This window comes from Microcaecilia unicolor, chromosome 12 (assembly GCF_901765095.1).
Source record: "Microcaecilia unicolor chromosome 12, aMicUni1.1, whole genome shotgun sequence".
Taxonomy (NCBI): domain Eukaryota; kingdom Metazoa; phylum Chordata; class Amphibia; order Gymnophiona; family Siphonopidae; genus Microcaecilia; species Microcaecilia unicolor.
The window spans coordinates 7908275-8196632 of NC_044042.1; positions in this window are offsets into that span (position 1 = coordinate 7908275).

Genomic DNA, 288358 nt, shown 5'->3' on the forward strand with positions numbered 1-288358 from the left:
AAAACAAAAATAAGGACATTATAATGCCCTTGTATCGCTTCATGGTGCGACCGCACCTTGAATATTGTGTTCAATTCTGGTCGCCGCATCTCAAAAAAGATATAGTGGAATTAGAAAAGGTGCAGAGAAGGGCGACGAAAACGATAAAGGCATGGAACGACTTCCCTATGAGGAAAGAGTGAAGTGGCTAGGGCTCTTCAGCCTGAAGAAGAGACGGCTGAGGGGAGATATGACAGAAGTCTATAAAATAATGAGGGGAGTGGAACAGGTAGAGGTGAAGCACTTGTTAGATTCTATATGGATTCTATATGGAGTGGAGGAGTGGCCTAGTGGTTAGGGTGGTGGACTTTGGTCCTGGGGAACTGAGGAACTGAGTTCGATTCCCACTTCAGGCCCAGGCAGCTCCTTGTGACTCTGGGCAAGTCACTTAACCCTCCATTGCCCCATGTAAGCTGCATTGAGCCTGCCATGAGTGGGAAAACGCAGGGTACAAATGTAACAAAAATAAAATAGATACTATTGGAGATTCTACATGGAATGTTGCTACTATTGGAGATTCTACATGGAATGTTGCTATTCCACTAGCAACATTCCATGTAGAAGGCTGCACAGGCTTTTGTTTCTGTGAGTCTGACGTCCTGCACGTACGTGCAGGACGTCAGACTCACAGAAGCAGAAGCCTGCGCGGCCACATTGGTGATCTGCAAGGGCCGACTTCTACATGGAATGTTGCTAGTGGAATAGCAACATTCCATGTAGAATCTCCAATAGTAGCAACAGTGGAGGAGTGGCCTAGTGATTAGGGTGGTGGACTTTGGTCCTGGGGAACTGAGGAACTGAGTTTGATTCCCACTTCAGGCACAGGCAGCTCCTTGTGACTCTGGGCAAGTCACTTAACCCTCCATTGCCCCATGTAAGCCGCATTGAGCCTGCCATGAGTGGGAAAGCGCAGGGTACAAATGTAACAAAAATAAAATAGATACTATTGGAGATTCTACATGGAATGTTGCTACTATTGGAGATTCTACATGGAATGTTGCTACTATTGAGATTCTGTTGCTACTATTGAAGATTCTACATGGAATGTTGCTATTCCACTAGCAACATTCCATGTATAGCAACATTCCATGTAGAAGGCTGCGCAGGCTTCTGTTTCTGTGAGTCTGACGTCCTGCACATACGTGCTGGACGTCAGACTCACAGAAGCAGAAGCCTGCGCGGCCACATTGGTGATCTGCAAGGGCCGACTTCTACATGGAATGTTGCTAGTGGAATAGCAACATTCCATGCAGAATCTCAAAATAGTAGCAACAGTGGAGGAGTGGCCTAGTGGTTAGGGTGGTGGACTTTGGTCCTGAGGAACTGAGTTTGGTTCCCACTTCAGGCACAGGCAGCTCCTTGTGACTCTGGGCAAGTCACTTAACCCTCCATTGCCCCATGTAAGCCGCATTGAGCCTGCCATGAGTGGGAAAGCGCAGGGTACAAATGTAACAAAAATAAAAATAAAATAAATATGCATCACCTCAAAAATCCGCACAGAAAAAAACCACACCTAAAGTACACCTAAATTTGATAGAATAGCCTTAAATTGTAACGCAGTATATAGAATACACCGAACGCCTCAGCCATGCCCATTTATGCCATGTTTTACTGGGTGTAAATCCCGATGTCTAAAATAAGTGAAGAGCACATAACGATGCACATAGATTTTGAAATGCGCACACCCTTCCCCACTCATGACATGCCTCCTTTTCAATTATGCGACTTAGAATCTACGTGCACCATGTTACGGAATATACTTACCGAGTTCTGCGCATAAATCTTAATGCCAATTAGTGCTGATAATTGCTTGTTAATAGCCAAATGACAGCAGTGATCACCTAGTTAACCGATTAAGCTATGCAAATTGTTATAGAATATGCTTTGATTTCCACGTGGAAAATATTGATAGCCAGTATAAAGAAAATGTTCTATTCTATGTGGAAACTTAAAAACATAAGACCGTACTTTCCGAGGGATATATTCCGTAACTTGACACAATCAATGGTCTTGAGCCAAACAGACTATTGCAATGGAATATATGCAGGTTGTAAAGTGCAGCTTATGAAAAAACTCCAGACAGCCCAAAACACAGTTGCCAGACTGATATTCAGCAAAAAAAGATTTGATAGCGCAAAACCTCTTTGATTAAAATTAAACTTACTCCTCACCGGCCTCCCACTTAGCCATCTATCCCCCCTTCAATCTGTTCAGAACTCTGCTACACGTCTCATATTCCGCCAGAACCGATATACTCATATCACCCCTCTCCTCAGGTCACTTCACTGGCTTCCAATCAGATACCGCATTCAATTCAAGCTTCTCCTTCTTACCTACAAATGCACTCAGTCTGCTGCCCCTCACTACCTTTCTACCCTCATCTCCCCTTACGTTCCCGCCCGTAACCTCCGTTCACAGGATAAATCCCTCCTCTCAGTACCCTTCTCCACCACCGCCAACTCCAGGCTCCGCTCATTCTGCCTCGCCTCACCCTATGCTTGGAACAATCTTCCTGAGCCCTTACGCCAAGCTCCCTCCCTGCCCGTCTTCAAGTCTTTGCTTAAAGCCCACCTCTTCAATGCTGCGTTTGGCACCTAACCCTTACCGTTCAGTGAATCCAGACTGCCCCAATTTGACTGCCCCTATCGGACCGACCGTTCACTTGTCTATTAGATTGTAAGCTCTTTGAGCAGGGACTGTCTCTCTTTGTTAAATTGTACAGCGCTGCGTAACCCTAGTAGCGCTCTAGAAATGTTAAGTAGTAGTAGTATCAAGGACCGCATTACTTTCAAAATCTGCTCTCTGGTCCATAATATAATCTACGGTGAGGCCCCAGGATATATGATTGACTTAATAGATCTTCCAGCTAGAAATAGAATCAGTTCATCACGTACTTATCTGAACCTTCACTATCCAAGCTGTATTGGACTCAGATACAAATCAACCTATGGATCCAATTTTTCATACTTAAGTATGCAAATGTGGAATGCATTACCAAAGAGTGTGAAAACAATGAACGATCATCAAAACTTCAAGCGAATTTTAAAGACCTATCTGTTTTGCAAGGCCTACCCTATTGATTCTACCTAAAAGCCTCAACTCTACAATGCATCTATACATACATTGCAGTGGACATATTATTTCTTATTTCCTTGTCCCTTATTGTACCCATTTAACCCTACCTTACCTGACCCTTTTTCTAATTGTATTTGTTTAATACCTACCGTATTTGACGTTCACCATTACGGTATTTTGTAAGCCACATTGAGCCTGCTAATAAGTGGGAAAATGCGGGATACAAATGTTACAAAATAAATAAATAAACATATAGAATCTGGCTGCAAATGCTTTCACATTAACTGGGAGCAAGTACCGTGTTTTAATGTGAATGTTAATGCATGACCTGCAACGGAAAATACTGGGAATGCCCTCAATATGCGCCTTGCTAAATGTACAGCTATCACATGGTAAATATGCCGCACTTTAAGTCACAATAACTGTAAATTTTACCACAGTTTAATAAAATGGCCCTTATGTCCATAAGAAAGAGATTCACGGTTTACCATCGTGTCGCGTCAACGGTGAGATCTGACTCTTCCATTTGTCTTTGTCTTCAGTAGAGAGGTGTGGTAGCCGTGTTAGTCCACTTTTAAAGGTAATCAATAGAAATAAAACAAAATAAAACATGGAAAAGAAAATAAGGTGATACCTTTTTTATTGAACATAATACATTTTTTGATTAGCTTTTGAAGGTTGCCCTTCTTTGACAGATCGGAAATAAGCAAATGTGGTAGGGGACAGTATATATAAGTGAAACATCAAAGCATTTCAGTGACTGTTAGACTGTCTAACAGGGTGGGGGTGGGTAGGAGATATGCATGGGAACATCAAAGCATTTCAGTGATAGTCTAACAGGATGGGGGGTGGGTAGGTGAGATGAGGGTGACTATAGTAACATAGTAGATGACAGCAGAAAAAGACCTGAATGGTCCATCCAGTCTGCCCAACAAGATAAACTCATATGTGCTACTTTATATGTATACTTGACCTTGATTTATCCTTGCCATTTTCGGGGCAAAGATCGTAGAAGTCTGCCCAGCACTAGCCCCACCTCCCAACCACCAGCCCGCCCCCCCCCCCCCCCCCCCCACCGGCTCTGCCACCCAGTCTCTGTTATGCTCCTGAGGATCCATTCCTTCTGAACAGGATTCCTTTATGTTTATCCCACGCATGTTTGAATTTCGTTACCGTTTTCATCCCCACCACCTCCCGTGGGAGGGCATTCCAAGCATCCACCACTCTCTCTATGAAAAAATACTTCCTGACATTTTTCTTGAGTCTGCCCCCCTTCAATCTCATTTCATGTCCTCTAGTTGTACCGCCTTCCCATCTCCGGAAAAAAGGTTCGTTTGTGGATTAATACCTTTCAAATATTTGAACGTCTGTATCATATCACCCCTGTTTCTCCTTTCCTCCAGGGTATACATGTTCAGGTCAGCAAGTCTCTCTTCATACGTCTTGTAACGCAAATCCCATACCATTCTCGTAGCTTTTCTTTGCACCACTTCAATTCTTTTTACATCCTTAACAAGATACGGCCTCCAAAACTGAACACAATACTCCAGGTGGGGCCTCACCAACGACTTGTACAGGGGCATCAACACCCCATTTCTTCTGCTGGTCACACCTCTCTCTATACAGCCTAACAACCTTCTAGCTATGGCCACCGCCTTGTCACACTGTTTCGTCGCCTTCAAATCCTCAGATACTATCACCCCAAGATCCCTCTCTCCGCCCGTACCTATCAGACTCCCGTGGATTTCTACTCCCTAAGTGCATCGCTTTGCATTTCTTCGCATTGAATTTTAATTGCCAAACCTTAGACTATTCTTCTAGCTTTTTCAGATCCTTTTTCATGTTTTCCACTCCCTCCCGGGTGCCCACTCTGTTACAGATCTTAGTATCATCCGCAAATAGGCAAACTTTATCTTCTAACCCTTCGGCAATGTCACTCACAAATATATTGAACAGAATCGGCCCCAGCACCGATCCATGAGGCACTCAACTACTCACCTTCCCCTCATCCGAGCGAATTCCATTAACCACCACCTTCTGGCGTCTGTCCGTCAACCAGTTCCTAATCCAGTTCACCACTTCGGGTCCTATCTTCAGCCCATCCAAACAGAGCAATACAACATTATGGTTTATAATGGGCTAATAATTTGTCTTCAGAAATGAACTCATTTTCTACATTTGTTTTTAGAATAGTCCTGGTCAAGCCCGGTCAAGCAGGAAACTTGAAAAATTAATCCTTAAATTCATTTTTCTAATACAGGCACCCTTCTGAGACCTTCCAAAACTAATCAACTAAAACTAGAAGATTAAGAAATGAGACTGCTTGTAAGAAACTCATAATCTCAGCACATTCTTTTTTTTGTTACACTTGTACCCTGCGCTTTCCCACTCATGGCAGGCTCAATGCGGCTTACATAGGGCAATGGAGGGTTAAGTGACTTGCCCAGAGTCACAAGGAGCTGCCTGTGCCTGAAGTGGGAATCAAACTCAGTTCCTCAGGACCAGAGTCCACCACCCTAACCACTAGGCCACTCCTCCACTGTTGCTACTATTTGAGATTCTACATGGAATGTTGCTATTCCACTAGCAACATTCCATGTAGAAGTCAGCCCTTGCAGATCACCAATGTGGCCGCTCAGGCTTCTGCTTCTCTGAGTCTGACGTCCTGCACATTTGTACCCTGCTCATGGCAGGCTCAATGCGGCTTACATGGGGCAATGGAGGGTTAAGTGACTTGCCCAGAGTCACAAGGAGCTGCCTGTGCCGGGAATCGAACTCAGTTCCTCAGGACCAAAGTCCACCACCCTAACCACTAGTCCATTCCTCCACTGTTGCTACTATTTGAGATTCTACATGGAATGTTGCTATTCCACTAGCAACATTCCATGTAGAAGTCGGCCCTTGCAGATCACCAATGTGGCCGCGCAGGCTTCTGCTTCTCTGAGTCTGACGTCCTGCACGTACGTGCAGGACGTCAGACTCACAGAAACAGAAGCCTGTGCAGCCTTCTACATGGAATGTTGCTAGTGGAATAGCAACATTCCATGTAGAATCTCCAATAGTAGCAACATTCCATGTAGAATCTCCAACAGTAGTAACATTCCATGTAGAATCTCCAACAGTAGCAACATTCCATGTAGAACCTCCAATAGTAGCAACATTCCATGTTGAATCTCCAATAGTATCTATTTTATTTTTGTTACATTTGTACCCTGCGCTTTCCCACTCATGGCAGGCTCAATGCGGCTTACATGGGGCAATGGAGGGTTAAGTGACTTGCCCAGAGTCACAAGGAGCTGCCTGTGCCTGAAGTGGGAATCGAACTCAGTTTATCATTAAAAAAAAAAAATATATATATATATATAACAACAGTTTCTATAATTTCTTGGCAAGTTCTTTGGACACATTCAGCAGAGATGGATCCGGAATGTTGTGCTCTAGTGATAAATTGCATTTCGGCAGCAAGGGAACGCGACCCAGCTAGTCAGGTGCGCTGGATTTTCATCAAGGCCCTATGATGAGGAAAATTAAAACCTGAATTAATTAAATTAAAAGAAGAAGAAATAAAAGCTCTCTTTATTCGAGTGTTGCATTCAATCATGCGTGAATCAAACCAATTTAGGGAAATCTTGCTACTACAAGGTTAGGGCTAAATTATACTTATGCAGATGTTCTGGTTGTGATGAGTCAACGGTTTCTCCTGGTTGTTTTCACACGTTTAATTGTAGAAGCTTCAGACAAGAAATGTTCTGTGCTTATTTTTATAACCCTTTTTTCCCTGTTTCTCCTTGTTTCTTAATAACGAGGCAACAGAAGCCGCCTCTCCAACTAATCGGAAATAATACCATCTTTATCAACTTGTAATACACAAAACTTCCTCCTACACAAGTACTATCTGATACTCATTTGGGGCTAGAATATTCACGGCAACCATTTTGCAAATTAAAATGCAATTAGCAGAAGACGTGACAATGTAACTTCCACATCCAGCGTACCACGGAGGGTTTCATGCATCATGTGTGCTAGACTGCAGTTAAGGCTAAGAGTTCTTTTAGGACTAGATCAGTAACTGGCTGGGAAAGGCTTGGGCCAGGGCCGCGGAGAGGGGGGGGGCAAGGGGGACAAAATTCCCCAGACACGGGCCTCCAAGGGGGGCTCGGCGCTGCAGTCCCCTCCATCCACCACCGGGCTGGGCCCCCCTGAATTCAAATCACAGCGCCTCACCTCGACCTCGCTCTGTGTCAAAGAAGCGCAGCAGCGGCAGTCTGCAGATCGCCTCCCTTCTGGCCTTCCCTCCCTGTGTCGGGCAGGACACAGGGAGGGAAGGCCCGAAGGGAGGCGATCTGCAGACTTTCACATGGAGCGAGGTCGAGGTGAGGCGCTATGATTTGAATTCAGGGGGGCCCGGTCTGGTGGTGGATGGAGGGGGGCGGCAATGATGACAACCTCAGGGGGGGGGCAGCGGTGGGGTAGGGCCCCGGGGGCGGCCTTGCGCCGGGCCCGGCCCAGTCTCTCGGTGGCCCTGGCTTGGGCTCCTTGTTTCAACTTCCTAATCTGGGTCAGGAGACTGGCAGAGTCGACGGCAATGCGCATGTAGACTGTGGCTCCGTGACTGCTCGATGCACCCCCTTACTGCCTGGGGTGGTGGGGAGCTGATGCATCTGGACAATGGGGGGGGGGGGGTGCTTCTCAATGGACTATATGGTACCATTAATAAACTTACCTGAAAGAAACACTAAATATGAGTCAAGAAACTATCTCAGACTACACCTCCCAAATTGCAAAAAAAGTGACCTACAAAACTGTCCACTCTGCAGACTTCATTTACCCAGGAACCAAATGGTGGAACTCCTTACCACCCATAAGCACATAAGCACCGCCATACTGGGGAAAGATCAAGGGTCCATCAAGCCCAGCATCCTGTCTCTGATAGCAGCCAATCCAGGCTTCAAGAACCTGGACCCCCCCCCCCCCCCCAAAAAAAAAGAAATTAATAATGTTCAATGGACTTTTCCTTCAGGAATCTGCCCAAACCCCCCTTAAACTCCGTAAGGCCAGCCGCTGTCACTACATTCTCCGGCAACGAGTTCCACAGTCTAACTACACGCTGAGTAAAGAAAAACTTTCTCCTGTTTGTTTTAAATCTACCGTATTCTAGCTTCATCTTGTGTCCCCTGGTTCTATTGTTGTTTGAAAGTGTAAACAAACCCTTCACGTCTGTCCGCTCTACTCCGCTCATTATCTTGTAGACTTCTATCATATCACCCCTCAGCCGCCTTTTCTCCAAGCTGAAGAGCCCTAACCTTCTCAGCCTTTCCTCACAGGGAAGTCGTTCCATCCCTTTTATCATTTTCGTCACCCTTCTCTGCACCTTCTCCAATTCCTTTATATACAGGAATATACTAGATTCCGCAAAATTCTCAAATCGTTCCTATTCAAGCAAAACCTCACAAACAACAACCATATCTCAACCAATTAATTATTACCCGAATTGGTTATTACTCTATTTACCATTAACCTTCTCTTTGCTTCATGTACAATTTCTCGATCATAATAGATTTTCTAAATGTTAAACATCCATTACTTTCCCAGTATGTTTATGAAATTGTTTTGTAAAATTGGATTCTTACAACAAATTACTTTCTTATGCATTATTCTTTGTTATGTATCCTGTACTGTTTGTTGTAAGCCGCATTGAACTCAAACTCGTTTGGGATTATGTGGGATATAAATGTCACAAATAAGTAAATAAATAAATACATGGGTGGCAACCAAACTAGATGTGCCACTGGTCATCTGTTCGTTGTTAGTTTTATCTAGTTTACATTTGTATGATGCATGAACCAAGGGTTCTTTGAACACCCATAACTGATTAACTTCAGAGATAGAGTGTCTAGCTGGATTTGCAGGGCAGGTGTGTTGTGGTTAAGCTCTGAAGCTTTGGAAACCTGATGCATCAGGTGGCTTAGCTGGCGATGATCTACAGGGCGGGTCACTGCTTGACTTCAGAAGGCACAACTCCCTAGCAGGGTGGGGGAAAGGTGTTGAAGACAGTTTGATTAGTAGTTTGGGCTGCCCTGTGCCCTCTAAAATTAGTCTTCCACGATCTGTGCCCTGAAAATGGCAAGGACAAATCAAGACCAGGTATACCTATGAAGTATCACATACCATATGCAATGAGTTTATTTTGTTGGGCAGACTGGATGGACCGTACGGGTGCTTACCTGCCATCATCTACACAGTGTGACAAGGCGGTGGCCGTAGCTAGAAGGTTGTTAGGCTGTGTAAAGAGAGGTGTGACCAGCAGAAGAAAGGGGGTGTTGATGCCCCTGTATAAGTCGTTGGTGAGGCTCCACCTGGAGTATTGTGTTCAGTTTTGGAGGCCGTATCTTGTTAAGGATGTAAAAAGAATTGAAGCGGTGCAAAGAAAAGCTACGAGAATGGTATGGGATTTGCGTTACAAGACGTATGAGGAGAGACTTGCTGAACTAAACATGTATACGCTGGAGGAAAGGAGAAACAGGGGTGATATGATATAGACGTTCAAATATTTGAAAGGTATTAATCCGCAAACGAACCTTTTCCGGAGACGGGAAGATGGTAGAACGAGAGGACATGAAATGAGATTGAAGGGGGGCAGACTCAAGAAAAATGTCAGGAAGTATTTTTTCACGGAGAGAGTAGTGGATGCTTGGAATGCCCTCCCGCGGGAGGTGGTGGAAATGAAAACGGTAACAGAATTCAAACATGCGTGGGATAAGCATAAAGGAATCCTGAGCCGAAGGAATGGATCCTCAGGAGCTTAGTCAAGATCGGGAGGCGGGGCTGGTGGTTGGGAAGCGGGGATAGGGCTGGACAGACTTGTACGGTCTGTGCCAGAGCCGGTGGTTGGGAGGCAGGTCTGGTGGTGGGGAGGTGAGGATAGTGCTGGGCAGACTTATACGGTCTGGGCCTGTGCCAGAGCCGGTGGTTGGGAGGTGGGGCTGGTGGTTGGGAGGCGGGGATAGTGCGGGGCAGACTTATACGGTCTGTGCCCTGAAGAGCACAGGTACAAATCAAAGTAGGGTATACACAAAAAGCAGCAAATATGAGTTATCTTGTTGGGCAGACTGGATGGACCATGCAGGTCTTTTTCTGCCGTCATCTACTATGTTACTATGTTACCAGGTAATAAAGTTGTGGTCTCTGTTTTTTCCCCACAATTTTAAGTTTGTCTTGATTGTTGTAAATCATTTTGGGTGTGTGAGTTGAGCGGCATGAGTGTGTACGGTAGGGGCATAGCCAGACACCCAATTTTGGGTGGGCAGAAGAACCCCGTCCCATCCCACAGGTGATTTGGTCTCTCCTTCTCTCGCCTGCATGCCATATGGTCTCTCAAATATCCCCCCTCTCCTGCATATCTTTTAAATATCAGATTTTCACCAGCAGCGAGCAGCAACTGATACACACTGCTCATGTTGGCCCCACAGCCTTCCCTCTGATGCAATTTCCTGTTTCTGCATAGGCGGGAATACGTCAGAGGGAAGGCTGAGGGACTGGTACAAGCAGTATGTATCAGTCGCTGCTCGCTGCAAGCGAAGATCTGCTATTTACAAGGTATGCAGTTGTTGAGAGTTTTCGGCTGGTGGGACTTGGGATCCCTGTCACCCACATCATAGGTGTGCTGCTACTGAGTGGGCCTGAGCTCAAAGTGGGTGGGCCTGGGCCCACCCTTGGCTATGCCACTGATACAAACAGTTCTGAATATAGGTATGGGAGATGTATGCAATTACGTTTGTTGCTCTGTGTGGTATGCCTTGTTAAAGAGATGAGTCTTTAATGATATATCCGCGGGAGGTGGTGGAAATGAAAACGGTAACAGAATTCAAACATGCGTGGGATAAGCATAAAGGAATCCTGTGCCGAAGGAATGGATCCTCAGGAGCTTAGTCAAGATCGGGAGGCGGGGCTGGTGGTTGGGAGGTGGGGATAGTGCTGGACAGACTTGTACGGTCTGTGCCAGAGCCGGTGGTGGGCAGCGGGACTGGCGGTTGGGAGGCAGGGATAGTGCTGGGCAGACTTATACGGTCTGTGCCAGAGCCGGTGGTTGGGAGGAGGGGCAGGTGGTTGGGAGGCAGGGATAGTGCTGGGCAGACTTATACAGTCTGTGCCAGAGCTGGTGGTTGGGAGGAGGGGCAGGTGGTTGGGAGATGGGGATAGTGCTGGGCAGACTTATACGGTCTGTGCCAGAGCCGGTGGTGGGAAGTGGGACTGGTGGTTGGGAGGCAGGGATAGTGCTGGGCAGACTTATACGGTCTGTGCCAGAGCTGGTGGTGGGAAGCGGGACTGGTGGTTGGGAGGTGAGGATAGTGCTGGGCAGACTTATACGGTCTGTGCCAGAGCTGGTGGTTGGGAGGAGGGGCAGGTGGTTGGGAGGCAGGGATAGTGCTGGGCAGACTTATACAGTCTGTGCCAGAGCCGGTGGTTGGGAGGAGGGGCAGGTGGTTGGGAGATGGGGATAGTGCTGGGCAGACTTATACGGTCTGTGCCAGAGCTGGTGGTGGGAAGCGGGACTGGTGGTTGGGAGGTGAGGATAGTGCTGGGCAGACTTATACGGTCTGTGCCAGAGCCGGTGGTTGGGAGGAGGGGCAGGTGGTTGGGAGGCAGGGATAGTGCTGGGCAGACTTATACAGTCTGTGCCAGAGCCGGTGGTTGGGAGGAGGGGCAGGTGGTTGGGAGATGGGGATAGTGCTGGGCAGACTTATACGGTCTGTGCCAGAGCCGGTGGTTGGGAGGTGGGGATAGTGCTGGGCAGACTTATACGGTCTGTGCCAGAGCCGGTGGTTGGGAGGCGGGGCTGGTGATTGGGAGGTGGGGATAGTGCTGGGCAGACTTATACGGTCTGTGCCAGAGCTGGTGGTTGGGAGGCGGGGCTGGTGGTTGGGAGGCGGGGATAGTGCTGGGCAGACTTCTACGGTCTGTGCCCTGAAGAGCACAGGTACAAATCAAAGTAGGGTATACACAAAAAGCAGCAAATATGAGTTATCTTGTTGGGCAGACTGGATGGACCGTGCAGGTCTTTTTCTGCCGTCATCTACTATGTTACTATGATATACGAAAGTTTGTTAGATCGTAGATTATGTTTAGGTTCCGTGGCAGTATGTCCCATAACTTGGCACTCACGTAGGAAATATCTGATGCATGCGTAAGTTTGTATGTTAAACCTTTGCAGCTTGGGAAATGAAGATTAAGGAATGTGCGTGCTGATCTTTTGGCGTTCCTGGTTGGTAAGTCTATCAGGTCTGACATATCTCCCCTTCCAATTAAAAAAAATCTGAACATTCAGTTACAGTAGGAGAAGGGGTGAGGCAGATTGGGAAGAAATTAAACTTTATTTGTATTCCGCATTTCCCCACCTATTTGCAGGCTCAATGTGGCTGACATTATGTTGCAAAAGGTATAATCAAAAACAGAGTAAGAGGTTTGGTCTAATTTAACATATTACTGTGTAAGAAATTAGGTAGATAGGTCAGCAGAATTATTTACATAACACAAAATAAAACCAGGTAAGATATAATGACCAATAGTGATAATGTGATTCACATAATCAATTTACAGGGATCAGTATTAGTTGGTTTAGATACAGAATGGAATCAAGTCATTAAGGAGGATTCTTATTATAACCTTGGCGATTAAAATACATAACATATCTGTATGTTATTCACGGTTACTTCCCTAGTATCTACTTCAATGCAGACACAAAGGGGCCAACGCAGAAAATTTCCTATGGGGTTGCAGTGTAGAAAGGGTTCAGGGCGAGTGTTAACTCAGTGGAAACCCTGACCGCACACCACATTAAAATGAAGGCAAATATGGCCTTTGTTTATTTTTTATTTTATTTGTTACATTTGTATCCCGCATTTTCCCACCTGTTTGCAGGCTCAATGTGGCTTACATAGTACCGTAAAGGCGTTCGCCAAGTCCGGGAGAGAAACAAATACATGGTGATGTTGTGGTCGATTAAGGTTCAGGCACAATGGGGATCAGTGGCGTTCCTAGAGGGGCTGACACCCGGGGCGGATTGCCGATGCGCCCCGCCCCCCCCGGGTGCAGCGCGCCCCCCGGCGAAAGGACACCCCTCGTGAAAGAACCCCCCCGGGTGCACGCCGCTGGGGGGGTGCCGCACGCGCCTGTCCTTCGTTCGTTCCATGCTCCCTCTGCCCCGGAACATCCTGTTCCGGGGTAGAGGGAGCATGGAACGAACGAACGAACGAACGAACGAAGGACAGGCACGCGCGGCAGCCCCCCCCCCCCCCCCCCCCAGTGGCGTGCACCCGGGGCGGGCCGCACCCATTGCCCCCCCCCCCCTAGGAACGCCACTGATGGGGATCGAAGAGAGGAGAGGTTATATAGTGTCCATTACGGCTTTGGCTTTTCTGTGTTGTAGAGTGTAGGCGTTTATGTTGGGTCGGTAGGGTATGCCTTTTTGAACAGGTTCGTTTTTAGTGAATTCCTGAAGTTTAGATGGCCGTAGATTGTTTTCACAGCTTTTGGCAGTGAGTTCCATAGTTGTGTGCTTATATAGGAGAAGCTGGATGCGTAGGTTGCTTTGTATTTGAGGTAATCTGCGGCATGCAAAACAAAAAAAGCAAACTAACAAACAAAAGAAATTTTCATGTGCAGCTAACATGGGAAATTTTCACCAGCGTCCACGGCAGCATAGAGGAGTTGGTTGAAAGGAGTCTCTTTATCCAACCCAACCACTCTTCTCCGGATGCCCAGCATTGGCTTCTCTCCCTCCTTCCCTGAACCAAAGAACCTCCACCTAGTGGTCTAGTGGTCCCATTTCCTCCCAACCTGACAACCTGACCCCCACCCACCCCACCCATATCTCTCTATATAAAAGGCAACACCAACGTTCTATGAAGCCTCCAGCCGGAAGTGTGAAGGGGGCGAGATATCCGGTTTCCCTATGAGTGTCTGCCCCGCCCTCTCTGTAACACAGTCAGTGAAGGAAAACAGCAGAGCACGAAATCAAATCGCTGGCTCTGTAACAGTGAAGGACTCAGAGGGGGGAGGGGAGAGAGGCCAGAGGGCAGGGACACACACACTCCCACATGCACACAGAAGAAAACATTGCTAGCCCCCGTTTCATTTGCATCAGAAACGGGGCTTTTTTTTACTCTCTCTCTATATAAAAGGCAACACCAACGTTCTATGAAGCCTCCAGCTGGAAGTGTGAAGGGGGCGAGATATCCGGTTTCCCTATGAGTGTCTGCCCCGCCCTCTCTGTAACACAGTCAGTGAAGGAAAACAGCAGAGCACGAAATCAAATCGCTGGTTCTGTAACAGTGAAGGACTCAGAGGGGGGAGGGGAGAGAGGCCAGAGGGCAGGGACACACACACTCCCACATGCACACAGAAGAAAACATTGCTAGCCCCCGTTTCATTTGCATCAGAAACGGGCTTCTTTACTATCTCTCTATATAAAAAGCAACACCAACGTTCTATGAAGCCTCCAGCCGGAAGTGTGAAGGAGGCGAGATATCCGGTTTCCCTATGAGTGTCTGCCCCGCCCTCTCTGTAACACAGTCAGTGAAGGAAAACAGCAGAGCACGAAATCAAATCGCTGGTTCTGTAACAGTGAAGGACTCAGAGGGGGGAGGGGAGAGAGGCCAGAGGGCAGGGACACACACACTCCCACATGCACACAGAAGAAAACATTGCTAGCCCCCGTTTCATTTGCATCAGAAACGGGGCTTTTTTTACTCTCTCTTCTCTATATAAAAGGCAACACCAACGTTCTATGAAGCCTCCAGCCGGAAGTGTGAAGGGGGCGAGATATCCGGTTTCCCTGAGTGTCTGCCCCGCCCTCTCTGTAACACAGTCAGTGAAGGAAAACAGCAGAGCACGAAATCAAATCGCTGGTTCTGTAACAGTGAAGGACTCAGAGGGGGGAGGGGAGAGAGGCCAGAGGGCAGGGACACACACACTCCCACATGCACACAGAAGAAAACATTGCTAGCCCCCGTTTCATTTGCATCAGAAACGGGGCTTTTTTACTAGTTTCAATATATTTCCCTGGTAGTCTAGTGGTCCCCTCTTTGACCTACCTTCGCCCCTCCCTCCCTCAAAAAGTTTTCCTTGGTAGTCTAGTGCCCACCCTCCCCCTTTCCCAAGTAAAACAAACAAAAATCCTGTTGTCTAATGGCACCTCTGCGCCCCCCTCCTGGTCTTTCCTTTTCAGGAGGCACTCAATCCTGCTTCTGGAGCCGCCATCTTAAAAATTGCAGCACCCTCCCCCACAAGGTGCATCCTGGGGATGTACTGGGTGCGGCTGTCAACTATATAAGGGGTAGCTGGAGAGGGGTTGGGTGGAAGGAGGGTGGCACTAGACACCAGGGCTTTAATTTGTTTTTTTTACTCTGGAAAGGGGGGATGGCGGGCCACTAGACTACCAAGGAGTGTGGTTTTTTGAGTTGGGGGGGGGGGGGGTTGAAAGTACTTGGGGAAGGTGTCACTAGACACCAAGGATTATTATTTTTTTGAGGGAACTGGATGGGGAGGGAAGGGGATGCTGCTAGACACCAGAGAGTGGTGGTGGTGGTGGGGGGGGGGGGGGGGGGGGGGTTGGGGAACGGGTTGGGTGGGAGCAGTGGTGTGCTGGAGCGGGCTCTCACAGGCTCGCGAGAGCCATTTGTTAAGTTGTTAAGAATTTTGGGAGCCGGTTGTTAAAGTAGGCCTCCCCATGGATACTTTAACAACTGACTCCCAAAATGGGCTTGGGCCCCCTCCTGAATTCTCTTTTACTTTGCTGGCAGTGATTCTGGTCCCACCAGCCAAGTAAATAGACTGCTGCTGCTCCCTGCTCCTTGTTTCTGACTCTGAGCATCAGGCTGGGACTTTTCAAGGTTCCATCTTGCTGCTCAGAGCCAGAAACAAGCAGCAGAGAATGGTGGCAGTCCATTTATTGGCTGGTGGGGCTCGGCAAAGGTATGCCTAGCGTGCCTGCACAAGGGAGGGGAGAGAGAGGCATGTATTCCCCCCTCCCCCCAAATTTCAGGGCCTGCTATGTCCGGAGAGAGAGCCCGTTGTTAAAAATTTACCAGCACACCCCTGGGTGGGAGGGAGGGGTGACGCTAGACACCAGGGATTATTTTCGGGTCACTGGATTTGGGGGGGGGGGGGGAGGCCTGCCTGGGGCCGATGCAGATCTACTTGAGACTTTCCTTTTGTTTTTGAATGTCACCCCTTCCTGTCAGTGTGTCTAAACCAATCACTACTCAGGCACTGACAGGACGAGTGACATTTTGCAGTGAGCTGTGGATTACTGCCAGGTTTTCACACAATAGTGATTTGCACGCTCATTGATTAGATCATGCCCCAGTAGTTTTGCTGCAATAAAGCTTTCTACATTGAACCCAAGGTGTGCAGATTGTGTGCATTGGGGAAAGATTTTCAAAGTGAAGAGTTGTCCAGTCAACTGAAAATGAGCTTGTGGTGCACGTACAAGATTGCAACCTCTGCGGCGAGGCTGACTGTTGACATTTTACCTTTGTTACAAGACAATTGAATTAAAAAAAAGCGAATTGTTCAAGACTTTAGATAGTAGATATCCGGGCGATACTGTCTGCCGTATACTTAAATTTGCCAGTCTAGAAAGGAGAGTTTAGATAATTGGGTCTTTTATCACCGGCTGAGTATATTGTAAACTACAGGGCTGGAGATTGTACAAACCTGTTACTTCACTCATCCTTCTAAAACACAAAATTGAACCGGATGGTTCATTTTCCTTCATCAGTCCTGTCTGTTTTATCACCGCCCTCCCCTCCCCCGGACCTGTGGAATTCTGAAGCTATATTAGAAAAAAAAACGTTAAGATTACAATCTCCAACATACAATGGAAAGGAAGGGTAAAAAAAAAAAAAGAAAACCCCAAAATTAGAAGCATTGCTCACCAGTGGTTAATGGCCTAGACACATCTGCCAGGTTTAAAACACCACCTTGCTAACAAAATCTGTACCGCATCAGTACATATTATAGGAATAAGTGTACTCAGATCCCTGGAGGGCTATGTGACTTGTCAGCATATCCAGTCAGGTAACACTGATAATACCAGACAAAAGTCTAAATTAATTATGGATGGAGAGCAAGATATGGGAATGAGTACGCATTTTGTCTGGTGTGTGTGTTGTGTTAGCAAGCGTACAGAAGAATCACAGACAATAAGAGTTAGGTTTAATTACCCAGCATAAAGTGACTGTGTTAGTGTAGCAGTGTATTTGATGACAAGTCCCGGGAGGCTGAGGCACCAGAGGCGTAATGAATGCTTTCCATTTGGTACCTTTCCCCACTTACAACATAAGGCCTTCCTATTGGAGGCTGTTCTGGTGAGGAGGACTAATTGACAAGCCCAAACTGGTTGAAAAATGAAGGCCATTGTTTTTTGAAAAGGGGGCTTTGGTGGCAGGAAAGCAGACCCCCCCCCCCCCCCGTTCTGTTTGCAAGATCGATTGTGCTGCGGCAATTGCTTGACTTTCTGAGCCTCATTAACCATGATACTGCAATTATTAGAGGTTTCTTACACCACCTTCTCTTACAGAAGGTCAAGGTGGTGTCGGGGCCTTTGCATTCTGTCGGGGCCTTTGCATAGTAAGTAAGTGTGTTATGCCAAAAGGTCGTCAGGTTAGTGAGTGCACTGCTGCGCTGCTACTTAGCCTTTCTCTGGGGCTCTTGCCCATCTGCTATTTGTGTCTGTGGACTGCTAGTCCTTCTGTGTGGGCTCTGCCCTTCTGCTTTGTGTCTGTGGACTATTAGTCCTTCTATTGCCTTGCTCTGTGTTTGGAGTCTGAAGCTTCAGCCAGGTTCTCTCTGTCTGTGTTCGGAGCCTGAAGCTTCAGCCCTAAGACTCTGTTAGCTCCTGGTTTATTCCTCTGTCTGCTGCCAGCCCTAGACTCTGTTTGCTCCTGGTTTATTCTATTGTCTGCTGCCTGCCCAAAGACTCTGTTTGCTCCTGGTTTATTCTATTGTCTGATGCCTGCCCATAGACTCTGCTTGCTCCTGGTTTATTCTATTGTCCGCTGCATGCCCAAAGACTCTGTTTGCTCCTGGTTTATTCTATTGTCTGCTGCCTGCCCAAAGACTCTGTTTGCTCCTGGTTTATTCTATTGTCTGCTGCCTGCCCAAAGACTCTGCTAGTTCCTGGTTACTTCTTCTGTCTGCTCTGCCTAGCTTGCTTGTATATCCCGAGTCCTGTTTCTGCCAAGCTTGCTTGTTTACCCTGAGTCCTGTTTCTGCCAAGCTTGCTTGTATATTCCGAGTCCTGTTTCTGCCAAGCTTGCTTGTATTTCCTGAGTCCTGCTTCTGTCTAGCTAGTGTGTATATCCTGAGTGTATATCCTGAATCCTGTCTCTGCCTAGCCTTTGTGTACGTCTTGTTCCCTTGGTCTGTCTTGTGTTTCTGGTTTAGTGGCTGCATGCAGCCTTCAGTCCGAGTCTAGTATTTAGCCTAGATTCCTTCGTGTATCCCAGCCCAAGGGTGGGTCCTCTGGATCTTCAGTTCCTGCCTTATCCTGCAAGTCCTGCCGGCCACCCGCACTCCGGAGCTCAACTCCGGAGGAACGGTGGTCAAGCGCAGGTGAAGTTGTTCCTGTTCTGCCTGTTCTAGTTGCCTGCCTCAGTACAGTCCAGAGTTCCAGTCCTGCTCTTCTGTGTATCCAGCTCCAGGGCGGTCTTGCCTGCCGCTGCCGCTCCTCGGCAATGGCCCAAGGGCTCACGTATTCCGGTTCTGCCTCAAGAGCCCGACAGGTGGTGTCCAATATAAAACAATAAAAGTACAGAACGAAACTCCAAATGAAAATAGTAAAGAATAAATAACCACTCATACTTAACAAAAATTGGAGAGGGAAAGATAGAGAGGGTAGAGGGGAAGGGGAGAAAGAGGTGGAAAAAGAACTACTGTACCTTAGAACTTACACATAAGGACAAGCAACTTAAGAAGGGGAAAAACCAAAGGTAGCTGAAAGAAAGAGGATTTTAACATGGTCTTGAATTTCGACAAAGATTGCTCAGGCCTAATGTCTGAACGTGAACTGTTTCATAGATGTGGTGCTAAGAAAAAGAAGGCAGAGTGACGGGTAGATTCGTAATGAGCTTGCTAGGAGGCCGGCCCTACTAAACAATTAGCATCCAAAAAGCGGAGGGCACGGGAAGGGGTGTATGAGATAATGAGTGATGCAAGATAAGGAGGATTGTTGGTGTGGAGGGTTTTATGGGCAGGGAGAAGGACTTTGGAGTGGCCTAGTGGTTAGGGTGGCGGACTTTAGTCCTGGGGAACTGAGGAACTGAGTCCGATTCCCACGTCAGGCACAGGCAGCTCCTTGTGACTCTGGGCAAGTCACTTAACCCTCCATTGCCCCATGTAAGCCGCATTGAGCCTGCCATGAGAGTGGGAAAGCGCAGGGTACAAATGTAAAAAAACAAAACAAAACCAGTGTGACAAAGTGGTGGCTGTAGCTAGAAAGATGCTGGGTTGCATTGAGAGAGGAGTAACTAGCAGAAGAAAGGAAGTGTTGATGCCCCTGTACAAGTCTTTGGTGAGGCCCCACCTGGAGTATTATGTTCAGTTTTGGAGGCCGTATCTTGCTAAGGACATTAAAATGCCGCCCTCATTTCCTGTTTCTGCAAGGGCGGGACCAGAGCTGAGAGAGAAGGGAAGGCTGAAGCATCGAGCCTGCTCGCCTTTCACTGCCACCGGGACCCTGAGGTAAGATGACTTTTAAAATTCTGGGCGGCATGCAGGAAGGCGAGGGAGAAGAGGTTGGGCTGGGGTTGGGACTGGCACTCGGAGGGAGGGGGGGGGGGGTCTGGAACTCGGAGGGAGGGAGGGAGGGCCTGGAACTCAGAGGAGGGGGAGGGGGAAATGCACCACCTATAAAAAAAAAAAAATTCAGCACCTCCCATCATTTTGAAAAGTTGGCTCCTATGCGACTGGCACACACATGCATGTGTATGCCAGTATTCGGAACATTTACCCACATAACCGATGTGTATAGGTTTTGCCTTACTTTATCGAATTACCCTGAGTGCAACCGACTACCTTAATCCAGCACACCTGGCTTCTATAATTTGTAATCCACATAGAACTTTGAGGTAGATACAGAGCCAAAACACATAAAGTCCATACTCACTGTTCACTAATGCATCACACATCCAATTCTACAATCCTCTCCCCGTAATCTCACATCACTCATACCTCCACTCAGAGAAATAAGTATACCATATGTCTTCATGCCTTAATATTGCCCTTTAAGCCTCCCATTGTCCCCTTCCAATGTTTCAATGTCTGTGTTCCATCGTTATATTCCTTAACGTTACTTCTACTGTCTCGCTTAACTCTACACAATGTAATCCATAACCAAGTTGTAACAAATTGTATTTCCATCATTTATATCATATTGTAAGCCACACTGAACCCGCAAAAAGGTGGGAAAATGTGGGATACAAATGCAATAAATAAATTATACATATTGTGATGTAGTGTAATATATTGGGTGATTGATCGTTGCGAGTATGATGGGATTGCTGTAGGGATTCAATGTATTATTATTTATTAGATTACATTCTTGATATTTATTTATTGCTATTCTGCAGTAAAGACCTCTGGTAGTTCACCTCCGTGCTGAACATGTGAAGCTGAAATCTCTTGATTTATCAGAGCAGGATTTTATTATGGAAAGGCTTCTGAAAAGATTTTCAAAGCGACACGCCGACTGGTGCATTTGGGCGGCGTAATGGCTAATTGACAGGAGAGGGGACCGCAGCACCTTGCTGGGCACATATCATGTTAACTTTTTAATGTGGGCTTATTGCTTCTAGGGGCTTGAGGAGCTAAACGCACTCTCGTTCTGTCAATACAGCCGCCGAGATGTCAACTCACACTGAAACTCCATAATGCAACTGTACGCCTACCTCTGCCAGCATTGTTAGATTTGCATTGTACGAAGGACTTGCCTAATGCTATTTAAAATGTCAGCCCCCTTCATTGTCCTAACATTACAGCTACCTCTTGTTTTTCAATAGTTCACCCTGGGAATCTTTAATAACAAGACCGGGAAATGTCATATTTAAATATGCTTTTCCTTTCATAAAAAGGCACAGTGCTTTGTTTCCGATGATTCCATTTGTGTGCGGGTGTGGGTCTGAACTCTCTTAATATTCACAAGGTTTTTCCAAGTAGCGGATTATTAAAAAAAAAAAAAAAAACAATTTCATTTTTTTTCCCCGGAGGGAGGGGTGTGGGAAGGGGTTTTAGATCTGTCGTTAGAGGCTGGGTTATTGTAACATAGCATTAAAGCAGGATGGTGTGGAATTGCACTCCTTCTCCTCTGCAACTTGAACCCTCTTAAAAAAGAAATCTCAATCAGTTTTAAAATCTTGCCTTGGAGACATAGACAAAGTCATTTGATAAAATCTTTGTCGGTGGTTTGGGGTTGGCATACCATAAACAACCATCTTAAAGTCCAAATAACAACAGCATACACGATCTATACATACCCAAAATCTTATCACATGACTGATTAACCTCTTTGCTATCAATGATCAAATACTACCACCTTAAACCTTATATCGAATAGGGTCTCTCTATAGTCGATAATGTAATGTATGTTACAATCCAATTTACTACTCAGGAACCTTCGTGCATTACTAAAATGCATTCTCCTTTACCATGTTTGTATGCACATGGTATACATATATACCAATGATCTGTTCCATATATGCCATGTTCCATGCATGTTACCATGTATATACATACACCTTAACATAATACCATTTGTAATTCTGTTACCCGGAAATGGCAACCGCCATTACGGCAAATGTAAGCCACATTGAGCCTGCAAACTGGTGGGAAAATGTGGGATACAAATGCTACAAATAAAAAAATAATCATATCAATTGGTACATCACGTGGAGGGGCATAATCGAACGGGGATGACTATCTCTAAGGGCGCCCGTCTCTAGGAACGTCCCGGCAAAGGGGCGGGGAAACCGCTATTATCGAAACAAGATGGGAGTCCATCTTTCGTTTCGATAGTACGGTCGGGGACGCCCAAATCTCAACATTTAGGTCGACCTTAGAGATGGTCGTCCCCGGTTTTCGGCGATAATGGAACCCGAGGATGCCCATGTCAAAAACGACCAAATCCAAGGTATTTGGTTGTGGGAGGAGGCAGCATTTGTAGTGCACTGGTCCCCCTCACATGCCAGGACACCAACCAGCCACCCTAGGGGGCACTGCAGTGGACTTCACAAATTCCTCCCAGGTGCATAGCTCCCTTACCTTCGGTGCTGAGCCCCCCAAACCCCACTCCCCACAACTGTACACCACTACCATAGCCCTAAGGGGTGAAGAGGGCACCTACATGTGGGTACAGTGGGTTTGTGTTGGGTTTTGAAGGGCTCACATTTACCAGCACAAGTGTAATAGGTGGTGGGGAGGATGGGCCTGGGTCCGCCTGCCTGAAGTGCACTTCACCCACTAAAACTGCTCCAGGGACTTGCATACTGCTGTCATGGAGCTGGGTATAACATTTGAGGCTGGCAAAAAAAAAAAAAAAAAAAATTTTAGGGTGGGAGGGGGTTGGTGACCACTGGGGGAGTAAGGGGAGGTCATCCCCGATTCCCTCCGATGGTCATCTGGTCAGTTTGGGCACCTTTTCGAGGCTTGGTCGTGAAAAAAAAATGGACCAAGTAAAGTCGACCAAATGCTCGTCAGGGACGCCCTTCTTTTTTCCATTATTGGCTGAGGACGCCCATCTCTTCAGCACGCCCCAGTCCTGCCTTCGCTACGCCTCCGACACGCCCCCGGGAACTTTGGTCGTCCCCGTGATGGAAAGCAGTTGAGGGCACCCAAAATCGGCTTTCGATTATGCCGATTTGGGCGATCCTGAGAGAAGGACACCCATCTCCCGATTTGTGTCGGAAGATGGGCGCCTTTCTCTTTTGAAAATGCCCCTGATAGCGGTTACCTTTTAGGGGGAATGCTAATTTCCTAGTGGGTATCACTAGCGAGCCAGTTCAAATATGGGCACAGGACGGTATTGTACGACATGTAATAGATGCTGCCGGGCAAATGCCCCCCCCCCCCTTAATTATGAGATGTTCACCAACTGAATCTTATGGATCAGGTCAAGCATTAACCACCTGATTGTATAAAAGTTGCCAAAAATTGTGCGCACAAATTTAGGAGCACTCCTGATTGACTAGAATAATGAGCCAATTAGTGCCAGTTATTTACTTACGTGCCTACAATTTAGGATAATCCACCAAAGGCGGAGAACTCGAACTCCCCACGGAAAACACAGAATATGGGAAAAAGTGGGATGTTTCACCATGGAAACCAAAGACTGGAGAGATGAATTCTTCTAAAAATAAATGTTTATTAGATAAAAAGATGACACAAACGCTGTGTTTGGGACTCTAGGCCTGCGTCAGGAGTCTCACTGGGCGGAGAGCATCTGATGCGCAGATGTTAGAGATTATGAACTGGTTAAGTACGAAGTCAAATGAAGTCGGTCTTTATAAAGACCTTTTATGTGATAAAAAGATTTGCTCATGGATACTCTCCTCCCAGTCAGACTCCTGACTCAGGGGCTTAGCCAGACCTTGGCAGGAGGGGGGGCCAGAGCCCGAGGTTGGGGGCACTGTTTAGCCAACCCCCTCTTGCCAATTTGGACCCCCTTGCCACCGCAAACTCAAACCCAAAACCCCCCCGCCTGCCACCACCTTGGACCGCCGCCGCAACCGCAAACCCCCCACCCCCGCCCCGCCGCCACATCAGGTACCTTGTTTGCTGGCGGGGGTCTCCAATCCCCACCAGCCGAAGAGTCTTCTTCAGCGCCGGTTGACTCCGGCGCCTTCGTTGTGGGATCATCTGTTTCTGACGCCTTACGTCCTGCACGGAGCTACATGCACAGTGCAGGATGTAAGGCGTCAGAAACAGCTGATCACAGCAGGAACTTCCTTGAACGAAAGCGCTACTCCGGCGCTGAACTAAAGAAGACTCTCTTCGGCTGCAGCAAACGAGGTATCTGATGCGGCGGCGGGGCAGACGGCGGCGGGGGAGGGTTGGTGGCGGGAGGGGGGTTGAAGGGGATCGTTGCCAGGGGGCCAGGGCCAAATCTACGGGGGCACAGGCCCCCTCAGGCCCCACGTAGCTACACCACTGATTTGTGACCTGGATTGGCCACTGTTGGAAACAGGATGCTGGGCTTGATGGACCTTTGGTCTGTCCCAGTATGGCAATACTTATGTACAGGTACCACAGATAATGACCCAGTTCTGGTCCAGCCCAGAAACATGGCTGATATCCCCTGCTTTTTAGACTGACCCCTGCAGGAACAATCAAACAAGACACCCAGAAAAAGAATAAAAGGGTATATCCATCCTACAAAGAAATATCAGGGAGGGAAGACAGCCTCTCCCAGAGCCGACGAGAGGGGGGGCAGGGGGGACAAAATTCCCCGGGCCCAGTCCTCCAAGGGGTGCCCGGTGCTGGGGCCAGGCCGCCGGCGCTGCAGTTCCCAGTCTCACCTGCCTGCCTCCTCAGCTCCGGGCCCCCTGCATTTGAAGTGGCAGTCACAGATCGCCTCCCTTCGGACCTTCCCTTCCTGTGTCCCGCCCTTGCGGAAACCGGAAGTACCATGAGATGAGGGCTGGACACAGGGAGGGAAGGCCAGAAGAGAGGCGAGCTGTGACTGCTGCCTTGAATACAGGGGGCCCGGAGCCGTGGAGGCAGGCAGGTGAGACCGCGGACTGCAGCGGCTGGTGGAGTGACGGGGAGCGACGGGGGACGGCAGTGGCGGGGGGGGGGGGGGGCGGAGGTGGGGCGGCTTTGCCCCGGGCCCGGCCTAGTCTTTCGGCGGCCCTGGCTTCTCATAAAGGCAAGGAGGCTCATGTGCAGCTCAGCACAGGTCAGCCCAACCCTCCCGATGGCCCTGACGTGACGAGCCCTCTGCTCTTCTGTCTACAGTAAGTACAGCTCTCAAGTCTTTCTCAACAGTCAAACATTGGAAACCGCTGGCATACTTAAATTGAGAGAGGAGAAGCCACAGTGAAGTGCAACAAGATGCATCAAACTCCCAAATCTCCTCCCTAAATACACACCTTGAAATAGTCCTGGCTCAGGCTGTAGTACTGCACAAGGTCACAGCTTTTCCCCTCGACCTTCAGCATTGTGGGATGAATTCATTGATCCAATTAATATGATCAGGGTTTCCAAGTAAATATTTTAGTTTAGGAAGAGCAGAATTGGTGATGAAACCCTGCTTATATATAATGCCCCACCATCAAGATTTTGATAGTAACTGTTATTTGGCTTAATTGAGAAAGAGAGAGAAAAAAAAAAACTTATTTCTTCCCTACCAAACTCATCCAAAGTTTGGAGCCAAGCAGCAAGGCACAGAATTGTGAAATATGTTGAGTTCGCTGTCTCTTGGGAGCAGAGACATAACATACACAGAATATATCAACATCTGCAGTGTGTACAGTTCACACTTTAGCTTTTTGGAAACGAGGCCGACACGTAATCCAAGGGAGCTCAATGTACATTTTAGTAAGTGTGTCTGAATTGCAAACAGAACGCACTTTCACACAATCCCAACACCAGAGGCAAAGACATGGGCCGGCTTATGATTCGCAAAGTATTCTGAGAAAGAAAAACAAGTTTTCATTCAATTTCTTTGATTTCTTTTACAGAGGAAAAGGGAATGAAATATTAAAATATAGTTACAGTTTCCTGTTTTATTTCCCTAACGATCTCTTGAAGATAACGGAGCTGTTCAAAGCTAGTCACCTAAGTGATAATTCTATAATGGGCAGTGTGTTTTTACTAACGAAAAAGGTGCCGGTACTTAAATGCCAGGCCACCCTTCAGGGGTGGGGTGATCACGGAGGGACCCACCCCGCAAGAGCCAGCCCCCCCCTGCAACCAGTCACAGAATCTATGACAAGGCAGAATTGGTGTGTAGAGCCTGAGCTCTTTCATTAAAACTTGGGGACCATGAGCCAAGTTTAGCAGACAATGGAAAAGGTGCCAGTATCCCCTCAAAAAAAGCCCTGCTAAAGAGTGACAAGATTCCACACAGAATTTCAAAGAGTAGCAACATTCCATGTAGAACCCTGAAGAATAGCAAGATTCTGGAATCCTAAAGAGTGAAAAGATTCCAGAATCTCAGAGTAGCAACATTCCATGTAGAACCCCGAAGACTAGCAAGATTCAGGAATCCTAAAGAGCAGTGTGTTTTTTCAAGCGAAAAAGGTGCTGGTACTCAAATGCCAAGCCACCCTTCAGGGGTGGGGTGATCACTGAGGGACCCACTGCAACCAGTCACAGAATCTATGACAAGGTAGAATTGGTGTGTAGCGCCTGAACTCTTTCATTAAAACTTGGGGTCCATGGGTCAATTTTAGCAGACAATGGAAAAGGTTCCGGTACTCAGTACCCTCTCAAAAAAAAGCCCTGATAATGGGGCACCTAAAATTAGGGAAACTAACTGGAGCCTATTCTATATAGGAGATGTAACACCCCCTTCTGAATGTTCCCTGGATTTGGGGGGGGGGGGGGGGGGGGGAGGGGGCACGCCTGACAGATGCCCTCAACGGGGCTAGCTCTATTGTTGCTCCTTTTATATATCTCTGGTGCCCTGATGCTTGTTAGCCAATTAATTTGAGCGCGAATCTCGGAAGCACATGCAAATCTAAGTGTCGAGTATGGAATCTAAGGGTATGTGCTTACATGTGTATACACACTTTGCAAATATGCAATATTTTCAAGCTAATTAGGAAAAAATATAAACAAACAATCTTTATCAATCCACCAATATACCCGTATTTCAAATATATATATTTTTTGAAAACAGTTAAAAGTCTCTGCTATAAGGAAAATTCTTCACAAACAGTTCCAACAGAAATGAGAAGTTTCACATAAACATTTAAAGACGGAATGTTCGATGAATACAACGCAAAGACTGCTTCACGTTGCCATAATCAACTTGGCTTCACCAACTTCTCCTGGGAGCACCAGTCATCCCAAACACTGAGGCAGTAAGGCAAACACCCAAAAAAGTCAGCAATTTATTGTCACATACTCCAAGTCAGATATGTCAGTGTTTGGCTCAGAGGAGTCCCATTTCTAGGCCAGATGGTATGGTACACTGGGCGTTTTGCCTACTTGCCCTAATTCAGAGTTCCCCACATTGGAAGCAATTGCTTCACTGTTTCCTAAATGAGGATGAGGTAGCCAGAGTTCAGCTGACAATGACAATTAGTGGAGGGGACCCATTTACGAACAGTGAACTATCTCCCATTCGGCCTATTTGTCTGCAAATGTTGTCTTGCTCAGCCATATAGAGAAGTCAGTTTTCAAAAGGTTTATATTTTATTATATTTTGTAGCTTTGTTACATTTTCAAAAAATAAAAAGGTTTTACATGAGGAGCACACGTTTGCATGCAGAAAACAAGCTTTGGAAAGCGTGGGTGCAGCGATCTGATTTTTAAATCTCCTCCTGGGTGTTTCTTTCCCCTGTGAACTGACCCACACAAACAGCAGAGTTTATAGTTTCTGTAGTCCCACGGGTTCAAGGGAAGCTTTGCAAGGACTGCCTTTTGAAAACGAGCTTGTGGGTTATGCTCCGATAGGCATAAACGTTTGCATTTGACTTTGTCCTGCTCATTAAATCCAATTCGTTAATCTCCAGTAAACAGTAAATGACAGCAGAAAAAGACCAGCTGAACCATCCACTCTGGCCAACTGTTCCAATTCCATCTCAAAGATCTATCCCAGCTTCCACATGTAAATATATGATCACTTGCACAATGTTATGCTTCGAACACATCAGTTTTTGCTTGTTTCTTCATTGCTTCTCTATCGTTTTGGAAAGATGACACATATGGGAGCCATTACATAATCCAAAATTAAGCGCTTCCCCACCCCCTCCATGCTTCATCATTAACCTTTCTAATCATGACCTACCCAGGCCCAGCTTTGTCTCTTGGCGGCCCTGGTGTGTGATCCCCTGTTGACACCGTGACCGGAGAGAAAAGTGTGTGATTTATCCCTGTGAACCAGGTTGGGATTTTGGACCTGAGCTAGTCCTGGATTGAGATCAGGGTTACATATGCATTCAGTAGACCATTTTGTTGAAGAATGCAAAAAGGTTTATCTCTCTAGGTCTTGAACATATGGCTGGTGGTGCCCTAAGGTCATCTATTTTTTGCGTGATGTTGGAAGAGGCTTAGAATGTGTTGCTGTACCACACTAAGAGGGGCATTTTCAAAAGAAACGTCTAAGTTGGAATTTGGACGTCTTTGTAGAATGCAGTGGCGTTCCTAGGGGGGCGGACATCCGGTGCGGCGCCCCCCCCCCCCCCCCGAGGCTCGTTCGCTGCAGCTCCCTCTGCCCCGGAACAGGAAGTAACCTGTTCTGGGGCAGAGGGAGCTACAGCGAATGAGAGAAGTTAGCAAACTCTCGCAGCAGGCGCGCACCGCGGCACCCCTCAGCGGCGTGCACCCGGGGCGGACCGCCCCCACCACCCCCCCTTGGTACGCCACTGGTAGAACATCCAAATTTGGAGGCGGGGAAGAGGTTATTTTCAAAATACCTTGGACATCCTTGGATTTGGAAGTCCTTGATTTTGGCCATTGTCGAAACCAAAGACGTCCAAGTCTAAAATGTCCAAATTCAAGCCATTTGGGCATGGGAGGAGTCAGCATTTTTAGTACACTGGTCCCCCTGACATGCCAGGACAGCAGTCGGGCACCCTAGGGGGCACTGCAGTGGACTTCATAAACTGCTCCCAGGTACATAGCTCACAACCCCCAACTGTACACCACTACCATAGCCCTTATGGGTGAAGGGGGCACCTATATGTGGGTACAGATGGTTTCTGGTGGGTTTTGGAGGGCTCACTGTTTCCTCCACAAATGTAACAGGTGTGGGGTGGTATGGGCCTGGGTCCACCTTCCTGAAGTGCACTGCACCTACTACTAAACTGAGGCTGGTATAGAGGCTGGCAAGTAATATTTTAAATCATGTTTTTTGAGGATGGGAGGGGATTAGTGACCACTGGGAGAGTAACGGGAGGTCATTCCTGATTCCCTCCAGTGGTCATCAGGTCATTTCGGGCACCTTTTTGTGCCTTATTCGTAATGAAAACAGGTCTGGGTGAAAATGTCCAAGTTTTAGTTCTGGACGTCTTTGCTTTTTCCATTATGGCTCAAAGATGTCCAAGTCTTAGGAACACCCCCAAGTCCCACCTTGACCATGCCTCCGATACGCCCCCTTGAGATTTGGACGTCCTTGCGACGGACTTCTGAGAAAGACGTCCAAAATCGGGTTTCGATTATACCGATTTGGACGTCTCTGTGAGATGGACGTCCAACTGCCGATTTATGTCACTTTTTGGACATCCATCTCTTTCGAAAATAAGCCTGTAAGTCAGTCAGAAGCAGAAGAAAAAACCTCCACAGATGGAATGCACCAGGCACAAAAGAGCAGAGGAAACAAAAGAAGAAGAACCTATCGCAGATGGTGTCCAAAATTTCTTTATTAAATTAGTCTTCAAAAAGAGTAAGGGAGATCCGACACCACTCGTGTTTCAGCCCTTCCGGCCTGCATCAGGGGTCTTGGAACTTGTCATGTCATACTTAATTCCCAGAAAGAGTCAACCAAAACAGTTTCCGAGTAGTAATAGTAGTAGTAGTAGCTGGTATTTCACCTCCGCCCCTCTCTCCCCTGTCAGACTGGCTCCTGACATGAGAAATTCCTAAACCCCCATGCCAGAGGTCCTTCTTTCTTTGTTTCCGCTGGTGTTTTGTGCCTGCTGTTCCTCACTAAGCCACGCATTGCCATGAAAAACCTTTGAACACTGAACTCATGCTATTTAGAAGATTCAATAGTTAATGAAAGCAAGAACTGTATTTGAATGGAAGGCGTTTCTATAATTATTAATGAATCCCTTCTTCCTAGTGAAGTGATTAGGGAGGTCGTTTAGCCTTACATGAAGAGAATATCATAGAAGGGGTTTTTTTTTTGACGAGAGGGATATATTCTGAACTCTGAGTGAGTTTGCGGTATAAAATATCCTGACACCTGTAATTAACAGATTTTTGTTTTCTTAGTGGTAATATCCCTTTAAAAATATTGAGCCCGCTGATTGGGCAAGTAACAACCACGTCCTTTTAAAACCAGCGGGCGCCATTTTCACTTTTGCCAGTATAGAGGTTAACTCTTTGAAGGCACCACATTTATCTAAAAAACCTTTTATTCTTATTAAGTTAATTGAATGAGTCCATATAGCGGTATTTCCCTGACAAGTTTGTTCTGTGACTAGGTTCTAAAAAGTGCAACGGACGGTTTTGCTCCCGAAGAAGCGTATTGTAAAACAGGTGAACCGAATGTGAGTTAGATTCCTATGCTGCAGATAAGTACTAGCAACAATGTATAAATGATTAAAATGCTACAAGAAGTTTACATCATTTATAGATAAAGGGATTGAATGATTTCTCTATGAGGAAAGGCTGAGAAGGTTAGGGCTCTTCAGCTTGGAGAAAAGGCGGCTGAGGGGTGATATGATAGAAGTCTACAAGATAATGAGCGGAGCAGAGCGGACAGATGTGAAGCGTTTGTTTACACTTTCAAACAACAGTAGAACCAGGGGACACAAGATGAAGCTAGAATATGGTAGATTTAAAACAAATAGGAGAAAGTTTTTCTTTACTCAGCATGTAGTTGGACTTTGGAACTCGTTGCCAGAAAATGTAGTGACAGCAGCTGGCCTTACGGAGTTTAAGGGGGGTTTGGACAGATTCCTGAGGGAAAAGTCCATTGAACATTATTATTAAATTATTATTATTTTTTTTTTTTTTTGGGGGGGGGGGGTTGCCGGGTTCTTGAAGCCTGGATTGGCCGCTGTCGGAGACAGCATGCTGGGCTTGATGGACCCTTGGTCTTTTCCCAGTATGGTGGTGCTTATGTACTTATGTAAATATTTCAAATAATTAAAGGAGGGTTTTTTTAAACCTATGAGGATGTTCACATGGCTGTTTCTGTTATAAAGCACATTGTTATCAAGCCGAGCATCCGAGGTCTTTTCCTCCTTTTCAAATGCCATTCTTGCTTTCATGAAAAACCTTTACCAACAGGTCTCAGTTCATTGGCTTTGAACACCTCGCACATCTGCAAATGACTCTAAAAAACCGTCCTCTTTCTACTGTAAGTATATTATTTCAAGAGAGTAGTAAAAGATTGTGAAAGCGATTGCGAAGAAATAGACAAAGCCGAAGAGAGTCATAAGTAACCCCAGGGATACTCGGATAGTCGTTTGATGATCCACAATCGTTTAACGCAATTAGAGTAAGTACGTTCAGGCGTGGAGTTTCTAAAATTATATTCGAGGAAGAATAAGGGCTCAGAAAAATTCTTTTCTGTCTCATTACTGTTCCTCCCACTTTCTGTTTATCCTTTATCCTGTAGCTTTAATGCTTACATTCCTCCCTTTAATACTAGCTCAACAATTTTTTTGAAAAGTATTTCACGTTAATCTGCTTTTGCTTTTATTGGTAACAACAGAAAAGAACCCCACAAGGGAGAGATAAAAATACTAAACAAGAAAATAGAAAGCAATCTTGATAAGGCAATTGAGACTCCCATCACACCTTCAATCGGTTAATTATTTGTGATAAGGGAAAATTCAGTATAGGCTGCACCCGCAACCAAGCCAACTTTCAGTGAACCATGCCAGCCGTCAAATATGGCTCACACGAACGCTCTATCCATCATCATTCCCCCTTAATAAAAGTGATAATATGCCAAAACAAAAACAAACGTATTTGTGCTTTTTCTTTATATATTCCACCCAAATAAGTGTGTAGGGTCTCTGGGAGCAGCTTATGTAGCTGTTTTGAACATAAGGATCCAACTGCTCAAATTATAATGAATCACATGGGAAGAACCAAAGAGCAATTTAAGATAGCAGAGGTGACCACTAATCTGAACTCTCCGCTGAAGTAGAACTTCGGACAGAGCACCCAGTTTTGGAAATTCCTTCCTCAGGGACGTCAGGTGCAATATAAGTCCATGGAAACACACTTCATAAGTATATAAGTAATGCCACACTGGGAAAAGACCAAGGGTCCATCGAGCCCAGCATCCTGTCCAAGACAGTGGCCAATCCTGGCCAAGGGCACCTGGCGAGCTTCCCAAACGTACAAACATTCTATACAATCAAGCCATTGTGACATCACTAATGAGGTTGGCTCTTATTGGTGGAATGAGCCACTATGACATCACAATAGGTTAAATCACTGCTCTATGTAATAAAAGTGAGCCAAGTAGAGGACATAAGTACATAAGTAATGCCACACTGGGAAAAGACCAAGGGTCCATCGAGCCCAGCATCCTGTCCACGACAGCGGCCAATCCAGGCCAAGGGCACCTGGCGAGCTTCCCAAACGTACAAACATTCTATACATGTTATTCCTGGAATTGTGGATTTTTCCTAAGCCCATTTAGTAGCGGTTTATGGACTTGTCCTTTAACAAACCGTCTAACCCCTTTTAAAACTCTGCCAAGCTAACCGCCTTCACCACGTTATCCGGCAACGAATTCCAGAGTTTAATTACGCGTTGGGTGAAGAAAAATTTTCTCTGATTTGTTTTAAATTTACTACACTGTAGTTTCATCGCATGCCCCCTAGTCCTAGTATTTTTGGAAAGTGTGAACAGACGCTTCACGTCCACCTGTTCCACTCCATTCATTAATTTATATACCTCAATCACGTTTAGTACCGTGAGCTGCTGCAGAAGGTGTCGGCAGCCATTTCGAAAGGTAGTGACAAGGGGGTAAGAGCAAGGGGGCTGCGCTCTTGACCCAAAGACCCCTGCTGGATCGGGAGAGGGAGGGGTGCTCGTTGGGGGAAGAGAGAGGGAGGGGAGGGACTTTGGAAACCATGGGGAGGGGAACAGAAGGAGGATTTTTAAAAAATGTTATGCCAGGCTCCCATAAGCTCCAGTAACCTGCCCGCCCAAAATTATCCCCCAATATTCAATGCCAGCGCCCAGACATGACCCAGCCCTGAATATTGGGGAATAATTAAGCTGGAAACGATCAGCATTTAAAAAAGCTATGGCCACCGCCAGCTGAATATTGGGCACATTAGCTAGGGAAGACGTATCTTTCACTGGATCTCTGTCTAATAAAAAGCTGCAATGAAATGTTACATGACCGCAAGCAGCTTCTCAACAGCAATACAGCTGCATTGAATGTTGCCCCTTATTAAATCTATAGGTTATGGCCAGTTCTTATAGCCTGACACGGATTTCAAGCAGTTGCTTATTCCACCCCTCCCCTAAACAAAAAATACTATCATCTTATCTCCCTGAACCTAACCCCCCCCCCCCCCCCCCCCTCCACACACACAACCAAGTACATTTCTGGGAGCCCTGGCTTCACTGTTATTTTCTTATTGACTTTGGGCCTGAAATTCAGCAATGGTGATCAGCATTTTGGTGACCTACTGCTGGCGTGAAACCTAGAAATGCATTGCCAGGCCATATCTGGACACGGGCATTGAAGTTCTGGGTTTGCCGAGCCGGCTAATGCCTATTCAGCACTTAACTGGCTATGGGATACTACCAGGGGTGTAGCTAGACAACAGATTTTGGGTGGGCCTAGGCAAGAAGTGGGTGGGCAACAAGTATTCTCCCCCCCCCCCCCGCCTCAGCTGGCAAGAAAATGCTTCTTTCCACCTTGGCAGTCTGAAGCAGGCATGACTGAAACTGAGAATGCCCAGGTGTTGGGTATCGTGGAGAGTAGTGTTTTCAATACCATCAGGGGGAAGTCTTCAGCTGGCGGAGCTTGGGATCCCCACCAGCTACCGCTAAACATGTGCTACTGTTGGGTTGGCCTGAGCCCGAAGTGGGTGGGGCCTGGCCCACCTGTGGCTACGCCACTGGATACTACATAAAGATAGGACTGACTTATGTGGTCTGAATTATGCGGTGACCGTGGCCATGGGCACTTAACCAGACAAGTGCCGGCTCTGCCCCTGGAATGCCCCCCCCCCCCAAAATTGCTGGTTTCCACTTTAACGCTAATCAGTTATTTTCAGAGGCCCTAACTAGTGGAGGAGTGGCCTAGTGGTTAGGGTGGTGGACTTTGGTCCTGGGGAACTGAGGAACTGAGTTTGATTCCCACTTCAGGCACAGGCAGCTCCTTGTGACTCTGGGCAAGTCACTTAACCCTCCATTGCCCCATGTAAGCCGCATTGAGCCTGCCATGAGTGGGAAAGCGCAGGGTACAAATGTAACAAAAATAAAATAGATACTATTGGAAATTCTACATGGAATGTTGCTACTATTGGAGATTCTACATGGAATGTTGCTACTATTGAGATTCTACATGGAATGTTGCTACTATTGGAGATTCTGTTGTTATTCCACTAGCAACATTCCATGTAGAAGGCTGCGCAGGCTTCTGTTTCTGTGAGTCTGACGTCCTGCACGTACATGCAGGACGTCAGACTCACAGAAGCAGAAGCCTGCGCGGCCACATTGGTGATCTACAAGGGCCGACTTCTACATGGAATGTTGCTAGTGGAATAGCAACATTCCATGTAGAATCTCCAATAGTAACAACAGTGGAGGAGTGACCTAGTGGTTAGGGTGGTGGACTTTGGTCCTGAGGAACTGAGTTCGATTCCCACTTCAGGCACAGGCAGCTCCTTGTGACTCTGGGCAAGTCACTTAACCCTCCATTGCCCCATGTAAGCTGCATTGAGCCTGGTATGAGTGGGAAAACGCGGGATACAAATGTAACAAAAAAAAAAATTCTGCTGAAATTAGCGTTTAGCCCCCGAAAAGGTCATTCAACAGGCCAGGAGACGTTTCTGCCCTGTTAAATCATGTTGAATGTTGACCCGTTCATTGGCAGCTGTAAGAAGGTGACTTATTTCATGTTTGCTGATAAATACTGAGATATACGTCCGGTGAATTTCTTTGCTAGGAAGCCGCAGCGACTCCACTGCTGGTCTTTCGCTCATCTTCCCTTTATCATTTTGTCTCTCCTCATACCAGCTCTAGTGCTGCTTCTCACCACGTTCTCTCTCCACATTTCTGAGGCTGCCCTCCTCATCTTCTCCCTGTATTTCCCTCCTTTCTGTCCCCCCCCCCCCCCACACCGACTTTCCTTTTTGCCCATTCCCCTTTTCTCTCTTGCCTGGGTCTCTCTGGCATTCCCTGCTCAAAATTCCAGCCAATATTTCTCCCCCTTATCCTCGCCAGCCCTGAATGAGTAAAAGCGTTCAGGAGTGACTTGGAGCTGAGAAGACTGACAACACCCCTATAGTCTCTATCTGGTTTCCATTCTCTTCTGGGAGGCGGGCAACTTTTTAAAAGGGCATTTTCCTCAGTAGTCCTTTAAAATAGTCTGGGCCCGTTGCTGAACAGGATGGAATGACTTTTTCTAAAGCTGCCTGCCTGCTCTTTGCTCTCCCCCTTGACTCAACAATAAGAGATAAATTTGCTCCACGGGAAAGCTTTTGTGGGTCGTGCTGCTCTTGCAATTTGCAGTTTTCTATGGGAAAGGCATCTCATGCTACATTTATCACCCCCTGCCGCTGGCTACCATTCAGCCTGCTCCGAGCCATTGAGCAGAGGTTCTGAGCGGGCCTCCGACACTATTATTTCACAAAATTATGGAAGAACTCGCAAGCTGAAAGAAGAAGGGAAAAAAAGGCAATTTGTTTTCTCCATCTGTCTATCGATCCATCCATTGATATTCATCTATCTTACAATATCAAGCCACCTAAAATATCTCTTTTTCTTGCATTGATCACTTGATATTTGCCTGCCACATTTATCTGGGGTTATTTGTCTAAATGAGAGCAATAGAAAGTCTGAGTGGTCATTGGAAAAAACAAAATAAAAAGCCTGAACGTTCCCCTTTTGAAACATATTCTCTAAGTTTATTCTCTTCCCGTTATTTATATAATACTAGTAAAAAAGGCCCATTTCTCAAAGAAATGAAACGGGCGCTAGCAAGGTGATGACTTTCTGCGATTAATGTTTTAAATGGAAAATGACCCCTTCTCCTGACGCTCCTCCCTTCTTCCCATACACTTCCCTCTGATAGGTCCCTCGACGTCGCGTACCATTGCCTGGCAACTGTGCACCGTTGCCTTCACTCACAGAAAATGACCCCTTCTTCTGACGCTCCTCCCTTCTTCCCATACACTTCCCTCTGATAGGTCCCTGGACGTCACGTACCATTGCCCGATGCTGCTCCCTTCTTCTCACACAGTTCCCTCTGATAGGTCCCTGGACGTCGCGTACCATTGCCCGATGCTCCTCCCTTCTTCTCACACAGTTCCCTCTGATAGGTCCCTCGACGTCGCGTCTGTGCACAGTTGTCTTCACTCACAGAAAATGACCCCTTCTCCTGACGCTCTTCCCTTCTTCCCATACACTTCCCTCTGATAGTTCTCTCGACGTCACGTACCGTTGCCTGACGCTCCTCCCTTCTTCCCATACACTTCCGTCTGATAGGTCCCTCGACGTCGTGTATCCTTGCCTGGCAACTGTGCACCGTAGCCTTCACTCACAGAAAATGACCCCTTCTCCTGACGCTCCTCCCTTCTTCCCATACACTTCCCTCTGATAGGTCCCTGGACGTCACGTACCATTGCCCGATGCTGCTCCCTTCTTCCCACACAGTTCCCTCTGATAGGTCCCTGGACGTCACGTACCATTGCCCGATGCTCCTCCCTTCTTCTCACACAGTTCCCTCTGATAGGTCCCTGGACGTCGCGTACCATTGCCCGATGCTCCTCCCTTCTTCTTACACAGTTCCCTCTGATAGGTCCCTCGACGTCACGTCTGTGCACAGTTGTCTTCACTCACAGAAAATGACCCCTTCTCCTGACGCTCTTCCCTTCTTCCCATACACTTCCCTCTGATAGTTCTCTCGACGTCACGTACCGTTGCCTGACGCTCCTCCCTTCTTCCCATACACTTCCGTCTGATAGGTCCCTCAACGTCGTGTATCCTTGCCTGGCAACTGTGCACCGTAGCCTTCACTCACAGAAAATGACCCCTTCTCCTGACGCTCCTCCCTTCTTCCCACACAGTTCCCTCTGATAGGTCCCTGGACGTCGCGTACCACTGCCCGATGCTCCTCCCTTCTTCCCATACACTTCCCTCTGATAGGTCCCTCGACGTCGCGTCTGTGCACCGTTGCCTTCACTCACAGAAAATGACCCCTTCTCCTGACGCTCCTCCCTTCTTCCCATACAGTTCCGTCTGATAGGTCCCTCGACGTCGCAACTGTGCACCGTTGCCTTCACTCTCACTGTTCCGCCCTCGACGTCATCCCGTTTTGACGCGAGGGCGGGGCAGAGAGAGACGTGACAGACTTACGAATGTTACGAAGTTACGAATGTTACGACCCCTTCACTGAAGCCACGGAATCAACTTCAGAACGTTGGAGGTGCGTTTTATTATAGTAGATATTTTACTTTGCTCTTCTGAAGGAATAAATGCATGGTAGAAGCCCCTAAGCATGGCATGGACTAAAATGAAGGCATCATTGAAGCATCTGGATCCAAGCTGCTTAGGGTCTGTGATACCGTGAGCGAGGATTGAGGGTGGGGCTTGCACAATTATACCTGCCGAACCAAGGTGTAAACTGAAGATAAGTGCTTTATTAACTGAAAAACCCAGGCCTGTTATATCTCAGGGCCAGGAACACAAAATCTTTTTGCTTTTAACGATTACAGTCTTAACCAGGGCCTGTGGCTGACAGGGCCCAAACACAGCCTGCAAGCTCTTCTCTTTTTCTCCCTCTGGGGGTTCAGGTCTGACTCTAGCCAAACCTCACAGCAAGGCTTATGAGTCTCAGATCAAAAGTGGCTTATCTCAGCCAAGTCACGGTCGCTAGACGTAATTTGTAGAGGCATATGGTGGAGCTTCAACTCTTCCTTCCGTGGGCTTCTCTAACCCCAGTCTGGCCCTACCTTTTATACTTCCTCTTTCCTGTACCTTTGGCTCCACCTCTCCTGTCTCACTTCCTCCCTGGGCGGGACTAATGGGTTTAAGGTTGTTCAGGCTATCTATCCTTAAAGGTGAGGGACAGTGTTCTGTATATCCCCTCACAGGATGAGATGCACTAAGCATTTGGGGGGTTCTATAGCCGGCCAAACCAAATTTAGGCACTATGAAAGCATATTGTAAAATGGCATCTGGACACCTGGCTTCTGTTGTAGAACAATAGTGTAACCCAGCACTGACCCATCACAAATCTAGGCACCCACAGTTACACCAGTCATAGACCTGCCTAAATGCAGCAAGGACAGAATTCTGTAAGTGGTAGCACTGCCCACACCCCTTCCCCTCCCTTTGCTCCGCCTCTTACATCTACATGCTGTGCCATGTACACTTGCCCTTACAGAATAGTGCTTAGTCAATCTGTTGCCACTTAGGCGTACACTTACTGGTGAAAGTGGCACTAATCATGCACTTAACGCATGCAAGTGGCACATACACGAGGGCACCCAGTTACAGAATTGCCCTTCTCCCTATAGATACAGGAAGGTGGTAAAATTAGAGGACATTGTAGCGAAATGCCTAGCCACCCACCTCGGGCTACCCTGCAGTCACTTAGAGGGTCTATCCCCAGCACAGCTCCCACTGACTGGGTCCCAACCGCCTCTGGGTGAGTCTCCAGCTCCCAGTGATTTCTAGGTTACTAGGGCCACACTCCCAGTAGCTGGAGAACAAAGCCAGTGCCGTTCAGACCTCTGCGGTCTGTGACCTGAAAATGGCAAGGACAAATCAAGGTCAAATATATACGTGTTGTATCACATCATACCTTATACTACGAGTTTATCTCATTGGGAAGACTGGATGGACCGTACAGGTCTTTATCTGCCGTCATTTACTATGTTAGGAAGGATAATTTAGAAATGTCTTTTCCCACAGAGAAAGCACTGCTTTTGACAAACTGCTCACATCAGGTTCAGGTTCACTTTGTTTGATATACTACGAACATAATGAAAATCTAAGCAGTTTGCAATATATTAAAAACGGGGGAAACAAGTAAAAATATAATAAAAGTGGCTAAAATTAAAAGTAATAAAACATTAATCAAACAATATACAATAAAATATGACTAGACAGGAAGGAAAGGGAGAAACATTAGGAACAAAGTAACATTTCTAAACGTAGGTAAACAAGGGAGGGGGGAAAAGAAAAAGATATATGGGTGAACCTTATACACACGCGAAGGACACTTCTAAAAGTATTTACGTTCCACGCATAGGCGCCGACTTCGTGGGTGCTGTGGGTGCTCGAGCACCCCCAATATTTCACCCACTGGTAGTTCGTTCCCTCCCTCTCTCCGAGTTCCAAGGTCGTCGTCCCCCCTCCGAGTTCCAGGGTCGTCGTCCCTCCCTTCCTCCCTCCCTTCGAGTTCCAGGCTCCCCTCCCCCCCCCCCCCGTCTGAATTTTAAAAGTCATCTTGACTTACCTCGTCAGGGTTACGACAGCCGGCAGCAGCGGTAAAAAGCGTGCAGGATCGGCGCTTACTTCAGTTTCCCTCAAGGGCGGGACCACAGCTGAGAGAGAGAGAAGGGAAAACTGAAGTAAGCGCCGAGCCTGCAGGCTTTTTACCGCTGCTACCGTAACCCCGACGAGGTAAGTCAAGATGACTTTTAAAATTCGGAGGGAGGGAACCTGGAAGGGAGGGACGATGACCCTGGAACTCGGCAGGAGGGATGACGACCCTGGAACTCGGAGGGAGGGAGGACCCTGTGGAACTGGGAGGAAGGGAGGGGAGGAGGGAGGACCCTGTGGAACTGGGAGGGGAGGGGGACCCTGGAACTGGGAGGGGGGACCCTGGAACTCAGAGGGAGGGAGGACCCTGGAACTCAGAGGAAAGGGAGGGAGGGGGACCCTGTGGAACTCGGAGGGGACCCTTTGGAACTCAGAGGGACCCTGTGGAACTCGGAGGGAGGGGGACCCTTTGGAACTCGGAGGGGCCCTGCAACTTGGAGGGAGGGGGAGGGAAGGAGAGAGGGAGGGGGCCTGGAACTGGGAGGGAGGGGGGCCTGGAACTCGGAGGGAGGTGGAGGGAGGACGAGGGAGGGGGGGCGGGGGGACAGGGAGGAAGGGAGGGGGGATGGGGATGAGGGGGGGACGAGGGGGGGGGATGCACCACCTGTAAAAAAAATAATTTCAGCACCCCCAATCATTTTGAAAAGTTGGCTCCTATGGTTCCACATGCATGCTTAAATATAGTGAATAGCAGTCCTTGTGCAGGTACGTGGTCGCTTCCATGTGTACGTGGCAAGGGCATGTATTTGACCTGGGGCAATTCTATAAACGGGCACTGAAAAAAAATAGTTGCCATGTGCTCTTCTGTAAAGGGGCCTTTGTAGCACTGATTCCTGCAGCCAAGTTTAGATGCCAGACTTATGCCCACTGAAAGCTGATGTAAATGCTGGCACCGATGAGAAGCACACTGAGGCAGTGCAACTTTTCAGAACACCCTGACATGCCTATGGGCTCGCTCCCTTTTCAGTTACGTAAGACCTGCTGAGAGACTGAGCCGGGCCCGGGGCAGGGCCACCACTGCTGCCCCCCCGGACCGCCACATAGCCAGACTATAAAAATTGTGGGGGGGGGGGGGGGGGAGCACAGCTCAAAGTGTGTGGGGGGGGGGGGCACATTTTGCACACTTCCCTGCCCCCTGCCGCATTTCTGGCTGTTTAAATTGCTTTGAATATCAGGGTAATAGGAGTGGAGGGTATAGGAGTGGAGGAGTGGCCTAGTGGTTAGGGTGGTGGAGGAGTGGCCTAGTGGTTAGGGTGGTGGACTTTGGTCCTGGGGAACTGAGGAACTGAGTTCAATTCCCACTTCAGGCACAGGCAGCTCCTTGTGACTCTGGGCAAGTCACTTAACCCTCCATTGCCCCATGTAAGCCGCATTGAGCCTGCCATGAGTGGGAAAACGTGGGGTACAAATGTAACAAAAAAAAAAAAATAATGTTCAAAGTAGAACGTTGCATGTTATTCTTGCTTTGAAAATTCAGCTAAATCTGCATGCAGAAAATTGTGAGGTAGGTAGTCAAAAGGCCATTTTTTTCTCATCAGAAGGCTGGGAGGGGCAGTTTACTCGGCAGTGCCACTGAATATTCCTTCTGACCGCTGTGGCACTGTCTGGTTAGTGCCATGGTGGTCTGTGGGCAGGAAGATCGACTCTTGCGATATTTAGGGCGAGTGCTCACATGGTACTATGTAAGTCACATTGAGCCTACAAATAGGTGGGAAAATGTGGGATACAAATGTAACAAATAAATAAATAAATATTCTGTGTTGGTTGCAAGTACCTTTGTGTGCACATAACTTCTAAGTTATTTTATTAAACATCTATTTCTGCATGTAAAAAGACATAAGACATAAGCATCGCCACACTGGGACAGACCAAAAGTCCATCTAGCCCCAGCACCCTGTCTCCGACAGCGGCCAATCCAGGTCACAATCACCCGACAAGATCCACGGAGCAAAGCATTTTGTACTGCTTGTCCCAGGAACAGTGGATTTTTCCCTACGTCCATTTAATAACATTCTTCAGGAAGCCGTCCAAACCTTTCTTAAACTCTGCTAAGCTAACCGCCTTAACCACATTCTCCGGCAGCGAATTCCAGAGTCGAATTATACGCTGAGTAAAGAAAAAATTTCTCTTATTTGTTTTAAACTTACTGCACTCCAGCTTCATCGCACGCCCCCTTGTCCTAGTATTTTTGGAAAGTGTAAACAGACGCTCCACATCTATCTGTTCCACTGCACTCATTATTTTATAGACCTCTATCATATCACACCTCAGTCGCCTTTTCTCCAAGCTGAAGAGCCCCAGCCCCATCCTCCAATGGATGAGATTCTACATATGGCGACAGAAATATTTACACCTAGGCGTAGCCTGTAAACTGTGCCTAGATTTACATAATAGTAACATAGTAGATGACGGCAGAAAAAGACCTGCACGGTCCATCTAGTCTGCCCAACAAGATAAACTCATATGTGCTACTTTATGTGTATACCTTACCTTGATTTGTATCTGCCATTTTCAGGGCACAGACCGTTGAAGTCTTGCCCAGCACTAGCCCCGCCTCCCAAACACCAGTCCCGTGGTTTATAGAACACGCTTAACCAGTTTATAGAAAATGCCTAGTGGCCATGCCTGTGCCTAACTCCTTAGCGCGTCCATTTACGGTAAGTTAGGGGCAGAGCAGGTGTATTCTTAAAACCGTGCGTGGAATGCTCAGGGTCCGCCCATTTCACGTCCATGGCTGTGCCCCCTTTTGGCAGCGCGCATTAGAAGTTATGTGCACCATTTTACAGAATACGCTTAGAAAGTTGCGCACGTAAATTCTAATTAATACCACTTAGTATCAATAATCGCTTGTTAAGTGACAATTATCAGCGCCGACTGGCTTGTTAAGTAATTAAATTGCACGCGTAAATCCAGAATACAACTGGATTCGCGCACGCAATTTCGGTTGCGCTTTATAGAATCTGGGTGAATATGACTGCAGGTAGCGGAACTTGGAAGAACATGCCTCACCCCCAATATTCAAAGCTATTTAACTGGCCGGACATGGCCGCTGACCAGTTAAATAGCATATCAGGGCTAGATGCACTAAGCTTTCCGAGCCAGCAACGTGGGTTTTAAACTGGTTTTAGCCAGTTTAGCGCACAAGTAGTAAACCGGGGCGGGGACACGCACAAAAGGACATTTTCCTGTCATGGTAGCAGCTAACAAAAAGGGAATGCAAATGATCCAAAGGCTATTATAATGAGCTGCACTACGGTTTTCCGATCCCCTTACTGTGAAAAACCTAACTGGAGGTCTACACCTCTCGTTGCGGCAAATCAGAAGAAAAATAAAATGTCGTCAGGGACGTCCTTTTTGGATGTCCTTCACTCAAAAAAAAAAACCCCTCTAAAAGGATGTTCTTTTTACAGGCAACAAGCTAATCTACAGTTCAGAGGCAAGAGAATAAAAACTAACCTGACGATACGGAGGAGCCTGACAAGCTGGAGTTACTGGACGCTGCCATGTCTGTCTCTTTCTCACGTGAACCTTCCAGCCCAGAAAAGCTGCTTTTTATTTTCTTTCAGCCTGGCACAAAGGCAAGCGACGCTTAAGCAGTTTTCAGATTGTGCCCCCCCCTCCCCCAGGATTGGGATGTGCGAGGACACAAATCAAAACTTTTTGACGTCCCTCCCTCCCTCCAGTTTAAACGCGCTGTGATTGGCTGAGAGAGACCTGGAGGGAGGGACGTCCAAAAAGTTTTGATTTGCGTCCTCGCATGTCCCGATCCTGGGGGGGGGGGGGGGGCGCAAGCTGAAAAGAACCTTAAGCTCCGTGTTATTCTCTTGCTTCTCGCTGCTGGGCCAAAGGGATTCCTGGGAAGTTAGTGAAGGACGTCCATAAAGGATGTCCTTGGCATGGTCAGAACAGCCAACATAATGCTTGGCTGCTCTGTGCATGCTCGACCAGCCGACTGGCCGACTGGTTTCTGAAGGAATAGAGAATGCAAGTGAGCTACAACGAGCAGCTCATTTGCATTCCATTTCCTTGATGCATGGCCGTTCCCTACCGACTCGCTATGGAATCGGTAAGGGAAGGGCTCTTCCGAGGACCTTAGTGCATCTGGCCCTCAGTGAGAGATAACCGGTTATCTCCGCTGTGTATTGCTGGTTAGCACCTAGCACTTAACTGGCTATACAGCGTGACTTATCTGGTTAGGCGCTGATATTCAGCTTCTTTTAACTGGATAAATTTAGCAATCAAATAATCGCATGACAAAAAGAACTCTTCCTGAAGCAGCAATAAATAATTGCGAAACAAGACGTGCTTTTAGAAGAAGAAGAAACGGAGAACAATGCAGGAGATTAAGAAGGGAGATTGGAATTAAGAGTAGAGTTGAAATTGGACAGCACGAATGTACCAACCGGTTGGGAAGATGGAGCAGCAATGAAAAACAGAGTGCCCCAAGATATAACACAGCAAAGACACAAGCTGTTAAGATAAGTGAACAGCCGGGATTGGGATAAAAGCGTATGTAGTGAAAGAAAAAGGTAAAGAATTGGTATTTAGTCACACGTTAGATTTCACAGTTAAAGGGACATGTCTCTCTCAGTGTAAGGGTGTGTAGTAGTGAAGAGAGGACCAGGTAACCATTGTTTGTTTTCTCCTTATTTAGGAGTTTTTTTTACATTGGTTGTGGGCACTACCGCCACAAGAAAATAAGAAATAACAAAATAAGAAAAGGGTGGAGTGGAGGAGTGGCCTAGTGGTTAGGGTGGTGGACTTTGGTCCTGGGGAACTGAGGAACTGAGTTCGATTCCGGCACAGACAGGTCCTTGTGACTCTGGGCAAGTCACTTAACCCTCCATTGCCCCATGTAAGCCGCATTGAGCCTGCCATGAGTGGGAAAGCGCAGGGTACAAATGTAACAAAAAAAAATAAATAAGGACCAGTGATAGAAATACAGCTCCAATGTTAAGCGATGGCGCTCTTGTACAGGAGCAAGTATTCTTTGTAGAATAAGCCCCGCTGGGTAGTGCTGAGGTCCTGGGTGGATTAAAATAAGAATATACCTACACCTAAAACTGTGAGATGAATACGTAATACCATTGGATAACTATATGGAAATTGAGTCAGTGAACCAGGGGTCCCTAATAGAACGAGTTTGAGCAATCAAATAATGCCATATAAATAGCTGTCTTACTTTTAAATACTAAAAAAATTAACTGGTTAGCGCTGAATACCAGCATAGTCAGTTAACTTTTTAGCAGTTAAAAGAACCCTGGAAATATCCGGGTTTAACACTGGTGGCAGCAGTGTACCGAGGGGGGGGGGGGGGGCGGTGGGGACAGTCCGTCCCAGGTACACGCTGCAGGAGGGATGCAGGGAGCTGCTGCGTGGCTGTCAGCTCTGCCGGTTTCTTGCTCCCTCTGATGTTACTTCCTGTTCCGGGGCAGAGGAAGCAGGGAACCGGTGGAGCCGACAGCCGTGCAGCTGCTCCCAGCACCCCTTGCTTCCTCTGATGTTACTTCCTGTTCTGGGGCAGAGGGAGCAGGGAACCAGTGGAGATGACAGCCGAGCAGCTGCTCCCATCACCCCTTGCTCCCTCTGATGTTACTTCCTGTTCCAGGGCAGAGGGAGCAGGGAACCGGTGGAGCCGACAGCCGTGCAGCTGCTCTCGGCACCCTTTGCTCCCTCTGATGTTACTTCCTGTTCCAGGGCAGAAGGAGCAGGGAACCGGTGGAGCCAACAGCCATACAGCTGCTCCCAGCACCCCTTGCTCCCTCTGATGTTACTTCCTGTTCCAGGGCAGAGGGAGCAGGGAACCAGTGGAGCTGACAGCTGAGCAGCTGCTCCCAGCATCTCAGGAAGTAAGAACAATGCACCCAGGGGGGAGCTTGGAGGTGAAGCGCCGGGAGGAGGACAATGCTGTACCTGGGGGGGTTGTGCTGCACCCGGTGGAGGGGACGATGATGCTGCATCCAGTGGGGTGCACAGCAGCGATCCGCCCCGGTTGGCAGCTGACCAAGGAACACCACTGACTGGCAATGGACAGAAAAAGCGCTTCCCACTGCTGGAAGGACTAATTCCGGAATACCGATTACCCTGAGAAAATCACTCTGAAAATTGTCCTCTGCAAAGTTGAGTGAAGCTAGTGGTCACACTTTAGAAGAGCAATCAGTCTACCATGACAGATCCTGCTATGCAAAATCCACTCATGCTGCCAGTCTTGCAAAGGACAAAGACACCCTCCCCCAATTAATATAACAGCAAAGACAGCACTTCCAGGACACTGCAGAACAATATTGGCACCATTGTCCCGAGTTGTTCAACGCAGCAATTAATAGAACATGTCTTGTCTCATAAAGCATCTGGGTCATTAACCTTACCAATGTCAATGTGTTGTCACCATGAAACTCAGCTAAATTAATATTCGTGCTAATACTTAAGAGCACACTTTGCACTCAGCAACATGTTAATGACTATTTGTTCCTACCAAAGACTGGAACTGTTTAATGCACTGTAAAGAATTTATAAAGGAGGTAACGCACACACCAAGGGCGAGATAGGTAGAGATGTTATCGTACCAGAGACAGAGCTCCATTTTTTTGCAGATCGATTGTAGCAGGGTGCTCAGGAATTGTTCCTCTTGCAGGACTCCACCTGGAAAGCAGAGGCAGTAGCAGTCATTAATATATTCATCACCACGAGTCATCTGTGGGAGCAGAACCTTATTGGAGAGCTCCTTTCAGGGTCTGCTCCAAGGACTGTGGAGTAGGCGGGCAACACAAGGTATCCTCGCCATCCCCACTTCCCACTAGATGCACGCTTAAAATGAAATATGAATACACACGAGTATAGTGCAAGGAAACAGGTGTCTATCATAGGCTGCTCTGTCTTCTGCATCTCCACAGGACAATGAGATGTTCAACATTCATGAATATATCCAAGCAACAGGGATCACATACATTCTGTATCACCATGACAGTATAAATTATGGTTCTCAACTTGGGGACCATTTGACCAATCAGATTTTCAGGTTATCTGCACTGAATATGCATGAGCTAGATTTACATGCACTCTTTCCATTAGAGGAAAATATATGTCATGTGTATCCTCTGCACAGGAAAATCTGACTGGATAGATCAGTGGTCTTTATTAATTTGTAGGTCGGGGCCACGTTAGATCCAAATGAACTGAAGGAGAGCCCCCCCAATATCTTCTCATGCGAGGCCATGACACTGCTGACCAGTGTGCGAATGGCATCCATGCCACCAGCCCCGCCTTCAAACTTTTTATTGGGCATCTCCTCAGGGAGGTGGGCATTTCCAAATGCATTCTCTTCATCTATTGAGAAACACCTCGTCATTCAAGCGTGTAGCTCTTCCCATCATGCACTTTCCCCTTTCTGTCATGAACTTGGGTAGAGAGGCACAGAGTAGTAGTAAAAGCCAGAATGATTAGGAGGACCACCCAAGAGGTCTCCAGGGGCTGCCAAGTTAGCCAGATAAATCTCTAACTTGAAACATTTTTTTCCAAATTCACAGGGTGTGCTTATTAAATTAACTACAATATTTATATTCTACAGTAAATGAAAGAGCTCAAAACCAATCCAGATAAAACTGAAAGAATACCGTAAAACATAAAATAACTTTAATCATCTTTAGGAAACTTTGGAAATAAGCACACCTCCAAACATTTTGTGAAAAGATAACTATAATTATTCTGATTGAATCTGGATAAACGCTTGTTACAGCCTCTAGGGGTGACCCTTCAGAAAGTCTTCTCTCATGTAAACACCTATATTTACAAACCTCAGGAATACTTATATCTGGTCGCCGCATCTCAAGAAAGATATAGTAGAATTGGAAAAGGTGCAGCGAAGGGTGACTAAAATGATAGCGAGGATGGGACGACTTCCCTATGAAGAAAGACTAAGGAGGCTAGGGCTTTTCAGCTTGGAGAAGAGACGGCTGAGGGGAGACATGATAGAGGTATATAAAATAACGAGTGGAGTGGAGTGGAACGGGTGGATGTGAAGCGTCTGTTCACGCTTTCCAAAAATACTAGGACTAGGGAGCATGCGATGAAACTACAGTGTAGTAAATTTAAAACAAATCGGAAAAAAGTTTTCTTCACCCAACGCATAATTAAACTCTGGAATTCATTGCCGGAGAACGTGATGAAGGCAGTTAGCTTGGCAGAGTTTAAAAAGGGGTTAGACATTTTATACAAGTTATTCCCGAAATTGTGGTTTTTTCCCAAGTCCTTTTAGTAGCGGTCTATGGACTTGGCCTTTAGGAAACTGTCCAACCCCTTTTTAAACTCTGCCAAGCTAACCGCCTTCACCATGTTCTCCGGCAACGAATTCCAGAGTTTAATTACGCATTGGGTGAAGAAACATTTTCTCCGGTTTGTTTTAAATTTACTACACTGTAGTTTCATCGCATGCCCCCTAGTCCTAGTATTTTTGGAAAGCGTGAACAGACGCTTCACATCCACCTTGGAGGGCTCACAATCTGAGGGGGCCTTTGATAAAGCCACACTAGCTTTTTTAGCTCTTGGTCAAAATCAGCTGGCAGTAAACACTGAGATGCCCATAGGAAAATAATGGGGGTCACCACCAGCTGATTTTTACTGCGAGTTAAAAACGCTAGTGCGGCTTTGTAAAAGACCCCCCTGAGTTTGCATCTGAGACAACGAAGGGTAAATGTGTACCTCTTATGGTTTTGCATGGTGCCTTTTTTTGCAAAGCACATTTCAAAGAATAAGCAAACAAATTAAAACGGTAGATGAATATTTATTACCGCTGCTATTACTGCCTTTTCTTAACTAAACACCAAGACAGGCTACAGTCATTTCCAATCTTGAAAGAGAAATGGAACTCTTATCGATCAGATAGGAAAGTGGAAGGAGCACAGAGAAAGAGACACAGCACACAGATGGCCAAACGGACCAAGGGCACGCAAGGAGTGCAAGACCCATCGCAACCCAAGCCAGCTGCACACACTACCCCAGGAAGGTGGAGAAGAGAAGGGTTTTAAGATTTGCCATGAATTGTGAGTGAGTGGGAAGAGAATGGACAAATGAAATAACTGAGGTGATGAGCATTGGGATCAGGTCTTTTTTTTTTGAGAGGGTACTTGGGGGCACTGAGTATCGACACCTTTTCCATTGCCTGCTAAAATTGACACATGGTCCCCCAAGTTTTAATGAAAGAGCTCAGGCTGTACACACCAATTCTGCCTTGTCGTAGATTCTGTGATTGGTTGCAGGGGGTCTGGCTATTGTGGGGTGGGTTCCTCAGTGATCACCGCACCCCTGAAGGGTGGCCTGGCATTTGAGTACCGGCAGCTTTTTCACTAGAAAACTGGGATAATCCAGTTAAAAGAAAGGGGAGTTATGGGTTTAATACACAGAACAGGAATGAGAGAGGAGTTATGAAGCACTATAGTAATATAGATAACTAGTAAAAAAGGCCCATTTCTGAAGGCAAGGAAACGGGCCCTAGGCAGGCAATTTCAACCCCCTCCTCACGCTACGGCCCCCTCGACCCCCCCCCCCCCGTGCCGGCGAAAAATGCCCCCCCCCCGCCACGGCACCGCCGTTGTGGACTACCTGTGCTGACGGGGGACCCAAACCCCTGACAGCTGAAGTGCTGTTGTGTCCGTGTTGTTCATCTTCTCTGGAAGTTCCTCTGCGTGCGTCTGCGTGCGTCTGACGTCAGACGCACGCAGAGAAACTTGCAGAGAAGATGAACAATGTGAAGGGCACAACAGCACTTCGGCTGTTGGGGGTTTGGGTCCCCCGTCAGCATAGGTAGTCCACAACGGCGGCGGGGGGGGGGGGGCGGTTTTCGGCGGGCCGGGGGGGTGGTCGAGGGGGCCGTAGCGCGGGGGGTGACAGATGATTCCGAGGCAGGGGGAGGAGTAGGGAAACCTTGCCTTCGAATCAGCTGTCCTGACGTCAGTGCGTGTCTGCCTAGCAGACCACCACCTCCAGGGAGCCACGGTCCCAAGCACAGAATAAACTGTAATAAAATATAGGGCCTACCCAGACATCCAAAATCCAGAACGAGATGAAACTCTGCACGATTCACGTTAAATTGGGAGCGTTGGGTTTCACTTAATTGATGGCCAAGATGAAGTAATTTAAATATTGTTATAATTCTTTCCAGATATCCACAGTGTTTTCAGTAATTATCTCAGGTAAGGCAAGCCTGCCAGTGCTACAATTAACTATTCACTCCACTCAATAATTATCTCATAATCATTCCCATCCTGCATTAATGCTACCCCAGGAATGGATTAATTATACCTAAGTTTGGTTATTGTAGAGAGAGTGGCATGGGGTTCTGCATTCACGGCCGACCCCCGTTGCTTCAAATTGATGGAAAAGTCGAGAGGTGGCAGGAGAGAGTCAGGATGATACAGGTTGGTCTGGGCCTAGCGTAGCCATGGCTGATGGTTTCCGAGTGCAGACGGAGGCATTCTGTGGAAATGTGTGTCCGTGCGGGTTAGGGGAAGGAGCGTGCTGGCGATCAAGGCTGTAGAAACCTCTGCTGGCAGTTAATTTAAAAGCAAGACTCTTCATTTGTGAGGTGCGGATACTTCTACAGATTTCTTTTTTAACAATATTTACTACACCTCTACATGGGAAGGAAATTGACGCTCCCCAGAAACAGAAATGGTTCACATGAAGCTCATTTTATTTTGTGAAAGACATGGATGTCTGGATTTATTGCAGGGGCGTATTTGGCCTTCAGCAGTAGGGGGGGGCCAGAGCCGAGGTGAGGGGGCACATTTTAGCCCCCCCCCTGCTGCCATCGCCGACACCCCCTGCCGCTGCCAGCACCACCTTCCACAAGTTTGACCCCCCCCCTCTCGACCCACCCGCCATCCGTCGCCATCTGTACCTTTGCTGGCGGGGGACCCAACCCCCGCCAGCCGAAGTCATCTTCCTGCGTTTAGTAAGGTTTCTTCTGAGTCTGTCGTCCCGCTGCATGTACAAAGTGCAGGACGTCAGACTCACAGAAACAGAACGAAGCCTTACAGATCATAAGGCTTCGCTCTGTTTCTGTGAGTCTGACGTCCTGCACGTTGTACGTGCAGCAGGACGTCAGACTCGGAAGAAACCAAACGCAGGAAGAAGACTTCGGCTGGCGGGGGTTGGGGTCCCCGCCAGCAAAGGTACAGATGGCGACGGCGGGGGGTTGAGAGGGGCGTCGACAGGGGGGTCCAGGGCCAAATTTACGGGGGCCCAGGCCCCCGTGGCCCCATAGCAGCTACGCCCCTGATTTATTTAATGAGATTAATGTGCTCTGCAGTTTTATTCGTGGATAGTGAATAATTTTCAAGGGGACAGGGAGGTTTGTTATAAACAGGCAGGTTCTTGAGTCCAGCCAACATTCAAAATCCTTCCTTGTTAATTGCTCAGCGTGGAATACCGAAGAACTAAGATCGGCAAATCACAGCACCATGAGCTGTTTATAAATGTGTGTGACTAATTTATACTAATTTTCACTCATATTGTGAATTTAAGAAGTCAGTACTAATAAATTCCTGTGGAACTGTAGAAAAATTAAAAACTTGTCACTTGAAGCTGCAAATTAATTTTGATAAACAAAAGCTTGGGGTGAGAGACAGAGGGAACTCCTGTTCCATGGAAGTATATGAAATCCGTGAGATTAACCTCATCCTTCTTAGGCCGCACCTCCTTTCTTGCAGTCCTCCATTTCTGATCTGACCACAACCCCTTTCTATGAAGCCTCACTCTTCTCACTAAACCTCCTTCTTTTAATTTATTTTTGTTACATTTGTACCCCGCGCTTTCCCACTCATGGCAGGCTCAATGCGGCTTACATGGGGCAATGGAGGGTTAAGTGACTTGCCCAGAGTCACAAGGAGCTGCCTGTGCCTGAAGTGGGAATCGAACTCAGTTCCTCAGTTCCCCAGGGCCAAAGTCCACCACCCTAACCACTAGGCCACTCCTCCACTGTTGCTACTATTTGAGATTCTACATGGAATGTTGCTATTCCACTAGCAACATTCCATGTAGAAGTCGGCCCTTGCAGATCACCAATGTGGCTGCGCAGGCTTCTGCTTCTGTGAGTCTGACTTACAGAAACAGACTCACAGAAGCCTGCGCAGCCTTCTACATGGAATGTTGCTAGTGGAATAGCAACATTCCATGTAGAATCTCCAATAGTATCTATTTTATTTTTGTTACATTTGTACCCTGCGCTTTCCCACTCATGGCAGGCTCAATGCGGCTTACATGGGGCAATGGAGGGTTAAGTGACTTGCCCAGAGTCACAAGGAGCTGCCTGTGCCTGAAGTGGGAATCGAACTCAGTTCCCCAGGACCAAAGTCCACCACCCTAACCACTAGGCCACTCCTCCACTGTTGCTACTATTGGAGATTCTACATGGAATGTTGCTATTCCACTAGCAACATTCCATGTAGAAGTCGACCCTTGCAGATCACCAATGTGGCCGCGCAGGCTTCTGCTTCTGTGAGTCTGACGTCCTGCACGTACGTGCAGGACGTCAGACTCACAGAAACAGAAGCCTGCGCAGCCTTCTACATGGAATGTTGCTAGTGGAATAGCAACATTCCATGTAGAATCTCCAATAGTAGCAACATTCTGTGTAGAATCTCCAATAGTATCTATTTTATTTTTGTTATATTTGTACCCCGCGCTTTCCCACTCATGGCAGGCTCAATGCGGCTTACATGGGGCAATGGAGGGTTAAGTGACTTGCCCAGAGTCACAAGGAGCTGCCTGTGCCTGAAGTGGGAATCGAACTCAGTTCCTCAGGACCAAAGTCCACCACCCTAACCACTAGGCCACTCCTCCACGCTATTCCCAGGGCCATTCCTGCCACTAGGTGGACAAGGTGTCTGCTAGTGTAGCAGAACATGGGGGAGGGGGGCGCTTACATGTGGCTTTTAGCGTGGTGTGGGGCTTTTTAATACAGGACTGCAATCAACCCCCAAATGGCCTGGGAGCATTTGCTTGAAGACCTTGTACCAGCAGTGAGTTCAATGCATACAGAAGCAAGGGTCAAATAAAGAGAGCAGTGGATGGAGGGATGGAGGTAGGGTAGCTGCAGCAAAGGAGGGGAGGTGAGATTCTGGAAACCGGGAAGGGGAAGTGGGGGAAAGAGTAAGCAGTGGAAGAAAGGGAGGTTGGCCACATGGGGTGGTAGGGACTAGAAGAGGAGAGCTGGTGGATACCTGAGAGGTAAGAAGAGGAGAGATGCTGGCCAGCTGAGGGGGAGGGTAGAGAGCTGGAGATGCTAGATACTGGAGGTGGGCAGGAAGGAGAAGGGGAGATGCTGGCCTATGGAGTAGGACCTTTAACCGCCCTGGGAGGGCCTTGAACTGCCCGGGGGGGGGGGGGGGGGGGGGGGGGGAGGGGGAGAGGAAATGGCTGAAGAAGATTTGTCTACGGCATCAGGCACCCTTGAGCAGCTCTGCCCACTTTCTCTGGAAACCTCATCATCACCACTACACCACTCCTCTCTCCTCACCAAATCTCCTTAAATAATTTCCTTTTCTCCCGCCCACACTTCCTCCTCAGGCCACACCTATTTTCCTGCAATGCCCACCACCTCAGCCTCCCTTTTTCTGAACATACACTCACTTTCTCAGACCACTTCAATAGAACCAAATTATTTAAAGCTCTTATCAGAGAGGGAGTGTGGGGGCAGAGAGCAGATATTTCTGCACTAATCAGCGCATCTACATTACATGTGGTAACAGCGGTTAGCATATCTGGGTTTAAAAAAGGTTTGGGACAAATTCCTGGAGGAAAAGCCCATAGTCTGCTATTGAGACAGACATGGGAAGCAACTGCTTGCCCTGGGATTTGTAGTATGGAATGTTGCTACTCTTTGGGATTCTGTATGGAATCTTGTCACTCTTTAGGATTCCAGAATCTTGCTATTCTTTGGGGTTCTACATGGAATGTTGCCACAATTTGGGTTTCTGCCAAGTACTTGTGACCTGGCTTGGCCACTGTTTGGAAAACAGGATACTGTGCTAGACGGACCATTGGTCTGACCCAGTATGGCTACTCTTATGCAAGCTGCTGAATGGCTGGCTCTTGCATTGTATTTTGGTTTGATTTGTATTCTTATTGAAATTTGCATTCCTATAATACTGTTTTTGTAAGATTTTCTTTGAAGGACTTCAGCCAGAAGTGATATATCAAGTTGGGGAAATAGGTAATTAACAGTAGAAGTAGGACAGCCAGCAATGATCTGAGACCCTAAACATCTGGAACATTGGTTTTTACGTTGCTGTATGAAGGAGAACTTGAAAGTGCTCCCAAGCAACTGACACCACAGAAGTGGAGCAGGCTCATTTATGACACCCAGCAGGCATCAAGCACATTGAGAACCAGTGGCTTGGCATGGCAATGCTCCGTTGAATTCAGTACAAAAATATGTTACTTTCATCCCCTAGCCAAGGGAGCAGAAGGATATCAAAAGGGTATCTGCAAAAAGCTTAGGCTACCAATATTGAAATCTCTCCAGAGCTTCCCACTGAGCTTCTGAGTGAGCCTGAGCACCCTGCTGGTGCTCTCCTTGTGCAACAGACCGGAATCCTAACTCAAGAGAATTGGCACTGCATTGCAGGAAAACAGATTAGAAGGTGGTGTTGGAGAGACTCCATGTTGGATGTTTTTATCAAAGAGGACAAAATGCCAAGCAATGTGTGGCTTGCTCAGTAGACTTTAGAATAATGCCAACCCTCTGGGCATGTGAGGAGAGCGAGAAGTCTTGGCCGAGCTTTGCCGCAGCTCACACCTGCAGTCCGCAATGATACCAGCTTGCAAGGCAGCTGCAGGATACAAGACTTTCTTACGAGCTCTTGTTCATTGGGGATCATTTCTGTAAAATGTTTGTATGTTTAAAGCCTACAAGCAGAAAGGTCTTATATATATGACGATCAAATATTTGAAAGACGTTCAAATATTTGAAAGGTATTAGTCCGCAAACAAATCTTTTCCAGAGACGGGAAGGCGGTAGAACTAGAGGACATGAATTGAGGTTGAAGGGGGTCAGACTCAGGAGTAACGTCAGGAAATATTATTTCACGGAAAGGGTGGTGGATACATGGAATGCTCTCCCGCGGGAGATGGTGGAGATGAAAACGGTAATGGAATTCAAACATGTGTGGGATAAACACAAAGGAATCCTGTTTAGAAGGAATGGATCCAAAGAATCTTAGCGGAGATTGGGTGGCACCAACGCCGGTAATTGGGAAGCAAAACCAGTGCTGGGCAGACTTTTACGGTCTATGCCCTGATCGTGACTGAATAAATATGGATAGGCTTGTGTGTAAATTTTAAGGGGCTTCGATGTTAGCTTCAGAACTTTTAGTACAAGAAGAGTGCTGGGCAGACTTATACGGTCTGTGCCCTGAGACAACTCAAACTCGGTACACACATAGATTTTAGAAATGCCCAGGATCCGCTCATTCCATGCCCATGGCCACAACACCTTTTCAACTATCCTGCTTATTTTCGAAGGAGAAGGCCGGCCATCTTCCGACACAAATGGAGAGATGGCCGACCTTCTCCTAAAGCCGGCCAAATTGGTATAATCGAAAGCCGATTTTGGCCGGCTTCAACTGCTTTCCATTGCGGAGCCGGCAAAAGTTTAAGGGGGCGTGTCGGCAGTGTACCGAAGGCTGGACGGGGCGTGGTTAAGAGATGGCCGGCTTTGGCTGATAATGGAAAAAAGAAAGCCGGCCCTGACGAGCATTTGGCCGACTTTACTTGGTCCCTTTTTGTTCATGACCAAGCCTCAAAAAGGTGCCCCAACTGACCAGATGACCATCAGAGGGAATGGGGAATGACCTCCCCTTACTCCCCCAGTGGTCACCAACCCCCTCCCACCCAAAAAATAAAAATAAAAACCATTTTTTTGCCAGCCTCTATGCCAGCCTCAAATGTCATACCCAGCTCCTTCACAGCAGTATGCAGGTCCCTGGAGCAGTTTTAGTGGGTGCAGTGCACTTCAGGCAGGCGGACCCAGGCCCATCCCCCCTACCTGTTACACTTGTGGTGGTAAATGTGAGCCCTCCAAAAAACCCCAAAAACCCACTGTACCCACATCTAGGTGTTCCCCTTCATCCCTAAGGGCTATGGCAGTGATGTACAGTTGTGGGTAGTAGGTGTTGGGGGGATTTGGGGGGCTCAGCAACCAAGGTAAGGGAGCTATTACACCTGGGAGCAATTTCTGAAGTCCACTGCAGTGCCCCCTAGAGTGAGGGGGACCACTGCACTACAAATGCTGGCTCCTCCCATGACCAAAGGGCTTGCATTTGGCCGGGTTTGAGATGGACGCCATTAGTATCCATTATCGGCCATCTCTAACGCTGGCGATCTCTAAGGGCGGCCCAAATGTTGAGATTTGGCCGGCCCCAACCGTATTATCGAAACAAAAGATGGCAGGCCATCTTGTTTCGATAATACGGTCGGGTATGCCGGTTTACGGGGCCGTCATTAGAGATGGCCACCCTTATAGATGGCCGGCCCCGTTCGATTATGGCCCTCCACGTGACTTAGAAATCACATGCATCACGTTATAGAATACGCTTAGACAGTCTGCATGTAAATTTTAATTAACAAGCAACTAGGGTTACCATATGGCTCCAGAAAAAGGAGGACACATTGATCCAGTCCGAGTTTTGCTTCCATTTTGAAAGCAATGGAAGTAAAACCCAGACTGACTCAATCTGTCCTCCTTTTTCTGGAGCCATAGGGTAACCCTACAAGCAACTAACACTAATTGGCATTAAGTGGCAATTATCAGCACTGATTGGCTTGTTAACTAATTCAGTTGCATATGTAAATCCAGAATACAACTGAATTTGTGCACACAACTTAATCCCAGGGTTAGTACTATTCTATAAACCGCACCTAAAGTTAGGCTGAGTTTATAGAATAGTGCATAGGACTGGGGAAGACGCCTACATTTAGACATGACCACTTATGCCACTGAAATCCTGGTGTAAATACCCACGCCTAAAAGTAGGCGCATTCAGGGCTGGTGTTAGGGAGGGGGGCAAACAGGGCAGGTCTTGCTGTACAATGCCTCAAGTGAATTGCTTCCAAAAGGTGGTAAATAAATCCTAATGGATGAATGAATAAATAAATAAATAAATAAATAAAATAATTACCTCTGTGAGCAATTGTATAACGGTGCAGTTATATTTGTCTAGAGGATGCCCAAATGGTGCCATAATTTAGATCTAGGGGCCCTTTTACTAAGCCATGTAAGCGTCTACACGCGCCCAACGTGCCTCTCGGGCTACCGCATGACTCTTGCAGTAATTTCATTTTTGGCGCGCGTAAGATATGCGCGGCCGAAAAATCATTTTTATTTTCGGATGCGCGTATCGAACGCGCACCAATTGGCATTTGATGCACAGAGGTCATTACCGCCCGGTTACCGCGTGAGACTTTACCGCGTGGTCAATGGCTGGTGAGGGGGATACTTGCCCCCCAAACGATCTGGAAGAGAAAAAGGAGGGAGATTACTTGTCCTAGTGCGTTTTGTATTTTTTTGGGGGGGTTATGGGTGGGAACTATCTGGTGGGAACTGACCTAGAACCATGCCTACCTATCAAATATGTACTATGTAAGATATGTCCTTATTTACAGAGTAGTACTTGGGTGGATTTTGGGCATTTATTTACACCCATATCTGATATGTGCCGGTATTCTAATCATTTACATGTCCATTTGGGGTGTAAATGTTAAGTGCCACTGAAAATGAATGGATAACCGCCTACAAGCGAGTTAACTGGTCGTCGGCCTACAAGCGAGTTAACTGGTCGTGGGCCATTCCCAGCCAGTTAACTCGCTCTGAATATCAGCTGGAATGAATACGCAAGAGACAGATTTGAACGTTGAGAACCTGATCTATGGCAAAGACCTTGCTGAATCTACAAGCACCCCCTCCAGCCTTCCCACAGCAGGGTTACTTACATCTGAGGAAGGGAAGAAGGACAGGAGAAGCTAAGCACTGCCTTACAATGCAGGAATGTCTCCTAAGTGACAGTGACTCTGCAGACTGCGGGGGGAAAAGAAAGAATAATGTTTTTACCCCTAGGACAGTTGTTTTTCATTTGCTCTCTCCCCACAGATCTCTTTCTGCCTTCCACAAGAGCAGCGCTGTTAAAGCAGGAACAGGCCAAATCGGCACTGAATCATTTACCAAAAAAAAAATTGCTGAAAACTGTCATTATTCTTTTTTTTTCCCCCTTTGTTTTCTTTACCGCCCCCTCCCCTCCTGGTGTGACAATTTTCAGAAAAGGGATGGTGAGAGTGACTGAAGGGTCCTATCAACCCTGCCTGGAGATATGAGCTGGGTTATTACTGGAGTCCGCAATCTGACAGGCTGCCACCTAATAATGCAGACACCACCAGGGCAAAGAAAGAATGCGCTGTACTTAGGAAATAAACCAAATTCGCTTTACAAAATGAAAAAAAAAAAAAAAAAAGCATACGGTGATTAACCCTTGAGTGGCTGAGTGCAGAGTTAGCTCACGCTTGGTGCAGTAAGGATGGAGTTCACTCGGAGGGGCATTTTCGATATGATATGACGTCTAAGTTGGACTTTGGACGTTTTTGCACTAAAAGTCCCAAATCTGAACAGCAAATGTAACCATTTTTGAAAAAGCAAAATATCTTTTTATTCCAAAACTACCATTTGTATCAAGGTTTTGTGCTTTGTGCGTTTATCTTTTCAGGCCGTTTTGGAAAAAAAAAAAAATGCGCAAGTGAAAAATGTAGAAAATCAAGCCATTGGGATGTAGAAGGGGGCAGCCTTTTAGCAGACTGGTCCCCCAGATGTCCCAGGAGAGCAATGGGGCATCTTAGGGGGCACTGCTATGGACTTCATATGAATGTTCCCAGGTACACATTTCACCATTGCCATAGCTGCCAAGAGGGGGGGGGGGGGCAAAGGGGACAAAATTCCCTGGGCCTCCAAGGGGGGCCCGGCGCCGCAGTCCCACCTGCCCTCCATTGTCAACCGTCTGCCACCGGGCCGGGCCCCCTGCATTGAAATCACAGCGCCTCTCACCTCCGTGTGAAAGCGCTGCAGGCAGCAGGGCAGCAGATCGCCTCCCTTTGGGTCTCCTTCCCTCCCTGTGTCCTGCCCTCGTCTGACGTAACTTCCGCGAGGGCGGGACACAACGAGGGAAGGAGTACCGAAGGAAGGTGATCTGCTGCCCTGCTGCCTGCAGCGCTTTCACACAGAGGTGAGAGGTGCTGTGATTTCAATGCAAGGGGCCTGGTCCGGTTGCGGACGGAGGGGGGAGCGGCGGCAACCTCGGTGGGGGGGGGGGGGGGGGGTAGAGGGGGAGCGGCGGGGCGGGGCGGGGCCCCGGGGCGGTCTTGCCCTGGGCCCAGCCCAGCCTCTCAGCAGCCCTGACCATTGCTCCCTTATCTTGTCTGCTGAGACCTCCAAAACCCACCCAACACCCACTGTCCCCAACTGTACACCACTACAATAGCCCTTATGGGTGAAGGGGGCTCCTATATATGGGTACAGTGGGGTTTTGGTGAGTTTGGAGGGCTCACAGTTTCCACCACATGTGTGGCAGGGGGAGGTATGGACCTGGGTCCACCTGTCTGTAGTGGACTACACCCTCCACTACATCAGGGACCTGCATGTTACTGTAATGCACCCGAGTATAACATCTGAGGCTGGCGAGTACCATTTTTGTTCACATTTTGGGGGAATGGGAGGGGGTCAGTGACCACTGGGGGAGTTAGAGGGGTCATCCCTGAATCCCTCCAGTGGTCATCTGGTTATTTAGGGCACCTTTTTGTGTCTCATTCATTAGAGTGGAGGAGTGGCCTAGTGGTTAGGGTGGTGGACTTTGGTCCTGGGGAACCGAGGAACTGAGTTGGATTCCCACTTCAGGCAGCTCCTTGTGACTCCCACTTCAGGCAGCTCCTTGTGACTCTGGGCAAGTCACTTAACCCTCCATTTCCCCATGTAAGCTGCATTGAGCCTGCCATGAGTGAGAAAGCACGGGGTACAAATGTAAAAAGAAAAAGAGGTCTAGACCAAAACATTGAAGTTTTCATCCTAGACGTTTTGGTTTTGTTCCATTATGGTTGTAACATGTACGTGTTTGGCCCATGACATGTCCCCTTGTGATCTGAATGCATTGCAGACGAAATGCATAGATAGACGTCTGCAAAACAGGTTTCAAAAATGCATGGGCTTTTACTGAATTTTACTGATTTTTGCCCCACTCAGGGGTCTTTTTACTAAGCCGCGGTAAAAAATGGCCTGCGGAAGTGTAGGCGTGGGTTATGGGCCCACACAGAATTATTTTTCAGCGGGCCTTCCCACCCCCCCCCCCCCCGAAAATGGACGTGCGGCAAAATCAAAAACTGCTGCGCATCCATTTTGGGTCTCAGACCTTACCGCCAGCCATAGACCTAGCAGTAAAGAATTTGGGCGGTAGTGACCTACGCACATCAGACGCCACTTGGCGCGCGTCCCCTATGCACACCTGAAAATAAAAAATATTTGTCAGACGCATTTAGCGGACGCCAAAAATGAATTTACCGCAAGAGCCACGTGGTAGTTTGGGCGGGAACTCCATTTTGGCGCGCGTTGGGCGTGCATAGACGCTAATGCAGCTTAGTGATAGGGGCCCTCAAAAAGGTATGAGGGTCATCCAAGGAATCACCTGAATTGTTTTTTTTTGTGCATTTGCGGTCATGGGTCACTCATTTGATATACCATTTTCCTTTGGTACAACCAGGTACTTTCTCTGTCCCTAATGGGTTTACAAGCAAAGTTTTTTTTTTTTTTTTTAACCTGGGGCAATGGAGGGTTAAGTGACTTGTCCAGGATCCCAAGGAGGAGCCACAGTGGAAATTGAACCCGGTTTCCCTGGTTCTTAGCCCACTGCACTAAACATTGGGCCTACTCCCCCACCCCGTTCAGCAGTACGAACAAGGCCGCATTTTCTAACAATTAAACATGCTGAATTCTGTTTTAAAACCACAGATTTATGACCGGCCGGTGCGTCATCCCCTAGTACTGATCCCTGCGCCTCGTTCCCCTCCCTTATCTGGCAGAAAAGGAGAGGCCGAGTGGCCCTGATGTTTCCATCCACCCAAAGAAACCCTGATATTCACCCTGAAAATGAGTCATTATTTTCACCTATTTTTCACTCTGTGTTTGTGGCAACTAACAGTGATAATACAATGAATGTGGAACATGAAGAATCTTGTCTGTGGGTTTTAAGCGGATTCATGGAGTGATTTTACTCTGAGACACAGAAAAGCCCTTGATCAGATGCAGTGTTCCTGGATCACATAACTAAAGCAGTATCGACCGATCACAAATTGCATGGAGTTCACCGGGGTTGCAGCTGGGGATGACACCACCATCACAGTCATAGGCAGACTTAGAAGCTGGGGTCAGCTTAACTGCACGGAGGCCTTAGATAACTCAATATCTAATGACTATCGGGCCTCTCTGTTTAATAAGCTCTGGCTTCCCGGCTAACTAGCTGAGGTAGTATTTTCTTGGCTGCGCTTTCAGCCTTGCATTCCCTTTCCAACATCTTGGGAATTAGAATTCTAGTAATGATGTTATCTGTCCTCTCCCATGGCCTCATACAGGGTCATAACTCAGCAGGAACCAATTTACAACGTTCGTGCATTTTCTTGGGGAAAATCCTACCATTTTGAACACGCAGGTACGTTTCCGACTGCTCATTTTTTGCATTACTTTGTTTATAGATTTGGTGTGCATTTAATTAGCACTAGGATTTCTGTGTGAGAAGTTATCTTTCATTGTGCTTAAAAAACAAAATCAAGAAGCACCAAACCAGTGGTTCGAGTACTTCAAAGGGACATGTGTTCGATTCCCAGCTGTTGTCCTCTACACTCCAAACTGGTTGAGGTGTGGAATGTGTTGAGAAGATGGTATTTACAGCGCTCAGAGCCATAGATGCTCCTGTGTAACATAGTAACATAGTAAATGACGGCAGATAAAGACCTGAACGGTCCATCCAGTCTGCCCAACAAGATAAACTCATTTTACATGGTATGTGATACCCGAGTTTGATTTGTCCTTGCCTTTCTCAAGGCACAGACTGTAGATGTCTGCCCAGCACTGTTCCTGTATTAAAAGTTCTGAAGATTCTGGAATCCTAAAGGATTACAAGATTCCGGAATCCCAATTAGTAGCCACGTTCCATGTAGAACCCCAAAGAGTAACATAGTAAATGACGGCAGATAAAGACCTGTATGGTCCATCCAGTCTGCCCAACAAGATAAACTCATTTACACGGTATGTGATACTTTATACCTGAGTTTGATTTGTCCTTGCCGTTCTCAGGGCGCAGACCGTAGACGTCTGCCCAGCACTGTTCCTGTACTAAAAGTTCTGAAGCTAACGTTGAAGCCCCTTAAATTTACACTCAAGCCCATCCATATCTATTCAGCCATGATCAGGGCGCAGACCGTAAAAGTACGCCCAGCACTGGCTTTCTTCTCCAATTACCGGCGTTGCCACCCAATCTCCGCTAAGATTCCGTAGATCCTTTCTTGTTCTATCAAGCTAGACGAGCTATTAAATCACCTTCAAAGTGGATAATAATAGAAGTACAGTGCAATTCGCTGAAGTGCAAGGGTCTGGGACCAAAGAAATACATGCAGTTAACCGGAGCGTGCACTTAACCGTTGTGACCCAAAGAAGCTTGACATCTGATAAACATATGTACAGTACTGTTTATTATACGTACAGTATACAGTCTCCGTTAACTGACGTTAGGCTTACTTGAAGTAATCAGTCATAGTCCTCTGTACACCCTTGCATCTGTGAGTTCCATAGACTACGTCTGCCAGACGGTAAAAACTGTCATAGCACTGACATCCAGTGGCTTCCAAATAGGCCCGCACGGTGTTGAGACTCTCCAGCGCTCTTGCAAAAGTGACAGGAGGTTGTTGAATTTCGTCAGCATGTGCCTCGCTGCTCATTTCATCGTCTGTTTCATCATCAGCCGTTGCCTGTGTCCCGCCCTCGTCTGATGTAACTTCCTATTTCCGCGAGGGCGGTGCACAGTGAGGGAAGTCCCGAGGTGATCTGCCACTTTCATACAGACGCAAGGTGCTGCTCGCTGGCGCTTCACTGTCGATTTAGAGATTTTTTTTTTTTTAATGTGGGGGTCCCGGAGGCAGACAGAAGGCGGCTGTCGAGGGAGCTGAGGGTAGGCAGACGGAGATTGGGGACTGCAGCACCAGCGGCCTGGGAGTAGGAGAGGGAGGTGACAGCAGTAGTGATTGGGGGGGGGGGTGGCAGCGATCCTTGGGGAGGGGGGCCCGGGGACGACCTTGCCCCGGGCCCAGCTCAGTCTCTTGGTGGCCCTGCCATAGAATGCAGAGAAGTTCAACTTGTGTACTATACAGGGACTCCTGAGGCAGGCCCTCGCGGCCGAAACACGATGTGCGTCGAGTCCGTTGCACATATTTTTGAACTTCTGATGTGAACTCTTTGAGTCCGTTGGACGTTTTTTCTACATCATCCTTTGTGTCACCTTTGCTGTGTTTGCCTGCTTACCCAAATAACTCAAGCAGCCGCCCCTGAACATCCGGCTCTAAAACAGTGTATAATGTATATTAAAATGTTGACTGCCATCTTCTGAATACTGCACCACATATAACTACTTTGCAATATTTATAGACTATTGACTGTATACAATGGATTGTTCAAGACAGTAGTTTCCAATGTACTAGAGAAAATGATCTATCAAAGAGATTATTATATTTGCATCTATCTATATCGCACACACACACGGGTCTCATCCAGGGTGGCCATATTTTTCCCCTGTCATTTCCAGTTTTGTTTTGCATCCTGGTGCTCCGTCATAGTAGACAATTTCTGTAAGGTGTGTAGCACATTCTAATTCGCTGCTCCCCGGCTTTTATGATATCTCGCTTATTGAAAAAGTGCAGGGTAAATAAATAGAATGCATTATTAATACAACTTAAGCCTGAAATGCAGTCACGGTAAATTTGCATCTTTATTCCTTCATGTATAAGTAATTACCAGAATGAAATTTCCATCCCCAGCATCGTTGAGCCTGCAGGGGCGGCACATGGAACCACTTACGCTGCTTGGCAGAAGAACTGCCTTTCGAGCACTTTAAGGCTCTCAGCTTAAGTCACCCACTTCCATGGTATCCGCTTTGAAATCCTAAGGACTGCAATGAGCTCCAGATGCAGTAAAATCCCTCTGACTCCGTTCTTTACGGAAGACCTTGGCTTTAATATCAAGAGCAGAGGGGTGAAGTTAGATGGGCTGAAGCCATCAAGGGACAGGATGAGCCAACATTAATGCATGGTCGGTACAATGAAAAACCTGGAAGAGACTACAAGGAACTGACCTGGAATGGACAGCTCAGGACAAAAACTGGCTACCTTGAAGGACAGTGTTCCAGGAAGCAGCACAGTCCAAACTAAATTGCTCTCCTGCCCCTCAGAGAATGGCAATTTGAAAGCATTGCCTTTGGTAGCCATTTAGCAGTCGGTCAGCAGAGCACTGAAACCCTTGTCACTGTACCCCTAATTCTTTAAATTTAGTCACGTGAGGGGCCCTTTTAATAAGGTGTGCCGTAAAAAGGCCTGTGTTGGTGTAGACATGTGTTTTGGACGCACGTAGGTCCATTTTTCAGCATGCTTAGAAAAAGAGGCCTTGGCCAAAAATGGATGTGCGGCAAAATTAAAACCAGTGCATGTCCATTTTTGATCTGAGACCTTACCGCTACCCATTGACTTGGTAGTAAGGTCTCACACACTAACCAGGCAGTAAGCGTCAGCGCACGTATACTGGTGCTTACTGCCCAGTTAGCGCCACACGGTAGAAAATGTCTACCGTGTGTTTTGTACGTTTGTCAAAAATGGAATTACCACCTGGGGTACGTGGTAGCCTGGTGGTACTTCCAATTTGATGTACGTTGGACACGCATAGAGGGCCATAATTGAACGGGGGCGCCCATCTCTAAGGGTGGCCATCTCCAGGGACGGTCCCGGGAAGAGGCAGAGCCAACCGTATTAATGAACAAGATGGGCGGCCATCTTTCGTTTCGATAATATGGTCGGGGCCGGCCAAATCTCAACATTTAGGTCAACCTAAATGTTGAGATTGCCAGACTTAGAGATGGCCGGCCAAATCCAAACCATTTGGTCGTGGGAGGAGCCAGCATTTGTAGTGCACTGGTCCCCTCTTACATGCCAGGACACCAAACGGGCACCCTAGGGGGCACTGCAGTGGACTTCATTAATTGCTCCCAGTACATAGCTCCCTTTCCTGGGGTGCTGAGCCCCCCAACCCCCCCCCTCCCAAAACCCACTCTCCACAACTGTACACCACTACCATAGCCCTTAAAGGGTAACGGGGGGGGGGGGCACCTAGATGTGGGTACAGTGGGTTTCGGGTGGGTTTTATTTATTTATTTATTTTTGTTACATTTGTACCCCGTGCTTTCCCACTCATGGCAGGCTTAATGTGGCTTACATGGGGCAATGGAGGGTTAAGTGACTTGCCCAGAGTCACAAGGAGCTGCCTGTGCCTGAAGTGGGAATTGAACTCAGTTCCTCAGTTCCCCAGGACCAAAGTCCACCACCCTAACCACTAGGCCACTCCTCCACTGTTGCTACTATTGGAGATTCTACATGGAATGTTGCTATTCCACTAGCAAAAATACAGAAGAAACCAGTCTTCGCAAAAAACAACAATAATCAAAAACAGCGAAGATGACGCAAAAAACGGGAAAAAAACAAACAAAAAATAAAGACAAAAAGTAAATAAAAAAGTGAAAAAAGGAAATTAAAAAATTAAAAAATACAAAATTCACGCAAGGGAAGAAAAAACTGTAAGGACAAAATTATAACCAAAAATAGACGACACAAGCAAAATGAAAAAAACTAAATAAATTTATTAAGGTGATATGACTCGACACAGCTGTGTTTCGGCCCAACTGGCCTGCGTCAGGAGTCTAAATAAAACAAATTGAATTTAATTTAAAACTATAACCAAAAAAACAGATGCACTACAATCATTGGTACAGTACTTTCTTTCAAAAAAAGAAAGTACTGTACCAATGATTGTAGTGCATCTGTTTTTTTGTCTTTTATTGTATATTGACTTATCTTTGGTTATAGTTTAAGATGTTAAAAATCGACATGTTTTAAATTAAATTCAATTTGTTTTATTTAGACTCCTGACGCAGGCCAGTTGGGCCGAAACACAGCTGTGTCGAGTCATATCACCTTAATAAATTTATTTAGTTTTTTTCATTTTGCTTGTGTCGTCTATTTTTGGTTATAATTTTGTCCTTACAGTTTTTTCTTCCCTTGCGTGAATTTTGTATTTTTTAATTTTTTAATTTCCTTTTTTCACTTTTTTATTTACTTTTTGTCTTTATTTTTTGTTTGTTTTTTTCCCGTTTTTTGCGTCATCTTCGCTGTTTTTGATTATTGCTATTCCACTAGCAACATTCCATGTAGAAGCCTGCCCTTGCGGATCACCAATGTGGCCACGCAGGCTTCTGCGAGTCTGACGTCCTGTACGTAGGTGCAGGACGTCAGACTCACAGAAACAGAAGCCTGTGCAGCCTTCTACATGGAATGTTGCTAGTGGAATAGCAACATTCCATGTAGAATCTCCAATAGTAGCAACATTCCATGTAGAATCTCCAATAGTATCTATTTTATTTTTGTTACATTTGTACCCTGCACTTTCCCACTCATGGCAGGCTCAATGTGGCTTAAATGGGGCAATGGAGGGTTAAGTGACTTGCCCAGAGTCACAAGGAGCTGCCTGTGCTGGGAATTGAACTCAGTTCCTCAGTTCCCCAGGACCAAAGTCCACCACCCTAACCACTAGGCCACTCCTCCACTGCCTGAAGTGCACTGCACCCACTAAAAACTGCTCCAGGGACCTGCATACTGCTGTGATGGAGCTGGGTATGACATTTGAGGCTGGCAAAAAAATGTTTTTTAATTTTTGTTTTTGGGTGGGCGGGGGGTTGGTGACCACTGGGGGGAGTAAGAAGAGGTCATTCCCGATTCCCTCCGGTGGTCATCTGGTCAGTTCGGGCACCTTTTCAAGGCTTGGTCGTGAACAAAAAAGGACCAAGTAAAGTCGGCCAAATGCTCATCAGAGCCTGCCTTCTTTTTTCCATTATTGGCCGAGGCCGACCATCTCTTAATCATGCCCCCGTCCCGCCTTTGGTACACTGCCGACACATCACCTTAAACTTTGGCCGGCCCTGCGACGGAAAGCAGTTGAAGCCAGCCAAATCGGCTTTCGATTATACTGATTTGTGTCGGAAGATGGCCACCCTTCTCTTTCGAAAATAAGCAGGAAGGTCTCACACACTAACCAGGCAGTAAGTGTCAGTGCATGTACACTGGTGCTTACTGCCCAGTTAGCGCCAAGCGGTAGAAAATGTCTACCGTGTGTTTTGTACGCTCGTCAAAAATGGAATGACCACCTGGGGTACGTGGTAGCTTGGCGGTACTTCCAATTTGATGTGCGTTGAGCACACATAGGCGCCTACGTACCTTAGTAAAAGGACCCCATAATTTTGTGCAAGTTATAGAATAGCACCTAATTTAATTATTTATGTGGCCACTAATTGGCTTTAACTGCCCATAAGGACCCTTAAGTGGCACAAGTTTGCATTCATTGACGCCAATTATGCAGTTCCACTAGAGAGGGACATTCTATAAATGGAATTCAAAAACGGGCATCAGAAAAGTTTGGAGTTGAGTGGAGTACTAAAAGGGACGTGCACACCCTTAATAGAATAGTGCTCAATGCCAGTTTCTGCACCCAACTCTGGGTACAAGCAGGGCCGCTGAGAGACTGGGCCAGGCCTGGGACAAGGCCGCCCCCAGGGACCCCCCACCCAAGGTCACCGGGCCCCCCTCCACCCTCCAGAGTTCCATTCCCCCTCACTACCCCGACCTCGCATCAAAACATAATGACGTCAGAGGGCGGAACAGTGAGAGAGAAGGGAACGCTGGAGGCGAGCTGACATCAGGATGTTACCAATGGAAGGGAAGCCAGCCAGGCCAGCCAGAAAACGATGAGGTACAGAGGATCACAGCACATCGAGGGCGGGGCAGAGCAGAATCGATGGACATGGATTGGATGGGATGGGAGAAGAGGACAGGAGAGAAGAGAATCGCAGGACACAGATGGGAGGGGAGGGAAGGGAAGAATTGCTGGACATGGAGGGGAGGGGAGGGCAGGGGAGAGACAAAAATCACTTACAAGAGAGCTTTTCTAGGGCCCGTTTCATTGTTGAGGAAACGGGCTGGGTTGCACTAGTAAGTACGTAAGTACATAAGTGTTGCCATACTGGGACAGCCAAAAGGTCCATCAAGCCCAGCGTCCTGTTTCCAACAGTGGCCAATCCAGGTCACAAATACCTGGCAAGATCCCCAAAAAAGTACAAAACATTTTATACTGCTTATCCCAGAAATAGTGGATTTTCCCCAAGTCCAATTTCCTAGTGGATTCCTAGTATGCTTTCGAGGGGCTGGGGAGGACCAATCAGTGTTCATTCAAAAATCTTAATCATCAAGTCAGAATATAAAGAATTGTCAAAGAAGCTAAATAATCTGGGATTCCAGTGGTAAGTGCTTTGTGAGTCCTTAAATTGTATTTGGTACTCAACGGGTAACCAATGTAACTTCATAAGCAATTCATGATGAACAGATATATGTCTCTACCACCACATCCCTTGGAAACTTTTCCATTGAGGTGATTGTCCACTGGATTCATAGAGTCTTTTCAGAAGAAGGCTGCTCATCTAGCCTTAAGACTGAAGGATTCCCAGACATTTGACGTTCTTGAATATATTCAAAGAGAGTTTGTCATCAGCTGAAAAATTGTTAGAACAACAGACAATGATTCCAACTTTGTGAAAGCCTTCTTTGTAATTGGGACAGCATAACGATGATAACGAAGATAAAGATGAAGATGCAAGTGATGAATTAGACAGCACCACTTCCAATGCAGCTGATAACGACAATGATGATGATAAAGTATTCTTTGCTCTATGGAAGTCAAGTGCTTCAGAGATCCCCTTGATCAAATCCTGCAGTCCCAGTCATTAGTAATATTGAAACCTGGAATGATTTGAAGGAATTTGTTTTTATCAGACTCAACACTCCATTTTCTGCTAGTGCAGCTGTTCAACACCTTTATTTATATATTTATTTTAATGCATTTGTATCCCACATTTTCCCACCTTTTTGCAGGCTCAATGTGGCTTACAATACATCATGAATAGTGGAAATATATAAGAAAATAGACTTTTAGTATTACATAAGGATCTTGGGTAGCATGATAATGATAAAGCATGATAGTGGATTAACAAGCAAATATCGTAAAGCAATTCTGGATATATGTGGAGGAGTTCATATTTGTTGATCTTTGTGGTATGCCTTGTTAAAGAGATGGGTCTTTAGTAGTCTGCGGAAGTTAGTTAGTTCATAGATCGTTTTTAAATTGCGCGGCAGCGCGTTCCAGAATTGTGTGCTCAAGTAGGAGAAGGTTGACGCATGTGTTAGTTTGTATTTTAGACCTTTACAGTTGGGGAAGTGAAGATTGAGGAATGTGCGGGATGATTTTTTGGCGTTCCTGGGTGGTAGGTCTATCAGGTCTGACATGTAGGCTGGGGCATCTCCATGAATGATTTTGTGAATTAGGGAGCATATTTTGAACGTGATGCGTTCTTTAAGTGGGAGCCAGTGTAGTTTTTCTCATAGGGGTTTAGCACTTTCATATTTTGTTTTACCGAATATGAGTCTAGCTGCAGTGTTCTGGGCTGTTTGAAGATTATTTGCTCTTTGCAGCCAGCATAGAGTGTGTTGCAATAGTCTAGATGTAACTGTGATTAATGACTCACAAGTGCAGTCGCATAAGTGACAGTAATTTTCAAAAATGTAGTTTTCCTAAAAGCAAAGTGGATTGAATTGTAGTGAAATAAAGCTGTTGGGATAACAAAAAACATTAACAATCGTTGCATTCATTGTAGTTGCAGTAGTTTTACTTTTTACTCAAAAAGTATTGCATTAGGCAATGATTTTTTACTTTCACTTAAGTAAATGTTTTTAAATGTGTTCTTCACTGTACTTTTATTTTTACTTTTACTTAAGTACTTTGACATAGTACTTTGAATAATACTGGCCTTCTGTCTATCATGGTTGTTGGCCAGTGGGGTACAGGCATTCTATGGGGGCAAAATGCTGGGGTCTCAGTGCCTATTTCTGAATGGGTGATCTGTAGTTTATTCAGAACATTGCTAAGGGGTTCAGTCTTCCAAATGTTGGAAGGGACCTATGCAGAGATGCCAAGTTACTCAGTTCCAGGCTGGAGGCTTTTTGGACAGTCCTGGTTTTGAACTTACATTCCAAAGCACCATGGGATTTGTAGTGCTTGATCCTGCCCGTTGAAATCAGTGCTGCAAGTCCCATACCGCACCAGGATGGGGGTGGCCAGAAATCCAGGAATTAGAACTTGGCATCTCTGCAAAGGCGGTCAGCTTAGCAGAGTTTAAAAAGGGTTGGACGGCTTCCTAAAGGAAAAGTCCATAGACCGTTATTAAATTGGACTTGGGGAAAATCCACTCTTTCTTGGATAAGCAGCATCACATGTTTTGTACTTTTTTGGGATCTTGCCAGGTATTCGTGACCTGGATTGGCCACTGTTGAAAACAGGATGCTGGGCTTGATGGACCTTTGGTCTTTCCCAGTATGGCAATACTTATGTAAATATGAATATATCAGAAACATCTGTGAATAATTCTTACAACGATTCAACTAAAGATGTCACAGCCTCCAGAGAACCCAGTGTTCCCTAGAAGCAATGCGTGTGCCCTGCCCTGGTCTCTAAGAAAGATGAGTCCATAACGCCGTGCATCCCAATTAATCAGAGGAACAGAGGTGCATAGTTATAAGCAGAGAGTATAGACTCTTGCATTACTGGCAAAGACTGAGGTGCTGTCTAACTCTGATACCTCACTTAACCTTTATAATCTCAAAATCTATTTCATTCTGCCATTTAGATGGTTGATGTCACAGTACACTTTATGTTTTTCAATCTGTTCCAGTCTGGGCAGTTGTACAGGAATCTATCATTCCTAAGTGCAGTGGTTGGACCGTGCATCATGGCCCCGAATAAATAACATTGATCACATCTCTGAGGATTTTGCATCACTGTAGTGGTATATAGCTGGCATTTAAAGTACAAACAACTATATTTAGAATGTATTAAAATGTCAGTAATGACTTTCTGTTTTGTTTTGCTTTGTTCTGAAAGAATAACATTATTGATTTCTTACTAGTAATTTACTGCAGATTTTTTTAGGTTAAATGTTTTTTTTTTAAGTAATGCATTGATTTTCTCATTCTAGAAGAGCATAATGTTTTCTTTTGGAAAATGCGATTCCAACAGATTTGCTTACGAGCAGACAAGTTTTATTTTGTATTGCTACAGTCTCTCTGATTTAATACAGTCTCTACTTTAAATCTGCAAAAGCTTTGCCAATGTTACAATAAACATGGAGGGATTAATATTCAAAGCGATTTAAATGGGCAGGAAAGCCGCCTGTGCCCACTCATCTGCCAATATCTAGCGGCTCTTAACTGGACAACGCCCCTGAATATTGGCACTCACTGGCCATGTGCTGAGTGGGCAGGTCGAGGGTGAGATAGGGGTCGAAGCTATAGAGGAGCTGGGAGTTAGCGGGCACTGACAATGTTCAGTGCCCATACTCAACGTGTAATTAAACTCTGGAATTCGTTGCCAGAGAATGTGGTTAAGCGGTTAGCTTAGCGGAGTTTAAAAAAGGTTTGGACGGCTTCCTAAAGGAAAAGTCCATAGACCGTTATTAAATGGACTGGGGAAAATCCACTATTTCTGGGATAAGCAGCATCACATGTTTTGTACATTTTTGGGATCTTGCCAGGTATTTGTGACCTGGATTGGCCACTGTTGGAAACAGGATGCTTCGCTCGATGGACCTTTGATCTTTCCCAGTATAGCAATACTTATGTACTTATGCATAGCTCACCAGGCATGTAGGACTGCTACAGGTTGCAATGACTATTTTTAGCATGGAGCTAATAGGGGCAGGAGCGATTGGTGTTCACTCTACCCCTATCGCCCCAGTAGACTACCATGACATTGCTTACTTGTCAAGGCAGACTGTCAACGGTTGAATATACTGACCACGAAGTTTCCAAAATACTTTCTTAAAATCTTTGCTGCTCAAGGATAGTTCGAGAGATGCATGTCCATGAAAGTGGAGAAGGAAAGAAAGAGAGAGAGAGAGAGAGAGAGAGAGAGAGAGAGAGAGAGAGAGAGAGATGCCATAAGAACATGAGTATCCATAATGGGTCAGACCAACAGTCCATCTAGCCCAGTTTCCTGTTTTCCAAACAGTGGCCAAGCCAAGTCACAAGTACCTGACAGAAACTCAAATCATGGCAACACTCCATACTACAAATCCCAGGGAAAGCAGTTGCTTCCCATGTCTGTCTCAATAGCAGACTACTGACTTTTCCTCCAGGAATTTGTCCAAACCAGGGGCGTAGCCAGACACCTAATTTTGGGTGGGCCTGGGCCCAAGATGGGTGGGCAGAAGAACTCCGCCCTGTCCCACAAGTGATTTGGTCTCTCCCTCTCTTGTCTGCATGCCACATAGTCTTTTAAACATCCCCTCCCCCGAATACCTTTTAAATAGCAGATTTTCACCGTCAGCGAGCAGCAACTAATACACACTGCTCATGTTGGCCCCACAGTCTTCCCTCTGATGCAACTTCCTGTTTCCACATAGGCGGGAATACATCAGAGGGAAGGCTGCGGGGCCGGTGCGAATAGTATGTATCAGTCACTGCTCGCTGCAGGCGAAGATCTGCTATTTACAAAGTACTGTATGTAGGAGGGACAGTTGTTGGGAGTTTTTGGCTGGTGGGGCTTGGGAATCCCTGCCAACCACATCTTAGGCTATGCCACCCTTGGCTATGCCACTAGTCCAAACCTTTTAAAAATCCAGCTACAATAACTGCTGTTACCATTATTTGTTGAGTGAAAAAATATTTCCTCCTATTTGTTTTAAAAGTATTTCCATGTAACTTCCTTGAGTGTCCCCTAGTCTTTGTACTTTTGGAATGAGTAAAAAATCAATCTATTCATTCAACGCCACTCAAGATCTTGTAGACTTCAATCATATCTCCCCTCATCCATCTCTTTTCCAAACTGAAGAGTCCTAACTTCTGTAGCCTTTCCCCATTCGAGAGGAGTTTCATCCCCTTTATCATTTTGGTTGCTCTTCTTTGAACCTTTTCTAATTCCGCTGTATCTTTTTTGAGATACGGCAACCAGAACTGAACACAATACTCGAGGTGCAGTTGACAGTTTGTGGGGCAAACAATTTTGCTGTAAACAAGCCGAAATTCCTGACAGCTCCAAGCTCAAACCTCATCAAGTTAACTTCCTGCAATATTGGTAGCCCTCTTGAAGTCTGCCTTTTTGAGTACCTCGTCCTCTCTTCATATGTTCTCTGTTCACTAGTGCTTGGACCAGGCTTCAGCACTGGACAGTGCCTTTGGTCATGTGGTGCTGGCCCGTCTATCCTGATGAACATGACAGACCTAATCGACCTACCAACCAGAAATACATCCGAATCAACACGTTCGTACCTAAATCTACACTACCCACGATTGAAAGGACTCAAATATAAATCAACCTACGCATCCAGTTTTCCCTACATCAGCGCACAACTGTGGAACGCACTGCCAAAAGCCTTGAAAACCACATACGACCACCTAATCTTCAGCAAAACACTAAAAACTCACCTGTTTAAAAAGGCATACCCTACCGATCCAACATAAAAGACTGATCCCTGCGACACAACATCACTAAAGATCGTAATGGACATTACACAACTCTCCCGATGAACGAGTCTTTTACGTGGTCCTACCACATGAACCTATCCTAACACTACATCACCTTGTATTTGTTTACCCCGGAGCCTATAACACCTCTCCGGCGCTATGTAAGCCACATTGAGCCTCCAAATAGGTGGGGAAATGTGGGCTACAAATGTAACAAATAAACAAAATAAATACTACTCTCACATTTGATTCTGCGGGCTGCTCAAAAAGGCTGACAATTCAACCCTGAGCAGCCCTAGGCTTAGGAGTCATCCGTCTGTGTGCCTGACTCAGTCCTACTCGTCAATGGAAAAGCAGTGTTGCTCAGCTGTAACAGCTGAAACCTGGTATAAATCTTGGTATGCAAATTGGGCATAGATCCCGGCTATTCTGTAACACTGCATGCATCTTTTGTGAATGCCCCGCCCCGCCCATGCCCGGCCCATGCCCCGCCCATGGTCACACCCCCTTCTGAGCTGCATGCGATCCAATTTTAGGTGCCCATTGTGACAGAATAGCATGTAGCCAGATCAATGTTGGTATCATAATTAGTGCCAATGAATTGCTTATTAGGTTTAAGAATTAAATCATTGGAGCCCATGAACTATGGCATAAGGACGTCTATTTCTTTGGCAGTTCTCCCTATTTTTGATAGTCAAGATTTGTGATGTTATGCGCTTCTAATGTATGTTTTGAGATTGTGAATAATTTTTTTGTAGCCCGCTTTGATGTTAATCTGGGATATAAATCTGTGAAGTAAATAAATAAATATTTTGGGCACCGATCTGCTCCCAATTTGGGGTAAACGTTATAGAATCTGGGAGTTTATATGCATAAGAATGCTCAATCTGTAATTAAACTCTGGAATTCTTTACCAGAGAATGTAGTAAAAGCAATTAACTTAGCGGGGTTTAAAAATGGTTTGGATGTCTTCATAAAGGAAAAGTCCATAGACCATTATTAAAATGGACTTGGGGAAAATCCACTGCTTATATTTCTAGGATAAAATGTATTATACTTTTTTGAGACCTTGCCAGGTACTTGTGTGACCTGGATTGGCCACTGTTGGAAACAGGATGCTGGGCTTGATGGACCTTCAGTCTGTCCCAGTATGGCAACATTTATGTACTTATGCCCAAACTCCACCCCTGTGAATGCATATATTTGCTCTGTAAATGCTAGAACCTTCTTTCTCAACGTAGCAGACCTCTTGAACGTTGGGGCTGTGGATTATCCCGAAGGTGGATATGTATCAGCTATGGTAAGGTCTATATAACCAAAATTAGACTCCAGTACTCCCAAATTTCTGCCTCATGGCACACAGACAATTAAAGGGTCGCCTGCTAGTGAGCTTAATACATTCACGTGGATTAGTAATTAGGCACAGTAGATTCAGAAAAATGCAAACGGTATGGAGACCATTCTGACTTTAAAATTTAAAAAAAAATTCTCTTTTAATAGGCTCTCAGTAATGTACAAGTTGATAGAAAAGAAGGATTATGAAAACCAGAAGACAAATAATCCATAAAAACCAGGTAACAGAGTTGCAAAACAAATCAAACGGCTTCATTAGACTGGTAATCCATAGTCTCCTTTGAACAGTGTCATTCATCTCAAACTCCAACATCACTCACGTCGCCTCGCAGAGTGGATGACCTATAAAAGCTCCTTATTCCTCCTAATGGCGCCTTTATCCTTCTCAATGCCTACTCTGTAGCTTTCACTTCTTTTATCAGTTGGTGTAGTATTTCTGGGGCAAGGGTTAAGCCCAATTCCAAATGTGTTACTTCTTCCCCCCCCCCCCCTTCTCTTTTTTATGGCAACAGTTCTCCAGTATTCAAAACTCCTTTAATATTCATTCTAGATCTCATGTGTGGTGCGCTTTGATTTTCCTTGTCTGTAACAAGGAAAATCCTATGAGGAAAGGCTAAAGCGGCTAGGGATCTCTTCAGCTTGGAGAAAAGGCGGCTGAGGGGAGATATGATAGAAGGTCTATAAAATAATGAGTGGAGTTGAACGGGTAGATGTGAAACGTCTGTTTACGCTTTCCAAAAATACTAGGACTAGGGGGCATGCGATGAAGCTACAATGTAGTAAATTTAAAACGAATCGGAGAAAATGTTTTCTTCACTCAACGTGTAGTTAAACTCTGGAATTCGTTGCCAGAGAATATGGCAAAGGCGGTTAGCTTAGCGGAGTTTAAAAAAGGTTTGGGCGGCTTCCTAAAGGAAAAGTCCATAGACCATTATTAAATGGACTTGGGGGAAATCCACTATTTCTGGGATAAGCAGTATAAAATGTTTTGTACATTTTTGGGATCTTGCCGGGTATTTGTGACCTGGATTGGCCACTGTTGGAAACAGGATGCTGGGCTTGATGGACTTTCCCATTATGGCAATACTTATGTACTTATATCCTTGGTGAGCTGGTATCCCCTGTTACGTTAAGGCAGCAGTGCAGCCAAGCTCCGTTGTTTTCAGCTTGAGGTCCTTTCTTCACTGTCTTGTAGCAGCTGCTTCATTCTTTATCTCTCTCTCACAGCAGATCAGGAAGACGTCTCCCCAATGAAAAGCCTCTTTCTCCTTAGGGGACAGCTGTGGATCAGACTGGCACCCCCCGATCAGTTCAGTATTATTGGGAACAGGCCTCGCTCTCCTTCTAGTATGCCCCAGGGGAGAGCTGTGGACCAGATGGTTATCCCCTGTTGCTTGTTTCTCCTTCTCCTTAGCACTTAGAGCTCAGAGCCCAGTCTCCCTCCGGTGGGCCCTAGACTGGAGTTACTCCACTTGCTATATCTTCTACGTGCTCTTTACTGGACCACCTCCCTTAACTTAGAGCTGAATACTTCCTTCCAAAAGTTCAAACTTAAGTGCTATTGTGCCACTTTTCTAGAATAAACTTCCCCCCAATTCAGATTTGATTGGCACCTTTACGGAGCAGGGGCCCAGAATGTCATAGCATGACTGATAGGTTTCAAGCAATGTGATCACATCACACCATTTCTACAAAACCGTTGTTGTTTTGCTTTCAAAGTCCTTCAAGGTTTGGCGCCAGATTATATGCGCTCTATGATTAACATATTAACATCAAAATATGATACTCGTAACCATGTGAGATTATTTTTCCCCTTCATATCGAGGAATGCGTTTTAAAAGACCTTTTTCAGCTTTATTCTTGTACCAAGCAACTTAAACCTGGAATTTTTACCAGCTTTTATCATTTCGTTGTCCCACTACAGAATGGTATGGGATTTGCGTTACAAGACGTATGAGGAGAGACTTGCGGACCTGAACATGTATACCCTGGAGGAAAGGAGAAACAGGGGTGATATGATACAGACGTTCAAATATTTGAAAGGTATTAATCCGCAAACGAACCTTTTCCGGAGATACGAAGGCGGTAGAAGGAGAGGACATGAAATGAGATTGAAGGGGGGCAGACTCAAGAAAAATGTCAGGAAGTATTTTTTCACGGAGAGAGTGGTAGATTCCTAAAGGACAAGTCCATAGACCGCTATTAAATGGACTTGGAAAAATTCCGCATTTTTAGGTATAACTTGTCTGGAATGTTTTTACGTTTGGGGAGCGTGCCAGGTGCCCTTGACCTGGATTGGCCACTGTCGGTGACAGGATGCTGGGCTAGATGGACCTTTGGTCTTTCCCAGTATGGCACTACTTATGTACTTATGTACTTATGCTTGGAATGCTCTCCCACGGGGAAAACGGTAACGGAATTCAAGCATGCGTGGGATAAACATAAAGAAATCCTGTTCCGAGGGAATGGATCCTCAGAAGCTTAGCCGAGATTGGGTGGCAGAGCCGGTGGTGGGAGGCGAGGCTAGTGCTGGGCAAGACTTCTACGGTCTGTGCCCTGAAAGTGGCAGATACAAATCAAGGTAAGGTATACACAAAAAGTAGCACATATGAGTTTATCTTGTTGTGCAGACTGGATCCTTTTCTGCCGTCATCTACTATGTTACTATGTTACATGTCCTTTCATAAATCACTTAGGGACCGCATCTCAAGAAAGATATAGTGGAATTGGAAAAGGTGCAGCGAAGGGCGACTAAAATGATAGCGGGGATGGGACGACTTCCCTATGAAGAAAGACTAAGGAGGCTAGGGCTATTCAGCTTGGAGAAGAGACGGCTGAGGGGATACATGATAGAGGTATATAAAATAATGAGTGGAGTGGAACAGGTGGATGTGAAGCGTCTGTTCACGCTTTCCAAAAATACTAGGACTAGGGGGCATGCGATTAAACTACAGTGTAGTAAATTTAAAACAAATCAGAGAAAATTTTTCTTCACCCAACGTGTAATTAAACTCTGGAATTCATTGCCGGAAAATGTGGTGAAGGCGGTTAGCTTAGCAGAGTTTAAAAAGGGGTTGGACGGTTTCCTAAAGGACAAGTCCATAAACCGCTACTAAACGGACTTGGAAAAATCCAAAATCCCAGGAATAACATGTATAGAATGTTTGTACGTTTGGGAAGCTTGCCAGGTGCCCTTGGCCTGGATTGGCCGCTGTCATGGACAAGATGCTGGGCTCGATGGACCCTTGGTCTTTTCCCAGTATGGCATTACTTATGTACTTTTACTAAGCCGCGTAGGTGCGTACGTGTGTCCTACGCGCGTCACTTTTGAACTACCACCCGGCTACCGCATGGCCCGGGTGGTAATCGCACTTTTTACGCTCTTCCACTAAGCATGCTGGAAATTTTCCAGCACACGGCGCTAACCGCATTGTACGTGCATAGACCGTTACTGCCCGGTTAACGCGTGAGACCTTACCGCTAGGTCAGTGGGTGGCGGTAAGCTCTCAGGCCCAAAATGGACGCACACCAATTTTCATTTTGCCGCACATCCATTTTCAGTCAAAATAAAAAAAGGCCTTTTTTGCAGGCGCGCTGAAAAATGGAGCTGTGTGCGTCCAATACACGCGTCTACACCAGCACAGGCCATTTTTCAGCGCACCTTAGTAAAAGGACTCCTTAGGCAGATTTGTGTAGAAATATGTGCCTTCAGGTTACAGTTGGTTTAATTATACTGAACTCTTATAAAATAAGAGGGTATTAGTATCTTTTGAGCCTTCAGGTGAAGAAGATTCATTTTTATAATGAACATTTTGTGATCTTTTTGAGGTAATTGTCATCTAGGAAAGTACATCTTAGTGTTAAAGTTTTGACCAGTTTAATCTTTTGTATTAACTAAGGATTATATCCTTGGCTTTGTAAGCTCCCACTTTGATTGGACTGATAATGTAATCCGTTCTTCTGAACCTCTAATAGGTGTGACTGGAATAGAAATTTATGATAATGTAATGTAATGTAATCTAGCAAATGGCCATTTTTCGAAACAAAAAGATAAGTTCGAAAATGGCTACATTCGCCACTTGATTTTTGGATGCTTTCAGCAAAACGTCCAAAATCGGATTTAGGTGTCATATCGAAAATGCCCCCTCCACATTTATCATCCTGGTTCAACCTCAAAAGTCTGACGAATACATTAGTTACAGTTAACCAGAAAATTATCTTAACGTCAACCATATATTGATCTGCTGAATATCAACCTCATAAGAGATCTATCTAGAAGGGCGAATGAGACCACAGAGTTTTTTTTTGGGGTGGGGGGGGGGGGAGGAAGGGAAGGCTTGTTGGTTTCAGGTGCTGTTTGTTTGACTTTTGAAAAGGATTCAAGTGTGCCACTGGACTTCTGTTTTAATGACTGGCTTTCTCTGCTATTTCAGAGCAGATGTTTTCATCAAAGTCACTGGTGAACCCTTTCACGCCTATGCAAATTTTGCAGACTTACTTGCAAAATTAAAATATCTGCCACGCCCTGGGGTGCTCATGTGGCTGGCAGTCATGGACAGGCTGAGATAAATAATGAACACAGAATCCAAGGGCAGATGACATGAGGCTCATAAGGAAGGCCCCTCTCATCTCTCTTCCTTTTCCATGCCACAGACCCCCCTTTGATCCCTTGCAGCTACAAGTCCTTTGTGTTCACTGGGGGGCCCAACGCATGCCAATTCGGAACGACTGCCTGGCTACCATGTGGCCCTGGTGGTAACTTCATTTTTTTACGCACGCCCACTACGCGCCCTGGAAAATTTCTGGTGCGTGGCACTAACCGGGTTGTAATCGACATTGTACGTGCGCTGATGATTAGCGCCCCAATTAACGCGTGAGACCTTACTGCTAAGTGAATGGGTGGCGGTAAGGTCTCAGGCCCAAAATGGATGTGCGCCAATTTTCATTTTGCCGCACGTCCATTTTCGGCCAAAAAAAAGGCCTTTTTTGCAGGTGCACTGAAAAATAGACCTGCGCACATCCAACCACACACCAGCTCAGGTCACTTTTTGGCGCACCTTAGTAAAAGGACCCCTTAAGGCCTTCTCTCAATTAGGAGGCTGAATTGGGAAGAGGATGGGAATAATTCGTTGTGGACAGAGTGAGACCCCTTGGTTTACCAGTTCTGCCCAGCACCCTCTACTTATTATTTCACTGCAGACTCCTCTTTGATCCCTATCTATCTCTATCTCTCATAGATTGCCACCCCCATCCATAGCGGACCCAAAGTTGTTGAGATCCTATCAGAGTTGAGTACCGTTGGAGCATAAAATTGCTCTTGACAGATGATGTTGGGAAGGTTCTCAGTGTCTTCTCTTTTCCAAATATAGGTACCCTCAGCAAATGTACACTTAAATGTAAGGTGGACCTGATTTCTCAGAAGCTGTACAGAAATAAAGATAATTACATGCTCCTACTCCAACCAGATGCACACTGCGAATCTTAGTTTGTCTTTTAATAAGGGCAGATCTGACTTTTCTTTCACACCATACTAAAAAGTAACAAAACATCTCTTACCAAAAAAAAAACCCTTTCTGCCTTTTTTTTGACGTGTAATTTAAATGCCAGCCGCCATCTGCGAACCTGTTATCTCTCGCATTTTTCCTCATTAGGAGTGCTTTAAACTCCAGTGGTAAATAATTGAATCTACAGAGGTTAAATGTGGAGAGATGAGAATTAGAAAAAATCTCCAACAGCGTTCACAATACAACAGAAGTGCAGAGGTATTTTCAAAAGAACCTCCAAGTCAGAATTGGTACGTCCTACTCATAACTTCCAAAAAAAAAAAAAACCCTTCCATCTCATGGCCATTTTTGAACAGGAAAAAAGTCGGGATTTCCTGTTTGAAAATACATGAGGAGGCGGCTCTTGCCCTAAAAATGTCCTAAATGAACAGCCATTTTCCAAAATGAAACGTCCGAAATATCAATGCCAAAAAGCAGTGGCGTAGCGAGGGGGCCTGCCACCCGGGGTGGGGCGGTTCGCCATTGCACCCCCCCTAGGTGCAGCACGATGACATACCCCCCCTCGGCGCATCGACACCCCCCCGACCCAGTGCCCACCCTCTTCCGTCCAACCAGCTCCCTACCTTTAAAATATATCGGAATCCGAAGCGAGGCGCAGTGCCTCGCGCCTGCACGTAAAAGAAATGTGCACCGTCTCATCGGGCCTTCCCTCGCTCTGTCTGTCCCGCCCTCCGCTGACACAACTTCCTATTTCTGCAAGGGCGGGACAGACAGAGCGAGGGAAGGCCCAATGAGACGCTGCACATTTCTTTTACGTGCAGGTGCGAGGCGCTGCGCCTCGCTTCAGATTCTGATATTTTTTTAAAGGTAGGGGGAGCTGGTTGGATGGAGAAGGGTGGACACTGGGGGGGTGTCGATGCGCTGAGGGGGGGGCTGGCAGGGAGCACCCCCCCTCGAGCTGACACCCGGGGCGGACCGCCCCTCCCGCCCCCCCTTGCTACGCCACTGCCAAAAAGGAGGCCCAAGAAAGTCTGTCTGGCATCATTTGCACATTTCCAACAGTGACCAATCCAGGTCACAAATACCTGGAAAGATCCCACAAAAGTACAAAACATTTTATGCTGCTTATCCCAGAAATAGTGGATTTTCCCCAAGTCCATTTAATAATGGTCTATGGACTTTTCCTTTAGGAAGCCGTCCAAACCTTTTTCAAACTCTGCTAAGCTAACCGTCTTTACCACCTTCTCTGGCAACTAATTCCAGAGTTTAATTACACATTGAGTGAAGAAACGTTTTCTCCGATTTGTTTTAAATTTACTACTTTGTAGCTTCATCGCATGCCCCCTAGTCCTAGTATTTTTGGAAAGAGTAAACAAAAGATTCACGTCTACCCGTTCAGCTCCACTCATTATTTTATAGACCTCTATCAGCCATCTTTTCTCCAAGCTGAAGAGCCATCCTTTGGACAAGCTGGGGGCAGATATCAAAGAAATGGACAAGGATTAAGGACCTGTGGACTGAGGTGCAGACGATGGTGGACATCTTGTGGCAAGCTTCCTGCTGAGCAGTTAGTGCACTCAGCCCACTGTGGATTCAGGTTAGGCATGGAGGGGAAGGGGGAGGGGGGACTTCTTGGACCCAGTTCAAACGGAGTTTTCATGGGATGATCAGAGTCGTTTCCACCTGTTTTGAACAAGGCTCTGAAACTAAGGAGATAAATGAGATTCTCTCTCAGATTTATGGTGAACAGTTGCAACATTCAATGCTCCAAAAGACCTAGGACAGGAGTGGACTGAGAGTGGTCTGGGCCCCCTGACAGGCCGCTGCCTGACACACCCCCTACAGCCGACGCCCATGCTGCCCTGGTCCTACCTGAAGGGTCCTGGTGGTCTAGTGGTCTCTGCAGGGGGGTGGGAGCATGATCTTTCCTGCCCTCTGCACTGCCGCTATTCTCCCTCCTGCCAGCGTGTTTTCAAAATGGCGGCCGGGCCTCGACAGTCTCGCAAGACTTCTGCAGGGAGTCTCGGCTGCCATTTTTTTAAATATAGCGATGCTGGGCAGGGGGAATAGCAGCAGCACAACGGGCAGGAAAGAACAAGTTCCCCTTTTCCCCCCAGAGGTCACTAGATCACCAGAAGCGCACCTTTGAAGGTAGGAGTGGGGAGGGCTGTAGTATGCGGTGGGCATCTGGGCAAAGCCTCTGGCCCCCTAGACCTTTGGACACTGCCCGGTTGCCCAAATGGTCAGTCCGCTCCTGACCTAGGGGAACTGAGGAAGTGCCAACCAGTGAAGAGCCAGAGCCAATGCAGGGTGAAAGTAATTATCAGCTGAGCCAATGGGGAGATTTGAGTCAGCCTTTGATTTCAGCATTTAGCAGTCTCTGGCTGTGGCCTCAGAAATGGTAAAGCTTTCTAACACTTGTGTTTGAGTTAATTCACTTGATGTTACAAATAAATGTATTTATTTGTTACATTTGTATCCCAGATTTTCCCACCTATCTGCAGGCTCAATGTGGCTTACATAATACCCCGTAAGGCATTTGCCAAGACCGGTAGAGAAACAAATACAGGTGATATTGTGGTCAAATAAAGATGCGTTTGTTCCAGGCACAATGGGGGGGAGGGGGGGAAGGTGAAGAAAGGGAAGGTTAAATAGTGAGATCCAAGATCATCGATCTTTAGCTTGCTTCCGCATACTGGCGCTCACTTTTCCCTTTTTCTTTCCTCTGATTTAAATTCTATTGCAGCCTGGGGTGAGGGATGCTCATGTTCTTCAAGCTACAGCGCTGGACAGTCCAACAAGTCATTTGGGAGCTCTGACCATTTGGGTTGGTGCCGGAAAGCAGCCTGCCATTCCCCCCAGAATTAGATGTACCCCCTGAACAACATGCTCCTTTGTTGAAGCTAGGTGTGTCTGAGCTCTCCAGAGTGCAGGGAGACAACATAAGCGTTGCCATTCTGGGACAGCCCGAAGGTCCATCAAACCCAGTATCCCGTCTCCATCAGTGGCCAATCAAGGTCTTCCTTCTATCCAGTCAAGCTCCATCTCTGGCCGTCTTCAAATCTAAGCTAAAAGCCCACCTTTTTGATGCAGCTTTTAACTCCTAACCCTTATTCACTTGTTCAGAACCCTTATTTTATCATCCTCACTTTAATATTCCCTTATCTCTTGTTTGTCCTGTTTGTCTGTCCTAATTAGATTGTAAGCTCTGTCGAGCAGGGACTGTCTTTTCATGTTCAAGTGTACAGCGCTGCGTACGTCTAGTAGCGCTATAGAAATGATAAGTAGTAGTAGTAGTCTTTGGGATTCCGGAATCTTGCAATTCTTTGGGATTCCGGAATTTTGCTACTCTTTGGGATTCCGGAATCTTGCTACTCTTTGTCCTTATCTCTTGTTTGTCCTGTTTTCTGTCCTAATTAGATTGTAAGTTCTGTGGAGCAGGGACTGTCTTTTCATGTTCAAGTGTACAGCGCTGCGTACGTCTAGTAGCGCTTTAAAAATGATAAGTAGTAGTAAGTAGTAAGTTAATGTTTTTTTTTTCAGTCCTGTGTTAATATTAGTCCTGCAAGATTTTGAACGTTTCTCTTAATATAACTTGATGGGAAGAGGTGGTGGAAGAGAAAGGTCATACAAGCCTCTTCAATCCAAAATGCAAGGATGTGCCTGGATATGAAAAATAGAATTCATTATGTAATAAAGGAAGTAAATAAAAAAGATCAAACGAGCAAGCAGCAAAGCCAGATAAGTCTACCTGAAAACTCCAGTTTGATAGGACACAATAATGCATTCAAACCCCCCCAAAAAACAATAGTCCTTAGTAGGGAAAGTAAAATGTCATTTTATATTTTCATTTTGCCTGACCAGCCTTTGGACTTTGCTAAAGTTAGAAGCAGCTATCCTGGTTAAATAAAAAAAAAAAAAAAGACATTTGTTTTCACATCCTGTCAACACTCGATTAAAGACAGAATGAGATTTTTTTTTCTTCTCTTCCCTGGACATGGGTATAGGTTTGCCTTTCGACGATATACAGCACTTTGATTTTTAAAATCGATCGAGCAACAGCCACTGACCCTCAGCCACCTGCTTATGCTTTCCGGCAGCGGCGAGATGTTATCAGATGGAGAATCTCTCCCTTTATCTAGGGCATCCTCGCCCCCTGAATTCCAAAGGAGCACAGAACCGGGCATTTTAATGGAAAAAGAAAAAAATGTTCAATACCTCCATGTGTGCTGTGATGGGAAAAATCGCTCTTGTGATACCACGGAGCTCAGCGTTACAGGGTTTCATTGCCCTCTGAGTATACATAAACTAGGGGTGCACATGGGGAAAATGTTTTTTTTTAAATTTTTTTTATTTATCATTTTACTTAATTACATTCAAATTTATCACGTAAATGTAAGGAAAAACAGAAATTGATATAAGGAAAAAGAAAAAATATTTTCTCTCAACAATATATATAATTGTCCACAATTGGGGGATCCGAGATCAGGAAAACAATCTCAAAGAAAATAAGAAAAACACCAAGTGGTTAATCTTACAAATTCATATTTTCTGAGGGAGGAAGGTTAATCGGTAATTGCAGCCGCTACAGTGGTAACTAAAGGAAGTTGCTGCAGAGGGTTCTTCATCTGTTCTTTCAACTCCACAAACTCTTGTTTTTTTTTTTTGTTTTGTTTTGTTTTGTCTTATTCTATTTATTTTTACCTTTTTGTATAATTCTTTGTTCATCTTGTTTTTAATGCGTGTTATATTTTGGCAATATGCATTATATGCAGGGTAAGGGAAAAAAATCCCTCTTGGAGTTTTTTGTTGTTTTCTCAGCAACCACTTGGAATTTCAGTGAGAAATTTTACAGCTTTATTTGTTTTTTAAATATATTTTATTGGCATAGCATTATATATAACAGACTTCCAGAGCCAAGAAAACTTACAACATAGTCACAGGAACATTGTTATTTCTACACAATAAACATGGCAAATGTTTTTTTTTAAACCCCTCTCCCTCGTGCGAACCCACCCTCCTAGTGCCCCCCAGGCCCCCCCTCATCCCCTCTCAACAGTTCAATATTCTACTTTTTGCTATAGGAGTGAGAGAGTCCCAAAAAGGAGACCAGACCTTACAGAATTGGTCTCCCCGATTGGAGGCCAAGTCGTGAACTCTCTGCTTTTCCACTGGGCAACACTGCATCATTGCCCATCGCCAATGTGATGCACAGGGGGCCTCCCGGGTAAGCCACTGTTGCAGTATGGTCCTTTTTTCCCCATCAGCACAGATCTCTTCAGAAAGGCTTTCAGACCCTCCAGAGTGGCTCCCCGCACCGAGAAGACATCAAACAATTGTCCAGGGGTAGGCTTCCATTGCACCTTCCACATGCCTGACATTTTACAGCTTTATTTGCGGTTGCCATCTACGTTTATGTGCTGAGTGGAATAAGATTATCTTTAAAAATGGCGAAGTTGCATACTTTTTAGCGTGACCACCCAGCGATTTTTGCACGTTCAAAAATGTTTGCACTGCTATTATTAAAATAAAAAAAAAGGGGGTAGCAGTTTAATGTTAAAGAGGTTAGGGCTCTTCAGCTTGGAAAAGAGACGGACGAGGGGAGAGACGATTGAGGTCTACAAAATCCTGAGTGGTGTAGAATGAATAGAAGTAAATCGATTTTTTACTCATTCCAAAAGTACAAAGACTAGGGGACACTCGAGGAAGTTACATGGAAATAAACTTAAAACAAATAGGAGGAAATATTTTTTCACGCAACGAATAGTTAAGCTCTGGAACTCTTTGCCGGAGCATGGGGTAACAGCGGTTAGCATATCTGGGTTTAAAAAAGGTTTGGACAAATTCCTGGAGGAAAAGTCCATAGTCTGCCTGGGATTTGTAGTATGGAGTGTTGCCATGATTTGTGTTTCTGCCTTGTGACCTGGCTTGGCCACTGTTTGGAAAACAGGGTACTGGGCTAGATGGACCATTTGGTCTGACCCAGTATGGCTACTCTTATGTTCTTATGACAAGGCTGTTAAGAACTTTTCAAAGCTACTGAAAGCCTGTGATAAAGCTGGGGGGTGGACACGTTGAGCATTCACTGTGACTGCAAGATTTTGACATATTGTTAATTGTATCATTTGAATGATGTTATTTTACTGTGATTTAGCTCAAGCATTTTTAATGTGCAAAAATCTCTAGGTAGTAAAGCTAAAATGTCAGTAACATCAACATAGCTTGAGATCATTAAATGTTGTTTAATAGAAATATGTAAATATGATGACTGAATCAGTACGGAAAGTTTTTCATTGAAATTCAAGGTGGTTGCTGAGAAAAAGGCAAAATACTCTAGAAGGGTTTTTTTTTTTGCCTCACATTGTATTTATAATCTAGTGCATGATACTCCTTAATACTCAAAGTCAAGGTTAACCTTTGCTTCAAAACCATGATATCAATATACAGTAATACCTTGGTTTTCGTTGACTTCGGTTATCGTCTGTTTCGGTTTTCGTCGATTTTTTTCCGCGAAAAATTTATCTCGCATTTCGTTGGCATGCCCACGTGACCTCGCTGCTAATTTTACAAAAACAAAGGGTGACCCACGCGTTCTCCTGCTCAGTGCACCTCTCTCTCCCCTCCTCGCCGTCTTCCATATGCCAAGAAGAGTCTTCAGAAAGGTAGATGCCATGTTAAATGTTCATTTATTCTTTACATTAGTCTTTTATATTCATATGGAAATAATTGCCTCGGTTTTCATCGGTTTCGGATTTCGCCGATTGTTTTTGAACGGATTATTGACGAAAACCGAGGTATCACTGTATAATCACTAAGGAATGTCTATACAATTCCACTTTGTATTCTGCTTTACTATGTTTGCACATGCAATACCATTTGTAATTCTGTTACCCGGAATGGCAACCGCCATTACGGCAAATGTAAGCCACATTGAGCCTGCAAACTGGTGGGAAAATGTGGGATACAAATGCTACAAATAAATAAATAAATAAATATGAGCAAAGGAATTCTTTTCTCCTTAGGTACAGACATATTGATGTTTTTCTTTTATGGACTGAGACTATTAAAGAGTTAATTTCTCTTATGGTATGGTGTGAGGGAAGTCTATAGGACGCTGCCACTTCCCCTTCACAGTGTTGCAGCTACCTTTTAGCTATAGTAGTCCTGCCCACGGGGGAAGTGACATGAGAGGGGTGGAGCCAGTAGTGCATGGTTCAGGAAGTAAAAGCCCAGTGTATAGCTAGGTTAAAGGACCCCAGAGGGAAGCTGTGATGCTCTACTGCAAATGCCTCCTTCACCTTGGCATTCAGGTAGGCCAAGTTTGACTTGGAACCTTGTAATTTGGTATCTTTGACCAGGCTGTTCGCAGGCCAGACTCACTGAACCGCTAACGATTGTACTGGTAACTTCGGGGAGCCAGACCAGAGCCCAGCAGCGTATGTTGCATGCTGTGACTCTGCAGGAGCAGGCCACAGGGGGGGGGGGGGGGACACTTGCATAAAACGACAAGGAGTGGAGGAGTAGCCCAGTGGTTAGTGCAGCGGACTTTGATCCTGGGTAGGGTTACCATATGTCCGGATTTACCCGGACATGTCCTCTTTTTGAGGACATGTCTGGGCAACCGGGTGGGTTTTGCCAATCTGCCCCTTTGTGCAGAAATCCGGGCAAACAGGCAGATTTCTAGCCTCCCCTCCCCTTACTTACTAGTGCCCTGGTGGTCTAGTGACCTCTTCCGCCTTCGGGGCAGGAAAGAGCCCCCTCTTTCCTGCCCGGAGCGCTGCCCTGCATGCATCCTTTCTGTTGCTGATCTCGGCGCCGATTCAAAATGGCCGCCGAGAGTTGAAGTGACCTCGCGAGACTTCAACTCTCGGTGGCCATTTTGAATCGGTGCCGAGATTAGCAACAGGAAGGATACATGCAGGGCAGCGCTTCGGGCAGGAAAGAGGGGGCTCTTTCCTGCCCCAAAGAGGTCACTAGACCACCAGGGCAGTAGTAAGGTAAGGGGAGGGGGGTGACAGGGAGGGGGGTGACGGGGTGTGTGACAGGGGGGGAGGGGAAAATGTGACAGGGGCGGAGCGAGGGTGTGAAAGGGGGCAGGCGGGGTATGTGGTGGGGGTGGGGCATGTGTCCTCCTTTTGGGGGGGGGGGGGGACAAAATATGGTAACCCTAATCCTGGGGAACTGGGACAAATTTTCACTGCAGCTCCATTGCCCCAGGTACAAGAAAGTACCTATAAATACTATGTAAACCACTTTGAATGTAGTTGCAATAACCAAAGAAAGGTGGTTTATCAAGACCCATTTCCCTTTCCCAATTTCAGATTCTAGATGGAATGTTGCTAGTGGAGGAGTAGCCTAGTGGTTAGTGCAGCAGACTTTGATCCTGGGGAACTGGGTTCAATTCCCAGTCAGCTCCTTGTGACTCTGGGCAAGTCACTTAACCCTCCATTGCCCCAGGTACAAATAAGTACCTGAAACCGCTTTGAATGTAGATGCAAAAACCACAGAAAGGTGGTTTATCAAGTCCCTTTCCCCTTTCTTTCCCACCTGTGAATTGAACAGGACTCCTACCTGACATCTTCAATACAATATTATTTTGTTCACCTTAAAGCCGCTGTGTGGCTCTGGTTTATCCTGGATCCAGGGCCTGCCCTTGTTCACCACATATGATTAAAGTTGTGCAATGCACACATCCAATGTACTATATTACTATGGTTATCAATAGAAATCAAACAAAATAAAACATGGAAAAGAAAATAAGATGATTCCTTTTTTATTGGACATAACTTAATACATTTCTTGTTTAACTTTCGAAGGTTGCCCTTCTTCGTCAGATCGGAAATAAGCAAATGTGGTAGCTGATAGTATATATAAGTGAAACATCCAAGCATTTCATTGACAGTCTAGCAGGGTGGGGTGAGTAGGAGATATGCATGGGGACATCAAAGCATTTCATTGATAGTCTAACAGTGGGTAGGCGAGAGGAGGGTGATAAACAGAGAAATACAACTTTATGGTTTATAATGGGCTAGAAAACCCACACCTCTATATTACTATGGAAGTATACATTTCATGGATGTGGAGGTTTTTTCATTTGAGCGTGTTTTCAGTACAACACCATTTTACAGTATGAGAGTTGGCATCTGGTACATTTAAATATTAGCTTGTTATATGCACAGTTGTTAAGATATAAGGGAATTTGCACAGACCAGAGCAATTTTAACCGTGATGCTAAAACATTTATTAAATTAACAGACTGTGGATATCTTAAAAAAGTTTTGAAGACAGGGTAGACAACGGGCAAATTATAATGACCATGATCTATTGTTGGAGAGCTGCAAGAAACAAAAAGTGAAGAAAATATTTTGACATACGTCAAGAGATTCTCTGCTTAAAGTACAGAAATTTCAAGGATAATTAAAAAGTATTGGAGAGCTGTGAAAGTACATCCGTGCTTTAAAGATATTGCTTTCCTGAGAGATCTGAAAGAGATGTTAAATCTCTTTTAGGGGCCTACGCGGATCCAACGCGGAACTATCGCCTTGCTACCGTGTGGCTCAGGCGGTAATTGCATTTTGTGCGCCAGAAAATAATTTTTATTTTCCAACGTGCAGCGCTAACTGGGCGGTAATCGGTAGTGTACGTGCACTGACCATTACCGCCTGGTTAACATGCGAGACCTTACCGCTAAATCAGTGTGTGGAGGTAAGGTCTCCGACCAATAATGTATGTTGGGCAATTTTTATTTTGTCACACGCCTATTTCCTGGCAAAAAAAGTCCTTTTTTACAGGTAAGCTGAAAAATGGATCTGCGTGCATCCAAAACATGTGTCTACACCATTTTTCAGCGTACCTTAGTAAAAGGACCCCTCAATGTTCTCTCATTGTAGAAATAAAAAATAACAGAGGGGCGGTATCAATGTAGGCTACCGTTAAGATGTGTTATTTTACTGTCAACCCCAGTTATTAGTAACTAGGTGTCATTGCATAATATGGGACCTGTACTGAAACAGCAGGAGTTAGTGGTAAAATAACCCATCTTAATAGTAGCCCACGTTGATAACTTCCCCCCTTAGTGCGAAGAGTTTCAGTCTCAGGTAACCAGAGGTGATATTGTGATGTCATAATGCCTCATTCCACCAATAAGAGCCAACCTCATCAATGATGTCGTAACCAGATCTGATATTGTGATGTCATAATGCCTCATTCCACCAATGAGCCAACCTCATCAGTGATGTCACAATGGCTTGATTATCCTATACTTGGCTCAATCTTATAGCAGTGATTTCAATTTCTAGAGACATTTTTTTTTAATTAAGGGGAAGGGGGGTTATCAACGTAAGCTATGATTAAGACAGGTTATTTTACTGTTAACTCCAGTTATTAGTAACCAGGTCTCATTGCATAATTTGGGACCTGTGATTACATCTGACACACCGTTGAGGCCTTCACATAGACATACAGGACTAGATTCTATATATCACATCTAAAAAAAATTGGTGCCAAAATGAATAAAGTATTCCTAAATTTAGGCGTACTTTATAGATTAAGCCTAAATTTTTCAACGGTTATAAAATACACCAAGCACCCATCTACATCAGGCAGTAGTTGGCATTTTACGCATGTAGACCATTACCACCCAGTTACCGTGTGAGACCTTACTGCTAGGTCAATGGCTGGCGGTAAGGTCTCAGACCCAAAATGGATGCATGGCAATTTTCTTTTTGCCACATGTCCATTTTTGGATCCACGAAGCACAAGAAAAGTAGAGGCTGACCACAGACAGAACCAACTCGGGAGATAATGCCGGACAAAATGCTTTATTAAAAATACAAGGGACCCAGCTGGTTTGTGCAGGAAACTTGATTTTATAAAGTTCACCTTTGGTTGGTTGTAATTCTGTTAATGTTTGTATTCTGTGAATCTTCTTTGTGACCCCTGAGGCAGACGCCTTGGCGCGTCGAAACACGGACCATTTTGGGTCCCTTGCATTTTCAATAAAGCATTTTGTCCGGCATTATTTCCCGAGTTGGTTCTGTCTGTGGTCAGCCTCTACTTCTCTTACATTCAAGAAAAACATCAAAAATATAATACAGTCAGATAATTAATGATGGGACCTTTTACAGAGTGGCAGTAAGCCCAATGCTTGCCTACTGCTCGCTTTTTTGGGACTGTCACCATCCCAACGAGGCCGCTGGCGGTAGTCCCACCCCAAGCCTGCGCCATTTCCGGGGGAAAAAGAAAACCCCTGGAAATGGCTTGCACGGCGGTAACCCGGCAGCAATCAAGCATTTCCGCGTGCTGCCCGGTTACTGCTGGGTTAGCTCAGCAGCCCTTATTGCCACCTCAGTGGGTGGCGGTAAAGGCTCCCGTCACATGGCCATGCGGTAAGAGTTCTCTTACCGCATGGCCGTGTGTGCTGGGGGCTTTTTTTTACCCGCTGTGGTAAAATGATCCCTGCCACCAGCGCAGGGCCCTAATTCCCGCAGCTTGATAAAAGGTTCCCTATAGCATTTAATATATTAGCAATAATGGTGTGTTTGTCAAGAAGCCAGGCTAGAGTACTGGTTATATTGAAACATATGAGAGAGAAGGCTACGTTAGTTTATTGTCTTTTGATAAGATAAGTACTTAATAGAAAAGCCTTTAGTAATTTACGGAATCTCAGATAATCTTCTAAGTACCTTAATTGCTTGGGTAGAGAATTCCAAAGTTTGGTGCTCTGATATGTGAGGCCTGCGACAAGGATTGATTTGTAAGAAAGACCTTTGCAGTTTGAATAACGGAGCGTGAGGTGTTTTTTTTTTACTATAGTACATGAAGGTAAATCTATGAGTTGTTGCATGTAGGAGGGTGATAAATCATATATGATTTGGTAAACCATTAGGCATATTTTAAAGGTGATCCTTGCAGCGGCGTAGCAAGGGTGGGGCGGTGGGGGCGGTCCACACCGGGTGCACGCCGCTGGAGGGGTGCAGAGAGCAGCCGCACGCCTGTCGGCTCCGCTGTTTCCATGCTCCCTCTGCCCCGGAACAGGTTACTTCCTGTTCCGGGGCAGAGGGAGCAGGGAAACAGCGGAGCCGAGAGCCGCGCGGCTGCTCCCAGCAGCCAAGAATGCACCCGGGGGGGGGGGGGGGGGGGTCATTTCGTCGAGGGGGTGCGCATCGGCGATCCGCCCCGGGTGGCAGCCGACCTAGGAACGTCACTGGATCCTTGCATTTATGGGAAGTCAATGAAGTTTTAACAAGAGAGGGGAAGCCTTCTCAAAGTGAGGAGCAATGCATACATGGCGGGCAGCGGTATTTTGTGCTGTTTGTAATTTTTTAAGGAGTAAGATTTTAATACCCGCAAATACGGCATTATAATAATCAAATTTGGGGCCTTTTTACTAAGCTGCGTGGGTACCTACGCGTGCCCAACTCGTGACAATTTTGAGTTCCTACCGCGTGGCCCTTGTGTTATTTTCATTTTTGATGCGCGTCTGCTACGCGTTCCGGAAAATATTTTTGTTTTGTGGCGCGCGGGTTGGTAATCATCATTTTATGCACATAGACCATTACCGCCCAGTTACCGCATGAGACCTTACCGCTAGGTCAATGGCTGGCGGTAAGGTCTCAGACCCAAAATGGACGTGCGGCAATTTTCATTTTGCCGTACGTCCATTTTCGGCAAAAATTTTTAAAAAAGACATTTTTTACAGGTGCGCTGAAAAATGATTCTGCGTTCGCCCAAAACACGCGTCTACGCTACCACGGGCCATTTTTCAGCGTGCCTTTGTAAAAGGGCCCCTTCGATAGTTCCAGAGATTAGGTGACAGCAGTGGCGTACCAAGGGGGGGGGCGGAGGGGGCGGTCCGCCCCGGGTGCACGCCGCTGGGGGGTGCCATGGCGCGTGCCTGTCAGCTGAGTTCGCTAAGTTTGCTAACTTCGCTGCAGCTCCCTCTCTGCCCCGGAACAGGTTACTTCCTGTTCCGGCTGGGGCAGAGGGAGCTGCAGCGAGGTTAGCGAACTCAGCTGACAGGCGCGTGCCGCGGCACCCCCCCCCCAGCGGCGTGCACCCGGGGGGGTGTCATTTCGCCGGGGGGGGGGGGGGGCGCATCGGCGATCCGCCCCAGGTGTCATGCAGGCTAGGATCGCCACTGGGTGACAGTACAAAGTGTGGAGCTTGGGAAGAAAGGACGCAACCTTTTAAACTTCCATAGCGTATGGAAGACGCTCGAGACCGCCTTTGAGACCTGAGTTTCGAATGTTAAATGCTGGCCGAAGGTGATGCCCAGGATTTTCATTGATTGATCTAAGGTATATCATGTGTTGTCAATAATTAAGTTTTTTAATGACATGGGTTGATAAATATTAGAAGCAGCCTGTTACGCCCATGACCTTCCCATATATCCTTGCCCCCTTTCTGAACTCACGTGTAAAATTTAGGTGACGATCCTACACCCATATTTACGCATGTGTATTCCAATTAAATCCATTTAGTGCCAATCAGAGGCGTAGCCGGACAACAGATTTTGGGTGGGCCTAGGCAAGAATTGGGTGGGCACCAAGTGCTCTCCCCCTCTCCAAAAAAAAAAAATCTCAGCTGGTGGGAAAACGCTTCTTTCCACCTTGGCAGCAGGAATGCACTGAAAACTGAGCATGCACAGGTGCTGGTGTCGTGGAGAGTAGCGTTTTTGTTACTATCAGGGGGAAATCTTCAGCTGGCGGAGCTTGGGATTCCCACCAGTTACCACTAAACATGTGCTACTTTTGGGTGGGCCTGAGCCATAAATGGGTGGGCCCTGGCCCACCCAAGCCCACCTGTGGCTACGCCACTGGTGACAATATTTGTTAAAAAGCCAATTATTGGCTGTAATTAACTTGTTACGTCTAGCTCCATCCCTGGCTGCCTTCAAATCCGGGCTAAAGGCCTACCTGTTTGATGCTGCTTTCGACTCCTGACTTGTAACTTTTATCTTATCCTTATGTGTCCTTCTGTCTGTCCTTCCCTTCTCCTTTTTGGTTCTGTCTGTTTGTCCTGATTTAGACTGTAAGCTCTTTTGAGTAGGGACCGTCTTCTTCATGTTCAATTGTAAAGCGCTGCGTACGACTGGTAGCGCTATAGAAGTGATTTATAGTAGTAGTAGTAGTAGTTATTCAATTAAATTGTGTGTGCAAATTGGGCATACACTCAACTTTATGCTCGCAATTTGTAGTGACTTTTTATATAACCTGATCAGTAGGACTTATGGGTAGCTGTCTTTCTTGTCTGGATAAGTCCCACTAAATATCGTTCCCGGAATCTTCTTTATTAACATCAATACAATACAATGCGAAAACATTTCTATTCCGCTATATACCACCAAAGGATCAATGTGGATTACAATATAAATTAAACCTAGGCCAACAGTGGGAAGTCCAGTGTCTCAAATATTTAACAGGAAGGGCCCATGAATTGCAGATGCATTTGCCCTCCTCAAAATGTTAATGACATTTTTTTAATTAGTTTCCCTTACTCTTTCTTTTCAACTGTTGCTTCAGCTTCTCTCCCCCTCTCCCCCCCCCCCCCCCCCCCCCCCCCACGATGACATGCTTAGGGGATTCATACTGGCTCAAGGCCTGAAGGTGTCTTCCTGTGATGCATCCTCGGTGCTACTCATTGGCAGACAGCAGTGGACCATTTCTTCCATCCCTCCCCAGGTCTGAGTTTGCCACCTCTAAGACAGGATCAAGGTAGAACAGGAATTGGAACTTGAATCCTATCATCATAGTACAAAGCAATGCGGCCTCAGCCATGGGGCTGGCATTATTCTAACAGCCTTAGGGGCCTTTTTACTAAGGCGTGTAGGCGTGTACGTGCATCCTATGTACATCAATTTTGAACTACTGCCCAGCTACTGTGTGGCCCGGGCGGTAATTTCATTTTTTTACACGCGTCCACTAAATTTCCGGCGCGCGGTGCTAACCGGGCGGTAATTGGCTGTCACGTTTTCCAAGCAGGAACTGGGTTTGTGAGCCCTTGGACCACTGCCGAGGAGCGGCAGTCAAAACCACCCCACACCAGAGGCAAGGTAGAACTCTGACAAACAGTGAGACTTCACCTGTACATGGCCACCTTTCACCAAGAGTTGAGCCACTGGCTGCAAGTGGCCGGCAGGACTTATAGGACAGGGCCGGAACAGGATCCCAACAAGGCTGCACAGGGCAAGGAAGGGATAAGCTAAAGGACAAGACTGAAAACTGCAAGCAGCCACTAAAACAGGGAACAAAACACTGATAAACAAGACACAGAACTGGAAGCTGCAGAACAACCACTAAAGACACAAACAGACAAGGACTAGATACAAAACTACAACCCAGAGACAGGACTAGAGAACAAGCAACTACCTAATCTAAACTACACACAGACTAACTAGAGCAGACAAGAATCACAGGCAAGAATCAATACAATAAAACCAGACTAGGCAGACAAACCTCAGGGCCTTAGGTGATGCAAAGGCAAAGGCAGAGAATTTCCAACTGACTAATAAGCCCAACAGCAGCTGAGGCTCAGATGCAGCAATCACCGGGCAACTACGGGGGCTGTGCAGGTTCAAACAAACAGAGCAAGTCTGGCAGTCTGGAAGATCCGGACTGGACTGGCCTGAAATCTGGAACGGGTGACAATAACCAGACAGTTCATTGCAGCCACCAGGTCTGGCCACCAGGTGGCGAGAGGAAGGAGAGCATGAAACATGGGCACAACCATGACATTGGCATTGTACGGACGTAGACCATTACCGCCCGGTTAACACATGAGACCTTACTGCTAGGTCAAAGGGTAGCGGTAATGTCTCAAGGCCAAAATGGACGCTCGCCAATTTTTCTTTCATTTTCGACCAAAAAAAAAGTCTTTTTTGCAGGCATGCTGAAAAATGGACCTGCGCGCGTCCAATACATACATCTACACCAGCGCAGGCCATTTTTCAGCACACCTTAGTAAAAGGACCCCTCAGTTTATATTAAGAGACAATAACAGATTGTATTTATTGAAAATACTCCTCCACAATTTTGTGCATGAAGCAAAGTAAAATCAATTTTACAGACCACCAAATTTAACTTTCTAATACAGCATCCACGGAATGATGAGTTCCCCTGTCATCTGTTCCAGCAGCTCTGCTCTGGAAACACATGGATACATAACTGCTTCGCAAAGACAGACCCCGCCAAATAAGGCAGACTTTATTTTGCAGAGCACGAATTTAATGCCATTTGCTAAATGAATTTTTGATGCAATTTGTAATGATTTTCTGTAAATGAAAACAAAAAAACAATCCAGAGCTGTAATGAAGTTCTCTTTGGAAAAATAGATTGATGGCTCAAACTTTTTGAAATTTAGTGCATGCCAGCTCTATTTAGCCCCTTGCATATTTTTCTAAGGAGGCTGAACCCAGTATAGCAGCTAAATTCTCATACCTCATTCCACTTCATGCATAACTTTACACAGAAAGGGACACGAGAGGCGAAGATCCACACCCAATAGGGACCCTGAAAACTGCAGATCCAGGAACTGATGAAGGATACAAGTTCTTTATTGAACTGTCCTAGCCCATTGTCCTATATAATAATTCTCACCTCCAACGTTCTATGCTTGGGACCGTGGCTCCCTGGCTGCAAGTGGTCTGCGAGGCAGACACGCACGGACGTCACTGACGTCACTGACGTCAACACAGCTGATTCCGAGGCAAGGTGCGCGTGTTTCCCTACTCCTCCTACTGCCTCGGAATCAGCTGTCACCCCCCCGTGCTACGGCCCCCTCGAAACCCACCCCCTCCCGTGAACCTGTCGATCCTCCCCCCCGGAACGCCGAAAACCGCACCCCCCCCCCCCCCCCGCTGTTGTGCACTACCTTCGGGTGGGTTCCTCAATCATCTTCTCAGAAAGTTTAACTCCGTGCGTCTGACGTCAGACGCACGCAGAGGAACATCCAGACAAGATGACTGAAGAACCTACGGGACGGGAAGAACAACACGGCGGCGGTGGCGGCAGTTTTCGCTCGCATGGGGGGGGGAACGACAGGTTCGCGGAAGGGGGGGGTTCGAGGGGGCCGTAGCACGGTGGGGGGGGGGGGGGGAATTGCCTGCCTAAGGCCCGTTTCCTTGCCTACAGAAATGGGTCTTTTTTACTAGTAAACCATAAAGCTGTATTTCTCTGTTGATCACCCCACCCCTCACCTATCCACACCCATCCTGTTAGAATATCAATGATATGCTTTGATGTCCCCATGCAAACCTCCTACCCACCCCCATCCTCCCACCCTGTCAGACTGTCATAGTAATGCTTGAATGTTTTCACTTATATACACTGTCAGCTAGCACATTTGCTTATTTCCGATCTGACGAAGAAGGGCAACCTTCGAAAGCTAATCAAGAAATGTATTAAGTTATGTCCAATAAAAAAGGTATCATCTTATTTTCTTTTCCATGTTTTATTTTGTTTGATTTCTATAGATTCTACATGGAATGTTGCTATTCCACTAGCAACATTCCATGTAGAAGTCGGCCCTTGTAGATCACCAATGTGGCCGCGCAGGCTTCTGCTTCTGTGAGTCTGACGTCCTGCACGTATGTGCAGGACGTCAGACTCACAGAAACAGAAGCCTGCGCAGCCTTCTACATGGAATGTTGCTAGTGGAATAGCAACATTCCATGTAGAATCTCCAATAGTAGCAACATTCCATGTAGAATCTCCAATGGTATCTATTTTACTGTCATAGTAATGCTTGAATGTTTTCATTTATATACACTGTCAGCTAGCACATTTGCTTATTTCCGATCTGAGGAAGAAGGGCAACCTCCGAAAGCTAATCAAGAAATGTATTAAGTTATGTCCAATAAAAAAGGTATCATCTTATTTTCTTTTCCATGTTTTATTTTGTTTGATTTCTATTGATAACCTTTATTGAACCGTAAATCTGATACTTGACATGGCCATGTTTCAAAATGTCTTCATCAGGGGAAAAACAGTTCTAGAACAATCCACATAGGAACATGAGAATATAAGTGTTGCCATAGTGGGACAGGCCAAAGGTCCATCAAGCCAAGTATCCTGTTTCCAACAGCGGCCAATCCAGGTCACAAGTACCTGGCAGAAACCCAAAGAGTAGCAACATTCCATGTAGAACCCCAAAGAGTAGAATAAGAGGATTGGGGATTAAGGTGTCTTCGGGGGAGGGCAGATCCAGAGGAGTGTCTTTGCTGGGGGCACAGGAGGGGGGGACTCTAGACTGTACATCTTTTTGATACTGCTGGTCTCTTTAAAAAGGTGCCTGGGGGCAACAGGACATGTGTTAATGGACTGATGCTCATGGGCAGGAAAAATAACACCAGCTGGCATTATTCAATTTACATTTACAAGCTTTTATAGCTCATTATTTTGTATCCCATGGTAAATTAAACTTACATATAGTAAAATAATGCATGATTTTGCCTTTCAGCACACATTAAGGGTAAAAATTGTGCATTATTACTATAACACACATTAGTAATCTCCCTCTCATTCAATGTGGACTCACTGACATCTCTAGGGATGAACTTTAAAAGAGGAAGCAGAATTATAACCATCACAGAGTGCACCAGGATACAAAGTCAACTCTCAGGACCAGACCTGACAAGTCTCCAGCTTTTGCGGGTCATCTTCCACACACCTTCCGAGGAACCGGGATCTGCTGCTGAATGGCCTCCCCTTCCAGGGGCAGCAGGACAGGCCTTCCTAAAATATCATCTCCTGCTGCTGCTGGTCTCGCGGCAGCAGGAAATGACGTTCTAGGAAGGCCTCACCTGCTGTCTCTGGAAGGGGAGGCTACCGCTCAAGGAGATTTAATGACAGAAAATGACATGAGCCTACCTCGCCCATTATCTGGGTTGAAGTCAGTGGGCGGAGCTGGCCGCCATATTGGCCAGAGCAAAACAATTGCTATCACTATTAAAAATAGCAAACTTGTGAGGTTTTATTACACCTCCTAGGTTTTGCATTCTGTCTGTTAGAAGGGGATCGGGGGCGGGGGGGGGGGGGGGATATAAGGGGAGTTGGGGGTGGAGAGGGAGGATTATATTCAAAATATATTTGTCAGTGCTCCTGAGCTTGCTTTGTTACATAGTAACATAGTAGATGACGGCAGAAAAAGACCTGCACGGTCCATCCAGTCTGCCCAACAAGATAACTCATATGTGCTACTTTTTGTGCATGCCCTACTTTGATTTGTACCTGTGTTTTTCAGGGCACAAACCGTATAAGTCTGCCCAGCACTATCCTCGCCTCCCAACCACCGGCTCTGGCACAGACCGTACAAGTCTGCCCAGCACTATCCCCGCCTCCCAACCACCAGTCCCGCCTCCCGATCTTGACTAAGCTCCTGAGGATCCATTCCTTCGGCACAGGATTCCTTTACTCTTATCCCACGCATGTTTGAATTCCGTTACCGTTTTGTTATTTGCTTTGTTATTTGCAACTAGTAAAAAAAAGGCCCGTTTCTGGAGCCAATGAAACGGGCGCTAGCAAGGCTTTCCTCTGGCCTCCCCACCCAACGCACCTTTGTTGTTAGTGACGCCATTGTGCCGCCATGGTCGCTGTCGATGTGTGACTCTGGCCCCCCCACCCAACGCACCTTCGTCGTCAGTGACGGCATTGCGCCGCCTTCGGCAGCGTCGATGTGAGTGAATTGCATCGCTCTCAACGTCATAACGTTTGACGCGAGGGCGGGGCCCCGAGACTGTGTTTTTCGTGGCTTCAGAGCTTCGAACTTACGAACCTTGGCTTCAGTGACATCAGACAATAGAACGTTGAGGGTGAGTTTTATATATATAGATGCCTTTATTTTTTCTTTTTTATATAGAAATATTTTTATTGTCATCATAAAACAAAGGCATATAGTTCAGCACTGAAATCCATAACACAGCACTGCAAAGAACAAAGCAAACTCTGGAGCACTGACAAATACATTTTGAATATAACCCCCCCCCCCCCTTTCACAGAACCCCTCAAACTCCCCAACCCCCCAACTCCCCCTACATCCCCGAGATCCCCTCCTAAGGAGCTGTGGGTGGGGCTGGGTGGAGTTAAGGGTGGGGTGGGGCAGAGTTAAGGGTCGGTGGGGGACGGCAGGTCCTAAATCTCGAGTCCTGCACAGGAGGTTAGCCCCCTTGGCAGCTCTGCAGGACATCTCTATGTCTGGAAGCTCGGAGGTCTCTTGTGTCCTCTGGTCTGTACCGGAGGTAGGAGGACAAAGCAGACAAGAAAGAGAAGTGCCCAGGGGAAAATCTGGTGGCAAAGAGAGTGAGGCCTAGTTTAGATCAGAATTAATGCCTGGGAGGATTCCCAGGAAATATTATAGAGCTATGTGGTAAATGAAAAAAAACCAAACCCCAAAAGTCTCCCTCTTACCCTTTCTCAACTCAGCCTCTGATCTCAAATATCACCCAGATGTTGTGCTTCATTGAAGTAGCTGTTTATTCTTCTGAAGGGTCTGATTTAAAGTTATTGAGACGGCATGACTCAGACCTCCTGTAAATCCCTCCTCCCCACATCATAACAAGGAAATAAAAATGCATGTGAGAGTATTTTGTTCTTGTTGTTGAAACTGTATTTGTATCCACAATTAAGGTCACGTTAGTCCATTCTGCATGAAGCGTCAGCAAAAAAACTGAAGCTATCTAGTCGCTGAAGAATTATACTTATTAGGAAGAATTTCTCTTTGGGTATGTGAACTGTGCTTCAGTGATTAAAGGAAGAATGATTAATGATACTAAAACACTGTAAATAGCAAAATGTTGCAAGGTCTTTCCAGTGATCAGTCTATTTCAAATTCACTTTGCATAAACTGTTCCACTGAAAGGTCTTACGTGTTTTTAATTGATTTAAAATATAGGGACCCCCCCCCCCCCAGGTGGCAGATCCTTTTTTTGAGGGCAGTCACTGTGGCTACGCAAATATGATGGGTCCTGTCGAGCTGGGGGAGGGGACCCTCTCTATTTAAAGCTCTCTCAGTTCTGGCTACCATTCCTGTACCATACCTTCTCTGCCCATATCCAGCAGACAGCCAAGACCTGTCGCTTCTTTCTCTATAACATCAGCAAAATTCGCCCCTTCCTCTCCGAGCACACCACCCAAACTCTCATCTACTCTCTCATCACCTCTCGCCTTGACTACTGCAACCTACTCCTCACTGGCCTCCCACTTAACCATCTATCCCCCCTTCAATCCGTTCAGAACTCTGCTGCCCATCTTATCTTCTGCCTAGACCGATACGCTCTTATCACCCCTCTCCTCAAATCACTTCACTGGCTTCCGATCAGGTACCGCATACAGTTCAAGCTTCTCCTACTAACCTACAAATGCACTCAATCTGCAGCCCCTCATTACCTCTCTACCCTCATCTCCCCTTACGCTCCTACCCGTAACCTCCGCTCACAGGACAAATCCCTCCTCTCTGTACCCTTCTCCACCACCGCCAACTCCAGGCTCTGCCCTTTCTGCCTCGCCTCACCCTTTGCTTGGAATAAACTCCCTGAGCCCATACGTCAAGCCCCCTCCCTGCCCATCTTCAAATCCTTGCTCAAAGCTCACCTCTTCAATGTCGCTTTCGGCACCTAACCACTACACCTCTACTCAGGAAATCTAGACTGCCCCCAATTTGATTGACTGCACTTTTTTGTCCTTTAGATTGTAAGCTCCTTTGAGCAGGGACTGTCCTTCTTTGTTAGATTGTACAGCGCTGCGTAACCCTGGTAGCGCTTTAGAAATGTTAAATAGTAGTAGTAGTAGTAGTTCACAGAAAGAGAAGTCCAGTCCACACAATGCCAGGTATCTGTAACTCCAAATTTAACAACAACCCACTGGGGTCAAACTTCAGGAACAGTCATTAATCAGGTTGAATATTAGCAGCAGGAATGCTGGAGGTAGTTGCAGTTTGTTCAATAGATATCCTCTATTTTTTTATTTATTTATATATTTATAATATTTCAAACCTTATTCACAAGATATACCTTGTACAAGAAACACAGAGATATTATCTGAAATAACAAAAAAATATTCTAAAGTAAATATCCACTAATTATTCAATGTTAGGATGTGGAAATATTATCTCAACTTATTGATACCTAAATGCCATTATCTCCACTAATTGAAAAATGATAGAAATATATCAAAGTCTAATACTGTTAAATATTTTTTCTTATTTTTTAAGAAGGGAAAAAGGGCCTCACAGAGCTCCTAGATTTTGAATTATCTTTGGGAGCTAAAACAGATGCAGTGCTATCCTCTGTTCATCATTGGCCCCAAAAAAACCTTCTCTCATGAGATGTGATGATCAGTGATCAATTATGAAAAATCACTCTCGTGTGTACTAACTAGCCTTGACTTTTGTGTGAAGGTGGTAGAACTAGAGGACATGAATTGAGGTTGCGGGGGGGGGGGGGGGGGGGGTCAACTCAGGAATAAGGGTCAGGAAGGTACTTTTTCACGGAGAGGGTGGCAGATTCCTGGAATGTGTGCACACCAGTGTGATCACGCAGGCACACGCGACCCAGCGGAACTTCACGGGGCCTTTTCTCTACCCGCAGTAGCGGCATGGGTTGTTGAATATGAAGGACACAAAATGGACTGCATGGGCCACGTGCTGGAGACCACTAATGATTAGTACAGAAGACTAAGAGCATGGGGAGCTGGGTTCAGTTCCCGCTGTGGCTCCCTGTGATCTTGGGTAAGTCACCTAATCCACCAATGTCCCAAGTACAGAAACTTGGATTGTGAGCTCACTAGGGACAGTGAAAGTACCTGGAGATAATATGTAAACAGCTTCAGCTGTACCACAGAAAGACAGAATATCAAATCCATGACCCTTACCTTAGTCCGGTTCATGTAACTGGACCAGCAGTATTATTACAGTGCAGACTCTGGTGAAGTACAGAGTGGTTAGGGCTGGTTAGCTGAAAACCATTAGTCAGCTGGTTGGTGTTTGTGTTTCCTTGGGTAGGAGGAGGTGGTGTGATAAACATACTGGGCTCCAGAGCAGACATTTGGGAAGGGCCCCATCCAATGGGCTGTATCTCATGCAGCTCCAATCAGGTTTTAGGGCCAAAGCCCTGATGACAGATATCTAGGGGGATATTTAGAGAGAACATTTATTTACTGATTGGGATTTATAAACCGCCTGCATGAAGATATTAACCCAAGGTGGTGTACAACATGGACATTTTAACATAAAATTTACAATTTTGTTATCAGCATAACAATAGTAAAATAACCAAGAATAAACATAAATACAGTACAATAAATGAGGTAAACTTGAAAACAGAAAATTGAAACCCAATAACAGAACTACTGAGAAACAGTATTAAAAATATACATGTTTAATAGCACTGGAATTCAAATACCAGAGATATAATACAATGTTAGTATAATACTAATAAGCGTGCATTAGAACATTCAACTAACATAGATATGATGCTAAAGATTTTACCATATAGCTGAGGGACCAAGAGCAGATACATGATAGAACAAGATGAGTGGTACAGAGTCAGTTGGGATAATTTCATGGTTAGCTAAACTCAAGGCAAGTTCTTTGTATAGTTAAGCAAGAGATAAGGAATTGATGTAAGTTACAGTGTGTGTAGCAAGCTAGTCCAGGTGCAGAATGGGTGTATAGTCAGTCACCCTACGTATTAAAGGCTTGGGAGAAGAGCCAGGCTTTCACCTGCTTCCTGAAGCAGAAATAGTCTTGAGTTATATGTAGCCCCTCTTGGAGTAAATTCCAGAGCGTGTGGGCTACTCCTGAGAAGGCTCGCTGGTGGGTATCACATTGTACAATTTCTTTTGACGAGGGCACAGATAGTGATGAACCTTGAGAGGACCTTAGAGGCAGTGGCATAGCCATGGGTGGGCCAGGGCCCACCCTATTTGGACTCTGGCCCACCCAAAATTGTGCACTCTTGCTATGGCTTGCAGAGGTCCTCAAACCCTGTCAGCTGAAGATTTCCTCCTTCTCAGGCAGCCGGTGCTCTTTCAAACGGCAGCTGGTAGCACTTGCCTCGAGCTGAAACCAACACCAGCCCCTCTTCACATGCTTAGTTTTCATGCATGCACAGCCTCAAGGAAAGTGCTGCTGGCTTGTTTGGAAGAGCGCTGACTGTCTGAGCAGGAGGAAATCTTCTGCTGGCGGGGTTTGTAGATCCCCTCCTGCTCAGGTATTTAATATTGTGGGCTTGCAGATGGAGGGAGGGATGAAGAGCAGAGGGGGGCTAGGGATGGGGGGAGGGCATGAATTCCATGCCCACCCACCTTGTACAAAGGCTCACCCAAAATTGGCTGTCTGGCTACGCCCCTGCTTAGAGGTCTTAAAGGTGTATAAAGGGCTAACTTATTCTTGAAGGACTCTGGCCCATTTTGTCTGAGGGCCTTGAAAATCAAACATAGAGTTTTAAATTTAGCCCTGGAAGGTACTGGTAGCCAGGAAGGGTGTGATGTGGTCATGCCATTTTCAGCCTTCTATCAATCGTGCTGCAGCTTTCTGAATTAGTTGCGTAGAATATTATCGCCTAGAAACTAGTAGATGACAAACCAAATAGATCTACCAACTAGAAACAGACTCAGATCAGCACGATCATACCTAAACCTACATTACCCAAACTGCAAAGGGCTAAAATACAAAACAACTTATGTATCCAGCTTCTCCTACATAAGCGCACAACTGTGGAATGGATTCCCGTATGCTGTGAAAACAATACATGACCACCTAAATTTCAGGAAGTCATTAAAAACCCACCTCTTCAAAAAAGCATATCCCAATGATCCAACATAAATCCCCACACCCTGCAATACAACACAATCAAATATCGTACTGGACAATTTACTATCCTCTTTCCCTTGACCCATGACGCCTGATTCACCTCTATCTTATCTGACCACAACATAATCTTGTATTTGTTATCAACTGAAATGGCAAACGCCTTTACGGTACTTTGTAAGCCACATTGAGCCTGCAAATAGGTGGGAAAATGTGGGGTATAAATGTAACAAATAAATAAATCAAGTAAAATGGACAAGTCTCGTCATCTCTCCTTTACTTCTGCTCGATTCTCCTTCCCGTAATAGAAGTCTTCAACTCTCTCATTCTTCCCCATCCTATCTTCCTGTATATCCACAGCTGGAAAAACAGCGGCATTCTTTCATTTAATATTCTAAGTGGTTACGAACTCTGAAACAGACAGAGTAACCCTGCTTTAGCAGGGAATCTCTTAATTGCAGATTTGATGGTTTGGGCAACCATCCAATCCAAAATCCCGGGTGTCCCACCACATTATACACAATAAAAGAGAAACAAATGAGACACAAGAAAATATTTCCGTACAAAGGATGGCGTCTTGTTTGGCAAAGGCGTCAAAGGTGGCCTGCAGTCAGAAAGTGATTTCTGGTTTGGCTGATGCCCAGTTCTGCTTCAGAAAAACTGGTGCACTGTTCACGTCTCCTGAGCTGAATATCAAAACAGCCCTGGTGGGTTGGCACCGACCCAGACTCTCCTCCGCTCTTTCAGATTCCAGAGGGATGGGCAATGGATGGCAGCCATTTTTAAGAAGATGGGGACCACTATATAGAACATGGAGTAGGTAGCAACAAGGGACCTGATATTCAAAGAATTTATTCTCCTCACTTTGAGAGTTGTGCTCATATATGGGTCTCTTTGAAAATTTACTAGGGCTGAGTGCATAATTTTTTTCTCAAACTGCTCAATATTGAAAGCAATTAAAGCAGGCAGGAGATGTTCCTTCCCTCTTAAATCATGCTCTGTGGCCCGACCATCGATATATAAGCAGGTGACTTTAGGATTGCTTTTAAGCAGTTCTAAATTCGCTCACTTAACTATTCGGGTGCTGGCATTGAACATCAGTGGGTACCTGCATAATTGCTAGGTCCTGGCCTAAGTGTGCCAACCCCCATTCCCTTCCTCTCATGCCCCGAAGCATATTATAACCCTCTCCCTAGGTCCTGGCCTAAGTGTTCCAACCCCCCCTTCCTTTCCTCTCTGTTATGATTCTGCTAAGACAGTCAGGGGAATGACTGGGACTCGCTTCTGATTGGCCTATCAGGGATTGAGCTGACGTCTGAAGCAGCAGACGTCAGAAGCCAGATCTATTTAAACTTACCTCTCCCTACAGCCTATGCTTTAGCATTGATTCCTGTCAGCAGAGCCAATTTCCCTCTCTCAGTCTGTGCTAGTAGCTAGTATTTGTTGGAGTTTGCTTACTCTTCTCGTTACTTGTAGTTTCTGTGTGTGCTGGTTGTTCCCAGCGTGTGCTTGATTGTTTCACTACACTGCACCTGTGTCTGTTCTCTGCTTGGCTGGTGTTGTGTTGTCTGTGGTAAGCTCCTCCCTGCTTTGTTTGTTTAGTTCCCCTTTACTCAGTATTAACCCTTTCTGGGCAGAGCTTGGTATTTGCCTTCCGTAAGCCCTGCCTCTGTTAGGCAGCCTTTCTCTGATGTCTGCCTTATCCCTTTTGGTACTCTTGTGTGCCTGCTTCTTTCCTGTCTTTATTTGAGAGCAGCCTTTCCTTCAGCCTGTTTTTCCCTGTTCAGCCATTCCTGTGGAGCTTCGCTCTTGTAGAGTCTGTGTCCCATTCTGTCCTCGGCTTTCACATTTTCCCTGTGGGCTTTGCCTCTGCTACCTGCGTTTCTGTGCAGCCTTTGTTTGCATTCTCTCCCTCTGGTTGTAGTCTGTATCTGCCAGCTTTTGTCTGTCGCCTTTCCCTTGTGTCACTAGCTAGCACTGTGTGCGTTGCATGAGGTCCAGTCCCTTTTGGGACCCCTCGTTGTTCTTTTTCCCGTCCCCAGTGTAGGACCACACTACTTCACCAGTGATTTAAAAGGTAGGCCTAAGAGGGCCAACAGGGGTAGGAGGGGGTGGGGGTGGGGAGTTTGTGATGTGCTTTGGAGCTGGGAGGAAGGGTAGGGCTCATGATATGCTTTCGGGGTGTGTAGGAGGAATGGAGGGAGGGGCCTATGGTATACTTTGGGGGTGGGGGGGGCTTGATGTGTTTTGGGAGTTGATAGGGATTGAGGAGGGTTGGAGAGGGAGGAGTAGCCGAATGGTTAGTGCAGTGGGCTTTGATCCTGGCAACCTGGGTTCAGTTCCTACTGCAGCTCCTTGTGACCTTGGGCAAGTCACTTAACCCTCCAGTGCCCCAGGTACAAAAACTTAGATTGTGAGCCATGCATTTAATGTGTACAGCACTGCGTACATCTAGTAGTGCTATAAAAATGATTAGTAGTAGTAGAGATAGGAATTGATGGGGGGGGGGGGGAGGAAGAGAATTAATTTGTTCTTATGTGGGTCTCAACCAATACTTAGCTGGGGCCCCCATATGCAGGACTGGCTGAATATCCTCTGGGACCCACATATGTTCCGGGGGCCTCGGCAGTTTCATTTAGCACTGGATATTTATTTTCTGCTGCCCAGATATGACCTGGCACTCAATATCCAGCTGAAGCCCTGACATGGCCTGGAATTGAATATCCAGGCATGACGCCGGTGGCAGTCAGCAAAACGCTAAGCATTGCCCACTGAATATTGACCCCCAAAGAGTGTAAAATATATAAAACAATCAGTGTTTGCACCTGGGGTAGCATCAACAATCACAGCTATTAAACTGTATTTTAATTACGGTGCAGTAAAAACCCCAAAACCAGACAATAGATTTTACAACGGTGAGAAGACCAGAAAAGACCTAGAGAGAGCCAGTTTTCTAGCTTAGGAATGTGTGGACACATAAGGAAACCATACTTTTCCAATTAAAATGAGATCACGGTATTCTACTACTACTACTACTGCTTGACATTTCTAGAGCGCTACTAGGGTTACGCAGCGCTGTACAGTTTAACAAAGAAGGACAGTCCCTGCTCAAAGGAGCTTACAATCTAAAGGACGAAATGACAAGTTGGGGCAGTCTAGATTTCAAAAATAGATGTATAATGGTTAAGTGCCGAATGTGACATTGAAGAGGTGGGCTTTGAGCAAGGATTTGAAGATGGGCAGGGAGGGGGCCTGGCGTATGGGCTCGGGGAGTTTGTTCCATGCGTGGGGTGAGGCGAGGCAGAAAGGGCGGAGCCTGGAATTGGCGGTGGTGGAGAAGGGTTCAGAGAGGAGGGATTTGTCCTGTGAGCGGAGGTTTTGGGTAGGAGCGTAAGGAGAGATAAGGGTAAAGAGGTAATTAGGGGCTGCAGATTGAGTGCATTTGTAGGTTAGTAGGAGAAGCTTGAACTGTATGCGGTACCTGATCGGAAGCCAGTGCAGTGACTTGAGGAGAGGGGTGATATGAGTATATCGGTCCAGGCGGAAGATAAGACGTGCAGCAGAGTTCTGAACGGACTGAAGGGGGGATAGATGGCTAAGTGGGAGGCCAGTGAGGAGTAGGTTGCAGTAGTCAAGGCGAGAGGTAATGAGTGAGTGGATGAGAGTTCGGGTGGTGTGCTCAGAGAGGAAAGGGTATTCACATCCTGATGTATAGATGCTGTATTCACATGCTTGGATGACACCTTCCTGTATCCTGTTACTGGTATACACATCTTTTTGGAAAGGACAGAGGACATAAAAGCTGCTTATGAATTAAAATCGTGAGAAACAAATATTTTTTTTGTTTTTCAGGGAATAGTTGGGTAAATAATTAGTATTGTGTTGGTGTTAACAGAGAAAAAGCCCTCAGAAACCGTTGGCAAAAAATGTCTGCGGTTTAGTGCAAGGTTATGTTTGATTCAATTCATAGCTCTTGCAGCGTTTCTATCATTGGGCAAAAAACTCTGTGACCACAGGGCTATATTTATAAGCCTCAAGTGAAAATAAGGCTGACTAACAGCAATGATTTTTAAATCGTCCGGTCCCACTACTGTCCCGAAACACACATCAGCAAATCAGCAAAAAGAACTTAACTTTTAGAACTGAAATCAAGCACTCGTCTTTTTCCGTTCGACGGGGATCACCGTTTCACCTAAGAACGCGGCTTCATCAGGAACGGAGTGCTAGTATGCTGAAATCTGAAACACAAATTGCATGTAGTCATAAATGTTGTCTGAAAAATATGAAACACAAAGAAAATCACACCATGAACAGACGTACTGAGTTGAAGGCACAAACACTTTCAAAAATGGCGCCTCAGCGTTAGCGCTCAAACAGCTGATTGAAATACTATCATCATCATGACGTATAAAACGTCAGTAGAAATTGAACCAATCAATTGAGTTGTTTAGCCCAATGGGCTCTAAAGTGCCCCATTCAAAAATCCACTTCGCTTCTTTCCTTGCTAACATTAGCTTGCGGTTGCCACCTCGATGTGGCAATTTGATCCAGTCAATTGCGACGCATTGTAAATCCTCAAATTTGTGTTTAAATTGAATACAATGCTCAACAATAGGTTCTTTAATCGCTGACCTTCTGAGATTGGACCGATGTTCAAGAATTCTAACCTTTAGAGGTCTCGTAGTCATCCCTATGTATTTTTTGTTACAAGGGCACGTCAGACAGTATACTACATGATCAGAAAGGCAGTTAGTGAAATGCATTAGATCTTGAATTTTTTTGGTTTTTGGATTCATAATTTGTTTAGTCTGAGTGGTGATACTGCAAATCTGACAGCGGCCACACTTAAAGTGACCGCGTATTTTAGTTGAGTCTTTATAAATTGGTGGTCTAATGTCTGCAGGGCTAAGGATCTCTTTGAAGTTTCTCGTTCTCGAGAAGGCTACCCGCAAGTCTAAATTTTCAAATGGCTTGGTGGTCTTCATAATTTCCCATCTCTTTTTAATCATTGTTGCTAGATGTTCACTGTGCTCACTGTGTTGCATTACCATAGTGAATTTCCCATTATCTTGATGTTTCATCTGCTTAGAGAGAAGCAAACTTCTATTGTTGTATTTTGCCCTACGATATGCTCTTTTCAAAATGGATCTACTATAGCCTCTATCTTGTAGATTTGACATAAGGTTGTTAGCTTGAATTTTGAAAGTGTGGAAATCCGAACAAATACGTCTAATCCTCAGCATTTGTGAGAAAGGAAGGCTATCTTTCAAATGTGTAGGGTGACAGCTGGAGCTGTGTAGAAAAGTGTTCTTGTCTGTCTCCTTTTTGTAAACTTTGGTAACAAATCCATCTGATGTATTGTTGATTTCTACATCTAAATAATGGATACTTACAAATGAATGTTGTTCAGTGAACTGAATATTGTCATCACAGCTATTGAGCCATGACATAAATTTGTGTAGGTCTGTTGTGGTACCTGTCCAGATCATGAAGATATCATCAATATATCTCCACCACTGTGCAATAACCTCCTGAAATGGAGATTTCTCAATCCAAGTTGCCTCAAACTGGGACATGTATAAATTAGCGATAGATGGGGCGAATGTGGCCCCCATTGCTACACCGCTCGTTTGCAAGTAAAATTTATCCAGAAAAAGAAAGTAGTTCTCTTTCATTGCAATCCTTGCAAGCGTAAGAAGAAAATCTGTGGGTATGCAATGCGGTCTTAGTCTATTGTCAAGAATGTTCCTGATGTTGTTCAATGCATCTTCTTGAGGAATGGATGTGTATAGTGAACACACGTCTAGGGTGACCATGAGAGCATCTCGATATTCAGATTCAAACTCTCCAATTTTTTCAAGAAAGTGAGTAGTGTCTCTGATATATGATGGATATTTGGACACTTCAGGTCTTAAAAAAGTGTCAATGAAGGAGGATAACGGTTCTAGAACCGAATTTTTTCCGGAGAGAATAGGTCTCCCTGGTGGATTGGTAAGACTCTTATGAAGATGCATTGAACAACATCAGGAACATTCTTGACAATAGACTAAGACCGCATTGCATACCCACAGATTTTCTTCTTACGCTTGCAAGGATTGCAATGAAAGAGAACTACTTTCTTTTTCTGGATAAATTTTACTTGCAAACGAGCGGTGTAGCAATGGGGGCCACATTCGCCCCATCTATCGCTAATTTATACATGTCCCAGTTTGAGGCAACTTGGATTGAGAAATCTCCATTTCAGGAGGTTATTGCACAGTGGTGGAGATATATTGATGATATCTTCATGATCTGGACAGGTACCACAACAGACCTACACAAATTTATGTCATGGCTCAATAGCTGTGATGACAATATTCAGTTCACTGAACAACATTCATTTGTAAGTATCCATTATTTAGATGTAGAAATCAACAATACATCAGATGGATTTGTTACCAAAGTTTACAAAAAGGAGACAGACAAGAACACTTTTCTACACAGCTCCAGCTGTCACCCTACACATTTGAAAGATAGCCTTCCTTTCTCACAAATGCTGAGGATTAGACGTATTTGTTCGGATTTCCACACTTTCAAAATTCAAGCTAACAACCTTATGTCAAATCTACAAGATAGAGGCTATAGTAGATCCATTTTGAAAAGAGCATATCGTAGGGCAAAATACAACAATAGAAGTTTGCTTCTCTCTAAGCAGATGAAACATCAAGATAATGGGAAATTCACTATGGTAATGCAACACAGTGAGCACAGTGAACATCTAGCAACAATGATTAAAAAGAGATGGGAAATTATGAAGACCACCAAGCCATTTGAAAATTTAGACTTGCGGGTAGCCTTCTCGAGAACGAGAAACTTCAAAGAGATCCTTAGCCCTGCAGACATTAGACCACCAATTTATAAAGACTCAACTAAAATACGCGGTCACTTTAAGTGTGGCCGCTGTCAGATTTGCAGTATCACCACTCAGACTAAACAAATTATGAATCCAAAAACCAAAAAAATTCAAGATCTAATGCATTTCACTAACTGCCTTTCTGATCATGTAGTATACTGTCTGACGTGCCCTTGTAACAAAAAATACATAGGGATGACTACGAGACCTCTAAAGGTTAGAATTCTTGAACATCGGTCCAATCTCAGAAGGTCAGCGATTAAAGAACCTATTGTTGAGCATTGTATTCAATTTAAACACAAATTTGAGGATTTACAATGCGTCGCAATTGACTGGATCAAATTGCCACATCGAGGTGGCAACCGCAAGCTAATGTTAGCAAGGAAAGAAGCGAAGTGGATTTTTGAATGGGGCACTTTAGAGCCCATTGGGCTAAACAACTCAATTGATTGGTTCAATTTCTACTGACGTTTTATACGTCATGATGATGATAGTATTTCAATCAGCTGTTTGAGCGCTAACGCTGAGGCGCCATTTTTGAAAGTGTTTGTGCCTTCAACTCAGTACGTCTGTTCATGGTGTGATTTTCTTTGTGTTTCATATTTTTCAGACAACATTTATGACTACATGCAATTTGTGTTTCAGATTTCAGCATACTAGCACTCCGTTCCTGATGAAGCCGCGTTCTTAGGTGAAACGGTGATCCCCGTCGAACGGAAAAAGACGAGTGCTTGATTTCAGTTCTAAAAGTTAAGTTCTTTTTGCTGATTTGCTGATGTGTGTTTCGGGACAGTAGTGGGACCGGACGATTTAAAAATCATTGCTGTTAGTCAGCCTTATTTTCACTTGAGGCTTATAAATATAGCCCTGTGGTCACAGAGTTTTTTGCCCAATGATAGAAACGCTGCAAGAGCTATGAATTGAATCAAACATAACCTTGCACTAAACCGCAGACATTTTTTGCCAACGGTTTCTGAGGGCTTTTTCTCTGTTAACACCAACACAATACTAATTATTTAGGCTGTAGTGTCTATTTTGTATTGTTTCATACGTTTTACTACAGCGTACTGCACCTTGTTCGAATTATCATTTGAAATAGTTGGGTAAAGCCTGAACATCCAAACTGAACAGACTCTTGTATTGACGGGACATGTTGTTGAAACGTAAACTGTAGGAGCTTTAAAATGTGCTCTTTGCTGACCCTCCACCCGGTTAAATTGTCGGTTCCAGAAACATCTCAAAGGAGAAGGTGAAAAAAAGGCCGAAGTCAGACAAAGAGCCTTGTGCAACATTAATTCCATCTTTCTGAATGCACTGCAAAAAGCTAACCTTGTCCAGCAATCTGACATGCCATTCTTGTCTTCCAGCAGTGCGAAGGGCATTCGGGGGTAGGTGGAGGAGGAGGAGGAGGGAAGGTCTATTGGAAGCCAAGTTCCATTTTCATGGGAGCACCACAAGCTGCTTTTTGCCCAAGGGATAGATAAACTTTGACTTTCAGACCAATGACCCCACTGTTCCCCTGAATGCCTCCGTTAAAATGGGAAGAGGCAACCAAGCAAAAAAGAGCCAAAATTTAAAAAAGGAAATGTAGAGTTTCTACAGGGAAAGCTTTTGTAATAGAATGATGATCGGCAGGATGTGGTGGTTTTATTAATGCAAAGAAAGAGCCTGAAAAGCTTTGGTATAGGAGGCTGTAAGTTCAAAGAATGTGTGAACAGTACTACTACTACTACTATTTAGCATTTCTATAGCGCTACAAAGCGTACGCAGTGCTGCACAAACATAGAAGAAAGACAGTCCCTGCTCAAAGAGCTTACAATCTAGTAGACAAAAAATATAGCAAACAAATCAATTAATGTGTAGAGGAAAGAGGAGAGGAGGGTAGGTGGAGGCGAGTGGTTACAAGTGGTTACGAGTCAAAAGCAATGTTAAAGAGGTGGGCTTTCAGTCTAGATTTAAAGATGGTCAAGGATGGGGAAGACGTAGGGGTTCAGGAAGTCTATTCAAGGCATAGGGCGCAGCAAGACAGAAGGAGCGAAGTCTGGAGTTGGCAGTAGTGGAGAAGGGAACAGATAAGAAGGATTTATCCATGGAGCGGAGTGCACGAGAAGGGGTTTAGGGAAGGACGAGTGTGGAGAGATACTGGGGAGCAGCAGAGTGAGTACATTTATAGGTTAGTAGAAGAAGTTTGAACAGAATGCGAAAACGGATAGGGAGACAGTGAATTGACTTGAGGAGAGGGGTAGTATGAGTAAAGCGACCCTGGCGGAAGACGAGACGGGCAGCAGAGTTTTGAACTGATTGGAAAGGAGAGAGGTGACTAAGTGGGAGGCCAGCAAGAAGCAGATTGCAGTAGTCCAAACGAGAGGTGTCAAGGGTGTGGATTAGGGTTTTGGTAGAGTGCTCAGAAAGAAAGGGGCGGATTTTACGGATGTTGTCTTGGCGGTCTGCTGGATATGAGCAGAGAAGGAGAGAGAAGGGTCAAAGATAACCTCAAGGTTTCGAGCTGAGGAGACAGGGAGAATGAGAGAGCCATTTTGCGTTTTATTATTTGTGGTTTCCCTTCCTGACTTTCACTCAAGTGTTGACGTTGCTCTTAGCAAGGCAGGATGGAAAACGAACAAAGACCTTGGCCTATCATGCTCATTGAGCCTGGGAGTGTCACGGACGGTCGCTGTTCATTCTGTTAGCCTGCCCCTGGACTCCTAGCTGGAGGGTGTAGGCTCAGTTAATTCTTGAAAGCTTCTGCTGATATGTGGCCTCAGTTAAAAGCGGGCATAAGCATCGCCATGCTGGGACAGACCAAGGGTCCATCGAGCAAACAATTTGTCCCTCCCATCCTAGAAGTACTGTATTAGTCCCTCGTCCATTCAATAACATTCTATGGCTTTTTCCTCCAGGAAGCCGTCCAACCCTTCTTTTGAAGTCCGCTAAGTTAACCGCCTTAACCACCTTTTCCGGCAGCGAATTCCAGAGTTTAACTACGCGTTGAGTGAAGAAACATTTCCTCCGATTCGTTTTAAACTTACCACACTGCAGCTTCATCACATGCCCCCTTGTCCTAGTATTTTTGGAAAGCGTAAACGGACGCTCCACATCGACCCGTTCCATTCCACTCTTTATCTTATAGACCTCTATCATATCTCCTCTCAGCCGCCTTTTCTCCAAGCTGAAGAGCCCCAGCCTCTTCAGCCTATCCTGATACGGAAGCCATCCCATCCCCTGTATCATCTTTGTCGCCCTTCTCTGCCCCTTTTCCAATTCCACTATGTCTTTTTTTCCTAGAGAAATTGAAACCACAAATCTAAAGAGGCAAAAGCAAGAACAAATCTTGGATTTATCCCAGACTTTTCATTGGTTTTCAGGATATCCACAATGAATATTGATGAGATAGATTTGTATACACTACCTCCATTGCATGCAAATCTATCTCATGAATATTCATAGTGGATATCCTGAAAACCTGACTGGCAAGGGCTACTCCAGGACCGGACTTGGAAAACACTGCTTTAAAGTCATGAGAATCACAAAAGGCGTTCAACCAGGAAGAAACAGGAAGAGACCTGGCCTGTCCTATTAAACGTAGCAGATCAGCAGCAGAATAAACTGTGCATCTCTCTCTTGTGCAGTGAGCTGCGTTATACATTATTTCTGTCACTTATGTGGACACTTTTTCAGGACAGTTTTCCCACAAAAATGAAAGTGTGGAAAACATTGTTCTCAGCAGGTCTGGCCACAGAATGTTTAGCGGTGGAAGCATAGACGGTCGGTAGCCCAACTGTTTGGGGAGGCTAAAGGGGGCGGAGCTTACCTCCATACGCTCCGTGGCAGCGACGTCAATGAAGAAAAAGACACTACAGGCTTGCCGCCAGCTTCTCCCTTCTCTCTGCACACAGTGTCCCGCCCTCGCGGAAACAGGAAATGCATCACCGCAGAAGGCGGGACACTGTGTGCAGAGAGAAGGGAGAAGCTGGCGGCGAGCCTGTAGTGTCTTTTTCTTCATTGACGTCGCTGCCACGGAAATAAAAGGTCAAAATGCGCGGGGTGGGGGGGCGGGCTGCATCACAAGCGGAAGTCCACAATTGGGCTGGGAGGCTTAGCCTCCCCAAGCCTCTTATACGGGGCGCCTATGGGTGGAAGCATATCGCTTACTTTGTTGTCGGAGAGTTAAACTGTTGGAAGGTTAAGAGAACTCCAGGTTTTTGGAGGTGGGCAGAGTAGGGGCGTAGCCAGACTTCGGTGGGAGGGGGGGTCTAGAGCCCGAGGTGAGGGGCACATTTTAGCCCCCCCCCCCCGCCATTGCCGAACCCCCCCCCCCGCTATTGCTGACACCTCCGCCGCCACTGCTACCAACTTTGACCCCCCTTGCTGACGACCCTCTCGACCCCCCTCCCACCACCAACCCTCCTCCGCCATCGCCTACGTTTGCTGGCGGGGGACCCCTGTACAACGTACAGGACGTCAGACAAACAGAACGAAGGAAGAGGAGGACCTCGGCTGGCGGGGGTTGGGGTCCCCCGCCAGCAAAGGTAGGCGACGGCGGGTTGACAGCGGCAGGGGGTCCAGGGCCAAATCTACGGGGGCCCAGGCCCCCATGGCCCCACATAGCTACACCCCTGGGGCAGAGTGAACCTGTTTTGCCCCACTGTTCATAGGGGTCCTTTTACTAAGGTGCGCTGAAAAATGGCCTGCACTGTTGTAGGCCCGTGTATTGGAAGCACGCAGGTCCATTTTTCAGCATGCCTGCAAAAAAGGCGCTTTTTTTGGTAAAAAAAATGGACGTGCGGCAAAATAAAAAATTGGCACGCGTCCATTTTGGGTCTGAGACTTTACTGCCACCCATTGACTTAGCGGTAAGGTCTCACGTGTTAACTGGGTGGTAATCGTCAGCACACGTACACTGCCAATTACTGCCTGGTTAGTGCCACGTGATAGAAAAAAATATATATTTTTGGACGTGTGTATCAGACACAGGTAAAAAATGGAATTACTGACCCCCTTCAACCTCAGTTCATGTCCTCTAGTTCTACCGCCTTCCCATCTCCAGAAAAGGTTTGTTTGCAGATTAATACCTTTTAAATATTTGAACGTCTGTATCATGTCTCCCCTGTTTCTCCTTTCCTCCAAGGTATACATGCTCAGGTCGGCAAGTCTCTCCTCGTACGGTTTGCGACGCAAATCCCATACCATTTTTGTAGCTTTTCTTTGCACCGCTTCCAGTCTTTTCCTATCTTTAGCAAGATACGGCCTCCAAAACTGAACACAATACTCCAAGTGGGGCCTCACCAACGACTCGTAGAGGAGCATCAACACACATGTGAAGGATCTATGGGTTTATTAATACTGAAATGCTAGAGTAAAGTCAAAGCAGGCTTGTGGAAACAGATTTGTCTTTAAACGGTCACACAATCACTTCAGTTCTAAGCCTGGAGGACATCTAGACTACAGAATATGCCTATTGATTTTTCTGCTACTTGCCTGGCTGCTCTTAATCTTCCAAACATGATTAAACAAGCTTCTACGCATATGCTTCCATACGATACTTATCTCTTGGGTTCAACAATACACTGGCAATTTCTGGATCACTGCCCAAACCAGACGGTCAACATTTTATATTGCTGACGTGCCAAGACACTGATGCCAAAGTCTGTCAAATCATTCACACTTGTGTTTCACGTGCTGTGTGTGCACTGCATGAGAGGGAATTGCAGTCTGTGATGGCCACGTCCCAGACTTCAAGATTACCATAATGCAGATGAGACTGAGAACAGAATTGGATGCCTCAGAAATAGGCACAAGAGGGGACGGGCACAGGAAAGCAGAACCTGTCACATCCGTGACTGGAGGGTTCAGGAGGCAGACACAAGGGCAGGGTCACTATTCCAGCTCAGTACCTATGATACAATAAATATTAACCATATCCTGTTTTTATTGAATTTCCCCCTAGAAAACCTAGGAAATTATCTGCTCAGTCTTACTTATGCCAACTTTTATTACATTTAATATATTTCTAAGTTCTTACGACTGAAATTGGAGCCTAAGTTCTATCTGGCAGTACATTTCAGTGGCAGATGCCGTGATAGTCATAACACCTTTTGGGGTCCTTTTACTAAGCCACGGGAAAATCTGGGCTTAGCACCGGAGTGGCCTAGTGGAGGTTTAGGTATGTTTTGCAGTGAACCTTTTTTCCCCACTTTAAATGTGCGTTACTGCTTACCGCATTTTAAATAAAGGGCCCCTTTGAAAGCAGACCAGCGGTGAGTCTCGCTTTTTCTTTCTGGGGTCTTTTTACTAAGCTGCGTAAGCGTCTACACATGCCAAAATGGAGTTACCGCCCGGCTACCGCGTGGCTCTTGCGGTAATTTCATTTTGGCACTCGTCCGATACACGTGAATGAAAAATAACTTTTATTCTTGGACACACGTATCAGATGCACGCCAAGTGGCATTTGACACGCGTAGGTCATTACCGCCTGGTTACCGTGTGAGACTTTACCGCTACGTCAATGGCTGGCGGTAAGATTTAAGACCCAAAATGGACACTTGGCAATTTTCAGTTTGCCGCATGTCCGTTTTCGGCAAAAATAAAAAGAAGGCATTTGTGGCAGGTGCGCTGAAAAAATGATTCTGCGCGCGCCTAAAACACGCGCCTAAACTACCGCAGGCCATTTTTCAGCGCACCTTAGTAAAAGGACTCCTCTGTTCTTTCCACCAGGTGGGAATGCAGTAAGCGAGTGGTGTTAACTTTACAAGTAGGTGTTAGAGCAGGAAAATACTCTGTTGGCATCTGCAGCTTTCTGTCTACCACTCTGTGCTATTCAGGCTGATAACGACTGTAGCAAGCAGGGGTGGAGGTTCCAAGAAAATGGAGCGACAATATTAACAGTAAACAGGTGAGGAAAATATACAGTTTTGACAAAAGGAAGATGCTTAGTTTCAACTCCTGCCCCTAAGTTTTCAGGTTCGCCACCCTTCCTTTTGCATTATGAACACCAACTAAATCGACTTTACATGCATTATGCCTCTGTTTATTTATTTATTACATTTGTACCCCACATTTTCCCACCTATTTGCAAGCTCAATGTGGCTTACATAGTACTGTAAAGGCGTTCGCCAAGTCCGGTAGAGAACAAATACAAGGTTATTTTGTGGTCGAATAGGTAATGCGTGTAAATCTGATTTACATTGGAAGAAAGGTGGGGCAGGGGAGATACGATAGAGACATTTAATTACCTCCATGGCATGATGAACAGGAGGTGAGACTCAATTGAAAGGAAGCTCTGGAACGAAGGGGCATAGGATGAAGGCGAAAGGGGACAGACTCAGAAGTAACCTGAGTAAATACTTCTTCACGGAAAAAGTGGTGAATTCATGGAACGGTCTCCTGGTGGAGGGGGCGGAGATGAAAACTGTAACTGAATTCAAGAGAGGTTGGGACACGTACATAGGATCCGTAGGGGAGTGAGAGGAAGAGTAGATGGGCAGACTGGATAGGCCATATGGTCTTGACCTGCCTTCATTTTTCTTGGTTTCAGTGGGGCCCTTTTACATAACAGTGGTAAGCACTAACGCTTCCTTACCGCACGCTAAAAAGACATCACTGTGGGACGTGCTCAGGCATTCTGCAGTAGTTCTGGGATCGGTGCATGCCAATCCTGCGTGCTTCCTGATTAGCTTGGGGTTAGCATAGGTGCCCTTACAGCAGGGGCGTAGCCAGACAGCAGATTTTGGGTGGGCCTAGGCAAAAGTGGGTGGGCACCAAGTGTTCTCCCCCAACACCAAAAAATTATCTCAGCTGGTGGGAAAATGTTTCTCTCCACCTTGGCAGTCTGCAGCCAGCATGCGCTGAAAACTGAGCATGCGCAGGTGCCACTATCGTGGAGAGCAGTGTTTTTGTTACCATCAGGGGGAAGTCTTCAGCTGGCCGAGCTAAATGTGTGCTACTGTTGGGTGGGCCTGAACCCTAACTGGGCGGGCCTCGGCCCACCCAGGCCCACCTGTGGCCACACCACTGCCTTACAGTCTAGTAAATAGGTGGCGGTAAGGCCTCATGTACTAATGGCCATGCACTAATTGGGAAATTAGCATGTGGTTATTAAGGGGAGAATAGAAATTGTGGCCATTTTACTGCCGCACTAAAAGTGTCCTCAGCACGTGGGAAACCCACGTGCTAAAAATAGCACAGGCCACTTTTTAACGTGGCTTAGTAAAAGGGCAATGCAAAAAAAAAAAAACAGAAGAAACCAGTCTTCGCAGGAAACAAAGAACAAAACAGCGAAGACGACTAAAATAAAAATAATAAAATGATGACCTTGTAGAAATCAATTTAAAAAATGTTTATTGATTATAAAATTAAAAAAAGTGATCGGGACTCGACACAGCTGTGTTTCGGCCTGCCAGGCCTGCATCAGGAGCCTTTTCACCATACAGAAAAACTTGTTTTCATTGACGAATAATTATATTGAAAAACTCGGGCCGAAGCTTCAGCTCGGTCTATTCTTCCGGATTCTCGTAAAAAATGTATCCCGTTGAAAGTGCAGCTGAAGCTGTATCAATGAATTGAGCTCCAGTCAGCGTCTTGCATCTGAGAAACTAAAAGGACACCTATGTTTCTTACGTGTGCTACAACTTTTTATGCACGCCAATCAAATTTAACATGCCTCAGTTTCTGCAACAAACTGAAAAAAATGTCAAGAAATTGGCAGAAAAAAAAAATCCTCAAATTATCTTGAATCCAAATTCTTTTTCTCTGTACACACCCCTAATATGCAGGAGATAGATGTGTATACACTGGACTTCTAATATAGGCAAACCTATCTGATGCATATTTATGATATATATTCTGGGCAGCTGTGTATCCACTACAGGCCTGGGTGACTTTGTGTTATGTATCCCAGAGAGAGCATCTGTGCGCCTGCAGCTGACCAGGTGCTCCCTGTTGAAAATAAGCAGCACTCAGGACTTTATATAGACAGAGGCCTGAATGAGGCAACATAATTGAGTTGTCATTTTGACCTCTCCTGCGGAGAAAGGGGGATGTGTGGAGGATGACATGACTTTTGACATATGCAGCTGACTCCAAATAGCATTCGAACAAAGACAACCTACAATAGAGCCCTCTGGAGACACTGTACGTAGTATACTATGCCATACTTTGCATTGTTGAATATTTTTACTGCCGTAATTATTTTTTACTTATGTTAGATTTATTCTTACTGTACACTGCCTTGAGTGAATTCTTTCAAAAAGGCGGTAAATAAATCCTAATAAATAAATAAACACTGTGCCTGAATGTACACTGCTTCGATAGTTTTCGGGATTGCAGGCAGTATATAAGAATTAAAATAAAACAAATAAAAAATAAATTTGTGAAGGCAGGTCGTTCGAGGAAACGGTAACGGAATTCAAACATGCGTGGGATGTGCATAAAGGAATCCTTTGCAGAAGGAATGGATCCTCAGAAGCTTAGTCAAAATTGGGTGGCGGAGCAGGTGGGGGGAAGAGGGGTTGGTGGTTGGGAGGCGAGGATAGTGGAGGGCAGACTTATACGGTCTGTGCCAAAGCCGGTGATGGGAGGTGGGACTGGTGGTTGGGAGGCGGGAAGTACTGCTGTGCAGACTTGTACGGTCTGTGCCCTGAAAAAGGCAGGTACAAATCAAGGTAAGGTATACACATATGTTTGTCTTGTTGGGCAGACTGGATGGACCGTGCAGGTCTTTTTCTGCCGTCATCTACTATGTTACTATGTAATCTCACACTGAAGGAAGATATTAGCCACATTTAAATAAAAAGAAGTGACAATACTCAAGCCCTGTGCAAATGGTGATCTTTAGGGGCACTTTTACAACGGCGTGGAAGGCTCAACACGTGTGTGTGTGTGCCAAAATGAGACTACTGCCAGGCTAGCGCTCCCCTGGTGGTATTTTCAGATTTGGCGTGCACCCATACCGCCTGGACAAATTAATTTTTTATTTCCTACCGCACACGGCGTTTCTGCTGTTAATCGGCTGTTGGCATGTGCCAACTGGTCACCACACGTGTAGCATGTGAGCCCTTACCGCTAGATCAATGGGCTCAGACCGTAAATAGGCACGCTGGTTTCAATTTCTCCGCAGGCCCTTTTCCCTGCCCATTGAAAAAAAAGCTCTTTTTCCCAGACGCAGTAAAAACTGGCCCAGCGCGTGCCAAAAACACGTGCCCACACTGCCGCAGGCCGCTTTTTGCCACGGCTTAGTAAAAGGACCCCTTAGTTTTAAAAGAAATATTGTCAATTCCTCTGAGAAAAGAGGGGAGTGAAGAAATGCCCACTGGTGCTAAAGGGGGCAAAACCCCAACAAGTTTTTATAGAAAATGGAACCCTGGATCTGTACATCTAGAAACATAGAAAACAGAAGGCAGATAAAGACCACATGACCCATCCAGTCTGCCCATCCATACCATTTCCTCTCCCTTCAAGATCCCAAGCTTGATTGTCCATTTTATAATTGGCTTAAAATATTCCTTTTGAAAGCCACGTGCACAAGTCCAGCTATAAAAGAACAGAGTGAGGTGGATCAAAAGAGGATAACAAAATCTAAAACTCTTTATTGTAAAAGTCATAGAAACGACCCGACACGACTGTGTTTCGGCACAAAGGCCTGCCTCAGGGGTCAAATCTGTCGGGTTGTAGTAAAAAAAACTTGACTGAAAGAAGATGTTAAAATCCTGGCTGTATAAAACGTCCTGTATTACATGAGTACATAAGTAATGCCACACTGGGAAAAGACCATCGAGCCCAGCATCCTGTCCACGACAGCGGCCAAGCCAGGCCAAGGGCACCTGGCAAGTTTCCCAAACGTACAAACATTCTATACATGTTATTCCTGTATAGCGAGCAGTAAGCCCGCGTTGGGCTTACTACTGCTTACTACTACTACTACTTAACATTTCTAAAGCGCTACTAGGGTTATGCAGTGCTGTACAATTTAACATAGAGGGACGGTCCCTGCTCAAGGAGCTTACAATCTAAGAGACAAGTGAACGGACAGTCCGATAGGGGCGGTCAAATTGGGGCAGTCTGGATTTACTGAACGGTGAGAGTTAGGTGCCGAACGCAGCATTGAAGAGGTGGGTTTTAAGCAAAGACTTGAAGATGGGCAGGGAGGGGGTTTGGCGTAAGGGCTCAGGAAGGTTGTTCCAAGCATAGGGTGAGGCGAGGCAGAATGAGCGGAGCCTGGAGTTGGCGGTGTTGGAGAAGGGTACAGAGAGGAGGGATTTGTCCTGTGAACGGAGGTTACGGGCGGGAACATAAGGGGAGATGAGGGTAGAGAGGTAGTGAGGGGCAGCAGACTGAATGCATTTGTAGGTAAGAAGGAGAAGCTTGAATTGAATGCAGTATCTGATAGGAAGCCAGTGAAGTGACCTGAGGAGAGGGGTGATATGAGTATATCGGTTCTGGCGGAACATGAGACGTGCAGCAGAGTTTTGTGCATCTGAGCCTTGGTGGGGACTGTTTTTTTTCTGTCTGGGTTAGAAAATGGGTTACTAAGAAAAAGTAAATCATTCCAGTGCTCCAGCTGCCTCCCATCACAAGCATTGATTTCCTTCCGTGCTTCACTTCTGATTCTGGCGCTTGAATAAAAACCAGACCATATTGTGATTGGTTACCAAGGTATCTACTGATGAGTTCTTGTGCTTCCTTCTTAGCCCGAAAAGGTTTCCAAAAGTAGCTTGTGACAAATTAATAAAGAAAACTCACGGACTCATTTCGCTTTTCTTCCTTAATATCTTGGAAGAAGGAAGCTTAAAAAAATAACAAAACAAAAATCCTCTTATGATATAGATCCATCCCTCAAAGATAAATCCTAAGTAATGTGAACTGCTAAGTTTTAAAAGCAGACAATTTAAAAAACAACAACATTATTTTACTTAACTGGATCAGTTTTGCCTGAGTGGAATTTAACTTGCAGCCCTGTCGATAGCTCAGCCCAGCACTTTCATTTGAAGCTGGCAAGAATCAATCGTGGTATTTTCGCTATGTGCTGTCTGCATCTTTGTAGCTCAGAACACCAGATTCTGTGCAGCGATGGCGTGGATTATCTCACAGAAGAGACGGACAGCTCCAATTGATTGGAAATTAGGGACTGCATGTGCTTGTTTGTTCTTAAATAATTGTGAGAATTCTGGATGTTTCTGCTGATTCCTGGCTTTTAATTTTTAATTCGCTTCCCCAACAGAATGGCCACTGTTTTTGTTTTCTTTTCAATATAATATCAAACATAAAAAGAGTCATAAAGTTCCATCATCAAAGAAATCTAATATAGAAATTTATGCGTATCAGAAAAAGGAAACGGAGAGCTGCCTCCACCAATAGGGAAGGGATTTGATATACCACCTTCCTGTGGTATTTGGTTTGCATATTATATGTAGGTACTTTATCTGTTCCTAGTAAGCTTACAAGTAAAGGGCCCCTTTTACAAAGCTGCAGCAAAATGGGGCCTGCGCTGGTGTTGGCGCGTTTTTCATGTGCGCCGAGGCCCCCTTTTACCGCAGTGGGTAAAAGGAAAGTCTCTCTTTCCTGCAGGAAATGGCCATGCGGCAAGTAAAGCACTTGCCGCATGGCCATTTCGAGGGGGGGGGAGCCCTTACTGCCACCCATTGAGGTGGTGGTAGGGTCTCCTGTGCTAACCCAGCGGTAACTGCTGGGTACACTTATAAGCACATAAGCACCGCCATACTGGGAAAAGACCAAGGGTCCATCAAGCCCAGCATCCTGTCTCCAACAGCGGCCAATCCAGGCTTCAAGAACCCAGCAAACCCCCCCCCCCCCCCCAAATAATAATTTAATAATAATGTTCAATGGACCTTTCCTTCAGGAATCTGTCCAAACCCCCCTTAAACTCCGTAAGGCCAGCCGCTGTCACTACATTCTCCGGCAACGAGTTCCAGAGTCCAACTGCACGCTGAGTAAAGAAAAACTTTCTCCTGTTTGTTTTAAATCTACCATATTCTAGCTTCATCTTGTGTCCCCTGGTTTTGCTGTTGTTTGAAAGTGTAAACAAACGCTTCACATCTGTCCGCTCTACTCCGCTCATTATCTTGTAGACTTCTATCATATCACCCTTCAGCCGCCTTTTCTCCAAGCTGAAGAGCTCTAACCGTCTTAGCCTTTCCTCATAGGGAAGTCATTCCATCGCCCTTCTCTGCACTCTGGTGCTACAAAAATGAATATATTTTTGTAGTGCCGGATATGACGGTACGCTAGGGGCGGGAAGTACCGCCGGGCTGCTGCAGTAGCCCGGCTGTACTTCCTGTTTAGTGAGCGGTAAGCCCGTGCTGGGCTTACTGCCAGTTAGTAAAAGGGGCCCAATTCTTTGTACCTGGGGTAATGGAGGGTTAAGTGACTTGCCCAGGGTCACAAGGATCCACAGGAGGAATTAAACTTGGTTCCCCTGGGTTTCTGGCCACTGTACTAACCATTACATCCACTCTATGTAATCCAACAATGATGAGGTTTAATTAGTAGCTACAGAAGGATTCTCCTTAGAGTCCGAAAAATATTTCAGCCAAGGTGGGTCAAAAATAGAATAGGGCGCAGCTAATGCATGTGCAAATCCTAATTGGAGCCAATTAATGTCAATAATCGGTTGTTAGCATCCAGTTATCCATGGTTATCAACTCGTTAGCCAACTAAGTTTGGTTGCTTATCTCGGAAGCACACCCAAATTTGGGTACCATATATCCAGAGGATGGTGCTCTCAAATTGAACAAGGCTTTTTCAAGCATGTTTAGGTTGAAACTTGGCCCCCTCAAGCCAACACCTTGACATAATTTTTTTCCCTTCTTTTTTGAGTCCATCTGGAGACATCAGGAAACGTAACTGCAGAAGGCCTAAAGTACAGTGTCAACAAGGTCTCTTTGTTTTGGAGAAAGGACAAAAGAAATATCCAAGGTCTACCTATCTCAAACGTCTTCTGCTTCTGACCTCTCCAAGGCACCCTTTTACTAAAGCTTAGCATGTGCTAACGGACATTACTGCACACTAAATTCTCCATATCCTATTTTATACCTATGGGCTATGTGGCACTTAGTGACCGCTAATGTTCGTTAGCGTTTGCTAAGCTTTAGTAAAAGAGTCTCCAAGACTGCTGTCATTTCTAAGGACCAAAAGAAACTCCCAGTAAAGAGCATTCAACTGAATTCTTTATTAAGTGTTTTCCCTGAACAGGGAGTTGATACATTTTTTGCAGATGGGGAACAGCATTTAAAAATATGTCCCCAAAATTTCTAGAACAAATCTCTTGGAGGGGATGTTATAACCTAAATCCTCAAGTTGAAACTTCCTCTGCAGAATCTTTCTCTCTTGAGCCGTACAGTACCTTGTACCTTCTTAAGCTGAAAAATATCAGACATTTCTCTGCCGCTTGAAAGAGCTGACCTGAGCCCTGCACCTCCAAGTTCTGAATCATTTACTGAGAAGGAGTTTAATGAAACTCGCACAAGCCTTGTGAAGGGCGTCTATTGCAGTTCATCTTGACGCCAAGGTGATTTCTTTGGCTTCACAAGGGGCTTGTAAGGTGGCTAATTCCAAATGTGATACCTCCAACTCTGAACTTCCGTCAACCTTGTTCAGTTCTTTCTTAGCCTCTTCCCCAGCACTGGTTGAAGCTTCTGGGTGCAGCACAAACCCCAACTGTTTTCTCTATTCTCACAGCAGTAGGGTAGGTGCCACCACAGGAACACCAATGGGTGGTCCGGTAACTGTTAGGATGATGAAGCTACGTGAAACATCCTCCTCCTTTTCACGGCTTCTTACCTCTTGTCCAGGAACCATGAAGATGTCCTTAGTGGAGGATAAGGTGAAGGAGGTAAAGTAGTTTGTCGAGCTCCCGAAGGCTGCTTCTGGAGAAGGAAGGGTCTCACGAGCTTCCCCTTGTGCTTCGGCTTTTTAGCAGGAATAAACAGACATTATTCCAGTATCACCAACCTGCATCTCAGCATCCTACTTGGACGTCATCTGGGCTCCTGGCCACAGTTTTCAGTGGGAAACTCTCTTTCTTACTCCCATGGATCTCCACCTCCACCACCCTACAGCTTTCGAGATGTTTCATTTCACAGTTCACCTTTGTTTGATACACCACCAATGATAAAATCCAAGCAGTTTATAAACGGAAATTAAATCTAGGGGAGAAACAGACCAGAAAAAGAAATCATGGTCACAGTCAAGACCTTGAAATGGTTATCCATACAATGAACTAAAAACAATGCCTGAAAAATTCAATGCTGGCTGCACAAACAGAATTGAGTTAGTAAAGAAAACTTGACGGTCATCTAATCCTTTACCTCTTTCCCCCCCTTTAAAAATAAAAATAATTCTCTATGTATAATTAAATAATGATTTTTTTTATTATGAATCTTCCTCTATAGGTGCATTTGGGGTCAGATACAGCGAACACCCTTACATCTCCTGGACTGGTGGACTACAGATCCCCATGAAATTTAAAGCTGCTCTTTGATGAACTGAGAGGCAAATGTTTACCTGACGTTGAAACATCGCACCCAGATCAAATCTAACAGGTTGATCCAGTCTGGGTTTTGCCCCACAGCCCTACAAGAGCTGCAGTTGTGACAAGAAAGGCAGGATTATATCTTGACATGTAGAATGGGGGGGGGGGGGGGGGGGGGGGGAGAGGGGGAGGGGGAGGGGGAGAATTGAATCAGCTTTTTATTTTTGTCCTAACTTTGGGGCCCTTTTACTAAGCAGTGGTAAAACATGGCCTGCGGTAGTGTAGGCGCATGTATTGGGCGCATTCCGGGCCAGTTTTTACCGCATGTACAACAAAGGGCTATTTTTTTAACGGGACAGGAAAAGGGCCTGCGGTAAAAGTGAAACCTGCGTGCGCCCAAAACCAGCCTGAGCCCTTTACGCCACCCATTGATCTAGTGGTAAAGGTTCACACGCTACGCGCGTGGTGACCTGTCGGTGCTCCCCAAGCGCCGATTACTGCCGAAACTGGCGCACGTAGGAGAAAATAAATAAATAATTCATCCATGCCTTATGGGCACACGCCAAATCTGAAATTACCACCAGGAGGGAGCGCTGGCCTGTCGGTAGTCTCATTTGGGCGCACGCTGCGTGTGCGTAGGGTCTACCGTGGCTTAGTAAAAGGACCCCTTTATCTGGTGAGGGGGTCTGAATATTTCCACTGACTGGATAACCCCTGGCTCTGCCCCTGCAGTGTCTCAGCACTGTCCAGATATCAATACCAATAGCAACACATACTTATATACCACTGCCCTCCCCTAAAAAGGTCCGGTGCGGTTTAATAGAAGCAAATTACATTCTGAAATACAGACTAAATACAACAAATTCAATTAAAACAACCCATCTTTGGAAAAGTGCCAAGGTAGTGAGTGCAGGAGTAGCCTAATGAGGACCCGGTTCAATTCCCACTGCAGCTCCTCATGACTCTGGGCAAGTCACTTAACCCCTGCATTGCCCCAGGTACAAATAAGGACCTGTAAATACTATGTAAATTACTTTTAATGTAGTTGCAAAAACCACAGAAAGGCAGTATATCAAGTCCCATTTCCCTTTTCCTGTTCAGTTTCTACATGGAATGTTGCTAGTGGAGGAGTAGCCTAGTGGTTAGTGCAATGGACTTTGATCCTGGGGAAGTGAGTTTGATTCCCACTGCAGCTCCTTGTGACTCTGGGCAAGTCACTTAACCCTCCATTGCCCCAGGTACAAATAAGTACCTGAATATATGTAAACCGCTTTGAATGTAGTTTTTGCAAAAGTCACAGAAAGGTGGTGTCAAGTCCCATTTCCCTTTCCCTATTTGAGATTCTACATGGAATGTTGCTATTCCACTAGTAACATTCCATGTAGAAGCCTGCCCTTGCAGATCAGTGACTCACAGAAGCCTTGCGTTGCTGATCTGCAAGGGCAGGCTTCTACAGGGAATGTTGCTAGTGGAGGAGTAGCCTAGTGGTTAGTGCAGTGGACTTTGATCCTGGGGAACTGGGTTCAATTCCCACTGCAGCTCCCTGTGACTCTGGGCAAGTCACTTAACACTCCATTGCCCCAGGTACAAAGAAGTACCTGTATATACTATGTAAACTGCTTTGAATGTTGTTGCAAAAACCTCAGAAAGGCAGTATATCAAGTCCCATTTCCCTTTCCCTATTTGAGATTGTACACGGAGAATGTTGCTAGTATTTCAGATTCCACATGGAATGTTTCTAGTGGAGGATTAGCCTAGTGGTTAGTGTAGCTGACTTTGATCCTGGCAAACTGGTTTCAATTCCCACTGCAGCTCCTTGTGATTCTGGCCAATAATCCTCCATTGCTCTGGAGATTGTGAGCTCACTAGGGACAGAGAAACTACCTGTATTATATACCCCCAAATGCTATAATGGCACTGAACCAGCTTGTTAGCACTTACACTTCATTAATTATCCTATCATCAGCTCCCTTCACCTGACAACGCAGATAAAAGGATAATTAGCACTCTCTGAATTCACTCATGCATTCAGCCTGTTTGGATAATGCATCTAATCTCACTGGATGTCGACAGGCATAATTTTGCAGGTTAACACGTATGCACGTATGAAGATCTGCTTCTGAATGTGCCCCCCCCCCCCAAAAAAAAAAAAAACTTTTTTCTTTACCTACGGCTTCTCTCTTTTGGGTTCTGAGCATTTTAACCATAGTCCCAGGAACTTTCCCCTCTCTAAAACATGGAGGTAATATTCGGCCTGTGGCAGTCAGTGCTTTTTTCAAACACCAGTTGTCACAGGTTTTCTATACCTGGAACCCAAATATTATTATTATTTAGCATTTGTATAGCACTACCAGACGCACGCAGCGCTGAACAAATAACTACCTGTATTCTTATTTGGGGGGGGGGGGGATTTATTAACTGCCTTTATGAAAAGATTCACCCAAGGCAGTGTACAGTAAGCACAGTTTAACATCAAACTTAGAATTTTGTTAACAGCATAATGGTAAAAATGTACAACTATAAAGATAAGTACAATAAATGGGGCAATTGAGTATTGTGTTCAATTCTGGTCGCCGCATCTCAAGAAAGATATAGTAGAATTGGAAAAGGTGCAGCGAAGGGCCACTAAAATGATAGCGGGGATGGGACGACTTCCCTATGAAGAAAGACTAAGGAGGCTAGGGCTATTCAGCTTGGAGAAGAGACGGCTGAGGGGAGACATGATAGATATATATTAAATAATGAGTGGAGTGGAACAGGTGGATGTGAAGCGTCTGTTCACGCTTTCCAAAAATACTAGGACTAGGGGGCATGCGATGAAACTACAGTGTAGTAAATTTAAAACAAATCGGAGAAAAGTTTTCTTCACCCAACGTGTAATTAATCTCTGGAATTCGTTGCTGGAGAACGTGGTGAAGGCGGTTAGCTTAGCAGAGTTTAAAAAGGGGTTAGACGGTTTCCTAAAGGACAAGTCCATAAACCGCTACTAAATGGACTTGGGAAAAATCCACAATTCCAGGAATAACATGTATAGAATGTTTGTACGTATTGGGAAGCTCGCCAGGTGCCCTTGGCCTGGATCGGCCGCTGTCGTGGACAGGCTGCTGGGCTCGATGGACCCTTGGTCTTTTCCCAGTGTGGCATTACTTATGTACTTATGTACAATTTGAAACATAATAATAGGACAACCATGAAGCGGGATCAAAAATATACACATTTAACAGCACTGAAATTCAAATAACAGAGATATAATACGATATACACTGCAGCCAGACTTATATTTGGAAAAGCGAAATACGAAAGCGCTAAACCCCTAAGAGAAAAATTACACTGGCTCCCACTGAAAGAACGAGTTGCGTTCAAAATCTGTACCCTGGTTCATAAAATCATTCATGGTGAGGCCCCGTTATATAGGTCAGACCTTATAGATCTACCAACCAGGAACACAAAAGGATCAAGAAAAATGTCAGGAAGTATTTTTTCACGGAGAGGGTGGTGGATGCTTGGAATGCCCTCCCGCGGGAGGTGGTGGAGATGAAAACGGTAACAGAATTCAAACACGCGTGGGATAAACATAAAGGAATCCTGTTCAGAAGGAATGGATCCTCAGGAGCTTAGCCGAGATTGGGTGACAGAGCCTGTGGTGGGAGGCGGGGATAGTGCTGGGCAGACTTATACGGTCTGTGCCCTGAAAAAGACAGGTACAAATCAAGGTAAGGTATACACAAAATGTGGCACATATGAGTTATCTTGTTGGGCAGACTGGATGGACGGTGTAGGTCTTTTTCTGCCGTCATCTACTATTCTACTATGCTACTATATCAACACGCACATTCCTGAACCTCCACTACCCCAGTTGCAAGGGACTTAAGTACAAGTCAATATATGCATCTAGCCTCTCCTACATCAGCACGCAACTGTGGAATCCCCTGCCAAAGGCCTTAAAAGCAATGCACGACTTAAAAGCATTCCGGAAGTTACTAAAGACCAATCTGTTCAAGATGACATGCCATAATGACCCATCATCATTGACCTAACATCTAAACTCTCTCAGAACCAGATAAAAGTGAATGCTCTTCTTCTGATTGCTTCAATCAATTTGTCACCAATGAACATTAACGATGTACCCCCTTATTTCTTACGCCGAAATGAACTGTTTATCAAACTTACTTTATATTGTACTTTAACATTTATGAACTTTAACGTAACACCACTCTGTATTTCTCATGCTGGAAATGGCAATCGCCACTGCGGCATAATGTAAGCCACATTGAGCCTGCAAAGAGGTGGGAAAATGTGGGATACAAATGCAACAAATAAATGCATAAATATAATTATAATACTAATGAAATATCTAATAAGCAATACAATAAAACATTCAAATAACATTGCTATGATACTAATGCTTTTCTACAATACAGTTGACCATACAGCTGAGGAGCCAAGTGCAGATATATAGATGGGGACAAGATGGGTGGTACAGCGTCAGTTGGGATAAATAGAGGGGCGGCTAAACTCAAAGCAAATTCTTTGTACAGTTAAACAAGATTTAAGGAACTAGTCTAAGTTACAGTGTCTGTAGCAGGGGCATAGCCAGACAGCAGATTTTTGGGTGGGCCTTGTCAAGAAGTGGGTGGGCACCAAGTGTTCTCCTCCCCCCCCCCCCCCCCCCCCAATGCGATGAGACCAGTATCAGCAGCTTAAGAAGCTTAGACTGCTGAAGTGGAAAGCATTGTTTTCAGCACCATCAGGGGGAGGGTCTTCAGCTGGCAAAGCTTGGGATCCCCACTAGCTAGCACCAAATATGTGCTGCTGTTGGGTGGGCCTGAGCCCTAAGTGGATGGCAGTGGCGTAGCCACAGGTGGGCCGGGGCCCACCCACTTAGAGCTCAGGCCCACCCAACAGTAGCACACGTTTAGCGGTAGCTGGTGGGAATTCCAAGCTCCACCAGCTGAAGACTTCCCCCTGATGGTAACGAAAGTGCTACTCTCTATGATACCAGCACCTGTGCATGCTCAGTTTTCAGCGCATGCCTGCTGCAGACTGCCAAGGTGGAAAGAAGCATTTTCCTGCCAGCTGAGATATATTTTTGGGGGTGGTGGGGGGAGGGGAGAGAACACTTGGTGCCCACTCACTTCTTGCCTAGGCCCACCCAAAATCTGTTTTCTGGCTATACCCCTAGTGGATGGGCCCCGGCCCACCTGTGGCTACGCCACTGGTCTGTAGCACGCTAATCCAGGTGCAGAATGAGTGTTTAGTCAGTCACCCTATGTATTAAAGGCTTGAGAAGAGTCAGGCTTTCACCTGCTTCCTGAAGTTGAAGTATGAAATGAAGGCAGCCATTTTGCTGTTCTAATTTTGTCCAGATAAGCTAAGATAGTTGCCTAGTTTATCCGGATGGATTAACTGGGTAATGCCCAGCTCTGCCCCTAGACCACCCCAGCGCTGTCTGGATTTTCAATGGCATTATCCAGATAAGTCTTCTGAAAATCTGGGTACGGACTGGGTGAGCAGGCATTTAGGGGCAAGTTATCAAGGTGTGGTAAAAGGCGAGATTACTTTCAGTTGGGAGGATCTGGTCCTTTAAAAATTTGGAGAAAGGCTATGGTTCGCATAGACTGGTGCAAGAGTTTTTAGAAAAGAGATGGAAGAACCGTTGAGTTGCGGCTGACGAACAAGATGGCGAGTGAGGAGGGCGCGCGTTTTAAAAAGGCGAGGAACAGAAAGATACAGTAAACAAATTGCTTCGTCTCCGTTTCAAAGATGAGAGAATTAAAGTCTCCGCAGATGCCTTACAGCTGATGACAGAAATGCTAAAGGTCTTTCTCCAGGAGGAAGTTGCTCGGGCTGCCCGGCAAACCAAGTCTGAGGATCTGCCCACTGTGGACCTAGAACACCTGGAGAAAGTCTTACCACAACTGTTGCATGATTTTTAGGTTGTGCGATGGGTTTGCAGTATGTAAAGAGAGAACTGTCATCGCTTTTCTGAGTATCTTCAGCTGGGGCTGCTATTCCACTCCACATGCTTTGACTCCGCTCTCTCCTTCTCTGCTCATATTCAGCAGATTGCCCAAACCTGTCGTTTCTTTCTCTATAATATTAACAAAATTCGCCCTTTCCTCTCCGAGGACGCTACCAAAACCCTTACCCACACCCTTATCACCTCTCGCCTAGACTACTGCAATTTGCTTCTCGCTGTTCTCCCACTCAGCCATCTATCTCCTCTTCAATCTGTCCAAAACTCTGCTGCGCGTCTTATATTCTGCCAGAGTCGCTATACTCATGTTAGCCCTCTCCTCAAGTCGCTTCACTGGCTCCCTATCCGCTTCCGCATACGGTTCAAACTTCTCCTTTTGACCTACAAGTGCATCCACTCCGCAGCTCCTCAGTACCTTTCCGCTCTCATCTCTCCCTACACTCCTCCCCGTGAACAGAGCCTAGCTACCAAGAAGGGGCGCAGCTAGGTGGGGCCACGGGGGCATGGGCCCCCACACATTTAGCCCTGGCCCCATCTACTTTTGACCCCCCTCCCCCGCCACTTTTGACCCCCCCCCCTACTGCCGCCACCGACTCTCCCCCGATGCCAGGTACCTTTGCTGGCAGGGGTCTCCAACCCCGACCAGCCGAAGTCTTCTTCAGTGCCGCTCTCTGGCGCGTTCGCTGATCTGTTTCTGTAAGTCCTGACTCCTGACGTCCTGGGACGCGTGCCAAAAATCAAATTACCGCACGAGCCACACGGTAGCCGGGCGGTAAATCCATTTTGGCGCATGTTGGGCGCGCGTAGACGCTTATGCGGCTTAGTAAAAGGGCCCCAATTATTTTTGTACCTGGGGCAATGGAGGGTTAAGTGACCTGCTCGGGGTCACAAGGAGTGAAGTGACATCATTTAGGTGAGGTGGCCAGTGTGAGTGTATGCTTATTTCAAATTTATTCGGGATGATATATCCTAAATTTCATTGAAATTGGTCGTTTTCACAGAGTTATGCAGAAAACGAGCTTTGCATCTTTTTTTTGAAACACAGTGTAGTCGCCTGCATTGGACTGAAAATAGGAGCTGCCCCAGAACAGAGCTGAAATTGCCACCTTTGGTGGCTCATTGGATGGTGAAATCTGATCAGGTAGATGATATATCATCCGCAAATAGGCAAACTTTAGAAGGTAAAGTTTGCCTATTTGCGGATGATACTAAGATCTGTAACAGAGTGGACACCCGGGAGGGAGTGGAAAACATGAAAAAGGATCTGAGGAAGCTAGAAGAATGGTCTAAGGTTTGGCAATTAAAATTCAATGCGAAGAAATGCAAAGTGATGCACTTAGGGAATAGAAATCCTCGGGAGACGTATGTGTTAGGCGGGGAGAATCTGATAGGTACGGACGGGGAGAGGGATCTTGGGGTGATAGTATCTGAGGATCTGAAGGCGACAAAACAGTGTGACAAGGCGGTGGCCATAGCTAGAAGGTTGTTAGGCTGTATAGAGAGAGGTGTGACCAGCAGAAGAAAGGAGGTGTTGATGCCCCTGTATAAGTCGTTGGTGAGGCCCCATCTAGAGTATTGTGTTCAGTTTTGGAGGCCGTACCTTGCGAAGGATGTAAAAAGAATTGAAGCGGTGCAAAGAAAAGCTACGAGAATGGTAAGGGATTTGCGTTACAAGATGTATGAGCAGAGACTTGATGACCTGAACATGTATACTCTGGAAGAAAGGAGAAACAGGGGTGATTTGATACAGACGTTCAAATATTTGAAAAGTATTAATCCGCAAACGAACCTTTTCCGGAGATGCGAAGGCGGTAGAACGAGAGGACATGAAATGAGATTGAAGGGGGGCAGACTCAAGAAAAATGTCAGGAAGTATTTTTTCACGGAGAGGGTAGTGGATGCTTGGAGAACTCTTTTATTTATAGAGACGGAAATCAATAGACAACCGTACATTAAAAATACATAAATACAAATCAGCCCACTATATACATATTCACAAGTCCCCCCCCCTACCCGGGAACCCTAATAAAACCAATACCCACCTGAAACCAAAAAATCATGACAGTTTTAACTTAACATGCTTCCACCAAATAAAAAATTTACCAATCCCTACCTCCGCCCTTTCCCACCGTGCTACCTCCTGGACCGCCCTTACTATATCCCAACTGACCCCCTCAACAGACCTGTACTCCTGACGCAGGGAAACCCCGCAGCGCGCCATCCAAAGACAGAACCTGACAATAACAGAGATCAGAAACCCCGTTACCGGCTCCAGCTGCCCTTTCCCCTGCTGTCTCCCATAAACCCAATCCGCGTAGGTGTAAGATCGAAAACTGGGAATTTGTAACAGAGAAGCCACTCTGTCACACACCTGAATGGAAAAAAGGGCATTCCTTTAAAAAATGGTTCATGGTTTCTTCCTTTCCAACACATTCCCCCCTCGGACAGTCACGGTCCTTCATGTTCCTGTCCTTCAGATTTCCCCTTACATATAGCTTTCCATGCAAGGACAGCCAAGCAATGTCCCTGTACTTGTGTGGGATCCTTTCTGATGACACCAACCGCAAACCCCGCTCCAATACCGGCCCAGGAGCATCCCTAAGTACCAGTGGAGAGGAAAATCTCTGAGTGCGCACCCTTTCCACCCAATCCTCCCCTCCTCCCTTCCTTTATTTCCTCTACCATAACACCCCACAACCGTACTAACTTGACCAGGGTCCGATAATACCCTACCCCCTCCGGAAAGCCTTTCCTCAAAACCCTCACCCTCCCCCCTCCCAGCCAGGGGACCCAATATTCCTTCCACCACTGAATAACACTCTCTGCCCACCCCGGGGGTTCTTGATCTACTGCCCGACCCAAATTAAATTGAAGAAACAAAGAACTGAAAACTAACACTGGGTTAACCATACCTACCCCTCCCTCATTCCTTGGCAAGTATGTGATGTTTCTTTTGACTGGGTTCATCCGGTTACCCCATAGCATTTGAAAAAACACACTGTAAAGTGCCGTGTAACAACGCTCTGGTAACAGACAGATGTAACTTAAAAATAAAAACATTGGCACTACATGGGATTTGATCAAACGAACCCGATCTGCCATCGACATCCTCCAGCCCTTCCACCTCTCTACCTTTGCCCTTGCCTCTTCAATCTTCTGATTCCAATTAATCAATCCATAGTCCCCTGCCTCAAACTGTATCCCCAGAACCCTTATCCTCTCTGTAGCCTGTGGGAACCCACCCTCCAATTCAAACCTTGCCCCTGCCGGTCCCACCCATAAGCTTTTACATTTCTGATAATTCACCCGCGATCCTGACGCCTGCGAATACCTTGAAATCATCCCTTGCAATTTCCTGCCTTCTGTCTTATCTGCTACCCAGACCGTAATATCGTCCGCATAGGCCACCACCCGTAGTTGCTTCCCCTTGCTCACCTCCACTCCTTGCAATCCCTCTTCACCATTCAACTCCAAACGCCGCACAAATGGGTCAATGGCAAAGGTATACAGCAGAGAGCTCAAGGGGCACCCTTGTCGCACTCCTGCCGTAATCCCAAAATCCTTCCCCTTCCAGCCATTCACCAATGGAAAACACCGCACATTGGTATACAATAACCGAAGCTGTTCTACCCATCCCCTTGGAAACCCATAATGAATTAACACCTCCCATAAAAAATCCCACTGTACCCTATCGAAGGCTTTGTCCTGGTCCAGGGCTACCAGTAACCGCCCTTTCTGATCCTCCCGACTGCGCTCCAGACCCTCCCGTACCCATGCCACTGCCTCCAACACCCCCCTGCCCGGAACCCCACAACCTTGTGAGATCGCCAGCACCCCCCCAGATACCTGTCTCATCCGAGCTAAGAGCATATGCGCAAAAACCTTCCGGTCGCTATTTAACAATGCTATAGGCCGCCAATTAGCCATAAGCCGAGAATCTTTGCCTTTACTAAGGAGAACCAGTGCTGACTCTGAAAAAGACTTTGGCAAGGAACCCGTCCTCCGTGCCACCTCCCAGACCTCCAACAAAATTGGAGCCAGCTGGTGTTTGAACGCCTGATAAAACTCCGCTGGGAGCCCATCAGGTCCCGGCGAGGTCCTGCTCCGCAAGGCCCCAATGGCCTCCTCCACTTCCTGCAACGTCCAGGGCTGTTCCAGAACCTGGAGATGAGGCCCCCAGTTTCCCACCCCCGGGGTCCCTTCTACATACTTCTTCATGACCTCCTTGTCCAAATTCTGATCAGAAAAAAACTGCTCAAAATGATCCTCCACCACCCCCAGGATCCCTTCCCTTGAATCTCTGATGACCCCCCTTTCATCCTTTAACCCCTCTATCCTATGTTCCCTTCTCTCCTTGCAGCATACGAAAGGATCCGGGCTCAACAGTTTCCCAAAATCCCTTTCGTACACCAAAGAGGCGTACCTGTTATATTGCACCTTCTCCATTTCTGACTGCACCACCTCTATATCCTCCCTCCTCCCCCCTCTAGAAATTAAATTATCTCTCCTCTTCTTCAATGCCATCCCTAACCGGGTTACCTCCCGTCCCTCCCGTCTCGCCTGACGTATGAAAAAGACCTTCGTGCGCCGTTTCACTTCCTCCCACCAATCCCCTGGAGATGAAAAAATACCCTGTAAAGACGATTGATCTATCAGAAACTCCAAAAATTCCCTCTGTACCGGCCCCTCCCTTAGCCATTTTAAATTTAGTCTCCACATACCCCTTCCTGACCTGTGAATTCCCGCACCCCCTAACTTAATTAACACCAACTTGTGATCTGAAAAATCCACCTCCACCAGTCTAGGCCCCTGCCCACATGCCCCTCCCCGAACCAAAAACCTATCTATCCTACTTCTACAACTACCCCTGGAAAACGTAAAACCCTCCCTTCCTGCAAAATGTTCCAAAAACACGTCCACCAACCCTGCTCCCTTCATGATCCCTGCCAACCTCACCCCATCATAACGCACCTGTGCTGACCTACCCCCACTATCTTCTTTCCTCAGGATCGTATTAAAATCCCCTCCCCACACCAACTGACGGGACGTATACAGATATGGCCTGATTTTCCCGAACAACAGTGACCTCCCCCTCTTACTCTGGGGCCCATAGATATTAATAATTCTTAAAGCCACCCCGTGCAATAATACATCCACCACCAAACACCTCCCTACCCCTAACTCCACCACCCGTTGAATTACCACCTTATGTGTCTTGAACAAAATACCTACCCCCCCATACCTTTCCCCTGCCAGCCCCCAAACTGAAGGACCCCATCTCCATGCCTGTTTCGCCTGCCTGACAGCATCCAATGTCTGCAATCTCGTCTCCTGAATCAAGAAACAATCTGCCTGTATAGCAGAGAGGCCATCGAAGGCCACACATCTCGCCCTCTGGGAGGAGACACTGGCCACATTAAGCGTGGCAAAGAATAACAGCACTCCCGCCATCACCTCTATCTAGAGAAACGCCTCCCCTGCACAGACTTCTTCCTCCCTTCCTTCTGCTCTAACCTGCCACCTAAATCCTGTACCTTACCATCCCCCACATCTTCCTCCTCCGCCCAGTCCCTCACTCCAAATTCAAAAATCCCCTCTTTCCTTCCCCCCTCCCCCCTTATTTTCTTCCTCCCCTTCTTCTTCTTCTCCTCACCTACAACCCCCCCTCCCCCTAAGGCACAACCATCTCCCCGCTCCCCCTCCTCCACACCCTCCTCCCCCTCTCTCTCGTCCTCCGACCCTTCCCCCCCCTTATCTACTGCTTGAAAAACACTATTTCTTCCAGATTTCCTCTTCCCCCCTTCTCCCCTTCCTATACCCCCTTCCCCCTCCACACTCTCAACTTCCATATCCCCCCCCTCTTCCAAGCAACCCTCCTCCATCCTAACCTTTCCCCCCTTCTTCCTACCCCTCACCTTTCCCCCTCCCTCCCTCACTGCCTCCTGCCTGCTTCCTTCCCCCTCCTGCCATCCTCTATTATCCCCTCTTCCCTCCTCTACTATCTCCTCCTCCCTTCCTTCTATTTCCAAACCCCTAAATTTATTCCCAACCTCTATCCCTTGCCCTAACCCCCTCCCAGCAGCTACCCGCATCCCCATCCCCCTCCCCTTTCCTCCCTTTTGTTTCTTTGAGACCCGTAACCATCCTTCGTCCTCACCCTCCTGCCTCTGAGCTACCCCCCGTTTCTCCCCCCCCCTGACTTGTCAACTCTTCCTCCACACCATCCGTACCCTGGACCCCTGTCCCCTGTCCCTCCTCTCCCCTCCCCCCCTCCTGCATTTGACTATCCCTTCCCGTGCCATCCTCTCCCCCATTATGAGAAGCCTGCGGACAATCTCTAAATGCATGCCCCAGACCCCCACAAAGATTGCATCTAATGGAGGTACAATCCTCCGTGGAATGCTCCTTGGCCCCACATTTTGCACACTGCATTACTGGGCAGGACATGCTAAAGTGCCGAAAGGACCCACACTTAAAACACTGCCTCGGCTGTCCTTTATAGAAGCACAAAATTCTGTCCCTCCCTATGAACGCCGCTGAGGGAATGTGCTGTATCACCTGGCCCACTTGATTTAATTTAACCAAAGCCCCCCATCCACCCGCCCATACCCTACTGGGGTCCGGGAGTTTAGTCAATGGAGTTCTCAACTCTGCATACCTCTGTAACCAGAAAGCCAGGTCTGCCCCTGAAATGGACTCGTTCCGCACCAACAGAGTCACCTGCACCAGGTCAGGTCTGCTGATCGGGACCACTTTATAATTTTTCCACTCCCCTCTCCCCCTTACCCCTTCATACCTCTCCCAGAAGACCTCCATTCCTCTCTGTGTCAAGAAACTGACATCGTACTCTGGGATGTTCACCGGATGTATGCATGCATAAAGGTCCTCTGGGATAAACCCTAGCCCCAAAACCAACCTCAATACTGTGTCCCTGGAAGGCATCCCCCCCTCCCCCACCCATCTAACTTGTACCACATTCCGCCTCCTGGGTACTTGCCCACGACCTCTCCCCTCTTCCCCAAAACCTGCCCCCGCCCTACCACCCCATGGAAACCCTCCCCCCTCTCTTCTCCCCCCACTACCTACTACAGCAGCAAAGGACTTAGCCCCCTGCTCCCACCGCCCTCTCGCACCTTTCCCTGAACTCAGTGCATCCTGCCCATCTCGTACCGTCCCCCCCCTCCGATTGCCCCCCTGCTATCCCTTCACTTGCCTCACCCTCCCCCCCCTGCTGTGCCGTGCCCCCTCCCCCTTGATCCCCACCTCCCTTTCCCCCAACAGACAAATGTAACAATTCAGAAAATTCCCCTTCACCCCCCTCCCCCCTCTTATCAATACACATATTTATCACATCAGATATGCCCCCCTCCTTCAAACATTCTCTATCCATAGCAACCTCCCCCCCAAGTCCAAACTCAATCCCTCTACAGAGCTGTCCTTATCCTGCAGCAATACCCCACAGGCCTGGGCTGAAGATCTGGTGTTTAGTTCTGTCTGCAGAGCATCTTCTGACCCCTGCTGGCTGTCTGTATGCTGTCCTCTCCACACAGGCAGGTCTTGCAGGAGACTGGTAGTTAGTTTCACCTCAGGCTTTCCCCCTTCTTCCTCCTGATTGGATGGGAACTCCTGTCCATCCAACCCTCTGGGGCGAAGCTTAGTCAGAACCTGGCTGCACAGCAAGCTGAACTCCTGCAATCAGAGAGTCAACTGGCTGCACCTGAGCCAGCCTTCCAGAGTACTGCAGTCCTCCTGCCATCTCTGCACAAGCTGTATCCATTCCTTTAACATGTGAACTGCTTTCCTCCTTACTGGATGTTTCTACTAACACCTGCTTGGAAAGCAGACTGCCTCCCAAGTCTCCTTTCTCAGTTTCTACAATGTGCACCAGTTTAGGAATCTGTCTTGTTTCAGATTCTTGTCCCTTAGGTGGTATCACAGGTTCTGAAAAGACACCAGAACCAAGTCCAACCACCTCCTGTCTGGAGCCTTTTTCCACAGTGAGTACATCTGGCTGGCTTGCCAAAGCCTTCATAAAAGTTAAAGTAGCTTGATTATCAGACCCTGACAAGTCCTCTGTTACAGGCTGACGTTTAAACATACAAGCAGAGCCAGACTCTGCCTTTTCTCCTGCTTTCATAGACACTGTAGCCTCTTTCTGGCACACTTCTCTCTCTGGACACAAATGTTCAGAAGCAGAGGCCATTCTTTCCTGATTCAAATAAAGCTCCCTCAAGGGATTATCACTGCCCTTTTTTAAGGAGCCCAACAGCTTCTCTTTCTGCTGGAGCTGTTTTACCAGTCGGACTTCCTCCTTCTTGTAAGCCTTCCTGTGTTCAGCTGGGGCTAACTTGCTCAAAGCCTTAGCCATTTTTTGCTTCTTCCCCAGCTCTGCACACTCCTTTTCCAGGGCCTTGATTTTTCTGACCCTCTCTACCACGCCTTTAGCCGTGTCTTCTGGATCACAGCTTTCTAACTGGACCTCCTCTTCTTCCTCCTCCTCTGACCAGCCATCCTCGCTCTCTACCTGATCAGGAACAGGCAGAGGCTCCTGGCTCACCTCCATTCTCTCCTCTCCAACCATCCCCTTAGAGAGTTCTTCAGGGGTCTTTACCAACTTCCTCCCCTCTCCACATTCTTCACGCTCACCTTCCATGAGCAGCTGAGTCGTGGAGGGGGTAACGATCCGGCTTCCACCCCTGGACTTCTGCACTCTACGGTCCACAGGACTCCTCTCCCTCCTCTCTGGGGCTAATCCAGAAAGAGAGCTACTCCTCCGGGCCTTCTGGTCCCTGGCCCCAGTAGGCCCCATGGCCTGGGACCTTCCTGAGGACTTCTCCCCAGGGACCCTCCTCATTGCTGGGGAAGGAGCTAGGCCCCGCTCCCCTCCCTCCTGGTACTGGCAGAGCCTCCGGCAGCACTTCCTCCTCTGTCAAGGACTAGCCAACAACTGAGCTGGAAAGCCCTCCCACGGGAGGTGGTGGAAATGAAAACGGTAACGGAATTCAAACACGCGTGGGATAAACATTTTAGGAATCCAGTTCAGAAGGAATGGATCCTAAGGAGCTTAGCCGAGATTGGGTGGCAGAGCCGGTGGCGGGAGGCGGGGATAGTGCTGGGCAGACTTATACGGTCTGTTTCAGAGTCGGTGGTGGGAGGCGGGACTGGTGGTTGGGAGGCGGGGATAGTGCTGGGCAGACTTATACGGTCTGTGCCAGAACCGGTGGTGGGAGGCAGGGCTGGTGGTTGGGAGGCGAGGATAGTGCTGGGCAGACTTGTACGGTCTGTGCCCTGAAAAGGACAGGTACAAATCAAGGTAAGGTATACACAAAAAGTAGCACATATGAGTTTATCTTGTAGGGCAGACTGGATGGACCATGCAGGTCTTTTTCTGCCGTCATTTACTATGTTACTATGTTACTATGTATGATGAAGAGTGATTGATGCCAGAGCACCAAATGTGCTGGAAGGTGACTAACCGAGATCATAAATTAAACCTTTGGGAACAAAACTGGAATTTCACTCTGCAAATCTTTATGCTCACAGGGTTTAAACTGGAGATATGCAATGGATTTCTCCGCTTTGAGATCTTATTTTGCTCTCAGTAAAAGCGTGAATGGGTTCAGCAATACTACCTGTAATAGAAATTGTAACCCACTTACAGAAAATAAAATAAAAAAAATACGTGAAAACATTTGGGATATATACCTGGATGCAATGCTTTCCTCTTTTGAACAGTGAAATGTAGGAGGCTCTTAAAGTATGAAACATTGGACCGTTTTAAAAGTTTTATCCTATATAATAATTCTCACCTCCAACGTTCTATGCTTGGGATCGTGGCTCCCTGGCTGCAAGTGGTCTGCGAGGCAGACACGTACGGACGTCACTGACGTCAACACAGCTGATTCCAAGGCAAGGGGAGGAGTAGGGAAACACGCGCAGCCTCAGAATCAGCTGTCACCCCCCCCCCCCCCGCGCTATGGCCCCCTCGAAACCCACCCCCTCCCGCGAACCTGTCGATCCCCCCCCCCCGGAACGCCAAAAACTGCCGCTACCACCGCCGCCGTTGTTGTGCTACCTTCCCTTCCCGTAGGTTCTTCAATCATCTTCTTAGAAAGTTTAACTCCGTGCGTCTGACGATGATTGAAGAACCTACGGGAAGGGAAGGTGGCGGCAGTTTTCGCGGGCACGGGGGGGGGGGGGGGGGAATTGCCTGCCTAAGGCCCGTTTCCTTGCCTACAGAAACGGGCCTTTTTTTACTAGTTTTATATAAAAAAAGATAGTTTTGATCTGTTTTAAAATTCCTCAGAAGATGACCCTGATTCAGAGTGGTAAGCTTGAAACACGATTCTGTCAGCAGTTGCTTCTGATCTAAAGTTTTTCTATTACTAATACATTTTGTATTTATTCACTGGTATATTGTGCACAGAATTTGGGGGGAAAAGCAGAAAATAAAAAGATTTTATATGAATTAATGGTTAGAAAGATGAAGCGACCGATGGCTGAATGTCTTTTTTTTGCTGTTCCTTCTACAGTCTATTTATCTATATATTTTTTGGACTGTATTTGTGTTTATACCGCTTTACAAAAGCATCATGGATGCCTGTCACACTTATTTCTGAAAGAGAAGGGTGGCCATCTTTTGACACAAACCGGGAGATGGGCGCCCTTCTCGCAAGGCCGCCCAAATCGTCATAATTGAAAGGCGATTTTTTGACACCCTCGACGGCTTTCCATTGTGGGGACGACCAAAGTTCACGGGGGCGTGTCGGCAGGACTGCGGAGTGATTAGGAGATGGGCGTCCTCGGCCGATAATAGAAAAAAGAAGGGCGTCCCTGACGAGCACTTGGCTGACTTTACTTGGTCCATTTTTTTTCATGACCAAGCCGTGAAAAGATGCCCGAACTGAGCAGATGACCACCGGAGGAAATCGGGGATGACCTCCCCTTACTCCCCCAGTGGTCACTAACCCCCTCCCACCATAAAAAACAGGTTAAAAATACTTTTTTTGCCAACCTCTATGCCAGCCTCAAATGCCATACTCAGGTCCATCGCAGCAGTATACAGGTCCCTGGAGCAGATGTAGTGGGTGCAGTGTGCTTCAGGCAGGCGGACTTGGGGGGGGGGGGGTTGGGGGGCTCAGCACCCAAGGTAAGAGAGCTATGCACCTGGGAGCAATTTCTGAAGTCCACTGCAGTACCCCCTAGGGTGCCCGGTTGGTGTCCTGGCATGTGAGGGGGACCAGTGCATTATAAATGCTGGCTCCTCGCATGACCAAATGGCTTGGATTTGGCCGGGTGTGAGATGGCCGCCATTAGTTTCCATTATCGGCGAAAACCAAGGTCGGCTATCTCTAAGGGTGGCCATCTCTAAGGTTGACCCAAATGTTGAGATTTGGGCGTCCCTGCCCGTATTATCGAAATGAAAGATGGACGCCCATCTTTTTTCGATAATACGGTGAGGAACGCCCCTTTACGGGGCCGTCCTTAGAGATGGGCGCCCCCGTTCGATTATGCCCCTCCACATTGCCTTAATAAAAAAAGGTACCTTTTTCAACATTTCACATAGGTGCCCTGTTATGAGATATCCCCCATATGCAGTTATAACTTAACATTACTATTTGCAAGAGCCTTTCTGCTTATTTAGGGGTTCTTTTACTAAGCTGCGATAAAAAGTGGCCTCAGTGCGCTCTTACGCTGGTCCTTCCCGTGTACTAAGGCCATTTTTACCACAGCTGGAAAATGGCTGATTTTCCTTTTTTTTGAATGAATGGCCATGCGCTAATTTTCCTATTAGCACGCAGATATTAAAACTATTAGGGCCCCTTGCACCAAGCTGCGGCAAGCTGTTCTACTCAATGTGGAAACTCAAACGCGTGAAACAATTCTTCCCGAGGGAAACATTTCACAACCTGATACAATCAATGGTACTAAGCCATGTAGACTACTGCAATGGAACATATGCGGGATGCAAAGAACAAACCTTAAAGAAACTTCAGACCGCTCAAAACACGGCAGCAAGACTCATCTTCGGAAAAACGCGATTTGAAAGCGCAAAACCCCTCCACGAAAAACTACACTGGCTCCCAATCAAAGAATGCATTGCTTTCAAAATCTGCACTCTGGTTCACAAAATTATCTACGGTGAAGCTCCGGGATACATGACAGACTTGATCGACCTTCCAACTAGAAACGCATCCGAATCAACACGAACGTACCTAAATCTGCACTTCCCAAGCTGCAAAGGACTCAAATACAAATCAACTTACACGTCCAGTTTTTCCTACATAAGCACGCAACTGTGGAACACATTACCAAAAGCCTTGAAAACTACGAACGACCACCTAAACTTCCGGAAAACACTAAAATCTCACCTGTTTAAAAAAGCATACCCTACCGATCCAACATAAATGCCTGATCTCTGCAACCCAACAACACTAAAGTTCGTAATAGACATTACACGACTCTTCCGTTGCACGATTCCTTTATATGGTCCTACCACATGAACCGTATCCTACCACAACATCACCTTGTATTTGTTTACTCCGGAGTCTGCAAACACCTCTCCGACACTATGTAAGTCACGAGTGAGGGATGGCCTTTAAAAATTGGCCCAAGTCACGAGTGAGGGATGGCCTTTAAAAATTGGCCCAAGTCACAAATAAATAAATAAAATAAATAAAAGGAGGTCTGCGTTGGCGTCAGCGCATGTTTTTCATGCGCACTGAGGACACCTTTTACCACAGCGGGTAAAAGGTGGGTCTTTTTTTTTTCAGGAAATGGCTGTGCGGCCGTACGGCCACTTTGGTGGAAGCCCGTACCGCCACCCGTTGGGGGGGGGGGGGGGGGGTAAAGGCTCCAGTGCTAGCCCGGTGGTAACCAGGTAGTGCTTAGCATTGCCCGATTACCACTGGGTACACACCGACACTACAAAAATAAATATATTTTGTAGTGTTGGATATGACAGCAGACTCCAGACTCCGTTCCTTTTATCCTGCTGCACCATGTGCCTGGAATGGACTTCCTGAGCCGGTACGTCAAGCTCCATCTCTGGCCGTCTTCAAATCTAAGCTAAAAGTCCACCTTTTTGATGCTGCTTTTAACTCCTAACCCTTATTCACTTGTTCAGAACCCATATTTTATCATCTTCACTTTAATATTCCCTTATCTCTGGTTTGTCCTGTTTGTCTGTCCTAATTAGATTGTAAGCTCTGTGGAGCAGGGACTGTCTCTTCATGGTCAAGTGTACAGCGCTGCGTACGTCTAGTAGCGCTATAGAAATGATAAGTAGTAGTAGTAGTAGTCTTTGGGATTCCGGAATCTTGCTACTCTTTGGGATTCTGCACAGAATGTTGCTACTCTTTGGAATTCCGGAATCTTGCTACTCTTTGTCCTTATCCCTTGTCTGTCCTAATTAGATTGTAAGCTCTGTCGAGAAGGGACTGTCTCTTCATGTTCAAGTGTACAGTGTTGCGTATGTCTAGTAGCGCTTTAGAAATGATAAGTAGTAGTAGTCTTTGGGATTCCGGAATCTTGCAACTCTTTGGGATTCTGCACAGAATGTTGCTACTCTTTGGGATTCCGGAATCTTGCTACTCTTTGTCCTTAACCCTTATTTGTCTGGCTTAATTAGATTGTAAACTCTGTCGAGCAGGGACTGTCTCTTCATGTTCAAGTGTACAGCGCTGCGTATGTCTAGTAGCACTATAGAAATGATAAGTAGTAGTATTAGTAGTATATTTTGTAGCGCCGGATATGACGGCATGCTGGGGGTGGGAAGTACTGCCAGGCTGCTGCGGTAGCCCGGCCAATCCAGGTCAAGGGCACCTGGCAAGCTTCCCAAACGTACAAACATTTTATATATGTTATTCCCGAAATTGTGGATTTTTCCCAAGTCCATTTAGTAGCGGTCTATGGACTTGTCCTTTAGGAAACCGTCCAACCCCTTTTAAAACTCTGCCAAGCTAACCGCCTTCACTAAGTTCTCCAGCAACGAACTCCAGAGTTTAATTGTGCGTTGGGTAAAGAAAAGGTTTTTCCGATTTATTATAAATTTGCTACACTGTAGTTTCATCGCATGCCCCCTAGTCCTAGTATTTTTGGAAAGCGTGAACAGACGCTTCACATCCACCCATTCCACTCCACTCATTATTTTATATACCTCTATCATGTCTCCCTTCAGCCGTCTCTTCTCCAAGCTGAAAAGCCCTAGCCTCCTTAGTCTTTCTTCAAAGGGAAGTCGTCCCATCCCCGCTATCATTTTAGTCGCCCTTCGCTGCACCTTTTCCAATTCTACTATATCTTTCTTGAATTAGCGGTTACTGAGGATGGGCAGACTGGATGGGCCACTTGGCTCCTCTTATCTGTTGTCATGTTTCTATTTCTCTGTTTCTATCCTTTCTGACTGCACAAACTCTTTGCAGGGTTGTAGAAGGATTGCAGACTCCATCCCCTGACAAACTGCTGCAATGGACATGGCTTAAAAATTCCAGGGATTCAAGCCTGCACTACGCTTACTCCTGGCCTAGTGATAGATGTGCGGAGGAGAAAGCCTCATTCACGTAATGGATGAAGTTGTTCTTGTGCCACGATTCGTAAAGTCCTTCTGACACCATTTTCATTAGTTCTGTAACGTGCCATGGCACAGCAAAGCTAAAAAGGTTTTTTTTGTTTGTTTTCTACCAGGATATGTAATTCCTTTTGTTTTATGTTTGGAGAAAGAAATGATGTTGGGAAATTGTTTGTTTAGGAACGCACGGGCCTAATTAATGGCCGTTCAACCCTCTAACGTTGCCACAGTACTGGCTGGCTATTCTCCAAGGCCTGATGGCCACTGGCTGTTGTTCTGATCACTCCTAAATCTGATTTTTTTTTTTTACTCCTTCACCCCTCTTTCTCTCCTTGAATTCCTTTGATTTCTCATCTATCTCTTTCTTTCAGTCATGCTCAATAACTTCGCCTTGCCTGAAGTCAACCTGGAAAAAAGGGCAGACTACGATGAAACCAAAATTACTGCTGCTTAGATGTGGTCGGTAGGGGAAAGAGGTAAGCCGCCTCCCCTCTCCGAGCTTCCTATGGTACCTCTGATAGTACTGTACCTCTCAGGATAAATGAGCCATATTACTAACATTTATAAGCAAAATACTTTCTTCAGACGTTGAGACTTCTTATTTATTTATTACATTTGTACCCCGCGCTTTCCCACACACAGCGGGTTCAATGCGGCTTACATAGTAAATAGAATTACAAAGTATTGTAAGGAGAATATTACAAATTGTAATAAACATAGTAATAGTAAGGTTTTAAGAATATGTGAATTGAACATGGAAAGGTAAACAAGGTATGATAGGCAAAAAGGAAAGAGATTGGGAGGGGTATGGTGTAGGGAAGATGGAGACGAGAAGACTGGGTTATGAGTATAAGGAGTTTGGGGGACATGGGTTAAGGTATAGTCATCTTCAGAGCAAGAGTTGTGTGGGTGGGCTTATAAGGTTAAGTTGGGTCGTTAGGGTAAGCTTGCTTGAAGAGATGTGTCTTCAACATTTTTCTGAAGGGTAGATAGTCGTTAATTGTTCGGATGGATCTTGGTAGAGCGTTCCAAAGCTGGCTGCCCAGAAATGAGAAACTGGATGCATAGGAGGTTTTGTATTTAATTCCTTTGCATATTACGATATTACGATAATAAAGTAATCTTGCAAAAACAAGACCTTTGCGGTTTCTCAGTAGGTTTTTCCGACTGATACCTAAGCAAGGGGGTGGGGTGTCCAGCTTGAATATTATAAGGGAGACCTTTCCTATAACAAATTTATTGGTTTCAGACCGAGGCCGGGACTGGCAGAAACCGGGAGGCTGTAGACAGTTTTACCACACATATTATACACTCCTTTCAATCAATGAGGTAGACCACTCCAAAAGTGGGGTTCTGAACCAATGAATTTAAAGTTATTTTTGGTAACGAACTGGGACAGCTCCTTATCTCCCTTTCAACAATCTCTTAGAGTAGTTTTATAATGAGGGGCATAATTGAACGAAAACGCCTATCTCCATGGGCGTTTATCTCCAAGAACGGGTCCGTGAAGGGGCGGACCGAACCGTATTTTGGGAAAAAATAGACGCCCATGTTTTATTCAACAATGTGTGAGCTGGGCGTTTTTGTTTTTCAGCGATAATGGAAAATGAAAGCGCCCAGCTCAAAAACGAATAAATCCAAGGCATTTGTTCATGGGAGGGGCCAGGATTCGTAGTGCACTGGTCCCCCTCACATGCCAGGACACCAACCGGGCACCCTAGGGGGCACTTTTACAAAAACAAAAAAAAGGTAAAAGAGCTCCCAGGTGCATAGCACCCTTCCCTTGTGTGTTGAGCCCCCCAAATCCCCCTCAAAACCCACTGCCCACAAGTCTACACCATTACTATAGCCCTAAGGGGTGAAGGGGGGGCACCTACATGTGGGTACAGTGGGTTTGGGGGGTTTGGACGACTAATAAGCATTAAGCAGCACAATTGTAACAGGTAGGGGGGATGGGCCTGGGTCCACCTGCCTGAAGTCCACTGCACCCCCTAACAACTCCTCCAGTGACCTGCATACTGCTGTCAGGGAGCTGGGTATGACATTTGAGGGTGAAAATAAAAAGTTGAGAAACTTCATTTTTTGTGCTGGGAGGGGGTTAGTGACCACTGGGGGAGTCAGGGGAGGTCATCCCCGATTCCCTCCAGTGGTCATCTGGTCATTTAGGGCACTTTTTGGGGCCTTATTCGTGAAAAAACAGGGTCCAGGAAAAGTGTCCTAAATTCTAGCTAAAAACTAAAGCTAAAGCTAAAGCTAAAGCTAAAGCTAAAAGCTAAAAACTAAAGCTAAAGCTAAAGCTAAAGCTAAAGCTAAAATGATCGGTGAAATGCGCCCATCTCTGTTCGGCAGATAACCACGCCCCAGTTCCGCCTTCGCCACACCTCTGACACGCCCCCATCAACTTTGTCCGCATCCGCGACGGATTGCAGTTGAAAACGTCCAAAAATCGGCTTTCGATTATACCGCTTTATTCGTTTTTGTGAGATAAACGTCCATCTCCCGATTTAGGTTGGAACTTGGGCGTTTTTCTCATTCGATTATAAGCAGGATCATCTCCTTAGCTTTCCTTAATTTAAAATGAACCAGAGAAAAGATTTCTTCACTCAGAGTGTAATTAAAATCTGGAATTCTTTGCCAGAGAATGCAGTAAAAGCAGTTAGCTTAGCAGGGCCTAAAAAAGGTTTGGCTAGCTTCCTAAAAGAAAAGTCCATACGCCATTATTAAAATGGATGGGGAAAGTCCACTGCTTATTTCTAGGATAAGCAGCTTAAAATGTATTGTACTGTTTTAGGATCTCGCCAGGTACTTGTGACCTGGATTGGCCACTGTTGGAAACGGGATGCTGGGCTTGATGGACCTTTGCTTTATCCCAGTGTGGCAACACGTATGTACTTATGCGCTTGGGATTCTGAATGGAATCTTTCTACTCTTTGGGGTTCCACATGGAATGTTGCTACACTTTGAAATTCTGCATGGAATCTTGTTATTCTTTAGAATTCTAGAATCTTGCTGCTCTTTGGGGTTCTATATGGAATGTTGCTACTATTGGGTACTTGTTACCTGGCTTGGCCACTGTTGGAAACAGGATGCTGGGCATGATGGACCTTCGGTCTGTCCCAGTATGGCAATACTTATGTTGTTATGTACCATAGTCAATCTTTCTTAAATATTGATCACTGCGTGACGGAAATAAAAAGTTGATTGAGCAGGCTGTGTTTCTGTAGCTTCAACACTTTGCAGAATGACTTACGGTATCTGCCAGACATGTTTGGAAGCTGCTTAACGTACAGTGGTTATGAACGGCTCCAAGTGCTCATTTTGATTTTGAAGGTTATCATTCATATCTAGGGACTGCATAACTCTTGTAATTATCAGATTCTACTCATCAAACGATCATTTGGTATGCGTTCGAAGTCTCATTCTCTTCTCTAACAAGCCAACTGAAACGCCACACTCCTACAGATTGATGCTGTTAGGACAGCGCAAGGCTCATGAGCCATAAATGCTTTTTTTCCCCCCGTTCCACCTTATGCACCAGTCAAGGATTAACAGCAGTAATTTTAAACCTCAAGGGTACAGGGCCTTTGCTCTCACTAGACGTATACTTCTGGCCCTTTGGAAGTTACCACGGTAGTTTGCAAGATGCAATTTTTTCCAAGTTGCGTCCAGTTCTGTTGGTCCAAAACGCTCCGGCACAGCAAGAGCAACCTGAAGGTAACACCTGAGTTTTACTAGTTATCATTTCTATAGCATTGCCAGATGTTTTAGTTGTCCATGATATTTTAAGGATGATGGGAGTGGATGGTTGATCGTTGGCTATATTATTATGACTTTATTGTACATCGCCTTAAGGGTTGTTCCGGAATAGTTTGTGAAGCTGAAACCGTAAACAAGCAATGATCAATTTGTGTGCTGGGCACAGAAAGCTCTCAACCTGCTTCTGAACTGAGGACTGCCAAAAATGTTAGGAGTAGCTGGAAGCAGAGACGACAACTGAAACACCTGAGGTAAACTAGACCGTCCAATCTGGTGCCTGTTTTCTGACAAGATGCCAGAACCCAATAAGCTGAAAATCTGTGTGGTGAAACTGATGGGTATCACTTTGATAACTGAAAATTGGTAGAGGTTTATTTGTGAGCAAACCCCAAATTGTCCTTTCCATTGAGAATCCAGACTTACACCCAGAACTTGTGCTTTACGCTGAATGTACACATCGGACACATGTGCAAGTTTGCACAGAATGCTTCGGTGTTGAAGGACGAGCGTCACTGCTTCAGTGTCCACCGAAGCATTTTTGTTTGAACTTACTAATTCTTTTGATAGTGTATTGTTCACGCATACATGGTTTTTTAAAGACCCATCCATTATTTCCAGTCTTGATCAGCATCATCCCATTTTCATTATTTGCAGGACCAGAATCCTGAGGCAGGCATTTTGAATGCCGAAACACAGTGTCATGTGGAGTCTTGATATTTGCATTTAAGGAATAAACTTCATGGGTTGAACCAGTGGTTTGTCCAGCCTTCCCTCATTTTCCACTCCTTGACTTGTTGCTAATTGGCGGATAGGTTAGCAGTGGGCTGGGAACGGAATTAGGTTGGAGCATTAACTTAGCCCGTTAGCAGCAATTTTCAGTCTACTAAGAATGATTGAATATTTTGACACCCAACAGGACTTAATAAGGATCTGGGTTTTCTAGCCCATTATAAACCATAAAGCTGTATTTCTCTGTTTATTTCTCTGTTTATTACCCTCCTCTCACCTACCAACACCCATTCTGTTAGAATATCAATGAAATGCTTTGATGTCCCCATGCATATCTCCTACCCACTCCCACCCTCCCACCCTGTCAGACTGTCAAAGTAATGCTTGGATGTCTCACTCAGATATACTATCTGCTACCACATTTGCTTATTTCCGATCTGACGAAGAAGGGCAACTTTCGAAAGCTAATCAAGAAATGTATTAAGTTATGTCCAATAAAAAAAGGTATCATCTTATTTTCTTTTCCATGTTTTATTTTGTTTGATTTCTATTGACAGTCTACTAGCCAAATAAATAACCACAGGTGACCTAATTCTTTTATGCCACGTTAACCAGACACTGGTCAGAATATTGCCCACTGCTCGGTTAACTTCCGAGTTGGCAGACATACCCGGATATTCAGTGCTGGAAGTTGCACATGTCCTGGCATTGAGTATCTGGGGTAGTTCAGCCCGCGGCTGGAAGTGGTTTACCAGCTGTTTACCGTAGCGGCTAGATTTTGAACCCTTTGTTTTTGTTCTGAATCTGAGCTCAGCTGGTTTTTACTTGTCTAAAGGGCTTTACCTCAGGGCCAGAAACCCAGACCACTTGAACACGTTATCATGGGACCCCGTGAGAAATAGCCAGAACTTTGGCAGAGGATGTGAAGTTCACATTGGAAATTAGACCCTTAAGTCTGCAGGCCATTTTGTTCCTTTCTGGAGCAGGAGATGGTGATGCCGATAAATAATATTAAAAATAAATCTGAAATCTGAACTTTCGATCTCTAGTTTGTAAAAGGAAATGCGAGCATCTCAGTTAGGGTTATTTAAGGAGATTATGTTTTTGAACAAGGCGCTGCCTGAGTGTAGCAACTGTAAGCAAAACCCAGAGCACTCTCCTCCTCTGTGCCCACAAGGCAGCCTGCTGCCTGGGCTGCCCTATGGAAGTCTGGCTACTTTGCGCTCTGTGGCTTGCCCTGCAACCTGGGCCGTCCATGGACCGTTGTCACACGTGCGGGGCCTTATTTGGATGAGTACGTATTCACACGTGCGGAGCCTTCCTTATATGGATCATTATCATGTGTGCGAACCTCTTCGTATGTACACAATCAAATATGTATGTCCCTTTTATTTCCCATAGCTGCGCGTTCCGCAAGTACAGTGCATGTAGTTGCGAACATCCAGGTACGGGGAAAATATAAGGAACATTGAGAAGTATAAAGTACAGTAACAAGGACACGTTTCTCACGTAACTGCCTTATTTTTCGTATACTTTAGGCGCAACTGATTTGGGCGTTTTCAACCGCGATAATGGAATGTCTAAGGGCGCCTATATTATTTTTTGATTATACCTACCTGATTTTGGCCGACTTCGTGAGGGTGCCCAAATTCAGATTTGGACGACCTTTCGAAAATGCCCCTCCACATCATGCATTACAGATGGTTAACGGCTCGTCGCTAACCAGGATATTCAGCAGGAGATACCTGGCTATCTACTACTACTACTTAACATTTCTAGAGCGCTACTAGGGTTACGCAGCGCTGTACAGTTTAACAAAGAAGGACAGTCCCTGCTCAAAGGAGCTTACAATCTAAAGGACGAAATGTCAAGTTGGTGTAGTCTAGATTTCTTGAGTAGAGGTGTGGTGGTTAGGTGCCGAAGGCGACATCGAAGAGGTGGGCTTTGAGCAAGGATTTGAAGATGGGCAGGGAGGGGGCCTGGCGTATGGGTTCAGGGAGTCCGTTCCAAGCATGGGGTGAGGCGAGGCAGAAAGGGCGGAGCCTGGAGTTGGCGGTGGTGGAGAAGGGTACTGAAAGGAGGGATTTGTCCTGAGAGCGGAGGTTACGGGTAAATCTCCTGCTAAATATCTGTGGTTACTCACTTAAATACTATTTAACTGGCCAGGAGCCATTCCTGGCCGGTTAAATAGTTTTGAATATTGTGTGGGGGTGGGGGGTGGGGTGGGAACAGGCCTAGTGCCTATGGTCATTGCAGTCTGAGGATTGCATTGTAGGAGCAGAGATTTAGGAAAACAGGTGAGACCTGGAAGGTTCGAGGTAGAAGTGGGGGGTGGGGTGACATTTCACTAGTCTTAATGGCGTCTGGGGTAGTGTCAGTCAAAATGCATCACTGATCTGTTGCCAGCACTGCAAATCATATCATTTGACGTTGGGTTCAGCATAAGTGCAGAAGAAATGAGGAGGCCGAGTCTCTGATGAGACACAGACGGTGATACCCTACAGAGGAGAATGCGAGGCGGCAGGTCAAGCTTCACCAAATTTGTGTTTTCTTCTTGGTAAATGAAGAGAGATAATGGGAGGCTGAATTGTTTAAAATGAAAAGGAACTGTGGACAGCAGCCTAAATTGGCTTCATTTCTGACTCATAAATGGGAAAAAAAAATGAACTCCTTTATGGCTACAAAAAAATAAAGCATTTTCAATTAAAAAAAAAGAAAGAAAGAAACAGAACAGAACAATAACCCCCAATCTTGTTAGCATGGAAAGAGCTGAACTGCCGAGTGCCTGCAAGCTGTTAACCTCGTTTGTTGAGAAGAGCTGGGGGTGTGCGGCTGTTTTCAAAACATGCTCGGAGCATTTTGTAGGAGATTTACCGAGCTTGTATGATGACAATATATATGGCTGTATACATAGGAGCCAACTTTTCAAAATGATTGGGGGTGCTGAATTTTTTTTTTTTTACAGGTGCTGCATTCCCCCCTCTCTCCCTCCCCTTCTTTACCCTTCCCCTCTCCTCCCTCCCCCTCTCCCCACTCCATTCATATCCAGCAATTCTCCTCTCTCCCCTCCCCTCTCATCCATGTCCAGAAAATTCTCATCTCTTCCCTGTCCTCCCCTCCATGTCCAGTGATTTCTCCTCTATCCCCTTCCCTCCATGTCCAGTAACTCACCCCAAACACCACCTGCCCGATTTCAGCCCCCCTCCTCTGAGTCCCAGGGCCCCCTCTCCTCTCCTGAGTCCCAGGGCCCCCTCTCCTCTGAGTTCCAGGCCCCCTGTCCTCTGAGTTCCAGGCCCAACCCCAGCCCGACCTCTTCTCCCACAACAGTCCTCCGTCCTCACCTTTCTGCTGCCCAGAATTTAAAACTCATCTTACCTCGCTCGGTCCCGGCAGCAGTGAAAGGTAAGCAGGCTCGGCTTCAGCCTTCCATTCTCTCTCAGCTCTGGTTCCGTCCTCGCGGAAACAAGAAATGAGGGCGGGACCAGAGCTGAGAGAGAAGGGAAGGGTGAAGCCGAGCCTGCTCACCTTTCACTGCTGCCGGGACCAAGGTAAGATGAGTTTTTGGACTGTTGAGGGTGAAGAGGGCGAGCGGGTTAAAATATTGGGGGTGCTCAAGCACCCACAGCATCCACGGAGTCGGTGCCTATGGCTGTATATCTATAGATCTACTTCTGCTTTATACCGTCTTTGAGGGCCTGAGGCCCCGATGCTCAAAAGAAAACACAGGCGCTAGAGGCCATTAGCGCCGGGCTGGAACCCGCGTTTACCGATGCAGTATGGTGAAAAATCCCTACATGCTCACCATCAGCGCAAGTAACAAGCTAATACGTGCAAAAAGGGCTCATTTGTTATTCGCCCAATGCTGCAACAGCCACGGACAACACAAGAGCGTCTGTAGCACTGGAAATCCTACGCCAGCTCAGATGTTACAGAATACGACAAATATTTTAAGGCTCCTTTTACTAAGCGGCAGTAAGCCCCCAATGCGGGCTTACTGCTCACTATCCAGGAAGTTCCGCCAGGCTGCCGGTTACTGCAGGGTTAACACGGGAGCCCTTACCGCCACCTCAATGGGTGGCGGTAAGGGCTCCTCCCCTCCCCCCCGAAACAGTCATGGGACAAGTGCTTTACTTGCCACAAGGCCATTTCCTGCTGGAAGGTGAGACTTCTCTTTTACCAGCTGCGGTAAAGGGGGCCTTGGTGCACGTGTAAAATGCGCAGCAACGCCAGCGCCGGCCCCTTTTTACCGCAGTTTGATAGAAGGGGTCCTTAATAGTTTTCTCTTTTAGTGGACTAAATATGTACTTCCCGATATTCAGCCTGCGGTGGTCTGCATTTTTGGAAGTGTCAATCATCAGTGGCTAAATTAGGTGGTGGACATAATCCGGGTGCTGGCACTTCGGCAATGCCTGGAAGGTATCTGGTGCTGCCCATATTTAATACTATATTTATATAAATACTGTCTGGATGTATATTTAATACTGTCTGGATGTCTCAACGCCACCTGAAATTAAACATGACCAAACCGAGCTTCTCATTTTTCCCCTCAAACCCACCTCCCCGCTCCCCTCGTTTTCTATTTCTGTTGATGGCTCTCTCATTCTCCCTGTCTCTTCAGCTTATAACCTTGGGGTCATCTTTGACTCCTCTCTCTCCTTCTCTACTCATATCCAGCAGATCGCCAAGACCTGTCGTTTCTTTCTTTACAACATCCGTAAAATCCGCCCCTTTCTTTCTGAGCACTCTACCAAAACCCTCATCCACACCCTTGTCACCTCTCGTTTAGACTACTGCAATCTGCTTCTTGCTGGCCTCCCACTTAGTCACCTCTCCCCTCTCCAGTCGGTTCAGAACTCTGCTGCCCGTCTCGTCTTCCGCCAGGGTCGCTTTACTCATACTACCCCTCTCCTCAAGTCCCTTCACTGGCTCCCTCTCCGTTTTCGCATCCTGTTTAAACTTCTTCTACTAACCTATAAATGTATTCACTCTGCTGCTCCCCAGTATCTCTCCACACTCGTCCTTCCCTACACCCCTTCCCATGCACTCCGCTCCATGGATAAATCCTTCTTATCTGTTCCCTTCTCCACTACTGCCAACTCCAGACTTGCTCCTTCTGTCTCGCTGCACCCTACGCCTGGAATAGACTTCCTGAGCCCCTACGTCTTGCCCCATCCTTGGCCACCTTTAAATCTAGACTGAAAGCCCACCTCTTCAACATTGCTTTTGACTTGTAACCACTTATACCTCTCGCTTCTACCTACCCTCCTCTCCTCTTTCCTCTACACATTAATTGATTTGCTTGCTTTAATATTATTGTCTATTAGATTGTAAGCTCTTTGAGCAGGGACTGTCTTTCTTCTATGTTTGTGCAGCGCTGCATGTGCTTTGTAGCGCTATATACTGTAAATGCTAAATAGTAGTAGAAGTAATATAACCAACTGGGCATACTTAAAGCTGCTTTTTATGTGGTCCTACTTGCGGTGACGATCCTAGGTCGGCTGCCACCCGGGGCGGATCGCCGATGCGCAACCCCCCCCCCCCCCCCCGGGTACAGCATGAACCCCTCCCGCCCGGGGGAAGTAACCTGTTCTGGGGCAGAGGGAGCAGGGAACCAGCAGAGCCGACAGGCGCGTGGCTGCTCTCTGCACCCGCCCAGCAGCATGCATCCGGGGCGGACTGCCCCCACTGCCCCGCCCTTGCTACGCAGCTGCCTACTTGTCCAATTAATTATTCAGGCACTGGCGGTAAATATCTACAGTGACGGGATAACTTCTGGGTCCACCAGACCCTGCCTGTCACATAGTGGGGCGGTGGTTGGTCCAGTTATTTGGGTAAGAGCTGCTGAAAATCCAGGTCCACCCAGGAGCCTCTCCTACCTGGATGAGTCCCGCTGAATATCAACCCCACATGTAATTGGTTAATTTCATTGATTATCAGAGTTTGAGGGGTCCTTTTACTAAGGCCTGTGCTGGTGTAGAGATGTGCATTGGACATGCGCAGGTCCATTTTTCAGCACGCCTGCATAAAAGGCCTTTTTTCGGGGGGGGGGGGGGTGTGCTGAAAATGGACGTGCGGCAAAATAAAAATTGGCGCGCATCCATTTCGGGTCTGAGACTTTACTGCCACCCTTTGACCTAGTAGTAAAGTCTCACACGTTAACCGGGTAGTAATGGTCTGTGCGTGTGCAATGCCGATCATCGCCCGGTTAGCGCCGTGTGCCAGAAATTTTCCGGCACGCTTAGTGGACGCGCATGCGTCGGGCCAGGTGGGAGTTCAAAATTGACGCACACAGGACGCGCGGACGCGCCTATGCGGCTTAGTTAAAGGGCCCCTGAGTGTTTCTCTTTCTTATTATTTGACAGATGTACCATTTTGCTATCCACGTGATGCTTCATGTTTATTGAAAATATGTATAAACACAAGCTTTTAAAAAAAAGGTTACTCCTTTTTCGAAAACTCGTTGAAAACTGCAGAGAAATACTTTTAGCTTTAACCCAGTTTGACAATGCCTATGACATTCAGAAGCTCAACTCTCGTCTGGCGTAGTCATGCGGTTGCCATAGAAATTGTTGCAAGGAGTGTGTGGTTGTTAGTGTGCGCCCTGAGGGATTACAGATGTTCACAGCTGCTGTGGTTGATTCTGGATCCTGAATGTAAGAACCAGTCAGACTCATGCATGGCTCAACACAACAAGGGCCAAGCCGCTTCTCATCAGTATGTGTAAATAATTTATTGCAGGTCATGACAGACACTGTGGGGCCGATAATCAGGGGGAGATAACTGCTATTGCTTACCTTCCCCCAACTGGGCGATTCTCAGATTTTCAGCAGCTAAAACTCCGAGGACACCACCGCAGAGCTACCAAGCAAGTGCAGGTGTGTCCTGGGCTGGAGTTGAGATGGACCTGGAAAGTTATCTTGGTATCATCAGTAACTGCAGAAAGAGCAGTCCTGTCTTGCCTGAACAGTTATCTGAATATTGATCGGCACTGGATAACTCAACGTGCAATTAAACTCTGGAATTCGTTGCCAGAGAATGTAGTAAAAGCGGTTAGCATAGCGGGGTTTAAAAACGGTTTAGACGGCTTCCTAAAGGAAAAGTCCTTAGACCATTATCAAAATGGACTTGGGGAAAATCCACTGCTTATTTCTAGAATAAGCAGCATAAAATGTATTGCACTGTTTTGGGATCTTGCCAGATACTTGTGATCTGGATTGGCCACTGTTGGAAACAGGATACTGGGCTTGATGGACCTTCGGTCTGTCCCAGTATGGCAATGCTTATGTTCTTATGGTGGCCAGGCAAGACCCGGATAATCAGTGGCAGTGTCCACATTAGACCCAACATTGAATAGTTGGTCAACTTCAGGTCATAGCTTAAAAATAAATTGCAATAGTAAATTGTTTACTTTAAGGTATACGTGTTTATTCATATTTTATAGCTTACTGTTTTATTTTGCAGTTTTTCTATAATTGCACAGTATAAGATTGTAATATTATAAGATTGTAATATTATTGTACTTGGATTTTGGAACACCCTTCAACCCAGGACCAAATAGAGAATACTTCATAGACTAAGCCATCCATCCCTCTGTTTGAGTAATGCGTAAAGAGATGTGTGTTAGTAACTATCCCGCAGCAGAAGGTAAGTGGAGATAAAAGGGAAAGAGGGGAGAGGGATGTAGGAATAGGTAGGTAGGTCAGTTTTGGGGGGGGGGGGAGAGGGGGAGGGAGGGAGAGGAAAGGGGGGGGGAACTCGGGGGGGGGGGGGGTGCAGGTAGTTCAGATGTTAGCAGATAAAAAAAAAAAAGAAAAATGTATGCATACTCGTTTCCGTAGCGGCCAGTTGGCGCTGTGGTGGATTTGTGTTTGTCTGTTTCAATAAAAATGATTTAAACATTAAATGTTAATAACACTTCAGAACTAAAAAAAAAAAAAAACATTACTGGCTGAATATCTGGCCATTTGTGTTCTACAGACAATATCATAGGTGCTTTTAGATTTGGGAAATATCCTGAAACTCTGTGTAATCTGAGCCTTACCTCAGAGATAACAAGTCTCATACATTGTGCATGAGACACTGCTGATTGGCAGGGTTTTCACCCACAGAGGTAGAGAGTTCCTTCTTTCACACATTCAAAGACTTAACTGCTGGATCATAAAGAAATGAGGGAGCAGAAAGGTCGGCAGGAGGTCCCCCCCCCCCCCAGCTCTATTAGCCAAAGAAAGAGCTGAGCTTAAACTTGGGACCGGCGATAGGGGTAAAAGCAGGGCAAATGCCCCAGGTCCCCAGACCACTGGTGACCCCAGTCATTGAGATGTCAAGTTACCCAGTTCCAAACTGGAGATTTTGGGAGAGTCCTATATTTCCGACCATCTTATCCTGGTGCATTATGGGACTTGCAATGATTTCAGTGGGAAGGATCATAGTAACATGAGTAACATAGTAGATGACGGCAGAAAAAGACCTGCACGGTCCATCCAGTCTGCCCAACAAGATAAACTCATATGTGCTACTTTTTGTGTATACCTTACCTTGATTTGTATCTGCCATTTTTAGGGCACAGACCGTAGAAGTCTTGCTCAGCACTAGCCCCACCTCCCAACCACCAGCCCCGCCTCCCACCACCTGCTCTGGAAGTACAAATCCCACAGTGCTTTTCAAAGTCAGGACTTCCCAAAAAAAATCTCCAACCTGGAACTGGGTAACTTGGCATCTTTGGAATCCTGACTGAAGTTGCAGGAGATATAACTTGCAGCTGCTGGGCTGTGTGGCCCCTTCCCAGATGTTTGCCCATGGCCTCATCAGGCTTAAGCAGCCCTGCCTGAAGTGCAGGGTTTGTGGAGATCTCCAGACTTTTGCTGACTGAAGAAGTGAGGAGCAGAGATGTCTCCTGACAGCGGAATCATGAGACACGGTATGTGTGTGTGTTTGTGTGTGTGTGTGTGGGGGGGGGGGGGGACAGGACAGAGACTGAAGAGGAAGGGTGGAGACTGAGAACAAAGGAGAAAATTTGGGGGAGTAGGCAAGATAGAGGGACCCTTGCGGAAACAGGAAATGAGGGCGGGACCAGAGCTGAGAGAGAGAGAAGGGAAAACTGAAGTAAGCGCTAAGCCTGCATGCTTTTCACCGCTGCTACTGGCCGCCATAACCCCGATGAGGTAAGTCAAGATGACTTTTAAAATTCAGAGGGAGGGGGCCTGGAACGGGAAGGGAGGGAGGGTGGAAGGGAGGGATGATGACCCTGGAACTCGGAGGGGGACGACGACCCTGGAACAGGCACCATATGCCTGGAATAGACTTCCTGAGCCGGTACGTCAAGCCCCATCTCTGGCCGTCTTCAAATGTTAGCTAAAAGCCCACCTTTTTGATGCTGCTTTTAACTCCTAACCCTTATTCACTAGTTCAGTACCCGCATTTTATCATTCCCACCTTAGTAATTCCCTGTTTGTCCTGATTAGATTGTAAGCTCTGTGGAGCAGGGACTGTCTCTTCATGTTCAAGTGTACAGCGCTGCGTATGTCTAGTAGCACTATAGAAATGATAAGTAGTAGTACTAGTTATTTTTGCAACTAATTTTAATTTCCGATGTCTTACATGCTCAGTTGGTTCTCAGGGGTCCTTTTACTAAGGTGTGCCAAAAAGTGGCCTGTGCTGATTTAGATGCGTGTATTGGACGCACACAGGTCCATTTTTCAGTGCACCTGCAAAAAATGCCTTTTGGCTGAAAATGGACGTGCGGCAAAATAAAAATTGACGAGCGAAGGAGGAATAAAGAAATAATTCATCTACGTGTTATGGGCATGCACCAAATCTGAAATTACCACCGGGAGGGTGCGCTGGCCTGGAGGTAGAGCCTACCATGGCTTAGTAAAAGAGTCCCTAATTGTTAGCATAAATACAATCAACGAGGCAATTTGGACATAGGCAATTAAAACCCTAATAATAGCAAGAACATGATACAGTATCAACAATATACATAATAAAACAGCACAGCAGAACATTCATAGAACAGGAATATGAGAAACGTCAGCAGAATAAAATGATACTTCATAACAGACAACAGATAGAGCATTCCTGTGAAATAGATTTGATACAATGTCAGCACAAAACAATGAAACATTTTAATAGGCAGCATAGGAACCAACTTTTCAAAATGATTGGGGGTGCTGAAAATTTTTTTTTACAGGTGGTGCGTTCCCCCCTCCCTCTCCCCCTCCTCCCGATTCCCAGGCCCCCCTCCCTCCCTTCGAATTCCAGGCCCCCTCCTTCCCCTCTCTCTCTCCTTTCCCTCCCCCTCCCTCTCAGGGTCCCCCTCCCTCCCTTCCTCCGAGTTCCAGGGTCATCCCCCCTCCCTCCCTCCCTCCGAGTTCCAGGGTCCCCCCTTCCCTCCCTCCCTCCGAGTTCCAGTGTCCCCCTCCCTCCTTCCATCCCTCCCTCCCATTTCCAGGGTCCCCCCTCCCTCTGTACCTCCGTCCCTCCCTCCCAGTTCCAGGGTCCCATGGAACTGGGAGGGAGGGGGGACGGAGAACGTTGGAGGAGTGATGTCAGCAGGTGGTTACAATCCCAGTGACACACATTGGAACGTTGGAGGAACAAATTATTATATTAGATATGTTCTTCCAGTGTAACTTGGTGGTACGCTGAACCACACTTTCAAATGTGCCTGAAATCCTCAGTGCACTCTTTCAAAATAGTCAGTTCCACCACTGATGACGTTGTAAAAACTTGAAACTTGATATCTTGTAGTTTACTCTTCCTTACTGTATTCGACTGAGTCCATTCCTCTTTTATTCCAAAAAAAGTACTCTCGTCAAATACAAATTGCACTTAACAGTCTTGTACTGTGTAATGATCTTTGTAAGTTATAACAATATAGACGCACAATACTTCCGCCAGAACCGATATACTCACATCACCCCTCTCCTCAAGTCACTTCACTGGCTTCCGATCAGATACCGCATACAATTCAAGATTCTCCTCCTTACCTACAAATGCACCCGGTCTGCGGCTCCTCACTACCTCTCTACCTTCATCTCCCCCTATGGTCCTGCCCGTAACCTCCGCTCACAGGACAAATCCCTCCTTTCTGTTCCCTTCTCCACCACTGCCAACTCCAGGCTCCGCTCATTCTGCCTTGCCTCACCCTATGCTTGGAACAATCTTCCTCAACCCCTACTCCAAGCCCCCCTCCCTACCCATCTTCAAATCTCTGCTTAAAACTCACCTCTTCAAGGCTGCTTTCGGCACCTAACCTTTCGTGAAATATAGTATGCCCTATCAGACGGACTCTACACTTGTCTTTAGATTGTTTAGATTGTCTTTAGATTGTACACCTGTCTTTTAGATTGTAAGCTCCTTGAGCAGGGACTGTCCTTCCATGTTAAATTGTACAGCGCTGCATAACCCTAGTAGCGCTTTAGAAATGTTAAGTAGTAGTAGTAGTACTTGTGTAGCCTTGTTTAAGCATATGCATGAGACACGGTTGCATGCATTACCTCCACTGTATGCAAATTTATCTCTTGCATATTCATTATGAGTACCCTGAAAACCTGGCTGACTTGGGTGTGTCCCATGGACTGGGTTCAGAACCCCTGCTCTAACGATGACACCAGTCCTGCCGCGCACATTTGTTCCATCAACATTCGATGATGTTATCGCAATAAGAGCTGTGTTTCTCGACATCCCAAAGCACTTCTCTGAACGCGCTGCCTGCTGTCTCCCTTATGAGTTTATGGCTGTCAGTGGACTTGTTTGAATCCCTCACGCACTCTTCTTGCACCTGTTCCACCGACGATGAATTTGCAATAATTCACCAGGCACTTCTCCGTTGCACTTAAGAGTGGAACCCAATGACTGGCACATTGCAGCTTTAATTCAGGAGAAATGGCTGCCTGATCTTTCTAGGCTCAAAGGGAGCCTTAGGGATCCTTTTACTAAGGTGCAGTAAAAAAGTGGCCATACTGAGTCCTTATGCAGGTCTTTCTTGTACACTAAGCCCATTTTTCCGCAGTCATAAAAATGTCCCTTTTTTCTTTTTTTTTTTTGCATTAATGGCTGTGTGCTAATGTTGCCATTAGTGCGTCGTTGTTTTTTTTGAGTGGAGGAGTAGCCTAGCTCTTAGAGCACCAATCTTGATATCTAGAAGTGCCTGGTTCAAAACCCAGTGCTGCTCCTTGTGATCTTGGGCAAGTCACTTAACCCTCTATTGCTTCAGGTACAAACTTACAGGCAGATAATCAAAAGCAAACGCTGGCGCTAGAGGCTGGTAGCGCCATACTAGCGCCGGCGTTTGCTACCGCTACATGATTAGAGCCCTCGGGCATGTGAAACAACGCACTCGAGGGCTCTTAGCGCAAGTAGCTTGCAAATGCATGCTAATCAGCGCTTAACGCATTCATCCCCAATGACCAGCATCCAGCGCGCCAAAGATTGGGTCGTTGGCTATGACAAACCCTATGTCAGCTCCGAGCTGGCGTTAGGGTTTGCAGATCATTGGGGAGGAATGGTGAGCCCTGTCCAGCATGCATTTGCATGCTGGAAGGCCCCCATTCCCCCCTACACCAAACCTGCCAGCGAGGGCAGTTGAGGACGTCCAAAATTTGGATGGTTCTGTGACGGGGCAGTTGAAGACGTCCAAATTTTGGACGTTTCTGCAATGGGCAGTTAAGGATGTCCAAAATTGGATGTTTCTGTGAGAAAGACGTCTTTCTCATAGAAACGTCCAATTTGGGACATCCTTAACTGCCCATTGCAGAAACGTCCAAATTTTGGTCGTCCTCAACTGCCCCGTCGCTATACCTCCAACACCCCCTTGAAATTTGGCCGTCCCTGCAACAGGGCAGTTGAGGACGTCCATCTTCCGATTTAAAGATGGGCGTCCTTCTCTTTTCATTGGTCTCCAGCCCAGACCTGTCAAACAAGTGCGGGAGGATTGTGCTGAGCGCATGCTCAGGCACAATTCTCCCACACTTCTACCCCATCATCAGAGATAATTGCGCTGCTTAAATTTGCATGCATTATCTCTGACAATAGGTCTAATAGCGCCCCGCACTGTTCCAGCGCTATTTTTAGAGCGCTGTTTGGAACATCGCGGGGCTTTTGATCCTCTGCCTGTTAGATTGTGAGCCTGATAGGGAAATACCCAGTGTACCTGAATGTAATTCACCTTGAGCTACTGCTGCTCCTTGTCACTTAACTCTCCATTGCCCCAAATAAGTACCTGTATATACTATGTAAAACCACTTTTAATGTAGTTGCAAAAACCACAGAAAGGCCGTATATCAAGTCCAATTTCCCTTTCCCTATTTGAGATTCTAGATGGAATGTTGCTACTATTTGAGATTCTACATGGAATGTTGCTATTCCACTAGCAACATTCCATGTAGAAGCCTGCCCTTGCAGATCAGCAATGCGGCGGCGCAGGCTTCTGTTTCTGTGAGTCTGACGTACATGCAGGACATCAGACTCACAGAAACAGAAGTCTGCGTGGCCGCATTGCTGATCTGCAAGGGCAGGCTTCTACAGGGAATGTTGCTAGTGGAGGAGTAGCCTAGTGGTTGGTGCAGCAGACTCTGATTCTGGAGAACTGGGTTTGATTCCCACTGCAGCTCCTTGTGACTCTGGGCAAGTCACTTAACCCTCAATTGCCCCAGGTACAAATAAATACCTGTACATACTATGTAAACTGCTTTGAATGTAGTTGCAAAAACCACAGAAAGGCCATAGATCAAGTCCAATTTCCTTTTCCCTGTTTGAGATTCTACCTGGAATATTGCTAGTGGAGGAGTAGCCTAGTGGTTAGTGCAGTGGATTCTGGGGAACTGGGTTCAATTCCCACTGCAGCTCTTTGTGATTCTGGCAAGTCACTTAACCCTCCATTGCACCAGGTACAAATAAGAACCTGTATATACTATGTAAACCGCTTTGAATGTAGTTGTAAAAACCACAGAAATCCCATTTTTCTTTCCCTTTCCCCTACTGAAAAAGGTGTGAGCAAAATGTAAATAAATACATTTCTGAATGAGCACTTACCACCATTCATTTTGTATGCAGTAAGGGCTCCTGCATAACCAGTTAGCACAGGGTAATGTAGATGCATTAAACCCCAAATTCTATATGCGATGCCTTAAGTTGTGTGTGCTAATTAGATTGCATGGCCAAATTGCGTGCACAACTTAATTGATTAACAAGCCAATCGGCACCGATAATTGTACTTAACCAATTAGCAAACACTAATTGGCTTTCATTAGAATTGTGGAGGAGTGGCCTAGTGGTTAGGGTGGTGGACTTTGGTCCTGAGGAACTGAGTTCAATTCCCGGCACAGGCAGCTCCTTGTGACTCTGGGCAAGTCACTTAACCCTCCATTGCTCCATGTAAGCCGCATTGAGCCTGCCATGAGTGGGAAAGCGCGGGGTACAAATGTAATAAAAATTAAATTAATGCGCACAACTTTCTAGGCGTATTCTATAACACAGTGCACGTAAATTCTAATGTATGCAGTCCAAAAGGGGCTGTTGCCACGGGAATGGAATGGGCGGGTTGTGGGCATTTCAACAAGCTATGTGCATTATTATAGAATACACCTGAACTGTGCTTAACTTAAGCACAGGTATTTAGGTTGGTTTTAGGTGACCTAAATGGGTAAGCCTAAAGTTTAGTCGTAAGAATGGTGCGTGAGCACATTTTATAAAGCAGTGCTTTCTCAAGTCCAGTCCTGGGGAACCCCTTGCCAGCCAGGTTTTCAGGATATCCTTAATGTACATAAGTACATAAGTATTGTCACACTGGGACAGACCAAATGTCCATCAAGCCCAGCATCCTGTTTCCAACAGTGGCCAATCCAGGTCACAAATATCAGCGTCCAGCGCGCCAAAGATCCCCCAAAAAGTACAAAACATTTTATGCTGCTTATCCCAGAAATAAGCAGTGGATTTTCCCCAAGTCATTTTAAATGGTCTATGGACTTTTCCTTTAGGAAGCCGTCCAGACCTTTTTTTAAACACCCGCTAAGCTAACCGACTTTACCACATTCTCTGGCAACGAATTCCAGAGTTTAATTACACATTGAGTGAAGAAATTTTTTTTCTCCGATTCGTATTAAATTTACTAATTTGTAGCTTCATTGCATGCCCCCTAGTCCTAGTATTTTTGGGAAAAGTAAACAGACGATTCACATCTACCCATTCCACTCCACTCATTATTTTATAGTCCTCTATCATATCTCCCCTCAGCCGCCTTTTGTCCAAGCTGAAGAGCCCTAGATGCTTCAGCCTTTCCACATAGGGGAGTCTTCCCATCCCCTTTATCATTTTTGTCGCCCTTCTCTGTTCCTTTTCTAATTCCACTATATCCTTTTTGAGATGCAGTGACCAGAATTGAACACAATATTCAAGGTGCGGTCGCACCACGGACCGAAACAAAGGCATTACAACGTTCTCACTTTTGTTTACCATTCCTTTCCTAATAATACCTAACATTCTATTTGCCTTCTTAGCCACCGCATACACTGACTCCATTATATGCAAATCTCTTTCACGCATAATCATTGTGGATATCCTGAAAACCTGACTGGCAAGGGTTACTCCAGTACCAGACTTGGGAAACACTGGTATAAACTATGTGTAACTTTAGGCATCGTTTATAGAATCGCACTAACCATGTGTTTTTTTTTGGCCACTGATTTTTAAGGTGCTTTATATAGAATTTCCCCCCTAACTGTTTAGCTTAATAAAAGAACCCCTTAATTTGTTCCTTGTCTACTACAGTTTATATATTTCTGTTTATAATCTAAAACGACACCATTCCACAGCTTTTTGTCCTGAGGTTATATCTCATAGGAGATGAGTTAGGTGAACTTAAAATCTCATTTCCCCACCATCCAGTGCGCTCATTCAGCATGCGTGCGCTTCTGTGCCCGCTGCGACCACGACCTATCGGTACCTGAGATTATTACATGAGATGGAAAAGACAAAACTCCCCAAACTGGCACCACCAGCCAGAACTTTATCTGCTCTCCACAGCTGTTCCTCTTCTGAGATGTAGACAGGGTCTTGTCAATATTATTTCCCATTTAATTAAATTGCTTATCGACTGCAGTGAACACCACTGGCCGAGAGCGTTCCCGATCACAAGTTCCCCTGGTGCAAACAATCACAGGTCACCGCACAGTAAATCAGCGGGTAATGGAGTTTGAGCTTTTAGCATCCGTTCTGTATACCTTTCTTATTTGTTTTTAATTTGTGTCAATGGTAAATCCGTCCGTCTCAATTTATGTGGTAGCCGCGCGTTGTAAAGTAAAAGAAATCCTATTTCTCTTCTCCAGCTTTATTTTACTTTCTCTTTTTGTTTTGTTTAAACGATGATCATCCCCACGACTCAGCTTTCAGATCAAGACCAAAGTTGTCCCAGTGCATTCTGGGATTTGTAGTCTCGTATTCAAAGAAAATAAATCATGATGAAAGTATTAGGAAACATTGAAAATAGAAAAAAAAAAAAGCCCAAAATAAAACAAACCAGGTTTGACTTGAAGTTTCTTTTAGGAACATGGGTAATTTGAGCAGCCATGTCTGACAAATGAACCCATGATGTTGGTTCAGCCTTCTCTCTCTCAGCTCTCTGGTCCCGCCCACAAAGGGCGGGACCAGAGAGCTGAGAAGGCTGAGTGAAGATCGCGGAGCAACATGCACGCTGAAGCACTGCTGCTACCGCGAGTCACACCGATGAGTTGAGGAGTTTTAAAATTCCGACGGAGGGAGAGAGCGGGTGTGCCTGTAACGGAGGGAGGGTGCCTGGAACAGGGAGGGGGGCCTGTAACTATTTTTCGGACTATAAGATGCACTTTTTTTCCCCTCCAAATTTGGGAGGAAAACCTAGGTGCGTCTTATGGTCCGGTGCGTCTTATAGTCCGAAAAATACGGTACCTCACGTTTTCCCCACAGTTTTGCAGGCTCAAAGTGGCTTACAATGCACTGATAGGCTATCGTCAGATCAGAGGTGGTACGATTACAAGTGAATTGGTTAGAATAGAAAGAACAGGGAAAGAAGAAAATAGGGAAAGGATAAGAGAGTCTAAAATGGTCCGTAGATATATGTTGGTAGGAAGGACTTCAGGTCATACGTGGAATCCTTGGAGTTGGCTGAACCTCGACTGGCTAGTAGAGATGTAAATCGACCAGACACATCAAGATGACCTTGCATGATGGAAATGGAGTTGAAATCCGCTCCTCTAACTGTCCACTCCTGCTCCCAGGGCAACTGGCGCAGCGACCCACACACTCTCAGACATCTTCAACGGTAAACAGCAGAAGAAAAACAGTGGCAGCCAGCAAACAGTCAAATCTGGCAGGTTTCGCTGGTGGAATCGGCAGGACAGCACTCCAAGAGGACCCAACAGTGCTGCCGCATCGTCCAATAGCCAGCAACTGACCGAGCGGCAGGCCGACGTTGGCGGGAGACCCGCAGCGCTGAAGAAGCCAGCGGCCCAGAGGAACAGACAGATGGCCGCAGTCGGTGGGTCAAACGAGCCCCCAGCAACACGCCGGACCCCACTGGGTGGTCCAGAAGCAGTCCGCACCTTTAGACTTTTTTTTTTTAAATGTCAACTTTAATGGAAACAGGACCCAACCCAGCCAAGTTTCGGAAAAACCTTCATCGGGGGGTCGCATAGGTTTCCACAATACATTCACAGATTCAAAGCATGTACTGCGATACCTGCATTTAAAAGAAAAATAAGGTCCTATGTCAAAAGTACAAGAATGCAGCCAACAGCACCTGCATAGAAAAAGTTCTGGTCCAAACCCCAAAGTCAGCAACTGCCAAGTCTCTAGCCCAAACTGAAAAAGTACATTTCTCCACAGCCAAACACATGATCGGCACACGGTGCTTTCTCCTACAGGCATGTCCGTGGCATCCACGTCTGTCTGCCCGCTCCTGTGGCCACTCAGGTCTAAAAGCTCACCTCCACATGCACACCCAGCGTTTCACTCAAATTACCAGAACCCACCCAGCGACTGAACTTCAGGCTCTGCACCACCACCGGGCACAGAATCTAATATTCTTTTCTCTGGTTACAGTAGCGCTGGAATTAGTCCCTTGCAGTTCCTTGGTTCCACTGCATGAATTGTGCAGTTTTCTGATGATTCATTGTAGGCAGTGGAAAACATTTCTACGACTGTGCAGAATGGATGGTTCTGGGCAACTTTTGCGTGTGGCACAGGGGAATGTGCTCCGTAATGGAAAGGTACTTTAAATGATTGTTTTCCAGGACACAAATCACCATGTGCTAACTATAAATACAGGGTAGTTACAGAGTGTGCAGTGACAAGACAATTATATGGATTTCTCCGCACTGTAAGCTGCTGGATCTCAACTTTTTGTGCTACTGTACTGGCGAGGGTATGAATCCTTGATTAAACTCTTCTGGAACTTCTCAAAAAAAAAATGCAGGAGGTTTTGGACTACAGATATAATTGGAGGGGTCGATATTTAAAAGCATTTATTCAAGTAGCAGTACTTGTATCAGGACAGACGTCGCTGAGAAAGACAGGTTTCTGTTTATTACTTTCTTGCTATATCACCGGTCAGTGTGCATTAGGAGAGTGGTTATCGGGATAAAACAGCAGAATATCTTTACAGACACCTGTGGCGCTATTCCCCGGATTCTATATAGCGTGATTTAAGTTGCATGCACAAATCCGGTTGTATTCTGGATTTGCACGCAAAACTTAATTATTTATTTTATTGCATTTGTATCCCACATTATCCCACCTCTTTGCAGGCTCAATGTGGCTAACAATTCAACATGGGTACTGAAAATCGAAGAGAATATACATTTGGTTTTACAGAGGGTTATTTGTTACATGGTGGTGAAATACATGATAGTGTCAAGGCAAAAGACAATTCTAGAAGTTATAAAGATTATACAGTTACACATGTTGATCTTTGTGATATATCTTGTCGAAGAGATATGTTTTCAGTTGTTTACGGAAATCGGTCAGTTCATAGACCGTTTTCAGGTTATGTGGCAACACGTTCCAGAGTTGCGTGCTCGTGTAGGAAAAGGTAGATGCGTGCATTAATTTGTATTTCAGACCATTACACTTGGGAGGATGAAGATTAAGGAATGTGCGAGAAGAATTTTTTGCGTTCCTGGGTGGTAGATCTATTAGGTCTGACATGTAGGCTGGGGCGTTACCATGGATGATTTTATGGACTAGGGTGCAAAGTTTGAACGTGATGCGTTCTTTTAGTGGGAGCCAGTGTAGTTTTTCTCGTAGGGGTTTTGCGCTTTCGTATTTTGATGTGCCGAATATTAGTCTGGCTGCCGTATTTGCTCTTTGCAGCCGGCGTAGAGTGAGTTACAATAGTCCAGATGACTGAGTACCAGTGATTGTACCAGATTGCGGAAGACACTCCTTGGAAAAAATGGTCTAACTCTTTTTAGTTTCCACATTGAATGAAACATCTTTTTAGTTATGTTTTTCGCATGATTCTCAAGTGTTAGGTGTCCAAACAGCACTGATACTTGCCAATTAACAAGCAATTATTGGCACTAATTAGCATTAATTAGAATGTACGCGCACAACTGTCTAAGCGTCTTCTGTAACAGTGGCGTAGCCAAGGGTGGGCCTGGGTGGGCCCAGGCCCGCCCAGTTGCAGCACACATATGATGTGGCTGGCAGGGATCACCAAGCCCCACCAGCCAAAAGCTCCCAACAACTTCCTGCATACCTTGTAAATAGCAGATCTTCACCAGTAGCGAGCAGCGACTGATACATACTGTTCGCATTGACCCCACAGCCTTCCCTCTGAAGTATTCCTGCCTAAGCAGAAACAGGGATTTAAATCAGAGAGCAAGCTGTGGGGTCAATATGAGCAGTGTGTATTAGTTGCTGTTCGCTGCCGGTGAAAATCTGCTATTTAAAAGGTATGCGGGGGAGGGGAGATGTTTGAGAGACCATATGGCATGCAGGCGAGAGAGGGAGAGACCAAATCACTTGTGGGAAAGGGCGGAGTTCTTCTGCCCACCCATCTTGGGCCCAGGTCCACCCAAAATTGGATGTCTGGCTACGCCCCTGTTCTGTTATGTGATGCATGTGAATTCTAAGTCACATAGTTGAAAAGGGGGCACTGCCATGGGCATGGAATGGGCAGGTCGTAGGTGTTTCTAATATCTACGCGCATTGTTATAGACTACACCTGGTCCAAGCTTCATTTAGGTGTCAGCATATAGCGTAACTACCCGCAACTAAATTTAGTCACGTGGGCAGGTGCTCAGCGTATTCTATATACTGTATGGAAATTTAGGATTAATCTATAAAGTATGCCTAAATTTAGGTGTACTTGATAGAATCCAGTCAGGATAGAATATCCTTATAGACCACCATGGTGTTATGTGGATAGTGGTAGGATGGTCCAGGGATGGAATCAGGATGAAATATCTTTACAGACAACTTTGGCCAGTCTGGATAGTGCTGGGTTGGTCTAGGGTCAAAGTCAAAGTTTTCCAGGTTGCAGTGATTTTCCAGCAAAACGTCCATCCTAAGTGTGTCTGGAAAAGCCTTGTCGATGAGTATCATCACTACTTGGATAATGGAGGCTGATGTTTAAAAAGAAAAACTGACTGCTGCGGGCTAAATATTGGTGGGATAGATACAAAAATACCCTTAGCTTGTGAGCCCACTAGGGATTAAAAAGTCATCTCTGTATATATAATATACGAACCACTTTGATTGTAATATCAAGTCCCTTCATAGTAACATAGTAAATGACAGCAGATACAGACCTCTACGGTCCATCCAGTTTGCCCAACAAGATAAACTCATCTTACATGGTATGTGATACTTTATATGTATACCGGAATTTGATTTGTCCTTGCCATTCTCAGGGCACAGACCATAGAAGTCTGCCCAGCTCTGTTCCTGTACTAAAAGTTCTGAAGATTCTGGAATCCTAAAGAGCTACAAGATTCCGGAATCCCAATTAGTAGCAACATTCCATGTAGAACCCCAAAGAGTAACATAGTAACATAGCAAATGACGGCAGATAAAGACCTGTACGGTCCACGCAGTCTACCAAATAAGATAAACTCAATTTACATGGTATGTGATACTTTATACCTGAGTTTGATTTGTCCTTGCCATTCTCAGGGCACAGACCGTAGAAGTCTGCCCAGCACTGTTCTTGTACTAAAAGTTCTGAAGCTTCTGAAGCTAACATAGAAGCCCCTTAAAGTTTACACTCAAGCCGTCCCTATCTATTCAGTCACGATCAGGGCGTAGACCAGAGAAGTCTGCCCAGCACTGTTCTTGTTCTAAAGATTGTGGAATCCCAATTAGTAGCAAAATTCCATGTAGAACCCCAAAGAGTAACATAGTAAATGACGGCAGATAAAGACCTGAACGGTCCACCCAGTCTGCCCAACAAGATAAACTCATTTTACATGGTATGTGATACTTTATATGTATACCTGAGTTTGATTTGTCCTTGTCTTTCTCAGGGCACAGACCGTGGAAGACTGCCCAGCACTGTTCTTGTACTAAGTTCTGAAGTTAATGTCGAAACCCCTTAAAATTTACACTCCAGCCCTTCACTTGTAAAACATCCTGAAAATTTTCATTGTGGAAATCATGCATATTTGACTCTAAATACTGGCTGATCTGTCCCTAAACTTTATCTTTGGAAGAAATAAATGGAAGCAGTAGCAGAGATCTAACAAATGGTAAGAGACTCCCAGGAAATAAAAATAGGAAGAAGACCAGTAGGGGGTGGGGGGAGGGGGGAGAAGACTTGGAAAATGGAAGGACCCAAGGAAGAACTATTGAAGAGGGGAAAGAAAGAGGTAAGATGACGAGGAAAAAGGAACTGGGAGTCTGTAGAAAAGAGAGGGCTGGATAAAACAGAGACAGAGAGAGTAAGAGAAGAGATTAAATAAAGCTTTCGAGAAGAGAATGAGAAGAAAAATGTGAGCATCTTTCCCAACCACAGTGGCATTTACAGTCAGAGCAGAACTTCACTGCTTTATAATTTGTGTTCAAGCTTCATAAGCCGTACTGATATTGCACATTTTCCCTTTCCAGCTCACCGAACTTCAAATCCAGGTAAGAACGAGAGATGTTGATGTTCATTTGGCTATGACAAAGTCCAGCTAAATGAGTCACTTGCCTTTGGGAGGATCAGAGCTCAACAATCCGTAATCTCAAGTCACAGCGGTGCCGTTAGTGACCCCTCAACACCTCCCTTGGGGATCCTGCGCCATTCCTTGGCTAGCTCCGTCTTTTGAACCAAAAACAACGTTAACAAATCACTTCCAAGACATTATGGGGTAAATTCTATATAGGTCTGTCTGTAAACGTTAGGCCCCAAAATTTGGCTGCTAAAATAGGATTCTATAATTTGTTACAGATTACTTGAAATTTTGTAAACTGCTGAAAGCATTCCATTACCATTGCTGGCAATTGTTAATCTTTTGGTGATTCTGATATTATGGCTATTGCTGTTTGTAATTTAGTTTCACTTTACTTATTGCAATAGTCTTAATTTGTTTGATGTAAGCAGCATTGAACCTGAACATGTTTGGGATAATGTGAGGTACAAGTGTCATAAATAAATAATAATGTCAGAGCAAGTCCACAGTTATGATGCAAACTTTAGACGTGATCACTTACTACTACTACTACTTATCATTTCTATAGTGCTACTAGACGTACGCAGCGCTGTACACTTGAACATGAAGAGACAGTCCCTGCTCGACAGAGCTTACGATCTAATCAGGACAGACAGATAAGGGATAAGGACAAAGAGTAGCAAGATTCCGGAACACCAGACTACTACAACTTATCATTTCTATAGGTGCTACTAGATGTACGAAGCACTGTACACTTGAACATAAAGAGACAGTCCCTGCTTGACATAGCTTACAATCTAATTAGGACAGACAAACAAGAGATAAGGGAATATTAAAGTGAGGATGATAAAATAAGAGTTCTGAACAAGTGAATAAGGGTTAGGGGTTAAAAGCTGCATAAAAAAAGGTGGGCTTTTAGCTTAGATTTGAAGACGGCCAGAGATGGAGCTTGACGTACCAGCGTAGAAAGTCTATTCCAGTCATATGGTGCAGCAAGATAAAGGGAACAGAGTCTGGAGTTAGCGGTGGAAGAGAAGGGTGCAGATAAGAGAGATTTACCCAATGAACGGAGTTCCCGGGGAGGAATGTAGGGAGAGATGAGAGTGGAGAGGTACTGAGGAGCTGCAGAGTGAATGCACTTATAGGTCAACAAGAGGAGTTTGAACTGTATGCGGAAACGGATAGAAAGCCAGTGAAGTGACTTGAGGAGAGGGCTAATATGAGCATAACGACACTGGTGGAATATTAGTTGTGCAGCAGAATTTTGAACAGATTGAAGAGGAGAGCGATGGCTAAGTGGGAGACCTGTGAGAAGCAAGTTGCAATAGTCTAAGCGAGAGTTGATAAGAGTGTGGATGAGGGTTCTGGTAGTGTGCTCAGAAAGGAAAGGGCGAATTTTGCTGATATTATAGAGAAAGAAATGACAGGTTTTAGCAGTCTGCTGAATATGTGCAGAGAAGGAGAGGGAGGAGTCGAAGATGACCCCAAGGTTAAGTGAGAAAAAGACCCACATGGTCCATCCAGTCTGCCCAACAAGATAAACTCATATGTGCTACTTTTTGTGTATACCTTACCTTGATTTGTATCTGCCATTTTCAGGGCACAGACCGTATAAGTCTGCCCAGCACTAGCCCCACCTCCCAACCACCAGCTCCGCCTCCCACCACCGGCTACCTGTATATAATGTGTACAGTGCTGTGTACGTCTAGTAGCGCTATAGAAATGATTAGTAGTTGCAGCAGTAGTAGAAATGTTTTCAAAATAGCCAGTTTTGAGTTCAGCAGTACCTGGTTAATTTCATCGATGCTAACTGGTTAACTGCCGCTGAACATGACTGGTTAGCCCTGAACAGGAGTCGTTTCTGATGGTTAAGTCATGTTTTATATTGACCTGTAGACTATAAGGGGGGTCTTTTATAAAGTGGTAATAAGCCCAATGCGGACTTACCGCGTCCTAAATCTGAACTACTACTGGCCCAATGAGGCCACCGGTGATAGTTACGAGTTGAGCGTTTTGGCGCTCCAGCAATTTTTTTTTTGTACGGCAGTAACCCGGTGATTATTGGGCATCGCCGTGCACTGCCCGGTTACTGCGGGAGCCCTTACCTCCACCTCAATGGGTGGTGGTAAGTGCTCCTCGCTACATGACCATGAGGTAAAAGTTATTTATTTATTTCTTGCATTTGTATCCCACATTTTCCCACCTATTTGCAGGCTCAATGTGGCTTACAATTTTCCGTCATGGCTTTCGCCATTCCAGAGTGAAAGATACAATTGGTATTATATGGAGAACATGGATGACATAACAAAATAAACAAGCAGGTAAAAGAGAAAACATTCAATTGATATTACATATAAATGGGTGACGTGATATCTTACCGCATGGCCATTTCTTTTTTTTTGGGGGGGGGGGGGCTTTTCACCTGCTGTGATAAAGAGGGCCCTGGTATGTGGGAAAAATGGCCCCTGCCAATACCGCAGGGCCCTTTCCCCCCGCAACTTAGTAAAAGGACCTCTAAAATTCCTTAATTTGCACGCGTCCTTGTGGAAAGACAATGCTAATATTCACACCAGGCCACGAGCTAGTACAAAGCGCTGACATGTACGCCATTATTTTATGACGTCAAGTAGGCGTACACTTGATTTAATAAAACGGGCACCTGAAAACGCATGTTATCTAGGCACGACTTTATAAAATTTACGTCTAAATTCCACCCTTCAATGTTAGGCTTTTAACAGATCTTTTTTCTTTCCTTTTCTGTTACAGTACAAAAATATTAAGGTAGCCAAGAGTTCTTCAGGGAATTTTTAATCTGTCCAATGTTCCCTTAAAGTCAGATAGTGCTAGAAGAGTAACACATGTAAAGCGAAAATTCAATCAACCAGTGCAAGTGATAGAAGGACGGTGGCAGCATGTGGAAATTGAATCCTTTAAGTACTGCAAAGGTCAAGAAATAGGTTGAAGAGAAAAAAATAAGTTGAGGAACCATGTTGAGTAAAGTCTAAAATCAAGTCTGATGCAAATATGATCTTTTCTTGCTTAGTAAGTTCATAGTAACAAAATAAAGTGCCGATTGTATACATAGGTGTGTGTGTGTGTGTGTGGTGGTGGTGGTGGTGGTGGTGGTGGTGGGGGGGGGGGGGGGTTACTATTTTATAACCACACCTGGGCACCCCCCGATTCTGTTCTAGACTACCAGCACCTTTCATTTACATGTCATTGCTGGATTAGTCACTGTTGGAAGCAGGATGCTGGGCTAGAGGGACCATTGGTCTGACCCAATATCTATTCTTATGTTCTTATGTGTGTAAGTGCCATAAATATGGGCCCCCAATTATAGAACAGACCTGATTTGACTCATAAGAAGATGAGGTCATACGCTGGTCAGAACAATGACTGCTCAAGCCCAACATCTGTTCCTGTGGCCACTCTGGGCTACTTGAAAGAAGTTGTCCAACTTAGGAGCCAGCTCAGTGCATTCAGGGAGAGGTCATTTGTATTGTGTTTGCCCCCTCCCCCCTACAGGTTTATCTAGCCATTAGTTAAGGGTTCTCTCCTTTTGAAACATATCCAAACCTTTTTTTTAAAAAAAAGCTCACTTTTACTACTGAGCATAACCAAATTCTCTGTCACCAAATTCTAGACCTTCATTTAGCATTGGCTGATAAAATGCTATCGATATTTGTTTTCAATCTGCTGCTTCTTAGTTTCGTGGAGTGTATCCCCATTTCTAGCACTATGACTAAAGAATCGTTCCCTATGATATGATAGAGGCCTATAAAATAATGAGTGGAATGGAATGGGTGATGTGAATCGCTTGTTTACTCTTTCCAAAAATGCTAGGATTAGGGGGCACACAATGAAACCACAAAGTAGTAAATTTAAAACAAATCAGAGAAAATATTTCTTCACTCAACATGTAATTAATCTCTGGAATTAGTTGCCAGAGAATATAGTAAAAGCAGTTAGCTTAGTGGGGTTTAAAAAAGGTTTGGATGGCTACCTAAAGGAAAATTCCACAGGCCATTATTAAAACGGACTTAGGGAAAATCCACTGCTTATTTCTAGGATAAGCAGCATAAAATGTATTGTACTGTTTTGGGTTTCTGACAGGTACTTGTAACCCGAATTGGCCACTGTTGGAAACAGGATAATGGGCTTAATGGACCTTCGGTCTGTCCCAGTATGGCAACACATGTTCATATGAAAACAGTTATGTTCTCTTTTGCAGATTATAAATGAGTATTAAATACCAGTCCCAGAACAAATCCCTCAAACACTCCACGGTTCACCTCTCTCCATTCATCAAACTGAACATCCAGGCCTCCTCTAATTGTGCCGTTCTAGGCAAAGTATGGTCACAAAGCTTCAACAACCAGCATAAACCATTCTCAAGTAAAAACTTTACCAGTAGACTCTCAATTCTTAATCCAACTATCCTTTAATATAGTAATCATAGCAAACAAAGAAAAATCAACTTCAGTTGCTTGGAAAGAATTGTTGCCTTCTGCAAACAGAATCCGTATCTAGCTACCTCAGAGGCAAGGAGATGGCCAGAACCTCAGCCCAGCTGAGAGCAAAAGCTGTGATTCTCAAAAGGGAAATAAGTGTGGGAATAAATGTGGTGAAGAATCTTGATGGAATCAGAGTAGATTAAGAGAGGGATCAGCCCCTAGAACAGATTCTGATCACAAAAGTATGCTAGGAAGACTGGGACTCTCTTCTACAGCCCCCAGGGAAGAGGGAGGGCTGGCCCTGGTCCTGAACTAAAAGCCAATAGGAAATGCTCACAGGAAGTCAACCCCAGGCAACTGTAAACTATAGGGATAGTAGCCCTAGTGCACAGTGCAACTGAATACAAATTTATTTATTTAATTAATTAATTAATTTATTACATTTGTATCCCGCGCTTTCCCACTCAAAGCAGGTTCAATGCGGCTTACATAGTAATAGGGAATACAGAGTATTGTTGGAGAGGGCAAAGGCTAAATATACCCGAATGACAGAAGAGATGGGTAGGTAGAGATAGGCAATGGAGAAGGGAGTGAAGTAAGAGATACAGTCTAGGTCAGTGTCGTTGGGTAGATGGGTTCATAAGATTAGTCTGGGTCATTAGGATAGGCTTGCTTAAATAGGTGGGTCTTCAGTGCTCTCCAGAAGGACAGTCACAAATTGATCGGATGGGTCTGGGAAGGGCATTCCAGAGCTGGCTGCCTAGGAAGGAGAAGTTGGATCCATAATAGGTTTTGTATTTGATTCCTTTGCAATTGGGGTAGTGCAGATTGAGGTAATTTCGCGAAGATTCAGACATGTTTCTGGTAGGGAGGTCCATCAGATTAAGCATATAGTCTGGAGATTCACCGTGGATGATCTTGTGGATTAATGTGTGGATCTTGAAGTCGATTCGCACTTTGATAGGGAGCCAGTGAAGTTTTGCACGAAGAGGGGTTGCGCACTCAAAACGTGATTTGCCGAAAATGAGTCTCACTGCTGTATTTTCGGCAGTCTGAAGTTTTTGTCAGGATATGGGCCTTGCAGCCTAAGAAGATACTATTACAGTAATCGACATGGGTAAGTACAGTGATTGCACCAAATTCCGGAAAGTTTTCTGGGGGAGATAGGGTTTAACGTGTTTCAGTATCCACATCAAGTTGAACATTTTCTTTGTGGTGGATTTAGCGTGATTTTCCAGCAAAAGGTGGTTGTCTAGTGTCACTCCAAGGATTTTCAGGTTGTCGGAAATGGGGATTGTGATGTCAGAGGTTTTGAGATTAGATGGGAGGGGCGCGGAGTGTTGAGATGAGAGAATTAGGCATTGTGTTTTTTCTTTGTTCAATTTCATCATGAAAGTGTTGGCGCAAGAGGTTAAAATGTTCATGCCCGTGGATATTTTGTAGGAAATTTCTGTTAGATTGGATTTGAAGGGAACGAATATGGTGACGTCGTCAGCGTAAATGAAAGGGTTAAGAACTCATACTAAATATACATAACAATGTACCCTGCTTCCATGAATATGGGAGGGGGGGGGTACAACACTCATATGTACTCATATATGCAAATATAGGGCAAACTTTTAACTGTTTCATGATGTGAGTTTGATTCAGCGAATAATCACATCCAAACAAGGCCAACCAGATATAAACTGCACAATTCTGGCAATTTCAGAGAGGGCAGGACAAATGTATCTAAACCTCAATAGAGCCACGAATGGGTTTGACTATGATTATCACAACCTTGCCCTTCCCAGTCCCAGCGGTACTTGAATCGAATCCAGCCCACTTTGATCCTTAAATACAGTTTGATTGAGCTGAACCAGAATTCATTTCCCCTGATGCAAACATTAGCTTCCATTTGTCAATTGACTGAAATTTTCCACATCAAACATCGTAGAACACAACAGTGTACTGTTATAATGTCACACACAGAGCATCAGTTGAAAAACACTCCAAAGAAACCAGCCTAGCTCGAATCTTGGCAAATTTGATTTGAATCTTGCACTTTTTTTAAATGACAAATTTAAGATGACTTTGCAAGATGCCAGACGTTGCCACATGTGAAGCCTTGAAGAGGGGGCACTGCGTGGGAAACAGGACACCCAGACTAGGAAATTCACATTTTCCCAGTATTTTACAAAAGTCTATGCCAAACAAAAAGCCCTCTGTACAGTCTGAGTGAGAATGCTGGCAATTGTCATGTGTACAGCAGAAGCAGCGATTTTACAAAAATAAGCATAGAAAAATAAACAGTGGCATCATCCAGCACTTATATCTATTGTGGCTCAATTTAAAAATATTAAAGGGGTCCTTTAACTAAGCTGCGGTAAAAAGGGGCCTGGCCCTAGCGCTGATGGCTGTTTTTGCCATGTGCTGAGCAGGGGCGTAACTACATGGGGCCACGGGGCTTGGGCCCCCGTAGATTTGGCCCTGGACCCCCCTGCTGACGACCCTTTCAACCCCCCCTCCCGCCGCCAACCCACTGTCAACCTCCCGTCGCCTACCTTTGCTGGTGGGGGACCCCAACCCCCGCCAGCCGAGGTCCTCTTCTTCCTTTGTTCTGTTTCTGAGTCTGACGTCCTGCACGTACAGAACGAAGGAAGAAGAGGACCTCGGCTGGTGGGGGTTGGGGTCCCCAGCCAGCAAAGGTAGGCGACGGCGATGGCGGGGGAGGGTTGGCGGCGGGAGGGAGGTCGAGAGGGTCGTCATCGGAAGGGGGGGTCAAAGTTGGTGTTGGTGGTGGCGTCGGGGGGGGGTCGGCAATGGCGGGGGGGGGGGGGGGGGATGGCGGTGCCGGGAGGGAGGCTAAAATGAGCACCCTCCCGCTGAAGTCTGGCTAAGCCCCTGGTGCTGAGGCTTTTCTACAGCAGCGGGTAAAAAGGTAAAAAAAAACCTAAATGGCCATGCGGTAAGATTGTACTTACTGCGTGGCTATGTGGGGGTGGGAGCACTTACCGTTACCCACTGAGATGGCAGTAAGGGCTCCAGTGCTAACCGGCCAGCACGCAACACTGCCAGATTGACACCGGGTAATCTCCTGCAGAAATAGTTTTCAAATATTTCCGCTAGCACCGTAAATGCTGGGGTTGGAACCATCGCTGGTGCCCACATTGGGCCAGCGGTAGTTCCGGATTGCTGAGCGGGAAACCTGCGGTGCTGCTCAGTAAAATGGTCCCAAACTGTATTAGAGGCACCAAGTAACGAGCATCAGGCGAGCGTGCCGGTGCTAGCTGCATAACGCAGGTAGGGGGTGAGGAACCAGGCATGGCATGGGTGGGTTGGAGGTGTGGCTAGAGGGTGCATCTATCACCACCTTAAGAGGAGGTGGTAAGTGTGGCTGTGCTACCTGCAATTAATTAGCGTAGCCATGACCGCAACCCCAATCAGCTTTCTCTCCTGATCCTCTGATCTCCTCCTGGATCCGATCCGCCACTCTGATGCCCCCTACTAATCTTCTCCCCCTCCAATAGTCTCCTCTCATCATCAACCCCTTTGATCTGCTCCTCTGATCCCCCCCCCCCCCCCAATCTCTGTCTGCCAAGCTCTCTCACATAGTGTGGGTGGGGTACAAAAGTACATAAGTATTGACACACTGGGACAAATCAAAGGTCCATCAAGCCCAACATCCCATTTCCAACAATGGCCAATCCAGGTCACAAATACCTGGCAAGATCCCAAAACAGTACAATACATTTTATGTTGTATCCTAGAAATAAGCAGTGAATTTTCCCCAAGTCAATTTAATAATGGTCTATGGACTTCTCCTTTAGGAAGCCATCCAGACCCTTTTAAAACCCTGCTAAGCTAACCACCTTTACCACATTCTCTGGCAACGAATTCCAGAGTTCAATTACACGTTGAGTGAAGAAACATTTTCACCGATTCCTATTAAATTTACTACTTTGTAGCTTCATTGCATGCCCCCTAGTCCTAGTATTTTGGGAAAGAGTAAACAAGCAATTCACATCTACCCGTTCCACTACATTCATTATTTTATAGACCTCTATCATATCTCCCCTCAGCCGTCTCGTCTCCAAGCTGAAGAGCCCTTGACGCTTCAGCCTTTCCTCATAGGGAAGTCGTCCCATCCCCTTTATCATTTTCGTCACCCTTCTCTGTACCTTTTCTAATTCCACTATATCTTTTTTGAGATGCGTCGACCAGAATTGAACACAATATTTGAGGTGCGGTCGCACCATGAACCGATGCAAAGGCATTATAACGTCCTCACTTTTGTTTTCCATCCCTTTCCTAATAATACCTAACATTCTATTTGCTTTCTTAGCCGCAGCAGCACACTGAGCAGAAGGTTTCAATGTATCACCGCCAACGACACCGAGATCCCTTTCTTGGTCGGTGACTCCTAACATGGAACCCTGCATTACGTAGCTGTAGTTTGGGTTTCTCTTTCCCACATGCATCACTTTACTACTACTTGACATTTCTAAAGCGCTACTAGGGTTACGCAGGGCTGTACAATTTAACATAGAAGGACAGTCCCTGCTCAAAGGAGCTTACAATCTAAAGGACAAATGTACAGTCAGTCAAATAGGGGCAGTCTAGATTTCCTGAAAGGTATAAAGGTTAGGTGCCGAAAGCAACACTGAAGAGGTGGGCTTTGAGCTAAGATTTGAAGATGGGTAGGGAGGGGCTTGGCGTAAGGGCTCAGGAAGTTTATTCCAAGCATAGGGTTAGGCGAGGCAGAATCAGCGGAGTCTGGAGTTGGCGGTGGTGGAGAAGGGTACTGAGAGGAGGGATTTGTCCTGTGAGCGGAGGTTACAGGCAGGAACGTAAGGGGAAATGAGGGTAGAGAGGTAATGAGGGGCTGCAGACTGAGTGCATTTGTAGGTAAGAAGGAGAAGCAGTGGAATATTGGATCAGGGGGCACCAGAATGGCTGATCAGAGGATTGGTGGTTGATCAGGGGAAGGGAGAGCGAATGGCAACACTCTAAGTGGCTGTCATTTCCATGCATGTATTTTTATTTTATTTTTGATTTACATTCATGCAATAACATAAATATATGAAATACAGAAAATATTCCTACATTAGGAAGTAAAGGTAAAAAAGAAGAAAAAGATACAATCAGATACTTTGTCCACAATAGGCTGATCCAAGTACTAAGAAATAACAATTAATGTTAATTATTCACATTTCAAGTAATAATCAATAGAGCAGAAGAAGTTCAAGAATACACAGCCGAGTAGCGTAACTGCAATCGAGAATGTTCCCATTTTATTCTTTACTATTTATGAATTCCAATAATTACCCAGGTGTGAAAAAGACATAGTTGGAGGAATTCAATGAGACAATACATCTACAAGGAAATTTAAGGAGGAAAAGTCCTCCTAGTCTAAGGATTCTTGGTTTTAATGCCAAGAACTCTTTTCTTCTTTTTTGAGTGTCTCTTGATAAATCCGGAAACATCTGTATCTTAGGATGTTATAATGCCGTTGTATCGCTCCATGGTGTGACCGCACCTTGAATATTGTGTTCAATTCTGGTCGCCGCATCTCAAGAAAGATATAGTGGAATTGGAAAAGGTGCAGCGAAGGGCGACTAAAATGACAGCGGGGATGGGACGACTTCCCTACGAAGAAAGACTAAGGAGGCTAGGGCTTTTCAGTTTGGAGAAGAGACGGCTGAGGGGAGACATGATAGAGGAGTGGAACAGGTGGATGTGAAGCGTCTGTTCACGCTTTCCAAAAATACTAGGACTAGGGGGCATGCGATGAAACTACAGTGTAGTAAATTTAAAACAAATCGGAGAAAATGTTTCTTCACCCAACGCATAATTAAACTCTGGAATTCGTTGCCGGAGAACGTGGTGAAGGCGGTTAGCTTAGTAGAGTTTAAAAAGGGGTTAGACGGTTTCCTAAAGGACAAGTCCATAAACCACTACTAAATGGACTTGGGAAAAATCCACAATTCCATGAATAACATGTATAGAATGTTTGTACGTTTGGGAAGCTTGCCAGGTGCCCTTGGCCTGGATTGGTCGTTGTCGTGGACAGGATGCTGGGCTTGATGGACCTTTGGTCTTTTCCCAGAACCTAGGAAAAGAGCATTTATGTGACGGAAATATAATTTCCATGCATGTCATGTGTTGCCCACCTGGTAACTGTCTGCCCTGTGTGATAAATGCGGGGCAGATGCAGGGCACGTCCCCTGGTATTTGCCACACTTCTCGCATGCTAATATTTGCTGTTAAAATGCAGTAAATGCAGTGCCCTACTGCATTTTAGTAAAAGATGTGCCTGGGAGCTGGTGCAAAAGCCAATGGGGAAATTTTTAGAAATAGATGTATACATTTTCAGCATGGACTCACCACTGTCAGATCAGACCCCCCTCAAAATCTCTGCACCAGAAATTTGCAGCATTTGAAAATCTCTACATGTGAAAATGCTGCTATGTACACATATAGAAACTTCTAAAACGACCTCTATAGATCACTCACTTCTGCCACTACATTCCACATTTATATTAACAAATCTTCAACTCCAAGGAAATAGTGTATCAAAAATATTTAGCATTCTAGATACATTCTGTATGCCCAGGTACAACAATTCCCTTTGCCGACTTTCTCAGTAATAAGAGGTTACCAGCCTATTTGTACATCCTGTCAAGTGGAGATGAAAACTGGCGTTCTCCGATAATCTTCTGGAAACAGCTTTATTGGCTGCCACATCCTTGTTGACAGGCTGATTAACCAGTAACAGACGAAAGCCTTTATCAAGCCTAGATCGTACCCACTAGTTCTTCCTGAGCCTGCTTGAGAACGGAAAATGACTGGAACTCTGATAAATTAATTATTACCTTTAATCTGGAAAGCTTAAAAAAAAAACTGTTGGGCACTTTTCTTAAGTCTGCTAGAATCAGTTCATTGCAACTTGTATCTTGAAGCATTCAGGCTGAGCTGGGGTAAAGTTGCCTTCCTATCTCTGTATGGCGCTTGAGCTTAAGAAACTTGGGAAAATGGTTTTGACAATTTTTAGACTGGTCACATTGCTGCAAAGTCTATGGGTAAAAGGTTTGGACGGCTTCCTAAAGGAAAAGTCCATAGACCATTATTAAAATGGACTTGAGGAAAATCCACTGCTTATTTCTGGGATAAGCAGCATAAAATGTTTTGTACTTTTTTGGGATCTTGCCAGGTATTTGTGACCTGGATTGGCCACTGTTGGAAACAGGATGCTGGGCTTGATGGACCTTCGGTCTGTCCCAGTATGGCAACACTTATGTACTTGGGATTCTGAATGGAATCTTCCTGCTCTCTGGGGTTCTACATAGAATGTTGCTACTCTTTGGGTTTCTGCCAGGTATTTGTGACCTGGATTGGCCACTGTTGGAAACAGGATGCTGGGCTTGATGGACCTTCGGTCTGTCCTAGTATGGCAACACTTATGTACTTACTAGTGGAACCATGCCCGTTTCCGCAACAATGAAACGGGCCCTAGGAAGGCTGCCATGTAAGCTTTTTTTTTTTTCTCTCTCCCCTGCCCTCCTCTCCATGTCCAGCAATTCTTCCCTCTCCTCCATGTCCAGCGATTCTCCTCTTTCCTGCCCTCCCATCCGTGTCCCACGATTCTCTCCTCTACTGTCCTCCCATCCCATCCATGCCCATCAATTCTCCTCTGCCCTGCCCTTCCCTTCCTCCCTCCCTCCCTCCCCTCGATGTCCCGCGATTTTCTCCTCCTCTCGATTTGTACCTGAACGTTCTCTGGCTTGCTGGCGCTGGCTTCCATTCCGTTCGTAACATCCCTCCTGAAGTCAGCTCGCCTCCAGCATTCCCTTCCCTCTCACTGTTCCGCCCTCTGACGTCATTACATCTTGACGCGAGGGCGGGACAGTCAGGGGGAATGGAACACTGGAGGCTGGCTGACATCAAGAGATGTTATGAACCCAGGCAGCCAGACATGGAACATTGGAGGTGCAAATTATTATATAGGATGCACTTAGGATTCTGAATGGAATGTTGCTACTCTTTGGGGTTCTACATGGAATGTTGCTACACTTTGAAATTCTGCATGGAATCTTGTTATTCTTTAGAATTCTAGAATCTGTCTATTCTTTGCAGTTCTACATGGAATGTTGCTACTCTTTGGGTTTCTGCCAGGTACTTGTGACCTGGATTGGCCACTGTTGGAAACAGGATGCTGGGCTTGATGGACCTTTGGTCTGTCCCAGTGTGGCAATACTTATGTACTTATGGGTACTTCTGCAGCAATTTTTAAATGGAATGCACCTTCACTTTGGAAGATGCCCTTGGTAAAAGTTACCGCAGGCAAATGCGCCTGTTTACAGCGTGGGTTCTTTTTGTGATTCAAAGCAGCAGGCCTGATATTCAGAAAATGTTGAACTTCTAAATTCTTAAGTTATTCACCTAAATTTGTGCCCTATTTTCATCCACATTTAGGAGCATAACTTCTCAACTGAAAATTCATCTTAATTTAAGAGCTTAAAAGTTATGTTCATAAATTTATGCCAGATTAATGAGTCTAATTTACGAATCTACCCCTGGATTCCTAAATAGTGTGACTGAAATGACACTAATCTGGTTGTATTCTGGATTTGAGCTTGCAATTTAATTTTTTAACCAGCCAATCAGCGCTGATAATTGCCACTTAACAAGCAATTATTGCAACTACTTGGCATTAATTTGTATTTAATCAGCAAGGAATGACTCCTGACTGGTTAAATCGCTTGTGCAAAGCCATCCACTGGGATTCAGTATCACTTAACTGGTTAACCAGCAAACACAAAACTGGGTATTTTGTGGGCAGTCTGGGGCTGGAGCAGTGGCGTAGCTACGTGGGACCAGGGGGGCCTGGGCCCCCATAGATTTGGCCCTGGACCCCCCCTGCCCACGACCCCCCCCCCCGCTGCCAACCCTCCCCCGCCATCACTGTGGGCTACCTTTGCTGGCGGGGGACCCCAATCCCCGCCAGCCGAGGTTCTCTTCTTCCTGCGCAAGGCTTCGTTCTGTTTCTGACCGTGCAGGATGTCAGACTCAGAGAAACAGAACAAAGCCTTGCGCCGGAAGAAGAGGACCTCGGCTGGTGTGGGGTTGGGGTCCCCTGCCAGCAAACGTAGGCGATGGCGGGGGAGGGTTGGCGGCGGGATGGGGGTCGAGAGGGTCATCGGCAGGGGTTGTCAAAGTTGGTGGTGGCGGCGGTGGTGGCAATGGCAGCGGGGGGGGGGGGGGTCGGCAAAGGTGGGGGGGTTGGTAATGGCAGAGGATTGGCGGCGCTGGGGGGGGGGCTAAAATGTGCCCCCTCACCTCGGGCTCTGGACCCCCCTCCCGCTGAATTTTAGCTATGCCCCTGGGCTGGATTCAGCATTTACAGAGTTAAACGCTGTTATTTAGCATTTACCTGCATAAGGTGACCGCATACATAAAATTCAGTCCTATCTTTACGCAGTTCATCTTATCTGGGCATAAAACTGGTGTTGGACAACGAATGATCATTGTCGCTGGCTGAATGTTGAGGCCTTAGTGAAATTTTGAGTCAAAATGTATGCGCTCAGCCCCAGTAAATTTTCAAAGAGGCTGATTTATGAACGTAACTCTCTAAATTAGTAGATAAATCCTTTGAATATCGGACCCAGTGTGTTTAGTGTTGAAAATATGAAGCTACACGTGTTGTAGCAATATACTACCTCCATACTCAGGAGTACTTTCGTCGAAAATAAGTAAAAGACTGAGTTTGTGGATCCATGTGTCACTTTTACCCATCTGCAGGATGGACAATTTGTTCGTTTGTTCATAAAAAATCAAAATTTAAAGGGCAAATGGCTTTGGAAAATTGCTACTAAAATATTTCTATCCTAACCTTATTTGGAGTCATCAACTTTTCTGGCCCATTCAGTAAAATCCTTTTAAGCTTTTTTTTTTTTTTTTTACTGTTAACCTTCCCAATGACAGATTTACAGTGTTAAGACCAGGTAGGGTCACAGTCACAGTGGGATAAGATTTGGTTGTTACTGTGTTGGAGCAGTGAACCTAAGTAAATTGGAGTCACAGACGTAGCAGCAGCTTTTCAGAAACCAGCAAGGGAAGAAGCAGCTCGCTGACGCTCTAGTTCACTCATCGTTGAGTATGTTGACTTTAAAAGTGGTCTGGAAGTGCCTGAAGGGCCCGTTTACATTTATTGCAGAAGTACCGCTGGGCTACTGCAGGATCCCGGCGGTAGTTCCCATCCCTGCATGCGCCATTTCCGGCACTACAAAAATATGTTCTATTTTTGTAGCACCGGCGCTTACCCGACGGTAATCAGACAGCGCTGTGTGCCGCCAAGTTAGCGTGGGAGCCCTTACTGCCACCTCAATGGGCGAGTGGTAAGTGCTCCTCCCCCCCCCCCCCAAAATGACCACGTGGCAAGTGGTTCACTTACAACAGCAAGGGGTGGAAGCAAAACCAAAACCAAGTGACCTGCCCAAAAAGAAATGACTATGTGGTAAGTGAACCACTTAGAAGAAAATCGAGGGGGGGGAGGGGGTCCACAGCTTCCACAGAGAAGAAGAAAGCACAACAGCAAGGGGTGGAAGCAAAACCAAGTCCAAGTGACCTGCCCAAACAGAAGATAAGAACGTCGAAAAACTTTATTGGCACAAAGGACCCTACACGGTCTGTGTTTCGGCAACAAAGCCTTCCTCAGGGGTCAAATGCTTGGGAGCACAACAAGCACCACAGAGACCGCTTCCTTTTTGGATGCAGCACAGGTTGCTTGTTTTATACGGGCTTTTTTACGCCCTCTGTGGTACTATTGTACTCCCGAGCATTTGACCCCTGAGGAAGGCTTTGTTGTCGAAACACAGACCGTGTAGGGTCCTTTGTGCCAATAAACTTTTTCGACGTTCCTATCTTCTGTTTGGGCAGGTCACTTGGACTTGGTTTTGCTTCCACCCCTTGCTGTTGTGCTTTCTTCTTCTCTGTGGAAGCTGTGGACCCCCTCCCCCCCCCTCGATTTTCTTCTAAGTGGTTCACTTACCACATAGTCATTTCTTTTTGACCAAAAATGACAGCCTTTTACCCACTGCGGTAAAAGGGGGCCTCAGCACATGTCAAATGCTAACACCAGGGGCGTAGCCAGACTTCGGCAGGAGGGGGGTCCAGACCCACCCCGGATCCGCTGACCCTCCCTGCCACCATTGCCAACACCCCCCGCCTGCCATTGCCGACACCCCCCACCGCGGCCAGCACCACCTCCAACAACTTTGACTCCCCCCTGCTGACGACCCTCTCGACCCCCCACCCGCCATCGCCGTTGCCGTCGCCTACCTTTGCTGGTGGGGGACCCCAACCCCCGCCAGCCGAAGTCTTCTTCCTTCATTTGATTTCTGAGTCTGACGTCCTGCACGGGTTAGCGGCAAAAAGGTGGGGGGTTGAGAGAGTCATCGGCAGGGGGGGTCCAGGGCCAAATCTACGGGGCCCAGGCCCCCGTGGCCCCATAGTAGCTATGCCCATGGCTAACATAGGCCCCTTTTACCGCAGCTTAGCAAAAGGACCCTTTAACTCTGAAGAAGTATTTTCAGGGGTCTTTTAACAAAGGCATAGTAGTGTTTTTACCAAGCGCTAAATGCTAGAGACGCCTGTAGGAATAAATGGGCTTCTCTAGCATTTAGCACACACTTATTTTTAGCACGTGCTAAAAATTTATTTATTTATAATATTTAAACCCCACATTTTCCCACCCACTGGCAGGCTCAATGTGGCTGACATTAGACCGTAAAGGCAATCGCCAATCCGGTAAACAAACAAACAAAGTATAATAAGGTGAATGGGAAAGAAAGCCAGCAGATCAATGTCACAACAAAAAGATTTTATTGAAGATACCGTGATGTCAGATTTTATTATGCTTTTATATATATGTTTATATGCACTGTCATACAATTGTTGCATTATATATACTTCTTTTATATATATATTTTCTTATATATGCTCTTTTATGTACATGTAATTATTTTAGTATACTCTCTATGTATACCTAGTAATATTCCATATTTTATTAATTGTTTTTTGTCAATTCATATATTTGATATATTATGTTCGTATGTGTGTTATATTTTATTTATTATGATCTATGATAATTATTATATATTTGTTCATTGTAGCCCCTGACGCAGCCCTAGGTGGGTGAAACACGGCCCGTGTCGGGCGATTTGTTTATACACGGTATCTTCAATAAAATCTTTTTGTTGTGACATTGATCTGCTGGCTTTCTTTCTCATATTGGATTTTGCAGATCGTTTGCCTTGTTGTTTTTTGGGACCCTCATAATAAGGTGAATGGGAAGGATAGTAATTACAAGGGGCGAGGGAAAAGAGGGGAAGGGTAATAGAGTCCATCAGGTCCATAAATAAGTTGTATTCAAGGAATTATGGATTTAAGATGGGTCAATTAGGGTAAGCCTTTCCAAATAAACTGGTTTTAAGAGATTTTCTGAAGTTCAGATGATCATGAATAATTTTCACAGGTTTAGGTAATGCATTCCATAGTTGAGTGCCAATAAAGGAAAAGGTGGAAACGTAAGTGGACATATTTGAGACAATTGCAGGTGGGGTGATGGAGGTTTAAGTATGAACGGGATGATTTGCAGGAATTCCTAGATGGTAGATTGATAAGGGTATCCATGTAACCTGGGGCTTCACCATAAAGAATTTTATGGACTAGGGTACACATTTTAAAAGTAATTCGTTCCTTTACTGGAAGCCAGTGTAGTTTCTCTCGAAGGGGTCTAGAACTGTTGAATTTTGATTTTCCATAGATTAATCTGGCTGCTGTATTCTGGGCGGTTTGGGGTTTCTTTAGAAGTTGTTCTTTGCATCCTGCGTGTATTCCATTACAATAGTCTAGGTGGCTAGTGATTGAACTAGGTTACGAAATATTTCTCTAGGGAAATAAGGTTTTATACGTTTGAGTTTCCATAAACAGAAGAATATTTTCTTGGTGGTGGAGTTTGTTTGATTCACGAGTGATAAGTTACGATCAACAATTACACCAAGTATTTTTAGACTCTCAGAGACCGGAAGGGTAAGATCAGGAGTGATTAAGGTTGAGTGTTTGAAGAGACTGCTAGCATGCCTTTGTAAAAGGACTTCATAGTGAAGCCAAAAACTCACATCAAAATGCCCAGTGGCTAATGGAGCTAGCGTATCTCATCTGTCAAGGAAAGGTATGTGCCAGCGCAAGATAAGAATATATATGGAGGCCAGTGGAGTCAGAATGTGAGTCATAGCTCCATCTGCAGGACCATCGAGGAACTGTAAAGCACTAGAGATACCAAGCCAGGCTTCTGGGGCTTTTGTAATCCTGATTATTTATTTATTGGGATTTATTAATCGCCTTTATGAAGAGATTCACCCAAGGCGGTGTAGGGGTTGATATTCGGCCAGCAGTGGTGAGTGTTTTTTGAGCTGGTGATGGCACTATACCTGGACACTCAATGTCAAGCCATGTCCAGGCACTGGCACCGCATGTCCGGATTTATGTGGGTAGCTGTTTTTTATGTGGTTATGTGCGATATTCAGCACTTAACCAACTAAACAACACTGTATAAAGACAGAACTGAGTTATATGCAGTACAATATAGTAATACTAATACTTAATTGTTATACTTGCCAAGTTTACTGCAAAAAATCAGTCCTAAGTGATGAATTTCGCACTTAACCACCTGTGGTTTGGTAGCTCCGAAAACCCAGAAATTCAATGCCGAAACCCGGACATGGCCCGACATTGAATTTCCAGGCAGAACGCCAACAACAGTCTGGAAAACGCCGAGCACCGCAAGCTGAATATCAATCCCTATTTTTTAAAATTTAAAGTTTACTTACAAAGTTCTCATGACTAACAAGGCAATTTGTATAGTGTTGTGAGTTTTTAATTATCTGTTTTATAAAATCGTTATTTTTATTCAAATTTTAGGGCCCTGTTTATCCAGGCATGCTGTTGTTTTTAGCATGCACAAAAAATTAGCACATGGTTGTCTTTAGCGTTAGCACACGCTAAAAACGCTAGCATGCCTATAGCGAGGATTAGTAAACAGGGACCTTAGTTTTTAAAACTGGAATTGTCCTGTTCAAATCCTGTTATAATTTTTTAATTGTGAATTTTAAAGACTATTTTGAAATAAATCTTTTGGTTCAGAACTCCAGTTCTGGCCTGCGCTGACTTACTCAGTGCCTGTGGGGAGTGGAGAATGGAGAGTGTGGATTAGTATGCCAATGCCCCCCCCCCTCCAGTGATACTGGTCCCAAACTGGACCCACCACAAAAATTAATGTACTACTATTAGGACTACATCCGGGCTGTTAGAGGTTACAAGTGTATCCAGACACAGAAATACTCTCCTGCTCTTGGAAGTTAACAGAGAAATGAGAAACTATTTTTAGCGTTGTGTAGAGGTTTTTCTAACATACCATCAAAATGAGGTCAACTAAATCTTTGTAGTACTCATTTTTCTCATAAGAAGGAATGGCCAAGTCACTTGCTGATCTTACCAGGCAAGAACAAGCTTCAAGATAATCCAGCAAAATAAATTGTTTTTTTGACTCAAGTTGTGTGAAGAGGTCTGGAATAACCAGTCAAAGCTGATCACTGAAAGCTTGCATCATACACTTAGAGCGTGGTCTCCTGAAAATGAGATGGACTTTTCATTGCATCCCAGCGAACAAGCAGAAAATTATGAGAGACTGCAATGCACTGGCTGTTCTTTGGCAGGGGGACTTAACAACTGGTTGTCCTGCTCTAGGTCAAGAAATCTCAACACTTTCTACTACTACTAATCATTTCGATAGCACTGCTAGACATACGCAGCACTGTACACTGAACATGTAAGAGACAGTCCCTGCTCGACAGAGCTTACAATATAATCAGGACAGACAAACAGGACAAAGAGTAGCAAGATTCCGGAATCCCAAAGAGTAGCAAGATTCTAGAATCCCAAAGACTACTACTACTTATCATTTCTATAGCGCTACTAGACATATGCAGCGCTGTACACTGGACATAAAGAGACAGTCCCTGTTCGACAGAGTTTGCAATCTAATCAAAACAGACAAACAGGACAAATAAGGGATAAGGACAAAGAGAAGCAAGATTCTGTGCAGAATCCCAAAGAGTAGAGCGATTCTGGAATCCCAAAGAGTAGCAAGATTCCGGAATCCCAAACACTACTACTACTACTTATTATTTGTATGGCACTACTAGACATACACAGCACTGTACACTGAACATGTAAGAGACAGTCCCTTCTCGACAGAGCTTATAATCTAATCAAGACAGAAAAAAACAGGACAAATAAGGGATAAAGACAAAGAGTTGCAAGATTCTGGAATCCCAAAGAGTAGCAAGATTTCGGATCCAAAACACTACTACTACTACTACTTATCATTTCTATAGCACTACTAGATGTATGCAGTGCTGTTCACTGAACCTGTAAGAGACAGTCATAAGAACATAAGAGTAGCCATACTGGGTAAGACCAATGGTCCATCTAGCCTAGTATCCTGTTTTCCAAACAGTGGCCAAGCCAGGTCACAAGTACCTGGCAGAAACCCAAATCGTGGCAACATTCCATGTAGAACCCCAAAGAATAGCAAGTTTCTGGAATACTACTATTACTACTTATCATTTCTATAGCGCTACTAGATGTACGCAGCGCTGTACACTTGAACATGAAAAGACAGTCCCTACTCAATGGAGCTTACAATCTAATTAGGACAGACAAACAGGAGAAATAAGAGATAAGGGAATTACTAAGGTGGGTGTGATAAAATAAGTGAGTAAGGGTTAGGAGTTAAAAGCAGCATCAAAAAGGTGACAAGATTCCGGAATCTCATCCTACAAATCCCAGAGCAAGCAGTTGCTTCCCATGTCTATCTCAATAGCAGACTATGGACTTTTCCTCCAGGAATTTGTCCAAACCTTTTTTAAACCCAGATACGCTAACCGCTGTTACCACATCCTCCGGCAAAGAGTTCCAGAGCTTAGCTATTCGTTGAGTGAAAAAATATTTCCTCCTATTTGTTTTAAAAAGTATTTCATGCAACCTTCCTCAAGTGTCCCCTCGTCTTTGTAATTTTGGAACAAATTGATTTACTTCTACTCGTTCTACGCTACTCAGGATTATGTAGACCTCAATCATATCTCCCCTCATCCATCTCTCCTCCTCGAGTCCACCATATATGTCCCATGGTTCCCGCAATCCGTTCGTCCTTTCTATATTTCAAGTGGATTAAATATTATTGGACTTGTCACTTTCACATGTCCTTTACAGTATTGTGTTGATCTACTTTTCATTTCTTGGAGAAAGAAGTCCCTGCCATTGACTGCTCCACAGTTACACCCTAAGGGTGGGATTCAGGCTGTTTATTGTGTTCCAAAGAGTCATGGTCTACACCTTCCATTACCAAGGAATGTTGCACTGACATATGAATTACAAAGGGAGAAGAGTAGGGCCTAATTAGAAAAAGAACCCTCTAGGCAGTCATAAATAAAAATGGATGACCATAGGCAAGTGCCACCCTAAAAAATGGCTTGTCACCCCAGTTTCACAACAGCATCAGATTCCCTTTCCCTCCTGCTGCTGCCACCCACACTACCTTGCCCCTGAGTCTGGACCCCCGGCTGCAACAAGAAAGCACCAGGCCCAGTACCAGTACCAACCCCAGTGTAGAAGAGCCTTCCAGCCCATCTGCCCATGGATGGGCTGGAAGGCAGGCCAACAGAGCTTACAATCTATTCAGGACAGACAAACAGGACAAATAAGGGATAAGGGAATTACTTAAGGTGGGAATGATAAAACAGACATGGGTACTGAACAAGTGAATAGGAGTTAGGAGTTAACAGCAGCTTCAAGAAGGTGGGCTTTTAGCCTAGATTTGAAGATGGCCAGAGCTGGAGCTTGACATACTGACTCAGGAAGTCTATTCCAGGTGTATGGTGCAGCAAGATAAAAGGAACGGAGTCTGGAGTTTGCAGTGGAGGAGAAGAGATAAGAGTGGAGAGGTACTGAGGAGCTGCAGAGTGAATGCACTTGTAAGTCATTAAGAGAAGTTTGAACTATATTCGGAAATGGATAGGAAGCCAGTGAAGTGACTTGAGGAAAGGGCTAATATGAGCATAACGAGACTGGCAGAATATTAGTCGTGCAGCAGAATTTTGAACAGATTGATGGCTTCATGGCAGACCTGTGAGAAGCAAGTTGCAATAGTCTAAGCGACTAGTCTCTTCTCTAAAGGTGCCCCCCTATCCCAGAACACCCTTTATAGAATACCATTCTGTGCCGATTTTTGAGCACCATTTCCTGAATCTAGCTCATAATGTAATACTACTACTACTACTTATCATTTCTAAAGCGCTACTAGACGTACACAGCGCTGTACACTTGAACATGAAGACACAGTCCCTGCTCGACAGATCTTACAATCTAATTAGGAAAGACAAACAGGACAAATAAGGGATAAGGACAAAGAGTAGCAAGATTCTGGAATCCCAAAGAATAGCAAGATTCTGAATCCCAAAGAGTAGCAAAGATTCCGGAATCCCAAAGACTACTACTACTACTTATCATTTCTAAAGCGCTACTAGATGTACATAGCGCTGTACACTTGAACATGAAGAGACAGTCCCTGCTCGACAGAGCTTACAATCTAATTAGGACAGACAAACAGGACAAACAAGAGATAAGGGAATATTAAAGTGAGGATGATAAAATAAGGGTTCTGAACAAAGTGAATAAGGGTTAGGACTTAAAAGCAGCATCAAAAAGGTGGGCTTTTAGCTTAGATTTGAAGACGGCCAGAGATGGAGCTTGACGTTCCAGCTCAGGAAGTCTATTCCAGGCATATGGTGCAGCAAGATAAAAGGAACGGAGTCTGGAGTTAGCAGTGGAGGAGAAGGGTGCAGATAAGAGAGATTTACCCAGTGAATGGAGTTCCCGGGGAGGAATGTAGGGAGAGATGAGAGTGGAGAGGTACTGAGGAGCTGCAGAGTGAATGCACTTATGGGTCATTAAGAGGAGTTTGAACTGTATGCGGAAATGGAGTGAAGTGACTTGAGGAGAGGGCTAATATGAGCATAACGACACTGGCGGAATATTAGTCGTGCAGCAGAATTTTGAACAGATGGAAGAGGAGAGAGATGGCTTCATGGCAGACCTGTGAGAAGCAAGTTGCAATAGTCTAAGCGAGAGGTGATAAAAGTGTGGATGAGGGTTCTGGTAGTGTGCTCAGAAAGGAAAGGGCGAATTGTGGTGATATTATAGAGAAAGAAACGCCAGGTTTTAGCAGTCTGTTGAATATGTGCAGAGAAGGAGAGGGAGGAGTTGAAGATGATCCCAAGGTTATGAGCTGATGAGACAGGAAGGATGAGAGTGTTATCCACAGAAATAGAGAATGGGGAAGGAGGAGAGGTTGGTTTAGGGGGAAAGATAAGGTAATGTAAAGTAGTTTTAGAAGCTGTGTGCTGAGCCCTCAGTGAAAGGCACTAACGCAAGATTTCTGTATCGGCCCCTGAGTTGGCACCTGGTCCTGGAGAGGAATCTAGGCCTCCTTCCCCAAACCCTTGAGTCTTTCTGAGCTGTGATGAGCAGGGGTCACACCCTGACACTCTGAGAGCAAAGATTAATTTAATGGATCTGTAATTAATTTTAATTACTTGCATTCTTGAACGGTAGATTAAAATTGTACATCCCAATGCCTCCTCATTCTGGGATTCTTGCCAATGTCCTCATGTGTGTGCTTTACTCTGCTCAAACACTCTGAATCTGATTCTAAAAACTGGGAATGGAAAATTATCTACCGAGTGTCACGTCGAGGGGCCAGCTTTGAGATGGCACTGGATTGTAATGAAACATTTATGAAAAGGATTGGAAACTCAGTGATATTCTGGGAGTCTCAATAAACCTTGATAAGTTTCTGAAATGTCCTAAGAGCTTCGGAAAATATTTTGGGGTTTCAGATAACAGCGTTCTGGCAACATCTATAAGTCAATCCAGTGAAGACGGTCTCCGCGTGTCACTCGTAACTAAACCAGGCGTGGAGTATGATGAGAATTGGATATATTATGGGTTGTTGAGGAACAGAAAGATTTCCAATTAAAACCACATCCAAATGCAAACTGAGACTAATTGCTCTCGTCAGAATCTAATCATTCTGAGGTTTACAAGCTGCCTGTTCAATTCTGATGTTTATCTTTCTCCCCCTTTTATTATAGAGCTTCTTATACGAAGAACATTTATGACAACTTTGGAATTTATCGAGTGTGCAGGGTTCTGGTAGCTGTACGGGGCCTGGCAAAAACCAGATTCTTGAAAGGCTGGAATTGGGCCAAAACAGTCACACGCGTCACATGATATCAGAAGATGACGCCTTGATAGCTTCAACCCCCAGGTGCTATCTAAGCATCTTGCTTGCCCAAGAACTGAGGCATTGGGTAGGAATCTTTAATCAACCGTTGCCCAGTAGGGTAGTCGGCAGCCACTTGGATTCTGTCAGCAGTGCTCTGAAGAATTATGTAATATACTGTTCAGAGTGAAAAACACAGGGACCGCTTGACCTACATGCCCCTATGTCATGGTCTCAGTGGCGTTGCCACGGGTGGGCCAGGGCCCACCCATTTAGGGCTCAGGTCCACCCAAAAGTAGCACACGTCTAGCGGTAGCTGGTGGGGATCCCAAGCTTGGCCAGCTACTCTCCACGATACCGGCACCTGAGCATGCTCATTTTCCAGCGCATGCCTGCTGCAGACTGCCAAGGTGGAAAGAAACGTTTTCCCATCAGTTGAGATATTATTTTGGTGGTGGTTGGCGGGGGAGGGGGGGGAGAACACTTGGTGCCCACCTACTTCTTGCCTAGGCCCACCCAAAATCTGTTGTCTGGCTACGCCTCTGCATGGTCTCCTTTCTCTACCATGGCTCAGTCTGGCCTTAACCCAGACATGTCCCCCGTTCAGTGGCCAATGGCTTTCTTCGATCGTTTGGTGGGTCCTTTTACTGAGCCGCGTAGGTGTGTATCTGCATCCTATCCATGTCAATTTTGAATTACCACCCATGGCCGGATGGTAATTTCATTTTCTACGTGCGCCCACTACGCGCCCTGAAACATTTCTGTGTGCGGCGTTAACCGGGCGGTAATCAGCATTGTATGCGCACTGATGATTACTGCCCGGTTAATGCACGAGACTTTACCACTAGGTCAGTGGGTGGCAGTAAGGTCTCAGGCCCAAAATGGACACGTGACAATTTTGATCTTGCCGCATGTCCAATTTTGGCTAAAGAAAAAGTCATTTTTTTTGCAGACACGCTGAAAAATGGACCTGTATGCGCCCAATACACCTGTCTACACCAGTGCAGGCCATGTTTCGGCGCACCTTAGTCAAAGGACCCCACAATTCTTTCTTGGCAGTACAAAACATGCTTAATGTAACCTGTCCAAAATTGCCACTCATACCCAGTGGAGGCCTCACAAAGGCACAAGGACGTCTACGGACCCACGTTCCAGTGCCACATGTGGCGAGACAGTACGATGACAAACTCCTGGCTCCTCTTCCTCAAAATCCGTGGCCCATGTCCTCCTCACCATCGTTCCTAGAAACGGACAAAACAACTGTGACCAGTGGTCTGAATGATCTAAGTGGGATGGATCCCCACCCCCCACCTGTGATGACAGACCTAAGGCAACAGGGACCACACAACAAACTTCAGGAATTGCTGGAGTTAAGCTTATCTGCATCTGTGGTCAAATACCCCCACCCCCACTTTACAGGTGAAACCCACATTAGAGGAAGGACTCGAGAGTGGAGGAGTGGCCTAGTGGTTAGGGTGGTGGACTTTGATCCTGAGGAACTGAGTTCAATTCCCACTTCAGGCACAGGCAGCTCCTTGTGACTCTGGGCAAGTCACTTAACCCTTCATTGCCCCGTGTAAGCCGCATTGAGCCTGCCATGAGTGGGAAAGCGCAGGGTACAAATGTAACAAAAATAAAATAGATACTATTGGAGATTCTACATGGAATGTTGCTATTCCAAATTCCATGTAGAAGGCTGCGCAGGCTTCTGTTTCTGTGAGTCTGACGTCCTGCACGTATGTGCAGGACGTCAGACTCACAGAAGCAGAAGCCTGCGCAGCCACATTGGTGATCTGCAAGGGCGATCTGCAAGGGCCGACTTCTACATGGAATGTTGCTAGTGGAATAGCAACATTCCATGTAGAATCTTAAATAGTAGCAACAGTGGAGGAGTGGCCTAGTGGTTAGGGTGGTGGACTTTGGTCATGGGGAACTGAGGAACTGAGTTCGATTCCCCCTTCAGGCACAGGCAGCTCCTTGTGACTCTGGGCAAGTCATTTAACCCTCCATTGCCCCATGTAAGCCGCATTGAGCCTGCCATGAGTGGGAAAGCGCGGGGTACAAATGTAACAAAAATAAAATAGATACTATTGGAGATTCTATATGGAATGTTGCTATTCCACTAGCAACATTCCATGTAGAAGGCTGCGCAGGCTTCTGTTTCTGTGAGTCTGATTGGTGATCTGCAAGGGCTGACTTCTACATGGAATGTTGCTGGTGGAATAGCAACATTCCATGTAGAATCTCAAATAGTAGCAACAGTGGAGGAGTGGCCTAGTGGTTAGGGTGGTGGACTTTGGTCCTGAGGAACTGAGTTTGATTCCCACTTCAGGCAAGTCACTTAACCCTTCATTGCCCCATGTAAGCCGCATTGAGCCTGCCATGAGTGGGAAAGCGCAGGGTACAAATGTAACAAAAATAAAATAGATACTATTGGAGATTCTACATGGAATGTTGCTATTCCAAATTCCATGTAGAAGGCTGCGCAGGCTTCTGTTTCTGTGAGTCTGACGTCCTGCACGTACGTGCAGGACGTCAGACTCACAGAAGCAGAAGCCTGCGCAGCCACATTGGTGATCTGCAAGGGCGATCTGCAAGGGCCGACTTCTACATGGAATGTTGCTAGTGGAATAGCAACATTCCATGTAGAATCTCAAATAGTAACAACAGTGGAGGAGTGGCCTAGTGGTTAGGGTGGTGGACTTTGGTCCTGGGGAACTGAGGAACTGAGTTGGATTCCCACTTCAGGCACAGGCAGCTCCTTGTGACTCTGGGCAAGTCACTTAACCCTCCATCGCCCCAGGTACAAATAAGTACCTGTATATAATATGTAAGCCGCATTGAACCTGCTATGAGTGGGAAAGCACGGGGTACAAATGTAAGATAAAATAAAAAAAATAATCACCTTTATACTATCAGTGTCTAGGTTGTTTGTGCTGACAATTAAGAGCTTTGTTCTCCTGTAGGAAACACACACACACACAAAATCACAATTATAATAATTACCTTGCTCCGTACAAAGTATGTTGTGCTGCAGTGTTATCCTTCCGTTGTAAACAGTGCTCATCATGGTAAGCTAAGCATGCGTGATTAGCTCTTAAAACCGCTTCTTTTATTCTCCGAGTGGCATACCCTCATTACCCCCTGGCTTCATAGAAAATTGATTGCGTTGGCATCAGCGGTGGACTGAAGTGGACTCATCTGTACAAGTTATGAAGAGCTGGGAAGCTGCTGCTCGCCATGCAGAGCTAGAAAGCTGAAGTGGCCCGGAGAAGAACAAATGCCATCTAATTAACGCAGAGCCATATGCATGGCACCGCAGAGCGTGCCAAGTGAGGAAGCAGGTCTTCTGCTGGGCAAGGTGCCAGATTCCACTTTTTGGCGATAGGATTATGTGTGATAGGTCACATGATTGTGCTGGAGATAGAGGAAGAAGGTAGGCAAAGGCAGAAGGGTAAACCACGTAAGAAGAAATCATGTTAAAGAGAGAGGTGGGAACAGGGGGCAACCTTCCTGTTTGTGCGATGAGTATCAGTCAGTTCTCTGCACAGGGACACAGAAGTTGAAGCGGAGCTACAGGCCACGATGTGGAGGCTGAGTGGACTAATGAACGACCTGCAGCAAACAGTAGCAGAGGATATATCAGAAGTGCGCTTTGCGGTGACTCCCTCCAGGAAAAGTGCCCTTGCATTAATGCCCCTTGGTTGTCAGAGGACCCACTTGAAACGGTGAGCTCTGAACTTCTGAATCTGGATTAACACTGCAGAGAATGAGCCGGGGTGCTGCTGTTCTCCTGAATACTGAAGTCCACCATTTTGTCCAGGATGAAGAGGACTCCTAGATCATGAAACTTGTGAGCTGGTCACCCTTCCAGACTCCGGCCAGGGCTGACCCCGCTTAGCTTCCTCCACACACACAGTCACTGCTGGGCTCTAGCCTTCTCGGTAACTCACAGGATTCTCTCTCAAACACTGGGGAGCTTCCTGCCTCCTCTTCTCCCTTCATAAAACGCTTATCAACACCAGGCTTCTTGTAATTAAGGGTTTTATTAACTTCTTTAACATAAACATTTCTTCAAGTCAAAAGGCACTTTACTCAGAGCCTGCTTCTTAAACCCTTCTCCAACTTTAGACAGTTCTTCAAACTCAAACAGTCAAACACAAGCATCTACTTTCCTTCTCCAGCTGTCACCTTTTCCAGAGAGAGCTTCCCCAGTGCTTCCATCTACCTCCTACAGCGTTCCACCACTCTCTTAATAAAGCTGCCTGCAACCCTCTCACACCTGGTTCAATTTCCCAATCAACTGCTGGCTTCTCACTCTCCTGCCTAGAGTTCTCCCCCTGACTCTGATTCCCTTGCTGCTGCAGTGCATTCTGGACCTTGTAGTTCCCTGCCTCTTCACAAACTCCAGAGAGGTTGTGGGACGATAAATTCTATGAAACATTATGAAGCTTAATGCTAGGGGTGTCGTTGTAGATGTTACGCTGAAATCTTCAGCTCAGTGTGCGGCGGCGGCGGCCTAAAAAGCAAACAGGATGCTAGGAATTATTAGGAAATGCCTTTGTATCGCTCCATGGTGCGTCTGCACCCTTGAGTATTGTGTTGAGTTCTGGTCGCCGTATCTCAAAAAAGATATAGCGGAATTAGAAAAGGCTCAAAGAAGAGTGAACAAAATGATAAAGGGGATGGAGCTCCTCTCATATGAGGAAAGGCTGAAGAGGTTAGGCTTGGAAAAGAGACGGATGAGGGGAGATATGATTGAGGTCTACAAAATCCTGAGTAGTATAGTAGAAGTAAATCGATTTTTGACTCGTTCCAAAAGTACAAAGACTAGGGGACACTCGAGGAAGTTACACGGAAATACCTTTAAAACAAAGAGGAGGAAATACTTTTTCACTCAACAAATAGTTAAGCTCTGGAACTCTTTGCCGGAGGGGGTAGTAACAGCAGCTGGCATATCTGGGTTTAAAAAAGGCTTGGACACGTTCCTAGAGGAAAAGTCCATAGTCTACTAATGAGACAGACATGGGAAGCTACTGCTTTCCCTGGGATTGGTAGCATGGAATGTTACTACTCTTTGGGATTCCGGAATGTTGCTACTCTTTGGCATTTCAGAATCTTGTTTCTCTTTGAAGTTCTGGAATATTGCCACGATTTGGGTTTCTGCCAGGTACTTGTGACCTGGCTTGGCCACTGTTTGGAAAACAGGAGACTGGCTAGATGGACCATTGGTCTGACCCAGTATGGCTACTCTTATGTTCTTGCAATCAGATCGCACCAGTGGGTTGTCTCGTCTGTGTGGAATGAGCGCATAAGGGCATGCACAGTACAACAGCTCTGACCGCTCAGGTCTTTCGTTCATTACTGCTCTAAAATGTTTCTTTTGTAGGCACTTTTTCAACGGAATTGACTGTATCATGATGACCTTCCTCATTAAGGCTTACGTCCACAGTTTGACCTCAAGCATCTCCTTCTCTAAGAACGTGTCAACAGAATGTAAAAACCTCAGGATTCAGATGCACAGTTATTGCCAGCCTCCTGGTTGTTTTAGGGGAAAGTGGCCTTTTCTGTTTGTCAGACAATTACCTCCCTCCAAGACTAAGCGCACTCTGTTTCAGTGAAGAGCTATTTATAGGATGATCTGTATACAATAATAATATATTAGGGTTCTTGCATTTGGCTACTCTACAGGGTTGGCAATTCAGTGGGAGACATTCTGGGGTCATGGAGTCTCTGTGCACTCCTTATCCACCACTCGCTCTGCATTTAATGGAGCACTTTATGTTGTACAGCCCTGGTTCTCGCTGTGAGAAATCCATAAACTCTGTGAACAAGAAAGTTTATGCATTAAATAAACCATTTTAAAGTATTATTGTTATGAATTCTCTTTCTTTGTTTGTTGGCGTCTTGAAATCTTGGTTCAGCAAGAACCAATATCTCATGCTGTCCTGTTTACCAACCTTGAAAGTCTATTGGACAATCCAGGTGACTGATTCTGGGTTCCCTGGTGTTTTTAATTGATGCGTAAAAATTAAGGGATCCCATCAGGAAGATCCAATTAGTGCAGAAGTCCAAGAAGGTACTTTTTAAATATATATTTTATCAAGGTAACATAAAATAGGCTCCCAGAACCAACCCCTTTAGAACATTTGCACCTGCTCCGATGATACCCACAAATTTGATAAGATAGGTCCACACATTGCAACTCCCCTCCCCTCCCCTAACCAATGCCCCAGGAATGCCTCTGTGCAAAAGCAATAAATCCAAAATCAAAACCCAAAACAGGAATATTCAAAAAAATATTGTATCTCAAGAAAATATATATAAACATTATAGAGGGATGTAACAATATGCAAAAAAAAAAAATATATATATATAATATGTGAAAGAAGTGGTGACTCTCAGTTATCTAAGCCATGTGTCTAAGGTTCACTAACCTGCATATTTTCGAAGGAGAAGGGTGGCCATCTTCCGACACAAATCGTGAGATGGCCGGCCTTCTCCTAAGGCCAGCCAAATCAGTATAATCGAAAGCCAATTTTGGCCGGCTTCAACTGCTTTCTGTCGCAGGGCCAGCCAAAGTTCAAGGGGACGTGTCGGCAGTGTACCGAAGGCGGGACGGGGGCATGGTTAACAAATGGCCGTCCTCGGCCGATAATGGAAAAAAGAAGGCCGGCCCTGACGAGCATTTGGCCGACTTTACTTGGTTCCTTTTTGTTCACGACCAAGCCTTGAAAAGGTGCCAGAACTGACCAGATGACCACTGGAGGGAATCAGGGATGACCTCCCCTTATTCCCCCAGTGGTCACCAACCCCCTCCCACCCAAAACAAAAAAATTTAAAAACATTTTTTTGCCAGCCTCTATGCCAGCCTCAAATCTCATACCCAGCTCCATCACAGCACTATGCAGGTCGCTGGAGCAGTTTTTAGTGGGTACTGCAGTGCACTTCAGGCAGGCGGACGCAGGCCCATCCGCCCCCTACCTGTTACACTTGTTGCGGTAAATGGGAGCCCTCCAAAACCTACCCGAAACCCACTGTACCCACATCTAGGTGCCCCCCGTTACCCTTTAAGGGCTATGGTAGTGTTGTACAGTTGTGGGCAGTGGGTTTGGGGGGCTCAGCACACAAGGTAAGGGAGTTATGCACCTGGGAGCAATTTGTGAAGTCCACTGCAGTGCCCCCCAGTGCACTACAAATGCTGGCTCCTCCCATGACCAAATGGCTTGGATTTGGCCGGGATTGAGATGGCCGCCATTAGTTTCCATTATCGGCGAAAGCCAATGTCGGCCATCTCTAAGGGCAGCCCAAATGTTGAGATTTGGCGGGCGCCGACCGTATTATCGAAACGAAAGATGGCCGCCCATCTTGTTTCGATAATACGGTCGGGGCGCCGCTTTACGGGGCCGGCGATATAGATGGCCAGCCCCGTTCGATTATGCCCCTCCACGTCAATATAAAGATGTAGCCGATATCCCACATATTCACACAACCAATTATAGGGGCCCTTTTACTTAGCTACTTAAGGCTCTACGCATGTCCAACGTACGCCAAAACAGAGTTACCGCACAGCTACCACGTGGCTCTTGTGGTAATTTCATTTTTGGCACGTGTCCAATACGTGCAGCTGAAAAATAATTTTTATTTTCGGTCGCGTATAACGGACACACGCCAAGAGGCATTTGGCGTGCGTAGGTCATTACCTCCTGCTTACCGCGTGAGACTTTACCTGACAGTAAGGTCGCACGCCCAAAATGGACATGCAGTAATTTTGATTTTGCTGCACCTCCATTTTCAGCAAAAATGTTAAAAAGGCGTTTTTTTTACAGGTGCGCTGAAAAATGATTCTGCGCGTACCCAAAATCCACGACTACACTACCGCAAGCCATTTTTCACTGCACCTTAGTCAAAGGACCCCATAGTCGCTAAAGTAGGGCTGAAAAATCGTTGCATAGCAGGTTAGGTCGGCCAATATAACCGCCTATCTGCTAGCCGCGATATTCAGCGGGAGATAGTCGGCTATTCATCGTTGAATATCGCTGGATAGCAGGTTCTGGGGTATTTAACTGGCCAGGTACATAAGTACATAAGTATTGCCATACTGGGAAAGACCAAAGGTCCATCGAGCCCAGCATCCTGTTTCCAACAGTGGCCAATCCAGGTCACAAATACCCGGCAAGATCCCAAAAATGTACAAAACATTTTATACCGCTTATCCCAGAAATAGTGGATTTTCCCCAAGTCCATTTACTACTATTACTACTACTTAACATTTCTAAAGCGCTACTAGGGTTACGCAGCACTGTACAGTTTAACAAAGAAGGACAGTTAATAACGGTCTATGGACTTTTCCTTTAGGAAGCAGGCCAAACCTTTTTAAAACTCCGCTAAGCTAACCGCCTTTACCACATTCTCTGACAACGAATTCCACAGTTTAATTACACGTTGAGTGAAGAAACACGTTCTCCGATTCGTTTTAAATTTACTATATTGTAGCTTCATCGCATGCCCCCTAGTCCTAGTATTTTTGGAAAGCGTAAACAGACGCTTCACATCTACCTGTTCCACAAATATATTTCATGAATCTTCATCATGGAGACACTGAAAACCAGACTGGCTGGATTCGGTCTCAAGGACCAGGCTGGGAATCACTGAGATTGCAGACTGGGCCCACAGTATCAGTGCGACTCCTCTCAAGCTGCAGCTGAATGGGTTAAGCTCAGGGCTGCTGAGCCACCTCAATGCCTTTCCTTACCAGCTGGTTTCAGAAGTTTTACAGCAGCTTCTCTCTAGAGAAGAAAGGGACATTGCTTCCAAAGTGCCGAGGTAACACTGTCCTCCGATGGATAGAGTAATAATATTCCATATTGCAGGATATTGATCTGCAGCTCTCCTTCTGACATTTACAAATAAGTGATTTATTGCAGATCCCATGGCACAGCACTGACCCGCTCTGTCTTTACATAATTTGCTTTTGATTAAAGAAGTGTTTTAGTGAAGAGATTTTTACAGAGAGTTCTGGAAATCAATAGCACTTCTGACACACTAGCTATATATCTATATAGAAGATATACTATTACTATGTTACGATACAGATATAAATATATACCCCCCACCCCCCCTGATTTTCAAAAGCATTTAACTGGCCAGGATCAGCACCTTTCCGGTTAAATGGTTTGAATTGTAACCAGTTATCCGCCGATTTTCAGCCCCACTGTAGCTGCTGTATTTGGCCACGTAAAACATGGGATATCGTTGACCAGTTTGAACATAATCAGCTACGTCTGAATATCAACTTAGCTGGTTACGTTCAAACCAACCAAAAATAAACCAGATATTTAATACCGGTCACCGGAAATGGCCCAGCTTTGAATACCCGGGTTTAGCGCTCACCACAGGAGTTGCTGTGTTAACTCCCGTGGTCTGAATATTGGCCCCATAGATACATTATACAAATGTATCTATGGGGCCAATACACACACAGACATACACACACACAGACCAAACATGCATACACACACAGGCAAACACAAACACACACAGGCAAACACATGCACACAAATTCACATATAGAAACACACACACACACACACACACACACACACACACATTACCATGAGGAAGCTGGTACATGATCTTAAACATCAAAGATTTTCAGAGGGGATGAACATGTGTATGTATACAGGTGTTTGTGTGTGTACATATGTGTATGCATTTGTGCTTGTCTATACATGCATATGTGTGTATGTGTTTGTTCTGTTTGTGTACATGTGCATGTGTTTGGTTGGTCTGTGTGTGTGTGCATGTGTTTTGTGTGTGTCTCTCTGTGTATTTGTGAGTTTGGTCTCTGTGTGTATGTGTGTGTGTGTGTGTGTGTGTGTGTGTAAGTGTGATTGTCTATGTGTGAGTTTTTCTCTGTGTGTGTGTGTTTGCCTGTGTGTGTTTATCTGTGCATGTTTGGTCTATGTCTATGTGTGTGTGTGTGTGAATTTGGTTGGCCTGTGTATATGTGTGTGTGTGTGTGTGTGTTTGGTCTGTGTGTGTGTATGTCTGTGAGCATGTTTGGTCTCTGTGTGTATGTGTGTGGTCTGTGGCTGTGTGTATGTTTGGGTGTGTGTGTGTGTGTTTGTCTTGTGTAGGTAGGACAGGAGTAGTTATACAGCTACAACATCAAAAGGGTCGATACTCAGGACTAGTTTAACTGGGCACAGCAGAATCTCCTCTCAATTATCTAACACTGACCAGGTCCCCACAGGATATTTAGCGGCACATAACCAGATAGTGCCCCGAATAACCTGTCTGACTGCTGAAGCGCTATCCTCATAGTGCTGGGGTGATCCAGGGGTGAAGTCAGGGTGGAGCTGCAACTCGGGTACCACTTCTGAATATTGGTGATACGCAGGTAACTCCCTGCAGGCATTGAGTACCTGATATTCAGTGAGGTAAAAATCTTCCAGTGATGTACATGATCCCTCCAGAGCTCCTCGGTCTCCGTCTTCTGAGGACATCTAAGGAGGGGAGACATATGTCTGGGTTCCTAAACCTGCTCTGAAGAACCCACAGCAAGCTTGCATCTCAGGATATCCACTTTGAAAATGCATGAGATCAAGCTGAAAGCATTGGCGATCGGGTGTATGTGAATTCATCTCATGCATATTGATTGTGGATAGCCTGGCTGTGGGGGTCCCTAGGGCAGGTTTGACGTATGTGGTCTGAAATCTCCTGAGGCACTGGAAGGGTCTCGCAGAGCTTCATTCTCTTCTATACTGGCATTTGTTTTTTGGAATTTGAAAAAATGTTGAACAAGAAACAATAGACAAATTGGTAGTGTGAAGCCTTCAGGTTTTTAGAAATTTGGAAGGCAGTATTCAGCCAGCTGTGCTCAGTGTTTCTTTTCTGTTTTTCTTCTTCTGTAAACCATCTAGACATTTTTTTAAATTTGGTGGTCTACCACTTATTAATAAACCATAAACTATAACTATAATAAACAATGTCTCCTCCTTCCTCCGGAAGCTGATTTCTGCCGTAGTCCAGGGAACAAGGTGTTGCTGGCTCTCCACCCCAGAGACGGCTACTTGCAAAGTTCAGTCCTAGTACTGTGTCCCCCAGCTGCAAGAACTGGGCTTATATTTTAGCAAATCAACCTTCAGGATATCATAAGAAAATAAGAACATTATCATTGCCATACTGGGACAGACTGAAGGTCCATCAAGCTCAGTATCCTGTTTCCAACATTGGCCAATCCGGGTCACAAGTACCTAGCAAGATCCCAGAACCCCTTATCCTAGAAAGAAGAAGTGGATTTTCCACAAGTCCATCTTAATATTGCAATGGCTTATGGACTTTTAGGAAATTATCAAAACCTTTTTTTAAACCTTGCTAAGCTAACTGCTTTATTTTTATTTTTTTATTACATTTGTACCCCGCGCTTTCCCACTCATGGCAGGCTCAATGCAGCTTACATGGGGCAATGGAGGGTTAAGTGACTTGCCCAGAGTCACAAGGAGCTGCCTGTGCCTGAAGTGGGAATCGAACTCAGTTCCTCAGGACCAAAGTCCACCACCCTAACCACTAGGCCACTCCTCCACAATCTCTGGCAATGAATCCCAAAGTTTAATTACACGTTGAGTGAAGAAATATTTTCTCCAATTTGTTTTAAATTTACTACTTTGTAGCTTCATTGCGAACCCCCTAGTCCTAGTATTTTTGGAAAGAGTAAACAAGCAATTCATGGCTACCTGTTCCACTCCACTCATTATTTTATAGACCTATGTCATATCTCCCCTCAGCTGTCTTTTCTCCAAGCTGAAGAGCCCTAGCGTCTTTAGCGTTTCTTCATAGGGAAGTCATCCCATCCCCTTTTTCATTTTCCTTGCCCTTCTCTGTACCTTTTCTAATTCTGCTATATCTTTTTTGAGATGCGGTGACCAGAACTGCATGTAGCATTTGAGGTGTGGTCGCACAATGGAACGATACAAAGGCATTATAATGTCCTCATTTTTGTTTTTCATTCCTTTCCTAATAATTCCTAGCATTCTATTGCTTTCTTAGCCACTGCTGCACACTGAGCAGAGGGTTTCAGCATATCATTTATTTATTTATCTATCAAAATTCTATCCCACCTATCCAAGGCATCTAAGCGAGTTACAATTTACACTCATAAAAGTTAAAACAACCCTACTTTCTGTTTTCAATCTTGTAACCAGTTTTTAGTTCACGATAGGACCCTACCTCCTATCCTATGACTCTCCAATTTCCTCTGGAGTCTTTCATCAGGTACTTTGTCAAATGCCTTTTGAAAATCCAGATACACAATATCAGTGGCGAAGGAAGGGGGGCGGTGGGGCGGTCCGCCCCGGGTGCACGCCGCTGGAGGGGTGTCGGCTCCGCTGGTTCCCTGCTCCCTCTGCCCCGGAACAGGTTACTTCCTGTTCCGGGGCAGAGAGAGCAGGGAACCAGCGGAGACGACGCAGCTCCCAGCGACGTACACTCGGGGCGGATCGGCGTTCCCGCCTGCCCCTCGCTTTCGTATGGCAGTAAGAATGTGCTCTGGGAGGGGGGGGTGCACCATGCTGCAGCTGGGGGGGGGGGGTGCGCAGCGGCGACCCGCCCCGGATGTCAGCCACCCTCGCTACAGCACTGCACAATATCGACCGGCTCACCTTTATCCACGTTTGTTCACCCTTTCAAAGAAATGTAGTAGGTTGGTGAGTCAAGATTTCCCTTCACTAAATCCATGTTGACACTACTACTATAAATCATTTCTATAGCGCTACCAGTCGAACGCAGCGCTTTACAATTGAGCATGAAGAAAAGACAGTCCCTGCTCAAAAGAAATTACAATCTGAATCAGGACAGACAGACAGGACCAAAAAGGATAAGGGTAGGACAGACAGAAGGACACATAGGGAAAGGGACTATTGAAGAGAGGAAGACAAGATAAAGGTTACGAGCAAGTGACAGGTTAGGAGTCAAAAGCAGCATCAAACAGGTTGGCCTTTAGCCCGGATTTGAAGGCTCATTAATCCATGTTTCTGTATATTCTCTGGAATTTTGTTCTTTATAATAGTCTCAAGCATATCAGAAACAGTAAGCAGTGTTTTGAGTTGTTCTTTTCTTAAGATGGTCTTGCATCTTAGAGCCAAACTTTCTGGATGTTCAGAATATCATTCTTTACCATTACTGGCAATCATAAAATGCTTTTTGCACTATTGATTGGCGCAGTGTACTGACATTCACAAATTAATGATTTACTGTGCCTCTCATTATACCATCCTGACCTGAGAACAAGCTACATAATTTACTTTTGATTAAAGAAGTGCTTTATAGCAGGTGTTTCGCAGGGGATCTCAGCCAGTCAATACCTGGGTGACACAAACGTGAAAATAATGTGCGTTAGCAAAACAAAAAAAACAATCTCATCTGAGAAAAAGCTGGAATAAGAACCTGAGCCTTAAAGCAGGCTGACAAGAAATCTGTCAAATAATGTAGCATAGAAATTAGAACTACGTATAAAGGACCTGTGCCCCTGCGCACTAAAGCAGAATTAAATACGAAGATAAAAGCATAAGAACAGCCATACTGGGTCAGACCAATGGTCCATCTAGCCTAGTATCCTGCTTCCAACAGTGGCCAATCCAGGTCACAAGTACCTGGCAGAAACCCAATTAGTAGCAACATTCCAGACAGAATCCCAAAGAACAGCAAGATTCCGGAATCCCAAAGAGTAGCAACATTCCATATAGAATCTCAAATAATACCAACATTCCATGCTACCAATCCCAGGACAAGCAGTGGCTTCCCCCATGTCCATCTCAATAACAGAATATGGAATTTTCCTCCAGGAACTTGTCCAAACCTTTTTAAATCCCAGATATGCTAAAAACCATCACCATATCCTCCAGCAGCGAGTTCCAGAGCTTAATTATTCTTTAAGTGAAGAAATATTTCCTCCTGTTTGTTTTAAAAGTATGTCCATGTAATTTTATTGAGTGCGCCCTGGTCTTTGTACTTTTTGAAAGAGCGAAAAATCGATTCACTTCTACCCATTCTACACCACTCAGGATTTTATAGACCTCAATCATATCCCCCTCTCAGCCATCTCTTTTCCAAGCTGAAGAGCCCTAACCTCTTTAGCCTTTCCTCATATGGGAGGAGTTCCATCCCTTTTATCATTTTGGTTGCTCTTCTTTGGACCTTTTCTAATTCTGCTGTATGTTTTTTTGAGATATGGCTTCCAGAATTGAACGATGGGAAAAACTCCGCTCTATCATAGAAAACTCCAGCCCAAAAAACAGCGGATAGTTGGTATAAATTATAAGATAGTAAATCAATCATGGAAAAGGGAGAGGACCTCAGACTGGTGATATCTTCAATCAATAAGATTGCATGGATCTAGTCACCATAATATAATCACTGGTCCTCTACCAACCGGTGGCGTACCAAGGGGGGGGGCGGTGGGGGCGGTCCACCCCGGGTGCATGCCGCTGGGGGGGGGGGGGGGTGCTGCGCGCCGGTCAGCATCATTGGTTTCAATGCTCCCTCTGCCCCAGAACAGGAAGTAACCTGTTCCGGGGCAGAGGGAGCATGGAAACCAACGACGCTGACCGGCGCACGGCACCCCCCAGCGGCGTGCACCCGGGGGGGGGAGTTCTTTCGCTGGGGTGGGGGATGTCTCTTTTCCGGGGGGGGGGGGTCGCGGGGTGCATCAGCGATCCGCCCCGGGTGTCAGCGCCCCTCGGAACGCCACTGCTACCAACCTCCTCCCTAGGTGTTCACTCATACACTTTTAGTGCATATATATACAATATATGAAGCAGCCATAGTACAAAACATTTTAATAAAACACAGCTATTTAGCTTCATACATAGGAGCCAACTTTTCAAAATTATTGGGGGTGCTAAGCCCAATGGAAATTACCCCTCCCTGGACACATACAAGGAATTTTCTCAATATTGGGGGTGTTCAAGCACCCACAGCATCCACAGAGTCGGCTTCACATACGTCTTGCTGTATTGACGACTAGCTGGGATTTTGCCACAGCTTTGTGTTGCGGGGCGTCCTTCCCCTGACGAAGCCCCAGTTGGCGAAACGGGACCGTTGGGGATGCCCTAGTTTTAAGCCGCAACAAGCTAAGTAGCTGCGTATTGTTAAAATGTTTTGTACTATGGCTGCTTCATGTATTGTATATATGCTCTAAAAGTGTATGAGTGAACACCTAGGGAGGAGGTTGGTAGAGGACCAGTGATTATATTATGGTGACTAGATCCATGCAATCTTATTGATTGAAGATATCACCAGTCTGAGGTCCTCTACCCTTTTCCATGATTGATTTACTATCTTATAATTTATACCAACTATCCGCTGTTTTTTGGGCTGGAGTTTTCCAGAATTGAACACAATACTCAAGGTGAGATCGCACCATGGAGCAACACAGAGGCATTATAATAGCCTCAGTCTTATTTTGCATCCCTTTCCTACTAATTCCTAGCATCCTGTTTGCTTTTTTGGCCACCGCCACACACTGGGCAGAAGATTTCAGCGTATTGTCTACAATGGCACCTAGATCTTTGGGAGACCAGCATACATGAGGTTAACAATAATCCAATCAGGAACCTATAAATGCATGAAGCAGTGTTTGAGGAGCATCAACGTCAAGAATACCCATAACAGGTCTTAACCTACGGGGGGCAAAAAAGCCATTCTAAGACTGAGCAGAAAACTTAAGATTTGAAACTAGAACAACTCCTAAGTATTTGAATTATATAAATGGCTTAATCGGTGTAGCAAATACAATTGGAATAGTAGATGGAACGAGGGCATGACCAGTGACCCAGCAAGAAGTTGTCTTCTGGAGGTTTAGGACCATAGAATTACTGAACACAAAAGAAACACGAAAACAAGTATAATGCAATCAATTAACTTTTTTTCATAAATGTTTTTTCATTAAGGGGTCCTTTAACTAAGGTGCGCTGAAAAATGGCCTGTGGTAGGGTAGGTGCGGGTTTTGGGCGTGCGCAGAATTATTTTTCAGCGCACCGACTAAAAATGCTTTTTTTTTGCCGAAAGTGGACGTGTGTCAAAATGAAAATTGCCGCGCGTCCGTTTTGGGTCTGAGACCTTACCGTTAGCCATTGACCTAGCGGTAAGGTTTCACGTGGTAACCGGGCGGTAATGGTCTACACGTGTCAAATGCCACTCGACGCGCATAGCTGCCGCGCGCCACAAAATAAAAAATATTTTTCGGGTGCACCTAGCGGAGGTGCGCCAAAATTGAAATTACCGCAAGGGCCATGCGGTATCCGGACGGCAACTCCAATTTGGCGAATGTAAGCACCCATATGGCTTAGTAAAAGGGCCCCTTATTCTTCTCACCAGTTTGTGGATTGATTCATTCATTGTTTAAATAAATCACTACCTTGCATTGCATTTATGGTCACTCTGTACGGAGTCTGTCCTATTACATTTCTCCATGGCATTCCTGTACGTATAAATGGTTTTTAGATTGTTTTTATCTCTTTCTATTTATTAGTATACTAACATTGTTTTAACGGACCCCTGACGCAGGTGTTGAGACCGCAAATAAAGATTTGTTTGCTATCCTCAGTCCTGCGGTTGTGTTGTGCTTTCGTTTCCCTCTCATTGTGCTCCTGAAGTTGGGTCAGGGCACACACTTATGTGCATAAATTATGGAAAACTATCATTTACATACCAGCATGTATCTCCCCAATCTAGGTGTAAGCATTTACATCAACTCTCTAGCTGGTGTTAATTGCTCATGATTAAAAATATACATACAGTATGTACTGTATATACATAGTAACATAGTAAATGGCGGCAGATAAAGACCTGTACGGTCCATCCAGTCTGCCCAACAAGATAAACTCATTTTACATGATATGCGATACTTTATATGTATACCCCAGTTTGATTGGTTCCTGCCATTCTCAGGGCGTAGACCATAGAAGTCTGCCCAGCTCTCTTCTTGTACTAAAAGTTCTGAAGATTCTGGAATCCTAAAGAGTTACAAGATTCCGGAATCCCAATTAGTAGCAACATTCCATGTAGAACCCCAAAGAGTAACATAGTAACATAGTAAATGATGGCAGATAAAGACCTGAACGGTCCATGCAGTCTGCCCAACAAGATAACCTCATTTTACATGATATGTGATACTTTATATGTATACCCGAGTTTGATTTGTCCTTGTCATTCTCAGGGCACAGACCGTAGAAGTCTGCCCAGCGCTCTTCTTGTACTAAAAGTTCTGAAACTAACATCAAAGCTCCTTAAAATTTACACTCCAGCCCATCCATATCTATTCAGTCACCATCAGGGCATAGACAGTAGAAGTCTGCCCAACACTGGTTTTGCTTCCCTATTGCCGGCATCGCCACCTAATCTCCGCTAAGATTCCGTGGATCCATTCCTTCTAAACAGGATTCCTTTGTGTTTATCCCACACATATTTGAATTCCATAACCGTTTTCATCTCCACCACATCCCGCGGGAGGGCATTCCACGTATCTACCACCCTGCTGGTAGGCGTCTACTTCTCTTTACAGAACGAGCTTCAAAGGGAGTCCCTTTATAGATTTGTCCTGCACACTGTCTTGGATATTAGGATTTTCTTAGCTCTATAGGCTGAGATTATCTGTCATTCCTTAGGCTTTTCTATCCTCGGTTATTTCTGGGTACCACCCCCTACCTTTGCCTCTTCATCTCCCAAGCAGCCAATTACATTCAATTCAATTCAAATCATGTCTTAGATACCACTAATATCCCCTATTAGGGTTCAGTCCGGTTTACATCATCAGTGAGATAGAAGCAGGTACAATATTATAAGTAAGACTTAGGGTGAGTTAATTCTTTCTGGTTACATGCAGTGAGTATAGCACTATAGTGGGACATTGGGTGGATGCAGTCTTGTTGATTGGATTCTGTATTTTATAACGTTGGGTTGTAAAGCTATTGGGTGTTTCACTCTATTCACTCTATCACTGTCCTTCTCTTCACCTCTATCCACTTATGGTCTTCTTTCCTTTCCATTACACTCTCTGCCTACTTCCCTCTGTTGGGCAGACTGGATAGACCGTACAGGTCTTTATCTGCCGTCATTTACTATGTTACTATCATTACCCCTTGTTGCCCTCCTTCTCTGTGTCTCCCCTCTGTATGCTCTTTACTTTCAAACTCTCTCCCAAAGCCTATAATCTAATTTACGCAGTGGTTCTTCCATGAATCAGTGTTACTGTGGGACATTCTCCGACAAACTTCCCTCGTAGACCGAAACCTCAGCTTTCATCTTGTGGCCCCGGCTTTTGAATGTGACCAAGGGTGTTTTTTTGGACACACACTTAATATATCTTAGTTTATTGTATGACAAAACATAAACAAGCCAACCTAATTATGAATATAAATCAGCAAACTTTGATTGTTGTTCCAGAAAATTGGTTTTCCAATTAATCTGGCCATTACCATATGTTCTAATCTAAAGCATTACACTATGGTAAGATTAAGAGAGACACAAAGATGAAATGATATCCGGGATAATGATCTCTCTCGCAATTTATTCCGTCTACCTAACTGAACAAACTTCTATAATTAATGCGCACACGTTTGCAATTAGAATCTCCTTTCACAGACGAAGGGACCATAAAGACGACTCCCTTGCAACCACAACTAAAATAAAAAGTTTCATATCATGAACAAGTGCTCCATAATGTTGATTGGGTACAACACGACATGAATCTTTTTTTTTTTTTTTGTAAAAGAAAAAAAAACAACCTAGAAATGCTGTTTGTGTGTGTTGGAAAAATTGTTCCATATTCATCCAGCCATCTGTGATCTGCCTTTTTCGAAATTGCTTTCAGCCCATGTGAGGTGCATAGAAAATCAATGCCTCATGTTCTATGCAGGTGCATTTCTTAATTGCCCTCCCACCCCGCAGTTACCATCAGAACAGTGTGTAGAGGTTGGGTTGGGGGATTCCTGGGATTCAAAAATGCCCTGCCCTGCCACTGTGTTTCCTATACCACAGTGGTGATCTGTGTGTGGTTTTCTACATACTACTACTACTACTACTTAACATTTCTAGAGCGCTACTAGGGTTACCCAGCGCTGTACAATTTAACAAAGAGAGACAGTCCCTGCTCAAAGAGCTTACAATCTAATAGACAAGTGAACGGTCGGTCCGATAGGGGCAGTCAAATTGGGGCAGTCTGGATTCACTGAACGGTAAGGGTTAGGAGCCGAACACAGCATTGAAGAGGTGGGCTTTAAGCAAAGACTTGAAGACGGGCAGGGAGGGAGCTTGGCATAAGGGCTCAGGAAGGTTGTTCCAAGCATAGGGTGAGGCGAGGCAGAATGAGCGGAGCCTGGAGTTGGCGGTGGTGGAGAAGGGTACTGAGAGGAGGGATTTATCCTGTGAACGGAGGTTACGGGTGGGAACGTAAGGGGAGATGAGGGTAGAAAGATAGTGAGGGGCAGCAGACTGAGTGCATTTGTAGGTAAGAAGGAGAAGCTTGAATTGAATGCGGTATCTGATCGGAAGCCAGTGAAGTGACCTGAGGAGAGGGGTGATATGAGTATATCGGTTCTGTGCGGAATATGAGACGTGCAGCAGAGTTCTGAACAGATTGAAGGGGGGATAGATGGCTAAGTGGGAGGCCGGTGAGGAGTAAGTTGCAGTAGTCCAGGCGAGAGATAATGAGAGTGTGGACGAGAGTTCGGGTGGTGTGTTCAGAGAGGAAAAGGCGAATTTTGCTGATGTTAAAGAGGAAGAAGCGACAGGTCTTGGCTATCTGCTGGATATGCGCAGAGAAGGAGAGAGAGGAGTCAAAGATGACTCTGAGGTTGCGGGCAGATGAGACGGGGAGGATGAGGGTGTTATCTACTGAGATAGAAAGTGGGTTTTGGTGGAAAGACAATAAGCTCGGTCTTGGACATGTTCAGTTTCAGGTGGCGGTTGGACATCCAGGCAGCAATGTCGGATAAGAAGGCCGATACCTTTGCCTGTGTCTCCGCGGTGATGTCTGGTGTGGAGAGATACAGTTGGGTGTCATCAGCATAGAGATGATACTGGAAACCATGAGATGAGATCAGGGAGCCCAGGGAAGAGGTGTAGATTGAGAAGAGAAGGGGTCCAAGGACAGATCCCTGGGGAACACCAACAGATAAGGGTTTTCTACTGGGGAACGCTACAATATGAACCTGTAATACATTCCGACTTTACAGCATGGAAATAAAACAGCAGCTTGTTCGGGTAACCAGGAGGGGATCTTCACTCCGTCGCATTGGTTCTCTGCCACACACATCCTTGCTACAGAGGGAAGCTTCTTTTTAGAGTTGACTAATTTTCAGCCCCTCTTCATCAGGCTCCAAATCCCACTGCTGACATTATCCATCAGGATCTCACTCTTGTACCATTCCACACTGTCACAGCCTCATTCATGAATCACAGAATTCAGATAACCAACTCTAAACTCGGGTTTCTCGAAACATACGTCTGGAAAAAAAAGGACTGGAGTAGGGTTGGTTCCACCTGATTTTCTTCTTTCCTTAAAACATAGGTTCCAAGACCGGCCCAGTGGCAGTGCAATGTGGAGAACTGGGTTCGATCCTTGGGTCTGTAGAGGTATTTTTAGCTTCGGTCATCCCAAAACATCCAGCATCTAGTGGCCACACTTAATGTCTATAAATGAAGGAACCTGGAAGAAACAATGGTGCTTAACCTTTGGTTGAGGCCAGTCACTGCAGTGACTTGGCTATTTGGGTCAGGGAAGGGAAGCTTCAAGTCGAAACAACCCGTAAAAACTCCACGTCTGTTTGAGTTGCTTTCTATAAACTCCACTCAAAGACTTAAAAAGGTACAATATAAAGATGTAAATTACTGGAGTGCATCTAATACTCTTTCCTCAGTCAGCATTGGCGCGCATCCATTTTGGGCCTGAGACCTTACCGCCACCCACTGACATAGCGGTAAGGTCTCATACGTTAACTGGGCGGTAATCATCAGCACGTGTACACTGCCGATTGCTGTCCAGTTAGCACCACACGTTGGAAATTTTCCATCGCGCATAGTAGACACACGTAAAGAACGATATTACTACCCAGGCCATGCGGTAGCCGGGCGGTAGTTCCGAAATGGTGCACACTGGGCGCGTGTAGGCACCTAAGTGGTTTAGTAAAAGGATCCCTCAGTGAGGTTTGTAATCTCATAGAAGATGGGGAGCTTGGACTGAGAAAATAGAATGTCTAATGTGTTCGTGCATAAAGACACGATAACTGGGAATTACAAGTTGATTTTGTTGTGCAGTCCTGAGTGACCTAGCTTTTGACGTGAGCGTTTACACTGCCAAAGGCTGGTGTAAGTGCTTTTGCCTAACTGCGCGCGATCAGTAGGAAGCATTCTATAATCCTGGCCTAAATCCTGAGAGTGCCCAAGATCTGGCCACACCCCCTCTGGAGTTGCGCATGAGATTAATTAGGTGCGCAGGTTATAAAATAGGGGTACAGAGCAGATATGTGCATAACCAGTAATTAGAGACAATTAGCACTTAAGTTCAATTATTGATTGTAATTGATTTAATGAAATTTTATTTGAACTTTTGAGATGTTTAATTGTGTTTGTATTTTGTTATTTTGTTTTGAATTACATATGTTAATTTTGTAATCCACTTAGAATTTGTAAGATAATGTGGAATATAAGTTTTTATTTATTTATTGCATTTGTACCCCACATTTTCCCACCTTTTTGCAGGCTCAATGTACAGAGTGTTATTATGATATAGTCGTTACATGATCTTAAATACAGTCGATAATAAGCTGAAGGTAGATGAGGATTTAGATGGAAAGGTGTTAGGTAAGGTCGTGTGAGAGGTGTTTTTTTGAAGCACTTGAGTGGTTTAAGGAATGATTTGTTTCATTAAGGATGTCTTTTGTAGGCTTTGTTGAAGAGATGTGTCTTCAAAGGTTTGCGAAAGTTGGTTAAATTGTCCATGGTTTTCAGGGCCATGGGTAGTGTGTTCCATATCTGTGTGCTTTTGTACGCAAAGGTAGTAGCATAGGCCTGTTTGTATTTAATTCCTTTACAGCTGGGGAAGTTCAAATGGAGGGATTTGCGGGCTGATCTTTTGGCGTTTCTGGGCCAAAATTATCTGCACCTGACTTTGGGCGACCCATACAGAATTTGGAGGCAAATGAGTAACCAGCCTTAGCCAAGGGGTAAATATGACTGGAAAAGGCAATGGCAAACCACTGCATTAATAGTCTGCCAAGAGACCATCAGGCAAGTGGCAGCCCCGTAAATTGTTCACAGGGCACTCCCTTTACCCTGGGAGAAACCTCATGCATTGTGTATCTTGTCCTGTTTACAGGGCAACATGGTCTCCAAGTCTACGCGAATTTTGCATAATCCCACAGATTCTATAAATAATACCAAAATTGGGGCGCAATCCTGAAATCCATGCACCAATGAATTAATTAATGAGCAATAATTGGCTGTTAACAATCAATTATCAATGTTAATTGGCTCTAATTTGGATTTGCGCACGGATCTGGTTGCGTGTGATTCTATAAATCTCCGCACCCAAATCCTCTCAAGTACAATCCAGAAGGGGGTACGGTTATGAGCAGGTCAGGAGTGTTCCAAAGAATTACGCGCAGTGTTACAGAATTGAGGGGGTGTGTGCGCAAGGCGAGCACCAGGAATTACAGAGGTTTCATTTGGTATAAGTCCTCATGCTCAAAGTTGGGTACAAGAATATGCGCTAATCCCGGGATTCTATCCTCAGTCCTATACGCGCACCTCAATTGTTTAATGAGCCACTTAATCATGATAATTGGCCAGTAATGAGCAATTATCAAAACTAATTAGCCATAATTGGAATTTAAGTGCATGCTTCCCTAGGCATATTCTGTAAAGCGGCGCACATCAATTTCCATGCATGCATCCAAATGGGGGTGTGGTCATGGGCATTCCGGACCTTTCAGTCACATGTGCGGTTACAGAATTTGGGCCAGCCCACGTAGATTGAGGTACACGCATTTACACCAGCTTTTCACTTGCAGAAATGGATGTGCCTAAATTTAGGTGCGTCCACCCAGCCCAGGCGTATTTTATATACCACATCTGAATTTAGGCGCACCTTATAGAATACACTTTGGCGTCTCTACTGGACATGCTTAGATTCCAGGCGCCATATATAGAATCGACCCCTAAGTGCTAGTCTATAAAGAGTGCTCTGCCTGGAGTGCCCTTTACAGCAGTGGCGTAGCCACAGGTGGACCTGGGTGGGCCGGGTCCCACCCACTTAGGGCTCAGGCCCGCCCAACAGTAGCATACGTTTAGCGGTAGCTGGTGGGGATCCCAAGCTTGGCCAGCTCAAGATTTCCCCCTGATGGTAACAAAAATGCTACTTTCCACAATATCGGCACCTGCGCATGCTCAATTTTCAGTGCATGCCTGCTGCAGACTACCAAGATGGAAAGAAGCGTTTTCTCACCAGCTGAGATATTTTTGGGGTGGTGGTTGGGGGGGGGGGGGGGAGAACACTTGGTGCCCACCCACTTCTTGCCTAGGCCCACCCAAAATCTGTTGTCTGGCTACGCCCCTGCTTTACAGAATAGTACTGAGTGCAAACCTACTGTTCGGTACCATGTATTGAATCTGGCCCGATATGTCTTCCAAGTCTGATTATATTGGCCAAAAATGCTGAGTTTCCAGGTGTATTCTGAATAAGCGTCTGCCAAGAGTCGGTAGACTTATGAGTCTTATTATGTTTCTGGTACAAACTTCGAAACCTTCAAATAAGTTTATCAAAACAACGGAGACATGCACAGCAGGGGTACAGAGCTGGGCTTGGCGGAACACCACTGTTTACTATGTGTAATTTCAGAGAATGGTTAGTATTGTGCAGGGCTGCTCGATCATCATTCATAGACAAAGGAAATTAATGCAGGACCACTCAGACCCCGAGAAGCAATCAGAGCACCGCAGGGGGTTTTGTGAGGCTGGATTTATTGTAAAGTCAGAAATATTTGCAATCTTTCTGCACAGCCTCGATGAGAGGAACATCACGGTTCTTCGTGCCGCTTAAATCTCTCTTTTCTTAAAAGGTGTAACTGAAGGAAAGTCAACTCTGAGGGGCCGATGCTCAAGACAACTGCCAGAATTAACTTGGGGTTAATGCTGGGCTTGTGTACACGTTATTGTGTGCAGAATGCTGAGCGGTCTTTAGTGCGGGTATTACTGCGTGCGATACAAGCGGCCGCAAATTGCATTGAAATGTATTAAAACGAATGTATATGAGGTCATTAGGTATTCCACACGTTACAGAGATGGAAACGCAGCAATGCATTCACAGGAGCTCCTACCGCCAGGTCAGAGGTGGCTTAAAAGGACTGCATGTATCATTTAGGTGCCAGGCACACATGCATGGGAGGAGGATCCATGAGCCAACAGGAAGGCTTTCTTCCAAAAGTCTGCCAGATGGTCTAGAGCTTCTCTGAAACAAGGGAAAGCAATAGTAGATGATGACGGCAGAAAAAGACCTGCATGGTCCATCCAGTCTGCCCAACAAGATAAACTCATATGTGCTACTTCTTGTGTATACCTTACCTTGATTTGTATCTGCCATTTTCAGGGCACAGAACGTAGAAGTCTTGCCCAGCACTATCCCCGCCTACCAACCACCAGCCCCGCCTCTCACCACCGGCTCCGGCACAGACCGTATAAGTCTGCCCAGCACTATCCCCGCCTCCCAACCACCAGCCCCGCCTCTCACCACCGGCTCCGGCACAGACCGTATAAGTCTGCCCAGCACTATCCCCGCCTCCCAACCACCAGCCCCGCCTCCCACCAATACCAAAAGCCACAAAATCAAGAACCAGCTGATAGAGTGGGGTTGGAGGAAAGAAGATGATCATTTCGCAGATGGACCTCTCTGTGCAGGGTCAGCCTTTTTAACTTTCCAAGACAATCCCCATAAACATTCACCATGAACCATGACGTTCTATCAGCCAAGTAAATGGTGATTATCACAGGCCTCTGTGGCTGGCTGTAAACATCCTACATTTCAACCAGGTCCACCATTACAAGATTACTTTAATATCATTAGTTATTTTCTTTCATAGTACTTTGCATAGAGGATTGAATATTGTAGACCATATCCCACAGTGACTCAAGCGTCACAATGGCCGGTTTAGTTATATCACTTGTTAATGAAGGAGAGTGAGGCTGAACCTCGGTAAGAGAGAGTTTAGAAACTATATCTTGAGGCAGTACCTTTAAGGCTAATTGAGCTGATAGTTCTCGAACCTGGGATCCGCTCGTCGCTGCTACAGTCCTCCCCTCGAACAGGTCAGGTTGCACCCCTCCGGTATCCGTCTTTGTTCGGGCTGCTGCAAACAATCCACTCCCCGGCTGGCGTGGTGCCATGCGTTCCACGGGGCTCAGAGAAGCCCCGTCACCACTTTCTATCAATGTCAATGCGTCGACAGTTGCAGAAGGGGTCGAAGTGCCCAGAGGACCCGGTTGATTCTTAGAGAACTGCAGGTTCGTTTGCTTCAACGATGACGAGGCTCCAGGAGCCAAGGGGTACTCCTTCACCTTTCCCCTCCGTTTCCCCATCGATATCGACGGGTCGAGGGCAACGAAAGAAGCTTAAGACCGGAGTGACCTCTAAGAGCAAACACAGGTGCGTCCGTTCAGAGCGCCATCTTGGAATAGTCCAATTGAGGAACAAGGACGTTTTTAATTCTCTCTTAAATTCATTCATATTTCTGATTTTTCTTATTCTTAAAGGTAGTTAATTTCAAATAAAAGGGCTGGCAATGTAAAAAAAAATTTAAATGCCTGTATTCTCCAATCTCACTACATGAAATGATGGAACGTCCAACAAAAATTGGTCAGCTGATCTTAATGACCATTTTAGTTGATAATTATGAAGCCTAGAGGCGAGAATCTTAGTGTCTTGGCCTGTTATGATTTTGAAGGCAATCAGGCAATCTTAAATTGAATTCTATATTCCATCGGGCGCCAGTGTAATCCTTTCAACAGCGGAATGATATGAACGAATCTGCTTGCACCACTGAGAACCCTAACCATTGCATTCTGGGCTACTTGTAGGGCTTTCACGTGAACCTTTTGAATCCCCACCAACAGTTCATTACAGTAGTCAAAATAAGGAGACCACCTTAAGGATCGCATTCAGTAGCAGCTAGATTCAATCCAGATGTTATTTGGAGTTTAATTAGGCCCATGGATTTTTTTTATTATGTCTCTTGTTTCACGTCTAATGCAATGGAACTCATGTGATATTCCCTGAAGTTTTCCAGGGGTTGTCCCTGTGATGAATCATTTTTGACAGGAAGGATGAGGCAGGGATCATCATTAGATGGTCTCTAACTTCCAGTGAATGTTACCAGACGCTGCTACGGTGTCTTGGGAGTCATTTTAATGCTGAATTAATACATAATTGAAAATGAATGAACACTTCCTGGTTTAAATCTGTACATCTGTTCCACATGTGGACATCTCCTTGGGAAGTGCTGCCAGCTACCCAAAATAGTAGACTGAATATTTGGACATTAAAACATTGGCAGTTAATTAAGTGCAGTTATTACACAATAATTGGCCTAAACTTCCTCTTAACAAAAAATATTTGTACATTTTGCTAACTCTGTGGTAATATTTTACTGGGCTACAGCTTGCCCTTGTCTGTCAGTGTTTAACTAATACACCGTATGAGAAGCAGATGCACAGAACCCACAAACACAAATTAATTACATGATTACTTAATGATATTGATCAGCCCCAGCAGCTGTATAAGCTCTGTTCGTTAAAGAACAACAGGAACCTGTGCGTCTTTATAAATTATAATTCAGGCAAAGACTTCTAGCTGAGGCATTCGTGCAGCAGATCATCAGAGCTCGGGTTCATTTCTAAAGGGAGATAACTTCCACTCCCTGAACTGAGTTCACTGTCCTGTAGATGAACACGAGCAGAGCTTTCATGCCATTTGCAGTGGGCGTAATGAGCGCCAGTTTTTCGGCAGTACAGTTTCAACACATCGAATCAATTATTAATTTAACAGCACAGACTACCAGCAGCTGCGCTGGGCCTGGAGATAAGACCTGAAAGCAGGGAACTTACCTGTTCGGTCTCAAATGCATGATCAGCTTCCCTGAATTATTCCTACACTCATCGCAGGCTGAGGAGAATCCTGCACTGATGAATGAAATGATTGAAAAGAGATGGCTCAAAGACATCAGAGACAGGCAGCATTTCATGCTACCTTCAGCAAATGCTGACAAGACTGGGCTCCCACCTCAGCAGCTTCCATTGATCAATGTGATGTGATTACAGAAACCTTAGATTGAGAAAAGAACATTTCTTTGCTGCAGGCTTACAGCAGAATTAAAAACAGCACGAGCAGAGTGGCAGAGCTGCCATTCCCACTCCCTCTGACTGTGTCAGGCTTTGGCCGAAGAACCTAGAATGAGAGGCCTTTGCCTAAGGGACAAAACCCGTCGGCAGCTAGCTGTGGATTTAAATTCAGAAGTGCCTGACGTGCATTCCCATCCTTCACCGGTGAGCTCATGTACTGTGCAATAAGAGAGGACAGAAATGTAGGATGTGCCCTAAAACCCACCAGCAGACTGTATCTCCTTCAGCTTGAGAGAGGCTTGGGGCCTCCCGTGATGAGGTCCCAGGGCAGTTGCCTTGACTGCACCTTCTCTAACACCGGCCCTGGAATCTTAGCTGAAAATTTTGGTTCCATTAGTGTGTGCTATTGCTATCGGCAAAGAGAATTATGAGGGGCCAAGAAGATAATTAGGACAATTAATAACCAGCAGAGCTGCTGAAGGGTGATAGTAAGATTGGTGAATATTATGGTCACATGCTCCACCAGCATCTCTCTAATGGCCTCTCCAGGATGAAGCACAAATCCCTTAAAAAGGAGCCAATATATTAAGCATTTTCTCCACTGACACAAAGGGGGGAAGTTATCAATATGGGCTACCGTTAAGATATGTTATGTTACCACTAACTCCAGTTATTTTAGCACAGCTCTCATTATGCAATGAGACCTAGTTAGTAATAATAACCTAATTGGCCTACCAGCTAGAAACGGATCAAAATCCTCTCGAACATATCTCAATCTACACCTTCCCAACTGCAAAGGTCTCAAGTACAAAACGTACTACGCATCCAACTTCTCCGTTATAGGCAGCCAACTCTGGAATGCCTTACCAAGACCCATTCGAACAGTTAGCGACCATCTACCCTCCCGGGAGTTGCTAAAAACTTACCTCTTCAAACAAGCCTACCCAAATGACCAGACTTAACCTATGAACCCACTCTACAGCACTCCTACCTCTCCTACCCCTACATCCCCTGCCCATTTCACCTATCTCAACCTATTTCCTAACAACCACATCATACCTCTACTATTGCTACAGCTGTGTTCTTTCTGTGATACTATGTAATTCCATACTATGTAAGCCGCACTGAGCCTGCTACCGAGCGGGAAAGAGCGGGATATAAATGCAACAAATAAATAAATAACTGGGGTTAACAGTAAAAAAATACATCTTAACGGTAGATCCCATTGATAACTTCCCCTTAATTAAAGAAAAATAAATGTGAGCCAACTAGAGGACAATCAAGCCATTGTGACATCACCGATGAGGTCGGCTCTTAGGCATTGGTCGAATGAGGCATTATGACATCACAGTATAAGAAGTGAGCCAAGTTTAGGGCAATCAAGCTGTTGTGACATCACTGAAGTTGGGATTGGTGGAATGAGGCATTATGACATCACAATCTCAGCTCTGGTTACCAGAGACTGAAACTCTTTAGACTAAAGGGGAAAGTTATCAATGTGGGCTACTGTTAAGATGGGTTATTTTACCACTAACTCCTGCTATTTCAGTACAGGTCCCATATTATGCAATGAGACCCAACTACTAATAACTGGGGACAACAGTAAAAAAAACCCCGCACACACACATTTTAACGGTAGCTGAAATTGATAACTTCATCCTTAAATTGTAACAACGTTTTAGTACAGCCATTGCCAAACTTTGGGCTAAGACCCCAAATGGGATCATGAAATAGTATTTGGAATCACACCCACATGGGTGGATAAAAAGCAGGGAAGTGATGTTGTTGGCCTTTGCAGGATGCTGTAACATGGCTTGCTCAGGCTTACCCGGAACAGCCTAGTGTGGGGAAGAAGAGGGGTGGGGCAGGCGTTATATGAAAGGGGAAAGGGAAAGTGATTTTTGGATTTAGCTCACATCTTTGTTTTTAGTTGTAGCACAAGGCAAGTTACATTCAAGTACAGTAAACATTTCTCCATTACCAGAGGGGCCAATATTTAGTGGGAGATAACTGGGAAGGTGTGACTCCTATTTGGTTGCCTCCTGCTGATGGGGTGATCCTGGATTTTCAGCCACACATAACTGGATAGTGTAAATGAAAATCTGGGCAGATCCATGTATCTTATAGCCGGTTAGTCCTGGGGCAGGCTGGGGATGGAGTCGAGGCAGGGGCAGGATTCACCTGATTAGTGGCAATTTTCAGTCAACTAATTAGTCAACTGCCCAGATAAAGCTGGGATAGCAAAAAAAGCTGTCCTGACTTTATTCGGATACCAGTTTGGCCATAGGTCGGTAGCCGGATAATTTCCAGTGCCAGTGCAGAGATTAGGCCCAGCTTTGAATATCTGGGTCAAATTCTGGCACTGCAATCAGCACCATAAAAATTGCTGCCTGTCACAGGCTCTAACTCTAAGGTTTGTACCTGAGACAATGGAGGGTCAAGTGACTTGCCAAAGATCACAAGGAGCAGCAGTGGGATTTGAACTGGCCACCTCTGGATTGCAAGACCAGTGCTCTAACCTCTAGGCCACTCCTCTACTAGCAACGTTCTCTCTAGAATCTCAAATAGTAGCAACATTCCAGAATCTCAGAACCTGGCAACATTCCATGTAGAATCTCAAATAGTATTTATTTATTTTATTTATTTATTTAGATTTTGCTCACACCTTTTTCAGTAGTAGCTCAAGGTGAGTTACATTCAGGTACTCTGGATATTTCTCTGTCCCAGGAGGGCTCACAATCTAAGTTTGTACATGAGGCAATGGAGGGTTAAGTGACTTGTCCAAGGTCACAAGGAGCAGCAGCGGGATTTGAACTTGGCTTCTCTGGTTCTCGGCCTGCTGCTTTAGCCGTTAGGATACTAGGAAAGTTTTTAATGCTGGAATGTACTGATTTAGCTACTGACTGATATTCAAAAGGGTTTAACTAGGCAGGAGAGGCTCCTGCCCGGTTAAACCCTTCTGAGCGATGTGGCACAGATATTCAGAGGTTAGTGCAGCTGATATCGCTGCTAACTGGCCATCTCCTAATTGGTTAGGTTAGGGGCGGGCTGAGGGTGGAGCATGAGCACAGCGTCTGCTTAGACAGCGGTGATTTTCAGTTTATTAACTAGCAAAATAACCACACAAAAGTTAACCGGGTACTGGTTTGAATATTGACCGGTGCCTGGTTAACTTCCAGGTGACTGCTAATACCCAGATATTCAATGCTGGAAGCTCTGATGCTGCATATCACAACGGGCTGAATATTGGGCCATTTATTGTGATTTATTAACCACCTTTATGACATAAAACGTATTGTGTTAACAATAATAAAAATGACCAAAATAAACATAAATACAATCAATGAGGTGAATGTTGAGACAAATTAAAGGCTAGTATGAGGGAGTCTATACGACATTACCGCTTCCCTTAACAACACTCTCTCACAGTGGCTGAACCACCTTAAACCTCGCATTCCTGCCCCGGGGGAAGTGACACAGGAGGGGTAGAGTCAGGAGGCTATTTTTGCAGAAACACATTACTGCACTGGGTAAAAAACACCCAGACAAACATGGCCATGTAACGGGGAGCCCTTACCTCCACCCACTGAGGTAGCAATAAGGGCTCCCACGGAAATTCAGTGGCAACTGGGCAGCAGGTGGCAATGTCCAATTACCACCAGGTTACTGCCACATAAGCCATTTCGGGGGGGGGGGGGGGGGAGTTCTTTTTCCCCTGGAAATGGTGCACGCTCAGGTTAGTACTACTGCTAGTGGTCACATTGAGTCAGTGGTAGTCCTGATTTAGTATTCGGTAAGCCCACACTGGGCTTACTGATGCTTTGTAAAAGACTCCCTGAGTGCAGCAAAACTGATACATGTGTGGGAACATATTTAGTCAACCCCTGATGCAGGTATATTGATGAAACACGGCCCTAGTCAGGTCTTTGAAAATAAGTTAGACATTTCACATTATACAGCGATCACACAGCTGAATATTGACCCAAAGGTCAGACTAACAAAGATTTGGGCCCCTGGGAAATAAAGGGATTAAACTTGATGGAGGCTAGGGGAAAGTGGGCCTCTACTGGTGTGGTATCTCGGACACTGCCCTATTGTCCCAATGGTCAGCCAGCCCTTGATTAACCTTAATGGTATTCTCAGAGGCAAGATATAAAGAATTAACTGGTAGTTTCCATCCTGAGCAATGGAATTTCACTCTTTAGTGATTTTTTTGCCCCATCCAGCAAGCATGAAAACACACAACTCGTGCACTTGGCACTTGCTCCCCTTTCCAGAAAACACCACACTGAAAGCATCTTAAAGAAAGTTGGATTTATTTTGGCCGCAGCCAGGAACGTTTAGCTTACAATTCAAAACACAACATACGTCATAACATAATTATCGTTACACACACATAACTACATACAGTGGTGGAAATAAGTATTTGATCCCTTGCTGATTTTGTAAGTTTGCCCACTGACAAAGACATGAGCAGCCCATAATTGAAGGGTAGGTTATTGGTAACAGTGAGAGATAGCACATCACAAATTAAATCCGGAAAATCACATTGTGGAAAGTATATGAATTTATTTGCATTCTGCAGAGGGAAATAAGTATTTAATCCCTCTGGCAAACAAGACCTAATACTTGGTGGCAAAACCCTTGTTGGCAAGCACAGCGGTCAGACGTCTTCTGTAGTTGATGATGAGGTTTGCACACATGTCAGGAGGAATTTTGGTCCACTCCTCTTTGCAGATCATCTCTAAATCATTAAGAGTTCTGGGCTGTCGCTTGGCAACTCGCAGCTTCAGCTCCCTCCATAAGTTTTCAATGGGATTAAGGTCTGGTGACTGGCTAGGCCACTCCATGACCCTAATGTGCTTCTTCCTGAGCCACTCCATTGTTGCCTTGGCTGTATGTTTTGGGTCATTGTCGTGCTGGAAGACCCAGCCACGACCCATTTTTAAGGCCCTGGCGGAGGGAAGGAGGTTGTCACTCAGAATTGTACGGTACATGGCCCCATCCATTCTCCCATTGATGCGGTGAAGTAGTCCTGTGCCCTTAGCAGAGAAACACCCCCAAAACATAACATTTCCACCTCCATGCTTGACAGTGGGGACGGTGTTCTTTGGGTCATAGGCAGCATTTCTCTTCCTCCAAACACGGCGAGTTGAGTTCATGCCAAAGAGCTCAATTTTTGTCTCATCTGACCACAGCACCTTCTCCCAATCACTCTCGGCATCATCCAGGTGTTCACTGGCAAACTTCAGACGGGCCGTCACATGTGCCTTCCGGAGCAGGGGGACCTTGCGGGCACTGCAGGATTGCAATCCGTTATGTCGTAATGTGTTACCAATGGTTTTGGTGGTGACAGTGGTCCCAGCTGCCTTGAGATCATTGACAAGTTCCCCCCTTGTAGTTGTAGGCTGATTTCTAACCTTCCTCATGATCAAGGATACCCCACGAGGTGAGATTTTGCGTGGAGCCCCAGATCTTTGTCGATTGACAGTCATTTTGTACTTCTTCCATTTTCTTACTATGGCACCAACAGTTGTCTCCTTCTCGCCCAGCGTCTTACTGATGGTTTTGTAGCCCATTCCAGCCTTGTGCAGGTGTATGATCTTGTCCCTGACATCCTTAGACAGCTCCTTGCTCTTGGCCATTTTGTAGAGGTTAGAGTCTGACTGATTCACTGAGTCTGTGGACAGGTGTCTTTCATACAGGTGACCATTGCCGACAGCTGTCTGTCATGCAGGTAACGAGTTGATTTGGAGCATCTACCTGGTCTGTAGGGGCCAGATCTCTTACTGGTTGGTGGGGGATCAAATACTTATTTCCCTCTGCAGAATGCAAATAAATTCATATACTTTCCACAATGTGATTTTCCGGATTTAATTTGTGATGTGCTATCTCTCACTGTTACCAATAATCTACCCTTCAATTATGGGCTGCTCATGTCTTTGTCAGTGGGCAAACTTACAAAATCAGCAAGGGATCAAATACTTATTTCCACCACTGTAACTACATAAGCGCTGCTTACACCTGGCCGTCTGGGGTTTCCGAGGGGGGTTCCCCTTTCTTCCTCTCCTTTTATTCTCTTTCCTCCCCCCTCCCCCCTTTCCCTGCCTTAACCCTTTGTCTGCCTGGTTCCCCTCCCTCTTCCCCGTGCCCTCCTCTCCTCTCCCCTTCCCCCCCACCCTCCCTGAGGTCGCAGGCCATCGGCCCGGTTGTGCCCAGCCTCCCTTTAGGAGGTGGCTGGGTTCTTTCTTAAAGTTTCTCATGCTAGAGTGAAATAATAAGGTTGTCATTAGTGTTTTAGGTTATGTGGAGGGACATTTTAGAAAGGACATTGAAATTGGGATCGAGACGTCCGGGTCAGGATATCTCAGGTCCCGCTAATATTTTAGAACAGGATCTGCCGGTGTAGAACTTTTTTTCTAAAATACATGGAGGAATGGATGTCTGTGCACTGGTTATGTGCAGCAGAAGCATCCAGTGTAGAAAAAGAAACTCCTGAAATATCAATGGGTCAGAACGGGTGCATCGACATTTATCTTAGAAATTTTAAAAACAAATATTTTGGGGTCAATATTTAAAGTGGTGATAACCTGGCGGAAACAGCTCCTGGATGGTTAACTTGCCTGTTTGGGACTAGCTGGCCATTTCCAGCCACACCTAACTGGTTAGTGCTACTGAAAACAAATGTGGTAAAGGCGGTTAGCTTAGCGGAGTTTAAAAAAAGGTTTGGACGGCTTCCTAAAGGAAAAGTCCATAGATCATTATTAAATTGGACTTGGGGGAAAATCCACTATTTCTGGGATAAGCAGTATAAAATGTTTTGTACTTTTTTGGGATCTTACCGGGTATTTGTGACCTGGATTGGCCACTGTTGGAAACAGGGTGCTGGGCTTGATGGACCTTTGGTCTTTCCCAGTATGGCAATACTTATGTACTTACTTATTTATTTATTTATTTGTTGCATTTGTATCCCACATTTTCCCACCAATTTGCAGGCTCAATGTGGCTTACATTATGCCGTAATGGCGATCGCCATTTCCAGATAGAGAATTACAAGTGGTAATGCATTAAGGCGCATAAATGGTAAAGTAGAATAAAAGTGATATTGCATTGAAGTTCCTGAGTAATAGGTAAGAAGTTAGATAATCAAGTATAGAAAGTTCAATTCCGGCATGAGAAATAAAGTGGTAGTGCGTATTGCGTAACTTATGGTTATCGTGGGGGTGTTCCGGAGATGGAGTCAGCATGTGGCTGTTTTAAGTGCTGATATTCATCACTTAGGGGACCTTTTTACTACTACTACTACTATTTAGCATTTCTATAGCGCTACAAGGCGTACGCAGCGCTGCACAAACATAGAAGAAAGACAGTCCCTGCTCAAAGAGCTTACAATCTAATAGACAAAAAATAAATAAAGTAAGCAAATCAAATCAATTAATGTGAACGGGAAGGAAGAGAGGAGGGTAGGTGGAGGCGAGTGGTTACAAGTGGTTACGAGTCAAAAGCAATGTTAAAGAGGTGGGCTTTCAGTCTAGATTTAAAGGTGGCCAAGGATGGGGCAAGACGTAGGGGCTCAGGAAGTTTATTCCAGGCGTAGGGTGCAGCGAGACAGAAGGCGCGAAGTCTGGAGTTGGCAGTAGTGGAGAAGGGAACAGATAAGAAGGATTTATCCATGGAGCGGAGTGCACGGGAAGGGGTGTAGGGAAGGACGAGTGTGGAGAGATACTGGGGAGCAGCAGAGTGAATACATTTATAGGTTAGTAGAAGAAGTTTGAACAGGATGCGAAAACGGATAGGGAGCCAGTGAAGGGTCTTGAGGAGAGGGGTAGTATGAGTAAAACGACCCTGGCGGAAGATGAGACGGGCAGCAGAGTTTTGAACCGACTGGAGAGGGGAGAGGTGACTAAGTGGGAGGCCAGCAAGAAGCAGATTGCAGTAGTCTAAACGAGAGGTGACAAGGGTGTGGATGAGGGTTTTGGTAGAGTGCTCAGAAAGAAAGGGGCGGATTTTACGGATGTTGTAAAGAAAGAAACGACAGGTCTTGGCGGTCTGCTGGATATGAGCAGAGAAGGAGAGAGAAGAGTCAAAGATGACCCCAAGGTTTCGAGCTGAGGAGACAGGGAGAATGAGAGAGCCATCAACAGAAATAGAAAATGGGGGGAGCGGGGAGGTGGGTTTGGGGGGGGGAAATGAGAAGCTTGGTTTTGGTCATATTTAATTTCAGGTGGCGTTGAGACATCCAGGCAGCAATGTCAGACAAGCACGCTGAAACTTTGGTTTGGATGCAAGGTGAGATATCAGGGGTAGAAAGGTAGATTTGGGAGTCATCAGCATAGACGCATCAAATTAAAACTACTGCCCAGCTACCACACGCCTCTGGCAGTAATTCTAATTTCTACGTGTCCAAAATGCTAACCGAGTGGTAATCGGCAGTGTATGCAGGCTGACGATTACCACCCGGTTAACACGTCAGACCTTACCACTAAGTGAACGGGTGGTGGTAAGGTCTCAGATCCAAAATGGATGTGCGCTGATTTTTATTTTGCGGCACGTCCATTTTCAGCAAAAAAGGCCTTTTTTTGCAGGCCCGCTGAGAAATGAACCTGCGCACGTCCAATATACCTGTCTACACCAGCACGGGCCATTTTTCAGTGCACCTTAGTAAAAGAGCCCTTTAACTGTCCAAGGTCACTCTGTACACGGAACTGCAAAAGTCGGTTAAGTGCTGAATACAGCACTTAGGGGTTCCTTTAACAAAGGCACACTAGCGTTTTTAGTGCACGCTAAAAAAAGATGTGTGTGTTAAATGCTAGAGAAGCTCATATATTCCTATGAGCGTCTCCAGCATTTAGTGTGCATGAAAAACACTACCGCACCCTTTACCGCACCCTTGTAAAAGATCCTCCTCAAACGGCTATGGTTTAAGTACATAAGTATTGCCATACTGGGAAAGACCAAAGGTCCATCGAGCCCAGCACCCTGTTTCCAACAGTGGCCAATCCAGGTCACAAATACCCGGCAAGATCCCAAAAATGTACAAAATGTACTTATCCCAGAAATAGTGGATTTTCCACAAGTCCATTTAATAACGGTCTATGGACTTTTTCCTTTAGGAAGTCATCCAAACCTTTTTTTTTAAACTCTGCTAAGCTAACCCCCTTTACCACATTCTCTGGCAACGAATTCCAGAGTTTAATTACATGTTGAGTGAAGAAAAATCTCCGATTCGTTTTAAATTTACTGCATTGTAGCTTCATCGCATGCCCCCTAGTCCTAGTATTTTTGGAAAGCGTGAACAAACGCTTCACATCTGCCCATTCAACTCCATTCGTTATTTTATACACCTCTATCATATCTCCCCTCAGCCGCCTTTTCTCCAAGCTGAAGAGCCCTAGCCGGCTCCAAAAACCTGGAAATTCAATGCCAGAGCCCGGAGCACCCCAGCATTAAATTTCCAGCCACAAATCTGGCAGCAGTCAGCAAAATGCCGAGTGCTGCCAGCTGAATATTAGCCGCAATGATTGTAGGTGCGGAGGTGGAAATGTCCATTCCTGCAATGTAGGCATGATTTCTGTCACTTACTCCTTGTATTTTATAGAGAAAGAGACGTAGGCGCCTACTTGTCTCCGTAGAATTGTTTAAAAATAGGCACCTGAAAACCGGCTTACGCTAGGCACCCCCTTATCAAATGACCCTCTCGGTGTATTGCCTCTGCATTACCTCTATAGGAAGATGCCAGGCATATCCCTCCCCCCCCAAAAAATGAATGCAGGCTTTACTGCAAAGTCTAACCACGTTTCATAATATGGGAATATAAAGTGCTGCCTTAGGAACGTGATCTTGCATTACACAGAACAATGTTGTGGAAAGCTGGACACGTGTCCCACTGGAGAGCAACCACGTTCACTTGTTAGGGAGAAACACAGCCAACACAGTGATTGAGAATCGTTCCCTACGGGATCCAGAAGGGGAGTAAGTGATGTATAGTCCAGCCACCCATGCATTTACTGTGCTTCCAGCCCAGAGCTGGAACAGATGGAAGTTTTCCCTCTCTCTGGTGATCGGGTGAATAGCTCTTCCTCCCCCTCCTTCCCTGGGAAGAGTGTAGAGGAGGCTGCTGACTTGGCAAAGGTGCCCGCCAGCTGGTGGTTGGCAGAATTATGGGCACAACTTGGCCACAGCTCGGGAAGGAGCACCCTGCACGTGTCTGTCTCAGGATCTGATCAAGGTCAGAGCTACAAGTCCATAATTTCAGCAACAGCCTTCCCTTCCTCCCCTTGAAGCCACAAAACCCCTCAAAAGCAACACAAGTACACCTTATACTGTCCTCTTAAGACCATGTTTGTTTGATGTAGCTTTTATTGGGCAAATGTGCGTGGCTGTATTTGGATTATGTCATGCGTTTGTTGTAAACAACTTTAGAATTTTAATGAGCAACATACAAATAAAAAAATAAATACCCACCAATGTTTGTCCTCCAAACACATTTCCACTGACATAAATGTGAAATTGGGCATTGTTATAAAATGTTTCTCTCATCCAATTAAGATACTCCCACTATTATGTTACTACAGATGACTGGGGGACACCGCTGTGCTGACTGATTTGAAAGCTTCATGCAGACATCACCCACGTTGATGGAAAAACATGATTATAACACAAACAGCAGATTTAGGGGACATTTATCTAGATCTAAAACACGGACTAGATGGGAAGGAAGCCAAGGAATAAGACCCATATGATGGAGCACCGGTGCCCCAAAATAGCCAAGCTGGTTTTTTTTTCTTCAGAAGTGAGCAGTCATTTCCAACAAATTTGCAGGCTCCTTTCTCATTATAAAATCTTGCTTTTTTTTTTTTTTTTTTTTTGCAGCTGGTTGCAAAATAACTCCCAACCCTCCCCCTCCCCAGGTGAGTGTAGCTTCACTACGGTGCTTGAAACAGAATCAAAGTATACAAGCAGATAACAGCCTCTGATTCTGAGTGTCGCTTTCCCATTAAATTCTACTGCATTAGGGGGGGGGGGGGGGAAGAAGGACCCCTCCTCCCATTATCTGCTTTTCCTGAGCTGGAAATGAGAAAACACATTCCCGGTACAGAATGTCACAAGGTCCCAGCAGCAGCGTATTTTCAGTCCTAACACTGTAAAACTGTCCAGGGTCCTGAAATGTCAGTCTGTGTATTTGGTGCTCCCGTCCAGACGAGGTAATTATCCCTGCTTGTCACCTTATCTTACTCAGACCCAGGAAGCAAAAACGACATTTTTTTTCCCAAAGACCATCATCCACTTTTGTCAGAATACTGCCCAATTTCAGTACAGCTGCATCAATGCATCAATTCCCCCCCCCCCCCAAACCCTCCAGATGCAGTAGAAACGGTACAGTAGGTGGAGAGTGGGTTTTGGGGGGATTTGGGGGGCTCAGCACCCAAGGTAAGGGAGCTATGTACCTGGGAGCAATTTTTGAAGTCCACTGCAGTGCCCCCTAGGGTGCCCGGTTGGTGTCCTGGCATGTCAGGGGGACCAGTGCACTACAAATGCTGGCTCCTCCCACGACCAAATACCTTTATAAGCACAGTCACAGGGGATGCGAATCTGGGATAGAAACAAGCTGAAACCGAACTGCTAACAAGATGTGAAATGCTCAGGTGGAATCGCATGTACCCTGACATTGACTGCTGTAGGCTCACAAAAGCCTACAAAAGAAGACCACAAAAGCATAGTTCATAGATCTTGAGCCTGTGGTGGGGACTATTCTCTTCCAATAAGATAAAATAATGAGTGGAGTTGAACCGGTAGATGTGAAGCGTCTGTTTACGCTTTCCAAAAATACTAGGACTAGGGGGCATGCGATGAAGCTACAAAGTAGTAAATTTAATATGAATCGGAGAAAATATTTCTTCACTCAACGTGTAATTAGACTCTGAAATTCATTGCAAGAGAATGTGGTAAAGGTGGTTAGCTTAGTGGAGTTTAAAAAAAAAGGTTTGGACGGCTTCCTAAAGGAAAAGTCCATACACCATTATTAAATGGACTTGGGAAAAATCCACTATTTCTGGGATAAGCAGTATAGAATGTTTTGTACTTTTTTGGGGATCTTGCCAGGTATTTGTGACCTGGATTGACCACTGTTGGAAACAGGATGTTGGGCTTGATGGACCATTGGTCTTTTCCAATATGGCATGTACTTATCCCAAACCCCAGAAGGCTGGTACAAGGTCTGTGGTTTTTACTGATTGTATAGGTGGACTTGGAGTTGTTGGCTTTCCTATGATAATGGGGTTAAACGCAGGAGCTTATCTGACTGTTCAAGGCTGGCCACTGGGGTTCATGGGGACAGAAGCTAAGATAAGCTGCCACAGCCTCTCTCTCCCTTCTTCCCTGTATTCCCTTCTTCCAATTGCCCGAGGCTTCAGGTTTTACAGGTGCCTTTCTGACCACCGAGGCACCTCTATTCTGTAAAATTCAGGACTGGGTTTTAAAAAATGTATATTGGAATAGCTCTCCCTGGGACAATGTGGAATGTCACCCCTTTCCACAAACTCCATGAGAGTAAGGGGTCAGTGGTCAACAATTTAAAGAGATTCAAGGACACATCAGAATTAAGGCTCAAACCACAGCACTTGTCACAGCAACTCCCCCACCCCCATCTTCCTCTGAAGCCTCTGGGACTGTCCTGCTTCTGCTGATACTAGAGGCAATACAAACACCCCATTTTGCATGCCTCATTTCTGCCGGCACATCACCTACTTTTAAACAGTTTTACATCGAGTCTCTCGTTTCCCATGGATAAGGTCGGCTGGCTTTTGAAGTATTTATAGTTTTAATACATCGCCGTAAAATGCCCTCCCCCAGCCCAACATGGGATATTAAGGCATTCGATTACTACTGTTCTTTTACTGCTCATCAGGGCTGTAAATTAACGGCATCCCCGGGCACAGCTTAGGAGTGCTGAATGAGACTACATTGTGCTTACACAGTAACCTATTAATGCTCTGTAAGCCCTTTCCAGTCTATAAAATGTTTCAAGTAAACAGCTACATTTGCAGCCGACTCTGTTCTGCACGAGACGCCCGAGCCAGGGCAACAAAGGAAGCTGGAAAAAAAAATGGCCTCCACCAATGGCAGAGCCACTGAGACAATGCCCGATGACATCACAGTCAGCGGGCTTTGATTGAAGTGAGTCAGAATCTTATTTATTTGTGACATTTATATCCCACATTATCCCAAACTATTTTGAGTTCAATGTAGCTTACAATAAACAGTATAGGATACGTAACAAAGAATAATGCACAAGAAAGTAATTTGTTGTAAGAATCCAATTTTACTATACAATACCTTGAAGGAGAAACGGGGGTGACACGATACAGACGTTCAAATATTTGAAAGGTATTAATCCGCATACAAAGACGGGAAGGTGGTAGAACTAGAGGACATGAATTGAGGTTGAAGGGGGGCAGACTCAGGAGTAATGTCAGGAAGTATTTTTCCATGGGGAGGGTGGTGGATTCGTGGAATGCCCTCCTGCGGGAGGTGGTGGCGATGAAAACGGTAATGAAATTCAAACATGCGTGGGATAAACACAAAGGAATCCTGTTTAGAAGTAATGGATCTATGGAATCTTAGTGGACAATGGGTGGTGACACCAGTATTTGGAGAATAAAACCGGTGCAGGTCTGTGCCCTGAGAAAGGCAGGGACAAATCAAACTCGGATATACATATGAAGTATTACATACCATGTAAATGAGTTTATCTTGTTGGGCAGACTGGATGGACTGTACAGGTCTTTATCTGCCGTCATTTACTATGTTACTATGTTAATATCATAAACATACTGAGATAGCTATCTTCCCTGTCTCCCATCCCCAAAGCCCCAAAGGCATCCCATTGATGGGAAATGGCAGCCGATCCCATGGGAAGAGACATTTTGACAAACTCTGCCTTAAGAACACTAGTCAACTATTTATTCACAGGTTGATAGCAACTAATTAGAGCATTGCATTGTTTCCTTCTGTGCAGTGTTTATTAGTAAATGATTGTCCTTGCTGTTGCACAGTTTAATTAAAAAGGAGAGTGGATTAAACATAGCTAGGTTCATGCTTGATGAGATATTTACACTCCTCTACCATAGGGTGGTGAGCTGGGAGAGATGAGTGACCTCCGGGAAGTAATAAGCTCCAGACCATCTGGGCAGTTGAAGATAATCCTGGTCTCATGCCTGGACGTTGACAGATTTGTAGACTTGCTTTTCTTACTAAAGAGAAAACCACATGCCCGAAAGGCAAAGGTAAGACTGGAGCAGCCTGTCCAGGTGATGTGGATGCAGTTATCCTGGTATGCTATCACCAGGCACAGATTTATACATAGGCAATAGAGCCAACTGCCTAGGGAACCAAATTTTAAAGGCATTGGAAGACACAAACGCCCCAGGGCAAAGATGAGCCTGCACCACTGTGGCAATATGGACTTCTTTTGCTCTTCTGTCTATTTACTTATTGCATTTGTATCCCACATTTTCCCACCTCTTTGCAGGCTCAATGTGGCTTACAGTATGCCGTAATGGCGATCGCCATTTCTGGAATGAGAAACAATGTATTATTACATTAAAGTTCATAAATTTGAAGTAAATTATAAAGTAAGTTGGATAAACAGTTCATTTCAGGCATGAGAGATAGGGGGGTAGGACGTTAACGTTCATTGGTGACAAATTGATTGAAGCAATCAGGTGTAAAGAATTCGTTTTTATCTGGTTCTGGTAGAGTTTTGATGTTAGGTCATTTATGATGTCTCATTATGGCATGTCTTTTTGAACAGGTTGGTCCCTAGTAATTTCCGGAAGACAGTTAGGTCATGCATTTTCTCATTCAACTTCCGAATTTCAATAAGTTGCCTCCGTTCAGGAAGGCTCTGTTGATGTCAAAGCTAACCTTCATCTTGGACTTTAAGCTCCTTGAACCTGCTGTGCACAAATCTGTCATCGTCTTGATACCTGCTTTCAAAATGTCTATTTCAAAAAGGCTAGTGTTTAAGAAGCCACTGCGCCTTTCCAGACAGCAGAAGTCAAATGGAAACAGCATAATCAAACAGACCCATATTATTACCTTCTTCAGACCAATTAAGCCTATTCAAAATCATGTTTTTCTTAAACCATTTTCAAAAAGGACAGTCTGTCTTGTAATTCAGACTTGCCTGGGCCACTCGTCTGGCATGCCAACCGTGATTTGACAGGTCCATGTAGCAATTACTCTAGGCAATTGCAGTGCCAGGCAGAGTACCACCCAGTACCCAGTCAGCACTCCAGAACTGTTTAAAAAAAACTAGGGCTTTTCTGGAATGGATTTGCAGATACCTAGGGGAAAGCAAGATTACGTTTCTAAGAGAGCCATGCTCTGCCTTTTTTCTAGCAAAGTGCAATTAACACAATTATCTGACACTTAGGAACGTGAAATAAGAATAAGCGTAAAAACTTGTCTACAGATCAGATACCGCATTCAATTCAAGCTGCTCCTTCTTACCTACAAATGCACTCGGTCTGCTGCCCCTCACTACCTTTCTACCCTCATCTCCCCTTACGTTCCCGCCCGTAACCTCCGTTCACAGGATAAATCCCTCCTCTCAGTACCCTTTTCCACCACCGCCAACTCCAGGCTCCGCTCATTCTGCCTCGCCTCACCCTATGCTTGGAACAACCTTCCTGAGCCCTTACGCCAAGCCCCCTCCCTGCCCGTCTTCAAGTCTTTGCTTAAAGCCCACCTCTTCAATGCTGCGTTCGGCACCTAACCCTTACCGTTCAGTGAATCCAGACTGCCCCAATTTGACTGCCCCTATCGAACCGACCATTCACTTGTCTATTAGATTGTAAGCTCTTTGAGCAGGGACTGTCTCTCTTTGTTAAATTGTACAGCGCTGCGTAACCCTAGTAGCACTCTAGAAATGTTAAGTAGTAGTAGTAGTAGTACATAACCCACTGTTCATCTCAGTGCACCGCTCAGAAGGATCACAGCTTGACAGAAAATGCTTTATTTTCAAGAAGTTACTGAGGGCCGTTGGTGATACCCTATAACACTGTGCATAAATGTTTTCAATGCTGCTGACCCATCCATGCCCCTCCCTTGGCTACGCCCCCTGTTCAGTTGCATGTTATGGGATGTGGAAGGGCATAATCAAACAGCACCGGCCATCTATATGGCTGGCCAAAGATATCTGGCTATCTTTTGTTTCGATAATACGGTTGGAGCCGGCCAAATCTCAGCATTAGGGCTGGCTTTAGAGATGGCCGAAATTGGTTTCCGGCGATAATGGAAACTAATGCCGGCGATCTCTAACCTGGCCAAATGCAATTTATTTGGTCGTGGGAGGAGCCAGCATTTGTAGTGCACTGGTCCCCCTGACATGCCAGGACACCAACCGGGCACCCTAGGGGGCACTGCAGTGGACTTCAAAAATTGCTCCCAGGTACATAGCTCCCTTACCTTGGGTGCTGAGCCCCCCCAAATCCCCCCCAAAACCCACTCTCCACAACTGTACAACACTACCATAGCCCTAAGGGGTGAAGGGGGGCACCTGCATGTGGGTACAATAGGTTTTGGGTTTTTTTTGGAGGGCTCCCATTTACCACCACAAGTGTAACAGGTAGGGGGGGTGGGCCTGGGTCCACTTGCCTGAAGTGCACTGCACCCACAAATAACTGCTCCAGGTACCTGCATACTGCTGTCAGGGAGCTGAGTATGACATTCCAGGCTGGCATACAGGCTGGCAAACAATTGTTAAAAAAAATTTTTTTTGGGTGGGAGCGGGTTGGTGACCACTGGGGGAGTAAGGGGAGGTGATCCCCGATTCCTTCCGGTGGTCATCTAGTCAATTGGGGCACTTTTTTGAGGCTTGGTCCTAAAAATAAATGGACCAAGTGAAGCCAGCAAAATGCTCGTCAGAGCCGGCCATCTTTTTTCCATTATCGGGCGAAGCCGGCCATCTCGTTACTACGTCCCCATCCCGCCCCCGTCCCGCCTTCTGTACCCTGCCGAAACGCCCCCCTTGAAGTTTGGCCGGCCCCGTGATGGAAAGCAGTTGGCGTTAGCCCAAATCGGCTACCACTGGGGGAGTAAGGGGAGGTGATCCCCGATTCCTTCCGGTGGTCATCTAGTCAATTGGGGCACTTTTTTGAGGCTTGGTCCTAAAAATAAATGGACCAAGTGAAGCCAGCGAAATGCTCGTCAGAGCCGGCCATCTTTTTTCCATTATCGGGCGAAGCCGGCCATCTCGTTACTACGTCCCCATCCCGACCCCGTCCCGCCTTCTGTACCCTGCCGAAATGCTCCCCTTGAAGTTTGGCCGGCCCCGTGACGGAAAGCAGTTGGCGTTAGCCCAAATCGGCTTTTTTTTTGGGTGGGAGCGGGTTGGTGACCACTGGGGGAATAAGGGGAGGTGATCCCCGATTCCTTCCGGTGGTCATCCAGTAAATTGGGGCACTTTTTTGAGGCTTGGTCCTAAAAATAAATGGACCAAGTGAAGCCAGCGAAATGCTCGTCAGAGCCGGCCATCTTTTTTCCATTATAGGGCGAAGCCGGCCATCTCGTTACTATGTCCCCATCCCGCCCCCGTCCTGCCTTCTGTACCCTGCCGAAACGCCCCCCTTGAAGTTTGGCCAGCCCCGTGACGGAAAGCAGTTGGCGTTAGCCCAAATCGGCTTTCGATTATACCGATTTGTGTCGGAAGATGGCCGGCGATCTCCTTCGAAAATAAGCTGGATAGGCACCCAGTGTTATAGTAGATGCGTATGCAAATCCAAATTAGTGTCAATTAATCTCAGTAATTGATTGTTAAGACCAATAATTGCTAGTCAATGGCTTGTTAACAAATTAGTTGTGCACACCTTGGAGCTGCACTGAATTTTTGCCATCCAAAATATCACTGCCATATAGAATCAGAGGACAGTGGCTGCCTCTATACAGATAGGATCCTGTGAATTTTCAGTGGCAAAAAAACCTGCTGAAAAATCTTACAGACTGCCCCAGCACCATCCAGATAGTGTCCCACTAAGATCTACAGATAACCGACAATATTCAGTTAGGGTTGGGCTGCCATTTGTGATGACATAGGATGATATAAAGGAATTAGAGAAGGTGCAGAGAAGGGTGACGAAAATGATAAAAGGGATGGAACGACTTCCCTATGAGGAAAGGCTGAGACGGTTAGGGCTCTTCAGCTTGGAGAAAAGGCGGCTGAGGGGTGATATGATAGAAGTCTACAAGATAATGAGCGGAGTAGAGCGGACAGATGTGAAGCGTTTGTTTACACTTTCAAACAACAACAAAACCAGGGGACACAAGATGAAGCTAGAATATGGTAGATTTAAAACAAACAGGAGAAAGTTTTTCTTTACTCAGCGTGTAGTTGGACTCTGGAACTCGTTGCCGGAGAATGTAGTGACAGCAGCTGGCCTTACAGAATTTAAAGGGGGTTTGGACAGATTCCTGAGGGAAAAGTCTATTGAACATTATTAAGAATTAAGTTTTTTTTGGTGGTTGGGGAGGGGGAGGGGGGGGTTGCCAGGTTCTTGAAGCCTGGATTGGCCACTGTCGGAGACAGGATGCTGGGCTTGATGGACCCTTGGTCTTTTCCCAGTATGGCGGTGCTTATGTCACTACCCAAACACGAGTGAGCAGAAAAACCCTACAACATTTCCTGTTTTGTCCTTCACATGTGCACTATGTGGAGAAAGGGCACACTATTTCCTGACAGTGGGACCACCACACATGTATGGACTAGTGCACATGCAAACTAGTGTGTGCGTGCATATCTTATTGAGAAAACAGTGGGCGCTATTATCAACAACTGAAAAAAATGTTTAAATGACCAGATGAAAATGAATACAATACAAATGTCCATAAAGAACACAGGAAACAAAATTAAATGAAGAATTTCTCCGCTGCCCATCCCTATATATAGCTGCTCTCTATATAGATAAGCCTTTTGCTGTCTTTCTGTATAGTGATGCTGAATATGTATACATGGTTTCAAGTTTTATTTAAATCTTGATATACCACTCTTAGCAAGCCATTTGAGCGGTTTACAACATAGTAATAAAATACTGAAATAAAAGCAGGAAGGGAACCACAATTATTGATAGAAGAGGAATGGGCAGAGAATTAAAAGAATAAAACAGGCCAAATGTGGCAAGAGAGGGTAACTGATGTCCTGATCCTTGGAGGGGCGAAGGCAAGGGAACCAAAGAAAAAAAAAAACAATGCAGGTTTTTATAGTCCACAATTCAAGTATAAAATGTGTCTTGAAATAGAAATGTCTTTAGCGCTGTTTTATTAAATGTTGAGTGGGAAAGTTCCGATCTTAGAGATGTTGGCGTGGTGTTCCACAGAGTAGGGGCTGTGACATTAAAACTCTGGGATCGGATAATGTCTGGTCTTATAACCTGGAAAGAATGAATTACTAAATGATTAAGTTGTGATGTCCTAAGAGTCCGAGATGAAGTATAGGATATCAAACATCGAAAAAGGTATAATGGTTGATCTGAATGATAGATTTTGCGGATAAGTACTAGGATCTTATAGGTTATCCTAAGCGCAATTGGTAACCAATGTTCTTTATCCAATAAAGGAGTCACATGATCAAACTTACAAGAGTTAATGAGAAGCTTTACCACAGAATTCTGTTTGATCATTAAACGTCATATATCTGAAGTGCGAATGCCATGTAAGAGTTCATTACAGAAGTCAAGTTTACCAATAACAAAAGCATGAATCAGTACACGAAGAGCTCCTTGCATGAATAGATGTCTAACGGAATAAAGCATACATAATTTGAAGAAACAGGAGTGCGCAATTGCATATATTTGTGATGTAAAATTAAGGTGTTGATCTAAGATCACTCCCAAGACTTTAACAGTTGATTGGAGGGCAACAGCAGATCCTGCTATACTGATGGCAATTATCGTTTTGGGGTGACCCTTCTAGGTGAAAAGAACTCCTTGCGTCTTATCTGGATTCAATTTTAGTTTGTGGGTTGACAACCAATTGGCAATAAGATCTAAAAAATGCCTTGGGAAGAATTGTAATCGAGAGTGCTACGGATCTGTGTATTGTCTGCGTATATGATTGGGTTAAGTCTACAGGTTGTGTAAGTGTCAATAGTGGTGACCTAAGAATATTAAAGAGTGTTGGTGCAAGTGTGGCACCTTGCGGTCCCCCACATGGTAAGGTTAACAGTTTAGAAAGTGTGACTCCTTCCATAGAACAATATTGGTACAATCTTTAATAAAATGCCTCAGTCACCATTAAAAAACAAACAGCAAACTAGCTGAAGATTATTGACCTACTTTGTTTTAAAATAGCAGAAGGCAATTTTTACTAGAAGACTTTGCAACAATTTTATTTTAATTTCTTTTTTTCAAATACATTTTATATACAACGTAAAATGTAGAAAAATATACAACTTATAAAGCGATAATCAATAAACACTTTAAACATAACCAACGATCACAGGTTTCCTAAAGTCCACATCTAGGAGAGGAACTAAGAGATTTATCCAAAGAATACAATCAAATACGACATTTTTAGGGAAGAATCTACCTCTAACTGTTATGTCTAATTCATCTCAATAAACCCCTAGGTTCTAACTTCTTTTCCCTTATCCTGTACAAATTTCTTCAAGTGTGTTGGGTCAAAGGAAATATATTTCTTACTCTGGAAACGAATCGCACATCTACAGGGAAGAAAAAAAAAAAGAAGCACTCAGAGTTAACGTTCTGGGTTTCCGAACTGGAAATGACTTTCTACTCTTCTGCGTAGCCCTTAACACATCGGGAAATACTAGTATAAGCTGCCTCCCACCCCCAAATAGTTTCTTGCTTACGTCTGAAATACAGTTTTAAAACTAACATCTCATCATTTTCTCTTGTAAAAGTCACCGATAATGTAGCTCGAGTGGAAATTAAATCCTGGGACGCCTCAAGAAAAGTCGTTAGTTCACCCACCCCAAAACCAGGCCCAGGATCCCCTGCCCCTCCTGACAGACTACTTCCAGGCCTAGACAAACGCATTACCTACACACAACACTTACTTAAAATGCTTTCTCAGTAATAAACTCAGAGGAAATCATAGAGGTCAACGGGAAATTTAGAAATAAATTATTAGAACGCATTTGATTTTCAAGTACTTCAATCTTGTGGCGCGACACAAGGCTATCCTTTACAGCTGGAACACTAACAACCTGCGAAGTCTGAACCTGTCCCTGCATCACATCAAAGCGATTATCCACATCAAAGCGATCATTGTGACTCTACCATTCAAATCAGAAATATTCACAGCAACATCAGATATAAAGGAACAACTGATCCACTTTTCCCCTTCAGAACTTCCTCAGTTCTTGTAACCACCTGCCATATATCTCCTGAATACACAACGTTTTTACCAGTGAATGATCCCAGAACGTTGTTTGCTACTTTTTTAACAGCTGCACCAGCCAGGCTGATTTTGAGGTGTAACATCAGTTGGCCACTTACTGCCCCTATCACAGCGGGCTATTCTGGCGAAACACGGCCATGTCGGGGTTTTTATTTTGAACCGCTGGGAGCTTTTAATTCAGTAATAAAGACTGTATTCTTTTACAAGGTCTGCCTTCTCGTTTTATATACAGTGAAACCTCGGTTTTCATCGATAATTCGTCTAAAAAGTATCGACGGAAACCGAAACCGACGAAAACCGAGGCTACAAGCAATTTTCCTTTTAAATGAATAAAAAAGACTAGTGTATAAAATAAATGAACATTTAACATGGCATTTACCTTCCTGAAGACTCTTCTTGTTGTATGGAAGATGGAGAGAGAGGAGCAGAGATTATTGTTTGGAAGGGGGATCCCCCTCCATAAGGGCACTATCTGGGGGGGGGGGGGGTCACTTCCCTTCTTGTTCTTTTGCCACTAGGACCAGCTTCTGGTGGGGGGTCACTTCCCCTCTTGTTCATTTGCCACTAGGACCAGTATTGTGGCAAAACTATGAAATTTGGGTCCTAATACCTGCAGGGACTTTGATACAGGCACTCAACCAGCTGTAGTAGTAGTGTGGCAAAACGACGGAATTTGGGTCCTAATACCTGCAGGGACTTTGATACAGGCACTCAACCAGCAGCAGCAGTAGTGTGGCAAAACGACGAAATTTGGGTCTGAAAACAGCAGCAGTGTAATCCCACAACCGGAAACAACGCCCAAGAAGAACACCCCAGAAGAATAACATGTGAGAACGCAAGATTAGCTGCGTGGTCACGCCGACAAAATCCAAGGCAATCGACAAAAACTGAGACGAAATTTTCGCGAAAAAAATCGACGATAACCGAAACCGACGAAATACGAAGTCAACGAAAACCGAGATTTCACTGTATCTCCTAAGGAAATTTCCCCGTTAATAGAAGCATTAACCAACTTATCTTATGCTGAATCAAAACTGACAGGCCCCAGTTTGGGAAGTTGATTTTCACACTGAGGAAATGCCTGCAAGGGAGTGAAAGTTCCAAACCTATCCTATATCCCAATGGAATCAGTCTCGAACTGAAAAGTCTCATTGACAGGCAGGGGAGGTGGGGTATGAGTGTTAGGTGAAGAAACACCCTCAGAAGAAGTTGGGAAAATACAGTTGACACTGTTTCTCCATGGAACCCTTCAACACTGGCTTGATGAAACATTCTTCACTTTCCCATGCCGCTTACCCATACTAGAAATGAATAAACCTTCAAAATCCTTCAAAGTATTTTGAAGGGGCTTCAAAGGGGCAGGTCCCTTTGGTCACACCCCTTCGAGTACACCCCGATGGCTGTGCGTCTTGGCACGTTTCCCTGATATTTAAGAGTGGGGAGGCAGAGCCAGTGATGTCATGCTCTAGCAGAGTCCACAGCCCTTCTCCTGACTTCTTGGGGCTTCTCTCACTAGGGCTTGACATGCTTCCCTGATATTCAAGAGTGAAGAGGTGGAGCCAATGATATCATGCTCTATCAGGGTCCACAGCCCTTCTCCTGATTTATCGCTGCGCTAGGCACTCATTGCTTTTGGCTTCTCTCATTAAGGATTGGAGTGGCGGGGCTGGTGGTTGGGAGGCGGGGATAGTGCTGGGCAGACTTATAGGGTCTGTGCCAGAGCTGGTGGTGGGAGGTGGGACTGGTGGTTGGGAGGCAGGGATAGTGCTGGCAGACTTAAACGGTCTGTGCCAGAGCCGGTGGTGGGAGGCAGGGATAGTGCTGGGCAGACTTATACGGTCTGTGCCAGAGCCGGTGGTGGGAGGCGGGGCTGGTGGTTTGGAGGCGGGGATAGTGCTGGGCAGACTTATACGGTCTGTGCCCTGAAGAGCACAGATACAAATCAAAGTAGGGTATACAGAAAAAGTAACACATATGAGTTGTCTTGTTGGGCAGACTGGATGGACCGTGCAGGTCTTGTTCTGCCGTCATCTACTATGTTACTATGAGTGTTTCCCTGATATTCAAGAGGGAGGAGGAGGAGCCAGTGATGTCACATTCTAGCAGGGTCCACAGCCCTTTTCCCAACTTCTCACTGCACCAGGCACTCTTTGCTCTCAGCTTCTCTCACTAAGGCTTGGTGCGCTTCCCTGACATCAACACCAACTGTAGCCAATTATGGGATGTTAAGGCCAATTGGCAGCTAATTAAGGGGCCCATTTACTAAGGTGCACTGGCAGATGCAGTGAGTGCTAATGATTAGCATGTACTAAATGATAAGATGCCCATAGGAATATACTGCGTGTCTTACTATTTAGCGCAAGTAATCATTAGCAAGCGCTAAATCCATTAGCACACCATAATAAAAGGACCTCCAAATCATTATGTTACATGCACAGCTGACCTTATTCTATAAGCTGTGTGTGCAAATTTGCAAGCTATTCTGAAATTTGGGTGTGCAACTTTCTGAAATTAGATGGTGTCTGCTAGACTGTCACAAACAGGAAGGAGAAGAGGCTGGCGAAAGATGAACTACCACGGGAGATGCTGTTTAATCACGTTATTCAAAGGTGTATTCAAAGCACCAATCAAAGGATCATTTACCAATTAGTTTGCACATGGATCTCGGATTTGGGAAACCTTTACAGAATCCGGGGGTATATGATTTGCATTTTTTCTGAGGGAAGCTCATTTATTTTAGAGCACTAGGGCTGTTTGAAAATCCTATAAATCTCAAACTCAGTGACCCAGAAGGATAATTTCATAGTTACATTTAGAGATGGGTTGATCCAACATTTACACAGACACAAAAGAGAGGGTAAAACAGCACAGAAAATAATACAGAAACAAAAAAGCAACACTGGTGCCTGCCTCAGGGGTCAGCTAATCCTGATCAAAAAATTGTAGGTGGTACTGTCAGGGTGTAGCACCTTTCCACAGCAGATCGTACCAAACGCTTCTGAGCGTAACAGCTGTGACAGTACCACCTACAATTTTTGATCAGGATTAGCTGACCCCTGAGGCAGGTGCCAGTGCGCTGAAACACGGCCCCTGTTGGGTCTATCCGTCAACTGATAAACGAGAGACTTTGCTCATCTCAATCCTGAAGGCCCAGTGTTGCTTTTTTGTTTCTTGATCCAACATTTGTCATCCATAGACTTCCTCACCAGAGATTTTTGATTCGTTTGGGATTTTGTGACCCCCTCTTCTCTGAGTCAAATGTCCCAAATGGTTTTTCAGTTTGCACTGTCGGGCAAAGCAGAGGATAAAAATACTCCATAAATATTAAGGGGTCCTTTTACTAAGGTGCGTAGGTGCCTATGTGCTTACAATGTGCATCAAATTAGAACTATCACATGCCCCAGGCGGTAATTCTAATTTTGATGCGTGTCCAAAACCTGCAGCAGAAACTCATTTCTATTTTTTCCGCGTGGCGCTAAATGATTGTGTAAGCACACTGACGATTGCTGCCTGGTTAACACATGAGACTTTAGCGCTAAGTCAGTGGGTGGTGGTAAGGTCTCAGGCCCAAAATGCATGTGCACTGATTTGTGCTGAAAAAATGGACCTGCATGTGTCCAATACATGCACCTACAGCAGTGCAGGCCATTTTTCATCACGCCTTAGTAAAAGATCCGCTAAGTCACATCACAGTCTTCTTTTGCTTCTACTGGTTTGCCACGCTTCTACATGGTATCCATATTCTGTATCATAAAAACGTATCCACAATTTATGATTAACTAATCCCTAGGGGCCCAATATCAAGCTCGGCCTGAACATCATGGATTCATGGGCAAATGCATTTCAACTAAAACTCAATAAAGAAAAAAACTCATTGTCTCATCCTCTCATCCCAACACAGCGCGGACATCCCCACAAGTATCAACACCCCAGATCACACCCTTCCTATCTCAGACACCTTGAAAATCCTTGGCGTTACAATGGACCATAACTTAACACTAGAGAGCCAAGTGGCATCCACAACAAAGAAAATGTTCCACTCAATGTGGAAACTCAAACGCGCAAAGCAATTCTTCCCGAGGGAAACATTTCGCAACCTGATACAATCAATGGTACTAAGCCACTTAGATTACTGAAATGGAATTTATGCGGGATGTAAAGAACAAACCTTAAAGGAACTTCAGACTGCTGAAAACATGGCAGCTAGGCTTATATTTGGTAAAACATGATTTGAAAGTGCAAAACCCCTCCGCAAAAAACTACACTGGCTCCCAATCAAAGAATGCATCGCCTTCAAAATCTGCACCTTGGTTGACAAAATCATCTATGGAGAAACCCCGAGTTAAATGACAGACTTCATAGACTTACCAATTAGAAATACATCCGAATCAACATAATCTTATCTAAATCTGCACTACCCAAGCTGCAAAGGACTTAAATACAAAACAGCTTACGCATCTAGTTTTTCCTACATAAGCACACAACTGTAGAACACATTACCAAAAGCCATGAAAATGACGTATGACCACCTAAACTTCCAGAAATCACTAAAAACCAACTTATTTAAAAAGGCATACCCTACCGATCCAACTTAAATGCCTAATCTGTGCAACACAACCAAACTAAAGCACGTAATGGACATAACACAACTCTTCCGTTCCCTAATGTGGCTGTGCCACATGAACTTGATCTTACCACAACATCACCCTGTATTTGTTCACACCGGAGCCTGCAAAGGCCTCTCCGGTACTATGTAAGCCACATTGAGCCTACAAATAGGTGGGAAAGTGTGGGATACAAATGTAACAAATAAATACATAAATAAAATATTCAGAAAATTCCGTGCTTCTAAGTTAGCATCTTAAGGGTTCTGTTTACTAAGGTGCGTTAGTGTTTTTAGCACACCTACACTTAGCGTGCATACTAACCATATAGGCCCCTATAGAGATATTGTAGGCACATACATGGTTAATGCACGTACATGGTTAACGCACGTTAAAAATGTTAACGCGCCTGTATTGCTGCTTAGTACACAGGGCCCCAAATTTGTGCCCTATTTTCAGCCAAATTTAGGGGGTCTTTTACTAAGCAGCAGTAGCGTTTTTAGCATGGGGTAGAAATCAGCTGGCGGTAAACGCTGAGACGCAATTATATTCCTATGGCCATCTTGGCAATTACCGCCAGTTGATTTCTACTGCATGCTAGAGAGGTGTGGTAGCCGTGTTAGTCCACTTTTAAAGGTAATCAATAGAAATCAAACAAAATAAAACATGGAAAAGAAAATCAGATGATACGTTTTTTATTGGACTTAATACATTTCTTGATTAGCTTTCGAAGGTTGCCCTTCTTCGTCAGATCAGAAATAAGCAAATGTGGTAGATGACAGTATATATAAGTAAAATATCCAAGCATTTCATTGACAGTCTAACAGGGTGGGGATGGATAGGTGAGAGGATGGTGATAAACAGAGCAATACAACTTTATGGCTTATAATGGGCTAGAAAACCCAGATCTTTGTTAGGTCCTGTCTGTTGGGTGTCAAAATATTCAATCATTCTGACTTCAAAGGTCTTATGTTCCTGTATTGTTTTAAAGTTACGTTTCAGGATTCTTACTATGAAGTCACTGGTACAGTGATCTGGTTTTGTAAAGTGTTGCCCCACAGGGGTGGGAACCAGGCTGGCACCAGCGTTCTTCATGTGATGCCTATGCTAAAACATGCTAAAAACACTACCGCAGATTAGAAAAAGACCCCCTTATAAGCACATAAGCACTGCCACGCTGGGAAAAGACCAAAGGTCCATCAAGCCCAGCACTCCGTCTCTGACAGCGGCCAATCCAGGCCCCAAGAACCTGGCAAAAACCCAAAATTTAATGGACTTTTCCTTCAGGAATCTATCCAGACCCCCTTTAAACTCAGCAAGGTCAGTTGCCGTCACTACCTTCTCCAGCAATGAGTTCCAGAGTCTAACTACGCGCTGAGTTAAGAAAAACTTTCTCCGATTTGTTTTAAATCTACCACATTCTAATTTCATCTTGTGTCACCTGGTTCTATTATTGTTAGAAAGTGTAAACAAAAGCTTCACATCTGTCCGCTCTACCCCACTCATTATTTTCTAGACCTCTATCATATCGCCCCTCAGCCACCTTTTCTCCAGGCTAAAGAGTCCTAGCCATCTTAACCTCTCCTCATAGGATAGTTAGCGAGTGCTAATGTCCATTACAGCACACTAAGCTTTAGTAAAAGGGCTCTTAGAAGCTTAACTTTTCAGCTGAACATTCACCTTAATTTAGGAACTTAAAAGTTATGCACATAAATTTAAGCCTGCCATTTGGTTGCCTAGATTTATGAGCCTAGCCCTAAAAATCAGTGCTAAGCTCCTACATTCTTTTTCCCACCCTAAATCCATTCCTGTTGCCTCCCATTTTTTATGCTCCGAAATGTAAAAGTTGAATGAAATTTTGAGTACAAATTTATGCATTCAGGCCCTAGTAAATTTTCAAAGATGTTAATTTATGAGCATAACTTTCAAAGTTAGGAGCATAAATCCTTTGCATATCAGGCCCTACAGTTAATTAAAGCAGCTGGTGAACTGTATTTTTAAAAAATGTTATTGTTAACTTGTAAGATGCCAATATTCAAAGGCTGATGCCCGACACTCCATTACCTCAAATGTCAGAAACTCATTTGTAAGTCGATGCAAGCAGCAAATTTCCCTTACCAAAGTACCAAGTGGTGGAACTCACTGTCCAGATCTCTAAAAACCCTGATCTCTTGTTCGGAAAACGTGGGATGTAAATGCTGTTATAAACAAATATAGATAATTAAGTGCTCGTGCCTATTGGCATCGAGGTGCATAAATGCAATTATTCTATAAAACCGTACCTAAATGCTGGGCACGCCCCTGACCCACCCATGCCTGTGAATGGCAAAAGCAAAATAGTAGGGAGAGGGCATAGATCAACCAATAAAACATGAGTCCAAAGGTTGAATGCGGCAAGTTTATTTAACAGATAACAAAATACATTTATTTATTTATTACATTTGTACCCCACATTTTCCCACCTATTTGCAGGCTCAATGTGGCTTACATAATACCGTAAAAGGCATTCGCCAAGTCGGTTGATAACAAATACAAGGTTATATAGTGGTCGAATGAGGTAGTTGTGAAGGGTCGAAAGGAATGAAGATTGTATATTGTCCAGTACGATCATTGGTTATGCTGTGTTGCTGGGTGTGGGGCTTTACGTTGGATCGGTGGGGTAGGCCTTTTTGAAGAGGTTGGTTTTTAATGGTTTCCTGAAGTTTAGGTGGTCGTGGATTGTTTTCACAGCTTTTGGGAGTCAAGGCAGTGACTCTATTTTCTCATTAAATCCTTATCATTGCCCTTCTAGATAGAGCAAACATTGCGTGCAAAGTGTTTTGCCTCTTAAGATGTTACAAAACATCAGCTTGCTAGGTGGATAGGCTGATCTGAAGCAGAGTGTGAGGAAGATAAGGCAGACAAACCCAGAAACCCAACCCAAAAAGGAAGGAATAATAAGAACATGAAACAAAGAATCAACCTAAGGGGATCATTTGCAAAGTCTAAGGAAGTAAGTCAGAGAGAGAAAGGAGCCTAAGGGGCAGGGACTACAAAAAGATACTGAAACAGAGAGGAGGAGGAGACTCCCCATGCCTGTCCCATGGGGGCCTGCTTAGACGTGCACTATAGAAAGTAGGTGAGTTGTTTCTAGGGTAGGCGCATAGATCAATTTCATGTAGATCTCATAATTAGTGCTAATTAGAGCTTGTTAAGGTCAATTATTGATAGTTTTCACCAATTAAATGCCGATTGAGCCAATTAATTTACGCTCACTAGGGACCCTACTCTATAATCATGTGCTCAATTGTGCATCTATCTTTGGTCATCATTTGTAGAATCAGGGGGTAACTGTGGTCCCCTGGACTCTTCTCATGTACACTCCCCTGAGACTTGCAGTTGGCCGGGGCCGGTCTTAGCAATTGTGGGGCCCTGTGCAGACCAGTTCAGTGGGGCCCCCCGCCCGCACCCACCCCTCCGTGCCCGCCACCATAAGCCATAATTCATCAGAGCTTAAAAGGAGGTTTAGAGCTCTCGGAACCTCACCTCATCCTGTATCTTGGTGTGCATCCACCACGTTTCAGTAGACAGCGGCAGCAATTTCATATCCCGTCAGATGCCGAGCCCAGAGCCTCCTCGCTGCTGCATCCCATCCTTGCGGAAGCAGGAAGTGACATCAAAAGGGGGCGGGATGTAGCAGCAAGAAGGCTCTGGGCTCGGCAGGTGATGGGATATGAAAATCGCTAACGCTGCCTGACGCTTTCTATTGAAATGTGGATGCACATTAAGGTACGGAGCAGGGAGGTGTTCCGAGACAGGAGGATAGATGCGGGGCCCCAAGTATCGTTGGACACCTAGGAGCGCGGGGCTCTGTGTGACCTCCCCTGTCGCCCCTGCCTAAGACCGGCCCTGCTGTTGGCACTCCATCCACAACACTTCTCTTTTCTCTCTGTGCCATGTAGCTCTCTGCAAGTGTGAACCATATACTTCAACAAATGCTCACACCTTTTCTCATGAGACTGAAAGAAGAGTGAAGGATTCGGGGCACCGGGGCAGCTCAAACTCACTGAAAAATCAGGCAGTGCTGGAAGGAAATAGAAGAGCCAACAGGGACTCTGCAGAACATAGAAAAAGGATTTTTACAAAACTGGAATGAGGCCAGCTTGAAGGGGTTGAGGGCAGATACAGGATGGTGAAGGCAGATCAAAGGGTGGAACTGAGACTGGTTGGGGTTAAGTTGGAGAGGAGTGTGTGGTGGAGAAGCTGGGAGAGAACATATTTAGGGGCAACTGCTGGAGGACATAAATAGAGAACATTTTGAGGGGAGGGGCAGGATATGAACTTAGAGACAGAGAGAATGTGAGGGTGTACATCTTATTGTTATCCCACAAATGACTCAAAATGAACTTAAGCAACCAGGCCGATCACACCATGAGAGGGGGAAGCCATCAGTCCTGCGGTGTCATTGGAGGGTGATCCTACTCTACCCCCCCCCCCCACACACACACAGTGTGACATTCACTTTACCAGCTGACAATCTTGACTCTCACATTGAGATTTTATTATTCCAAAGTAGCCCCCACTGGAAAATAATGCAACTCAGTGGTCATAAGTACATAAGTAGTGCCACACTGGGAAAAGACCAAGGGTCCATCGAGCCCAGCATCCTGTCCACGACAGTTGCCAATCCAGGCCAAGGGCACCTGGCAAGCTTCCCAAACGTACAAACATTCTATACAATCAAGCCATTGTGACATCACTAATGAGGTTGGCTCTTATTGGTGGAATGAGCCACTATGACATCACAATAGGTTAAATCACTGCTCTATGTAATAAAAGTGAGCCAAGTAGAGGACATAAGTACATAAGTAATGCCACACTGGGAAAAGACCAAGGGTCCATCGAGCCCAGCATCCTGTCCACGACAGCGGCCAATCCAGGCCAAGGGCACCTGGCGAGCTTCCCAACGTACAAACATTCTATACAATCAAGCCATTGTGACATCACTAATGAGGTTGGCTCTTATTGGTGGAATGAGCCACTATGACATCACAATAGGTTAAATCACTGCTCTATGTAATAAAAGTGAGCCAAGTAGAGGACATAAGTACATAAGTAATGCCACACTGGGAAAAGACCAAGGGTCCATCGAGCCCAGCATCCTATCCACGACAGCGGCCAATCCAGGCCAAGGGCACCTGGCAAACTTCCCAAACGTACAAACATTCTATACATGTTATTCCCGGAATTGTGGATAACATGTATAACATGGTCTACACACTGTTATTCCTTCATTTCAATAACATCAAACTTGAAACCTTAGATGGTGTTTCTGTATTTTCAGGTTCTCGTCCTGTGAGATGTGGGAGGGAAGTACTACGGAAGGACCTCGGCTACCTCCGAAGCTGGTCTCAGTCGCTGTGGACGAAGAAGAATATGAATTTGATCTGACATGTAACGAATGAGCAGCACCAGTTGTAAATCCTCCCTGGCACTGTCAAGCTTTTGGCACAGCATACGTTGGGAAGCTAATTCTAATCAATGCCATCCAATCAGATTTACTATTAATGGAATATGCCAAACACATTCCACAACAATGATTAATGAGCAGCATCCATCACCATGAGACCTCACCTTTCAGATGGCATTAAGCTCGGTGCCCACAGCTCAAAGCGACACTTACCATTACATTGGTAATTGAATCAGGACCAGGGACGGAGAAACGAGAAGGAGGGTGAAGAATAGGAGACCTTTCAGGACCCCTCTAACCACTAGATCTATCAGAAGGGGATAAGTGAGGCAGTAGGAAGCCCAGCTGGTTCTGTTTGCTGCCTGTCCTCCTGTAGCTCCCTGTATCTGAAAGTATAAAGGCCAGGCAGAACCTGCACCAATGGGTTCACATGTCCAAAGGGTCACAGGATACACTGTAATGGTGACTTGCAGCATGCATGGTAGATGATGGCAGATAAATACCGATTGGACTGTGCAGGCTGTCTGGTAAACAGAAGTATTAGGAATTTGGGGGGAAATTTTACAAACAGTGCTGAAAAACTGATGCTAAATTCTAAGGGGCTGCTATTGAGACTGTGGGAGACCGGTTAACTCCCACGGTTGGGGTTAAGTCCAGATATTCAATAACCAGGTGGTTTCAGGTGACCGACATTGAAAATCTGTTTCATTTTTTATTTAAACCCCTAATTGTACAACTTCTCAGTTTCATTGTATTTGTTGTTATTATACATGCCTCAGGTACAAACTTAGATTGTGAGCCCTCCTGGGACAGAGACATATCCAGTGTACCTGACTGTAACTCACCTTGAGCTACTACTGAAAAAGGTGTGAGCAAAATCTAAATAAATAAATATATGGAATGTTGCTACTATTGAAGATTCTACATGGAATGTTGCTACTATTTGAGATTCTAGATGGAATGTTGCTAATGGAGGAGTGGCCTAGTGGTTAGAGCACCGGTGGCCAGTTCAAATCCCACTGCTGCTCCTTGTGATCTTGGGCAAGTCACTTAACCCTCCATTGCCTCAGGTACAAACTTAGATTGTGAGCCCTCCTGAGACAGAGAAATATCCAGAGTACCTGAATGTGACTCACCTTGAGCTGCTACTGAAAAAGGTGTGAGCAAAATCTAAATAAATAAATATATGGAATGTTGCTACTATTGAAGATTCTACGTGGAATGTTGCCACTTTTTGACATTCTGGAATGTTGATACTAATTGAGATTCTAGAGGGAATGTTGCTAGTGGAGGAGTGGTCTAGTGGTTAGAGCACAGGTCTTGTAATCCAGAGGTGGCCGGTTGAAATCCCACTGCTGCTCCTTGTGATCTTGGGCAAGTCACTTAACCCTCCATTGCCTCAGGTACAAACTTAGATTGTGAGCCCTCCTGGGACAGAGAAATATCCAGAGTACCTGAATGTAACTCACCTTGAGCTACTACTGAAAAAGGTGTGAGCAAAATCTAAATAAATACATATTTGGAATGTTGCTACTATTGAAGATTCTACATGGAATGTTGCCACTTTTTGAGATTCTGGAATGTTGCTACTATTTGAGATTGTAGATGGAATCTTGCTAGTGGAGGAGTGGCCTAGTGGTTAGAGCGGCCAGTTCAAATCCCACTGCTGCTCCTTGTGATCTTGGGCAAGTCACTTAACCCTCCATTACCTCAGGTACAAACTTAGATTGTGAACTCACCTTCAGCTACTACTGAAAAAGGTGTGAGCAAAATCTAAATAAATAAATGGATAACTATAAATTGTTACCTTTTTATGTCTCGCATTCGTTTCCATATTATCTATTGCAATACTTAGTCCTCATTTACTTTATTACTACTTAATGTATTACAACCCCGCATCACTTTTTACTACTACTACTACTACTATAAATCACTTCTATAGCGCTACCAGTCGTACGCAGCGCTTTACAATTGAACATGAAGAAAGACAGTCCCTGCTCAAAAGAGCTTACGGTCTAAATCAGGACAAACAGACAGGACCAAAGAGGATAAGGGAAGGACAGACAGAAGGACACATAAGGATAAGATAAAAGTTACTTTTTGTACTGTTAATCACAATAAACCAAAGATCGTACTGGACACACCCAATTTCCCCCTTCCTCCCTAAGCTCCCCAGTATATCAACCATACATGAACCCTATTCTAACGCAATAACACCCTGTATTTGTTCATACCGGAACTGCCGAACGCCATTACGGTACTCTGTAAGCCACATTGAGCCTGCAAATAGGTGGGAAAATGTGGGATACAAATGTAACAAATAAATTAATAAGTTGTTAGTCACATTGAACCTGATCTATGGGGATAATGTGGCAAATACATGAAATAAATAAAGGGTCCTTTTAGAAAGGCGTGCTGAAAAACAGCTTGCGGTAGTGTAGGTGCGGGTCTTGGGCGCACGCCGATCCATTTTTCAGCGCGCCTGAAAAACAGGGTCTTTTAAAACATTTTTGCCGAAAATGGATGTGCGGCAAAATCAAAATTGCTGCACATCCATTTTGGGACTGCGACCTTACCGCCAGCCATTGACCTAGCGGTAAAGACTCACGCGGTAACCGGGCGGTAATGATCTACGCTTGACAAATGCCACTTGGCGCACGTCCGATACACACATCCGAAAATAAAAATTACTTTTCGGATGCGCACCAAAAATGAAATTAACGCAAGACTCAGGTGGTAGCTGGGCGGTAACTCCATTTTGGCGCACATTGGACGCACGTAGACGCTAATGCGGCTTAGCAAAAGGGCCCTTAAAACAAATAATTTTTTGGCCAGTCTAAAGATATCTGGCTAAGTCAGTTTTCAGACTTAATCTTTAAACCGGCCAAAGACATACCAGGTTTTTTTGGCTGCGAAACCTGGTTTAAAAATTGGCAGATAGTCGGTTATATCAGCTGACCGGTAAAATGGCTCTGAACATCAGGGGGTATATTATAAAGAGTGTTTCAAAATGAGTGCCGTTTATAGAATAACGCTTACAGCTGATTCTCACGCCTAACCTTAGCCATCAGTTGGCGCCTAAGTTTTTGAAGTTGACTGCGCAAATCATAGTATTCTATAACATCCCGCCTAACTTATAGGAACGCTCCTGATCCGCACATACTCCTCCTAGGGCCACTCCCCTTTTCGGTTCCATGCTAGGCACAGATGTTACAGAATGGACCTTAGAGAAGATGTGTACACAAATCCAAATTGGTGCCAATTAAGTCAATTATTGACTGTTAATGCCTTGTCAACTAATTGATTTGTGCGCACATCTGTCCAGTGCGCCTATGTTTTGGAGACCTATATAGAATCCAGGAGTGTGTGTGTAACTTATGCGTTAAGATGTGCTTCTGAGGAATTACAACGTAACAATGTAATCTGAAACATGTTTGTCAACTTAAGCACATAAGAATAGCCCTATTGGGTCAGGCCAATGGTCCATCTAGCCCAGTATCCTGCTTCCAACAGTGGCCAATCCAGGTCACAAGAACCTGGCAGAAACCCAAATAGTAGCAACATTCCATCCTATCAATCCCGGGGCAAGATTGGCTTCCCTCATGTCCATCTCAATAACAGCCTATAGACTTTTCCTCCAGGAACTTGTCCAAACCTTTTTTAAATCCAGATACGTTAACTGCTGTTACCATATCTCCCGGCAAAGAGTTCCAGAGCTTAACCATTTTTTGAGTGAGAAAATATTTCCTCCTATTTGTTTTAAAAGTATTTCCATGTAACTTCCTCAAGTGTCCCTTAGTCTTTGTACTTTTGGAACGAGTAAAAAAATTGATTCACTTGTACCCATTCTACACCACTCAGGATTTTATAGACCTCAATCATATCCCCCTCTCATCCATCTCTTTTCCAAGCTGAAGATTCCTAACCTCTTTAGCCTTTCCTTATATGAGAGGAGTTCCATCCCCTTTATCATTTTGGTCGCTCTTCTTTGAAAAAGGTCACTGGATTTTTCAAGTGACGGTAGGCTTGCCTGCCATGAATGATATGAGGTAAAGAGGTCCTTCCATACAGTCACACAGTAACCGAGCAAAAGGCATACACCCCGTATTCTGTCATCAACTGCCAAGCTGTCCCTCTGAACCTCGTGTTGTGCCAAAGGACTCCGCAGAGCGAGTTATCTCCTTTATTCTTTCCCACGTCTAATATTCACCCACATCTGCACATTCACCTAATGGGAATGGGAAATGGGACTTGATTTACCGCCTTTCTGAGGTTTTTGCAACTACGTTCAAAGCGGTTTACATATATTCAGGTACTTATTTTGTACCAGGGGCAATGGAAGGTTAAGTGACTTGCTCAGAGTCACAAGGAGCTGCAGTGGGAATTGAACCCAGTTCCCCAGGATCAAAGTCCACTGCACTAACTACTAGGCAACTCCTCCACTCATTCCACCAATAAGAGCCAACCTCATCAGTGATGTCACAATGGCTTGATTGCCTGATACTTGGCTCACTTCTGATATTGTGATGTCATAAGGGAAAAGGGGAAAGGGAAATGGGACTTGATATACCACCTTTCTGAGGTTTTTGCAACTACGTTCAAAGCGGTTTACATATATTCAGGTACTTATTTTGTACCAGGGGTAATGGAGGGTTAAGTGACTTGCCCAGAGTCACAAGGAGCTGCAGTGGGAATCATACCCGCATTCCCCATGTCATCAAGTTCAAGTTTATTAAAATTTCTGACCCACTTTACGGGATCCATCTCTTCTTCTCATATTAAATCAATCTCAGTGTGTGAAACGACAACAAAGAGCTGATTACTCCGAGTACTGGAAGAGTAAGAAATGCTTGCTCTCCTTTCCAGGATTAATGATTAATGTGTGTGACAGTCGTAACTAACTCAATATGTTGCAAATACAGTGGGAAATGTTTTTAGGTATGTCATCAGCCGTGATTTCACAAGACATTTACGTTTACACAAACATCGCTGTACCACAAGCTTCAATAAATACGTCTGGTTAAAGATGGATTTTAAATTCAGCTGGTTTTTCTTTTGAGGTTTGTTCCATTTTCTTAGTTACTGTGGGACCCTTTTACAAACACATGTAAGGGCCTGCGTGTGTCCAGCGCACACCAAATCAGCATTACCACCCGGCTACCCCATGCCGCGGGCGGTAATTCTGAATTTGGCGTGATCCAAAAACACGCGGTAGAAAATATTTTCTATTTTCTACCACGTGGCGCTTACCTGGCAGTAAATGGCAGTGGGCATGCGCTGCATGCCTACCACCTGGGTAGGGCGTGGAATCTTACCGCTAAGTCAATGGGTGGTGGTAAGGTCTCAGGCTGAATATGGACACACGCTGGTTTTTATTTTGCCGCACGTCCATTTTCCAGTCCCTTAAAAAAGGCCCTTTTCCCAGGATGCGGTAAAAACTGGCCCCGGCGTGCGCCCTAAAGACGCACTCGCAATGCCGTGGGCCACTTTTTGCCGTGGCTTAGTAAAAGGGCCCCTGCATTATTAACCAGAACTGCATCATTTTAAATAATCCTATATAATAATTCTCACCTCCAACGTTCTGACCTGCCTGGGACGGTGGTTCATTCCGAGTTGGTCTGCTAGGCTCCATAGATCAGGCTGACATCACCATAGCCGTTATGATGTCAACTTCAGAACCCGGGGGGAAAAAACATGCCTCACAGCTGATCCATGTCCAGAGGAGGGTCGCTGGACATGGGTGGCTGGAGGGGGGGCAGGGGAGATAGGAGGGTCGCTGGACATGGGTGGCTGCAGGGGGCAGGGGGTCGCTGGACTTGGATGGCTGAAGGGGGGCCAGGGGAGAGAGGAGGGTCGCTGGACATGGGTGGCTGCAGTGGGCACAGGGGGAGAGGAGGATCGCTGGACATGGGTGGCTGGAGGGGAGCAGGGGAGAGAGGAGGTTCGCTGCACATGGGTGGCTGCAGTGGGCGCAAGGGGAGAGGAGGGTCGCTGGACATGGGTTGCTACAGGGGGAGAGGAGGGTCGCTGGACATGGGTGGCTGCAGGGGAGCCGAGGAAAACCTTGCTAGCGCCCGTTTCATTTGTGTCAGAAACGGGCCTTTTTTACTAGTTCAAAAATATAAAATGTAATATTACTACAAAACACATTAATGCAAGAAACTCAACAGCCCCTGGGACAAGTGCACGACCAGCTCTGCCAAAACACGCAAGTTGTGCCGCTATTGGACTGAATTATACTCTGTTTTTCCGGTGCTCATCACGGATTGTGTAGGCCCCGCTTTACTGCAAAGCAGACATTAAAATTCCAGTGAGAGAGGGGAGAGGGAAAGTCATTTCTATTTTATCAGCACACTAAAGCTGTCTCCAAGTTCTGAAGCAGGAAATATTGCAGTGATATTTATAGCTTTGCAGAGGGTTTGAATAGAAATGTTACTGCGGTCTATGGACCTGTCACCCTGCTCAGCGGAGCAGGGAATTTTAGTGAATTTGTGAATTACTGTTTCAAACCTGACAAGCCTCTCAGTGAGGCGATGTCTGGTGCGGTTTCCCAGTTTCAGGATAAAGATTAAAGGCTTGCATCACCTTAAGGGGAGCTTTAAAGATATGTCTGATTAATCAGTTTCACATGTGGTGGTTCTTTAAACAAAATCAAAGGCTTCCAAGTTGTTAGTTGTGGCTATAAACTCGCCCCATATGTATGCATCTCTCGCTTTCTCTCTACATATACGCAGACACACACTTATAGCCCGGTCTGTATTTTCTTATACATGGACTTAGGCTACATTCCCTTACACACTCTCCCTTATCCCCACTCCATTTTGTCATTAAATATAATACTGGGATGAAACATTTTTTTATATAGTCAAACTAATCCATCAAAGTCACTCCCCTACTCCCACACACACACTTTGTCCCAGTCAACACGATACACACCGCCAAAATTCAAATTTGTGACCAACAGACATTCCCGCCTCAATTTCCCTGTCAAAATCTCCTTCCTTCCTGCGGAAGCTACCAACTACCCACCCAATGGAATATATGCAGGTTGTAAACTACAGCTTATGAAAACACTCCAGACAGCCCAAAACACAGCTGCTGGACTGATATTCAACAAAACAAGATTTGATAGTGCTAAACCTCTTCGATTGAAACTACACTGGCTCCCTATCGAGGACCGCATTACCTTCAAAATGTGCTCTCTGGTCCACAAGATAATCTACGGTGATTCCCCAGGATATATGATTGATTTAATAGATCTCCCAGCCACAAACAGAATCAATTCATCACGCACTTAAGTGAACCTTCACTATCCAAGCTGCATTGGACTCAGATACAAATCTATCTATGCATCCAATTTTTCTTATTTAAGTACGCAAATGTGGAATGCATTACCAAAGAGAGTGAAAACGATGCTCGACTATCAAAACTTCAGGCGATCTTTAAAGACCTGTTTTGCAAGGCCTACCCTACTGATTCTACTTAAATGCCTCAACTCTACCATGTATCACTACATGCATTAAAGTCTGTTATAAAAAGTAGACCGATACACATATATAAAAACAAAGAAATAAAGTTTTAGGATTCAAGGTGGTCTATTTGTAGAAGATTTATAACAGTGAGTAATTGAATGCTTTACACCATGAAATATAGTCAATTGTTGATATGATGAGAATTTTAATTGAGCTGACTGGTGAGATGTAGAGTTTGCGATACATGGGCTGATCAAGATTAATGTATATCTTTTTAATTTTGTTTTAGGCTTTTTTTTTTTTTGAAGGGGTATGTTGATCACCCCTGATTTTTAGGTATGTATTGATACATTATTGGATTTGAGCAAATCCATTCAACGTTTTATATATGTTCTAATGACTATATATGTTTTGATCACACTTTTATATGTTTGGAAAGTGGTTTGTCTTATCTCCTCCATTTTACTTTTGAATGTGTAATGCATTTATTGTACTTTATTTTATCATTTGCTGTTATGACTTTTATATATATGTACATAACTTGAGATGATGTTATCACTATTTTTATGTTTTTATTTGTAGTTTTAACCCTGACGCAGCCTGAGGGCGAAACGTGGCCACGTCGGGTACTGCTTTTATCTTGGTTTGAATAATTATTTCTTTGTTTTTATATATGTGTATCGGTCTACTTTTTATCACAGACTTTTATGTAGCAAGTAGACTGTTGCCTTTTTTTGTTTTTCTTTTCATTACATGCATTGCAATGGACATTTTTTATTTCTTATTTCCTTGTCCCTTATTGTACCCATCTACCCCTACCTTACCTGATCCTTTTTCTAATTGTATCTGTTTAACACCTACCGTACTTGGCGTTCACCATTACGGTATTCTGTAAGCCACATTGAGCCTGCTATCATGTGGGAAAATGTGGGATACAAATGCTACAAATAAATAAATAAAACCTCAAACTCCAGCCAATCAGGTTTGAGAACTCACTATATATATAAAGACAAGCTGCAGACCTCACAGCATACCCTGAAGAAAGCCACAGCACGATGACTGAAACGTCGGTTCCACTTACTCAGACACGGGCAAGACCTGGACACCTGCAACAATCACGATGTAGCTGCGAAAGCCTCAGAGATCATCATAATACATAGTAGACACTATCCTTTTTTACAAACACATGATCTCTATTCTATCAATTGTGAAGGTGTTTTTTTTTCCTTTTCTGTTATTTTGAATATAAATCGATTTGCTTGGCACCCCCAAAAAGTGATAGATATTTATGTTTATATTTATTAAATGGGATATGTCTCGCAAACTGCTAAGCACACAATAAGGTGGTGATTCTATAAACTGGATCCAAGATTTAGGTGCCCCAATGTCATGATCTTAGTGCCAAGAATATAAAAACATCTTGGCACTAAGATTCCATTATAGAATTCCAGTGTAAGTGCACATTGGCACACCTAAAGTTCAAACCCTCTGCTCAGTGTGCGGTGGCTAAGAAAGCAAATAGAATATTAGGTAGTATTAGGAAAGGAATGGAAGAAAATGTTCATTAAAGGTGCAAACTTAAACGAGTAAAACCTTTCTTCCCAAGGGAAATATTCCGTAACCTGGTACAATCAATGGTCCTAAGTCACCTAGACTACTGCAATGCAATTTATGCTGGATGCAAAGAACAAATCCTGAAGAAACTCCAAACTGCTCAAAACACCGCAGCTAGACTCATATTTGGAAGAACGAAATATGAAAGTACTAAGCCCTTACGAGAAAAACTACATTGGCTCCCAATCAAAGAGCGAATCACGTTCAAAATCTGCACCCTGGTTCATAAAATTATTCATGGCGAGGACCCAGCCTACATGAAAGACATTATAGACCTCCCAACCAGGAAAACAAAAAAATCAGCACGCTCATACCTAAAACTACATTTCCCAAGCTGCAAAGGACTAAAATATAAAACAACATATGCATCCAGCTTCTCTTATATAAGCACGCAACTATGGAATGCACTTCCAAACGTCACGAAAACAATGCACGACCTAACAAATTTCCGGAAATCATTAAAAACCACCCTGTTCACAAAGGCCTACCAGAAAGAACCAACCTAAACTCCTGAGCCTGCAACACAATCGAAACTCTTACCAGAACTGGACAAAATCTAACTCTCTACTCTGTCATCTATGAACATCAACACTTCACCACCACTCTGTATTTCTCTTACCGGAATTGGCGATTGCCATCACGGTACTATATAAGTCACATTGAGCCTGCAAATAGGTGGGATACAAATGCAACAAATAAAAAATAAAATAAAACAAATATGAGGACATTAAAATGCCTTTGTATCGCTCCGTGGTGCGACTGCACCTCAAATATTGCGTTCAATTCTGGTCACCGCATCTCAAAAAAGATATAGTGGAATTAGAAAAGGTACAGAGAAGGGGATGAGATGACTTCCCTATGAGGAAAGGCTAAAGAGGCTAGAGCTCTTCAGCTTCCAGAAAAGACAGCTGAGGGGAAATATGATAGAGGTCTATAAAATAATGAGTGGAGTGGAACGGGTAGATGTGAATCGCTTGCTTACTCTTTCCAAAAATAGTAGGACAATGAGGCATGCAATGAAGCAACAAAGTAGTAAATTTAAAATGAATCAGAGAAAATATTTCTTCACTGAATGTGTAATTAAACTCTGGAATTCGTTGCCAGAGAATGTGGTAAAAGCAGTTAGCTTAGCGGAGTTTTAAAAAGGTTTGGATGGCTTCCTAAAGGAAAAGTCCGTACACCATTATTAAAATGGACTTGGGGAAAATGCACTGCGTATTCCTAGGATAAGCAGCATAAAATGTATTTTACTGTTTTGGAATCTTGCCAGGTACTTGTGACCTGGATTGACCACTGTTGGAAACAGGATGCTCGGTTTGATGGACCTTTGGTCTGTCCCAGTTTGGCAATAGTTATGTACTTGGGATTCTGAATGGAATCTTGCTACTCTCTGGGGTTCTACATGGAATGTTGCTACTATTTGGGTTTCTGCCAGGTACTTGTGACCTGGATTGGCCACTGTTGGAAACGGGATACTGGGAAGTACCGCTGGGCTTCTTGTATAGTGAGCGGTATGCCTGCATTGGACTTAGTAAAAGGGTCCCTGAGTTTCCAATGAATGAGATGCACCATCTTGTTGTGCCTTTCTATATAAAAGTTTTCCACCATCAGTACTTCACGGCCAGCCACAAGATGAGTAACTGTTTCCAGCTCTTTCTTACGGAATCTACGGATGTCTGTTCCATCAGTTTTTCCAATGCTTGTTGTAAACCATCTTGTCCATAATCCACTGCCCTGGGATACAACTATAAATCGCTCATCCTTAGGTTTCAATTCACCTCTCCTTAACCATTCATGTGTCCAATTGTGATCAACAGTGAGTTCCTGGAGCAACACTTCTATTTCCTGCTGTCCTTGTCCATTTTTCCACTTGTTGTTTCTCACTTGCTGATCCGATTCCTTGAAGAGATTTTTCTCTTCCTTCACAAATTCTGTTCCTTCCTTCCCTTGTGGTACCAATGGATTTTCACCCATTTCTTCTACTCATCAGAATGCTTGTCCAAGTTTAATCGTGGAACTGGTTTCGGAAAGTTTTCTTTCATGTTTCTATACCTTGTGTGCACTGGGACCTGATGACACTGTTAAATAAGTCTGGACGGCTATGATGGTAGCTTGATAGGTATAATCTATTTCTATGAGACACACTCCTCCTTCAGATCTAGCAATGTACAGTCTTGACATACACTGATTCTTAAAGATGACCTCGTGGGCATGGAGGAGTTTTCTCATTCACATAGCTAGTTTTTCAGGATCTTTAAGAGGCCAGTCTAGAATGCCAAATCTACATGAAAGTGCAGGAAGTGCCAGCTAAGTAATAGCCAGTATCTTATTCCGTGACGTTAGTGCACTCTTCAATATCGGTTTTAGTCTCCTATAACATTCTTTACTGATTTTTTTTCTGATAGTTCTTCCTTCCTGCACACCTAGGTATTTATTTACACCTTCTTGTTCAAGTTCCTTTATCTCACAGTCATCAGTCAGGGAGACATTTTCAATTTTGCTCAACTTGCCCCTAAGTCACCTTAGCACCTGTACAGAGAGCTCTGTGGGTGAGTACTAGATATTCAAACTGGTAGCCAATGATTCAGGATAAGCAGTGAAGTCACCTGATCAAGTTTTCCAGCATAGCACAGAGCATGAATTGCTGAATTCTGTACAGATTGTGGATGTTTAAGAAGTGATGTGACATGTACGTAGATGGTTGATAGCTGCGCCGGTTTATTGAGAAGCGAACGTACAGAACAGAATTGATAGAGATCCTGAAAGAAATGTTTCACAACAATTTTGGTTTTAGTCATGTGTCATTATTGATAACATTGCTCCTTGAAATAAAAATATATAACCCCCCCCCCCCCCCCCAAAGAAAGCAAAAACTCCCATAAACAACAAGGTAAACTAATCAAAATGAATTTTTTGGTCTCTACACCCCTAATTAACAGCTGCTAGCCAAGAAATACTTCAGAAGTAATGTCAGGAAATAGTTTTTCACGGGGAAGGTGGTGGATACATGGAATGCCCTCTCGCGGGAGGTGGTTTAGATGAAAACAGTAATGGAATTCAAACACGCATGGGATAAACACAAATGAATCCTGTTTAGAAGGAATGGATCCACGGAATCGTAGCGGAGAATGGGTGGCGATGCCGGTAATTGGGAAGCAAAACCAGTGCTGGGCAGACTTCTACAGTCTACACCCTGATTGTAACTGAATAGATAGGGATGGGCTGGAGTGTAAATTTTAAGGGGTTTCGACATTAGCTTCAGAACTTTTAGTAGAAGAACAGTGCTGGGCAGACTTCTACGGTCTGTGCCCTGAGAAAGACAAGGACAAATCAAACTTGGGTATAAAGTATCACATACCATGTAAAATGATTTTATCTTGTTGGGCAGACTGGATGGACCGAACAGGTCTTTATCTGCCGTCATTTACTTTATTGCTATGTAAGAAGGCTTAGAAAATGCTACCTCTTACTGCTGGGAGCTAGGAATGAGCATCTGGGAGTAGATGACCTGATCAGAATCAGCTGGGTGCTTTTTCAAAAATGATACAGGCTATGTTTAGAAATGGTGCTGGACTCAATGGACCACAGTCTTGGCCCCATGCGCTTTGCTTACATTTATGAAGACTGCTCACTATGTTATAGTCCTCATTTGTGATGCTAAGGGGAATGTTTAAAGTCATTAACCTCTTTAAATTAATACACATAGCTTCCTTTAATTACTAGCTATAACATTTGCACCTTGCACTTTGCATCTTGTTAGGCAAAACAGTATAACTATGTCTTAAGAATTACAAATTATTTTTTTTTTTGGTTTAGAGTGTTTGCATAAGATTTTATCCCCTGATTCCACAGACACTGAGGGGCCCTTTGACTAAAGCTTGGCGTGTGCTAAGCATGTAGCACCTGCTAATTCTAGTAGCGCACGCTAAGCTTTAGTAAAAAGGCCCCAAGGGCATAGGTGCCAGCTTTTCAAAATTATTGGGGGTGCTAAGCCCAATGAAAATAACCCCTCCCTGGACACATACAAGGAATTTTCTCAATATTGGGGGTGCTCAAGCACCCACAGAGTCGGCTCCAATGCCCGAGGGAGTCATCTGGTTGATAGGGGGCCTTTTATACAGCGGTTTCCGGGACTACCGCTGGCCCAACGCAGTTGCCGGCGATAGTCCCGCTCCAAGCGTGAACTGTTTCTGGGGGAAAAAGAGAGATGTGGTAGCCGTGTTAGTCCACATTTAAAGGTAATTAACAGAAATAAAACAAAATAAGGCACGGAAAAAAACTAAGATGATACCTTTTTTATTGGACATAACTTAATACATCTTTTGATTATCTTTCGAAGGTAGCCCTTCTTCGTCAGATGGGAAATAAACTAGCTATAACATTTGTGTCCAATAAAAAAAGGTATCATCTTATTTTCTTTTACATGCTTTATTTTGTTTTATTTCTATTGATTACCTGGGGGAAAAAGAAACCCCCTGGAAGTGTCTTGCATGGTGATAACCCGCTGGTAATCAGACATCACTGTGTTCTGCACGGTTACCACTGAGTTAGCGCAGGAGCCCTTATCGCCACCTCAATGGGTGGCAATAAGAGCTCCCCGCATGGCCATGAATGTCTAGGGGGGCCCTGGCGCATGGGAAAAACAGCCCCCAACATTAGCATAGGGCCCTTTTTACTGCAGCTTGGTAAAAGGACTCCATAGTGAAATACTGTAAATATGTTTTGCTAGCGTTGCTCTTGGCCAAAAAGGAAATACAGTAACACCTCACTTTTCGTTGACTTTGGTTATCGTTGACTTTCTGTTTTCGTTGCTTTTTTCAGCGAAAAATTTGTCTCGGATTTCGTCGGCGTGCCCACGTGACCTCGCTGCTAATTTTGCGAAAACAAAGGGCGACCGTCACGTTCTCCTGCTCATTGTGGCGTTGCTTCTCGTTGTGTGAGTATCACCCCGCGTGTCTAACGCAACGCACGTAAGATAAAATCACATGTGCTCAAATCTCATTGTCCCTGTTAAGTGTTTCCCTTGCTAATAAGTCAACCCTTTCCCTTTAGCTCCATCATGGGACTATATTTATTCTCTATAAAATGTGTTTTTGGTATGTATTTTGGAGTGTCTAGAACGAATTAATTGGATTTACATTGATTCATATGGAAATAATTGCCTCGGTTTTCGTCGGTTTCGGATTTCGCCGATTGTTTTCGAACGGATTATCGACGAAAACCGAGGTATCACTTTACTGCAGAACTGGACGAGCCAACTTGCCCCACCTATAGAAAAATGGTATGGCCATATGCGCCAGATGGCGGACTGGGAGGGCCAGAGGAGTGCCGCTTTGGCCCGAAGGTCATCCCGAGAATAGAGTGGCTTATGGAAGCGGTGTTTGGAGCGATTAACTGCTACGCCTTCGGCCACCACTTCTACTTCTATTGTATAACTACCGGACACAGGGAGGGAGGGGTAATGGGTAGGTGAGGGAAGAGATCTTTGGTTCTCTTTCTGTATTTTCTTATTAGCTAAAAGACAGGTAGAGCATCGAGCTCGGCTGGATGATAATGTTTGATGGTGTTAAAGTTTATGATAATGCTCTGTTAATGTTCCATACTTTATAGCTTGCTAAGAATGTGAATGGGCTTTGTTATTACTACTACTACTTAACATTTCTATAGCGCTGCTAGGGTTACGCAGCGCTGTACAATTTAACATAAAAGGACAGGCCCTGCTCAAAGAGCTTACAATCTAAAGGACAAGTGAGTAGACGATACGATGGGGGCAGTCAATTTGGGGCAGTCCAGATATCCTGAAGGTAAGAGTTAGGTGCCGAAGGCAGCACTGAAGAGGTGGGTTATTGCTCTCCTTGTTACCGATAAAAAGATTTTCAAAAGAAATAATAACGATGTTGTCATTTACAAAATGTCTTATTAATAATCCAAATGTATACAGAGGATTAAGGAGGCAGTATATCAAAAAATTAGTCTTTCTATATGTAGGCTCGAGTACTTAAATTGTACAAACCAAAGAGCCCCGGAGAGTTCGGAAAAAGCCTCGGAACCCCTCCCACTCAAAGCGGTGGGACTTTCTGGGATAAACTTCACTTCAGTGGCATAAAAACCTCCCTCCTGCAGTCTATAAAAAGCTTTGGAGTTCATTAATCTTGTGGATACCCCCAAAAACTTGTGACTCAAAAGAACAGGAAAGCAACTTAACTTAAATCTAATGGTGCACTTCAAACACATACAGCTACTGCCTCTGCCGACTGTGGGCAGAGTTTTGCAATACGTTGCTTCAAGACATGATGACATGTCAGTCTCTCTCGCACTTCCTACTTAGGGGTCTTTTTACTAAGCCGCGTAAGTGTCTAGGCGCGCCCAACATGCGCCAAAACGGAGTTACCGCCCGACTACTGTGTGGCTCTTGCGGTAATTTCATTTTTGGCACGCGTCCGATACATGCGTATGAGAATTATTTTTCTTTTCAGATGCGCATAACGGACGTGTGCCAAGTGGCATTTGATGCACATAGGTCATTAATGGCCAGATTCTTTATCGCTAGCTCAATGGCTGGCGGTAAGGTCTCAGACCCAAAATGGCCATGTGGCAGTTTTGATTTTGCAGCACGTCCATTTTCGGCCCAAAAAAAGAGGGCCTTTTTCACAGGCGCGCTGAAAAATGGATTGGCGAGCGCCTGAAACCTGCACCTACACTACCGCAAGCCATTTTTCAACGCACCTTTGGAGAAGAGACGGCTGAGGGGAGATATGATAGAAGTGTATAAAATAATGAGTGGAATGGATCGGGTGGATGTGAAGCGACTGTTCACGCTATCCAAAAATACTAGGACTAGAGGGCATGAGTTGAAGCTACAGTGTGGTAAATTTAAAACGAATCGGAGAAAATTTTTCTTCACCCAACGTGTAATTAGACTCTGGAATTCGTTGCCGGAGAACGTGGTACGGGCGGTTAGCTTGACGGAGTTTAAAAAGGGGTTAGATAGATTCCTAAAGGACAAGTCCATAGACCGCTATTAAATGGACTTGGAAAAATTCCGCATTTTTAGGTATAACTTGTCTGGAATGTTTTTACGTTTAGGGAGCGTGCCAGGTGCCCTTGACCTGGATTGGCCACTGTCGGTGACAGGATGCTGGGCTAGATGGACCTTTGGTCTTTCCCAGTATGGCACTACTTATGTACTTATGTAAAGAGTGATTTTTTTTGATGGTCATTTACAAAATGAAAAACCACGAGAGTGAGAAATAAGAAATGTTACCTACTCACTCACAGAAAAGGCAACACAAGGTATATTAAAAATAACCCCCTCTTACAGTCTTGGTCATGTGTTCTAGGATCATGGCTCAGAGGCGTAAAGAAATACTAAAAACCATTTTCAAAATTTGGCGGAGGCCAGTCAGAAAGGTCATGAGAAGAAGATGGGATAAAGGCAATTACTTTGTACGCTTTTATTTTTTTTTTTCAACTATCGGCACCAGTTGTCTATTAACGAAATTTCTCAGAAAACCAAGAAAAAGAAAATGCATGAAAGCAGAGAATCATAAAAATTAAATTTGGAGAGAGTTATGGACAGCAGGCTAACAACCAAGGAACAGCCCCAGTTAATAAAATTAAGCTGACGTCTCGGACAGCAAAGATTTATGAAAAGGTCATCTCAGGGCTTCCGCACTGAAAGGGTACCCAAAGCCCAATAAATCCTGAACGCCAGTGAAGTCAGCCCAGAGCAGATGACTCAGAGCTCTCATACTTTGTTCTAAAGAAATGAAGCGACATCATTTAGATACATCTTACAAAAGACCAACCAACACACGGCAAAGGTGGTAAATAATGCAAACTCTTGAAAAGGTGGCATCTCGCTTGGTATAATTTAAATGTTGTGTGTATTCTTGTGTTAATATTGAGCTCTTTATGAATGGGACGGGAAGGAAGGACTAGAAATGGATTAACAAGCTTTGATGAAACGTCCATGATAAGGATCAAAGAGAAACTTAGCTGACTTCACTCAGGGGTCCTCTTTCTAAGGTAGGCTAAAAATGGCCTGTGCTAGTGTAGGTGCATCTTTTGGACGCACGCAGATCCATTTTTCAGTGCGCCTGTAAAAAAAAAGGCCTTTATTTGGGCCGAAAATGGATGTGCGGCAAAATAAAAATTGAGGCGTGCCGATTTTGGGTCTGAGACCTTACTGCCACCCGTTGATTTAGAGGTAAGGTCTCACGTCTTAACTGGACGGTAATCGTCAGCACATGTGCACTGCCGATTACCGCCCGGTTAGCGCCATGCATCTGAAAACACTGATGATACATTGAAACCTTCTGCTCAGTCTGCTGCTGTGGCTAACAAAGCAAATAGAATGTTAGGTATTATTAGGAAAGGAATGGAAAACAAAAATGAGAATGTTATAATGCCTTTGCATCGGTCCATGGTGCGACCGCACCTCAAATACTGTGTTCAATTCTGGTCGCCGCATCTCAAAAAAGATATAGTGGAATTAGAAAAGGTGCAGAGAAGGGAGGCGAAAATGATAAAGGGGATGAGACGACTTCCCTATGAGGAAAGGCTAAAGCGGCTAGGTCGCTTTAGCTTGGAGAAAAGACGGCTGAGGGGAGATATGATAGAGGTCTATAAAATAATGAGTGGAGTTGAACGGGTGGATGTGAAGCGTCTGTTCACGCTTTCCAAAAATACTAGGACTAGGGGGCATGCGATGAAGCTACAATGTAGTAAATTTAAAACTAATCAGAGAAACGTTTTCTTCACTCAACGTGTAATTAAACTCTGGAATTCGTTGCCAGAGAATGTGGTAAAGGCAGTTAGCTTAGCGGAGTTTAAAAAAGGTTTGAGCGGCTTCCTAAAGGAAAAGTCCATAGACCATTATTAAATGGACTGGGGAAAATCCACTTTTTCTGGGATAAGCAGTATAAAATGTTTTGTACATTTTTGGGATCTTGCCAGGTAATTGTGACTTGGGTTGGCCACTGTTGGAAACAGGATGCTGGGCTCGATGGACCTTTGCTCTTTCCCAGTATGGCAATACTTATGTGCTAATGAACTTATATAAAATAAAAAATACTTTCGGATGAACATAGAAAAATGGAATTACCGTCCGGGCCATGCAGTAGCCAGGCGACAGTTCCAAATTGACACACATTGGATGCGTGTAGGTGCCTATCAGGCTTATTTTTGAAAGAGAAGGGCGCCCATCTTTTGACACAAATCGGGAGATGGGGGTCCTTCTCTCAGGGTCGCCCAAATTGGCATAATCAAAAGTCGATTTTGGGTGTCCCCAACTGCTTCCTGTCGCGGTGATGACCAAAGTTCCCGGGTAGCGTGTCATAGACATAGCGAAGGCGGGACTGGGGTGTGCCTAACAGATGGGCATCCTCGAGCGATAATGGAAACAAGAAGGGCGTGCACAGCAACTGAAAACAGGATGAGGCGCAGGCAATGTGAGACCAACAAGGGACAGACGCTGTAGCTGGTGGGAGTTGGGGACCCCCACCAGCCAAACCTGGGGCCCCAGAGCCAATTTGGGGGGGCCCCAGGCCCTTGTGATCCCCCGTAGCTACGGCACTGGCATGGAGTCATTTAACTACAGTACCATCCAGTTTACCTGTTTGCATGGAACTGCATTCCATTCTGAACTGAAGAGCCCTGGCATTGTCTGACTGTAAAAGACAAAACACAGACACTCTGGGTAAAGTCCATCTTACATGCGAGAGAAAAATATTAACACCTCAGGGCATTCCTCTGGTCAGCAGAAGTACAAAATCTGATATTTCACCTTGGCGGTTTATTTATTTATTGGGATTTATTAACCACCTTTATCAAGGGATTCACCCAAGGCGGTGTATAGCAGGTACATAAAAACGTACAATTTTGTTTTAACAGAATAACAATAGTAAAAATTGCCAAATATAAACTATGAATACAATAAATGAGGTACATTTGAGAACAGCTAATTAAAACCTAATGAAAGGACTAACATGAAACACTATCACAAATATATACATTTAACAGCAATGAAATTCAAATACCAGAGATATAATATGATGTAAGCATAATAGTGATGGAATATCCAATAAGCCCACAATTAGAGCATTCAGATAACATTGCTATGATACTAATGCTTTTCTACAATACTGCTTATCATAAAGCTGAGGGGCCAAGTGCAGATATATAGATGGGGACAACATGGGTGGGAAGAGAGGGGGGGTAGGGGAAGATAGGCTCTTAACAAACAATGGGGGGACGTATAGTTTCAATTAAAAAATAAAGTTTATTAGAACAGGTTGACTCAACACAGCTGTGTTTCGGTGCCGTAGCGCCTTCTTCAGGAGTCTTCCAAAGGTTTATCAGGTGCTTAGATGCACCACGTAGCTTTTTGGGGGGGAGGACGTGTAACTACGATTACGCTCGCTACGTGGTGCACCGCCACCGTTCTTGTGGAAAGAAAGAATTGTGAATTCCTATGACTATTGTTTTCTGGTGTTTTAACCATCTAAGCACCTGATAAACCTTTGGAAGACTCCTGAAGAAGGCGCTACGCTGCCAAAACAAAGCTGTGTTGAGTCAACCTGTTGTAATAAACTTTATTTTTTAATCGAAACTATACGTCTTCCCCATTGTTTGTTAAGAGCCTATCTTCCCCTATCCCCTATCCCCTCTGTTCCCTTTTAATTGTTTCGTGGGGATTAAGAGCACCTCCACACTTTGTATGGTACCCCCATACCTAGTGCGGTATCTTTTTGGACAAGATGGGTGGTACAGAGTCAGTTGGGATAAATAGACGGGTGGCTAAACTCAAGGCAAGGTCTTTGCACAGTTCAACAAGATTTAAGGAACTGGTCTAAGTTACAGTGTGTGTAGCAAGCTAGTCCAGGTGCAGAATGAGTGTATAGTCAGTCACCCTACGTATTAAAGGCTTGGGAGAAGAGCCAAACTTTCACCTTGCTTCCTGAAGTAGAGGTAGACTCAAGTTATACGTAGGCCCTCTGGGAGTAAATTCCAGAGTGTGAGGGCTACTCGTGAGAAGGCTCGCTGGCAGGTATCACATCATACAATTTCTTTTGATGAGGGGACAGATATTGATGCTCCTTGAGAGGACCTTAAAGGTCTCAAAGGTACGTAAAGGGCTAACTTATTCTCTAAGTACACTGGCCCATTTTATCTGAGAGCCTTGAAAATCAAACGTAGAATTTAAATTTAGCCCTGTAAGGTATTAGCCAGTGTAGTTTTTGCAGGAATGATATGATGTGGTCATGCTGCTTGCAGCCTTCTGAATCAGTTGGAGCTGATACAAATGCATTTTGATTTGGCCAGGGTACAGGGCATTACAGTAGCCTAGTCGTGATGTTATCACGGCATGCACCACTTTGGGTTGAGAGATTTCGTAGCTGCCGCAGGTGATAGAGACGATTTTTAAAGGATGTTTGTGGGATCAGGGTGAGTGATAAGTCTAGCAGTATCCCAAGTTTCCTGTCCTGTGATTTTTGGGGGAGTTCATACTTCCCAAAAGGTGTTTTGAAGTCAGGTATTTGCCCACTTCTATTAGGTACCCAAAGAATCTCGGTTTTGCTTGGGTTCAGGCAGAGTTTGTTCTTGTTTGCCCATTCCTGAGTTGTGGTTAGACAGGCAGTCAGTTACTCAAGGCTCTGGGTAGATCTGGTTCAATGGGTATGAGTAGTTGCACATCATCAGCATAGATATAGAATTTTGTGTCCATCGACCGAAGCAGCTCAGCCAGAGGCTTCAGGTAGATATTAAATAAAATGGGAGGCAGTATGGATCCCTGTGGCATGTCACAGTTCAATGCCCAGGGTAATGATGTGCTGTTGTTGAACAGAACTGATTGCTGTCTATCTGACAAATAGGATTTGAACCATGTAAATACTGTGCCACTGATATCTGTTTCTGCCAGTCTTGTAAGCATAATATTATGATCCACGGTGTTGAAGGCTGCTGAGAAATCCAGCAACACTAGTATCGAGGCAGATCTCCCGTCACGGTTCCGGTGCAGATCATCAAGAAGGGACACAAGAACTGTCTCTGTTCCGTACCCAGGTCTGAAGCCAGAGTGACATGGGTCTAACCAATTGCTTTCAATTAGCCAGTCGTTAATTGAGTTGAATGCAGACTGTCTGTTCTGTAAGTTTTGCCAAGAAAGGAATGTTAGAGGCTGGTCAGTAGTTTTCGAGCTTGTCCTGGTCAAGGGAGCTGTTTTTTTCAGTAGGGGGCTCACCACAGCTGTTCTTAGTGTTGTTGGCAGCTGCCCTAGAGAGCAGTTAACAATTTTAGTGGCCCATTCAATGAGGCCTATATAGGCTCGTTGTTCTATCTTTGCTGGGCAGGGGTCAAGAGGGCAGGTTGTAAGCTGTGGACCTTTCAGGATTTTTTTTCAAGAGCTTCCTCTGTGACCTGGTTGAATGAGTGCCAGATGGATGTGCATGGTGGGGGATAGGGAGTGCTCTCCTCATCAGCTGGTGGGAGATTTGATGGGACCGATTGTAGGTCCTGATGGAGACCTTTAATTTTGTTGGTAAAGTATGTAGCAAAATCATTGCTAATTAGCTGTGACCGGGAAGGCTGGTTCTGTTGTGGTGTTTGCAGTAGGCCGTTTACTATTTTAAATAGTTGTCAGGTTGAGTTTGCAGCTTGTTCAACGTGTTGAGAGAAATATTCTTTTTTGGCTGTTGTTAAAGGCCTGGCAGTGCATTTGTCATGTGTTAGGGGGCTGTCTTAAATCAGGCGCCTGGATGGCACACAGGAAGAGCCTATGTTGCAAGCGACGTGACCACATCACACCATTTTTGCAAAAACTTCATTGGCTACCAGTACAATACAGGGCAAAATTTAAAACTCTATGTCTGATCTTCAAGGCCCTGAAAGGAAATGGCCCCGAGTACCTGAAAAATAGGATGGTCCTCCACACACCGCCAAGGACACTAAGGTCCTCCCAAGGACTTTCACTAACCACACCCTCTCCAAAAGACATTACACGATGTGATACCTGTAAGCAAGCCTTCTGCGGAGTAGCCCCCACACTCTGGAATGCATTGCCTGAAGGGCTCCGCTTAACACAAGACTATCTCTACTTCAGGAAGCAGGTGAAAGCTTGGCTCTTCAACCAAGCCTTTAACGGAAGAAGTAACTAACTTGTTAGTCTCACTCACACACACAAGGAGTGACTTGGGCTGCACATACTGCAGCGGGACATGTTTTATCCACTCCTACCCTAGCTGAGATAATATTTAACCATCTCTCCATATTCATTTGCAACTTTCTTTAAATCAGTCACCTTACTTTATAACTCTTCCTACTGTCTTAACTAATAAACATAGTAGATGACGGCAGAAAAAGACCTGCACGGTCCATCCAGTCTGCCCAAGAAGATAAATTCATATGTGCTACTTTTTTATTTGTACTGTCCTCTTCAGTGCACAGACCGTATAAGTCTGTCCAGCCCTATCCCCGCCTCCCAACCACCAACCCCGCCTCCCACCACCAGCTCTGGCACAGACCGTATAAGTCTGCCCAGCACTATCCCCGCCGCCCAACCACCAGCCCCGGCACAGACCGTATAAGTCTGTCCGGCACTAGTCCCGCCTATGTTACATCTTTGCTTTACCCTTCACAATCAATTATAATGCTCTATTAATTACGTATTGTCTTGACATTGTAAGTAGTATACCATAGGTTGTATTGTTACTTGAATATTTTTACTGCTGTAATTGCCTATTGCTCATGTTTGATCTATTCTTACTGTACACCGCCTTGAGTAAATTCCTTCAAAAAGGTGGTAAATAAATCCTAATAATAAATAAATAAATAAATAAATAAAGGAACCTAAATGCCTAGGCTCTGATATAAAGGACAAACATAACTAGCCATTTACAGGCCTGATATTCAAAAGATTTATGCTCCTAAACTTAAGAGTTATGCTTATAAATTGGCCTCCTTGAAAATTTACTAGGGCTCAATGCACAACTTTATATTCAAAGTGATTTAACTGGGCAGAAGACCCTCCTCCCCCGTTAAATCGCCTACAGAGGGCTATCCAAGAAAATTCAGTAGCATTTAACCAGAGAGTGTTGCTGAATATGTCCCTCCAACCAGCTAAAAAGAAACTGGTTATGTTGTGATTCGGCAGTAACGTGGTTAAGTGCTGATATGCTGCACTTAACCGGATAAGATAACCGGACAAATTGGACCACATAAAACACAGACCTATCTTTGTCCTGTTTTACTTATCTGGTTGAGGGCTGAATATTGATCTTCAACTATCGGTAGGAATGAGTGGAAGAGTGGCCTAGTGGCTAGAGCACCGATCTTGCAATCCAGAGGTGGCCAGTTCAAATCCCACTGCTGCTCCTTGTGACCTTGGGCAAGTCACTTAACCCTCCATTGCCTCAGGTACAAACTTAGATTGTGAGCCCTCCTGGGACAGAGAAATATCCAGAGTACCTGAATGTAACTCACCTTGAGCTACTACTGAAAAAGGTGTGAGCAAAATCTAAATAAATAAATATATGGAATGTTGCTACTATTGAAGGTTCAACATGGAATGTTGCCACTTTTTCAGATTCTGGAATGTTGCTACTATTTGAGATTCTATATGGAATGTTGCTATAGTGGAGGAGTGGCCTAGTGGTTAGAGCCCCGGTCTTGCAATGCAGAGGTGGCCAGTTCAAATCCCACTGCTGCTCCTTGTGATCTTGGGCAAGTCACTTAACCCTCCATTGCCTCAGGTACAAACTTAGATTGTGAGCCCTCCTGGGACAGAGAAATATCCAGAGTACCTGAATGTAACTCACCTTGAGCTACTACTGAAAAAGGTGTGAGCAAAATCTAAATAAATAAATATATGGAATGTTGCTACTATTGAAGGTTCAACATGGAATGTTGCCACTTTTTCAGATTCTGGAATGTTGCTACTATTTGAGATTCTAGATGGAATGTTGCTAGTGGAGGAGTGGCCTAGTGGGTAGAGCACTGGTCTTGCAATCCAGAGGTGGCCAGTTCAAATCACACTGCTGCTCCTTGTGATCTTGGGCAAGTCACTTAACCCTCCATTGCCTCAGGTACAAACTTAGATTGTCAGCCCTCCTGGGACAGAGAAATATCCAGAGTACTTGAATGTAACTCACCTTTAGCTACTACTGAAAAAGGTGTGATCAAAATAAATAAATTGCAGATGAACCAGCACCCATGATAAGGGAGGGGAGGAAATGGAGGGTCCAGTGAAGGAGTGTCAAACAATGTTCTAGGTGGCCATCAAACAGTTTCATTTTCAGGACAGCCATCATTTAAACCTGACCAGAAATACAAGCATACATTTTATCTGTGAGCGAGGTTAAATGTGCATATTTTAGAAGTATCGTATCCCGGACTGATTTGCTGCTCTTTAGTCTTGACGAACTGAGATACCCAGCCCTTGGTTAGAGAGATTCTTAGTTCAGAAAGCAGGATGAAGGGAACGGCATGAGTTGCTCTTTGCTATCTTCTGGACAATGTCTTGCCAGCAGCTGCCTTTCACTCCCACAATAATCAAAGGCATTTCCAGAGGTGAAACTTGAATCTTGTTTAACTAACTAGCTTTGAAGTGTAGTAGGGGGCAATTTTGCAAGTCATGTACATAGGTAAATTAATTGTCTGAAAATCACCCTCCTTTTATCTGGCTAAATGTAACCTCTGCAGAAACGGGAAAGGGAAAGAGGATGAGATTTGATATACTGCCTTACTGTGGTTGCAATCAAAGCTGTTCACAGGCACTTTTCTTTTGTACCTGAGGCAATAGAGGGTGAAGTGACTTGCCCAGAGTCACAAGGAGATGTACTGGGAATCAAACCTGGTTCTCAGGATGCTGCATTAGGCTAGTGCAGTGGCCTGGATTCTTTGCTTAATGGTCACCCTGTGTGTGGGTAAAAGGACACATTTCACAACACTGCACATATGACACCCTGGGGACCAAAGAGCAACACCTCACGAAACATTACGTGCAGAGGAATCAGATGCCGATCTCTGAGGGGAGCTTTGGTTAGGAAATGGTTAAAGCAAAACCAATGGTTTAGTTTTCTTATGAAAATTGATGTAAAGTGCTAACCCTGCGTAGTCAGTAACAACTCAGGCCCGCAAGTGACCATTGGTGATGGATAGCTCAAAAATGTTCATTTTGTTTTGTTTTCCATGTTGTTTGTTGTTCATTTAGGATCACATTCTACAGATAGCACCGAAATCTGGGCGCTGGTCAAGGGCAGCCTATATGAATTGGTGCTGGTTTGGGGGCAGGGAGGAAAGATGGAAGATGGAGAGATGCTGGACCATGGGAGGGGGTGAAGGGAATTTGCTCTGTTTGTCTGTCTTGATTAGATTGTAAGCTCTGTTGAGCAGGGACTGTCTCTTCATGTTCAAGTGTACAGCGCTGCGTACGTCTAGTAGCGCTATAGCAATGATAAGTAGTAGTAGTAGTCTTTGGGGTTCCGGAACCTTGCTACTCTTTGGGATTCCAGAATCTTGCTACTCTTTGTCCTTATCCCTAATTTGTCTGTCCTGATTAGATCATAAGCTCTGTCAAGCAGAGGCTGTCTCTTCATGTTCAAGTGTACAGTGCTGCGTACGTCTAGTAGCGCTATAGCAATGATAAGTAATAGTAGTAGTACTAGTCTTTGGGGTTCCGGAATCTTGCTACTTTTTGGGATTCCAGAATCTTGCTACTCTTTGGGATTCTATATGGAATCTTGCTATTCTTTGGGATTCCGAAATCTTGCTACTCTTTGGGATTCCGAGATCTTGCTACTCTTTGTCCTTATCCCTAATTTGTCTGTCCTGATTAGATCGTAAGCTCTGTCGAGCAGGGACTGTCTCTTCATGTTCAAGTGTACAGCGCTGCGTACGTCTAGTAGCGCTATAGCAATGATAAGTAGTAGTAGTAGTAGTACTAGTCTTTGGGGTTCTGGAATCTTGCTACTTTTTGGGATTCCAGAATCTTGCTGCTCTTTGGAATTCTGTATGGAATCTTGCTGTTCTTTGGGATTCCGAAATCTTGCTATTCTTTGGGATTCCGAAATCTTGCTACTCTTTGTCCTTATCCCTAATTTGTCTGTCCTGATTAGATCGTAAGCTCTGTCGAGCAGGGACTGTCTCTTCATGTTCAAGTGTACAGCGCTGCGTACGTCTAGTAGCGCTATAGCAATGATAAGTAGTAGTAGTAGTACTAGTCTTTGGGGTTCCGGAATCTTGCAACTTTTTGGGATTCCAGAATCTTGCTGCTCTTTGGGATTCTGTATGGAATCTTGCTATTCTTTGGGATTCCGAAATCTTGCTATTCTTTGGGATTCCGAAATCTTGCTATTCTTTGGGATTCAGAATCTTGCTATTCTTTGGGATTCCGGAATCTTGCTACTCTTTGTCCTTATCCCTTATTTGTCTGTCCTGATTAGATCGTAAGCTCTGTCGAGCAGGGACTGTCTCTTCATGTTCAAGTGTACAGCGCTGCGTACGTCTAGTAGCGCTATAGCAATGATAAGTAGTAGTAGTAGTAGTACTAGTCTTTGGGGTTCCGGAATCTTGCAACTTTTTGGGATTCCAGAATCTTGCTGCTCTTTGGAATTCTGTATGGAATCTTGCTATTCTTTGGGATTCCGAAATCTTGCTACTCTTTGGGCTTCCGGAATCTTGCTACCCTTTGTCCTTATCCCTTATTTGTCTGTCCTGATTAGATTGTAAGTTCTGTCGAGCAGGGACTGTCTTTTCATGTTCAAGTGTACAGCGCTGCGTATGTCTAGTAGCGCTATAGCAATGATAAGTAGTAGTAGTAGTCTTTGGGGTTCCGGAATCTTGCTACTCTTTGGGATTCTGTACGGAATCTTGCTACTTTTTGGGATTCCAGAATCTTGCTACTCTTTGTTCTTATCCCTAATTTGTCTGTCCTGATTAGATCGTAAGCTCTGTCGAGCAGGGACTGTCTCTTCATGTTCAAGTGTACAGCGCTGCGTACGTCTAGTAGCGCTATAGCAATGATAAGTAGTAGGAGTAGTAAAGGATGCACAGCCTTTAAAGAACAGCCTCATGCTGATTTCTGTGTTCAGATCTGGGCGCCAGACTTATAAACACGGTGTAATTCCTAGCGCCGAAGTTGGGCGCAGAGACCCCTTATTCAATAACACTGAACCACAGCCATACCCCTCTTTTGGGAGTTGGGTGGCCAGGGTTATGGAATAGCGTAGAAGTAGGTGTAGGTGAAAATTTAAATCATTGCCAATTAACTTCAATGGTTGGTTGTTAACATCAGTTAACTAATGTTAATTGTCTTGTTACACGACTGGTGTGCACATCTTCGATCCATGTTGAAATTTTGGCACCCAAATTTGGATGCCATGCATAGAATCCCAGGGTTCATTTTGTTTTGCTTAGTCTTCATTTTCATTTTGGGGCAAGCTTAAGAGTCTGCCCTTTTTCCAACGAAGGTGCGCTGTTTGCAAAGACAGCGCACTTTTTCCTGACAGTGCGGACACGCAGTAATTCACAAATGCACAAGGGTTCTCACCAGACAACGAAACTCTTCCATAACTAGACAAAACCGAACTCCCTATACCTGACTGCTTCAACCACCCTGTCACTAACGAACGTTAACGCACTACCGCCTGAACTGACTATCTAATTTACTCTATAATTTCCTCTACCATTTATGACTTTAATGCAATACCACTTTGTATTTCTCAACCCGGAAATGGCGATCGCCACTACGGCATACTGTAAGCCACATTGAGCCTGCAAAAAGGTGGGAAAATGTGGGATACAAATGCAACAAATTAATAAAAGAAATAAATAAATTTGCACGCACTGCTGGGAATGAGTGCACCCTCTTTGCAAATAGTGTTTCTTTTTCTGCTTGTTTTCATTCATTGGCAGCCCTATCGTTAGGCCACCTGAGGCAGGGGCCTCAGGCAGCACTCTTTTGAAGCGACATCCACCTCCACATCCACTACCCTCTGGCATCGCCCCCACCCCCCTTCCTTCCCTGAATTTACCTTCTTTTCTTGCTTTCCAAATGTCAGGGCAGCAGCGGTTCCCATACACTGCCCTGCTGCCAATTTCTTCTATCTTACGGGCCCGCCTGTCTGACATACTTCCTGTTCCATTGGAGGCGGGGCAAGGCTGAAGTAGAGCAAACGGGCTGGGGCCAGCGGCGGGACAGCATATGGAAATTGCTGTTGCCCTGACTTTTGGAAAGCCAGAAAAGAAGGCAAGGAAGGGGGAAGATGTCAGACTGGGAGGGAGGGACGGAGAGGAGCTGGGGGAATGAAGTGGAGCAGAACTGGGGGGGGGGGCGGAGTGGAGCTAGGGTGGCAGACCATCCCCTCTCCTCGGGCAGCAGACTGTCTTGGACCACCCCTGTTTTCATTTGTTAACAACATGAGATATGTCGTTTGACATTTTCTATGTCATTGCAAATGAAAGGCAGGACCGAGAAGTAGGGCGTTTTCTATTTCTGTTGATGGCTCTCTCATTCTCCCTGTCTCCTCAGCTCGAAACCTTGGGGTCATCTTTGACTCTTCTCTCTCCTTCTCTGCTCATATCCAGCAGACCGCCAAGACCTGTCGTTTCTTTCTTTACAACATCCGTAAAATCCGCCCCTTTCTTTCCGAGCACTCTACCAAAACCCTCATCCACACCCTTGTCACCTCTCGTTTAGACTACTGCAATCTGCTTCTTGCTGGCCTCCCACTTAGTCACCTCTCCCCTCTCCAGTCGGTTCAAAACTCTGCTGCCCGTCTCATCTTCCGCCAGGGTCGCTTTACTCATACTACCCCTCTCCTCAAGACCCTTCACTGGCTCCCTATCCGTTTTCGCATCCTGTTCAAACTTCTTCTACTAACCTATAAATGTATTCACTCTGCTGCTCCCCAGTATCTCTCCACACTCGTCCTTCCCTACACCCCTTCCCGTGCACTCCGCTCCATGGATAAATCCTTCTTATCTGTTCCCTTCTCCACTACTGCCAACTCCAGACTTCGCGCCTTCTGTCTCGCTGCACCCTACGCCTGGAATAAACTTCCTGAGCCCCTACGTCTTGCCCCATCCTTGGCCACCTTTAAATCTAGACTGAAAGCCCACCTCTTTAACATTGCTTTTGACTCGTAACCACTCGCCCCACCTACCCTGCTCTCCTCTTTCCTCTACACATTAATTGATTTGCTTGCTTTATTTTTGTCTATTAGATTGTAAGCTCTTTGAGCAGGGACTGTCGTTCTTCTATGTTTGTGCAGCGCTGCATATGCCTTGTAGCACTATAAAAATGCTAAATAGTAGTAGTAGTAGTAGGCACTTCCAAAGACCACCAAGACAGACAAGAAGATTGTTATATGCACAGTTTACCAAAGACACCATGTTTCGGTACTTAAGCGCCTGCCTCAGGAGTCCAGAGTGATGGTATGTGAGTAAATAAACTCTGTACAATTTACTTTCAATGCACAAACATCCATGATTATCAGAAAAAGACACTGCAACAGCAGTACTAAACGCGACGCGGCTGAACTTCAGAAACGCTTTCATACTCTTTTGGCATCGTCAAAAGCGTTTCTGAAGTTAACCTATTTAGTACTGATGTTGCAGTGTCTTTTTCTGATCAGGGTCTCCCTGAACACCGTGATGGGAAGCTTAGCGATCTCGGTGTTACAAATGCCAGTGAATGATCCACCCACTTCTCTTGTGTATGCCACCAGCAAATCATTAAATTACCCCTGATGAAGACTTGGCTGCCGAAACACGGCCCGTGTTGGGTTCAGTCTGTCAGCACTGTTATATTTTGGATTATAAACGTTTTACTGATCACCTTGAAGATTCTGGCTTCTTCCGCTTCCATTGTTTTTCTTCGATTGCCTGCAGAAGATTTGGTTTCCTGTTTTGAAAGCCTACACGTATACCACATAAAAATACATGTTATTTATTTTATTTCTTACATTTATATCCCACATTTTCCCACCTATTTGTAGGCTCAATGTGGCTTACATGGTACCGGAGAGGAGTTTGGAGACTCTGGTGTTGTGGTAAGATAAAGTTCATGTGGCACAGCCACACCAGGGAATTGTACAACGGAAGAGTTGTGTTATGTCCATTACGTTCTTTAGTTTTGTTGTGTTGCAGAGATTAAGCATTTAAGTTGGATCGGTAGGGTGTGCCTTTTTAAACAGGTTAGTTTTTAGTGTTTTCCGGAAGTTTAGGTGGTCGTTCGTACTTTTCAAGGCTTTTGGTAATGCGTTCCACATGTAGGAAAAACTGGACGCGTAAGTTGATTTGTATTTGAGTCCTTTGCAGCTTGGGTAGTGCAGAATTAGGTAAGTTCGTGTTGTGGGGAAAATTCTACAAATAGTTCTCAAAATTTGTCGCCGAAAAAAAAAAAATCGGCACTGAATGCTATTCTATAATGCGAGTTCTGGGATCGGGGCCTTTTACAGAATAGTGCTGAGATTTGCGCTCAACTTTGGATGCAAGGAGTTTGTCACGAGTTGGGTGTGCATCCTCTGAATTCTATAACTGCGCGCATTTTAAGGGAACGCTCCTGGCCTGCCCAAGCCCATCCTATGGCCACGCTCCCTTTACGGATCTGCACCCGTGTGTTTTCGCATAGAAGTACCGTTTCCACCCTGTTTTGGTGCCTTGCATCCACTAGAGTGCTTT